At 41.8% G+C, this 283,155-nt stretch overlaps 1 protein-coding gene across 1 annotated transcript; it reads left to right on the forward strand.

Annotated features, from left to right (window-relative positions):
- Positions 1-8,934: 8,934 nt before the first annotated feature.
- On the forward strand, positions 8,935-128,055 carry LOC126335971 (uncharacterized). The gene is made up of 10 exons (XM_049999449.1): positions 8,935-9,104; positions 31,640-31,883; positions 53,902-54,033; positions 60,326-60,428; positions 64,508-64,688; positions 72,675-73,082; positions 85,981-86,080; positions 88,075-88,179; positions 123,368-123,523; positions 127,908-128,055. The coding sequence occupies exons 1-10, from the start codon at positions 8,935-8,937 to the stop codon at positions 127,968-127,970; spliced, it is 1,662 nt and encodes a 553-aa protein (XP_049855406.1). The 3' UTR covers positions 127,971-128,055.
- Positions 128,056-283,155: the final 155,100 nt, after the last annotated feature.

Consider the following 283,155-nt stretch of genomic DNA (forward strand, 5'->3'; position numbering starts at 1 on the left):
GACCTGAGTCGAAACAAGGCCCCAGGAGTAGACAACATTCCATTAGAACTACTGACGGCCTTGGGAGCGCCAGTCCTGACAAAACTCTACCATCTGGTGAGCAAGATGTATGAGACAGGCGAAATACCCCCAGACTTCAAGAAGAATATCATAATTCCAATCCCAAAGAAAGCAGGTGTTGACAGATGTGAAAATTACCGAACTATCAGTTTAATAAGACACAACTGCAAAATACTAACGCGAATTATTTACAGACGAACGGAAAAACTGGTAGAAACCGACCTCAGGGAAGATCAGTTTGGATGTTGGAACACGTGAGGCAACACTGACCTTACGAAAAGAAAAATTTGGAGTAGGTATTAAAATCCATGGAGAAGAAATAAAAACTTTAAAGTTCGCCGATGACATTGTAATTCTCTCAGAGACAGCAAAGAACTTGGAAGAGCTGTTGAACGGAATGGACTGTGTCTTGAATGGAGGATATAAGATGAACATCAACAAAAGTAAAACTAGGATAATGGAATGTAGTCGAATTAAGTCGGGTGATGCTGAGGGAGTTAGATTAGGAAATGAGACACTTAAAGTAATAAAGGAGTTTTGCTATTTGGGGAGCAAAATAACTGATGATGGTCGAAGTAGAGAAGATATAAAATGTAGACTGGCAATGGGAAGGAAAGCGTTTCTGAAGAAGAAAAGTTTGTTAACATCGAGTACAGATTTGAGTGTCAGGAAGTCGTTTCTGAAAGTATTTGTATGGAGTGTAGCCATGTATGGAAGTGAAGCGTGGACGATAAATAGTTTGGACAAGAAGAGAATAGAAGCTTTCGAAATGTAGAGCAACAGAAGAATGTTGAAGATTAGGTGGGTAGATCACGTAACTAATGATGAGGTATTGAATAGGATTGGGGAGAAGAGAAGTTTGTGGCACAACTTGACTAGTAGAAGGGATCGGTTGGTAGTACATGTCCTGAGGCACCAAAGGATCACCAATGTAGCATTGAAGGGCACCGTGGAGGGTAACAATTTTAGAGGGAGACCTAGAGATGAATACACTAAGCAGATTCAGAAGGATGTAGGTTGTAGTAGGTACTGGGAGCTTGCACAGGATAGATTAGCATGGAGAGCTGCATCAAACCAGTCTCAGGACTGAAGACCACAACGTTATATTTGTCTATATATCTAGTGTGTTCTATGTACTTAGTCATCAAAGATGGATTGGCCAAAGAGAAAGGATAGAGCGGAAGGTGACAATATTACAGATTTAGAGGAGACAGAATACCAGGGAGCTACCGTCTACTGATTCAGATAAAATTAACCCGGAACTCCAAGCTTTAGAAACCGAAAAGTCTGAATTAGGGAATTAATGTATTGTTCTAATGTGGAGACGTTAAAACTAAAGACGGGCGCCAATTCAGCTGATGCCAAGGTCAAACCGAACACGCAGTAGCGGCAGGAAATGTGATACCGCCTAAGGTCGTAATGAATGACTCCTTGTGTAAAGGAAATGCTACCTGATAAAGAGCTAGAAAGAGAAGAGAGGTAAAGGATTAGGGAGACAGAACGTGTGGAGAAAGAACAAGTCAAGGACAAGAAATGCGAAGAAATAACCGAAAGAGACAATAGGTTAGCAGAACGGCTTAACAAGTTCCTAGGTGCGCGAGATAAGCGGATCGGATAAAATGCGCACCCAGATCGATGAAGTTGTTACGCAAAACAAACTAGACACGAAAGCATCAAGCGCTTGAAGAACAGGTGAAAAAGATTACGACGTCTGTAGATGTCTTGTCTATCAGCTTAGATAGAAAAGTTGAAACCGAAGTAGTCGCGACTCTGCAGCGTATGAATACTGCGGCGAGTTGCGAGGAAAACGAACATAGTACACGGCTGCCGCAGGATGGGCATGAAGTACCGCAGCTTATGCCAGGGCAGTGCTGAGAACAATGACAATAGGTATCGACAAATTACTGAGACTCAACAACGAGTTATTAGTATTGAAATTGTCCAACCAATGATAGGCGTTGCGAGAATTAGAATCGCAATGCTGCTCTTAGACAGCCCGTGTAGCGAAGAACGCTTTATTGGCCTTGCGAGCGCAGGAGCTGCAGTGCCATCATCGGCACACATAAAACATGAGGAATCTTTAATAAAACACTTCGTTCCAAACCTTCACGGAAGAGAAGGAAACTATGCATCCCATGATATTTATTAACAGTTTCAGGAATGTACTGCCTACGCCATGGACTGAAAGATGAAAGATCCAATTATGCGATGGAGATAGCTGATACCTGCCAAACATTTTTCGGATTTGAGAAGGCATTCTTGGGTCGCTTCTAGTCGAAGTGTGCACAAGAACGCTTAAGAAGCCAATCCTGAGCCACACAACACGAAACAGGGAAACCTGCGCAAGCACTTTGAGCAAAACGCGGTAGTGGAATGAACCCATGTCTTCGTGCGACATGGTAAGAACTTTAACACGTATATTACCGATCGCTATACGCAAAAAGCTATTCCACATCCGTGACACAGACCTGGAATTGTTTATGCCCACAGTTGACTCGCTAGACCTTATCCAAGAGTATGCGAAGCAGTGAACCGTGGTCAAAACAACGACATGGCAACAGTCCACATAAGAACGGTCAAAAGAGAGGTAGTAATTACTGTATATTCATTAACATGTAAATCAGCCGTACCATAACAACAGTCGTAACAACCCTTTGAACGGTAATCAGTTTGGCAATGGGACGGTAATATTAACAGAAAAAAGCGGAATTAAGATTGTTACAATGCCCAATTACAACCTGAAAACACGCGTGAGGTGAATGACCCTGGATAAAAAACAGGTCCAGTAAACTGGCAGTCGAATCCACCACGGGATAGAAACCATCCTGTACATGATGTCTATGTATTAACAATGTTACCTTCTAACCAGCAACAACAGTAGATACCACCACAAAACGAAATGCCGCCGCACATACAGTAACAGTCTCATAGCATTAGGATTGTTGACGTTGTTGACGAACCCCAGCCCAGCACGTCCATATTTGCATGGCGTAAGGAAATAAAGATACCATGTAGGACATAAAGGAGACTATATGTACTATCAAGGAACAGCTCTTATGTTAGCCTTGTAATGCATTTCAAAAAATACTGCAAAATATTGAAGCAAGTAATTCAGAAATCGAAGCAGGTTTATTATGAGAAAAAGGTAATTACATTGGGCAACAGAATAAAAACTGTATGGTATTTAGTGAAGACAGAGGCAGGTGGGGCCACAAAGGAAGAGGAACATATAGCTTTGAAAATAAATGTGAATTTAGTAACAAGTGCATGCAGTGTTGCAAACCTCTTAAACAAGTACTTCGTTTCTGCTACTGATGGCTTCGTGTTCTCAGGCTTGGTGAACAGTGCAATGAAGTATATGAGAACAGTCTTTAAAAATAACTTCAGTAAAATGGAAATGACACGTCTCCCAAAGAAGTAGCATCCATCATAAAATCCTTAAAATGTAAGTATTCTGGAAGGTATGATAACATATCAAGAAAGTGAATCAACGAATGCTCATGTGAGTTGAGTTATATTTTAAATTATTAGTGAAATCAATTCGGATTTCATAAGGGTTCTGATATATAGAAAGCTATTTACACTTACAGTGAGAATGTACTTGATCTGAGAAGGTACTTGACTCTGAGAATGTACTTGATTCATTACATAATAAATTAGATGCTACTAGAATTTTCTGTGACCTCTCAAAGGTCTTTGACTGTGAGAGCCACAGCATTCTCTTAAGTAAATTAGAATATTATTGTGTCACCAACAATGCTGTGAAATGGTTTGAGTCTTATCTAACTAACAGGAAACAAAGAGTGTCATTGCGAAATACCTTATGAGTAAGCAATCAGTCTTCATCTGATTGGAAATTAATGTCATGTGGTGTTCCTCAAGGTTCCATCTTGGGTCCACTGCTTTTTCTTGCGTACATTAATGACCTATCGTGTATTACATTGCCAGATGCTAAGTTTGTTTTGTTTGCAGATGATACAAATATTGCAATAATAAGCAAGTCAAGAACAGATTTAGAAATAGCTGCTAATCAAGTTTTCACTGACATTAATAAATTGTTTAAATCTAATTCACTGTCGCTAAACTTTGAAAAGACCCACTATATGTAGTTCAGAACCTGTAAGAGATTTCCTTCCAGCATGTGTATAACAGATGAAGACATGCAGATTGAAGAGGTTGACAGTGTTAAATTTCTGGGATTACAACTCGTTAATAAATTCAGTTGGGAAGAGCATACCACAAAATTGCTGAAACGCCTAAACAAGTCTGTATTTGCAGTTAGAATGATGTCAGGTGTACGAGATGTAAATATAAAAAATGGCATACTTTGCTTACTTTCATTCTATTATGTCATATGGGATCGTATTCTGGGGTAATTCATCACACTGAGCAAAAGTTTTTAGCATGCAAAAGCGTGTAATAAGATTCATTTGTGGTGTAAATTAAAGAACATCATCTAGAAACCTTTTCAAGGAACTTTGTATTCTAACCACTGCTTCTCAGTATATTTTTTCCTTAATGAAGTTTGTTGCAAGTAATATATCTCTGTTTCCAACCAATAGCTCAATAAATATTATCAGTACTAGGAACGAGAACAATCTACATAAAGACATAAAATCACTTACCTTGTTCCAAAAACGGGTTCAATATTCAGGGACACACATTTTCAATACATTGCCAGCAACCATTAAGAAAGTGCTTTCACATAAAACACGGGTTACACAGAGTTTGAAACTTTTTGGTAGGCACCTCCTTCTTCTCTATAGATGAATATCTTAACAAAGAGTGTTAGGCCAGCTTAAGTAAAAAAGTCTGTTAGATTTCAGTTTTGACAGCACAGTCAAGATTAGGTATTTTGTGTATGATAACTTTATTAATAGCGCATAACATTGCTTCATTCTGACAGCTTATTAATTCCGTAAATATAAGCTGTTCCAGTTACCTGTGTTGTATTCACCTATTCTGACCACCTCCTGACAAATGATCAGGGTAGCAAGTATTATATTCAAATGTTTTATGTTTTTGTGTTATACTTTCTGGCATGTTCCACACCCACGAGCATAATTTCATTCTTTGGATCTATGGAACGAAAACTGAATCAAATCTGATCTAATCTAATCTAATAGGAGGTGGTTGAAGAGCGGTGAAAGCACAAGCTGGTGATAAAGTGTTGGCTGTCTATTCTTCATCACAGAACGTAGAAATCGGAAGCATGACCGCAATGTAAAGCACGATAAGAAGTGATACGTGACACGTCTGACAGTAGAGTACAAAGCTTGTGCAGGGACAAGTGTTTCGGAGCACAATGTTCATCGCACGTTGTCTGAGCAGACGGGTATTGTGCTACAGGGGATGTTCACCTGAGGTTCCATGAGATCTGTGGTAGTAATCGAAGGCACCATCACATCTGTGGACTACCTAAACGTTATTTCGGAGCACAAGCATCCCTTGATGCTTGTCTTTCCCGGCGGCTACGGTACATTCCAGCAGGATAAATGTCTGTGTCGCTAGGCCAGAATCGTACTACAGTTGCTTGAGTAGCATGGCAGTGCACTCACGTTGGTGTCTTGGTTACCCAATTCACCTGATCGAGCATATTCGAGTCTTCACCGATTCTGTCGGAGAGACTTACCTCATTTTTTCCCTTATTAGTCCATTAATTTTCAGCATCATTTTGACCACTAATCATATGCTTGGAATCTCTTCTGCTTTGGTTTTCCCACAGTTTTCCCATACTCACTTGCAAATAACTCTCAGCTTCACAAGAATATTCTTAGATTTTTTCTCAAATTAATGACAACATTTGATGCTAGCAGACTAATTTTGGAGAGAAATGCTCTCTATTTGTGCTAGTCTGTTTCTTATGTTCTCCTTACGCGTTGTTTTCCCTTCAAGCCAACAGATTTCTTTCGCTTCGTCAGCCACATGGTTCCAAACTATTAATTAAGTTTTGCCGCTCATGTCATTTCTGCTGCTCCTCATTACTTTCGTCTTTTTTGGTTCATTTTAAATCCCTATTTAGTTCTCAGCACACTGTGCACTCCGTTCAACGCGTCGTGTAGTTCCACCCCAGTTTTACTGAGTACAGCAAAGTCATCAGCGAGTTGTATCGCTGCTATCGTGTTACTCTGAATTCTAATCACACTTCTGCAGCTTTCATTTCCGTCATCCCTTCTTCGACGAAGAAGCTGTACCTTAGCCGAGAAACACAGCATCCCTGCATTAGATCCTTTTTAAACGAAGCAGTTTTCTCTTGGCCCCCCGTTGTTCAAAGGGTTCAAATGGCTCTAAGCACTATGGGACTTAACATCTGAGGTCATCAGTCCCCTAGACTTAGAACTACTTAAACCTCACTAACCTAAGGACATCACAGCCATCCACGCCCGAGGCAGGATTCAAACCTTCTATCATAGCAGCAGCGCGGTTCCTAACTGGAGCGCCTAGAACCGCTCGGCCACAGCGGCCTGCCGGTCCCCCGTTGTTAGATGTTAGAGTTTGTTCTTGGCTGTTCTACATAATGGATATTATCCATCTTTCCCTTTAGCATTAGTTGGCTGTCACGAGGTCGCCAGCGGACACAGCAAAGTCTCAGTCCCCGCCGGTGACCACAAGATACACTATGTTTAATAGAACATATTTGTAGCTGTAACACAATCACAGTCACATGCAGCTTGTTGATGAAAAATATACTGTGGATGAAGTTGGCCTGTCGATGTAATCTTGAGTTGGTGAAGTATTATCAATCTAGCCATGTTCACAGTTGTGGCTGCTTAAATTCCTGTTTGCTGTAGATTTCTTGCACTCCATTATCACCAATACCAACACAACCGTTTTCTTATTTGAATTCATGGTGTCTGTTCCTTCGAAAGAACAGACAGCATGCAGATCCCGTAGTTGCGAAACACTATTTGTAATTTGAAGGGGGGGGGGGGGGGATCACTGTTACCAGCTGCAGAGGGTATTAAGCGGAATCAGCGGCGACGAGCGAAAATGTATACTGGACCGGAATTCGAACCCGGGATCCCCTGTTTACTAGGCAGGTGTGGTAACTACTGCGCCATGTGGGACACAGAATTATCGCAACTGCTCGTACTATCTCGGTACGTCTCAAGGCCGATCCACGCCCCCACCGAGTGCCGCCTATCCGCAGACCCAGACCGTTTACGTAGTGTGCCAAAACTACTGAACTGTAGAAACTTATTTGTTTTTCTCGTCAGACTGTCTTGGCACTAACGTCTTTCATGTTGAAGCCAAGCGAATCTGACGATAAAACTAAATAATTCTCTCCCTGTGCGGGGATCACGTAATTGTACTAGCACTATGGATCAAATGCCTCTGAGCACTATGGGACTTAACTTCTGAGGTCATCAGTCCCCTAGAACTTAGAACTACTTAAACCTAACTAACTAACCTAAGGACATCACACACATCCATGCCAGAGGCGGGATTCGAACCTGCGACCGTAGCAGCAGCGTGGTTCCGGACTGAAGCGCCTAGAACCGCTCGGTCACACTGGCCGACTACGAGCACTATGGGTAGCAATAGTTGGGAGATACGGATGTGTGGGTCTGCCTGTGAATGGGGTCGGATAGCCTAAGCGAACAGTGTGTTCGGTTAAAGGGCTGCTTGCCCTCTGTAATAATAATGATAAAAATAATAAAACGAGTAAAGTATTCAACGATCAACTTGAACAGGTGTCATTTGACATCCGCGCAGACCAAATACGGATAATAATAATAATCAAAACATTTTTCTAAAAAAAGCGGTTAAGACGACCGCTCTCGAAAATGGGAACTCTGGATTCGAGTCATGGTCCGGCAAAAATTTTCATTCGTCTGCAGTAACTTATATAGTTGTAACGGTACCCCATTCGGAGTTCGCGATTACTTTTCACTGTATTATTTCTCTACAACTCAGCAACCAATAAAGATTTTGTGCTGAAATCTTCAAGTAAGCAAAGGTGAAGAGACAAAGAATTTTTTGGGGCAAATTTTGAAAATTTCATTTTTTCAGCCAGATAAGTGTACCGGTACTACATCTTTAAACTTTTTCTCGCTTACGTCTGTAACGTCAAATATTTAACATATTATCTCATGTGTGTAGTAATCAGACGTCTGAAGCAGTTTTACAAAGGGGAGTTCGATTTCTCAAAGAATTGGGGGGTTTCTGCTGCTGTACGAGCAGAAGGTCGTGGTCGCAGGTGGGGACACGACATCAGCGAGGCTTTGTTGTGTCCGCCAGCGATCTCGTGTCGAATATCTTTACTGCTTCCTGATGGAATCAAAAAAAGGCAGTTGACCTAATGGAGGATAACAAAAAAATGGTTCAAATGACTCTGAGCACTATGGGACTTAACTTCTGAGGTCATCAGTCCCCTAGAGCTTAGAACTACTTGAACCTAACTAACCTAAGGACGTTACACACATCCATACCCGATGCAGGATTCGAACCTGTAACCGTAGCGGTCGCGCGGTTCCACTCTGTAGCCCCTAGAACCGCTCGGCCACCCCGGCCGGCGGGAGGATAACACCAGAATTACATGAAATGTACCTTTTTGGTACTAATATCCAACTCAGGGGTTGAATTATGCTCGTAGACTGTTCAAGGAGAGTTCTAATGAAGGTTGGTGGATCAGAAACTGGAACGTATTAATAAAATAGGCGCAACTTAGACATTTTCTTATTTATATTCAATTTGTTTTGTTCCCCATACGTACAAACTGTACGTATACCTGTGTTGTTTACGTGGGTTGATATGTAGGGTCTTCTCCAAGGCCAATAAAAAATTTAAGAAGGAATACCGTTGGACGGCACACGACCCTGCCGGGCGTCTGCAGACGGTCACGGACCGCCTGTTGATGGCCACGACCTCGGAATGCTGTCAATACTGCATGAGCTGCTCGGCCGTCACCAGAGGCAAATGACACCCTCCCCGCAGCGGCGGTGCGGCACTGTCGTAGACACAGCTGCAATCGGCGTCGGCGTTCACGTGTGGCTGAATATTTCATCGAACGCGGATGCTGATTCGGGCCGCCGCCGCCGAGGGTAATACTTTCGGTATCTGAAATATAAGCCGGGCTTGACTGTAGGAAGTCTGACGAAAGCCGAGGCTTCTGCGAGGAACCAGCAGACGGCCGACAGCGCTTCTCGCATCTCCAGCCACTCGCTCCGTGACAGGTACACGCTCCTAAATATCATCTTCCCGTGCATTCTGATTTGTGGCAGGACCGAGACTAAAGCCTTCTTCCTGTACGTCTTGATGTTCCCTTGTCGTAGAGAAGTCACAAGAATGCCGGACATTTGCCACCCCGGACATTTGCCACACTTGCCTCTTCGCCAGGCAGCGATCCCTCAGATAAGGGACGCCCTTCCTCCTACTTCTGTTGGCCACTTTCAGACCACCGTCTCCACATCTTACTCGATACAACCAGTACGTAACGGACCTACTTCCTCGACATCTTGGCTAAATACAGAGCCTCTTTTCCGAAATCGAAATATTTATAACTTTTGGGAAACGAAAGCAATACCGACGATTATGTCAGTATGTATTTAGTTCTGCCAAGTATAAATATAGATTCCTCTGTCTGTACGGTAGCTTCCTTTCACGCTTACTGATTGCGATAGAAACAGTCCATCGGCATGGGAGCAACAAGAAAGGAACGATGTAAAGGTAATGCGAATGTACGCTAATCATTTCTTTTTGATCACTGCATTTGTGCCTACTTTAATTACTACAACTGCATGCCCGAAATACAACAAGGAAAGAAGAAATGGGTATGTGAATGTTTCAAAAGAAGAACGACATACTCCATATTAATTTACTCTCTAAAATGCGATATCCCTTGTCGCGAAACATTAGTTAATAAAGTGTAGTGGGACAATGTTCAAAACATGACTGAAAATACGTTCAATAAACATAGATAAGAACATCTATGATTGACATGTCATCTAAAGTCGACGTACAATTTTAAAATGTTAGAAATAAGGAAATGAAGTAATACAGAATGCTATGCTTGTAACGTTGTTGTTCTACATTGGTTAGCTCTGGTATTTACAGGGTCACAGAGAAAGCATCCTAGGTTTTGGGGGGAAAAGTCGTAATTGTAATGATCTGCACTACAACAGAAACAAGAAGCACAACTTAAGGAAAAATTATGTAATGCGTGTTCCTGCTCACAAGCGACATTGAAGCAGATTGTTCCACAAACTTCTCTTCTCCCCAATCTACATCTACATCTACATCTACATCCCGTGACTTAGTATGGGCAGAGGTTATATTCGACAACCGGAATAAATTAATAACTGGCTTCTTTTACCGACACCCGGTCCTAGATGAAACAGTTGCTCAACAGTTCAAAGAAAATTTGAGTCTCATCACAAATAGGTACCCTACTCATACAATTATAGTTGGCAGTAACTTCAATCTATCTTCCGTATGTTGACAAAAGTACATTTTCAGAACCTATTGTAGATAGAAAATAACTTCCGTAATTGTTCTAAAGCTAGCCACGGTGGCCGTGCGATTCTGGGCACTTGAGTCCGGAACCGCGTGACTGTAGGTCGCAGGTTCGAATCCTGCCTCGGGCATGGATGTGTGTGATGTCCTTAGGTTAGTTAGGTTTAAGTAGTTCTAAGTTCTAGGGGACTGATGACCTCAGATGTTAAGTCCCATAGTGCTCAGAGCCATTAGAACCATTTGAGCCAATTGTTCTAAATGTTCTTTTTTATTATTTTGAAGAATTAGTTCACGAAGCCATTCAAATTGTAAATGGTTACGAAAATACAGTTGACCTCTTAGCCACAAATAATCCTTAGCATCACTACGGATCCAGGGATTAGTGAACACAAAGTCGTAGCGAGGCTCAATTCTGTATCAAAGAAATTCATCAAAACTAAACGTGAAATATATCTATTTATAAAAGCAACTAAAAATTCGGTTGACGTCTTTCCAAGAGACAGTCTCCAATCCTTCCAAACCATGTAAGTGTGGCTTAAGTACAAAGAAACAGTATCAAGAGCACTCGAGAGATTCATATCAAATAAATTAATAAGACACGAAACTGATCCCCCATCGTACACAAAGCACGACAGAAAGCTGCTGCAGGAGCATCGAAAAAGGCAAGTATACATTAGACGAACGCAAAATCTCAAAGATTGGCGAAGTTTTACTGAGGCTCGAAATTAGGTGCGGATTTCAATGCGAGATGCATTTAATAGTTTCCACAACGAAACTCTCTCTAGAAATGTGGCGGAAAATCCAAAGAGATTCTGGTTCTATGTCAAGTAAACCAGCGGAAAGGCTCAGTAAGCGATGAGGAGTAGGAGGAGGGGGAGACAAGGGACCCAACCCCTCGGAGCAGGTAAAATCGTGGCAAATGTACGGCGTGGCAAATGTCCGCACACCAGTCACAACGGTAGAAAACAGCAGCGAAATGCTGGGAGATCTGTAGCGAACCGCTGCCTGGCGCAGTGATCCTCAAAATAAACAACTGTACCGTACTGCGCGTCAACTGGCGGAAAGCCAATTATTGTCTGGTCAAACAATTGCCTAACGATCACGGGAGCACAAACATCTGCGATGTACAAGGGTCATTGCAAAAGTCATGCCAACTATTTTTTGGTCTCGAAAATGTTAACGAATTAAGAAATTCTGAAATATGCAAATGGAAGGCTGGTTCATATGTGAACATTACATGTAGGGAGGTGGATGAACGCACACACCACCATAAAGATATAAAACGAGAAAGAAGACAATTGAACTTCGTCGTTTCGAACGTTTTTTACTGTCAATTGCAGCAGTACAGGGCAGGAACACTATCCTGTGACATCTTACAGTCCCTCGTACTTGTCTCACAACGAATACATCACGCGCTGGCAAAGCTAGGGAGGACGGCCAACACCCCGGGCCTCACCGTGAGCGAATCGTCGGATCTCGCGCGTCAGTGCTGTGGTAATGTACTCACGAGTTCGAAGGCGTGTTGCACGCAATGGCCCTTTCAGTTTTGGTATGAAATCATAATCGCAAGGCGACAAGTCCGGCGAGTGTTGTGGATGCTCCATTCCCACCCCGCAATCAGATTCCACGCACACGCTGCCGTATGGGCTCTCGCGTTGTGCTGAAGAAATTTTGGAAATTTGTGGTAATATCTTATGGAACCAAACTGCCGAGGTCATAGGCCCCTAAGCTTACACAATATTTAATCTAACTTAAACTAACTTACGCTAAGGACTCGAATTTCCGACGTGGGGAGCCGGGCGGATCGTGACAAGACGTCCTAGACCGCGTACTACCTCACGCGGCCGTCCTGGAGAATTAATGCATCGTGTAAACGTTCAGGAAGTCTCTCCCTAATATCCCCTCGTAGGTATCGCTGCGGAAAAGTGCGACAGCACTAGAGTGGATTAACAGTTTGTGCGTGTGGGACGAAATGGCGGAAAATCACTCCTGTAATGTCACAGGCTATGATGACCATTAACTTGACAGGAAAGACACTCCGACGAAATTTCTGTCTGCATGGTGAACCTGGATGACGCCATTCCGCGGGCTGGCTTCTCGGTTCTGGCCGGCCGTTGTGGCCGAGCGGTTCTAGGCGCTTCAGTTCGGAACCGCGCTGCTGCTACGGTCGCAGGTTCGAATCCTACCTCGGGCATGAATGTGTGTGATGTCCTTAGGTTAGTTAGGTTTAAGTAGTTCTAAGTTTAGGGGACTGATGACCTCAGATGTTAAGTCCCATAGTGCTTAGAGCCATTTGAACAATTTTTTCTGTCTCACAGGCCCTGGCCCAAACTCATCTATGGCGATGATTCTTTCAAGCATATTATCTCCCTCCTCCTCGTAACGTGCTAGATGCACACGACAAGTTTCGTAAGGTGCCCACTTCTCCACTTCACTTAGCGCATGAGGCACACACTTTGCAAAAAGTTCAACGTTTCTAGGTTGGTTGGATGATTTTTTTTGGGGGGGGGGGGGGGGGCGACCAAACAGCGAGGTCATCGGTCCCGTCAGATTAGGAAGGGATGGGGAAGGAAGACGGCTGAGTCCTTTTAAAGGAACCATCCTGGCATTTGCCTGAAGCGATGAAGGGAAATCACCGAAAACCTAAGTCAGGATGGCCGGACGCGGGTTTGAACCGTCGTCCCCCCGAATGCGAGTCCAGGGTGCTAACCACTGCGCCACCTCGCACGGTACGCATGTCTAGCTCGTCGCATTAAGTACTGTAGATTCTTGTCTTCTAAATACCAGTACGGCGCTGTAATTCCTGTAGCGCCAACCTTCTGTTATTCTCCAGGCATTGGCTGATCTGGGTACGAACACACCCCGTACATACAGTGACAGGCCGCCTGCCCGGGTTGGTGTTTGTCGGCCGTTGTAGCTCTGCCACGCCTGAATGTATCTACTGCGCACCGAGCAACCATTCGGTACGATAGATCCGCATTTCCTACCTCTTCCACAAGCTCCTCTTGACATTGTCCCATATTACTTCCACGGTTGACTGCAATCATTACGTAAGAGCACTGTTCAAGTCGGGTAACATCCACTGTCAATGGCTGCTCAATTCACACTGTCGTCTCTCTTCACACTTCATTCTCCTGGAGAGGTTTGTCGTCTACTGTCACGTCATGTTACTGTTCATTCTTGGGGAGACTCCTGATGCCATGGAATACGCATAGTTTGTAACGTACTATTGTGTACAGTTGCAGTTGAGAGTATATCACGTTTGTAATGTCAAACATTCTTTTTTTCGTATTTTCTCTCGTGCAATACCTTTATGGCGGCATGTGTGTGTTCATCCATCTGCCTACATGTAATGCTTAATATGAACTAACTACCAGTTTATATATTTCTTAATTTGTAATTCGTTACCATTTTAGGGACAATAAAATATTTGCCATGACTTTTGCAATGGCCATCATATTTGACAGCGATTTACAGTGAAATGACCACATAAAACTAATCAGAGGTAAGGCAGTTGCCAACTGAGACCCTTGGGAAAAATGCTGAGCAAGCCTAGTCCAAATACAGAGGTAACTCTCAAAACCCTACTTCGACTGATACTCAACAGTGACGGGGGAGAAATAACGAAGGGTCTCCCACAGGGTTCAATTTTGGGTCCACTCTTGTTTGTTATATGTATATGTGAATGGCCGTTCACTTAACATTCATCAAGCAGAGTTGGTACTTTCTGCAAATAATATTAGCCTGAAAATAACTCCCATTACAGAGAAAGCAACAGAAGAAATTCTTAATGGTGTTCCTCACAATGAATTGCTAACTTGATCTCTGAAAATGACGCTCCTTAATTTCGAGAAAAAACTGCTACTTTAAAATCTGTACTACAAGCAGAATCATACGAACAACTGTTGCAGCAACAGCAGCAACAGAACAGGGGACAGTGGCCAGGACAGAGTGCTTAAAATTTTTAGGGTACATATCAATGAAAAATGGAACTGAAAGAAGGATATTACGGTGTTGCTCACACTTTTAAGTGCAGTTACTTCTGCTTCTTGGATAGTTGCTAGTCATGCAAACAAGCGAATCAACTTCCTAGCATATTTTGCATATTTCCACTCAATAATATCTTACAGAATAATTTTCTGGAATAACTAATCGCTTTTAAAGAAAATATTTATTGTACAAAAGGGAACAGTGAGAATATTTCGAAATTATTTCTCTGACTGCGAATTTCTTGAAATCATCGGTGTTAGGTACAAACCTGCTACCCAACAGCAACACATAAAAATTTGTGCCGGATGGGACTCAAACCCAGGTTCCCACTTATCGCAAGTGGTCGTGTTAGTGCACGCTTACCCCAGCCAACACAAACCTCAATGTGTCACACCCTTGCAAAATAGTCTAAAAATTTTCACATGTCACTATTGAGATGTAAATCTGTGGTACTATACAGACATCGCGGTAGCACACCCAAGTTGGCAACACGAATCGATAGCACAGAAATCAGCGAGGACTCACCACAAGCCGCAGCAGTAAGCACGGGAGGCGCTTCTGCAGAGCACGTCTTCCCTCTCGAAATAGCAGTGGTCTCACGCTGAGGGTAACACAGTGCCGAGCGAACAAGAGCTCGGCCCAGTTCGTGACCTCATCTGAAGGAATCAAAATCACGGTACAGGACCAACGTGATAGTGAAAATTTCTAGTGGACTTGTTCATTTAAGTGTGGAACATTGTACTGCAAGAGAACAGTTTGTTAATTTGTGCTTCACGTGATGCTTCAATATTCAATAACAGTTGTAACTTATGCAGTAACCCTGCGGCAAATAAGTTATTTTTTTATTATTTACACGTCAAGTTCCGTAGGACCAAATTCAGAGGCAAATCTCCAAGTTCATGGAACTTGTCAGTACATGAAATTACAACATAAAGTAATACCTCATAAAAATAAATGTTTATGAATCCGAAAAAAGTCAGTCAATAAGTTTAATTAAACGCAATCAACAATACAACAAGAATGAAGTTAATTTTTCAAGGAATTCCTCGACAGAGTAGAAGGAGTCACCCACGAGGAAACTCTTCAGTTTCGATTTGAAAGCGCATGGATTACTCCTAAGATTTTTGAATTCGAGTGGTAGCTTATTGAAAATGGATGCAGCAGTATACTGCACACCTTTCTGCACAAGAGTTAAGGAAGTCCAATCGGCCGGCCGAAGTGGCCGTGCGGTTCTAGGCGCTGCAGTCTGGAACCGCGAGACCGCTACGGTCGCAGGTTCGAATCCTGCCTCGGGCATGGATGTGTGATGCCCTTAGGTTAGTTAGGTTGAGTCCCATAGTGCTCAGAGCCATTTTTGAAGTCCGATCCAAATGCAGGTTTGATTTCTGCCGAGTATTAAATGAGTGACAGCTGCTTATTCTTGGGAATAAGCTAATACTGTTAACAAGAAATGACAGTAATATATATATATATACTGAGAGGCCAACGTCACAGTACCCAGACTCGTGAACCGGAGTCAACAAGAGGTTCGTGAAATTACACCACGTATTGCCCGAACTGACCATTGCTAAGCCAAAAATATCCTTTTAGAATGGGAAGAGTTACCCCAAAATATAAGACCATATGACATGAGCGAATGAAAATTAGGAAACTAGACCAATTTTTGTGTCGAACGATCACTCACTTCAGATGCAGTTCGAATAGTAAAAGTGGCAGCATTAAGTCTTTAAAAAAGATCCTGAATGTGGGCTATTCACTACAGTTTACTATCTCTCTGAACGCCTAGACATTTGAACTGTTCAGTTTCACTAATCATATGCCCATTTTGTGAAATTAAAAGATTGAGTTCTGTTGAATTGTGTGTTAGACACTGTAAAAACTGAGTCTTACTGTGATTTAGCGTTAGTTTATTTTCGACAAGCGATAAATTTAGGTGATGAACTGCACTATTTGAAGCCCAGCCAATGTTGCACACAAAATCTTTTATTACAGTAAACAGAAATTTTTTAGAGTTACCTGTAACACTAGGGGGCATATATTTACATCAATAAGGAACAGGAGTGGCTCCAACACTGATCCCAGGAGCATCCCCCCCCCCCCTTGGCTGTACCCAATATCACAGCCATTCTCAACATTGTGAATAATGACCTTTTGCTCTCTGTTGCTAAAGTCAGTGGTGAACCAATTGTGAGCTGCTCCCCATATTCCGTAATGGTTCAACTTCTTGAGCAAGATTTTGTGATAAACACAATCAAATGCCTTAGTTAAATCAAAAAATATGCCAAGCATTCGAAACCTTTTGTTTAACTCATCCTGTACCTCACAGAGAAAAAATATAGCATTTTCAGTTGTTAAACGACTTCTAAAGCCGAACTGCAAGTTTGATAGCAAATCGTCTGATATAAAATAATCAATTATCGTTTCATACACAGCCTTTTCAATAACTTCAGCGAAGATTGATGGCATAAAAATAGGTCTAAAATTATCTGCATTATCACTTTCTCCCATTTTATAAAGCGACTTTACTACTGAGCACTTTAAACGTTCAGGAAACTGACCATTCCTAGAGGAAAAATTACAAACATGGCTAAATAAAGAGTGAACATGTGCAGCACAGTACTTTAATATTCTGCTAGGCACTCCATCATAACCATAAGAGTCCTTAGTCTTCAGTTATTTAGTTATTGGCTCAATCTCCCTCTTGTCTATATCACACATGAGTCTTTCACACATCAATCTCAAAAAGGCATTTGCCAATAAAGTTATATGATTCCCTGTAGAAACTAAATTTTTATTTAATTCACCAGTAATGCTCAGAAAATGATTGTTAAATACTGTACATATATCTGATTTATCAGAAATATTTTTTCTGCGAACTGACTTTATATCGTCGACCTTGTGCTGCTGACCAGAAACTTCCTTCAAAACTTACCATATGGTTTTAATTTTATCCTGTGACTTAGCTGTTCTATTTGTATACCACATACTCTTTGCCTTCTTAATAATATTTTTAGCACTATACGCTACTGTTTGTAATGGGCTATTGTAGCTTGATTGTGACTACTTCTAACATTTTGATATAATTCCCGCTTTGTTCTACATGATATCCTTATCCCATTAGTCAGCTACCTTGGCTGTCTATTACTGCTAGTATCCATTTTAGAACGTTCTAATGGAAAGGAACCCTCAAAGCGCATGAGAAATGTGTTACGGAAAGCGTCATATTTATCATCTATGTTATTGGCACTATAAACATCCTGCCACTCTTGTGCCTTGACAAGGTTTAAAAAACTCTCTATTGCTGTTGGAATAACTTTCCTACATAGTTTGTAATTAAATGTGACATTTGTTTGAGTACAAAAGCCTTTTAGTGTTAAAATTTGTGCATCATGGTCTGAAACGCCATTCATTCTCTTACTAACAGAATGTCCATCTAGTAATGAAGAATGGATAAAAAGATTGTCTATGGCGGTGCCACTGTTCCCCTGCACCCTAGTTGGAAAAAGCACAGTGTGCATAAGATCATATGAATTTAGGAGATCTACCAATATCCTTTTTCTTGCACCATCATACACAAAATTTATATTGAAGTCACCACATATTACTAATTTCTGGTACTTCCTACAAAAGGAATCAAGAACCCTCTCTAGCATGAGCAGAAATGCTCTGAAGTCAGAGTTAGGGGATCTATAAACAACAACAATAAGAAGTTTAGTTTCATTAAATTCAACTGTCCCTGCACAAGATTCAAATATCTGTTCAGTTCAGTGCTGTGATACATCTATGGACTCAAATGGAATACTGTTTTTTATGTACGTAACCACTCCCACAAGCTGCTAGGAACTCCTTGCAAAACAGCCAGCTAATCAGTATGCTGATAAAGGAAACCCCCTGAATTGTCAAATTATTTAAGTGGTGCTCCAACATACCACTAAGTCAACATCTATAAGCAGTTCACTAACTTTATCTCTAATACCTCTTATATTTTGATGAAATATGCTAATTTATTCTCTGCTTGGAAACATTGCATCCTCAGAAGATGAGCCCTTAGTTAGAGGTACTTCCTTTAAGCACGTGTACCTATCAGCTGACTTCAGTCTAAAAAAGGTGCAGCTCTAACACCAACTACTACAGGAATTTTTCCTTGAGTGATCCCATCACCACCACCCAGTACATTGTCACCTCTAAACTTTGCCTTCCTCCCCTTCCAATACCTATTGAGGTGCAGACCATGCATAGTGAATCCCAATCTACTGATAGACCCAACTGGCACAATTCAGATGTGACCCATATCCTCTGTCAACAGCGCCCTCCCCAGACCATGTTAACGCGCCTAACAGCTGCATTAAGATGAGGCCGATCATGACACTGAAACAGTGGCACGAAATGCACATTAGTGCCACCAGTTTGAGTAGCTATGTTTACCAGGTCACCACCAACATCATATTCCCCATCCCTATCAAGACTGTTCCCCGCTCCACCCCCAATCACTACCTAATCCTCCTTCGTAAAATTCCTACATAACTCCCCCATGCTGTCACTCACTTGAGCCAATCCTGCACGAGGCTTCACAATGCTGGTGACCAGGTACTCACTCCCCAACACTTCCTGCAACTGCTGGCCCACGCCTCTAGCGTGTGAACTACCTAGCAGCAGAACTTCTTTCTATCTGTTAGACTTTAAAACTGACCTAGGTCTCATAACTGCTGAGGACTGCTACAAGTTCCCTACATCTACAGCTACACGAGGCTCCTCTCCACTCAGCTCTGACAGTTGGTCAAATCTATTGTATATACGCAAAGTATAGCTGTCTGAATACTGTGTGTCAAAGTTGAGTAAATCTTTTGTTCATTTATGTAATAAAGTGTTTCATGTGTTCTAGTGTGATTAGCCCTGGCACAGAACAGTCAAAGAACCCACAGTTGTGGCTCAGCTAAAGTAGTTTCGCCTGATCACAACAAAATATGTACCTAATACACCTGGTGTCAAGGAATTAGCAGACATGGAATAAATGTCGAAGTATTTCGTACAGCTGCGGGTCGTCAACAGTGTCTATTCTTTCAAACACACAGCTAAGAATAATATATATTATTCATCTGCAGTCATTTTGTAGGTGTCTCTTCGGGGAGTCAGGTATTTCCTGCACTTCGCAATATATACTTTCGCTAATGAAATTCGTCATAAATAACAGTTTGAGAAAAATATTTATGTCTGTACCGACATAAATTTTCAACTGTCCCCGTTGATATTTATCAATGCCTGTAAGCAGATAATGGTCTGTATTTCATTGTAATTTCATTCTTCGAGAGTTGCAAGACCACTAATGGTATCTGTTCTTTCGGACATGTCCGAAAGGACAGATAGCATCTTCATATAGAAAAATAATATGTTCATTAATCTTAAAAGCAATCATTTATACAAACCCTGTAAACTGATTTTTCCACATCATTGTGATAAGAAGATGGTTCCGATGACCTGTAGAACATGTAAATACCTAGCTAACTGACACTGTCAATCCTGTGCAACTGCTCTTCCGCGTCCTTTAATGTCTGTGATGGAATTGCAGTGTCATCGGCAAACACCAAACTTTTTATTCCTTCTCCCTGAACCTTAGTTTCCTTCACAAACCTCTTCAGCCGGCCGGAGTGGCCGAGCGGTTGCAGGCGTTACAGTCTGGAACCGAGCGACCGCAACGGTCGCAGGTTCGAATCTTGTCTCGGGCATGTATGTGTGTGATGTCCTTAGGTTAGTTAGGTTTAAGTGGTTCTAAGTTCTAAGGGACTGATGACCTCAGAAGTTAAGCCCCAAAGTGCTCCGACCCATTTGAACCATTTGTACCTCTTCCTTATGTTCTTTACTGTTTGCTCAATCTACAGATAGAATAACATCGGGGATAGCCCCAACCCCGTATCACTCGCTTCTTAACCACTGCTTCACTTCCAAGCGTTTCGACTCCAATAACTCGAGTCTGGTTTTTCTGCAAGTTTTAGGTAGTCCTTCACTCTGTGTTTTATCCCTTCTAGTTTCAGAATTTAAGATAGGATATTCCAGTCAATATTGTCAACAGCTTCCTCAAAATCTGCAATGTTTGCCTTTGTTTAACCTTCCTTCAAAGATAAGTCGTACAGTCAGTATTGCCCGCAAGTTCCAATATTTCTCCGAAAACATAACTAATCTTACCACTGGCTGGCTTCTACGCTTTTTCATTTTTCTGTAAATGATTTCCACCAATATCTTACAACAGTAATTCAGCCCGTACACAATAGTACATGCTACCAAATTGTTCCAACAGGTCACGAGCGAAAATACGATTTACCCGGAGGTCATATCTCGGTTTCTGTTGATCACAGCGATAATGGGAAAGACTTTTGGATATTCCTTGGCCTAGGGACCATTTGCATACCTATCAGAAGAACGGGCATACTGTAGCTATCTTGCAGGATAGGGTCACACTTAAACATAACACTCTTCCTCCAGCCCAGGCAAATTGAGCGAATTGGTTGGTTATTTTGCATTAGATGGCCTATAGTGCGCATTAAGTGATTTATAACACCACCATTTATCAGTGGACGGTTCTTGAGAAAACCCCGAAGGACCACGATTTATGGACACGAATAGAGCAACTGTCGGATGGCCACTTCTATATCTATGTTTAGGGCACGTCGTCGAAATTTTTACTACATATTCTTAAGACGATATTCTCGAAGAACTTCGAAAGTTATCCATTACCGATATCTAGAGATCCTGAGTTACAGTTCTTATACAGAAAACCGCAATAACAGGTTTTCAGTCATTTCTGCACAGTGGGTGCCAATTATCTAAGTAACCATAACAAATGCTCAAATATTAACTGTACATTTTTAAGACATTCCTCTAGTAACGCCATTGCCCGTTTTCGAAAATCGGTCTCCGTTATCAAGATAAACTCGAAAAACCATAATTATCGGGTGCCAAAATTACCAGATGTGGTGATGGCCACTTCTTTTTTCTCCGCACTGAAATAAATATGTATGAAAGGGTCGCGCGCAGTATCGCAGTCTGGGGTGGCCTTGGCACACTCTTTCTTTTTGCTTTAGGAACATAGGGCGAAAAGTTTATGCTTTGGTCCAGACCAGCGGCCATTTGTATAGTCATTCGTCATCTGTCTTACCGTAGCTATGTTATAGTATAGTAAGCAAGGTTTGGACGACAAACCGAAGCTGGTGCCCAGGAAAATTGTGGTAATCGATTAATTCTTTGCAAAAGATGTAATTGGGCTGAAATTATTGCTCAGCAGATGGCACTATTTGTATGTGCACCGTTCGGAGTTTACTTACAAAAGCAGTTACCCTTAAATAGCTCCGGATTGGACGACACTAAGGTTTCAAATTTGGTCCACCAGTGTATCGGACCATATTCTAAGGTAGGTTTTAACCGTTTGAAAAAATCTTGTTTCGTTTGGATTTTATGTGCAAAAAAACTTTTTCTGGGGATTTTTTGAAGCCTGGAACTTCAAACTTTGCACGACGACAGATAAACAGATGAAGTCAGAACCAGTTCTTTTAATCCTTTAATATTCATTCCTTGTCGAGATACGAGAGTTTAAAGTTCGAGTTTTAAGGGCAAAAAATTACTCGTCTGCACATGAAATTATGTTTCGTAAAAATGTGTTGTATTTTAAAAGCTGCATTTGGATGTAATTGAAAGAACTGGTTATTACAGTTGATTGTCGTTTTCTTGTTTATAAGTGAAAGATTTTTTCATCAGTGGCTTAAAATCATCAAAAAAATCTTTGAGCATGATACATGTACCATACCAGAATTATGTTTATCCCAGTACAAAATACTTTACCGGTGACCACACAGAAAATTAAACTAAAGTGAAAATTGCTATAAAAATAATTGTCAGAAGAATGATCATCGTATTTCTAACCAACAGAAAATGTTTTGCTGCATTTTCTTCAAAAAATAGTATACTATCTTGTAGAAAATTTATTTTCGAACAAAACTTAGGCTTAAGTTCGTCAGTTTTCCTACAGGATTGAAAAGTTGGCAGTATTTTGTGGTGCGTACATTGTTTTCCAGTTCTTCTGCTTATTTCAGCCAATCATACTCTTAGTTCATCGGATTGGTCGTTGCAGCATTTCGCGTCAATAATATTTACGTGAGTTTTTCTAGCGATAGTTTCTTAATTTTCTGTTTTTTTTTTATTGCTTACTTTAAATAAACAATGAGAAGAGTTTTAAGATAGGCGATAATAACAAGATGTATGCGTTTCTATAGTTTATTTGTTACGCGAGTTGTTCAACCTGCGATACAGTAAACATTTTAGTAAGTTTATCTAAGTAGTATGGTCGTTTAGTTAAGCTTATCTACGTAATATAAACTATTTACATACCGTATTGTCGTAAACTTCGCACAATGGTTAATATTTCGTTCAGTTTGCTATTTATTGTGCACCATATTAAGAGTTTATTATTATGTTTCATATGTTTGCGTATACGATCTCTTGTGTATGTAAATAAATTGTGTGAAACCATAAAACAAAACAAAAATTGAAAACAAAAAGATTAAACAAAACTTTGAAAAATTAAAATACATGAAACAAATTTACAAAGTAATAAAACTAAGAAAACGTAAAAACCATGAAAAACCTCCCGCGGGCATGTGAGCTTGACGAGGTGGTGAGGCTTGTGTACTCTGAGGACACAGTACATTGTACCGGACAGATCCAAGCATACTAGGCAGGTAGCCGTAGACGAGCCAGACAGACGATGCCAAATTCAAGCAACACGGTTCGAAATACAACAAAAATCCATATCAGTTCCCAAGCTATGGCGGTCTAATGTCAGAATTATGGTAGAGTAAAAGTAGGAAACCTGAATGAAAACCGCTCCTATAACAGCACAAAAAAAGGCGAACATGTCGTGGGCAGAGATAGCGATGTAAAAGAAGAGAACTAGCTTTTCAACTTATCTGGCAGCCTCACAGAGAGTTAAATCAAAACATCTTGACAAATTCACGCTTTTGCACGAGTTAACCCTATTCCCCAGCGCATTTAATTCTCTTAGCAGCGTGGTGTTGGCACAACTGCATCTTGTTGTAGTCTCTCATCCTGTGCGCAAAATCCAGAATATTCGACAGCCATTGTAAACACTATATAATTTCACATGGCTGAAGAGAATACATGTAAGAGCTAAAAAAGATTTTCTGAGGGGGTTAAAATTTGTGGGTGTGGATTTGTTCCTGAGGGGGGGGGGGGGGATGCTAAAATACTTTTTTTCTATTTCTGGGTGGGGAGGGGGTAATGTTTTCCACGAGGGCACCATTTCTCCAACAAACTCATCCCTGTTACATATATAATGACGTGTGTCAGAACACTATATATGTGTCAGAACAAATAAATACAAATGTTTCTGCTTCCACAGATTGGTATGCATATTCAACGGGAAGTATCCGAGAATGGGGCTGCATCTGCTATAGGAGGTGTCCCATAGTGGGGATGTACGCATCCTAAACGTTAATAACACGGTTGTGCCATATCGCACGATATGACAAATGCATTGTTGGATGATATGATGGCAAGTGTCGTGTTATACGACATGACATTTATCATGAAACTTTACTTGTAACGATGCATTATTTCTCACAACTCAGGTACTAATAATAACAAATAAGAAAGTGCGAATGTGTCAAGATGTTTTGATTTAAATGTGGAAAAGCTAGTTCCCTTCTTTTACATCACTAATTATGCCCAACACACATTCGCCTTTTTGTGCTGTGATGCGAGCATTTTTGAGTCTGGCGTTGCTTATTTTACCCCAAAATACTCTTTAATTTTCCTATAGGTGGTATTTTTTTGTGAATTAGACTTTCTTTCGGAAGAGGAATATTCATTTTGGAAATTATTTAAGGATGAGTGAGGAAAACCATCGATTTATATTGGAGCTAGGGCGATAGAAAGTGACGAAGGAAGACACTGTGATAAGGAAAGCGCCTACAACTTGTGACAAGTTATCTGTTTCTTTGAGACACACAGAACAATACCTTTTCTATGTACGTACAATTTCCAACACCACGTTTCTTTGTGGTGTCAGCGGTAAGTCTTGCTATATTGAGAGCGTCAAATTTTTATTTTCTTTTTGATTTCGCCATTGTCTCTTGTGGCCTACTCTCTTTTGAAGCTCTGCGTATTTCCCCTAGTGGTGCATAAAATTTATTCGTATTGCGATAATGTTCACTCGTGACGTCGAAATGACATGGCTCCTGTACATGGTGTTCAATTAAAATATTCACATGTTGCGATCGCCTCCCTTAGTTTTCCTCGAAATCATTTTGTCGGCCCGATGTGGAAGATCTGTTTCTTCAGATGCAAACTGTCTTCCGTATGTTCTCCTTGAAAGCACACCTGTCACTGAAGATTTCCGGAGTATGGAAGGAAATTGGAGTTTAACGTCAACGTTCAGTCAACGTGGACTTCATTACAGATGGAGGACAACCACATACTGGAGAAGGATGAAGAAGAGTACTTGTAGTCCTAAAACTGGACGAGAGGACGGAGATTTGAGACGCGTGTAACGACCTGTCTCTTATTACTTGTTTTAACTTCTGCCTCCCAAGTGACAAGTCACGTCTGATAAATGTCGTGGCCTTACTATAACTTCAATTTGCTACAAACGCATAAGATGTGCGCATGGAAGATCTATTGTCACTTAAACACTACTAATGATTACCTTTAACGAAATTGTTAACAATTTACGAATTACTTTAATAATTTTAGTTTTAAAAAAGGATAGTCGTCTTCTGGCACTTGCACAAACTATTGCAAAGGCTATCGTGACTTTCCGAATCTGCTCGTGGGTGTTACTGAGGTTTGATGCTTTAGTTTCTCCGAGCGGAACGTGGTGTCCAGGTGGCACAATATTTCGGAAATCAAATGTGTTAGCATGGTCAGGTGAAAAGACCTCCCGGAGGTGCACGGCCGACATACGCTGATTAACAAGACCATTACGCCCACCGGCCTACTATCGATGAAAACCCGTCCGGGTGATAGCAACGTCACCTGGGGAGGAATGACTGCTAGTGAAACACACGCACGGTGGATGTAGCATCAGTGAGCGTGATGTCCGTGTGCAGAGTGGGGAAAGTGCATGATCTATCTGAGTCTGAATGAGGGCACATTGTGATGGCCCAGAGGTTCGGCATGAGCATTTCGGAAACTTCACGAGTTGTTGGGTGTTGGAGGATTACTTTGGTGAGTGTCTTCCGCAAGTGAAACAACATCCAGACGTCGTGGGTTTGGGTAGCCATACCTCATTACATATGTCGGACATTGTGCGTTGGGCAGACTGGTGAAACAGAACAGGCGGTGAACTGCGGTGGAACCAACATCCGACTTTAATGCTGGTCAAAGTACAAGTGGGTCCAAGCACACAGTGCGCCGAACACTCCTAATGATGGGCCATCGCAGCCAATGATCCGTGCATGTGCCAATGTCAACACCATGACACTGGCAACTATGACTGGATGCAGACACAGAGCGTTGCACGGTATGATGAATCCTATACCTTCTTCATGATGCCGATGGGAGGTCACGAACTTATCGTCTCCTAGGGAAACAGCCGCTTGACACCTGTGCTGCAGGATGGACACAAACTGGCGTGCCTCCATTATGCTCTGGGGAACATCCACGTGACCATCCAGTGGATCTCGTGCAAGGCACTATGATGGGCAAGGAGTGTTGCAGACTACATACATCTTTTCATTAAGATCACGTTTCCTGGCGACAGTGGCATTTTTCAGGATAATGCATAATGTCGCAAGACAAGGTGTGTGATGGAGTGGTGCAGGGAACTCAGTAGTGAGTTCCATTTGATGCGCTAACCCCCCAATTCGCAAGATCTGAACTCAATCGAACATATCTGGATGTGATTGAAAATGACGTCAGAGCTCATCACTCCCTTTTCCCTCCCCAGAACTTGGAATTTACATCTACATCTACATCCATACTCCGCAAGCCATCTGACGGTGTGTGGCGGAGGGTACTTTGAGTACCTCTATCAGTTCTCCCTTCTATTCCAGTCTCGTATTATTCGTGGAAAGAAAGATTGTCGGTATGCCTCTGTGTGGGCTCTAATCTCTCTGATTTTATCCTCATGGTCTCTTCGCGAGATATACGTAGGAGGGAGCAATATACTGCTTGATTCCTCGTTGAAGGTATGTTCTCGAAACTTCAACAAAATCCCGTTCCGAGCTACTGAGCGTCTCTCCTGCAGTCTTCCATTGGAGTTTATCTATCATCTCCGTAACACTTTCGCGATTACTAAATGATCCTGTAACGAAGCGCGCTGCTCTCCGTTGGATCTTCTCTATCTCTTCTATCAACCCTATCTGGTACGGATCCCACACTGGTGAGCAATATTCAAGCAGAGGGCGAACAAGTGTACTGTAACCTACTTCCTTTCTTTTCGGATTGCATTTTCTTAGGATTCTTCCAATGAATCTCAGTCTGGCATCTGCTTTACCGACGGTCAACCTTATATGATCATTACATTTTAAATCACTCCTAATGCCTACTCCCAGATAATTTATGAAATTAACTGCTTCAAGTTGCAGACTTGCTACATTGTAGGTAAATGATAAAGGGTCTTTCTTTCTATGTATTCGCAGCACATTACATTTGTCTACGTTGAGATTCAATTGCCATTCCCTGCAACATGTGTCAATTCGTTGCAGATCCACCTGCATTTCAGTACAATGGAATTCAGTACAGTGGAATTCTTTTAGATAAGCTAAATCATTATGGTTTGAGTGGGGCAGTGCACAAATGGTTTAATTCATACTTAACTGGTAGAATAGAGAAAGTTGAAATAAGTGGTTCGTGTAATGTTAAAACAACAGCTGATTCCTCAAACTGGGGTGCTATCAAGCACGGGGTTCCACAGGGTTCGGTCTTAGGTCCTTTACTGTTCTTGATATACATTAATGACTTACCATTCCACATTGATGAAGATGCAAAGTTAGTTCTTTTTGCTGATGATACAAGTATAGTAATAACATCCAAAAACCAAGAACTAAGTGATGTAATTGTAAATGATGTTTTTCACAAAATTATTAAGTGGTTCTCAGCAAACGGACTCTCTTTAAATTTTGATAAAACACAGTATATACAGTTCCGTACAGTAAATGGCACAACTCCAGTAATAAATATAGAATTTGAACAGAAGTCTGTAGCTAAGGTAGAATTTTCAAAATTTTTAGGTGTGTCCATTGATGAGAGGTTAAACTGGAAGCAACACATTGATGGTCTGCTGAAACATCTGAGTTCAGCTACGTATGCTATTAGGGTTATTGCAAATTTTGGTGATAAGAATCTCAGTAAATTAGCTTACTATGCCTACTTTCATTCACTGCTTTCGTATGGCATCATATTCTGGAGTAATTCATCGTTGAGTAGAAAAGTATTCATTGCACAAAAACGTGTAATCAGAATAATTGCTGGAGCCCACCCACAGTCATCCTGCAGACATCTATTTAAGGATCTAGGGATCCTCACAGTAACCTCACAGTATATATATTCCCTTATGAAATTTGTTGATAATAATCCAACCCAATTCAAAAGTAATAGCAGTGTGCATACCTATAACACCAGGAGAAAGGATGATCTTCACTATGCAGGGTTAAATCTGACTTTGGCACAGAAAGGGGTAAATTATGCTGCCACAAAAGTCTTTGGGCACCTACCAAACAGCATCAAAAGCCTGACAGATAGCCAACTAACATTTAAAAATAAATTAAAAGAATTTCTAGATGACAACTCCTTCTACTCATTGGCTGAATTTTTAGATATAAACTAAGTAAAAAAAATAAAAAAAACTTAATCATTAGTGTCATGCAATATTTTGTGTAATGTAATTTCTTGTACAGACATCTTTTATTAACCTGACACGTTCCACATCATTACGAAGTGTCGTATTCATGATCTATGGAACAAGTATTAATCTAATCTAATCTCTGTTACAACCTCTCGATATACCACAGCATCATTCGCAAAAAGCATCAGTGAACTTGCGATGTTACCCACAAGGTCATTTATGTATATTGTGAATAGCAACGGTCCTACGACAATCCCCTGCGGCACAAGTGAAATCACTCTTACTTCGGAAGACTTCTCTCCATCGAGAATGACATGCTGTGTTTTGTTATCTAGGAACTCTTCAATCCAATCACGCAATTGGTCTGATAGTCCATATGCTCTTACTTTCTTCATTAAACAACTGTGGGGAACTGTGTCGAACGCCTTGCGAAAGTCAAGAAACACGGCATCTACCTGGGAACCCGTGTCTATGGCTCTCTGGGTCTCGTGGACGAATAGCGCGACCTGAGTTTCACACGATCTTCTTTTTCGAAACCCATGCTGGACGTGGTGTCAGCTCCCTCCAGCGACTAGCCGAGGCCTCATTGCTTCCATGCCACGACGCGTCGCCGCTTTTATCCGTGCCAGAAGTGGACTTTCCGGCTACTAGGTAGGTGGTCATAATGATCTGGCTGATCAGTATATATCCCCTCCACGCCGTGAGCCGTTCTGTGCGGTGTGTGCGACAGAATGCGCTTGTCGGCAGCAGAGAGGACGCGATGGCATCGGTGCCACGATTGCGGTGGCGTAGCTGTAGTTACTCCTCCTGCCCTGCCTGTCAAGACGTTGTGTTTGCAGAGTATCTTCTGAATTAGACCCAGTGCTGGTTCCCAAGACTTGCTGTGATTATAGGTGCAGTCCCTGTTGATAAGCTGGTCTCTGGAGTGTATTTCGAAGTTTGTGCTAAAATCATGGTACACTCGCATTCCATGAGTCCCGTACAAACAATGCTCAGTGATGGTCGACTTGTCGGGATACATTGCTTGAGTGTGGGGTGACCACCATCAATTCTTTTATAGTTTCAAAAATCCTGCATCCGAGGCAAGACTATCAAAGAGATGACGTTCTACTGCAATGAAAAACATTCCAATCCTTCGCTTAATGTTGTGCAGCACAATTCACTACACACCAAAACTGCTCGGTACGAGCATCTGTGTGCGATTTCACCTTAGCTAAGTATGGTTCAGGCTGACTTAAAAGTGGTCCCCTGACATTGTGCATTAAGACAAGAAAAGGCATCAAAGAATGTGGTGGTGTACTTTCCCTATTTGAGCGGTATAAGTCAAGTACAAAACAGGATTTTCATTTATATTTTCAAATTTTCACAAATTTAACAGATCTTTTATTGATAATAATGAAAACAAATGACACATACAGCATCAGTTAAATACACTATTGGCCGTCAAAATTGCTACACTAAGAAGAAATGCAGTGATAAACGGGTATTCACTCGACAAATATATTATACTAGAACTTATATGTGATTGCACTTTCACGCAATTTGGGTGCATAGATCCTGAGAAATCAGTACCCAGAACAACCACCTCTGGCCGTATTAACGGCCTTGATACGCTTGGGCATTGAGTCAAACAGAGCTCGGATGGCGTGTGCAGGTACAGCTGCCCATGCAGCTTCAACACGATACCAGTGTGTTCATCAAGAGTAGTGACTGGCGTATTGTGACGAGCCAGTTCCTCTGCCACCATTGACCAGACGTATTCAGTTGGCGAGAGATCTGGAGAATGTGCTTGCCAGGGCAGCAGTCGAACATTTTCTGTATCCAGAAAGGCCCGTACAGGACCTGCAAGATGCGGTCGTGCATTATCCTGCTGAAATGAAGGGTTTTGCAGGGATCGAATGAAGGGTAGAGCCACGGGTCGTAACACATCTGAAATGTAACGTCCACTGTTCAAAGTGACGTCAATGCGAACAAGAGGTGACCGAGATGTGTAACCAATGGCACCCCATACCATCACGCCAGGTGATACGCCAGTGTGGCGATGACGAATACACGCTTCCAATGTGCGTTCACCGCGATGTCGCTAAACACGGATGCGACTATCACGATGCTGTAAACAGAACCTGGATTCATCCGAAAAAATGACGTTTTGCCATTCGTGCACCCAGGTTCATCGTTGAGTGCACCATCACAGACGCTCCTGTCTGTGATGCAGCGTCAAGGGTAACCGCAGTAATGGTCTCCAAGCTGATAGTCCATGCTGCTGCAAACGTCGTCGAACTGTTCGTGCAGATGGTTGATGTCTTGCAAACGTCCCCATCTGTTGACTCAGGGATCTAGACGTGGCTGCACGATCCCTTACAGCCATGCGGATGTCTGTCATCTCGACTGATAGTGATACGAGGCCGTTGGGATCAAGCACTGCGTTCCGTATTACCTTCCTGAACCCACTGATTCCATATTCTGCTAACAGTCATTGGATATCGACCAACGCGAGCAGCAATGTCGCGATAAGATAACCCGCAATCACGATAGGCTACAGTCCGACCTTTATCGAAGTTGGAAACGTGATGGTACGCATTTCTCCTCCTTACACGAGTCATGTCCGCAGCTGTAGGTCTAGCGGTAGCGTTCTCGCTTCCCGAGCACGGGGTCCTGGGTTCGATTCCCGGCGCGGTCAGGGATTTTTCCTGCCTCGAGATGGCTGAGTGTTGTTTTGTCGTCTTCATCATCATCATCATCATTCATTCCCATTACGGTCGGAGGAAGGCAATGGCAAACCACCTTCATTAGGACTTTGCCTAGCAAGGCGGCGCGGGTTTCATCATCATCACACGAGGCATCACAACAACGTTTCACCAGGCAACGCCGGTGAACTGCTGTTTGTGAATGAGAAATCGGTTGTAAACTTTCCCCATGTCAGCACGTTGTAGGTGTCGCCACCGGCTCCAAGCTTGTGTGAATGCTCTGAAAAGCTAATCATTTGCATATCATAGCATCTTTTTGCTGTCGGTTAAATTTCACGTCTGTAGCACGTCATCTTCATGGTGTAGCAGTTTTAATGTCCAGTAGTGTAGTTATTGTTGCGCTGTTGAACTTCTTGCAGTCTTGCAGAGTATGAGTCCAGCATCTCAGCACTACAGTGCATTGCTCGGTAGCACCATGACGAGATGCTCTTCCACACACGGACACAGACTTGCCTTCAGTTCTGTGCAGTATGTGGGAGGAGGGCAGGGGTAGCGAGTTTAGAAAGCCTGCATACTTGGGCGGCTTGTCTTTCAGTGCTGACAGGAACCTGTGGACAGGCACTCGGGCACCAGCTGACGTCACAGACCGCGCGGCCACCAGGGTGTTGATGTCGTCGCTGGAGCTGAACGCACGCATCCTGCGCGTGGCCGGGCTCTGGCCGGACTTGAGCAGCCGCCTCTCCACCGCCTACTCGGCGCTCGCCGCTGCCTTCCAGGTGAGACCACGCCTGCTCCCAACATTCAGCACCGTGGTAAGCCCATCCTACCTGTGCAAGCTGGTCAGTAGCTACTACAGACATGTCACAGATCAAACCGCCACTGAAGTTATCTCTTTGTTTTTATTTTAACCCTCCATCTTTCCCGCGCCCCATAAGGGCTCGAGGCGGACTGTCAGTGATACAAGAATTCCATTCTCAAGCCAAGTTATTTTAAATGACACTGTTGACCGTTAAAACTGAAATACCATCAAGGCTACACGCAGCTAACGTCAAACTGGTATTATCTGTACTACATGCTTGGCCGTGCAAGTGATTAACATTTCACAACAACTGGACTAAGCAGGAAGGACTAACGCCATCTACATTCAAGTGCGTAAGAGAAGTTATACACCGTGTTTCGCGTGCGGAAATCGAATTTTGATGTTGGCTGTTTGTGATACGATCATGTTATGACTTGTCTAAAAAGGAGAAACTTTCTCCAGCGCTTGTCGGAATTCCACATGTGCAGGACCCTGGTCCACCAAGGCTGCAGTTTTTCTTTTGATGACACTGCTGCTCGGTTTGGTCGGGATCCCACGACAGTCATATGAATATGGAATCTATGGCTCTAGGAGGGCCATACACATCGCTTCACAGGATCGCAATGGCCCCATACAATTATTGCCCGGGAGGACAGGCATATCATTTACTTGACCATGTAGGATCAGCAACCACATTACTTACCTTGAATCAGGAAATGGATTTGCTAGCGATGCGACAAGTAACCGCACAGATACTTACCTATTTATTTATTGATTTTACACTGATTCTGCCGTCTTATGATTCTAACATGGATCGATACATTCTATGCAGGCTGTATTTTCTTTCAATATGACATTGAATATACGAGGTTTGTTCAAAAAATTCCTGAACTCTATCCACAATATTTGTCTACTCTTACCTTCTGCTTATTGTGCATGGTGTCCTTCGAAATATTCTCTTCCACAGTTGATGCGCATCTCCCAACGCTGTTTCCACTTCTGGAAGCAGTCCTGGTACGCCTCTTGCTCGATCGAGCGAATCGCCGTCTGCGAATTTTCTTTTATATCCTCTATCGTTGCAAATCTTTGTCCTTTCAACGGGGCTTTCAATTTCGGAGATGAAAAATACTTCGCAGAGACCAAGTCTCGAGAGCAGTAAAAGCTGTGTCCCTTCTCGACGTAATCTTCTTGCACCTGCACCTGTTTGCTACGATTCCATGGTCACTTCTTTAGGAGTGTACCTCAGTTACGAGTCTGCTTTGACCACTGGACAATAGCGGCACAGCCGTGGACGTGCGACCATGGAGAGTGTCCTTCATTGTTCTAAACAGCCAAAGGACACTAGAAGCCGTGTTAGGAGAGTAGGGAGCAAAAGAAATCACTTTAAAGTTATTGTCACGAAGAAACGGCAGAGTTGTATTCACCTGGTGCGCTGGTGCATTGTCTATCTGAAAGAGCAAACTAGCGGCCTTTTCTGGACGTTTTTCATGCAATGATGCAAGGGTCCTGTTCGTCAGAACATCTTGGTGTGGTGCATCTGTCACTTCAGTAACCTTTGTAAAGCAATGAGTAAGGATTACGCCACCGCTGTTTTTCCCAAACATGGACACTACCATTTTTTCAGCACTGGCGCTTACCTGAATTGTTTTTGGTGGCAGGGAGTGTGTGCGCTCCCACTGAGCTGATTGGAGCTTCGTTCCAAAATTGAAAAACGGTATCCAAGTCTCATACATAGTCACAATCGATGAAAAGAAAATAACAATCATGCCATAATCACACATCAATATTTCCTGGCAACAGGCAGACTTGTGGTCGCCTGTTCACATTCATAGAACAGACCTCGATACCATTCTTTGTGCAGCATTGTGTGCAGATACCCCACGGAAATGCCAGCTTTGGAGGGAATGTGTTCCAAACTCGTTCGTGATTCTCCAAAACATCTTTCTCCACTAGCTCAGTCATGTTGTGAGAGAAGCTAACGCGAGGCTGAGACTGTCTCGGTTTGTTGTCACACAAAATTCTGACTTCTTTGAACTGCCGCGCCTACAGACGCACGTTAGACACATTCATAAGACTGTCACCACCACTTGTCTCACAAAACTGATGATTAATTCCAGCCGGTGTCACATCACGAAAATGAAGAAAACGAATGATTACACGTTGTTCTTGTAATGAGAACGTCGTCAATTTAAGTATCAGAAACTAGTGATGGGGAGCTCGTGAATCAGACGTTCAAATGAACGCTTCACTCAAGTGAAGTGTGAACTAACCACTCAATTTCAATGAACTGGTAGGTTTACGAGTGGTTGGGGAGGTGAGGGGCGAGGGAAAAGCAGCGTCAGTTGCTCCCTGCAGTGCTGACATCATTACCCGTGACTATTTGTGCAGTTAAACTTCGCGTCCACGGGTAGCCTACCGTTGGCAGCGCTTGCAGACAAATGAATATTAAAGATACAAACGAAGAGGCTGGCTGTGTGAGCACGCACAGCCAACATCAATACAAAAGGTTTGTTAATTACACTGAAAGAGGAATCTTACCTGAAATCGTACCAATGACTACAGGCGACAGTTTACGTTTTGAATCTAGAGGGTTATTATTCTGAACAAAAATAAAATCTACAGGAAAACTCCTGAATAATTATTTAACGTAGGTATATAGAATTCGTGACAGTGATAAACATACTCATTCTATTCTGGATTAAATTTTAAAAGGAACATAAAATTGGACTGCATTTCGTTGGTAGCATGAATACAACAAATAATGTTTCATTTGACAGATAAAGACTTTTTGGGCGCTTCATGCGAAAATATCGAGCACGATTAAATGTAATACCTTCTTTATATGTGTCAGGCTTCTCTGTTTATCTTTCCTTTGTCCCTTTCGACCATGCTCTATTTAACTCAGACTCTGTCAGAGCGTAAAACGTTGCGTGCACGTTACTGCATAGTTCGGCCATCTGTTGGTAAAATTATGAAGTATTACGAAGCGTTATTGTACGAGCGAGGAGAAGCGAGCGTAGCCGCGGCTTAGCGGCGAACTGGGCAACTTCGCCAGGCTTCCGTACTTCGTGAATGAACTACTTCATTTGAACGCTTCACGGCAAAGAGTGAAATGAATGAAGTAGTTCACGGGAATGAACGAGTTCGACTCATCTCTATCAGAAACAGTTTTCACTCTCGCCGCGGCTTGAGTTCTGTGTGCTGCACAGTGCTGCCATCTCTGTCGTGCATTCGTAACGAATACAGGTTTATTATAAAACAAACTGCATGTTTCTATCTGTTTTAAGACCTCAGAAAAACTCGGAAGCACCTTGAATGCACCTCGTATGTGGACAGTCTGATGACGTCTGGAGTACCATGGATTGTCAGGGTAGAGACCACTGTGGCTTCCCTCGATGGAGCGGCGAAAAGATGTTCGCCAAGAGTAGTGCGCCTAGCTACAGCAGTGGACACAGTAGCAGCGCCACGTCATCTTTATAGACGAGTCCGAGCTCTGCATATACCACAACAATCCTTGCATGGAGACTCTGAGGAGAGCGAACATTGGTAGATAGCATTCGTTGTCATCATAAGGTCCAGCAGCTGCCCTGATGGTATGGCGTGTCCTGGGTACACTACACTATGACATCCGGTTCGCCTAGTCAGTAATTTGGACAGCAGGCGTCACATTTCTGACTTGTTATGAGCAGTGTGTTTTCTCTACCTCAAAAGTCTTCGTTGCGTAACATTTCAACGGGATAACGGAAGTCTATATGTTTCCTATGCTGTCCTGTCCTGCCTATATACACATGGGGCACAACTGTTACCCTGTCCATCCCACCTCCACATCTCTCACCGACTGAAAACCTTTGTTGAAGGCTCTAAATGGTTCAAATGGCTCTGAGCACTATGCGACTTAACTTCTGAGGTCATCAGTCGCCTTGAACTTTTTTTTAATAAAAAATTCTTTATTTCATAATAATTATACAAAATGACCCACCACCTTAATGATTAGTGAGTCCTAGTGGGTCCTATGTTTCTAGTTTTATATTAGCAGCTTCTACATTCTACTTGACTACAGACAGTACTATATTTATTACTAGGCAGACTACTTCTAATTTTACTAGTGTTTTCATAATTTCTAGTTTCTACGAAAGGTTAGTATTAACTGCGTGCAGCGTTACAGTTGTGCCAGTGTTAATAATATAAACCTACTTGGGTGCCTGGCTCATAGAGCTAATCCCTATGAGCATGCCCCTGGCACAGAGCAGGCAAGAAGTTATTTATCGCTGCAGGTTTTTAACTTACTATCCTATTCTAATTGACTAAGTCTACTTCCTATTCTACGTCATAATCGGTGCGTTGTCTCAGTTCAGGATCACTCCCGTCCCCCTGGTCCTGCACGTGGCGGATTCCAACTGTAAAGTCGACCTATCCACGAACAGGCGGTGCGGGATTGGAGCAGTGGTCACAATCGGTGATTTCTATTTGTCTAGTCATGAAGGTCTCTCACAAAAGTTTTTAATACATTTTGTGATACCTCGTTGGCTAGCGTGTTCAGTCTCTGAAAGGTCTCCTCTTGTCTTAGAAGGTCATAAGTGTTTGTACTTGGTAGTTGTCGTCTCAGTGTTTCGGCTACATCATCGAAAAGGGGGCACTCGTAAACCACATGGTCAGGAGTACCTTCCGGTGCGCCACAGTCGCACGCAGGCGTCGCCCTTTTCCCAAACCGACATAGATAAGTCGGATAGGGGGCCGTGACCAGTGAGAAAGTGGAACAATCCCCGAGTTGGGTCGAAGTATTTCATTTTCAATCTTTCCTTAACATCTGGTAGGAGCTGAAAGGTTCTTCTAGCAGTTTCATCTGACTCCCATATCTCCTGCCATACATCTTCACCCCTTCCCCGTATTCCCCTTTTTCCCTGACTGGTGCCCCCATAATTTCCTCTACTTTGGTGATATTATCTTTTTTGGCCCAGTACCATGCAGCCTGTTCCCTTATCTTTATATCCAGGGGACAGAGCCCCATTATAATTAACAGGGCTCCTCCCGGAGATGTTCTATATGCTCCCACGGACCTTAGTATCATGTTCCTTTGTACTCTTCTCACCGTCACGGCGGGCACCACCCTCGTAAGCCTGTGAGCCCAGACTCCCGAGCCGTAACCCACTATTGGTGTCAGTATACTATTATGATAGAGCTTAATTAGACGAGGCGGAAGGTGGAATCTCTTATGTCCTATGGAAATCAGGTTATTTAGTAGTTGTAGTGCTTTCTGGGTTACGGTTTCAATGTGCCTTGCAAAGTTCCACCTTTCATCGATGATGATTCCCAAGTAGCGCGTTTCTCGTCTCCGAAGAACCGAAGTACCGTCAATTCTCACGGTCGGGTTTCTCATTAACTGTCCTTTGAGTAATAAGTAAGTCGACTTGGTTGGTGAGATAGTCATCTTGGTGTTGCGGCACCATAGTTGTAGTTAGTCTATTGCTATCTCTATTTTCGTTTCTATGTCCTCGCGACTTCGGCCGCCGACCAGCAGGAGTGTGCTCCCTGCCGCCGTTGGATAAGCAGCTGCAGCAGCAAGTCGTATACTCCTAGCTCACTCATTTGTTACATAGTTTAATTCTTAATTTCTTTGCGTGTTTTTGGTACTTGCACTGTTTCATTCATAAATTTCTGGCGTATTATAGTATTTGAGAGTTGTAGCATCGCGTTTTAGTACCTGAATAGTGTGAAATCGCGTAGTCTCCTTCCGCCGCCGAGCAGTGTGTCAGCAGTGCGTAAGTAGCAGCATTACTGCATTTACTAGGCAATCTTGTATTTTAATAACCATTTAAATTTTGTGTCCATTTGTTTGCGCTCTCTGTAGATTAGTTCAGACGTTCTTTGCACAACAGTTTTTAGCAAGGATAGGGACTGCAACTGCTGTGTTCGGATGCAGGCTGAGTTGGCATCCCTTCACTCCCAGCTTCAGGCAGTGTTGGCTTCGGTCAAACAGCTTGAGGCTGTTGCCAATGGGCATCACAGTGGGGGTCTGGATGGGGGTTTGTCGGGGACGGCCAGCTCGTCCCACGCATCCCTCGATCGGACTACGACTGTGGTTGCCCAGGTTACTGCCCGCATTGAGACTGATCCCTCACCTGTGGTAGAGTGGGAGGTCGTCTCGAGGTGTGGCAGGGGGCGAAAGATATACCGGAGGGCTGAACGGAAGGCCTCTCCAGTTTGTCTGACGAACCGGTTTCAGACTCTGTCTCAGGCTGATACTGATCTTCGGCCTGACATGGCTGCTTGTCCTGTTCCAGAGGTGGCCCCTCAGTCTGCAAGATCCGGGCGGTCGCAGAGGGTGGACTTACTGGTAGTTGGGAGCTCCAAAGTCAGGCGCGTAATGGGGCCCCTTAGGGATACGGCAGCAAGGGAGGGGAAGAAAACCAATGTGCACTCCGTGTGCATACCGGGGGGAGTCATTCCAGATGTGTGCTACGAAGAGTACAGGGTGCACCCATCTGCAGGTGGTCGCTCATGTGGGCACCAATGATGTGTGTCGCTATGAATCAGAGGAAATCCTCTCTGGCTTCCGGCGGCTATCTGATTTGGTGAAGTCTGCCAGTCTCGCTAGCGGGATGAAAGCAGAAATCACCATTTGCAGCATCGTCGACAGGACTGACTCCGAACCTTTGGTACAGAGCCAAGTGGAGGGTCTGAATCAGAGGCTGAGACGGTTTTGCAACCATGTGGGCTGCAGATTCCTCGACTTGCGCCATAGGGTGGTGGGGTTTCGGGTTCCACTGGATAGGTCAGGAGTCCACTACACGCAACAAGCGGTTACACGGGTAGCAGGGGTTGTGTGGCGTGGACTGGGCGGTTTTTTAGGTTAGATGGCCTCGGACAAGTACAGAAAGGGCAACAGCCTCAACGGGTGCGGGGCAAAGTCAGGACATGCGGGGACCAAGCAGCAATCGGTATTGTAATTGTAAACTGTCGAAGCTGCATTGGTAAAGTACCGGAACTTCAAGCGCTGATAGAAAGCACCGAAGCTGAAATCGTTATAGGCACAGAAAGCTGGCTGAAGCCAGAGATAAATTCTGCCGAAATTTTAACAAAGGTACAGACGGTGTTTAGAAAGGATAGATTGCATGCAACTGGTGGTGGAGTGTTCGACGCTGTTAGTAGTAGTTTATCCTGTAGTGAAGTAGAAGGGGATAGTTCCTGTGAATTATTATGGGTGGAGGTTACACTCAACAACCGAGCTAGGTTAATAATTGGCTCCTTTTACCGACCTCCCGACTCAGCAGCATTAGTGGCAGAACAACTGAGAGAAAATTTGCAATACATTTCACATAAATTTTCTCAGCATGTTATAGTCTTAGGTGGAGATTTCAATTTACCAGATATAGACTGGGACACTCAGATGTTTAGGATGGGTGGTAGGGACAGAGCATCGAGTGACATTATGCTGAGTGCACTATTCGAAAACTACCTCGAGAAATTAAACAGAGAACCGACTCGTGGAGATAACATCTTGGACCTACTGATAACAAACAGACCCGAACTTTTCGACTCTGTATGTGCAGAACAGGGAATCAGTGATCATAAGACCGTTGCAGCATCCCTGAATTTGGAAATTAATAGGAATATAAAAAAAGAGAGGAAGGTTTATCTGTTTAGCAAGAGTAATAGAAGGCAGATTTCAGACTACCTAACAGATCAAAACGATAGTTTCTGTTCCGACACTGACAATGTTGAGTGTTTATGGAAAAAGTTCAAGGCAATCGTAAAATGCGTTTTAGACAGGTACGTGCCGAGTAAAACTGTGAGGGACGGGAAAGACCCACCGTGGTACAACAACAAAGTTAGGAAACTACTGCGAAAGCAAAGAGAGCTTCACTCCAAGTTTAAACGCAGCCAAAACCTCACAGACAAACAGAAGCTAAACGATGTCAAAGTTAGCGTAAGGAGGGCTATGTGTGAAGCGTTCAGTGAATTCGAAAGTAAAATTCTATGTTCCGACTTGACAGAAAATCCTAGGAAGTTCTGGTCTTACGTTAAATCAGTAAGTGGCTCGAAACAGCATATCCAGACACTCCGGGATGATGATGGCATTGAAACAGAGGATGACAAGCGTAAAGCTGAAATACTAAACGCCTTTTTCCAAAGCTGTTTCACAGAGGAAGACCGCACTCCAGTTCCTTCTCTAAATCCTCGCACAAACGAAAAAATGGCCGACATCGAAATAAGTGTCCAAGGAATAGAAAAGCAACTGGAATCACTCAACAGAGGAAAGTCCACTGGACCTGACGGGATACCAATTCGATTCTACACAGAGTACGCAAAAGAACTTGCCCCTCTTCTAACAGCTGTGTACCGCAAGTCTCTAGAGGAATGGAAGGTTCCAAATGATTGGAAAAGAGCACAGGTAGTCCCAGGCTTCAAGAAGGGTCGTCGAGCAGATGCGCAAAACTATAGACCTATATCTCTGACTTCGATCTGTTGTAGAATTTTATAACATGTTTTTTGCTCGCGTATCATGTCGTTTTTGGAAACCCAGAATCGACTCTGTAGAAATCAACATGAATTCCGGAGCGATCGTGTGAGACCCAACTCGCTTTATTTGTTCATGAGACCCAGAAAATATCAGATACAGGCTCCCAGGTAGATGCTATTTTTCTTGACTTCCGGAAGGCGTTCGATACAGTTTCACACTGTCGCCTGATAAACATAGTAAGAGCCTACGGAATATCAGACCAGATGTGTGACTGGATTGAAGAGTTTTTATCAAACAGAACACAGCATGTTGTTATCAAACAGAACACAGCATGTTGTTATCAAGTTAAAGTAACCTCTGGCGTGCCACAAGGGAGTGTTATGGGACCATTGCTTTTCACAATATATATAAATAACCTAGTAGATAGTGTCGGAAGTTCCATGCGGCTTTTCGCGGATGATACTGTAGTATACAGAGAAGTTGCAGCATTAGAAAATTGTAGCGAAATGCAGGAAGATCTGCAGCGGATAGGCACTTGGTGCAGGGAGTGGCAACTGACCCTTAACATAGACAAATGTAATGTATTGCGAATACATAGAAAGAAGTATCCTTTAAAATATGATTATATGATAGCGGAACAAACACTGGTAGCAGTTACTTCTGTAAAATATCTGGGAGTATGCGTGCGGAACGATTTGAAGTGGAATGATCATATAAAATTAATTGTTGGTAAGGCGGGTACCAGGTTGAGATTCATTGGGGGAGTCCTTAGAAAATGTAGTCCATCAACAAAGGAGGTGGCTTACAAAACACTCGTTCGACCTATACTTGAGTATTGCTCATCAGTGTGGGATCCGTACCAGATCGGGTTGACGGAGGAGATAGAGAAGATCCACAGGGTTATTTGGTAACCGTGATAGCGTTACGGAGATGTTTAACAAACTCAAGTGGCAGACTCTGCAAGAGAGGCGCTCTGCATCGCGGTGTAGCTTGCTCGCCAGGTTTCGAGAGAGTGCGTTTCTGGATGAGGTATCGAATATATTGCTTCCCCCTACTGATACCTCCCGAGGAGATCACGAATGTAAAATTAGAGAGATCAGAGCGCGCACGGAGGCTTTGAGACAGTCGTTCTTCCCGCGAGCCATACGCGACTGGAACAGGAAAGGGAGGTAATGGCAGTGGCACGTAAAGTGCCCTCCGCCACACACCGTTGGGTGGCTTGCGGACTATAAATGTAGATGTAGATGTAGTGGAGGTCATCAGCGTAGAACTTAGAACTAATTAAACCTAACTAACCTAAGGACATCACACACAGTCTTGCCCGAGGCAGGATTCGAACCTGCGACCGTAGCCGTCTCGCGGTTCCAAACTGTAGCACCTAGAACCGCACGGCCACTCCGGCCAGCTTTAATGGGATGTTGAGACACTGTCACACCGGCACTTGCCAAACTTGACTATTCATGAACTCTTGGTATAGAGTCGCAGGGCCATGCATCGACTTGTCCGTACTTATTATCATCCAAGTTCAGTTCAGTATGAAACCCAGTCTGTTTAGACTTATTGTGCCTACCAGCGGTTACAGCTCTGTGTAGGGGAAAGTGGCCCAAAACTACACAAGGAGGTAAAACGACATAGTGATCGTTGTTTTAAGTGTGTCATGGGACAGGATTGTAAACTTTGGTTTAATTCGCTGCTTGTGATGATTATACATCATCTACCAGCCATTTAACTATGCCTGCTTCCATTTGATTGAATGATATAAGTGAAAGGTTTCGCGTAGACAACGAAACAAATATGGTTCTTCAGTTTCTCTCATCATATCAATTGCTGAATGATATACTGGCGTACTCCCGGTTTATGGTGTCCAATAAGCACAATATTTCGGGACTCAGACCTACTGCCATTGTCAGATGTGCTGACGAACTGACCTGGGAGCGCATCGCGACTTACATTTCATCCACACCTCGGACACGTCATATAGGGTGCGCGTCCGAGGGCATGTGTTGACGTAAGAAGCAACGATTGCTTCAGCTACTGTGTCGAGCAACCCCAACTGTAGTGGTATGGTTGCAGCCACTCTGTCTGCCCTGGCCACTACCTGGTGAGCTTTCTGTCTTCGTAATTAGACTCTGTGATATTTGTAAAGTCTTGCTGAGATTATAGGTACAGTCCGCGTTTATGCGTTGTCCCTGGCGCATATTTCGATAACTCCTCTGATGACGTTACCCAGTACTTCGGCGTTTGTGCAAAATCTTCGTGCCTTGGCACTGTCTCGTACAGACAGAGCTCTGCGACTGCTGACTTGTTAGGATACATTAGTCGAGTACGTCACTGGCGTTCTCGACACTAATCTTCGTTGATGCATGCTATTTCCGTTTATCCAATGTACACTACTGGCCATTAAAATTGCTACACCACGAAGATGACGTGCTACAGACGCGAAATTCAACCAACAGGAAGAAGATGCTGTGATATGCAAATGATTAGCTTTTCAGAGCACTCACACAAGGTTGGCGCCGGTGGCGACACCTACAGCATACTGACATGAGGAAAGTTTCCAACCGACTTCTCATACACAAACAGCAGCTCACCGGCGTTGCCTGGTGAAACGTTGTTGTGATGCCTCGTGTAAGGAGGAGAAATGCATACCATCACGTTTCCGAATTTGATAAAGGTCGGATTGTAGCCAATTGCGATTGCGGTTTATCGTATCGCGACACTGCTGCTCCCGTTGGTCGAGATCCAATGACTGTTAGCAGAAAATGGAATCGGTGGGTTCAGGAGGGTAATACGGAACGCCGTGCTGGATCCCAACGGCCTCGTATTACTAGCAGTCGAGATGACAGGCATCTTATCCGAATGGCTGTAACGGATTGTGCACCCACGTCTAGATCCCTGAGGCAACAAATAGGGACGTTTGCAATCACACGATCATCGAAATATTCATTCAGGAAATTAAAGACGTCGGCTGTGCGATGTGGCCGGGCACCATCTTGCATAAACCACGAGGTGTTCGCAGTGTCGTCTAAGGCAGTTTGTACCGCCACAAATTCCCGAAGAATGTCCAGATAGCGTGATGCAGTAATCGTTTCGGATCTGAAAAATGGGCCAATGATTCCTTTGGAAGAAATGGCGGCCCAGACCAGTACTTTTTGAGGATACAGGGACGATAGGACTGCAACATGGGGCTTTTCGGTTCCCCATATGCGCCAGTTCTGTTTATTGACGAAGCCGTCCAGCTAAAAATAAGCTTCGTCAGTAAACCAAATGCTGCCCACATGCATATCGCCGTCATCAATCCTGTGCACTATATCGTTAGCGAATGTCTCTCGTGCAGCAATGGTAGCGGCGCTGAGGGGTTGCCGTGTTTGAATTTTGTATGGATAGAGGTGTAAACTCTGGCGCATGAGACGATACGTGGACGTTGGCGTCATTTGGACCGCAGCTGCAACACGGCGAACGGAAACCCGAGGCCGCTGTTGGATCACCTGCTGCACTAGCTGCGCGTTGCCCTCTGTGCTTGCCGTACGCAGTCGCCCTACCTTTCCAGCACGTTCATCCGTCACGTTCCTAGTCCATTGAAATTTTTCAAACAGATCCTTTATTGTATCGCTTTTCGGTCCTTTGGTTACATTAAACCTCCGTTGAAAACTTCGTCTTGTTGCAACAACACTTTGTTCTAGGCGGTGGAATTCCAACACCAGAAAAATCCTCTGTTCTAAGGAATAAACCATGTTGTCCACAGCACACTTGCACGTTGTGAACAGCACACGCTTACAGCAGAAAGACGACGTACAGAATGGCGCACCCACAGACTGCGTTGTCTTCTATATCTTCACATCACTTGCAGCGCCATCTGTTGTTGAAAACTGTAACTACTGTAATTTCGAAAGTTTGTCCGCCTGAAAATGTACTGTTGTCCCAAGCATATTGCAACAAACGGTGTATTTCTATAGCTGCTCGTTTAGTTTTTATTGCCGTTTCAAATATACATTTTTGAAACACCCTGTACGTTCAAGCATTCATTTCCCTCTCACAACATTTTGATTGTGGGCCTGTTAGTTTACGACTTTATGAACAAAGACTACGTTTGTGGTGCAGAGAATAATATGTCACAGGTGTCGTTTTGTCGTTTTGTTGTGGTTCCGTACACGCCATATCGATTGTTTGAATGCGGTATTTCTGCTTACAGATAGATATTTACAATTAAAACAGTAGCTTACAACAGTAACTTACAATTAAAACAGCAACTTACAACCGTCCCTCTCAAATCCGTTTTGGAGGCAGTGGTGAAGAGGTTCAAACGGACTTCAAAACAAATCGTCTTGGAATGAAAGAAATTTAAAATTTGCCATTTCTCAGGTTAGAAATAGTGATGTCAGGCGGTGTAAGGCCTCTTTGACATATAAATCGCTTCAGGTATCGTTAAGAGAATTTTTATGCATCAAGGAAAGAAGTAGATGGATGAACGCTCATAACAGATAAATGGCTCTGAGCACTATGGGACTTAACTTTTGAGGTCATCAGTACCCTAGGACTTTGAATTACTGAAACCTAACTAACCTACGGTCATCACACACATCCTTGCCCGAGGCAAGATTCGAACCTGTGACCGTAGTGGTCGCGCGGTTCCAGACTGAAGCGCCTAGAACCGCTCGGCCACTCTGGCCGGCCTAAAACGTCCCATCAAGACTTTAAGGTTCTAGAACTAACAACAAAAGCTTATCCAGAGACTGTGCAGAAACAAAATTTCGATAACTTTCTCCAAATACTTCCTGACCAAATCTGCAAGCACTGGAGAGAAAAGAATTTCAGAAAAGAGATGAACTTAGTAAATCCAAACGAACATTTGTGAGGCGACGTATGGCGATCGTTTCACCACAGTATGAAGCAAAATGATCGGTTTGTACTGATGTTGAAAAAGTTGCAGCGAGTGTTTGCTATTGGGCTTAATTCTGCGCAGCAATTGGTAGAGACGCACAAACGCATGAGCTGTTCAGAATGCAAATTGCCACGAAAACTGTGTTGAAGTTATACGCAAACGAGATAAGATAATGATCGTCTCGTTATTTTCATTGAAAGGGGCAGTAAAATGAAAACGAGACTTATGGGGAAGAAATAAGTAAACACTTCGCTATTTCAAAAATAATCGTCGTAACTCTTAACACATCTACATCTACATCTACATGACTACTCTGCAATTCACATTTAAGTGCTTGGCAGAGGGTTCATCGAACCACAATCATACTATCTCTCTACTATTCCACTCCCGAACAGCGAGCGGGAAAAACGAACACCTAAACCTTTCTGTTCGAGCTCTGATTTCTCTTATTTTATTTTGATGATCATTCCTACCTATGTAGGTTGGGCTCAACAAAATATGTTCGCATTCGGAAGAGAAAGTTGGTGACTGAAATTTCGTAAAAAGGTCTCGCCGCGACGAAAAACGTCTATGCTGTAATGACTTCCATCCCAACTCGTGTATCATATCTGCCACACTCTCTCCCCTATAACGCGATAATACAAAACGAGCTGCCCTTTTTTGCACCCTTTCGATGTCCTCCGTCAATCCCACCTGGTAAGGATCCCACACCGCGCAGCAATATTCTAACAGAGGACGAACGAGTGTAGTGTAAGCTGTCTCTTTAGTGGACTTGTTGCATCTTCTAAGTGTCCTGCCAATGAAACGCAACCCTTGGTTCGCCTTCCCGACAATATTATCTATGTGGTCCTTCCAACTGAAGTTGTTCGTAATTTTAACACCCAGGTACTTAGTTGAATTGACAGCCTTGAGAATTGTACTATTTATCGAGTAATCGAATTCCAACGGATTTCTTTTGGAACTCATGTGGATCATCTCACACTTTTCGTTATTTAGCGTCAACTGCCACCTGACACACCATACAGCAATCTTTTCTAAATCGCTTTGCAGCTGATACTGGTCTTCGGATGACCTTACTAGACGGTAAATTACAGCATCATCTGCGAACAGTCTAAGAGAACTGCTCAGATTGTCACCCAGGTCATTTATATAGATCAGGAACAGTAGAGTTCCCAGGACGCTTCCCTGGGGTTTTCCACTATGATAAAAGAAGGTCAATGCCTTTGCGGAAGAATGTTTGCTGTTGTCTACGGAACCATGGTTGTACCAAGGCGTGCATCTCTTCGTCCGAAGCAAATCGCCGGCTATAAATATTTTTCTTCGGGGCTGCAAAGATATGGAAATCAGATGGGAGAGATCAGGACGACATCGAGCACGTGTAAGGTCTTCCCAGAAAAATTTGTGCAGCATAATAGGAACAACCTTCACAACATGTGAACGGGCCCAGAAGAAAGGCATTCGCGGCCGTCAATTTGCTTCGAACGCCTGGGTACAATCACGGCTCCGCAGGAAGTCACAGACATTTTCCCACGACATTGTCTCACAATGGGGTTAATGTATGAACAGTTATGGTGGCTGCTTTTGTGATAATAAACTGTTTACTTACTTTTTTCCATGTGTCTCGTTCTCATTTCACTGGTGCTTATACTATCCAAGAACTTAACACCGACGAAATCTGAAATACAAGTTTTTCAAATTTTACAATGTTAATGTAGGCACTCATAAGATACTATCAACTCTTGTTAATGTGCATTCGGACATCGTTAGCACCATTGTCTTAATTTTTAATTCAGACGTTATTTGATGTATGTTTATACTAATGATTTAATAGTGAAACCTCTTTGCTAAGAGGAAATACGTGTCTTTTTCCATACTGGGTAGTCCAGAATGAGTAAGTGAAAGAATTTTCGAAACTGTGAGTTTTGAAGTTGCGAACTGAGACTGAAGGGTGAGCTACGTATCAAAGAGGGGGAATTGACTGAGCTAATAGTCATATCAGCGTTTGTAAGACATAGATACAAGAAATACTGTAAGTACACTGTTTAGAATTTTGTTTGCCACAGTATCACCCTGCCATTCTTAAATACGACAAGCATCAAATTAATATTGCTAACTGCACGCAAATTACTTTACCTGTCCTTTTCATATGAAATACTAACACAGACTGTCACACAGTTGTTGAAATCAATACTTGATTTCACCTGTGAATGGCAAAAAACTGTGACTGTCAGCTCCACTTTACAGAATGCGTATTCTCATGAAATGGTCTTTATTTCACTCTCACGTGACTTCGATGTAGGTTTCAAAGTTCAGCACGGGAGAGATAGGGCATACGCTATTTCTTTGTATCTATGGTCTAAGTATCGAAAACAACACATGGTGACTATGTTGTACGAAATGAAAAGAACCTCCATTACCTGTCGAAAATAAGCTTCAGAAATTTTGCACTTAGACGTGGGAGTTCGTATTGCTTTATGGATGATCATGTTTATTTATACTGCATACTGTTGCGGCACAACGGTTTAGGATGGGGAAAGTTAGTTTTGTGCAATATTCTGAACACAAGTTACAGCCAGGTGTGGGCTGGATTGCAGTGAGTTACGCATACCAACAGTTGCGAAGTAGAACAGAGGCCACAGGGCCATCAAATTGCTGAAAGAGTATACGTAGTGGTCCTGCATGTCGCAAACCACAGGCAGAAGTTGCCCACTGGCCAACCTAGCGTGTTATGAGTACGTGACTCAAAGTGGCGCATATGGCAAAACACAGGCGCACAGTGTCTTAGCTTCCAACACACGCCAGAGGCATCCCGAGGCGAGGGCCACAGATTCAGACGCCGGATCGTGGGCGCTTGTTGTCGCCACGATCTCAGCCACGCCGGTGAGAAGCACGCAGCTAGCCACCTATGGCTCACACCAAGAGGTGCTGAGTCGGCAAGGTCACAGACCGCTGAGTCAACTGCCGGCATCCTGACGACGAAGCAACTCAGCATACAAGGCCAACACACAGTGTGTGCACGGGTCGCTGAGGAGGCCCATTCCACGCCAAGTTGTTTCGCAGACAGAGAAGTGGTGCCCTCATCATTGCAGGACCCAGTGGTGCAGACCCAGGGGAACGTGGCACTGTAGTTGGAAACAATAAATCACTTGGAAAGCTTGGATGAGTCTTAATACGGTGCTTATACCTCTTCCCACTACATTTGGTCATCCTGATACGTTCGGTAGCAGAAATTCCCATTACAATACTGATGAAAAGGGAGCATAAGCGCAGTAAATCCACATGTGGAATCATTCTAGTGACGAGACTGGCTGCAGAAGTGGATATCCAGTGACAGGAGCGACCCTGACAAAGGTACGATTGTTATGGCCCGATACATGGGAACCAACACAACGAGAACAGTGAGCCTGGTCAGCTGTTCGCACGCTACTGTCGTCAGCGTCAATAGAAAGTAGTTGTAGGACAGCGATACCGTGAGCAGCCGGCCACTTGTTGGGCCATCCACGCCTCATCACTGAACATGGAGGTCAGGCGCTGACCCGCTCTGTGGAGCAGAGCAGGTAGCGATCTGTGGCAGATCTGGCGACAGGCTACCGTGCTTGTGCAGGCTCGTGTTTCGGAGCACACCGTTCAGTGCATGCTATCGAACATGGGGTTCCACAGTAGACGACCCCTACATGTTGCAATACTGACTGTATGACCCCGTCGATTACGACTGCAGTGCGCACAGGTTAATCGAGTTTCGACCGTGGACCAATGCAAACGTGTCACTAGGTTGGATGAATGGTGTTCCTTGTTGCAGCAGCTTTATGGTCGTAACTGGGTTTATATCATGCAGGTGCACGGCTCCGCAAATGATGCACCATAACACAGACGCGAGCCACGGGGATGGGGTTTGGCGGCGGGGAGACTGTATTAGGAGGAGGGGAGACTGTATTATATTACGCTGTAAGAGCAATTAACACGGACCTCTGTAGGACCTGTGGGAGCAATGGAATGCACCATGACGGCTGTGGACTACGTGAACGTTGTTGCGCACCATGTGCATCCCATCACACTTGATGTCGTCCGTGATGGCGGTGGCCAGCAGGATAACTTATAACACTATTTGTTTATGGCTCATCCAAATTTTTAAATTTTTTTGCTTTAAAATTTTCGCATATTGGTACTACATTTTCTGTATATGTAAAGTAAAGTGTGCTACAATAGAGGCTGAAATTCTTTGCATTGTATGTGAGTAATGTATGTAAAATACTATGTAAATACTTTATTACGTTAAATAATTTTCTGATGACATTTTGTATTTAAAAATATTTGTGTGTATAAAACGTTCATGTTGATGTAAATTTGACAATTATAAGAAATGGTCAAGCTTAGGAACAATGTAAGAAATAGGTGTTATGTAAAAGCATGTGTGCTTTTGTTTGAAACGGAATGGCTGTGGGGAGAGGAAAAGGTGGCAAGAGCGAATTGGCGCGCTACCTAGAGCAAGCGAGCGCGGGAAGTAAGTCACACAGTCAGTAGGCACCAGTGATTGAGACAACACACTTGCTTACAAATTTGCACAAAATTGCCTCGGATGAAGACTGCAAACGGCTTACGGCAAAGGTGCGAGTTGTTGGGGGATTATATGTAAAATTGAACGACGCCAAGAAGACAAAATTGAGCCCATACAGCAAGTTACTTGCGGGCCGTACTGTGGGAATATAGCCACTATAATTCTTTGCCAAGCCTACAGTCACCAGATAAGATTTTTTTCCTATTTTACTTTTGTACAGCCTGAAACATTAATTTAAAATTTGTTTTAATAATTATTCTTGAACTTTGAAGAAACTGGTTCACCCTGTTATTTCATCCTCACCATACACCTATATCGGGCTCCTTCGGGGGGGGGGGGGGGGGGGTTGATTAATCCGAGTATCCCGTTTTACGAACTTATGAAGCGCCAAGTTAATATAAAGAGGCAACATTTAAATAGTTTCTGTGTAAATAGTGAGAAAGTTTTCTTAACTATTGCAAAGTGTTATAGTCAAAGTTTGTTTACGTACTCGTAAAATTCATCAGAGTGAAGCCAAGTTCCTAGAATCTGTTAAATAACTATACAGAGTTAGTTCAAAGAGTAATAAGATTTGAAAGTAAATTCTAGTAAGAAGTAGGTTTTCTTGAAGTGAAATGCTCAGTATAGAAAGTGTGTGTTTCACTATCTAAGTATTTTAGTATTTAAATTTATTGATTATGGAAGGCGCTTTTCTAAAGGTCCCGTCCAGCCAAATGTTTTTTAGCTTCCTTGAAGTTCTTTACTGGGCGTTTTCTATTTGAAAAACGTAATGTGTAAGGGTGTAGTCCAACATTGTTTACGTGTAGTAATGTATATTTGAAGAAGCACCTTAAACAGTAGCAAGAAAGTAGGCAAAATTCGTACTTCTACTTTTCAATATTTCACTGTGTCATTGCCTGGGTAGGCTGACGACCGTTAGTACATATTTTAAACCACTAACCGTTAGTACATATTTTAAACCACTAAATGAACTTGGAGCTGATTTGTTCTAGCTTCACTATAATACTATTCATACTGTGTTTGTAACTGCTGGGTAAGACCTTAGGAAAAGAATTGAAGTCTCATTTACTGATCCATTAGACACAACACACGGTCAAATCCTGTAAGAAGGGTAATTCTGTTGATTAACTTTTTCTATTAACAGGATTATCCTCGCATAGCGTACTTTATTTGGAACCTAAACTAAATTTTAGTAAGAGGGTTATACATGACAACATATGGACAGGGTTTTCTGTTATTTAGGTAAAAGCATACTAAACTACAATAGTAGTTGTAGGGTTATAAGCTATGTCATAGGGCCAAAATCGTGCTGCAATGGTTGCACGGCCATGATAGTGAACTGACGTTGAGGACTTGGTCACTAAATTCACCTGATATGAATCCGATGGAACACATGTGGGACGCTATTGGACTCTAGCGCCCCGCCTACGAAGCAACTGTAATCTTCGGGAACTGCGTGAGCTGTGCGTATACAGCTGGTGGCACACACCTCCGGAAACCCATCAAGGACTTGTCGAATGCTTGTCACAAAGGATCGCTGCTTTACCCATAGACTGGGAAGTTACAAAGCTCACACCAACATTCAAGAAAGGCGATAGGAGTAATCCATTAAATTACAGGTCCATATCATTAGCGTCGAAATGCAGCGGGATTTTAGAACGGATATTGTGTTCCAGCGTTACGAATTACTTCAAAGACAACGGACTGCCGACACACAGTCAACAACCATTTAGAAAACACCGTTCTAGTGAAACACAACTAGCTCTTTACTCTGACAAAATGTTGAGTGCTGTTCACAAAGGATTTCAAATTGATTCCGCATTTCTAGATTTCCAGAAGGCTTTTGACACTGTAGCTCACAAGCGGCTTGGAATCAGATTGTGTGGTTATGGAATGGAATATCGTCTCAGTTATGTGAATGGATTCGTGATCTCCTGTCAGAGAGGCCACAGTTCGTAGTAACTGACAGAAAGTCATCGAGTAAAACAAAAGTCATTTCTGGCGTTGCGTAAGGTAGTGTTATACGTCCTTTGCTGTTCGTTAGCTATATAAACGATTTAAGAGACAATCTGAGCAGCTGTCTTAGGTTGTTAGCAGATGACGCTGTCGTTTATGGACTAGTAAAATCATCAGAAGATCAAAAAAAATTGCAAAACGATTTAGAAAATATATCAGTATGATGCGAAAATTGGCAGTTGATCCTAAATACTGAAACTTGTGAGATCATCTACGTGAGTGCTGAAAAGGAATCCGTTAAACTTCAGTTACAGGATTAAGCAGTCTAATCTAAAAGCCGTAAATTCGACTAAATACCTGGGAATTACAATTACTAAGAACTTAAATTTAAAAGAACATAGAAAATGTTGAACATGTTGTGAGGACGGCGTGGCAAAGACTGCGTTTTATTGGCAGAACACTTAGAAAATGCAACAGAGCTACTAAAGAGACTGCCTAAACTACGCTTGTCTGGCTGGTCCCGGTGGAGGTTCGAGTCCTCCTTCGGGCATGATAGTGTATGTTTGTCCTTAGGATAATTTAGGTTAAATAGTGTATCAGCTTAGGGACTGATGAGCTGAGCAGCGAAGTCTCATAAGATTTCACACAGATTTTTACTACGCTTGTCCATGCTTAACATATAGGGTTAACGGAGTACACCAAGAATGCTCAAAGAAGGACAGCACGTTTTGTAATATCGCGAAATAGGACAGAGAGTGTCACTGGAATGATCAGGATTTAGGGTGGACATCATTAAACCAAAGGCGCTTTTCGCTGCGGCGGAATCTTCTCAAGAATGTCTATCACCATCTTTCTCCTGCGAGTCCAAAAATATTTGGTTGTCGCCGACCTACATAAAGAAAAACGATCATCATGATAAAATAAGGAAAATCAGAGCTCGTACGGAAAGACACAGGTGTTCGTTTTTTTTCAACTGGTTGTTGGAAATTAGAATAATACAGAATTATTGTAAGGTTGGTTCGGTGAACCCTCTCCCAGGCACTTAAGTGCGACTTATCCACGTAGATGTAGACAGCGTTCGAAAGACAGACAAATACGCTGTTACTCAGGCCGTCGTAATGTTTTGGCTACAGTGTACAGAAAGCAGGTGGAAGTTATAAGAGTCGAGGGGCACGAAAGGGAAGCAGTGGTAGGGAATGGAGTGAGACAGGGTTGTAGCTTATCCCCGATGCTATTCAATCTGTATATTGAGCAAGCAGTAAAGGAAACAAAAGAAAAGTTCGGGGTAGGTATTAAAATCCATGGTGAAGAAATAAAACCTTTGAGGTTTGTCGATGACTATTGCAATTCTGTCAGAGACAGCAAATGACTTGGAAGACAGTTGAACGGAATGGACAGTGTCTTGATAGGAGGGTATAAGATGAACACCAAGAAAAGCAAAACGAGGATAATGGAATGTAGTCGAATTAAGTCCGGTAATGCCGAGGGAATTAGATTAGGAAATGAGACACTTAAAGTACTAAAGGGGTTTTACTATTTAGGGAGCAAAATAACTGATGATGGTCGAAGTAGAGAGGATATAAAATGTAGACTGGGAATGGCAAGGAAAGCGTTTCTGAAGAAGAAAAATTTGTTAACATCGAGTATAGATCTAAATGTCAGGAAGTCGTTTCTGAAAGTATTTGTATGGAGTGTAGCCATGTATGGAAGCGAAACGTGGACGATAAATAGTTTAGACAAGAAGACAATAGAAGCTTTCGAAATGTGCTGCTACAGAAGAATGCTGAAGATTAGATGGGTAGATCACATAACTGATAAGGAGGTATTGAATAGAATTTGGAAGAAGAGGAGCTTGTGGCACAACTTGACTAGAAGAAGGGATCGGTTGGTAGGACATGTTCTGAGACATCGAGGGATCATCAATTTAGTACTAGCGGGCAGCGTGGAGGGTAAAAATCGTAGAGGGAGACCAAGAGATGAATACACTAAACAGATTCAAAAGGATGTAGGCTGCAGTAGGTACTGGGAGATGAAGAAGCTTTCACAGGATAGAGTAGCTTGGAAAGCTGCATCAAACCAGTCTCTGGACTGAAGACCACAACACCAACAACAACAGTGTACTTGCTCTAGAATTTAGTATAATAGGTCTGTAAACAACAACACGAGGCCAGTGTCTGGGTCAGGGCTGAGGTTTTGCTTTGCAGGTGAGCCTGCTGGTAACGCAGGGCCTGGCGCTGGTGTGGGGCCGCGCCGGCCTGGCCGCCGTGTCGCTCAACGTGTGCGTCATGACGACCATCGCTGCCGGCATCTGCAAGGCGGCCGCCTTCCTCTGGCAGGTGAGCGCCGCGGCGGCTCCCGTTGGCGCAGCGCTGGCCACATGTTCACAGTGTACAATAGGAGAATGTGAAGGATATTTAAGGACCGATTAGACAGAGGTTTTGCACTAACTGAAGACATTGAAAGTTACATGTCAAATGGCATTTTCAGTTTTTCGAAAGTTTAATTTTCTATACCTCTTCAATATGTCTTTGCCGATTACTTGCAATGGTGCTCTGTGACCAGTACCGATATATAGGGTTTCTCTTCCAAGAGTCGTAAAGTGCAGTTTTTCTGGTGATTCGGGAGATATTTTCAAATTCGTTTTTGCAATGTTCGTAGGGTTCATGTCTGGAGAACATGCTGGCCACTCTAGTCGGAAGATGTCGTGATCCTGAAGGAAGTCATTCACAAGATGTGCACTATTGGCCGCAAGTTGTAGTTAACAGAGACGAGTGCCTCGCCATTATGCTGCCGATATGGTTGCACTATCGGTCGGAGGATGGCACTCACGCATCGTACAGCCGTTACGGTGCCTTCTTGACCACCAGCAATGTAGGTCGACCCTACATAATGCCACCCCAAAACAGCAGGGAAGATGGCGGCGATGACGTCATCCAAGATGGCGGCATGTAGACTTGGCAACAGTGCATGACGTCATCCAAGATGGTGGTTTTTGGCGGGAAAATAGGCCTATTGTGCTATGTCCACTAACCTAACCTTCAGAAAAAAGGCGGGAATTTTGAATTTTGGCGGGAAAATAGACCAATTGGGCTATGTCCACTAACCTAAGCCTCCAGAAAAAATAAGCGCAAAATTCAAATTCCAACAGGATAATGCATGCAAAACCATACTTGTCTTTATTATTATTAATTACTATTCATTATCGTTTATTAACATTCATTATCATTAATTATCATTCATTATCATTTATTATTACTTATGTTCATTTATTATTATTTATTATTATTATTGGCCTACCTCCACTAACATAGAAAAGCGCACCAAATTCAATCATTTATTATTATTTATTCAATACGCCTGGTTTTGGCGGGGAGAAAGCCAATTCCGATGCAACCATAACAAAAAATTGGTCACAAGTTCAAATTCCAGCACGATAATCGGTCACACATACTAAATAGTCCACCTCATCCTACCAAGTTTTAATTTTTTCGCGGCCACTTATTGTTTCACTCGTAAGCTATGAAAATCGCGTCCAGTAATAATAATAAACTGCACTTCCACTAATCTAAGTCAACTCCTGTGAATTCGTGGGAAAAGGACTGAAGTCTTTATTTCAAACAGTACAGTCATCACTTGTTCTCCAACGTACTTAGTACACATCTTCGAGATCGCAGCAGCATCCACTGTGCTGGCTACGAAGTCCGGAGTCCAACTGTGTGTTATGTCATATCTCAGCCACCCGAGGACGTCGCCTTGACGTCCACCAGGTTTGAATTTTCGCGGTCACTTATGCTTCCGCCGCTAAATTATTAAAATCGCGCCACTTGTACTTGGTTGGTTCAAATGGCTCTGAGGAGTATGGGACTTAACATCTGAGGTTATCAGTCCCCTAGAACTTAGAACTACTTTAACCTAACTAACCTAAGGACATCACATACATACATGCCGGAAGCAGGATTCGAACCTGCGACCGTAGCGGTCGCGCGGTTCCAGACTGAAGCGCCTAGAACTGCTCGGCCACACTGGCCAGCGTCACTTGTACTAACCTAAGTCACAAGGTGGGTAATTGACTCTTTATTTCAGGCATGACGGTCATGCAGGTGTGTCCCAACTGACTTCGAGATGGTCACACCACGAACTCCATGGCCCAAATGGTTTAGTTCACGTCGTCGCCAGCAGAGGAACCTACCCCCCCTCCCCCCTACCCCCGGCCCCACCGGTCGGCGATAGCCCACGCGCGCCGCAGGTCCAACCAGCAAGCCACCGCTAACGCCAAAGGCGCCAAACAAAGTACTGCTCTTTCAGCAGGACGTGTAGGTTTGTGTTCCTTTAGGAGCTAAATGGTTTTTAAAGAGGAATTTTAGTGCCCATTCGATTGGGCAGTCCAAAATAAAACTAGTGCGACATTTGTTTTATCGGTATGGATTAAGAGGGACAGTAAAGCATGACGAAAATACTTAAAATTTTGTACACACATAAAAAAAAGTTTTGCATCACTCCGGTTCCCAGAACTTCTGAAGATAGACGTTGACTGTGGATATTGTATCACAGACACAGTCCCTTTAACTGTTCAGAGATGTCACTAAACTCACCCAGAGATGTAAACAACCATGCATGAGCAGCGCCTATTAGACGGAAGGGGTCCGATAGCCGATCGGTTCCAGTCATTCCACCAGGAAGAAGGTACACGGCTCGTGTTGTCTGTAGCTCAAATATGCTTACACGGTCAATACCGCGGTTCGATCGCGTCCGCATTGCTACTTTGTGCCAGAAAGGGCTCTCAACAAGGGAAGTTGACACGTCCTCTTAGAACAATAATACAAGACTGTGCTTAAAGTGACACACTATATTTTTAGCGCAACGCAATCTGACTTTCAAAAATTCTTACACAAGAATGGCCCTGACTAACATTAACCTATACCTTTCACAAATCACTTACCTCACCAAAAATCTTCGTTACTCGAACTACTGCAATACAGCGAGCGCCACTACTGCCAGCTAAATAAAAGATTCAAACTACAGAAGGCACTAACTACTGATAGGCATAGTTAGCGAATGAAATATTTTAATAGAGGACAAACAATGTATTTACCTTAATATCATAAAAAGTCATAATGTTTATAGCAGTTCATGACATCCAGTCTTACAGATTTCAAAACTCCGCCATCTCTCTCCACACATCCACCACTGCTGGCAGCTCACTTCCAACTGCGCAACGCTACGCGCTGTTAACATCCAGCTGCCCAACACTACAATGGCAGACAACAATGGAAAGTAGCCACAGACTGCGCACAGCACAGCCAGTGATTTTTCATACACAGCGCTATGTGGCGTTTCCAATATGAAAACCTAAACAGCCTACTTAAACTCACCCAGAGATGTAAACAACCATGCATGAGCAGCGCCTATTAGACGGAAGGGGTCCGATAGCCGATCGGTTACAGTCATTCCACCATGAAGAAGGTACACGGCTCGTGTTGTCTGTAGCTCAAACATGTTTAGACGGTCAATACCGCGGTTCGATCGTGTCCGCATTGCTACTTTGTGCCAGAAAGGGCTCTCAACAAGGGAAGTGTCCAGGCGTCTCGGAGTGAACCAAAGCGATGTTGTTCGGACATGTAGGAGGTACAGAGAAACAGGAACTGTCGATGACATGCCTCGCTCAGACCGTCCAAGGGCTACCTACTACTGCAGTGGATGACCGGTACCTAGGGACTATGGCTCAGAGAAACCCTGACAGCAACGCCACTATGTTGCATAATACTTTTTGTGCAGCCACAGGACGCCATGTTACGACTCAAAGTGTGCTCAATAGGCTGCATGATGCGCAACTTCACTCCCGACGTTCATGGCGAGGTCCATCTTTACAACCACACGGCGAGGACCATCTTTACAACCACGGCACCATGCAGCGTGGTACAGTTGGCCCAACAATATGCCAAATGGACCGCTCAGGATTTGCATCACGTTCTCTTCACCACTGAGTGTCGCATATGCCTTCAACCAGATATGCTGGACGCCTTAGTCACACTGTCCAGCGAGTGCAGCAAGATGGAAGTTTACTGCTGTGGGGCCGACGTACGCTCCTGGTGGTCATGGAAGGCGCCATAATGGCTGTACGATACGTGCATGCTACTGTCCGACCGATAGTGCAACCCATATCGGCAGCATATGCCGAGGCATTCGTTTTCATGGACGACAATTGGCTCCCCATCGTGCACATCTTGTGAATGATTTCCTTCAGGACAATGACATCGCTCGACTAGAGTGGCCAGCATGTTCTCCAGACATGAATCCTAGCGAACATGCCTGGGGTAGATTTAAAAGGGCTGTTTACGGATGATGTGACCCACCAATCACTCTGAGGGATCTACCCCGAATCGTCGTTTTGGAGTGGGACAATCTAGATCAACATTGCCTTGATGAACTTGTGGATAGTATGCCACGACGAATACAGGCATGCATCAATGCAAGAGCACGTGCTACTGGGTATTAGAGGTACCGGAGTGTACTGCAATCTGGACCACCAACTATGACGGTCTCGGTGTATGGAGGTACAACGCGCAATGTGTGGTTTTCATGAGGAATAAAAAGGGCGGAAATGATGTTTATGTTGATCTCTATTTCAATTTTCTGTACAGGTTCCGGCACTCTCGGACCCGAGGTGATGCAAAACTTTTTTTCATGGGTGTACTTGTGGGGATCCACAGCCTCCTGACGCTTAATAAACGTAAACATGGTGCGTAGTAGGCTGTTGTGCTATGTTTATTTAACCGTGCGATTACCTAATTTGGACTAAGAGTCACTGCAAGCACATTTGTAACAAGTGTATTTAATGTCATTTTCAAATCACTCTCAATTAAGAGTGATTTGAAAACAGTAGCAGTATTCCGTCATTTTACTTGTAATTACGAGTGATTTGAAAATGACATGAATTACAGATGTTACAAATGTGCTTGCAGTGACGCTCAGTCGAAGTCAGCTAATCGCACGATTAAATAAACAGCGCATTACAGCCCACTGTGGACCATGTTTACGTTTATGACGAAAATCCGGTGCTGCGACAGCAACTACTGAGCGGCACTGCTGCGTGGAGGTTGCAGTCAGTGCTGGCCTCGACGTTGCGTCGCTGCTAGAGTGTTCTTCATTCTTCGAGTTTTACTGTCCCTGTTAACACATATCGATGAAACAAATATCACACTACACTACTTTTGGGCAGCCCGATCGAAGTGGCATGTAAAATTCTGCTTCAAAATCCATTTTGCTCCTAATGGGAAAGAAAGCTACACGTTCTTTCGGAAGACCGCGTCGCATGAAAGACCTAATGAGCAGAACTTTGTCTCAGCTGTCTCCAGCTATACGTAGCAAAAACAAAATTGCAAATATCTGCCGAATCATCAGAGAACGTGCGCCTGACAAATCTTAGAAGAGACACCCTATATATAGTATAATTTCTTTGACTTCTCTCTGAGATGTCTTAGCGGAGACATAGCCACCTTTGATCGCATCTGGACGCTATCAGCCAACCACCGCGTGGCAGTTAAGTGTGCATGTTCGCGGACCGCTTTGGAAGACACTCATTCCCTGAGGCTTGGACCCATGTCAGATGCGACGGCCGTGGATCGATAGAATTAGTGAGAACGTTACATTTATTCAGAGCTGTTGAGCACAGAGAAGATTCTGTTATTATATGATATGTGTGGTGCTTGTATCCCACAGCTTATTTTTCATTTCGGATGCTAAACTTACGATGTAGTGTGAAAGTGAACTGATATTCAGGCGTGTGCTACTAAAAAGATTGCAAATGTTTGTGCTTTCACAGGTTTGTGGCTGGCTACAGGATCGTGTCCTTGGCCGTGCGGTTCTAGGCGTTTCAGTCTGGAATCGCGTGACCGCTACGGTCGCAGGTTCGAATCCTGCCTCGGGCATGGATGTGTGTGATGTCCTTAGGTTAGTTAGGTTTAAGTAGTTCTACGTTCTAGGGTACTGATGACCACAGATTTTAAGTCCGATAGTGCTCAGAGCCATTTGATTCATTTGATCGTGTCTTTGACATTCAGCCAAAGCATTACGCAATCCATTTCGTCACACTCTCCTTCAATTTAGTTCATTATGTGTTTTTCTTGGAACTGTGCATACCTTTGTGTTTGCTGCAATTTTCGACTTCTATTCCACATGTATCTTGGATGCCAAGTGTGTGCATCCTTCATTTGCTTAGTTTGAAGTCAATACACAATGTAGTGATTCACTTGCGATTGTTAAGGCAGTTTGGGTTATAGGAGTAATTTGTTGATACTTTATTGAGAATTTGAAATTTTCTTTGGCACATATACCTGCAACCAGGCTACAGGATAAGGTCCCTAGTATGAGTTGTTGCAGTGCCTACATGACCAACCGGCCTCTTCATTCAGCACAAAGACAGTTCTTTCCAGTAAAAGACGGTGACAAGGTACAGTTTCAGCCCTCTGCTGGAAGTACCCACACCACAGAATAGCCAATAGGGAATCGTAAGAGAAGGGTCGCGTGTTTGCTAGTGACCATGATCTGGGGACCACAGGACCCTGAAGTCTCTCTCTTGGTGTCCAGCTTTGAGACAGAACGGAGGCTGTCTTGTTTTCTGGCTTTCAGGCGGAGCACATGGCCTCGTGCCGGCTGCCTCCACCCGTGCCACCTCCAATGGGCCACGTGGTGCAACGGGAACAGTTTTCTGAGTGGCAACCGGAATCTGAGAGTCAGACGGAACTATCTTTCCGATTGACTTGTTAACCAAGAATGATGTCTAGATTGACTCGAAGCACATGTGAAATGGGCCTTTGCAAGGCTGACACTGTGAATGGAAAAGTAAGTCTAACAATTCGTTTAGACAATGTCGGGCTAAAAGAAGTCATAATTTTAAGTCCAACATTGCTGGCCAATATACAGGAGGTAACTGATGATTCATTCGACACGAGGAATACAGTTTGAGAAGAATAAGAAGCAGAAATCATTGACAAAGGTATGCTTACACCATCACACCACCCATTAGAGATCTACTGCAGGAGAAATTCTCACATCTCTCTAATCCTCACACCTCATCTGTAGTAACGACGACTAAGAAGTCTGACTCTGGCGAGAAAACTTATTATTTTTATGTTGACATATGAGCAGTGAACAGGGCAGCTACTCCCAATGTATATCTGCTGCTTGTATCGATAGAACACTTGATAGGTTTGGAACTTGCAGGTATTCACTGCTTTAGATGTGAAATCAGGTTATCATCAGATACATGTCGTGCCACAAGATAGGCTGGAAACAGCATTCATTGTACCCTCAGGACTGTGTAAATTTCTTAGGGTGCCTTTCCATTTGAGGAACATATCCATCAAATTCTAGCAGTTTGCAGATCTGTTAAAGGGGCTGGATCTAAACACGTTGTGGTCTGCCTCGGTGATATATTTGTTTTCTTGTGTACAATAGAGGAACATGCTGAATGGCTACAAAAACATATTGACAGACTGTAAGGGCATAGTTAAGTTTTAAGTTAGAAATAGTTCTTCTGCAGAGCCTCGTGTTCAGTACCTGGACCACATTATCAGTTCAGCTGGTGTGAAACCAGACCGCAATTATCAGAGGCGGTTGACAATTCCTGTGAAGGAACTGCAGTCATTGCTCAGGCTGGCCAATTAACATTGTGCGTTTTTCAGAGATTATGCTTCTGTGGCCAACCCTTGACCAAGCTGTTATAAAAAGTGGTACCTTTTGAATGGACTGCAGAATGTGAGTCAGCAATGCAGTAGTTTAAGGATGTATTCATATATACTCCTTTGTAACGTATCCTGGTTTTAAAAGACGATTCAGTCTGTCTTGTGATGCTAGCGTTTGTGTGTGTGTGTGTTTCTCAATGTAATTACGATTTGGATAATCACAGTATGTGCCTAAGAGAGCGAGTTAGCGCAGCTACCCTTGAGCGCGTTTTCGACGAGACGGTGAAATATTTGGGTTTACGGGATTTGCGGCATTCCCCAAATGTGACATGGCTCTTAGTATGCTACCTGCCCCGGAAGATGAAGAAAGTGTCACCCAAGCACTCAAGTAACTGTTCATCGGCATCCAACCGATATGATACAAATTTCAAATTTAAATTAGTGTTCTACCACTTACCGAGGCAGTCATCTGGCTTTGATTAGTACATTTTATAGTCCTCCACCCTTCCTGCCTACTTCCAGTTCTACAAGTCTGCAGACAATGCATCCATCTCTCCTGATCTTCAAGAGTAAATTCTCGCACCTTATTTACATATACAACAAACGGATCCATAACCTGACATTTATATGATCTTAGTACTTGCGGCGGGGCGGGTTTAGTATGCGGCGTACTTGTTTGATCACTGTCTCTCGTCGTACGGTGCACTACCGAAGTTCCACCTACCTCAGTACGGCGTCTGATCACCAGCCCCTTTCTCTGCATATGTAGATACTGACCACACGATGTTAAACGCAGCAAAAAAAAAAAAAAAAAAAAAAAAAAAAAAAAAAAAAAAAAAAAACACCGTCAATACTTACGTTTGCAAAGTCCGCGTAAACTCTGGAAGCAAGCTATCCTGTAATGCCTCATAGCAAATTTCGGGTGGAAGGCGATTGCTTCATCTCTCTAGAAAGTTGTCAAAATTCAGCAAATGAGTTCTTTTTTTAGGTTCAAAATAAACACTTGCCATCAGCCCGTATTTAAATAACGAATAATATCACTGTCCTCAGCTCACAGTTCAGACAACTCAGTAACACGCAAGACAGCCAGAGATGCACTTAAGTCTGAGCCGAATTACTAAGCAAGTGACAGTCATTGCTCTGCTACAATATACGAGTTTCACATTCGGTCCTTTTCAGTGAATTGCTAATAAAGAAACTGCTCACCAACTATTCCATAAACGGGTATGAAACATGTCACGCGGAATTCTACAAAGGCCGAAAGTTCACACGCGTTTATCTATCCAACAGATCACTCCACGAAGCTCAGATATTCACAATCTGTCCGTAAATGCAACTGCTTTCACGGCAGTACAACCCGAACGCGAGAAACCAGTAACTTCATTTTACTCATAATGTAGACGGACACGTCCAACGTGACCTGCAAGTCCGATAACTAGCCAGCGACTCCTGTTCAGTCTGCTTCTCTCCCAGTATAACTACGTACTTAGCAGTGCGCGGGAACTGCTTAACTCTGATTGGTTGATCAAAATGACCAGCCAATCAGAACTATCCTTCGAGATCATTCTCGCGCCAAAACTGTCCTACGCCAATCACTATTCCCAGTTGCATTTCCGTCATTTCAATATGCAAATATTAATATCATGTATAACAAAACCAAACGAAAGGAAAACTAAACTTGAAATAACTTTAGAAAACTATTACTCTGTAAACAGCTCTTCTGGCTGCCTCCTTACAAAAGGAAGTACACTTAGACATATATCATCAGGAATGTGGGTAAAACACAACTTTACCACGACACAGTTACGCAATGGTGTTACATGAGATAATGTTGAATTTTTTTGTATGTCCCACATACACACTCTCACTCATTCTCATTTACTCACACAACAACGCATTAAATAAATATTGATCCTTTCTGAATTTTATATTACGAAAAATGCCAAATAGTTAACGTTTTGAAATATGAAACTCTAAACAAATTGACCTAACGTGCTGTGAGCTTCATTAATGATTCCACGTGATACTAAAAGACAAATTGTTATGATTCCTAACTGACTTTAATCTTACAAGTGTCGGTTTGGGGGGTTTTAGTTAATTTTCTCTAACTCTGAAAGTATGCCAGCTAGAAAGCTAAGATTTTTACATTATCTTCTTTTTGATAACTAAGGTCAGTATATTGACTTTTAACTAAATTGAATAATATTTAATGTAGTTTATTTAGATTCTTAGGGGCTCGAATATTCTGTTGCTCGAATTGACACAGGTACCGCTTCCCACAGCTAGGCTAGCGACAGGTGCGAATGAGTCACGCTAAGATACAAGCGGCTGTTTCTATAACCGCTACGAGCCGTACTGCAAATTAGTGCAATAAATGCTATTGCGTATTGACTCGCGACGTTACAAACTATAAGTTATTTACTGCAGAATTTGTTTAGTGAGGAGTGGCAACACCTAAAAAGTTTCAAAATGATGACAACAGCACGCAAATATAAATTTCCTCCACCATGTGTTATAAGGCCGGCCGGAGCGGCCATGCGGTTCTAGGCGCTACAGTCTGGAGCCGTGCGACCGCTACGGTCGCAGGTTCGAACCCTGCCTCGGGCATGGATGTATGTGATGTCCTTAGGTTAGTTAGGTTTAATTAGTTCTAAGTTCTAGGTGACTGATGACCTCAGAAGTTAAGTCGCATAGTGCTCAGAGCCATTTGAACCATTTGTGTTATTATCTGGTGAAGGTAGAAACCATACATTTCAATAAACTTATGCAGTAAACGTGCATGTAAATCCAAATTGAGAGTACTTTCTTATTGTTTACAGTTATAGCACCCTGACAAACCTTTAGAAGACTCCCAGAAATCTGCAGACCCCAGGCTGGGAACTGCCTCCCTAGACGAAGTTGAGTTTCTATTTATCTTACCAGTGTATCATCTGTGCTCAAAAACAAGTTCAAAGACGTAACCTAGTCAGCATTTTAGCAGTTGAAAATAGGGAATGCCAACTGCCACAGACAATAACTTCATCCTACATCTGTGACACTGCTGTCAACGCTCACAATAAAAGCTCCGACATTTTTCAAGTGTTTGTGAGATATACTTCTTGCGTAACACTCGTATTTGTGGAATAAGGTGATCTCGTGGTATGCACACAGCTGGCCACTGCCCGCCAGCTGACAGCGTGCCTGCAGGGCTGCCAACACTCTGCAGAGGCGGATGTGGCGGCGCTCGGTGTCACCAGGTACTACGTCGGTGTCGGCGGCGCCGCCGTTGTCGTCTGGAACCTGATGCCACTGCTACTGGAGAGTGACAGGTAACGGCCGCGTGATCTGCCTGCAGCTCCGCGAATGAGGAATGGCAATGCCTGTGTGTTTAGTTTAGTCAATAGGCCTAACATCAAAGAACACGATCTAGTATTTCCAACATCTTTGTCTTGCAAGTGGTCCAGAACACAACACAAATACTGACTTCAATAGACTGGGGTGAGACTTCACAGATACGACAGGGAAGCTGTATATTGATAAGTTGGTGGATAATACTGGTTAAAATCACAGTTGCTTAGCAGATTATACAGCTATTTGCAATAACAAAAATGAAGCACACAGTAGAAGAGGACGGAACAAGACGAAATTTCACAAGTTGAGAGAGGGTATGCGGCGCTATTTCAGTGATTACAACATCGAAACAAATTTACAAACAATTTGGCATTATGAGCCCACTTATCAGTACACTGTTGCACTCCTTCTGACTTGGATACAAGCAGTGATTCAGTTGGGACGGCTGTCACAAAGCTGTTGTATCCCCTCCTGAGACAAGATGGCCCACAATTGTTGTAAATGGTCTCTGATAACCTGAACACTGACAATGGGACACAGTTGATGTACAACTAGCCCCACACATGCCCTACTGTGGACAGATCTGGGGATCTTGTTAGCCATGGAAGCACCTAAATATCATGCAGACATTTCATACAGACATGTGCCATGGGTGTCACAAGCATTGTCCTCTTGAAAAATGACACCACAATACAGCTGCATGAGAGGTAAGACATGAGGTCGAAGGATATCCGTGATGTACTATTGTGCTATTAGAGTTCCCTTAGTGACTACCAGGAGTGACCTGAAATCACACCCAATTTTTCCCAACACCATGATGCCATGAGTCACACCGCTGTGCCTCTCAAAACACTGTAATGGCAACACGTTTTCTCAGGTGCCTGTCATACTGACCGACAATGGTCGTCTGGGGTAGTGCAGAACCGCGATCCATCACTGAACACAGTGATGTCATTCATCAGCTGTCTATGCTTCCGAGTCATAGCACTACACCAATGCAGCCATCTGTGGTGTGGTATGAATAGTAGGCTATGCACTGGACGGTAATTCCATGGTCTGGCTGCTCTTAGCCTGCAACCAATGATGCACAATGACACCCCGTTATGCACTGATTCCATTGCTTGTTCTCAGATGCAGCTGCAGATGAAAATGGCTACGAGGTACTTGATGCACAATATGGTGACTCCCTTTGTGGTGGTCAGACATGTTTGGTCAGAACCTTGACAAAGAGTATGTGTGCCCTCAGGTACCGACACAGTGCAACATCAGGCCAACAATTCGACCAACAGCCCAAATGGAAGCCCACAGTGACATCCCATTCAAATTCTGTCAGATGCAGAGGACACTGTCTCACACAAGTACATAGTATCTCCATGTCCTTTACAATGAACGCTCAACATCTGATACTGTTGAAGCACCTTATATGTCCCACCAGGCCTGGTAGGAACACTAGAAACGTGCAACACTAATGCACTCTGGTGGCTGTCTACCTGTCACAGAGAAATGCAACCAGTCATTTACATATCCTCCAGTGGTGTACACGTGCAGGAAGTGACAGTGACTGTGTCTTTTGATTGCTTCACTTTTTTGTCAGGCAGTGTACTAACAAAAATACTACACAGCTATCCAGTCAAGTATATACAGTTTGAATTGAACCATTTTCCACTTCGGGCTAATTTATTCATGTTGTTGGCCAATTTGAATAATTAGGCTACTTACTAGCATACAATACACCCATGATAAGTAATTGCAGCTTCATAGCTAAAATGCCACCAGAGAATACAATATTTCCGAACAGCATACATATGTGTGCCCGCACTGCCTCATTTTTTCTTTGTCCAGATTGTGTATGGCGTTACTACTGTATGTATAAACTAAGAAATAATTATACTGTATGCATTGTTTTTACAGTGAAAACGAAAAAAAAGTACTTAGAAAAAAAGTCAGTGATACGTTTTTGTTTAGCAGATGTTATTCTAGATTTAGCTGTAGTGTCCCTCCATTTTTTATGCACAAAACGTCCATTGGAGTTGAAGTTGGATTGTGCTCGATGTATTGAAGGGCGATGTTAAAAGCGTTTTTTGCTTCGTTGTGTGAAATCCGGGTGGGGGGTTCGTCTTCGCCGTCGGAGTCCTCATTCACAGTTTCCTGGCTAACAGCGGCAACAGTCTGGTCGTCGTTGATCCACTCTTCAACTTCATTGGCAGGGACGTTCGGCTCCATATTTGTAGATCTTTAACGATTTCCAGTGCGTTGTTGTTTTTCTCATCTTCGGTATGCTCATTTTCAGTCATAACTTGTGGCCAAAGTTTACGCCACGATTTCCGTAGTGTGTCAGGTTTCAGTTCATCCTATGCTGCAGCGATTGTGTAGATAGCATCTTTGATGTTCAGGAATTTCATTGCCTCAAATACGTTATGCCCTCCTTCAGATTTTTCCAAGAGTGAGCTGATATACTTTCTGCGATATCGCCTTTTTAACCATTCGAGAACGCCCTGACCCATTGGTTGGATGAATGAGGTCACATTAGGAGGCAGAAAGAGAGCTTTTATGTCCATCTTCCTCAGATGGATGTGATGGTGCGTTATCCAACAGTAGTAGAGCACGAACAGGCTGATTTTTTAGCTTCAAGTCTTTTTAGACCGACGGCACAAACTCGTCGAAAAACCAGGATTTAAAAAGGTTGCAGTCCATCCAAGCAGATTTTTGATTGCAGTAATAAACCGGCAAGGAAGATAAGTTTATATTTTTGAATGCCCTTGGCTTCTTAGATTTGCCAATGACGAACAAGGGGAGCTTGTGGGTACCATCTGCGTTGCCACAAGGAATGACTGTTATTCTATCTTTTGTAAATTTCGTTCCTACCACGGATTCATTTGTAGCTGCGAGCGCTTTTGTTGGCAACATTTTAAAGTTCAGCCCTGCCTCGTCGATGTTATACGCTTGGCAGGGTAACAGTTCATTTTCTTCTACAATTTCGTGAAACTTAACAGAAAACTCCTTAGGAGCTGCGGCATCGGCAGATAGTTTTTCACCGGAAATAGATACAAATCGGACACCATGACGAGTTTTCCAACGATCAATCCAGCCTTCACTGGCAGCAAATTTACTTTCGACTTCCAGTTTTTTGTGCAAAACTATCGCTTTTTCTTCGAGAATTGGACCAGATATTGGAGTTCCTTTCCTTCTTTCTTGACAAAACCATATCCACAATGCGTTATCAAGCAGTTCAAGTTTAAGCTTCTTTAATGTTTTGCGCTTCTTCAGAGTGTTTTCACCATCAGTCGTAACTGTATAGGATTCAATGTCCTTCCGATTTTTCCTCCAATCCAATTGTCGTAACACCTACATTCAGGTCCTTTGCAATTTTTTGGAGCGACTCTCCTTCGTCCAATCTTTGTGGAACTGCTAATTTTTCTTTTAGTGAAAGAGTTACGTGTTTACGTTTGAATCCAGACATGCTGAAAAACAGACAACTGTACACACAATGAAGCTACAGTCATAAGTGCTGTAGAGAACACAGAATAAAGCAAACAACGATATTTTTTAATCCCAACAAAGGATAAAACTGCACAATAACGTATAGTATAACAATATGCACAGCGACAGACACCGCAACAATGGCCCCACAGGCGTCCAGTCAGTGACAAGTCAGCACAGGCTCGCGAGCCTCAGCATGGTCGGACTAACCGGAGCGACGGACCATCCAAGGTCGCATTAGAGGGGTTCTACTGTATGTTCTACCCTCTATAATCACTTCATCTTGTTGTGCATCCATCAAAACATCTGACGAAACACCTTCCTCTTTCCCGTTACACCCTCCTTGCGTCTTTCCCTTCTGTCCCCCGTGATCTCCAGCCCAGACAAATGCTTTCATTAATCGATAATCAATAATCGGTCTGAAACTTCCTGGCAGATTAAAACTGTGTGACCGCGTTCGAGACTCGGTCCGGCACACAGTTTTAATCTGCCAGGAAGTTTCATATCAGCGCACACTCCGCTGTAGAGAGAAAATTTCATTCTAACAATCGGTCTCACCGTGGGCGCGAAGTAAGCGTTTCGGTGTGTGTGCATTTGTGTGTTTGTGTATTTAACGTGTGTACTTTTACTAAGAAAAGAGAAAGAGCAAGAAAGCTAGTGTGAATAGTGTTTTCTGTTACATGTTTCTCCGTTCCACACATCAGTATGCATAGGCGTGTAGCTGCCTTTACCTTGTGGCAATCGTTAAAACAAAGGCGTTTTCTTGTTGCGACGGGATCTTCTCATAAAATTTCAGTCACCACTTTTCTCCTCCGATTGCGAAATCATGCTGTTGGCATCTACCTACATAGAAAAAAATTATCATCACGATAAAATAAGAGAAATCAGGACTCGCACAGAAAAATTTAAGTGCTCGTTTTTCGCGCGCGTCATTCGAGAGTGGAACAGTTGAGACAGATTGAAGGTGGTTCATTGAACCCTCTGCCAGACACTTCATAGGGAATAGCAGAGTAATCACGTAGATGTAGATGTTAAGTACTGTACCCACATACAGGGTGACAGTTATTGAACTTTATGAAATAAAATCATCATAACTTCTGAACGGATTGCGTTAGGACGTTCAAACTGCACTGTTGGCTGCGTGGCATGAAGGTTTCAGAAGATGATTTCACCCCATTATTCAAAGTGACCCTGATTTGGACAAGACGTGGCTTATGCAAGATGGAGCTCGACTCCATCGAAGCAGGAGAGTATTTGATGTTAGGAGGAGAACTTTGGTGACCGCATTCAGGCTCTGGGGTAGGCAGAGGCTACTGGCAATGGAACCGATTGGCCGCTATATTCTCCGGATGTGAACATGGAGCACTTCCTATAGGGGGTAGTGGCCGTTATTAAACAAGAATAAAATATGATAATGTGACAGTGACGGCTAACTACCACTACTGCTGAATCAAAAGCGATATTGTAAGTAACTTGTATTTATTGTAAATTATGTCACGATAGAAATTGCATAATACTGAACAAATCATGAATGAAAACAAATTAAACAAATTGTACACTGTTCTTAGATATACTATACTGGTAAGATTGGCTCTCAGCTCTTAATGTTAAGTTGATGCGAAGTTAGATTCAATTGTGCCCCTGGATAAGCAAATGGTAAATGCGATCTGACTGCATTCCTATAATCTCTTTTGTGTCTGAAATAATACGTACTTCGGACACCACCACCAAGAAACAAGCCAAACAACATGCAAAAAGACAAATAACCAATAACGAATCGTAAGCAAAACTGCACGGATGCTCAGTGGATGGCAAGAACACGACCCAACAACTGTTTCTGAACATTACTGCCGCTGCTGCAAGTTTTACAATACCGCCTACCAGCGTGCTGGCTCCGTCGATACTGCTGGGGCGACGACTGCAGCTGAATTAAGATAAGTCTCTCAAATATCTTGAGCACAATAAACTACTCAGAAACTACTAATACCACAAGCCCAATTTTTCCTCTAAATGGTGTACAACGCTTTCAAGGCTGGCTCAACAACCTTTAAGGTGCAGCCCAGTGTGTCTTGTTCTAACGTGCAAATCCCAGTATGATAGCTCTGTGCACTGGTTGACTACGTTCAACGGTGACTGCCAGCCTATAAGGCGGAATCAACTGCAGTTATACTAGTAGTCAATGCAATGCCTATAGTGGACGCTGATTTCCTACTGTGACTGCGGACTCTACATCACACACAGCACACTCTTCAGAATCTAAGTCCCTATCTCAGAGCTACCGAACTTTGTGACTGTCCACTTTCATGGCACAAGATGCTCTCCCCCCTCGCTCTGCACGATGCTCTTGCGACAATCTTGCCGCCAAACTCTAGTCAGCCAATCCCGATGCTGCAAAGGCCTCCCACATCTCCCTCGCGGAATGATACAATTTCTCCACCTATCCAAAAATTTCTCTGTTCAAACAGCGGGCGTTGACCCGCAGCTTTTCCCGCACTTTCTTATGAACTGTCCAATGAGCTCAGCCCATTTGCCGCTAAAACAGCGCGCGACCGGGCGGCGCCAGCGCGTACGTTGGACGCTCTCTGTCTGCTCGATATTTCCCCTCTCTCTCTCACCCGGCACCCAGCGGCGTTCCTTTTTGATGCTTGCAGGTCACTGGCCCCATCCCCTGAGACCCCCGGCCCCTGCAGAATGCTCTTCCGGCGCTCGCCGGCCTTCGCCTCCCCGCCTCCACTGGCAAATCCACTTTGCTTACACCTACAGCATGCAACTAAATATTATCATTACCAAAGCCCGTATTATTTCAGACATGTGACTAATCATCACGTATCTCTCTTTCTAATCCACCTAATAAGACTAATTAACCATTATATGGGTTTATTTACTTCAAACATGCAGAATAATCTGCGAAATGAACGAGACAAATGAAAGCCACCTTTCAAACACATCGACTCCTAAAGACAAGGTATACTGCAATAACCACAAACCATTGCTGAGCTGAAAACAGCCATTCAGGAGGTCATCGACAGCATCGATATTCCGACACTTCAGCGGGTCATGTAGAATTTCGCTATTCGTCTGCGCCACATCATCGCCAATGATGGCGGGCATATCGAACATGTATCCTAAATCTGAATATCTTTTGTGACGCGTAAATGTTGAATGAAGTGTGCGCATGCCCTAGTTTTCTAAATAATTTACTTTTTTTTTGGTTCAATAATTGTCACCCTGTAGTAAGCGAATTAGCGGTGTTCAGCAGTCTGTTGTTCTATCATGTGAGTCTGGTTGCCTATATGAAGTAGTTTTTACATTGCGGCTCATGTACAGAGAGGTCACTTATGGATAAATGAATAAAATAACGTGCAGCCTGAACAATATACTAAGGCTGAATACCATGTGAAAAGGAAATAAATGCAAAATGGTGTAAAGACTGACAGCTGACTAAATGCTGAACGTTCCACAAAGAACCAGTATTCACTATGCCTTAACGATCAGACCATCTAGCAATTACACAGATCCAATTCCGACAAGGAGAAATAGCAAGCGTACATATAATACAGTAAACAGCAGATCATCTAGCACATGGAATGTTAACGAAATGTTTGTAAAAATTGTACTTGAACAGTGTTTAGTTGAGAGTTAGGGATTCAAATTGTGTTGCAATACTTTAGGAGGGAAAATGTAGAAAATAAATGTAGCTGAAAAATGATACTTCCTGGCAGATTAGCACTGCGTGCCACACTGCGATTCGAAATTGGAACCCCGCCTTTTCTGGAGGGCCCTACTGGCATGGCGGGCTTTGAGTCATGCCTGGATAGCTCAGAAGACTGGCTGTGAATGACAAAATTCTGGATTTATGTCCTGGTCCGACAGATGATTTTAATCTACCAGGAGTTTTCGAAATAGCACACATGGTGGTGCAGGGGGAAAGATTGCTTTTGGAGTCAGGTGTGTTGACTTACTGGCTCTGGAAGTGGCCCACTTGCTTATCAGCTGCCTAGTGTAAGGAAAGAAACTTTTTTTTTAAAGCAGATGCTTTTCTGGTGTTTTTATGTGCACACACACACACACACACACACACACACACACACACACGATTCCACAATTCATACATACTGTATTATTCTCTGCAAACAGTTCAAAACTTCATTTGTGATCCACATCATTATCTCAATGGACAAGAAATTAATATCAGTTGTTGCTCTTGGTGTGTCTGACTATTAAGTAAAATTCTTTCTTGAGAATGTGCACGCTCATTTGCCAACCTCAAATTTTCTAGGAATGTGTGATTACAGGGAATCCAAGAAAAGCCAAAACTACAGAAATTATTGTACTGTTCCTGGCTCTTTGATAAATTCACCTTTTGATGAGTGAATTACACTAGTTTTAGAATTGTCTGAATCTTTGTATCAAATGTGCGCAAATTGCTTTAGTATAAATGGTATAAACTCATTAACTAAATTAAATTGATGTGAATTTTTCAGATCACTGCCAACAATAGCATGGTATCCTTATGATGAGACAGAAACTCCTTTCTTTGAGCTCACATATGTATTACAAGGGATAAGTACATTTTACTGTTGTATTACTAACGTTGGCCTCAATGTTTTTCTTGTGTCACTGATAATATATGTATCAGATGAGCTCAAAAATTTGAATGATAGTATTTCCAGTATCAACTATTCTACAAGCCACAACTGTAACTGCAGTTATGGCAAGCAACATGGATTATTATATCGTTCCTCTAAGATTGTCGCTGATGACGGTGAAAGAGATATTGATACATATAAGAGTCATTCAAAAAACCTGAGGCAAAGAACCCAATTCTGCTGTGTTGTAAAAGCACAACAGTATCTCTGGATGTGTCTACAGTATCACCAGGAGTTAATAAAGTGAGTGAAAATGTTACAAATTCAATTTGAGGGCATGTACGAGGGGTAACCACAAAGTTTTAATTATCGCCTTAGAAACGTCAAGTTGCGTCCTTGAATGTTGGTGGCGGTGCCAGTCCTTCTCCGCATCTTTGCCCCTCAAAACGACAGATTTCACCCTACAACAGATGACGTGATGTTGACCGCGGTTGTGGAACTTCAGGAAATGTTTCAGCTCAAAAATCACCTCCCCATTATTCTCGAAACACCTGCCACGAAAAGGTCTCCTCATAGGAAGAAAGAGGAGTCACTGGATATCATGACAGAAAAATAAATGGAGAGTTAAGAAAAATTTGACCGCACACAGAAGCAGCACACGTGTTTGTGTACTGTGCAGCATGAACAGAGGCATCGTCGTTGACCAACAACAGCCACTTGGTAAGCTTTCTGTGGCCCTTTGTCTGGAAAGCCTCCCGTAATTTCATCAGTGGCGGTACGTGGTATTGTTGGAGTGATGCACAACTTCCAGTAATTTTAACCTTCATATATCCTTTTTGGTTATATTATTTTTGGTTTATAAAACCTAATGTAGACACTATCTGATCAAAAGTATCCAGACATCTGTCTGAAAATGACTTACAAGTTCGTGGCACCCTCCATCGGTAATGCTGCAATTCAGTATGGTGTTGGCCCACCCTTAGCCTTATGACAGCTTTTACTCTCTTAGGCATACGTTCAGTCAGCTGCTGGAAGGTTTCCTGGAGAATGACAGCCATTTTCCAAGGAGTGCTGCACTAAGGAGAGGTGTCGATGTCGGTCGGTGAGGTCTGGCTCGAAGTCGGCGTTGAAAAACATTCCAAAGGTGTTCTATAGAATTCAGGTCAGGACTCTGTGCAGGCCAGTTCATTACAGGGATGTTATTGTCGTGTAACCACTCCGCCATAGGCCGTGCAATATGAACAGGTGCTCGATCGTATTGAAAGATAAAATCGCCATCCCCGACTTTCTCTTCAACACAACAGTGGGAGCAAGAAGGTGCTTAAAACATTATTGTAGGCCTGTGCTGTTATAGTACCACGTAAAACAATAAGGGGTGCAAGTCCCCTCCATGGAAAACACGACTACACCATAACACCATCGCCTCCGAATATTACTGTTGACACTACACACACTGGCAGATGACGTTCATTGGGCATTCGCCATACCCACACCCTGCCATCGGATCGCAACATTGTGTACCGTGATTCGTCACTCCACACAACGCTTTTTCACAGTTCAATCGTCCAATGTTCACGCTCCTTACACCAAGCGAGGCGTCGTTTGGCATTTACCGGCGTGCTGTGTGGCATATGAGCAGCCGCTCGACCACGAAAACCAAGTTTTCTCAACTCTCACCTAACTGTCTTAGTACTTGCAGTGGATCCTGATGCAGTTTGGAATTCCTGTTTGATGGTCTGGATAGATGTATATCTATTACACATTTCGATCCTCTTCAACTGTCGGTGGTCTCTGTCAGTCAACAGTCGAATCAGCCTGTACAATTTTTTTGCTGTACATCTCCCTTCTCGTTTCTACTTCACTTTCACATCGGAAACAGTGGACCTAGGGGTGTTTAGGAGTGTGGAAATCTCACGTACAGACATATGACACAAGTAGCATCCAATCATCTGAGCACGTTCGAAGTCCATGAGTTGCACGGAATGCCACATTCTGCTCCCTCACGATGTCTAATGACTACTGCGGTCGCTGATGTGGAGTACCTGGCAGTACATGGCGGTACAATGCACCTAATATGAAAAAAGTATGTTTCTGGGGTTGTCCGGATACTTTTGATCACATGGTGTACCATGAAATATGTTACAGTCAACTACCTTTGGTCGTCCAACGCGCTCCTGCATAGTAACGGACCACAAAACGCTACCGGGTTCGAAGAAAACTCACAAGGGAAAACTCCCCATTGCACCCCCTTCAGATATAGTGGTAAGAGGGCCCAGTGGATATCTCGTGAATAACTGAATACAAATCAAGCGCCGCGCGGGATAGCCACGCAGTCTGAGGCGTCTTGTCATGGTCCGCATCGCTCCCCCGTTGGAGGTTCGAGTCATCCCTCGGGGATGGGTGTGTATGTTATCCATAGCATAAGTTAGTTTAATTTAGATTAAGTAGTGTGTAAGTTTAGAGACCGATGATCTAAGGAGTTTGGTCCCATAAGATCTTATCACAAATTTACATTTACGGATCAAGCATGACAATAGGAACGAGGTGTACTGAACTGGGGAAAAAAAGTAGTACAGAAACATTGAACGGTCCAAGCTAAAGAAGTGCAAGACTAAGCAACGAAGTCAAGCGCCGGCCCAGTGGCTGAGTGGTTCAAAAATGGTTCAAATGGCTCTGAGCACTATGGGACTTAACTTCTGAGGTCATCAGTCCCCTAGAACTTAGAACTACTTAAACCTAACTAACCTAAGGACATCACACACATCCATGCCCGAGGCATGATTCGAACCTGCTACGTAGCGGTCGCGCGATTCCAGACTGTAGCGCCTAGAACCGCTCGGCCACCCCGGCCGGCGGTTGAGTGGTCACGGGGGTGAACTGCTAACCGGAAGTGTCGTGTTCAAAGCCTCCTCGGGCCCCCACCCCACTTCTTTTCCGCTGTATTCAAATCTGAGTCTCGTGGTGTAACATCTGTTTGCAACAGCAAGGTGTAAGGTAAGGACCTATAATGGCAGTTAATTCTGCACAACTACTCTATTAGCAGCCGAAAGGAAGTGGTTTCGAATGGGAACCAAAAACGTTTGATGACGAGGTATCAAGTCAACCGAATCCTCCACCGGAAAACATGTCAGGTGTGTCACGGCATTAGTGACATTACTTATATCATACGATAGGAATCTCTTACCGACGCACCTAATTTGTATGCCTGGTGAGTGAGTCACATGCGCTTCCTTGCCCTATTTAGGTGTTTGTATCAATGTGGATGTGATCAGTGCCAAGGAAACAATGACAACATAATAGTTTGTCACATAAGCTGCAACAAATTAACGCAGCAGTTTCAATATAACACAGTTTCTCTGTGCTCTGTCAAAACATATGCTTTTAACGTTTTTGAAGTTGCGTACCACCTGCTCTCACTATTCATCACATTTACTTATGATGGTAATATATTCTTACCACATGACTCATATTCTAAAACCAATGTATACCACGACAACTGCCAAGACCACAAAAAGAGAACCAAAATAGTCACGAAGGGATTTAGAACCTGACTCACCCGATTAGCAGTCATACAACATGACCACTTAACCACGTCGCCACAGGTGTAATATCTAGTCAATGATGCACTTGTTAAGCTTAGACCGTTCACTGTTCCTATTTTGTTTCTTTCTCCCAGATCAGTACACCTTCTTCCAGTTTTCATGCTGGATCTGTGTCCAGTTTTGACATGCTGTCCATTGGGTCGTCTTACCATTAAATCTGAGGTGAATGAGAGTGCTGGGCACGACACACTGTAGCTTGAATGATTAGCTCAGGCCCCACGTGCTATGTCTTCAATAACCTACTCAACACTTAAAATGCAGTCTGAGGGGCTTTTACGTAAGGCCGGCCGCTATTAACTGACGCTACAACAGTTCACTATAAAACTCATACGTCGCGATCATGACACTCGACAGTCTGTTCACAGTTCACAAAAGACACTGTTGTCTGCTGTCATAGTCCACTATATGGCGCCCAACTTGATCTTTTTCGAACGTCGTTACATACATACTTGCCCCGAACATGGCAACCAACCCACAGATGTGGAGCACGTCCGGCTCTTAGCGTCGCTCAAAACACAGCTGTCCTCAAAGATGGCCGCCCTATCCGCCCTCGAAGCGACTGCCTGACTCAAAACAGTGTTTGACAAAAAGAATTACGAATATTCTAAAACTAACATGAAATACATATGATGCATTGAAAAATATGGATAATTTCTGGGCAATAACAATTTAAGGTCCAATTTTCTGTATCTGCCATCGTTTTTTTTTCACAAATAATGTTCTTGTGGCGTGATATTGCTTTTCCCAGATTTTTTATACCAAACATAAATAAACAAACAAAAATACACACTTAATTACTCACCTACCTCTTTAAATTTTAGAATGCTGCCGCTGGTTTCGTCTCTTTAAATTTATTTATTACCAAAAACACAGTTTCTCACGATCGAACCCCATATTCCGACATCTCATTGAAAACTGGTACATATTCAGCTAAATCGGATATGATTGCTCGATGCAGCTCTACTAGTCGCATCCATAAAAACTTTGTTCATATTAATCGGCCAAAGCATTTGCCGAGATATTAGCTTTTGAACTTTCATAAATTTACAAATTTTAAGACGACAATAACTTTTAAACTAGTATATATTATTTTGGCGCATCTAGATAATTTAGTTTTACACATTTTTCTGTCCATGAGTGCCAACTCGCTTCTCCGTGTAACTCTTAGTTCTGTTTTTATCAATTTTTCTCTGGCATATAAATTTCTGCAAGCGCGCGAACACGGCCATATGCGCCCCTGCCAAGCGTCCGCTCGGATTTTCCCAAGCCCGCATAAACACTAGTCTCTCGCCACGGCCCCGTAGCAACTGCCAGCCACGTCCTCTGCGGCGGGAACTGCTGCTCTAAACTCCCGCCACAGCTTGTACGCTCACGGGTCGTATGTGAGGGGGGGGGGGGGGGGGGAGGGGGAGGAAGATGCTATTGGGAGTTTTCCCTTGTCACAGGGTTGCACCCCTTGACTCCTGCGGCAACTCCCTGGTGACTGCGCGGTCTATTGTAGTCCGAGCAGGGACGAGGCGAGGTCTGTGTGTGTCCGTAGCAGCAGGTAGCAGGGTCGTCAGTAACGTCACAGGACGTTGCAGTCGGTGTGCAAACTCCCCGACTAGAAAGAGTTCCTCTTAAGCCGTCGGCACACGGACCGTACTGTCGAACGTCAGCGTTGAGCGTGGAGAGTTCAACGTGCTGCTGAACGCTCAGGAACGTTGCGATTTGGACATACAGTATGCAGGACCCAATGTGATATATTCAATCGCAACACATCCAGCGGCAGTTGTGGAATATTTCCAGTTAGTAACTCACACTGTTTACTCAATGGGCGCACGTAAAATTCCCATGTTAGCTCTATTAAAACGCACATTTCGTCCACTGTCCATCAGCTAGTCACATTGTTCTTTATGTAATACATACAAATAGTAAGTTCAATATCCATGTACATGTTTTAAGACGAAAAGGAAAGTATCATGTCCAATCAATAAGGACACAGGCTTATAAAAGTTCCATTACAAACAGTGCAGCACCAATTTGCAATAGTTCTCCACATAAGATAAACATTGTTTTATCATTCCCACATTTTAGTAAAACCCTAAGATCATTCTTACTTGAACACTGTTCCTAGCAATTAGTAGAATCTTTACAACATGTGAATTACGAGACTTAAAAGAAAAAGGAACAAAATATCTTTATACAAGTAGCGCAAGCTATCTTGTAGATTAAGCCAATCGAACAAACTCACTCCTCAAAAAAGGTGAACGTATATTTACATAACATCAAATATTGTAGTATATACTTGCATTAAACTAATAACAAGGCATCAGAACCTATTAAAAACGCGAATGTCAGGAAAATAAATTTCAGACGTGGCGAGACGCGAATCAACACTATATCACACATATCGCTGTGTATCACGAACACTACTCACTACGCTAAATAGACCACAAATCGGTGATGGCCATTTCCTAACATGTTGCCACTTGTTAAAAGCTTTAGTCATAGCTACCTGTATGTTACAAACTGAAATTTAATTATAACAAATTGCATAAGAACAATGTGTTTTGGTGGATCCTCGGTGTGTCGCTGCCTTCAAATGGCAAAGTCTCATAATACACAAGTTACAATAATCCTTTTGTCACGAATATGATGTTTCTCATTATTTTGTTGCAGCGAATCCTACAGTTAACGATGAGTTTTCGAGTTATTATCAATTTGCAGGTGCTGAGAAACGGCATATTTACGTATAGGCTTGAACTGGATGCCAATATGGCGCCTCAAAGCTCTGTGCTGAAGGGAGATGGCGTGCATGTGACGTAAGTGGCATTGTGCCATCTGATAGGTCAACGCTCAGAAACACGTTCAGAATATCTGACATGCTACATATTGCTTTGCACGTTCAGAAAGACACCTGAACGTGCTGTTCCACGCTATGACGTCAGAAACTCGGCACGCTCAACGTTCGGATGCACGGTCCGTATGCCGACAGATTTAGGAAGCACTTCTTTACAGAGAAAACTTTTCCCAGCTTTCTCTTCTTCGGCAATGTGAATTTGTTATTCAAGGTGCTAGCGTACGCTATTGAATCACCCACAACATTACCAATACTTATAGGGAGTGGCCGTGCGGTTCTAGGCGCTACAGTCTGGAGCCGAGCGACCGCTACGGTCGCTGGTTCGAATCCTGCCTCGGGCATGGATATGTGTCATGTCCTTAGGTTAGTTAGGTTTAATTATTTCTAAGTTCTAGGCGACTGATGACCTCAGAAGTAAAGTCGCATAGTGCTCACAGCCATTTGAACCATTTGAACTTATATTTCAACAACAACAATGGTAATTATGTTTCATTCGCAAATTTCTTTTGCTGTTAGAATTTCAGAGCAAAAGTTTTCTCATCACGTTAACTGTATTTTATACTTTTGTCAGTAGTGAATATAGCTTAGATGTAATACTAACTTTGTGAGATTTGGCGGAGTGGCTAGACTACTCTGATTGGTGTTGAAACGTCCCCTTAGAAAAATTATTACAAGACTGGTCTATGTGAAACGTCCTCTTTGAACAATTATACACGAATGTGCTTAAACTGACACACAATATTTTTTAGCGCAACGCAATCTGACTTTCAAAAATCCCTACGAAAGAATGGCCCTGACTAACATTAAACTATACGTTTCACAAATCACATACCTCACAAAAATCTTCGTTACTCAAGCTACTGCAATACAGCGAGCGCCACTATTGCCAGCTAAATAAAAGATTCAAACTACTGAAGGCACTAACTACTGATAGGCATAGTTAGCAAATGAAAGATTTTAATAGAGAACAAACAATGTATTTACCTCACTAGTCATAATATATATAGCAGTTCATGACACCAATTCTTACAAATTTCAAAACTCCGCCATCTCTCTCCCTACGTCCACCACTGCTGGCGGCTCACCTCCAACTGCGCAACGCTACGCGCTGTAAGCATCCAGCTGCCGCTGCCCAACACTACAATGGCGAGTATTACAACAATGCCAACCAGCCACAGACTGCACACGGCACAGCCAGTGATTTTCATACAGAGCGCTACGTGGCGGCGGCGTTACCAATTAAAAAAAACCTAAACATCCTACTTACAATGTTATTACTGCAGCTGTAATGTTTATGTTTGCATTTGTATGAATATAATTTCTAAGAAATTTATGTATAGATGTTGTGGTACTTCAAGGTAATAGAGTTTTTTTGGTTATTGATACTGCAGTTTTCTATGCAATGTTGTGTCTGATATGTTCTAGAGAATTAGCTCGTCACATAGTTTCTACAGGGGGTTTTCAATAAGTAATGCAACAATTTTTTTTTCTCTGCCAGTTTCGGTGGAATGTTCCCATTTCAGTTCGTGTAATTTCATAAAGTTCCGATAGGTGACGGCGCTATATGTTGCCTTCAAAATGGCGCCTGTAACAGAGATTTATCATTGAGTTTCTTTTAGCGGCAAACCAGAGCATCGCAGATACTCATAGGCGCTTGCAGTATGTCTACGGAGACCTAGCGGAGAGCAAAAGCTGGACGAATCTTTGCGGAAACCGTCTCTCATCAAAAAGCAAAGTTGCACAAACCTATCCGATGTCCCACGTGCCGGCCGGACTCACACAGCTGTGACTCCTGCTGTGCTGAAACGTGCGGACACTCTCATTCGAGGTGATAGACAGATCGCAATCAGACACATCGCTGCCCAACTGGACGTCTCTGCTGATGAGTGCTGCCACACTCATCAACGAATTAGAGTACACAAGGTTGTGTGTCCGTTTGGTTCCTCGCCGCCTAACAGAAAACCACAAAGAGCAACGAAGGACCATCTGTGTATAATTGTTTGCGAGTTACGAGGCTGATTGTGATAATTTTTTTGTCGAACTTTGTCTTACGCGATTAAACAAGGGCTCATCACTTCGAACTGGAAACGAAAGAGGAGTAGGTTGAATGGCGCCCAACCACCTCTCATCTGTAGAAAAAGTTCAAAGCTGCACCGTCAGCCGGTGTAGTCATGGCAACGGTCTTCTGGAAAGCTGAAGGGAGTGTTCCGTTTGATGTCCTCCCACATAGTGCAACGATCAACTCTGAAGTTGAAGAAACGACTTCAGCGTGTTGGTCGCCAAAAATGGAAACGAACTTCTCCTTTTCCATGACAACACAAGGCCTCACGCAAGTCTGCGCATCCGAGAGAAGATGACAAAACTTCATTAGACTGTTACTCGTAAGCCATCCTACAGCCCAGATCTCGCACATTCGGACTTCCATCTGTTTGGTCCAATGAAGGATGCACTGCACGGGAAGCAATATGTGGATGATGGGGAGGCTACTGATGCAGCAAGACGTTGGCTCCGACGTCGACCAATAAAAAAATGGCTCTGAGCACTATGGGGCTTAACATCGATGGTCATCAGTCCCCTAGAACCTAGAACTACTTAAACCTAACTAACCTAAGGAGATCACACAACATCCAGCCATCACGAGGCAGAGAAAATCCGTCACCCCGCCGGGAATCGAACCCGGGAACCCGGGCGTGGGAAGCGAGAACGCTACCTCACGACCACGAGATGCGGGCGTCGACCAATAGATTGGTGCCATGCGGGCGTACAGGTCCTCCCAGTACGGTGGCGAAAGGCTATTGTACTGAAAGGATATTACGTTGAAAAATAGGGTTTTGTAGCAAAAGACTGGGAAATAACATGGTGCATTGGAGTCCTGAATAAAAGCAACTTGCTTTGAGTTGCATTAGCATGAAACGTTTCCCTCTACAGCGGAGTGTGCGCTGATAGGAAACTTCCTAACAGATTAAAACTGTGTACCGAACCGAGAGTCGAACGCGGGACCTTTGCCTTTAGCGGAAAAGTGCTTTATCATCTGAATTACCCAAGCACGACTCATGACCCGCCGTGACAGCTGTACTTCCGCCATTACCTCGTCTCCTACCTTCCAAACTTCACAGAAGCTCTCCTGCAGGAGAGTGAAGTTTGGAAGGTAGGAGACGAGGTAATAGCGGAAGTACAGCTGTCACGACGGGTCATGAGTCGCGCTTGGGTAGCTCAGATGATAACCGGCACAGTAGCTCAGCGTGTTCGGCCAGCTGTAATAAAAAAACTGAGTAAACAGATCGATGAACTTGAGCAAGTGTCATCGGACGTCCGCCACGAACATATGCAACGAACATAATGATATCAGCAAAAAAATAAAAAATAAAAGGGTAGAGCACTTGCCGTCGAAAGATAAAGGTCCCGACTTCGAGTCTCGGTGCACACGGTTTTAATCTGCCAGTAGGTTTCATATGTTGCATTACTTATTGGAAACCCGTCGGAGGTTGTGGAATGGGAGTGAAAACGAACACCGTAAATAATTTACAAGGTACTGACTTTTCCCAGCTTTTTGATGAGGAGAGGCTTGCTGTAAAGAGACTAGGACGGACATCACTAGTTTTAAATATTGTGCAAAATATTAATACTGGTCATCGATGTTTATGAGGGCACTAAAATATATATTTACAATAACAGCGACTGGTTATGTGGCTGTGAAGTTAAAAATGTATAATTCTGCTTCCCGTGCCTTTTGTTTGACGCGGAACCCTGGTGGAAGAAAGTTGGAACTATGGACATAAAGCATCTGTGTACCAAAGTGAAGAACTACGAATCTTAAGCTGTTCATGCACAAAATTGTTTAAGACAAGCACTTTTTGGAATCATCAAAGTAGCTGAGGAATTGGTTACAGTGTGTATAGAAGAAAAATTGCGGAGAGTAACGAAGAAGGCATAAGAGGTAATGTGTTAAATATTTTAATGAATTGTTCATGTGTGTGATTTCTTTGAATTAGTCTTATGGGGTCATGATGGAAACCCTAAAGTTTTTTATGGGACTAGGTAATTTTAGCGCGGAGTTGGTTGCAGCATTAAGTGATTATCTGGATAAAGCAACTGTTTCCAAAGGGACATACAAAGCTTTGCAAATTAACTCACAGTTATGCCAAGAAGAAATTTCAGAGCAAATAAGGGAATCAGAATCGTTAGCCGTTATAGAGCATGAAATTACTGATAAATCAAATGTTTCTCAGACGGCTGTTGTATAGCGTTACGCATTAAAAGATAAATCAGTAGAAAGGTTCTGGAGTTTAAGGTCTCCTAAAAACACGATGTGCAGATGTTAGCTGCGAGTTGGCTAGAATTACGCAAGAAATAGTAAATGACACTCCACAAAAATTCATTGCACGGACCTATGACGGGACATCCGTTATGGCTGGTTCCTCTGGTGGAGTACAAGCTATTGTGAAAAAATTCTGTCCTTACGAAGAACAGGTATATTGCTACATCCATCAAATAAATCTCATAATGGGGAAGACGCTGCAATATGGTAAAACTTTTTCGAATTTGCAGAGGTTTGTGCATTCTTCTCAAACACCTGACAGCAGATCGCAATCCTTGATGAGGTGATGAGAAAGCGTTTGCCCCGATCTCGTCCTATGAGGTGGAATTTTCAGTCTCTATCCATAAAGACAGATCAAGGCAGTAAGAAAGACATTATTGAGAGTATGAATCAACTATTGTAATGTGGTTCTGTACTGCGTGAAATTACAGTCTGTCAGGCTTATACTCACAAAAAATTGTTTCCAGTTGGAACTTTAGTTATTGGTCGGAATTCTCTGGTGAAGTTAGTCAAAGTTATCTTCGGTCAGCTGCAGCATGAAGACACTAATTCCCAGAAGACGATTCCAGAATTTTGAATTAATATTATCGAGATCTGATTCTACTGATTTCTCAGTGACGAAATGGAAGATGGACAAGACTGAATAAGCAAAGGAGGTGAGCGCTGTGATAATTTCTGAAGCTAAACATCGTTTCATTTTCTCTGGTCATCTTGAAGCTTCATCACTGTTTCTTACAGAAGGGTTCCCCATGTACTCTTCTAAGTTCCTTAAAGCTGTCTTAAAAGAAGTGTGTTCAGTACATTCTTTTTGAATGAGCATAAACTACCTCACGAACTATCTTCCATCTACTTCGCATAAGAATTTAGATCATTGTCTAGTGCTATTAGTCTAGCGGGGTTAATAATAACCAACAACCTAGGGAAGACGTTTACTGAGTGGTCTAAACAGATGAAGCTAATTCTTACAATTCTCATGACTTCAGTCGAAACAGAAAAGTGTTTTTCAACTTTGAAAACAACAAAATCATTCTTATGTAACTATGAGCCACGAAGGATTCTTGGTCTGCACGGTGCTTTCCGCTGAAAGAGATCTCAGGATGGAGATCACAGAATTCACTCAGTGGGTGACTGAAAAGTTTGCATCAATAAAGCGTAGGAGGGAATATTTTCAGTACGAGTGAGGTAAGAACAAGTTTTCTTATAACATATAATTTGTTACTTATTTTCAATCTTTTAAATGACGAATGCATTTCAGTCCTACTAGGAATAGAGCTCATTACGTAACGCTAATAGTTTTCGTAGATAATCAATGAATCGCAACATGCTCTTTGCCACAGACGTTATTTTTCCATTATAGATATGAATGGCTTATTCCAATAGTGGTACAAGTCCACTTTTGTTCAGTCTGAGACACAGAGTCCTAAAGTTAAATGAGCGCTGAAAAATCTGCTGTTAAGATACCAGAAATATTCAAGCATATGGCTTCTTGCTAGAGATTAACCTTTCTTTCTGTTTTTTTTTTTTTTTTTGACCATTAATGTCAGAAGCATTATAGACAGAAAAGTGGAGGAAATGGACTTGTACCACTACTGAAATAAGCCCTTTCGAGGGATCGTAAATTGGACCTTCATAAACCATGAATTCTAGGGGTGCTTACACTATATCGAATGTTTGAAAGCCAAGCGCCGACATACAGAATTTTTCTCCATACTTAGTGCGTCATATAAAAACACAGCATTTAAATTCCGGTGCAATGCCCAACTTCAGACACCACCGACCGCCACTGAATTCCACCAGGAGATTTCGGTAGTATGTGCCTGTTGTGGTCTGCCCTTCGTGAGCATAATATGTCAGCGCCACACCCGGTATTCTCAGATACCTTCGTTACGTTTAGAATGTCATGCAAGATTTTAAAAAATGATCTATGACTAATTTTCACTTTTTCCCTATTGTCTCGCTTATGATATGCTGGTCTTAGAGCACCAACGTTTCTGAGTATCTTGCGATTCCCGGTTCTTCACAAGTGATGAACCACTTCTTTCTCTGTCATTCAAATTTCGCGACGCCTAACCACTATGCCGTGTGTTGATGCATTGTAGCATAGATTGTTGCAGCATGGTTCCCCTTCAATTGCTGCCCGATGCTATCCATTGTATCAACGGACTCCGCCGTTTTGTTCTGGCTCCTGTAGCGGCATGCTACGGTAGATTACTGTGCCAGGAGGATTTCATTGTGTGATACGACTACAGACATACTACTGCAATCAAAAGAAAAATTAATAAAACAAATGTATTGAATTTATTGTACTAAGGTGATAATTAAAACTTTATGACTACCTGTAGTGGAGAAGGTTAGCACCAATTTTCCTTTGTAAAGTCTTATTTTTTTAAAAAAATTGTGGAATTTCATTTGTACCAAAATATTCATTTTTTTCCTTAGGACTGTGAAGAAACTGGAAACAACAATGACTGGAGTTGTATTCATAGAATTTGTTGCCGGGATTATTGTCACGTGCTTGACACTATTTCATGCAGCTGTCGTAAGTAAAACTATGCAAGTATGAATTCCAGCCCGATTACACTGAGGTGACGAATGTCATGGGATAGCGACATGCACATATACAAGTGGCGGTAGTATCGAGTGCACAAGATATAAAACAGATGTTCATTGTCGGAGCTGTCATTTCCACTCAGGTGATTCAAGTGAAAAGTTTTCCGACATGGTTATGGCTACGCAACAGAACTTAACAGACTGTGAATGCAGAATCATACTTGGACCTAGACCCACACGACATTTCATTTCGGAAGTTGTTAGGCAATTCAATATTCCGAGATCCACAGTGCCCACATTGTGCCGAGAATACCAAGTTTCAGACATTACCCCGCACCATGGACAATACGGTGGCTGACAGCTTTCACTTAACAACCGGGATTAGCGACTTTGCGTCGAGTTCTCAGTGCTAACAGACAAGCAACACTGCGAGAAATAACCGCAAAAATCAATGTGGGACGTTCGACGAACGTATCCCTTAGGACAATGCGGCGAAATATGGCGTTAATGGGCTGTGGCAGCAGACGACTAACGCGAATGTCTCTGCTAACAGTACGACATCTCCTGCAGCGCGTCTCCTTGGCTCGTGGCCATTCAGTCGAGCCATAGACGACTGGAGAACGTGACCTGGTCAGAGGAGTCCCGATTTCAGTTGTTAAGAGCTGGCGGTAGGGTTCAAGTGTGGCGAAGAAGCCACGAAGCCATGGACCCAAGTTGTCAACAAGGCATTGTACAAGCCAGTGGTGGCTCCATAATGGTGTGACCTGTGGTTACGTGGAATGGACTGGGTCCTCTGGTCTAACTGAACCGATCATGCACTGCAAATGGTTATGTCTGGCTACTTGGGTACGAACTTCATGTTCCGAAACAATGATGGAATGTTTATGGATGGCAATACACCATGTCACCAGGCGCGATTGGTTTAGAGAACATTCTGGATAATTCCAATGAATAATTTGGCCACTCAGATAGTCCGAAATCGAGAGGTCACTTCGTACACAACTTCGTGGACTGGCAACACTTTCGCAAATATGGATGGCTATAGAGGCAGCATTGTTCAGTATTTATGCAGGGGACTTCCAACGACTTTTTGAGCCCATGCCATGTCGGGCTGCTGCACTACGCCGGCAAAAAAAGGTCCGGCACAACGTTAGAAGGTATCGCATGACTTTTGTGTTTTCAGTGTAATACTCCCTGAAACATAACAGGAAAGAAACAACAATGGCAGTTTTCAGTATAAGATTTCTTTTCTTCGATTTGTCATTTTTGTATGCATTCTAATGGGGGGGGGGGAGGGGGAGTGAAAGCGTATGCCAGCTTAATTCCTTAGAATTGCTATTTCCATCTCAATCTCATCCAAAAATTTTCAGTCTCAAACATCTTCAGTTCGGCGAAGAGGCAGAAATTCCCGGGTGCCTAAACTCTACTGTGACATTGTTGTATGGTATAGTTCTGGATCCACACCTTTGACAGGAATGAAGCACGATCACACAAAATTCTTCCACTCTTCCTTGAACCTCTTTGAGCTTATTCCATTGAACGAGAACAGATACTTCTGTCCCTGAAGTGAATTGAGAGAATTATTTCCTTTTCGCAGAAAACTTATTGCAGTAATATATGCACAAAGTTTGCATGATGCAAGCAGAAAGTCTCAACTTTGCTGAAACATTCTTTAGTATCTGGGATGTGAGCAGTTTGTCTTCTAGAAGAAATACATTTCCCTCAGTAATCGCTTCCACTTGTCAACGCTCCCTTTGAACCAACTCTTTCTGTTCAGTACTTTTGTGTGTTCTATTTATTTACGGTGGAATATGATATCTAACTGTGCATTTCTCGAAATGGAATTTGTAGTATTTCACTGCATGTTTTAATAATAAAGTTTGAAATTTAATTAAATATAAGAAACACTATAATTTGTAGTGTTACTTCCAAAGAATTCAGAGCAAGCACTAGATAACAAGTACTAAATCTCTATTTTTTCAGAATGCAGGGAACATGGCTCTATTCTTAAAATTTGTAATGTACCTTCTATATATGACAGTTGGTATGTTCATATACTGCTGGTACGGTCAAGATCTAATGGAAAAGGTAACGGATTCCTGATATCAACTTTACTAACTAACGTAAGAAGTCTAAATTTCTTGACTTAATAGTTACATACACATGTTAGTAGCCTCTGTTGAAACACTGCATAGTGTTCATTATCCTCCATTTAAATTTGACCAAAATTTTCTTTTACTAACAGCCTAATATTCTTGTGTGTTACTGTATAAAATGTTATAATAAAAATGAACAATTGAAGGAGGATGTTGAACCAAAAGTGAAATGTAATTTGTTTCAGTTCAGTGTGTTTTGTCCAGTATTATAATGTCATTCTCACAATTAAATGACTGCTATGTGACTTATTGTTGCGGTCTGTCTTTCAGATTTAAGTTGTGCGTAGTCACTGTAATTGAGGCCTGAATGTATGCTCTACCCATGCTTTGTGGTAGACTGAAAACATGTAGCGGATCAGGATGAGAACAAATATATCTGCCTTTTCCAAGCGACACTATCATCTGAGCTACCCAATCACCCCTCACAAATAGATTCATGCTCTCAGTCTAGAAATATGACCGAGGCACTAACAGATCAGAAGTTCAACAGAACCTGTGGGTTCATCCAGATAGCTCAGATGGCAATGTTTCCTCAGATGTTCATTCAAGTTATTGCGAAGTACACAGTTTAAATCAGCCACGAGGCTTACTGGATAAAATTAATCCATTTTAATAGAGTACATATGAATCACAGTTCCAGTGGTATGAAATTCTTCTCCAAAAAATATTCACTATCACATATCTGCAATAACATTTCTACAATATGTACTTCCTTCCATCACACTGCTGCTGCAGACATTAAGACAATGCATCTGACAACACTAGAAAATTTTCAGATTTCTTTCAGTTCTTTCATGTATTGCGCTGACCCAGATTTCTTACCTCTGTTTACTTCATGCTGAAAGGCAAAAAAGCAGCAAAAAAATTAATTACAAATTTCGTAGAAATTTAAACCGAACAAAGTTGTTATAAGGCCTTCTTTTAATGTGGATGAAATACCTTTGAAGCTGCTCACCCAGGTAGTTACAGGAACCTACATGTTGGTATTTTCATTAGACCCTACATTATTTCCGCAGTGAAGCACACTTTCGAATTCAACGTTATTTTTTATTTAAGCAGTATTATCTGACACCCAAACAAATCGTGATAATCACAGACCTGTCAATACTACTAAGTCTAAGAGCAAACAATATATGCTACTAACGCGCGCCTGCTGTCCAAAGCACAACCAGGTACGCTTTGCACGTTATTCTGGAGGCGGCGGTGCTTCCCACACAGCGCCCCCCCCCCCCCCCTCCCCCAGTATAGCGGACTCCTCGAGTACTGCCTGAGCAGAATACGGTGGCCGATGAACAATGACCAGTTTTCGTTCAAAGCGCTGGGCGAGTTGATTCATTTGCTCAGAAGCGGAAGCTGATAAGCGTTTTCCGCCTTTCGGTCGGTCAGTGATAACAGAATGAAGGTGCACGCCCTTCAGTCTTTCTCAAACGATTTTAAAGATATTATTTGGTACAAACATTTCATTTTTGTATTACTTATAGCTTTATATGTCAGGTTCATGATGATACGCCCATCATTTCGTTAATGGTCATAGTTACTGTCATATTTACGTGGAAGTAAGACACTGCGCGAAATTCGGAAAAGCGTCCAATGAAAACTAGAGGTCGCTATGATTTTGCGTTTGGTACAAATTACATAATATGTTGAGTATGAAATTTAGCTAACATACTGAATTTTTCTTTAGACTTGGGTAGAGGTATCTGTCACCAATTTTGAGAAAATTTATCTGATGTATCACGTTCATTTGCGATCGCGTCGCAACCAGGGTGAAATATCTACAACATTCTTTATATTTCATAAACGGTTCGAAATATCGAAATGAGATTTTGGAAAATTATAGTATGCAAAGAGGAGAGTGTTTTACCATACCATTGTTATGTAAAACTCAATTATCTGCTGTGTTAATCCAATAACTACAGACTTTTTCGATGAAAGAATTTAATTTTTAAGGGCCATCGACAGCTGGTGAAATGAGAAATGCTAAGGGGTTTTGGAACAGCATAAGTGAAGACATTACACGTTTTTTGTACTGAGGATGTGGTTTTCCATAAGCTACTAACCTCACATTTATTCAGCTCCTCACTTAATAAACTTAATAAACCACTCTTTCAGAATTCTCTCGCAGTTGTGACTGCACAACATATTAGTGAGGTGAGACTGTGTAAACTCCTCTTCATTTTGGCAAAAGAAACAGATTTTAACATGGCAACCAGAGAAATTTGAAGGCATTACTCAAAATTCGCCACTCATGATGCTTCTCTGAAAGTTGCAAATGGTTAACAAGCCAGGTGAAAATAAAACACTCCCCTTCAGCGGACTTCTTTTTAGACACCAACGAAGGCAGAGGTGAAAGCAGATCGTTTTGAATGGCCACCATGTAATTATGGACATGGAGGGGACCCACTTAATATTTACAAAAAAATGTGAGAGTTTAAAACGTCACTTCCCCTCCAGCGCTTGGCTTTTCCCCTACAATGCCTGCCTGTAACCCCCACCACTACCACTCCAGCCATACATGCCCTGCCGTATTTGCATCTGTGTAGCCACAGCAATCTATATACATTATATTTATACCGCGCTCGCCAGCCAGACCTGATGAAGATTGTTGGTGTCTTCATCGTTTCTTCCGCTTTTGATTGTTGCATTTAGGGCTATACTGTGGTTGCTTGCTAAGTCCCACTACTGGTTTGCTTCAGCATAGCAGACATGGCTTCGCCATTTTCTTCACGAACAATGACAGTGTCCGATGACAACAGATACACTGGTTTAACCTGTTCTGGTGAGACTGTTTGTGACTTGGAATTGCACTGTATCTGTTTTATATGTTTGTATGCTTGTCATGCCTTAAAACCTTGTTGTTGTTGTTGTGGTCTTCAGTCCTGAGACTGGTTTGATGCAGCTCTCCATGCTACTCTATCCTGTGCAAGCTTCTTCATCTCCCAGTACCTAATGCAACCTACATCCTTCTGAATCTGCTTAGTGTATTCATCACTTGGTCTCCCTCTACGATTTTTACTCTCCACGCTGCCCTCCAATACTAAATTGGTGATCCCTTGATGCGTCAGAACATGTCCTACCAACCGATCCCTTCTTCTAGTCAAGTTGTGCCACAGACTTCTCTTCTCCCCAGTCCTATTCAATACTTCCTCATTAGTTATGTGATCTACCCATTTAATCTTCAGCATTCTTCTGTAGCACCACATTTCGAAAGCCTCTATTCTCTTCTTGTCCAAACTATTTATCGTCCATGTTTCACTTCCATACATGGCTACACTCCATACAAATACTTTCAGAAACGACTTCCTGACTGTTAAATCAATACTCGATGTTAACAAATTTCTCTTCTTCAGAGACGCTTTCCTTGCCATTGCCAGTCTACATTTTATATCCTCTCTACTTCGACCATCATCAGTTACTTTGCTCCCCAAATAGTAAAATTCCTTTACTACTTTAAGTGTCTCATTTCCTAATCTAATTCCCTCAGCATCACCCAACTTAATTCAACTACATTCCATTATCCTCGTTTTACTTTTGTTGATGTTCATCTTATATCCTCCTTTCAAGACACTGTCCATTCCATTCAACTGCTCTTCCAAGTACTTTGCTGTCTCTGACAGAATTACAATGTCATCGGCGAACCTCAAAGTTTTTATTTCTTCTCCATGGATTTTAATACCTACTCCGAATTTTTCTTTTGTTGCCTTTACTGCTTGCTCAATATTCAGATTGAATAACATCGGGGAGATGGCTCAAATGGCTCTGAGCACTATGGGACTCAACTGCTGTGGTCATCAGTCCCCTAGAACTTAGAACTACTTAAACCTAACTAACCTAAGGACATCACACACATCCATGCCCGAGGCAGGATTCGAACCTGCGACCGTAACAGTCGCACGGTTCCGGACTGGGCGCCTAGAACCGCGAGACCACCGCGGCCGGGACATCGGGGAGAGGCTACAACCCTGTCTCACTCCTTTCCCAACCACTGCTTCCCTTTCATGTCCCTCGACTCTTATAACTGTCATCTGGTTTCAGTACAAATTGTAAATAGCCTTTCGCTCCCTGTATTTTACCCCTGCCACCTTTAGAATTTGAAAGTGAGTATTCCAGTCAACATTGTCAAAAGCTTTCTCTTAGTCTACAAATGCTAGAAACGTAGGTTTGCCTTTCCTTAATCTTTCTTCTAATATAAGTCGTAAGGTCAGTATTGCCTCATGTGTTCCAGTGTTTCTACGGAATCCAAACTGATCTTCCCTGAGGTCGGCTTCTACTAGTTTTTCCATTCGTCTGTAAAGAATTCGTGTTAGTATTTTGCAGCTGTGTCTTATTAAACTGATAGTTCGGTAATTTTCACATCTGTCAGCACCTGCTTTCTTCGGGATTGGAATTATTATATTCTTCTAGAAGTCTGAGGGCATTTCGCCTGTTTCCTACATCTTGCTCACCAGGTGGTAGATTTTTGTCAGGACTGGCTCTCCCAAGGCCGTCAGTAGTTCCAATGGAATGTTGTCTACTCCGGGGGCCTTATTTCGACTCAGGTCTTTCAGAGCTCTGACAAACTCTTCACGCAATATCATATCTCCCATTACATCTTCATCTACATCCTCTTCCATTTCCATAATATTTTCCTCAAGTACATCGCCCTTGTTTATAGACCCTCTATATACTCCTTCCACCTTTCTGCCTTCCCTTCTTTGCTTAGAACTGGGTTGCCATCTGAGCTCTTGATATTCATACACGTGGTTCTCTTCTCTCCAAAGGTCTCTTTAATTTTCCTGTAGGCAGTATCTATCTTACCCCTAGTGAGATAAGCCTCTACATCCTTACATTTGTCCTTTAGCCATCCCTGCTTAGCCATTTTGCACTTCCTGTCGATCTCATTTTTGAGACGATTGTATTCCTTTTTGCCTGCTTCATTTACTGCATTTTTATATTTTCTCCTTTCATCAATTAAATTCAATATTTCTTCTGTTACCCAAGGACTTCTACTAGCCCTCGTCCTTTTACCTACTTGATCCTCTGCTGCTTTCACTACTTCATCCCTCAAAGGTACCCATTCTTCTTCTACGGTATTTCTTTCCCCTATTCCTGACAATTGTTCCCTTATTCTCTTCCTGAAACTCTGTACAACCTCTGGTTCTTTCAGTTTATCCAGGTCCCATATCCTTAATTTCCCACCTTTTTGCTGTTTCTTCAGTTTTAATCTACAGATCATAACCAATAGATTGTGGTCAGAGTCCACATCTGCCCCTGGAAATGTCTTACAATTTAAAACCAGGTTCCTAAATCTCTGTCTTACCATTATATAATCTATCTGATAACTTTTAGTATCTCCAGGGTTCTTCCATGTATACAACCTTCTCTCATGATTCTTAAACCAAGTGTTAGCTATGATTAAGTTGTGCTCTGTGCGAAATTCTGCTAGGCGGCTTCCTCCTTCATTTCTTAGCCCCAATTGATATTCACCTACTATGTTTCCTTCTCTCCCTTTTCCTACACTCGAATTCCAGTCACCCATGACTATTAAATTTTCGTCTCCCTTCACTATCTGAATAATTTCTTTTATTTCATCATACATTTCTTCAATTTCTTCGTCATTTGCAGAGCTAGTTGGCATTGAATGGTCCATATTACGGTGGTTGTAACAGTGGGAACTCCTCATCCATTCTTAACACTATATGTGAACATGCTTTCAGCTCTCTGTTTACGAAAATCTTGTGCCCCTCTATGTCGTGAACTGGTGAAGGGCATATCTTGCATATTTTTCCTTTCCTTGCTGTAGTAAATACGGCAGTTTTACTTGCATCGATAAAAATAATCTCTGACAGTTGGCATATCGTCCCTGCCACATACCATCTCCACTGTTGACACCCCTACATCTGATTTACAGGCTTGACCTTGAAACACAGGCGAAAGTGCTGCACAGCTTTGTAAATTACTAATTACTACTGGTCGTAAGTACTCGACTTGGTTAGATGTTTCGTGCGTTTGAGAGAGAAGCCTAAGGGCTGCCAATGCTCTCCTAAGTGCTGTTGGCGAGCTGCGCCGATTGTTTGCTGGCTAGTATCTGCCACTATCGCTAAGGGCGCTCAATGAACCAGATGGTTCAAAACGATTACTTTTTGCAGGCTGGCTTCTACCTTTTCGAAGGCTCATTGTATTCGGGGGAGGGGGGGGGGGGGGAGCATGGCAGCAAGTATCGGGCCTTGGCGTGATTAGCTGATAGCACTGCCGTCAATGGTGCTTGAATTTCTGCTGTTTCTGCTGCTTACATATCGTCCTAAAAATTCACAACTCCCAGCAAACTTCTAAATTTCTAATAAGCCGTGGGGCGTGGTGTGTCCTTGACGACGTCGATCTTGCCTTTTAACGTGCAAATCCCAGCCACTAAAAAATGCATGCCTGACGAATGTTTCTTGTTTCTGTCAGAGAGCACACTTTGCCTCATTGCGTTTTACTGCATAGTTCCCTATTCTCACTAGCTGCGACATTATCGCAAATCGTACAGTGATCCAGAAACTATAGAATAAATTTATTTGCTTCCGTCTGTTATCATAAACTTGTTGGATCCTCAGACTACCAGTTTCGGTCATCAGTGATCATCTACAGACCTGCAGCAAAACATGGGAAAAATAAAAATATAATTAGTAGATTGTCTACAGCATAAAACGATTAACTAGTCCGTGATGGAAAATAGTGTGTGTGTGTGTGTGTGTGTGTGTGTATTGTGTATTGAACTGGGGACCTACAAACGACAGAGAGGCTTCACCCCACTGTAGCCCTCTATGGTTCACAACCGCACAACAGGCCACAGCAGTCCACCCACCTCACCACCACCCCACACTAAACCCAGGGCTATTGTGCGGTTTGGCCCCCAGAAGATCCCCCCCAGGAACGTCTCATACCAGACAAGTGTAACCCCAATGTTTGCGTGGTGGAGTAATTATGGTGTATGCATACATGCAGACAGTGTTTGTGCAGCAACAGCCGACATAGTGAACTGAGGCAGAATAACAAAGAGTTTGTATCACAAGTTCGCCAGATGTTGCTACTGTAGGCACACATATTCCTCAATCACATAATTGTGCGATATGAAATAAAAAGAAGAATACAATCGGTAAAGCCTGTAGTAGGTTTACCAGACGTATAAGTCATTATAGTAATAAAATACAATCAATTAAAACATGACCGAAATTAGATCGTTAAAAAGGAAATACTAGTGCGACAATAATTCTGATACGCTCTTGTCTTGAATTTTGGATAAAAATGCGGAGTTCACAGGATATTCGTCCCACCAAAGTTGTATAATCCCCTCAGGTCCTCGAGCACAGTGCACTCTGCCTAGCTTTCGGCATCCAGTTATCTTTCCCACACGAATCTTCTACCGTCTCTATTAAATTCCTAACTCTCCTCACCCACATTCAACACTTCTGCATCTCCTACACTATCCATAATGTAGATTCCGATAACCCCACTGTCTCGCCTCTGATCACTAACCCTGGTGTGCTATTGTGGCTTCTAAAACATACCCCTCCATTCCTACGCCTACACACACTCCATATTCTTCTAAAACATACCCCTCCATTCCTACGCCAGCACACACTCCATATTCTATCTCAACGCAACTTTAACCAACTCCCTCTCCCTCCTACAAACTTTAATTCTTCCCCACCTATCCAATTCCACATCAGGGCTCCACTCTCCTTTTCCCTCTACATCCCCCCTGTCTCTTTCTTCTTGTACCAGTACCCTCCTCACACACCTCGCAACAGTGTGTTTTCTTAAAATTGTATATGCTTTTTGTTCTTTTAGCTGTTCATCCTTACACTTTTTAACTTAAAATGTAAACAGTTCTCATACTTTTATTTTTCTATCATCTTTGTTATCTCCTTATGAATGCTCTTGGTTGAAGAGTGGAGCATTGTACTGCTGACACTTAGCTATTTACTTTTAAACAATTTAACTTTTATCATGTTTTAATTTACTGCATATTATCACTGTAATGCCTTATAAACCTGGTAGGCCTACCACAGACTTTACCAACTGTAGTCTTCTTTTTATTCCATATCACATAGTTACATGGTTGAAGAGCATGTATGCCTACAGGTGCAACGTCTGGCAAGCTTGCAACACAAACATTTTGTGGCTTGTGTATGGCAGTTGCTTTCTAACAGTAGTGCTGTTAACAAAACGACTCTACTACACAAGATATTTCGTTTATGGGTGATGATGTTGTGCTGATTTTGTGTTTATCTTTCGTGATGCCACTATGGCTCCATTATATTAGCACAGGTTTTTAAACCAGGCATGTCTCCTAGTATTTAATGTGCATAATATTCATATGTATGTCAATAAAATTTTTCATTATGGCCTAGTTTATTGTTTTAAGCTGTAGACAATCCACTAGTTGTATTTGTTTTCCCATATTTGGTTGACGATCTAAAGATGGTCATTGCTGAAAGTGGTAGTCTGAGGATCTAAGTAGTTTCCGACCATAAACGGAGGTGTTCTTCATGCAGTGCCATTGTTTTTGAAAATACTAGAATATCATTCAGATACACAAAGCAGAACCTGAATCACTCAAATACCTCGTGTTCGAAATGTTAGCACATTTGTGCAGCGTTTTTCAAACCAAATGGCACATGCAAATGTTAAAAAAGACCAAATGGGATTAACACCACAGTCTTGCGTATGTGTTCGCTTATCTGATAGTAAGCTTTCTTACTATCTATCACACTGAAGACCACCAACTAGTATTTTATTGAAATCCTTTATATTTATTACCAAGTATCTGTCTGAAACGGTGCTTGTGTTTTACATGCAGTAAACTCCACAGGGCCTCCAGGTACCATCTTCGTTCTAGACCAGTGCAGCAGTGATGCTTACAGGCTGTCTGATCTGTGTGTGACCCCTGCTTGCAGTATCTCTTCAAACTTCACTTTTGCTGCTGCAAAGTGGTCGGGTGACAATCTCCTCAGTCATCGAAAGAGTGGCTGGCCAGATGACGTCTTAAGGTCTGCTCAAAAAATTCCAGAACATTCGTAATTTCGCGCCAATGGTGAGTTGGAGCGAAATGCGGTTAGCATCCCTGCGCACCCCTATGTTTAATATGTAACTGCCACAAGTTTCAATATTGCATGTTTGTTACTTATTGTCAGGGCTGTATTGAATAGAATATTGTGTTGCACAGTTTGCAAATTTCGAGATGGCAGGGTTAGAGGAGCAAATTTTGAGTGAAACACAAGAAAACCTTTACAGAGACACACCAAATGATACAGGAAGCTTACGGTGATGAATGCTTAAGAGGAGTTAGGACGGAAATTCTTTTTTCACATTTTCGGATTTTTATCTCATTATAAAATTTGCAATTTTCCGAATAAAGTGATATATACACGCCTGGAAATGGAAAAAAGAACACATTGACACCGGTGTGTCAGACCCACCATACTTGCTCCGGACACTGCGAGAGGGCTGTACAAGCAATGATCACACGCACGGCACAGCGGACACACCAGGAACCGCGGTGTTGGCCGTCGAATGGCGCTAGCTGCGCAGCATTTGTGCACCGCCCCCGTCAGTATCAGCCAGTTTGCCGTGGCATACGGAGCTCCATCGCAGTCTTTAACACTGGTAGCATGCCGCGACAGCGTGGACGTGAACCGTATGTGCAGTTGACGGACTTTGAGCGAGGGCGTACAGTGGGCATGCGGGAGGCCGGGTGGATGTACCGCCGAATTGCTCAACACGTGAGGCGTGAGGTCTCCACAGTACATCGATGTTGTCGCCAGTGGTCGGCGGAAGGTGCACGTGCCCGTCGACCTGGAACCGGACCGCAGCGACGCACGGATGCACGCCAAGACCGTAGAATCCTACGCAGTGCCGTAGGGGACCGCACCGCCACTTCCCAGCAAATTAGGGACACTGTTGCTCCTGGGGTATCGGCGAGGACCATTCGCAACCGTCTCCATGAAGCTGGGCTACGGTCCCGCACACCGTTAGGCCGTCTTCCGCTCACGCCCCAACATCGTGCAGCCCGCCTCCAGTGGTGTCGCGACAGGCGTGAATGGCGGGACGAATGGAGATGTGTCGTCTTCAGCGATGAGAGTCGCTTCTGCCTTGGTGCCAATGATGGTCGTATGCGTGTTTGGCGCCGTGCAGGTGAGCGCCACAATCAGGACTAGATACGACCGAGGCACACAGGGCCAACACCCGGCATCATGGTGTGGGGAGCGATCTCCTACACTGGCCGTACACACTGAATAGTGCACGGTACATCCAAACCATCATCGAACCCATCGTTCTACCATTCCTAGACCGGCAAGGGAACTTGCTGTTCCAACACGCGAATACACGCCATTGGCTTTATCCAATAGCGTGCATGGGATACAGGTCACGTATGTGGTCGCTGGAGTGGTCTGCGGTGCAGAACACAGTTGTCCCTCTCTCTTGTAATCCAGACCTCGAGCAGAGCAGACGTCTTTCGGAAGGCAGAGCCTCTGGCTCTGCTTTTCACGACCGGCCACTAATGTAAGTTAACATCAACCACTTCCCCTTCCGTTGCCTATTTCAGTTAATTGTTCGACCTTCTAGACTGTCCTAAATCTGGTAACTTCCGACCCTAGGCGCGCCCCCCTTGTACCCCATATAATGAAATATAACCTCCTTGTTGTACTTAATTTCCTGTTTGTCATTTAACGACAGCCCTGGATGTCCACTCTCAAGTCCTGACCGCTCCATCTCCTGCACACTGTCTTCATGAGACATATGTAAAAACCGCCTCTCCCCTTCCCTGCATGTTTACATTAAACAGAATTACTGAGGCTCTCCATGCTCTGGAATAGCACCTCAGCACCGAAAGTAAACGGGGGATCCAGATCAAACTCAGGTGCAGGTATACATTAACAAGAAACATCCATTAGTGCTTCGCAGATTAAAATAAAACGTTGTGACACACCGTTTTCTCAAAACGAAAGTGATGTAAAAGGTAGGTTAGATCATATTCTGATAGATTTACACATTCTAACAAGGGTGTTAGGTGAATGTGTGTGTTGTCAAATACGTGGAGGGCCAGTTAGATTACATGAAGACAGTGAGTTATCAAATGGACTAGCCAGGAAACATCATTAATTGTGCCAGTTGTAAATATACTCATTCATTTTGGAATTCTGATAAGTGTAAAGATAATTATTTTGAAGTAAATGCTAGGTGGTTTTATGGATTGAGAGCTATTGGTAAAAGACACACTGCAGCAGAAACAATGTGTGCCGTGATGAATAAGCCACGCCCACCTTGTAACATCGATAAGTATGCAGGATTTATTGGAGCTGCTGTGGAGTCTGTTGCATGTGAGTCAATGAAGGGTGCTGCAAACGAAGCTGTTGAGATAAATGATAGTATGACTGACATGCCAGTAAAGTTTGATGGCAGTTGGCAGAAGCGCGGCTACTGTTCTAATAATTCTGTACTGTTGCTACAGTGACCAGTGTGGATACTGGAAAGGTAACAGATTTCCAGATTTTAACCAAACGTTGTAATAAGTGTAAATAAGGGAATGAAGAAGGGCATATCTGTGACAGACATTATGAAGGAAGAAGTTTTGGTATCGAGGCCTCTGCAGCTATTGAAATTTTTAGTTGATCTGTGAGCGAGTGTGTTACACTAAGTTCTTAGGTGATGGAGACTCAAAAGCATATAACAGTGTAGTAGCCGTTCAGCCCTATGGTCAGAAGATTATCACAAAACTGGAATGAAACTGGAATGTGTTGGTCATGTACAGAAGGTTGAGAAAGTTGAAACAAGGTTTGAGAGACGAGAAACTTTCTGATGGTAAAACCATAAGAGCCAGGCTGACAGATAAAATCATTGATGAACTACAGCAGTTCTATGGGATGGCCATTAGAAATAATACTGAGGATTTGTTGAAAATGAAGCAGGTAGTATGGGCTACCTTCTTTCATAGACTGTCAACTGATGAAAAACCAGTACACCACCTTTGCCCTCCTGGACCTGATTCATGGCGCAATTACCACAGTGCCCAGTACTTAGACAGTTCATACAGCCATAAACATTCCATCCCAGCAACAGTCATGAATATCATGAAACATATTTACAGATAACTGGCAAATTCTGAAGTGACTCGCTTACCAAAAAATGTTTTTGTTCGAATGAATACACTGAAGCGGGGCGTCAGTAATGCTGTTATTACTTTTAATTATGGAAATATTGGTAGGGTCAAAATGCGATAGCACATGGGAATTAATCCTGGAGCAAACTGCATCAAAGAACTTGAACAGATGGACAAGGTTCGCACTGATAAAGCAGAGTATGCAGCATAGTTGGTAACTAAGGAGTTCAGAAAGAAGAAAAGAAAAACAAATTTGGAAAAAGATCAGAAGTATGGTAATGGATGCTACTGAGTGACTAAAAATAAAAAATTAAGCATATATTAAGTGAGTTACAGTCTTTTGAAACTTAAGAAGCCGTTTTGGAAAATTTACATTTTTTGTTGTATTTATCCCTAAATCTCAGAAACCACTTTGAGTGGAGTATCCAAATTCTCAGGGAGTAATAAAATACATATTCTGAGTGTACTGAACTAAAAGAAGAATCTAATGTTATGCATAATTAAAATTATTTAGGATAACGCACAAAAAAGTACACAAAATCTTAAGTGTGTAATTAAAAAATTGTATTTCCGAAAGCAGTGGTTCAAATGCAATTACTGTAGTTCAGTAGACTCAGAACATACAGCTTAATGACCTGCAAAAGTTGCATGTCAATGGCCGCTGTGGTTCCTGAAACACAGGGAAGAAAACTCACTACTTTAACATTGTCGGCATAGGGCGTTCCGACTCCCCTTAAACTGCACTCGGCTTTACGAATGGTTCACACAGTTTACAAATGGCCGAATGGAAGCTAAAGATGACCCTCGTTCAGGACGTCCTTAGACGTCTACAACAACGCTCATCTGAGAAACGTCAACGAAATTGTGCGTAGCTATCGAAGACTGACGTCCGGGAGACTGCAGAAGAATGTAACATTTCAGTTGTATCATGTCATGAAATACTAACATAGCATCCTGAATGCATCGTGTTGCCGCCAAGTTCGACCCACGGCTCATGAGTGAATACCAGAAAGGCCTTTGTCTCGCAGTCTGTGAAGAGCTTTTGGATCACGCAGATGATAACGAGATGTTCTTTCAGAGAATCGCAACTGGTGATGAGACTTGGGTCTACGGTTATGATGCTGAGACGCAACGATAGAGATGAAAGAAAATTCGAAGATGGCGCTTCGCCCGATCCAGCAAGAGGTGTACCAAGACTGCTTCCGGAAATGCAAACGCCGTTGGCAGCGGTGTATCAGTTGTGGAGGGGAGTATTTCGAAGAAGACCATGCACAATAAGTAAAAGGAAACGTATGAAAATTTTGTGGACAAAGATCTATAATTTTTTGAACAGGCCTCTGTGATGGACAGTACCATGCAACACTTACCTAATTCCCGCTTTCAGGTCTGTTCGCCAATATTACTGAACTGCAGGACGGCCAGATGGTGCTCATAGCACTTCAGCCTGTAGAACCTGTTTTGACTGTCCCATCTATTTTGAGACGCACCTTACTGAGGTTTACGTCAAGTCCTTGTTTACTGATAAAGTCTGCACCTAACATGTGGTCTAGCACATCTGCAAGCTGAATCTCCACTTGCACTTTTTACTGAATCCCAGATCCACTTCTACTTTGCAGTTTCCATACGTTGTTATCGGCGAGCTATTGGCTGCTGTTAATATGAATGGGAGCGGCTATCGTTGTATTCCTGTCTTGGTCGACCGGAAATGTTCTCACATCGAACCCCAAGTCGACCAGGTAGCATAGGTTCGCTTTTCTGTCACTTACATGCAACTATTGTGACAACTTAAGTAAGCTCAATTGGCTCTCTGCACCTATGGGCGAGTTGTCGTTAGTTAATGGACCAATTTGGAACACATTGCCTTGTTGAACTTTTCTCAAATGACTGTTGACTTTTTCTGGACCGTGTCACTCTCTTCTGAATTTGACTCTGTTAGAGAGTTTCGCGGCCTGACGCACCTATTGTCGGCTGCTGAAATCATTTAAGTATGCGCATTGGAATATGCACCTTATATTTCACTCACCAAAACGTCTGTAATATCAACACACTGTATATCGTCGATCATCTTGTGTCATTTGGTCATCATTCTTCTGGAATGATCTCTTCTTACAGGGTGGTACATTGATAGTGACCGGTCCAAATATCTCACGAAATAAGCATCAAACGAAAAAAACTACATCTATTGTCATCCTGCAGACATCTATTTAAGGATCTAGGGATCCTCACAGTAACCTCACAGTATATATATTCCCTTATGAAATTTGTTGATAATAATCCAACCCAATTCAAAAGTAATAGCAGTGTGCATACCTATAACACCAGGAGAAAGGATGATCTTCACTATGCAGGGTTAAATCTGACTTTGGCACAGAAAGGGGTAAATTATGCTGCCACAAAAGTCTTTGGGCACCTACCAAACAGCATCAAAAGCCTGACAGATAGCCAACTAACATTTAAAAATAAATTAAAAGAATTTCTAGATGACAACTCCTTCTACTCATTGGCTGAATTTTTAGATATAAAGTAAGTATATAAAAAAAAAAAAAACTTAATCATTAGTGTCATGCAATATTTTGTGTAATGTAATTTCTTGTACAGACATCTTTCATTAACCTGACACGTTCCACATCATTACGAAGTGTCGTATTCATGATCTATGGAACAAGTATTAATCTAATCTAATCTAATCTAATCTAATCTAGCTTGAAGGGGGACAACAGATGGCACTATGGTTGGCCCGCTAGATGGCGCTGTCATGGGTCAAACGGATATCAACTGCGTTTTTTTTTTTTTTTAAAAATAGGAACCCCCATTTTTTATTTCATATTCGTGTAGTACGTAAACAAATATGAATGTTTTAGTTGGACCACTTTTTTCACTTTGTGATAATGGCGCTGTAATAGTCACAATCGTATAAGTACGTGGTATCACGTAACATTCCGCCAGTGCGGTCGGTATTTGCTACCGGATACATTACCCGTGTTAAAATGGACCGTTTACCAATTGCGGAAAAGGTCGATATCGTGTTGATGTATGGATATTGTGATCAAAATGCCCAAGGGGGGTGTGCTATTTATGCTGCTCGGTATCCTGGACGACATCATCCAAGTGTCCGGAAAGTTCGCCGGATAGTTACGTTACTTAAGGAAACAGGAAGTGTTCAGACACATGTGAAACGTCAACCACGACGTGCAACAAATGATGATGCTCAAGTAGGTGTTTTAGCTGTTGTCGCTGCTAATGCGCACATCAGTAGCAGACAAATTGTGGGAGAATCGGGAATCTCAAAAACGTCGGTGTTGAGAATGCTACATCAACATCGACTGCACCTGTACCATATTTATATGCACCAGGAATTGCATGGCGACGACTTTGAACGTCGTGTACAGTTCTGTCACTAGGCACAAGCGAAATTACGGAACGATGACAGATTTTATCGACGAAGCGTCATTCACCAACAGCGGTAACGTAAACTGGCATAATATGCACTATTGAGCAACGGAAAACCTACGATGGCTGCGACAAGTGGAACATCAGCGACCTTGGCGGTTTTATGTATGGTGCGGCATTATGGGAGGAAGGATAATTGGCCCCCCCTTTATCGCTTGCAATCTAAATGGTGCAGTGTATGTTGATTTCCTACGTAATGTTCTATCGATATTACTACAAGATGTTTCAATGCATGACAGAAAGGCGATGTACTTTCAACATGATGGATGTCCGATCACATAGCTCGCGTGCGGTTGAAGCGATATTGAATAGCATATTTCATGACGGGTGGATTAGTCGCCGAAGCACCATACCATGGCCTGCCCGTTCACCGGATCTGACGTCCCCGGATTTCTTTCTGTGGGGGAAGCTGAAGTATATTTGCTATCGTGATCCACAGACAACGCCTGACAACATGCGTCAGAGCATTGCCATTGCATGTGCGAACATTACGGAAAGCAAACTACTCGCTGTTGAGAGGAAAGTCGTTACACGTATTGCCAAATGCATTGAGGTTGACGGACATTATTTTGAGCATTTATTGCATTAATGTGGTATTTACAGGTAATCCCGCTGTAACAGCATGCGTTCTCAGAAACGATAGTTTCACAAAGGTACATGTATCACATTGGAACAACCGAAATAAAATGTTCAAACGTACCTACGTTCTGTATTTTAATTTAGAAAACGTACATCTTACCAATTGTTCGTCTAAAACTGTGAGCCATGTGTTTGTGACTATTACAGCGCCATCTATCACAAAGCGAAAAATGTGGTCCAACTAAAACATTCATATTTGTTTACGTACTACACGAACATGAAATAAAAAATGGGGGTTCCTATTTAAAAAAAAAAACGCAGTTGATATCCGTTTGACCTATGACATCGCCATCTAGCGGGCCAACCATAGTGCCATCTGGTTTCCCCCTTCAAGCTAGACAAGTTTCGTTCTTAGTAGTTTTCCGTTTGACGCTTATTTCGTGTGATATTTGGCCCGGTCATGATAAATGGACCACCCTGTATATTCGTCGTTCCTCATTGGTGGGATACTCTTGTCCACTGCAGCGTGTCTGTTTAGCTTTTCAAACAGCTAAGCTGCTTGCTCAAGTCTAGTTGTTGCTCCTTCTAAATAGCAGTCGCTTCTCCTGAATCGATTTCGTCGGCTGCTTCATCACCATCATTGCGCTTACTTGTTCTGCTGTTACATACACGTTGTGTGCTACCATGATTATAGAATTGATGTCAGTTATCTCACGCATCATTACAGCTGCCATCACTGCTACTGGTAGTTGCATCAACCATATGTGCCGTAACAATGCATTTGACGTTTCTTCTTGTCCAAGGGCTGCCAGAACTCCAAGGGCGCTCTATCTCCAATTCGCTCACAAAATAACACCTGCTTTATGGACTACTCCAATGATTTGCAAAATCGGTTGATTAGCGTCTCTCTCAAATGTAAATAGTGTGGTTCTTGAGGAGGCCAGCAAAAGTGTTTAATGGGCAGAGTTATTTTGTACCCAATGTCCACTTGGCTTTGTTTCACAATGTTCTACTTTAATCACTGAACGCATCTCTTAAATATATCTGGCCTTTGTCTTTACCTAGTATACAGTACTATACATATTTACTTCTTTTTCATGCGCTGAGTTTATTAGTCTCATGTTTTCTTGTCCTTTCTCTGTTTATATAATATATTTCATTACCTAGACGACATCGTTGATTGATTGGTACGGTGTTTTATCATTCTCGCTTGTCACATACATTTTAAATTTAAAGTAAGTAATAGTACAGTTTCATAGTTCTACACACAGAAAGTTTCTTCAACTGTAGTATTGATGTGTATAGTTTTATTTATTAATGAAAATGTGCAAATATGCAAATATACAACAAACATAAATGCAAATACAAAACTGTATTACATTACTCTAGTTATAGTTTTGTTATTCTGTAGGTTTTTTGCACTATATCTCTCATAGGATTTTTTTTTTCATTGCATGGTTCAGACACGCAGAGTTCATTCTGCTGGTGGAATTTCTTGTTTTGACAGAACTTGTGCTGAATATCATGTGTTGGTGTTACTACATGTTGTTCATAGTTTGGCTGTTGCCATTCTTCCGCCTTTATGGTGTCGTTTGAGTAGAAGTCGCTCCAGGTAGAGATGTGTTTTTCTGTGAGCATTTGGCGCCTGATTTCGTAGGCCTTGGTGTTTGGCAGGAGCATCTGCAGTGTATATTTCACAAAGAAGATTTCTTGCGTTCAGACGTTAGCCAGTCTTGCATGTGCTTTCTTCCCGATGCCCACAGTTCGCTTCATTTAGGGGGCTTTGACTTTCTTTAATATTACGACGTCGTTTATTTTTATTTTACTCAAGAGTATGTGTATCGTCTAAGTTACTTTTGGTGCCACGGCCATTTTAAACAGTGTCATATGTATTTTGGTGACACGCCTAGTGGTTTATTTTCAAGGACCAGCTTGTCTTTTGGTGAGATTTACCACCTCTGCTGAAAATCATATTTGGTTTTGCTATAGTTCATTCTTTTTGTCATTTTCCAAGGCCCATGACGTGCGTCTGTTTACCAGATTTTGTAGATTTTCTTTGTTTTCTGAACAGAATCTGAATAAAGTATGAGTTGCTGAGCCGTCCACAATGATCTCTGTGATTTCTGCTGACATCATGCTGAACAGTGTCGAATTGCTTTGTTCTCGTTGTAGCACGCCATTTGTTTGTATTAAATTTTTTGGATGGGATGATACCATCAGATATTTGGATGTGGCTATATCTTAGGATGCCTGGAAGTGCTTTTGCTGTTTATATGTATCACCAACTAACAGGCTGAGTTTTTGGATGAGTGGTTCCCCGTTAATAGTAGCGAAGGCTTTGCTATAGTCTATGAAGACTACAAAAGTTTTTTTAGTTGCTGTCTTAGTGTGTTTTGAACTTGCTCTATTAAGCTGTTCACTGCAGGTACGATGCTTCTTCCCTTTCTGAAATCAAATTGATTTTATCGTTTTTGGGCATCTACTTCAACTGTAACTTTTCTGGTCAATATTTCCACGAAAATTTTGAAACAGTGTGTGTTCTGCTGGTCGTCCAGCATCTTCTTCTACATGATCTGCCTTATTCTTCTTTAGCAGTGCTTTGTATGCCCTCCTCTGTAAGGCACATAGGGACAAGTCATATTGTTGCCTAGCTATTTTGGCTAGGTATAGAACTGACAGCGTCTTCCGCCATTTATTACAACACCCCATGTCGAACCATGTTTGCAGTTTGCTGTCTTTTACTTGCGCCTGACAGGACTGCTCAGTTACTGTGCGTAGTTCCACTGCTTCCGCTGTCCGGTGTTGGTGTATTAGACATGACTTTACGCTGACGGACGGCAGGTGGAGCGTCTCGCAGAAGACCTGTGTTGTTTGTTTTTCATTTTTTCAGTGATCGCTACTGATTGCGACGATCGCCAGAGGGGAAGATGGAGCTAGCTGCTGCGTAGACAGGTCATGTCTTCTATGAATGCTATGCTCTGTTGTCTCGCTCGTAATCATTTCAGACACGGCTTTCCACCCACTGTTTATTTTTCTGCTGTAACCCTGTACAAGCTCCAATGTTTTTCGGTATACAGGATGTAACTGAAAGATACCGGCAGCTTCGAAACTAGAGGAGCTAATGTCTATTTATTCAGCAGCTATCGCTGTCTGCTCTCCTGCGGTTAGCGGCAATCAGTTGCATTAAATGAATAACGACAGTTTTCTAGAATTCGTCGCTTTCATTTAAGTCAGAGGAAAGGAAACATGAATGTAATTAAAAGAAGAGGAAACAAGAGTATTCATTGTGGCACCCACGAGAAAACAAGTTTCAATATGTGAACCTTACTGTCTGTTCTTTGGGTACAAGAAAGAAAATAAAATTAGAAAAGGTGCTCAAAATACCTGCCTCCAGCATTGTTACTTGACTTTCATCCGTGTAACATTGACAGCTGCACTGGCTCAAAGGTATCAGGCATAATCCGAGAATCATCACACGCTGTTTGTATTCTTGTAAATAGGTATCCGCTGAGTCTGCTGAGATTTCATACACCACATTCTTCAGATGATCCTTCAAGGAAAAGTCCAACTGATTGAGGTGAGTCGACTGAGGCGGTGAAGTTACATAGCCTCCTTGACGAATACGAGTCCAAGCATCTTTCCCACCTGGCTTCTGGGAGCTAGACTGAACTGTGTTGGTGTCCTACCGTGCTGGAACCACATCCGTCGCAGGACTGAAAGTGGTGTCTCTTCCAGTAATTCTGGCAGTACATCTCGAAAGAACACTGCATTGCTATTGCTTGTGACTCGAGGCAGAAGCATGCAGAGGCCAATCAAGTAATCGTGTACCATGCCAGCCCATAAATTTATGGTAAAGTTTTGTAGATGACTTCACTGGTGGGTAGCTTGGGGCTTCTCGTCGGTCCAAATATGGCAACTGTGATCGTTGGACAAACCCTTATCATTGAAAGACGCTTCATCTGTGAACAAAACATATGTAACGTAATACAGCTGCATGGCGCAACGCAGGCGATACGCACAGACATTCTTGAGGAGTATCTTGAACATGGTTTTCCAGAAAACTGTCTTGAGCAGCTAGTTCGAGGGTTCACACTCAATGGAAATATTCTAGACCTTGTAGCTACAAATAGGCCTGACCTTAAACGAATGTGTGAGTATAGAGACAGGGATTAGTAATCTTGATGGTTTCTAAAGTTAATAAAGCAATAAATAAGGCTAGAATAGTATTTTTGTTACAAAGAACACATAAGAAGTTGTTAGTATTCGATTTAGACAATAAAAGACAACTACATCATGTAATTCCAGTGTGATGGGCGCAGAGGAGTTACGGCCGAAATTTAAACTTAACTGTACATCGCATTCTGGAGAAGTACGTGAGAGTAAGTGGGTAAAGGATGGAAAAGACCCACTGTGGTTCAATAACATAATTTCGAAAATGTACAGGAAGCAGAGACTACTGCACCCTCAGTCCAAAAAAGAACATGCAAATATCGACTAGCAAAAATTAGTAGAGATTCGTGCGTTGTAAACAGATCGAAGCATACAACTACCTCCGTCACGTCATAGTAAAAGACCTTGCCGAGAATCCGAAAAAACTTTGGTCATAAGTAAAATCATTAAGCGGGGTGGAGGCTATTACCCGAAGGTTTAAATTTCGCAGGAGAAGCGTGCAAATATACCATCATTTGACCGTAACACAGGTCTCCCCTATGGATGACATAATAATAGGCATCCCTGGAGTAGAGAAGCAAAGGTAACAGTTCAAAACAAATAAATCAACAGATCTGGATTGAATCCCAGTTCTACTCTACGCCACCGGTTCCTTACTTAGCTTGCATTTATCGTGAATCTATTGCCCAGCCAAAATTTTATCTACTGAAAAAAAAAGAAAAATAATCGCAGGTGACTCCTGTATGTAAGAAGGGTACAATTACGAACCAATATCCGTAACATCGGTTTTCTGCAGAAATCTCGTCTATTTCCTCCATTCCAAAAGACGTAGAAGATTATGTCCACGAATTAGTACAGTTTTAGTAAGCATCGCTCGTGCGAAACTCAGCTTGCCCCTATCTCACATGGTATACTGCGAACTATGGATGAAAGGCAAAAGGCAGATTCCATATTTATAGATTTCTGGGAAGCATTTGACACATTGCCCCACCGTAGACTCTTAACGAAGGTAAGAGCATGTGAACAGGTTCACAGATATGTGAGCGGCTCGAAGACTTCTTAAATTACAGCACGCAGTATGTTTTCCTCGACGGCGAGTGTTCACCAGAGACAAGGGTGTCGTCAGGAGGGCCCCAAGGAAGTGTGATAGACCGCTGTTGTTCTTTATACACATGAACGAGCTGGTGGACAGGGAGGACAGCAGTCTCTGGCTACTTTTGTAATTGTGGCAAATTGTAGATAGGCCGGTCTAGTAGGGTAATCGCCACCAGCTTGGAAAAAAAAGAACATAGAAGAAGTTGGAGACTTAGAAGAGGAGATTCAACTTTTGCAGACCACCTGCTTAAAGAAGGCCACACTTACAAAATGCAACATGAAGTTTGCATAACATCCGCAAAGGAGGAAAATAAACTACCATGAGATAATGAAAATTAATAAACTTAAGTCCATTTGCTCAAGCTTAGTATTGAATGATCACAGTTCCCTTACAAGCCACTTCTAGCTGCAGATACTGCTAGCAATGCCTTCCAAGCCACTTCGTAAATTACCCCTTATCTCACATGCCCCACTTTTTCCTTTATTTGAGTTACTGTAACTTCACCTGCCTTGTTAAAAATTTTACTTTCTATAGTTACATTTACCTGTTTTATGTTGTACCTGTATGCAATATTGGACCTATTAAGGACAAGATTATCTTGTTCAGTCACCTCTTTGGAACATAACACCAAACTTCACTGATCTCGTTCATTTATTTTTCCTCTCAAAACAGTTGTAGTAATTGTTATGTAGTTCAATAGTTAATGTGGACGTATTTTATCTACCCTAAATATTTTACATCACATTTTTCTGAAGTAATCCCTCTTGTTTTCGTCAATCATTAACAGTTGCCATCTTTGGGAACCAACAGACACTCTGTAGTCCCACTAGTTTAAAATCTTTGATCGCAAAATAATTCCACAGCTAAACTTTTCATCTTTGTACTTGACGACAGTGTGGTAGCCGAAAACTGGTCTATAAAATTATAATTATTGTATCCCAAATATCGCTTAAGTCAAAACAGTTTGTAAGCTGGGACGACGAAAACAACTTATATACTCTGAAGGTATAATTGCAATTGGCCGCTTGTTGTACACTTCTTGCAAATTCGTATTCTGTCTTTTAAGTCAATGCCTTCAATTAGATAGGAAGTGAGCTAACGTGGAAACTGGAAGCTTTCTGATCATAATACCTATCTACATACACACCTTGCTGTACATAAGGGGTACTGTACAGATATGACAGCTCAAGATGATTGATCAGTTAAACAGAGTGTTATCAAGGTACTAACACACAGGTATCTACCTGACCAGTTGCCAACCTCTTGCACTGGCGACAGGGTGACCACTAAGCATATACCTTCAGCTTGTTTAAGAAGTGTGATTATACTTTACAACTAGCCAAAATTAGGTTAATACACTTGTAAGACAATATCATGACATGCCAGAACTCACTAAAAACTGGGCCTTGTACCAAATTTTAGCGTGACTGGAATGTAAATTGATAACATATTTGGCTGTAGAGACAGTCACATACCTTGTTAATTGGCAATTCGGTTAGTTCTCCGTTGAATATTTTACGAATTATGAAGAACTTATGAAACTGTCAATTATTTGCAGATGTTAAATAGAAATCCTTTTTTCCTTGCTATGTGACTGTCTTCACAAACAAATATTTTATCAGTTTACAATTCCAACCAAATTAAAACCAGGTTATTAGTGAGCTCTGATATATAATGACATTATTTAACACATATATGAACCTTATTTTGTGTACTTCTAAAGTATCGTCAAACTTCTTACTTAAACAAGCTGAATGCAAATGCTTAGGGGGTAACCTGTTGCCAGCACAACAGAGTGACATGTGGTTTGGCAGATACCTCTGTTGCTAATATGATGATAACACTGTATTTCACTCAATGATCATCTTGAGCTGTCATGTTCAATATGTTCAAATATGTGTGTATCCCTAAGGGACCAAATTGCTGAGGTCATTCGTCCCTTGACTTAAACACTACTTAAACTAACTTGTGCTAAAGACAACACACACCCATGCCCAAGGGAGGACTCGAACCTCCGGCGGGAGAGGCCGCGCAATCCGTGACATGGCGCCTAAAACCGCGCGGCCACTTCGAGCGGCGAGCTGTCATGTCAGTACATTATTTGTTATGCAAGGCATCAAGTGTACGTAGGTAAATTTCATTATCAGACAGCTTCCAATTTTCACCTTAGCCCACTTCCCAGCTAAGTGAAGACAATGACCAATAAAACAAAATACAAATTCACAGGAAGTGTAAACCAAGAGGCCAACTGTTCACAGCCAACTAGCTATTCCTCAAAGAATATACAAGTTGTTGTCACCATCAGTTTCACCTCTCTTTCAAACTAACATAGTATTCTGACTCAGTTGGTACTTAGCCCAGGAATTACATTACGCAAATTTTAGCATAAAATCTGTCAACCACAGCGACAAACAACGTTTTATCAAAAGTCTTTAGATGATTTACTTGATCTCCTTTCTGTGAACCTAAGCAACATCAATTTTGTACAGCTTCAGTCAAGTCACCTCCCTCTGACTCAGAATAGTGGCTCCATGTAACGAAAACTGACAGAGCCCATGGCAGCGGCCTGCTGGCCCCACTTCCCTCCATACTGAATCCAATGATGCCTCTGGCAGAGGGTGATACAGCAATCGGTCAGTGCTGATTGGCCCACCGTAGCCTATGGATTGAGTTTACACCTACATTTCAATCAAGTCACGAAAGCCCACAGGAATACATTTAACAGTCAGCAGTTGCAGAGATCTGAATAGCACAAAATTCCTGGTTCTTCACTTAGATTGTGAACTAAACTGATTGGACAACAAATGGCCACAAATGCAGCTCGTTTTGTTTGCATGCACTTTATCATATAATATGAACTACTTTCTGAGGGAAATCTTCTCTTACTGAAAAAAATGTTCGTTTCTTAGAAAAGAGGATCAAAGTCATCTGTAGTGTAAGTTCAACGATGTCCAATCACAAAGCGTTTAGGCAGCTAAAAACACTTAATACAGTTCTTAATATCTTTTTTCCCTCTATCATGAGACCTGCTCTCTTTCAAAGCAAATCAGTAGTGCATTTCGATGGCATTAGACATAAGAACAACATACGCTACCAATAAAAAATCTGTCCCTGATGCAAAGGTGGTAAGTAAGCTGCTGCAAAAAATTTCAACCTCCTTTCCCCTGACCTTAAAAACGTAAGAAATAGTGGATCCCTTTTCAGACGTAATATATGAAAATTTCCTTTGAATCGCCCGTTCTACTCTCTAGAGGAATTTGTTAATGACAGATTGCCAAAGAAAAGATACAACTCAACAGCTTTATGATTGTCAAACATTAATGCAAGTATCAATAAATGGAAATTCCAGGTTCGAATAGCAACAATGCAAGGGAAAGATTCCTACTTACCATAAAGATGACATGTTAAGTTGCAGAAGGGCACAAAGAAAAGACAATTGTACATTAGCTTTCAGTCAAAACCTTTGTCAGAAAATGAAACACAGAGACATTCATTCCCACAAGCAAGCACACCTCATGCACACATGGTCACCATCTCTGGCAGTTCAGAACGGAATACAACTGTCATGTAGAACAGGAGCAGCAACCTGGAGGAGTGGGGAAGGTGAAGGGAATGCAGGGTGTGATGGGGGCAGAGAAGAGGGTTGCCTAGTGGAGAATGCACAGACTAGACTGTCGGGAGGCTGTGGGGCAAAGAGGTGGGGAGAAGGGGGAGGGAATGGGGGGGGGACGAAAAAGGAGAGCAGTGGGGAAAGGGAAATATAGGGAGATCTGTTTGCAGAGAGTGGTAGACGTGAATAGCGAGAACGTGGACAGCTGGTTGGTAGCGATACCGACATAAAAAGCTGTGCATTGATTGCAGCACAGTTGGTATACAACGTGGCTGTTTCCATGTGTGGCCTGGTCTCTGATGTGGTAGGATAAGCGTATGATAGGAGTGTAATAGGAAGTGATGGGTGGGTGGATGTGGCAGGTGTTGCACCAGACTCCTACAGGGATATGATCCGCCTGGCAAGGGGTTTGGATTGGGAGCAGCTTAGGGACGTATTAAGCTTGTGGAGGTTGTATAGGTGATAGAAGAGCACTTTAGGAGGGGTTAGAAGTATCTTGGGTAGCAAGTCCTTAATTTCAGGGCATAATGACGAGTAATCAAAACCCTGGGGAAGGATGTGCTTCAGTTCTTCCAGTCTGGGGTCGAACTGCATGAGAAAAGGAGCACTCCTTTGCAGTTAGTTCTCAAGAGTGGTGGGAAGTTAGGGGGTGTGAGGTAAAATGGTAAAGGAGATCTATTTGTGGATTTGGTCTGGGGGATAGTGCCTGTCGATGAAGGCATCGATGATACCCTCAGCATACTGGGCAAGGGAGTTCTTGTGACTGCTGATACGCCATTAACAGATGGAGCAGGCTGCATGGGAGGGATTTTTTGGCGTGGGAAACATGACAGTTGTCGAAATCCAGTTACTGTTGGTGGTTGATAGGTTTAATGCGGACAGAGGTGATGATGGAGTCATCAAACAGGAGGAGGTCAATGGTCAGAAAGGTAGCACGCTCGACTGAAGACCAGATGCAGCGGTTGGAAGAGAAGGTGTTGAGGTTGTGAAGGAATGAAGATAGAGTGACTTGGCACTGAGTCCAGATCGTGAAGATTTCACCAATGAAACTGAACCAGACTAGGGATTTGGCGTTTTGGTAGGCTATGAAGGTATCCTCTAGATGGGTTGTGGGCCAAGCAGCTGACCACAGCTGTAGCATGCATTTGTTTGTTTACCTTCCTGTCAGAGGTGAAATAGTTGTGAGTTAGGAAAAAATCAGTAAAGTGTATGAGGAATGAAGCAGTGGATTTGGAGTCTGAAGGACGTTGGGAAAGATAGTGTTCAATAGTGGACAGACCACGGATGTGAGGGATGTTGGTTTTATTTCATCTTATTGTCTCTGTAGAGTTGTACCACAGGAGCACGGAGAGGATGTTGTTGGTGGTCGGTATCCTCTTTCTATAACACAAAATGCACGCAATTATTAACTGGGTTCTTTATTCATAAGAATAGAAATGTACTTAACTGTAGCTAATTGTTGTGTGGTACAAGCTCTCTGTATATTCCACGTTAGCCTCGTTGCTGGTGAAGTAGAAGTCCGCTATGTTCACTATAAGGTTGCTATGTGCTGCATGTCTTTGTGCTAGCGGCTAAGACTGCGACTCCGACTCAGGGTAGCGAGGCTGCGAACGACAATGAGGAGGGAAGCAGCACGCTGGATGTAGAGATGGGCCGGGAACCGTGACTGTAGAGGACGACGGACTCCCGACCGTATCCCGCCATCTGCCATGCGAGGCAACAGGAACATCCTCCGGAAAACTGCTGCTAGGGCACACGTCCAGGCCTGAGGGCGTGTGTTGGGGAGATGACGGGGACAGCAACGTCGACGGCGACGGTGGGTGCAGGTCCATCGTGTCGGTGAGTGGGGACAGTGAGGGCTAGGGTGCATCATCCATCTGCTCGTCCTGGGGTGCCCTGGTGGCACCAGCGGGTGGGTGTGAAGGCCGCACAGTCCCGTGAACCTGTGAAACTGGGGGGCGAAAAGCAGCAGAATCACGGGGCAAATGACATGCGCGAATTTGGTTCTGGTGGCGATGTTGCAAACCATCGGGACCTGCAAGTAAGTGTAAATAAGAGTCAATGCATTCCTGAATTACGCCTCTTTCCCAGCGGCCACAGTTGCTGTAAACCCTGAAAACAACGCGCTGCGCAACGCGATACTTACTGACCACTGGCGGCGCCGGATGCTGCGATGGGTGTAGCAAGTGCGGTAGCGTCCGATGGTGGCGGCCATGCAGGAGTTCCGCCGGTGATGGTCCGTGTCGTGGGTAGGAGCGATAGGAGGCGAGAAAGAGATGCAACGCCTGTTCCCGTGTGTGGGTGGTGCGAAGCTTGGTCATCTGTTGCTTTAACGTGCATACGAAGCATTCTGCTCGTCCATTGGGCTGCAGGTGAAACAGAGCACTTGTTAGATGACGAATACCACTGTGTTCACAAAACTGTTCAAAGCCACGTGTAATGAGCTGTGGTCCGTTGTCCTACACAAGTACTTGTGGCACACCTTCGATGCAAATATTCAGGACAACACTTGAATGGTGCTACGTGACATGGTAGAATTCATTGGCACTGCAAATGGGAACTTGCTAAAAGAGTCTATCACTATGAGCCAACAAATGTTCCAAGACGGTCGTGCAAAGTCAATGCGCGACACCGTGACGTCATCTGTTCAATGAGGGCGTCCATGCCCTGCCAAGTACAGTGCCGGCGTGCCCCAATGTCCTTGGTGGAGCAATCGCAACACATCCTTTTGAAACACTTTAGGAATAAGCACACGCGATTGTCCACTGTCATTTTGAACTTGGATCACACCCTGTTGAACTGCAAGGGTATGCCGATGTGCATGCTGCTTGGGTCGGTCGCGAGCAAGGGGCGACTCGATCCGACTAATCAGGGCTTGGTCAAACTTTTCGGTCGCTGTGGCAGCCGAATCATATTGCTCTAAGATTTGCAACACTTGATGGATCAGAGTACTTCAAGTTCTGTTCCCGTATTCTTCTATTGGAGACACTGAATGTTATAGCGTCCCTAATCACTAAGTCACTGTAAAAGTTGCCACAACTACACTTAAATTTACACTTCTAAGTCATGCCCGTTAATTCTGTACGCCACTGACGGTAAATCTATTCAGTTTTTTTCTGCAAACGAAAAAACTGATATCTGGCTGCAGCTACTTGGACGTGCTCATCATAATATTGAGTTAATGCAGCGATTACTTCGTCACGGCTGAGTTCCTGCGGAGACGTGGCTGGGAAAAGATTTTGTATTAACGTGAACACTGGGAACCCCGCAATCGAAAGAAACTGTTGTATCTTTACAGTACGTTCAATAAGATGAACTTGACAATGTGCTGAGAACAGAGCCATTCCTCTTCTGTGTCGTTAAACTGCCGGAGCGTTATTATGCTGGTCGGCGGCTCTTTTTGGGTTGGTTGGTTGGTCTGTCGTGCAGCCAGTAGTCTGTTGTGCAGCCAGTAGTTGTTGTACCATCGTCAGCAAAGCATCAATTTGCTGGCTCTGAAACTGAAAAGCTTGTGTTAGACCCATTTCACATTGGCCATCTGCGGCTGAGGCGCAGCGGCTGGGGATGGAGGGGGCGGGGTAGCCATGGTTTACACAAATACGTTATAGCAAAAAAGCAAGCAAAGCTTCTGAAAAGAAAAAGTTGATTATTTCTGCAGCTAGGCCGGCCGCTGTGGCCGAGCTGTTCTAGGCGCTTCGTGCGGAACCGCGCGACTGCTACGGTCGCAGGTTCGAATCCTGCCTCGGGCATGGATGTGTGTGATGTCCTTAGGTTAGTTAGGTTTAAGTAGTTCTAAATTCTAGGGGGCTGATGACCTCAGATGTTAACTCCCATAGTGCTCAGAGCGATCTGAACCAGTTCTGCAGCTCCCCTTCTGGAATACATGCAACAACAACAACAACAAATTTGCAATTAGAAACCGCTGCAACCTGAAACGTAAAAGAAAGAAGCAAATTTTTCTTCACTGAAGTTTTCTCATCGACATCTTTTAAATCCTTGGCGCCGTCTTTTATATCGTCTCGTTGTCTCTGTAGAGCTGTACCAAGGAGAGGATGTTGTTTGGTGGCTGGTATCCTCTTTCTATAACACAAACTTCTTGCAATTACTAACTGGGTTCTTTATTCATAAGAATAGAAATCTACTTAACTTTAGCTAATTGTTGTGTGGTGTAAGCTCTGTTTATTCCATGTTAGCCTCACTGCTTGTGAAGTAGAAGTCCGTTATGTTCACTATAAGGTTGCACTGTGCTGCCTGTGTCTGTGCTAGTGGCTAAGACTACGACTCCGACTCGGTGGCACGCTGGAACTCAATAGGGGCGACAAACCCGAACTCACCGGCCCTCCAGTCCACGACGACTATTTAAATACTGGCTGCCGAGAGGGCGTCGGCGGAGCGTTTCCAGCGAGTCTGTCTTTGGCCTCTTGCGATCTTCTTTTAACTTCTATGCCACATGGTGTGCTGGTGCCAGCTTATGTCAGCACAGTTGGTGTATAGGAAGGTGGTTTCTACAGTGACAAGTAGGGATCCAGGAAATAAAGGGGCGCAGATGGTGGAGAGTCGGTGAAGGAAATGGTAGGTATCTTTGGCGTGGGAGGCTAGATTATTGGCAACTGGATGAAATGTTAGTGAGGGCCAAGATTCTTTCAGTGAGAGCACAATAACTAGATACAACGAGATGTCCAGGACTTTTGGGTTTGTGTATATTGGAGACCATGTAGAAGGGGGGTCTGCAGGGTGTCATAGGAGTGAGGAGGGAAATAGACTCAGGGGAAATGTTCTGGAAAGGGTGTAAGGCTTTAAGCAGGGATTGGAGGTTATGTTGGACTTCTTGGGTGGGATCACTCTGGCAGAGTTTATAGATGGAGGAGTCAGATACCTGGCGGAGGCCTTTCGCCACATAGTCACTGCAGTTCATACCAACAGTAGTGGAACCTTTGTCTGCAGGTAGGATGATTAGGTCAGGATTTGTTCTGAGGTTGTGTATGGGTGACCTTTCACTGGCTGAATGATTGGTGTTCTGAGGAAGAAACTTGGGGCACGAGGGTGAGGCAAAGCTAGAAGTAAGGCATTCCTTGAAAATGATCAGGGAGTGGTTGGGTGGGAGGGAGGCAGTATCATAGCTGGATGGTGGTAAGATACGTGAGAGTCAGGGTTCAATTATGGGAAGGAAGAAAATGAAGGAAGATTGGGTTTAACTTCCCTTTGATATCGAGCTCAGAGATGGAGCACAAGGTCAGATGGTGTCAACGATGGGGAAGGAAATCAGTTGTGCCTTTTCAAAGGAACTATCCCAGCATTTGCCTGGAGTGATTTAGGGGAATCATGGAAAGACCTAAATCTAGATGAATGGATGCAGGTTCGAACTGTCATCTTCCAGAATGTGAGTCCAATGCGTTAACCACTGTGCCACTGTTCTCGGTTTCCAATATTGGGATTGGTGGGCTTTGATTGGAGGGATTGGTGGCAAGAGAAGTTACCATTGCAGGAATTTCGTAGGAGAGTAGGTCTTTGACAATTCAAACAGGGTTAAATTTGGGTGTAGAGCTAAAGATGAGGCATTCGTATAGGGCTGAAAGAATTTGGTGGAACCTGAGGACAGTGTAAGTGCAATGTGAAGGACTCCCTTGCCCAGTATATTGAGAATTCAACAAGGCGTTCGCAGGCAGACGCTATCTCTCAGACCTAGTAACCAAACAGATCTTCGCCATTTCACCTCACATCCTTAGTCCTCCCACCACACCTGCCAACCAGTTACAAAGGAATGCACCCTTCATCAGCCAATACCACACCAGATTTGAAATACTGAAAGACACCCTTTGTCAGGGACTTGATTACCTACCATCATGCCCTGAAGTGAGGGACATCCTACGTAAGATCCTTGACACCCCTCCTAAAGTGCTGTTCTGTTGCCCACCCAACCGCCACAACATGCTAGTCCATCCCTATGACACTCCAAATCTCACCCTCTTGTCAGACAGATCATATCCTTGTGAAAGATCCAGGTGCAAGACCTGCCCAATCCACACACCCAGCACTTCCTATTGCAGTCTTGTTACAGGCTTATCCTACCACATCAAAGGTGGGCTACCTGTGGAAGCAGTCATGTCATATGCCATCTCTGCTGCAACTATTGCTCCCTGGTTCTATTACCGGCGGGGTCCGGGAATTTCTCTGCCTCTTGATGACTGAGTGTTGTGTGATGTCCTTAGGTTAGTTAGGTTTAAGTAGTTCTAAGTTCTAGGAGCCTGATGACTATAGATGTTAAGTCCCATAGTGCTCAGAGCCATTTGAACCATTTTTTGCGACCATTGCACAGCTTTTGTGTACTGGTATGACTACCAACCAGCTGAGTTGTCCACAAGAATGAATGGGCACTGGCAAATTGTGGCTAAGGACAAAGTAGACACCCCTGTGGCACAACATACAGCTGAATATAACATGCTTGACTGCAGTGGATGCTGCATTACCCTAGCTATCTGGACCCTCAGCAGATGGGAGTTATGCTTACAGCACATTCTCCACTCCTAAAATTATCCTGGCCTCAACCTATGGTAGACAACTGTCTCCACACTTTCCACCGAACGGTTTTTACCCTCCCTGCCTTATCAATTCCTCTGTATTCTCGTCTCCCACCTCTGACAATGCACCTCCCCATCTTTTCCTTACCCCAATCCTCTCCTTTATCACTGCCCATTCTCTCCCCCCCTCTCCCCCTCTTTGCCCCCCAGCCTCCCAACAATGTAGACTCTCCATGCCCAGCCAGCCAACTCTCTTCTATCCCCTCCCCCCTTATCCAGCTATCGCTTGCCTTTCCCCACCCACTCCACATTGCTGGTTCTGTTCTACAGTTGTATTCCGTTTTGAGCTGCCACAGATGGCGGCCATGTCTGCTTGTTTGTGTGAACGAATGTGTCTGTCTTTCCTTTTCTGAGAAAGGCTTTGGCCAAATTATTATGTGTAAGTGCCTTTTTGTTGTGCTTGTCTGCAGCTTAATGTCACATCTCTGTAGTAAGTAGCAATCTATTTTTTATTGTATTGTTATTACAAGTTTTTTCTGTAGGTGAAGAAATTTTCATTCAGTCACTCTACAGTGTGAATATTTATTTTTATGTATTGCTGAACTGATTTTCCAGTAGTATGGTAATAACTGAACCTGTCAAGCTGTTCTGAATATGTTACCATTGCACTGTGAAGATATCAACATTTGTTGTTTTATTTGTAATACTATAGTATATCTTTCTAAATGTATTGAGTATTAAACTATACTTAAATGTATGTATACATATGTAATCATAACGTTTATGCATTCCACATCCAGAGATAGTTCATTGTTAAATGGATCCATGGAACATACTTAAAACTATTTGCATAAACAGTATGTGCACATTGAAATGTTTGTCGGAGAATTTCTTGATCAATACATAAACGAAAAAATTGTATGTGTAAGCATATGCAAGACATTTGTCTCCCTTAGTGTCTGTGGAGCTGACCCACAGCACATAGGTTCTTTCATAAATATGTATTATGTACTTTTATTTTTCTGATGTGTTCTACATCCTAGAAGGTCTCCTCACCAATGGTCTATACAACAAACACTATTCCTAATCTCGCCTAATAATCATCACAGACAAACTGTCTGTCAGACTGAGTCCGTGTAAAGAGCTGTGTGAGTTTGAACAATGTGTCCTTGTTTCCTTCCACAAATTCAGGTATTCTGTCAGAGGGTACTCACAGGAGTTACATTTGCTGACGAAGAAAAGAAACTTAGTGTTTAATGTAATGTTAGAAGGAAGACTGAGTCAATTAAAGGATCAACTGCAATTTTTTTAATTAACAAGATGTATTGTTGTTATAGTGGGCAACTGAATCAAATCTGAACATTGAAACACACAAACAAAGCACAATAGAACTGCCACCACTCCTCTATACTGACAGTTCGTCACTATGTCCGCACTAAATCTCACAGCTGCCAACACCATTAAAACCAAAAACAACATTGTTTATTGGTCATACAGGTCGGCCTTCTTTACACTTGGACGTCATATTAGCCTAGCCCATTGTGGTCCTCTCCGTTACCTCTAATCTTTGACCTCTTACACTGTAAACTATGTTATTTTCCATCAAATAGAAATTTTGGTCAACTGATAATTTCAATGATCACACACATATACCTAAGAAATTAATTAGCAGGGACTCTCTAACTCTAAAGCAAACTGCATAATACATTAACAAATCTTCGTATATCTTTACAGAGAACTTCTGTCACAAGTAAATAGACTGGAAATAGAATTGTGTGTAAAGAGGTGATGGAAATTTTGATTTGTTGTGTTGCAGTTCTCCAGGCGTAAGAACAAGTCCACCAATCAGTTGCAGAGGGGCAAATACCATTCTCATTGGCCTGTGGAGCTGTGCAGGATGCTTTTATGGAGTAAATACATCACAGTAGCACTCAGAGGGGCGTGTGCAAATCTGCTGGATGATCTCTGGCGAACAGAATTCACCTCAGTGTATTGTCGTAGCCGTCGTCGTCGTCGTCGTCGTCGTCGGTGTTGTTGCTGTTATATTTGCACATTTCAGTCCAAAAGGTTGTTTGACACACCTCTCGCCACTCGTCTGTGCTGAACACGCCTCTTCATTTCTGCAGAGCCTCTGCCGCCTGCATGTGTTTGAAACTGCTTACTGTATTCATGCTTTGGTCTTCCTCTATAATTTGTAATCTCCTACCATCCCTTTGTTACTAAATTAACTACTCCTTGATGGTTCAGAATGTGTCCCGCCAACTTGCTGCTGCTGCTAGTCAACTTGTGTTACAAATTTCTTTTCTCCTCAGTTCAGAACACTACCACCTATCTGATACACCCATCTAATGTTCAGCATTTGTCTGTAACACCTCATTTCAAAAGCTTCCATTCTTTACATGTGTGAATTGATCGGTGTCCATATTTCACTTTTGCACAAAGCTACTCTTCAGACAGATACTTTCAGAAAAGACTTCCTAACACTTAAATTTATGTCTAATGTTAACACATTTATATTATTCAAAAAACTTTTGTTACTGTCACTAGACTATCTTTTATATCCTCTTCACTTCTGCCATCATCAGTGATTATTCTACCTGTCTAGCGAACGACACCTGCTGCTTTCCTAAAACTAATTCCCCCAACATAACCTGTCTTAATTTGTCTGCACTTCGTCACCCTTGTTTTCCTTTTGCTGATTGTTATTACTTTTTTTCTTTACACTCTCTTTGAGACAGTTGATCTGAGCACAATGCCTACTTAAACAGAATTACAATGACACTCCCAGAACTTAAATGTTTTCCCCAAATTTCTCCTTGGTTTCCTTTATTGCTTGCCCTATGCACAGTTTGAATAATATTGAGGATAAGTTACAATATTGCCTCACCACTTTCTCTTTTATTGCCTGTCTTTCATGTCTTTCTGCTCTTAAAACTGTCATTTGCTTTCTGTGGAGGTTGCAGAACATTTTTTGCTCCTTGCATTTTATCTCTGATAGCTTCAAAATTTTAAAAAGGTTGTTTCAATTTGGTGCAGTGGTCTGAAACTGTTTTTCCTGGTATAAAGATGAACCACATGATGGCACTGAACTGTATACTTTAATCCGATACCAGATTATGAAAGATATTTAAGGAAATATTCCAGACAACAGCTTCCCATAAAGTTTGAAATGAGGTCTTTTGGTAATGCTCCTATAGATAATGCACAGGTTACTGTAGCATGGTTTGAAAAAAATCATGCTGAGTTGGCCTACTCAAAACTCCAAAACTTTGTTGAAATCTTATGGGATTTTGTGTGCAAGATTAAGTTCCTCATAAAACAGATAGACAGTTACAACAACACTTTAAGAAGAATTGAAACAAATTCCAACACCAGCATATAAATAAATTGTTACAAAGCCATTCCCAAAAATTAAACAATTTAACAGATGTAATACTGACACTATTAATATTAGGTCCACGCCATCAATTTGGACAGCAATAAGTATCTGGAGACACAGTGTAGGGAGTGTATTTGTAGACTGTTCTTATTTCACAAAATGCTATCTTTCTCATGATACGTTTCCTGAGACAGAGTGAAGACCTGAAATGGGCTGCCTACAGCTGCAACTGGCAAGGAGCTCCCAGGTCGTTCACAGACTTACTGAAGATTGTAATGCTCTGGGCACAACAACCACTCATCCTCTCTGCAGGAAAATACTACAGAATTTCTCTGAAAACATTTGTAACAGTATGTATATTAATTAGTTACTTTCGTATACTTAAAGTTTTGAACGCGGCTACATGGTCAGCGACTGTTTACAAAGTAAAATTAACAGCAATAGCAGACCTCGGTTGCAAAAAAGTCTTTTTACCTAGGTTTCGGCACTGCTATGAATGCCTTCATCAGAAATAAAACTCTCAAATTGGAATATAACATTATTACACAATTACAGGAAAGAAAAAAAAAATTAAGTGTAAGTACTAGCTACTAGTACAAAAAAGAAACAGTACTTACAGGTCATATATTTAAGTAAAAAGCAAGCGATAAAGCTTTAGTCACAAAATTTGTAAAACAAAATACATAAAAGGCAAGCCACTATGGGCTTCTCACATGTGTCGAGCGTCAGAGGTGCCCACCTAAGCAATCACAGCCGGGTGAACATTACATCTAGAGTGGCATCTAGTAGCCGCAAATACAAACAGGCTACGTAACACTCAAAATGTAGACAGACGAATATTACAATGAACATTATTTTGTACATGAAGTAAAATGCAATAAGTTTATCTGACAGCAGCAGTTGCAGAAACAAATTGTCTCCATAGGAGTTTGTAAATACAATTTAAAGGCTGAAAACGCCATTTGAGAAATAAAAAGGGAGCTGAATAACTCAGAAAGCAGAAAACAATGGTATAACACGAAATACAGTTAACACAAATGTTTAAAAAGCAAAAAATTACGAGTCGACATGGGTAGAAAAAATATTTCGGTAACTGCACGAGAGAACACGAAATCAAATATCAAGTAATGGCTTTATACCATTGAAGAAGTTTTTATTACGTAATTGTAGCTGCTCATTAAGAATGAGCACATCAATACGAGAAAGACGTTTAAAAATTTCTAATTCTTCGAGAACATCTAAACTATGGGCTTTCTTCACAGTGTGCAAAATGTGCTTTGGATGCGTGGCGTGCAATCAGAAGGTGGTCGGCAAAAGACGAATTCTGGGTGCTCGTGCCATTTTTTCTTAAAAGATGTTCTTTATATGTGACTGTAAAGGCACGTCCTGCTTGTGCTACGTAGTAAGAAGAGCAAGTGTCGCAAAAAATGTTACAGACGCCAGAGTTTTTCAAAGGGGAACAGATCGATTTGAAACTGAGAATTTTTTTTTTCAAGCTGTTATTGGTTGAAAAGGCGACATTACAATTGTATTTATTACGAAGAAGGCGTTGAATCTGATAGGAGATGGAGTCCCAAGAAAGGACTAGAAAAGACCTTTTTTTGGTTGGACTCAATGGTAGAGGTGCCGAGTGTAGTGACACTTTAATAGTTTTCTTTTTAGGGATGTCGTCACTATGGCAGGTTCGTTTTCGTTACTAACTGCTGTAGTTTTTCTTCCTCGAATTTTTCTTTGGAAACTGGGATAGAAGTAGCTCTGAGGGAGGTACGATCAAATCGGTTTATGATTCTTTCCGAAAAACGTTAAGAGAGATTTTAATTTCTTCTACTCTTGGCGTCAAGTCAAGAAAGTTCAGTTGGCAGGCCTCGTTTTCGAGTTCACCTGTGAATGATATCTTCTCGTGAAAGAGATTGAAAATACGGTCAATACCATAAACACGTTCTTTGTAGATGACTAAAATATTATCGACGTATCTGAAATAGAAGAGAATGCCCAGAACTGTAGCTGAGGCACAGTTGAAGAACTACTGTTCTTCCACGAAGTTAATGAAAATGTCAGGAAGGATAACAGCCAACGGATTTTCCTTAGCGAGACCTTTGGATTGCTGATACAATTGTTCATTAAATTTAAAGTAGTTGTACTTGACTACAACTGTGATTACATTCATAAAGTCAGTGATTTGTTAATCATAAAGTTCTTTTTGAAATTATGTAAATTTTTTTCCACGATTCAAAGCGTTTCTTGCATGGGAAAGTTTGTATAAGGATTTTTGATGTGCAGCTCGTGGTCTCGCGGTAGCGTTCTCGCTTCCCGAGCACGGGGTCCCGGGTTCGATTCCCGGCGGGGTCAGGGATTTTTCACCTGCCTCGTGATGACTGGGTGTTTGTGTCGTCTTCATCATCATCATCAATCATCCCCATTACGGTCGGAGGAAGGCAATGGCAAACCACCTCCACTAGGACCTTGCCTAGTATGGCGGCGCGGGTCTCCCGCGTCGCTCCCCTACGCTCGGTAAACGGAGTATGGGACTCATCATCATCATCATCAGTGAAAACAACTTGGTTACTGGACTGCAGTCTAAATCTTTTATTTGATGAACTAAGGCGTAACTATTGGGAGTGGAATAATTGTTCTGAAAGACGAAAGATTTTTTCAGAGAAGCATGCAGAAATTTGGTTAGATCATGGTACACCCTGTACATACTATTACAATTCGGCCGTATTGGATGGTTAGGTTTGTGAACCTTTGGGGGCTGAGGTTCATGTTGATATCACTTAGTCCATGTTGATATCATTGAGTCCAGTCAAAAGAAGTTCTTTTCTATTCCTTTCTCGGGGCCCCATCTTCTATGAGATTCAGTGCTTTCTTCATAATAAATACATTTGTAATGTCGCCTTTTCAACTCATAATAGTATTAAAAATTTTATCCACAATTTTAAATCGACTTGTTCCCTTTGAAAAACTCTGGTGTCTATAACATTTTTTGCGACACTTGCTGTTCTTACTAGACAGGATAAGCGGAATTGCCTTTAAAGTCAGATACCATGAACATCTTTTAAGAAAAAATAGCACTGACACCCAGAATTCATCTTTTGCCGACCACCTTCCGATTGCAGGTCACGGATCCAAAGCTGTTCACAATATGAACATTTTGCACACTGAGAAGAAAGTCCATAGTTTAGATGTTCTCGAAGAATTAGAAATTTTTAAACTTCTTTCTCGTATTGATGTGCTCATTCTTAAGGAGCAGCTACAATTAAGTAATAAAAACTTCTTCAATGGTGTAAAGCCATTACTTGATGTTTGATTTCGTGTTCTCTCGTGCAGTTACGAAATATTTTTTTCCTACCCAAGTCGAGTCGTAATTTTTTGTTTTTTTAAAAACTTGTGTTAACTGCATTTCATGTTATACCATTATTTTATACTCGCTGAGTTATGCAGCTACCTTTTTATTTCTCAAATGGAGTTTTCAGCCTTTAAACTGTATTTATAAGCTCTTGGGTAATCAGTTTGTTCCCGTGTTTGCTGCTGTCAGATAAAAGTAATGGCTTTTACTTCATGTACAAAATAATGTGCATCGTCGCATTCGTCTGCCTACATTTTGAATGTTAAGTAGCCTGTTTGTATTTGCGGCTGCTACATGCCACTCTTGGGGGCCTACAATTGCTTACACGGACGCATCTGACGCTCGACGCATGTAAGCAGCCCCTAGTGGCTTGCCTGAAGTCGCTTTACTTGAGGTGCATAAATAACTTGTTCTATACCAAATATTAAGCTTGTAGTGTAATATAAACAGAAGGTATGTAATGTAACTGAGCAAGCAGCAGCTTTTCCCAAACTATTAGCATTCATGTTAACACTATTAAATTTTAATTAATTTTTGTAATGCACATGTTCTAATACTTTTTAATAATGATTAATACTTAATACATCTGAAGGGCCTTCTTCATGATTCACGGAAACAATTTGTATTGGGTGCCACAGCCACAAATTTATCAAAAGACAGGTCTATGAACGAATGACTGAATGAATGAACGTGACATTTTTGCTGTTGAAATATATTTTCAAGATGTTATTTCAGCTGAGCACGAATGTACTCCCTGAATACAATAACTAGAATCATCTACATTGTCCATACCCATAGCATTATATCAAGAGGAAACAGGAGGAATAATCAAGTCTATTCATCAAGTAGCACTGACGTAGTTGGGTAGGGGATGAAGATTGGTTACACTATGACTGTCCAAGGAAACATGCAGAAATGCATTCAAAGGGATAGATGGAATGTTCAGCAAAAAGCTTTCCAACCGAATTATACATCATAAAGTAAGAGAAAGGAAGGAACATAAGTAGTACCTATTGTTATAGCAGGATGGGTTCACCAAGTAAAAAAGTTACTAATAGACATGCATCAAACTGACACAATAAAAAACTCTCGTAATATCAATGATTTTTGAAAGACGGATTGACACAGCTCAAGCTGTAAAACATGTAGCTGAAAGCAAGTACTTAGAACTGTGATTTAGATGAGATGTGACAGTAACAAGTTACAGAAGTTTGCCTATGTCTTCCCAACTGATTAAAAATAGTCTTAAAGATGACATTGCTTGTTCTTCTTTTGAGAGAAATACATCTTATAATTTTAGATTAAGTATGGCATTTCCATTCCTCCCTCTGGTTTGAAAATACCTGAATGTATACATTTACATTGGAGACCTTTTTATTTAATTTCAGCTGCTGAATGCGTCTTACTCATATTATGCAGTTCTGAGGCAAATAAACGACACAGAAAAATAATGAAATGCAACAGATATAACGGGACATATCTACAGTCCCTGTTCTCTTCAACTGATCCAGACTAATCTACATGGAATTTTTTCTGTTATAGCACAGCAAGTTTTGTTTGTTGTACACTTTAACACAAATGAGTCCGTCTGAAATACTTACATAATTAGCACATCTAGAAAAATACATTGTACAAAAAATATTATACATTGTCACTGAAAATGAAAATAAATAGCATTATGATGTATAAATTAAAAGAGAAATAAACACATCATGTTGCCTTAGTACTTTTGTTTGAACCTTCACAAACAGCTGTGATTATTAAACACTATCACAATTGTATCAGTTATTTGGTAAATTCTGAAACACCACATGAGAAGAAGTTGTATTTAATATTGTTGTTGTTGTGGTCTTCAGTCCAGAGACTGGTTTGATGCAGCTGTCCATGCTACTCTATCTTGTGCAAGCTTCTTCATCTCCCAGCACCTACTGCAACCTACATCATTCTGAATCTGCTTAGTGTATTCAGCTCTTGGTCTCCCTCTGTGATTTTTACCCTCCACACTTCCCTCCAATACTAAATTGGTGACACATCGATGCCTCAGAACATGTCCTACCAACCAATCCCTTCTCCTAGTCAAGTTGTGTCACAAATTTCTCTTCTCCCCAATTCTATTCAAATCCTCCTCATTAGTTATGTGATCCACCCATCTAATACTAACAACATAAAAAGTTGCTGTGTTAACAGTAACTTGTGTTGTATAGTCTTGCATTTGTCAATAAGTTTACAGACTTTTAACTCAGTCCTTATCCTTGGGGTTAACTCCATCCATATGCTTGGAGGTTCTGCATTGTACTATGTTTTATGGAACACCATCTAGTGGTGAGTGTGTGTCCATGTACATAAGCATATTTTGTGCACATACTTTCAAGTACTAATTGTTTTGAATTGGGCAAAAGCAGTAGCATAAAAACGATAAACACGTTTACACAAGTAATGGATCACATCTTCAATTAGTAATGTGTGAGACTAGTTTACTATTCGATCATTTACATTACATGTCGAAACTGATACACAGATTATGAGAATTATTATGTGTGTAATTATTATTAACTTTAGACGTACAAAATTGCGAGGTTTCACCAGCTTCTAAATGTATCCACGCTGAAAAAGTTTACTGTTGAATTCCATAATCTTGTAGAGACATGTAAAACTACTGTTTAAAATGTGAGCAAACATCACACTTTTAACCAGTTTAGAAACATATTCTATGTATTTTTGAAATATTCCTCTGTAGTAGCTATCTAAATATTTGACGAAGGTTCAGTCCAAAAAAGTTTCAAAATCAGCTTTGTAATTAAAAAGTTAATCAGTATATGTGAATTTTAAAATTTTCCCAGCGAATTGATTGTTCAAACAAATTTCGGGCTTGCAGCTGGTCGTCGTTCAATACTTCGCACGATATTTCAACTGGGCACCTGCCAGTCATCTTCAGATGAGCCGTTGCAGACTGGCGAAAACGTCCTCCGTTCCGCAATATATAGCGTACTGTAACTATTCTGCGCATGCGTCGAAAACTTGATAGTTGAACCGCAAGACTAAAGTTTCACACGGAATTTGCAGTCTCCCCTCGCACAACGGCCACAGGCGGGTCACGTGATTCCACCTCCACATGGACAGGAGGCCGGGCGTGACTGCCAGCGCTCCTGGTTTTACCTGAGTGTACTATGTTGCCTTTCCCGCCAGAAAACTAACACACACTCGCATGCTTTGTGTCCGTAAGCAAAACCAGCAAAGTGCACTACAGCCAGATTGCACAGATTCTTTTCAGGTTTTTACTACGAGTTGTTTAAAAACGTACAGCCCAAAAAGAGCCCAGAAGGTTAAGTGACTTAAAAAAAGTTTGCACTCTTTTTCCGTTTTGTTTCTCAAAATAAATATTTTTCTTATTAACTTTCGTGTGTAGCGAACATGAGTTTCTACTGTGATGTTTTTATTGCTCAAAATAAAATGTCTGTGATGAAATTGCCGAAGGAGTCGGCTTTAATTTCGTGTACGGCAATTAAAAAGCTCAATTTCGTGAAATTTCCACTTTAATGTGCTGTAACGAGTTGGCTATTTCTTTGTACATAAACATTTAGCAGATGCAAACAGTTCATTGTTCGTTTCGTTTCTTTATTAAAGTTGCTCTCTGCTGGTGTTCTTGTTAGATTTTATTCCGCACACTTCAAGCTTTATGTTCATAATATATCCGTGTCTTAGGCTGATATAACATTTAATGCATAGTTTAGCAATACATGGGATATGACTTTTCAGAGTTTTACAGTCGGCTGAAGAATGCGTTTGCAACATTTTGTCCATTTGCTGCTCAAATAGGATACAATAATTATTGAACTGTTAATACTTTCCATACAGCCGTCCTCAGCAAACTGCTGAATGCGTTTAAAGCTTTGTACAATAACCACATATATTTGCTGCCATGGCAAACTCTGTTGCCATTATTATGAATTACCTTATCTACCTATTGCATATCCGAAATATGTGTGTGTTATTAGTTTCGGAAACTTGTTCTTTTGAATAACATTGCCCAGAAGATATGTTTCTAGTAAACACTTATATTTACCTAAATACAATGAAAATGACTTGTAAGCAACATGTTCAAAAATTGTAGACTTTGACAATTTTAATTTCAGTTATTAAAGCCCAGGTAAAATAATGACGAAGGCAAATAATATCTGTTTGTAGTAGGTGCGCTGGCACTCACGCCCCGCCTCCTGTCCGTGTGGAGGTGGAATCACGTGACCGGCCTGTGGCCGTTGTGGAGGGGAGACTGCAAATTCCGTGTGAAACTCACTGCCCGCCGGCAGCGCCCTCGCTGGTGGAATGCGTTGCTGTTTGCCACGGCCGTCGACGCACTCTGTAGTGTCCGATTTGAGAAAATCGTGGAGATGATGGGATTCCATGCACTGTCCAACTGGTAGCCGCTGTCAAGGTTTAACAGATTTTCCGCCTGTCGTATTTCTACGGATTCTTTAATAATGGAGTCCCAGAAAGAAGTTGCTGTGGACAAAATCATTGTTTTCTCATACTCTATTGAATGTCCAGTAGAAATACAAAGTTCAGCAATAGCGGACTTGCTTGGCTGCAAAAGGCGGGTGTAACGTTGATGTTCAGTGCAGCGTTCTTTCACGGTGCGTGTGGCTTGACCTATGTAAGCCATACCACATTGGCATGGTATCTTGTAAATTCCGGCCTTTCGTAGTAACAGAATGTCCTTAACTGATACCACAAGGTCCACAATCTTCGATGGTGGGCGGAAAACCACTTTTACCTGAAATTTTCGGAGGATTCTTGCTATTTTAAAAGAAGTGTTGCCAACGAAAGGAAGAAAAGCTAAAGATTGTTCCGACATGTTCTCCTCTTTATTCACTCCCTGCTTCTTAGATTTAAATGTTAGTGCCCTGTTAATCTGCTGGATGTAATACCCATTTTCGCTGAATACTGTCTTTAGATGGGCGAGTTCTTGAGGTATCTAGGGCATTAAGATTATCAGAAACCCATTCATACTGATTTGTACCTGCAAGCATCAAGGTGCCATCACCCATCGCAAACCATGAGTTTGCTTAGAACACTTGTTCATAGAGCTCATACTGTCTCAGATCTGGATATCTTACCTCAAGAACTCGCCCATCCGTCCATCCCGTTCAATCGCTCTTCCAAGTTCTTTTCTGTCTGTCATAGAAGTAAAACATCATCAGTAAACCTGAAAGTTTTTAATCCCTTTCCCTCAACTTTAAATTCTACTCCAAACTTTTCTTTGGTTTACTTTACGGCTTGCTCAATGTACAGATAGAACAACATCAGGGATAGGCTACAATATTGTCTTACATCTTTTTATACCACAGTGTCCCCTCTATGCCTCTTGACTCTTATAATTACCATCTGGTTTCTGTACTAGTTGTAAATAGCCTTTTGCTCCCTGTATATTACCCCTGCTATCTACAGAATTTCACAGAGAATATTCCAGTCAACACTGTCAAAAGCTTTCTCTTAATTTTGGAATGCCATAAACGTAGGTTTACTTTGTCTTAGCCTGCCTTCTAAGAGAAATCATAGGGACAGTATTGATTGAATGTCCCTATGTTACTCAAGAATGAACATTGATCTTCTACAAGATCGGCTTCTATGTTTTTTCCACTCTTCTGGAAGGAATGTGTGCTAGTATTTTGCAGCTGCGAGTTATTAAACTGATAGTTTGGTAATTTTCACACCTGTCAGCAATCGCTTTCTTTGGAACTGGTATTATTACATTCACTGTGAAGTCTTCAGATATTTCGCCTGTCTCACACATCTTCCACACCAGATGGAAGTTTTATAATGGTTAGCTCTCCGAAGGCTATCAAAGTAGAATGTCATCTACTCTTGGGCGTTTGTTTTAACTTAGTTTTTTCAGTCTGTGTCAAATTCTTCTTGCAGTATCATATCTCTCATCTCATCAGTAAAGAGTTTTCTACCTATAATCAACTGAATTCCAAATCAATTACAAGCACAACATTTTTATTTTGACAAAAATAAAAATAAAAACTGAATTTCAGAAACATAAATAAATAAAACACTCATTAAAAATATAAATTTTAACCTAATTTTTTTTTTCATCAGTCTACTGGCTGGTTTGATGCGGCCCGCCATGAATTCCTTTCCTGTGCTAACCTCTTCATCTCAGAGTAGCACTTGCAACCTATGTCCTCAATTATTTGCTTGACGTATTCCAATCTGTCTTCCTCTACAGTTTTTGCCCTCTACAGCTCCCTCTAGTACCATGGAAGTCATTCCCTCATGTCTTAGCAGATGTCCTATCATCCTGTCCCTTCTCCTTATCAGTGTTTTCCACATATTCCTTTCCCCTCCGATTCTGTGTAGAATGTCCTCATTCCTTACCTTATCAGTCCTCCTAATTTTCAACATTCGTCTATAGCACCACATTTCAAATGCTTCGATTCTCTTCTGTTCTGGTATTCCCACAGTCCATGTTTCACTACCATACAATGCTGTACTCCAGACGTACATCCTCAGAAATTTCTTCCTCAAATTAAGACCCGTATTTGATATTAGTAGACTTCTCTTGGCCAGAAATGCCTTTTTCGCCATAGCGAGTCTGCTTTTGATGTCCTCCTTGCTCCGTCTGTCATTGGTTATTTTACTGCCTAGGTACCAGAATTCCTTAACTTCATTGACTTCGTGACCATCAATCCTGATGTTAAGTTTCTCGCTGTTCTCATTTCTACTACTTCTCATTACCTTCGTCTTTCTCCGATTACTCTCAAACCATACTGTGTACTCATTAGACTGTTCATTCCGTTCAGCTGATCATTTAATTCTTCTTCACTTTCACTCAGGATAGCAATGTCATCAGCGAATCGTATCATTGATATCCTTTCACCTTGTATTTTAATTCCACTCCTGAACCTTTCTTTTATTTCCATCACTGCTTCATCGATGTAAAGATTGAAGAGTAGGGGCGAAAGGCTACAGCCTTGTCTTACTCCCTTCTTAATATGAGCACTTCGTTCTTGATCGTCCACTCTTATTATTCTCTCTTGGTTGTTGTACATATTGTATATGACCCGTCTCTCCCTATAGCTTACCCCTACTTTTTTCAGAATCTTGAATAGCTTGCACCATTTTATATTGTCGAACGCTTTTTCCAGGTCGACAAATCCTATGAACGTGTCTTGATTTTTCTTTAGCCTTGCTTTCATTATTAGCCGTAACGTCAGAATTGCCTCTCTCGTGCCTTTACTTTTTCTAAAGCCAAACTGATCGTCACCTAGCGCATTCTCAATTTTCTTTTCCATTCTTCTGTATATTATTCTTGTAAGCAGCTTCGATGCATGAGCTGTTAAACTGATAATGCGATAATTCTCGCACTTGTCAACTCTTGCCGTATTTGGAATTGGGTGGATGATGCTTTTCCGAAAGTCAGATGGTATGTCGCCAGACTCATATATTCTACGCACCAACGTGAATAGTCGTTTTGCTGCCACTTCCCCTAATGATTTTAGAAATTCTGATGGAATGTTATCTATCCCTTCTGCCTTATTTGACCGTAAGTCCTCTAAAGCTCTTTTAAATTCCGATTCTAATACTGGATCCCCTATCTCTTCTAAATCGACTCCTGTTTCTTCTTCTATCACATCAGACAAATCTTCACCGTCATAGAGGCTTTCAATGTATTCTTTCCACTTATCTGCTCTTTCCTCTGCATTTAACGGTGGAATTCGCGTTGCACTCTTACTGTTACCACCGTTGCTTTTAATGTCACCAAAGGTTGTTTTGACTTTCCTCTATGCCGAGTCTGTCCTTCCGACAATCATATCTTTTTCGATGTCTTCACATTTTTACTGCAGCCATTTCATCTTAGCTTCCCCGCACTTCCTATTTATTTCATTCCTCAGCGACCTGTATTCCTGATTTTCCCGGAAAATGTTTGTACTTCTTCCTTTCATCAATCAACTGAAGTATTTCTTCTGTTACCCATGGTTTCTTCGCAGCTACCTTCTTTGTACCTATGTTTTCCTTCCCAACTTCTGTGATGACCCTTTTTAGAGACGTCCATTCCTCTTCAACTGTGTTGCCTACTGCGCTATTCCTTATTGCTGCATCTATAGCGTTAGAGAACTTCAAACGTATCTCATCATTCCTTAGAACTTCCGTATCCCACTTCTTACCGTATTGATTGTTCCTGACTAATGTCTTGAACTTCAGCCTACTCTTCATCACTACTATATTGTGATCTGAGTCTATATCTGTTCCTGGGTACGCCTTACAAGCCAGTATCTGATTTCGGAATCTCTGTCTGACCATGATGTAATCTAATTGAAATCTTCCCGTATCGCCCGGCCTTTTCCAAGTATACCTCCTCCTCTTGTGATTCTTGAACAGGGTATTCGCTATTACTAGCTGAAACTTGTTACAGAACTCAATTAGTCTTTCTCCTCTTTCATTCCTTGTCCCAAGCCCATATTCTCCTGTAACCTTTTCTTCTACTCCTTCCCCTACAACTGCATTCCAGTCGCCCATGACTATTAGATTTTCGTCCCTCTTTACATATTGCATTACCCTTTCAATATCCTCGTACACTTTCTCTATCTGTTCATCTTCAGCTTGCGACGTCGACATGTATACCTGAACTATCGTTGTCGGTGTTGGTCTGCTGTCGATTTTGATTAGAACAACCCGGTCACTGAACTGTTCATAGAAACACACCCTCTGCCCTACTTTCCTATTCATAACGAATCCTACACCTGTTATACCATTTTCTGCTGCTGCTGATATTACCCGGTACTCATCTGATCAGAAATCCTTGTCTTCCTTCCACTTCACTTCACTGACCCCTACTATATCTAGATTGAGCCTTTGCATTTCCCTTTTCAGATTTTCTAGTTTCCCTACTATGTTCAAGCATCTGACATTCCACGCCCCGACTCGTAGAACATTATCCTTTCGTTGATTATTCAGTCTTTTTCTCATGGTAACCTCACCCTTGGCAGTCCCCTCCTGGAGATCCGAATGGGGGACTATTCCGGAATCTTTTGCCAATGGAGAGAACATCACGACACTTCTTCAACTACAGGCCACATGTCCTGTGGATACACGTTACGTGTCTTTAATGCAGTGGTTTCCATTGCCTTCTGCATCCTCATGTCGTTGATCATTGCTGATTCTTCCGCCTTTAGGGGCAATTTCCCACCCCTAGGACAAGAGAGTGCCCTGAACCTCTATCCGCTCCTCCGCCCTCTTTGACAAGGCCGTTGGCAGAATGAGGCTGACTTCTTATGCCGCAAGTCTTCGGCCGCCAATGCTGATTATTTATCAAAATTTAGGCAGTGGCGGGGATCTAACCCAGGACCGAAGACGTTTTGATTATGAATCAAAGACGCTACCCCTAGACCACGGGATCTATTTTAACCGAATATAAACATAAATAAAAAGATCAGAAAAATCATAAACAAACTTCTCCTATGCCTGCTTTATTTTGTTCCAGCATCCTGTTTTTTGCGAATTTCTCCCAACTAATTCCTGCCCAACCTGATGTTTGCGGTATCTTGACTTCTTTCAGTCCCTGTGGGTTTGTCGCTTCATCTTTCAGCTCTCATGTCAAAGTGTTTATTTCTCTCGTTACGTTTCTGCTGATTGCTTGGGTACGTGCGCTATTCTCCTGGGCTTCGGCGCTCTCTCGTTAATTCGAATGGGATTTGGTGGCATTATCTCAACGTCTTCATTCGGTCCTCCTGTCTTTAATTGACTTGGTGATATGAGTTTCATTGCTGACCATTTGTCGGCATGTTTGTCCTCCAATACCCATTACGATTACCTATAGTCCCCCTGTAATAGTTATTGACATTCCTGTGTGAAGAACGTGTGCCATTTCTTGTCCTGTAGCCATAACAGTTTCTTTGTTGGAATCTCTTTTCACTTCTTGGTGCGAAGTTATTATGCGGTTCGTAACAACTTACATTCCTTCTGAGGTCTCTGGTGCATTTCGCGGTCTTTCATTCATGTTTCCACTCGGGTTTCGCTTTTTTCTTGCTTCGTCTTCCGAGAATATGAATTCTAGTTCTCTCAAAATTCCTTTGAAGGGTTCAACGACACTGCCTCCGCATCTTACCAATGACTGTTCGTATTTTAGTGGCAGCTTCTTGGTACACACTTTAATCAATTCTCCATCGTTGCATATCACATCCAAACAATGGTGTTTCTTTGCCATTGCTTCGAAAAATTTTACTGGGCTTCTCTCCTGAATTCTCGAAGTATGGTTTTTATAGTAGTTCATACTTCACTCTATTTCGCGCTTTACTCGACCAGTAGCATAAGAGAAACGTATCTCTGAAATATTCATATGAGTGACGTGTAGCTGCTACGTTTTACCGTACGAAACACGAGAATAATCGCCGCTTCTGTTTCCGATCATTTCACGTGTGTCTTTCACGTTGTAGCAAATCCATTGGCTATTGCCCACTGTAACTTTTGCCTAATCTTGCATGATATCGTATAATGGAACGTAACGATTTTCTTCCATGGGCTCTGCGCGAGTGGCGGTGTGCATTACGCTATTACCTTCGCGCCCTTGCATTTCCCCGTCACGTATTGGCTCAGTGTCTTGCCTGGCTAATCTTGCCGCTGCAACACGTGGTCGGAATTGTTCCGAAATGTATGCCTGATGTACCCGGCGCCTTCGTGGTGCCTTCTGTTCTTCGTAACTTTCTAAATGTACCTGTGGCATGGCAAATGGTCAACTATCGTATTACTTCTTTTCCGCCTATGATTAAAATTGTATTTGCGTGAAATCTTTTTTCATTCCTTGGGAAACTTCTTGCTTTTCTGGTGGCGTCACTGACTCAGAAGTTGCTATAGATTCAGAGCTTGTATGATCTTGATCACTTCACTCTTGTGTAGTTCGCAATAGTTCCCCTCTGCATTTTTCTAATTGATTCTTCATTTTCGCTTCTATTGTCATGATGCGAGTATCGCACCTCTTGAGAACTGGTTTTTCTGATGAGTTTTTGCAACACACTGTCTCCAACTATTTGTCGCGCTGTGCCTGCTGCTTGGCGTGTAATTGTATTAACCATTTGCTTTTCTTTGCAATTTCACCGTCTGTATCGTCACGTAATGCTTTGTTGTCATCACATAATGTTTTGACATAGTAACAACGTTTTAATTTCACCCTGAGTATCGTCATGCAACGTTTTTATTTCGGTCTGGGTGTCATCGCGCAATGTCTGCACATCCTCTTGGACACTGTCAATATCTCTTCTTAACTGTGTGTGACCTACTAATAATTTTTCGATGACATCTCGGGATTCTTTTGCCTCTTCGTCAATGTCACGTAATTGTTCTTTGATCTCTATATTTTGTTTTCTAATTTCACGCAGTTGTTTCGTTGTTTCTGCATTCTGCTCACATACCTGTAGTTGCAATTGTTTCACTGTTCCCCCACACACTGTACCCTCTGCGCACATGCCTGTTGTTGCAGTTGTTTCGTCTATTATTTTATCTCTATCTTTTATACCGTTACGGTGCGCGTTAATTTTTGGAGAATTTCCGACAAATTAACGGATCTACTACCTCTTCTCCAGCGCGTTTCGTTCTGTATTTACATTCTCGTGTCCATCTGCAGCCGACTGCTCTGAACCATGCAGTGACACATTTCGATTGTATTGCCTGTATTCGGTTGTGAGGGAGGTCTTATTAAATGTACTATGGGTTGTATGTATTCAAGACGTTCCCCATCTTCTTTCACCTCTGTTGATCGCCACTTATGATGCCTTGTTCTGCTGCACCCCATTTTATTTCTTGCGGTGTTGTGTTGTCTGTTGTCATATCCTGACGTTCCCGTACATTATCTTGCTGGGTGTCAGTCTCAATTTGGTCGAGGTCATTGCTAATCTCTCTGATTCCTGTGTTTACAATTTTAACTGAGGCGCCTTACTTCGCATAATCATGTACTACTACGACCTTACTTGCTACATAAAATTATTGCCTTCATCCTTTCTTTACTGTTCCTAGTTAACCTGACACAACAACAAGACTGTAGGAACTTCACTTACCAGTTGGGGCACAAGAAACTTATCAACGTAGTGTCAGCCACCTGTGCACTTGCAAGAAAAGTTTAAAGCCAACAATGGTGTTACAACTACACTATGGAGATACTAAGTACATCTCTCAGTGCATTGCACATCTACATTCCTGGAAATTGAAATAAGAACACCGTGAACAGAGCATGCACAATGTCGACACTAGTACAGTGTATATCCACCTTTCGCAGCAATGCAGGCTGCTATTCTCCCATGGAGACGATCATAGAGATGCTGGATGTAGTCCTGTGGAATGGCTTGCCATGCCATTTCCACCTAGCGCCTCAGTTGGACCAGCGTTCGTGCTGGACGTGCAGACCGCGTGAGACGACGCTTCATCCAGTCCCAAACATGCTCAATGGGGGACAGATCCGGAGATCTTGCTGGCCAGGGTAGTTGACTTACACCTTCTAGAGCACGTTGGGTGGCACGGGATACATGCGGACGTGCATCGTCCTGTTGGAACAGCAAGTTCCCTTGCCGGTCTAGGAATGGTAGAACGATGGGTTCGATGACAGTTTGGATGTACCGTGCACTATTCAGTGTCCCCTCGACGAGCACCAGAGGTGTACGGCCAGTGTAAGAGATCGCTCCCCACACCATGATGCCGGGTGTTGGCCCTGTGTGCCTCGGTCGTATGCAGTCCTGATTGTGGCGCTCACCTGCACGGCGCCAAACACGCATACGACCATCATTGGCACCAAGGCAGAAGCGACTCTCATTGCTGAAGACGACACGTCTCCATTCGTCCCTCCATTCACGCCTGTCGCGACACCACTGGAGGCGGGCTGCACGATGTTGGGGCGTGAGCGGAAGACGGCCTAACGGCGTGCAGGACCGTAGACCAGCTTCATGGAGACGGTTGCGAATGGTCCTCGCCGATACCCCAGGAGCAACAGTGTCCCTAATTTGCTGGGAAGTGGCGGTGCGGTCCCCTACGGCACTGCGTAGGATCCTACGGTCTTGGCGTGCATCTGTGCGTCGCTGCGGTCCGGTCCCAGGTCGACGGGCACGTGCACCTTCCGCCGACCACTGGCGACAACATCGATGTACTGTGGAGACCTCACGCCCCACGTGTTGAGCAATTCGGCGGTACGTCCACCCGGCCTACGCTCTCACTCACAGCCCGTCAACTGCACACACGGTTCACGTCCACTCTATCGCGGCATGCTACCAGTGTTAAAGACTGCGATGGAGCTCCGTATGCCACGGCAAACTGGCTGACACTGACGGCGGCGGTGCACAAATGCTGCGCAGCTAGCGCCATTCGACGGCCAACACCGCGGTTCCTGGTGTGTCCGCTGTGCCGTGCGTGTGATCATTGCTTGTACAGCCCTCTCGCAGTATCCGGAGCAAGTATGGTGGGTCTGACACACCAGTGTCAATGTGTTCTTTTTTCCATTTCCAGGAGTGTATTTACACTGGTAAATATTTTTGTGTTTTTAAATTAAGTCATGAACATTACAGCTTTTTCATTCATAATCAACATTTTTATATTACGCTTAGTTTAATAAACAATTATTTCTTTGCCTTTCTTATAACTGTTAGGCACATACTTTTAAGATCTCGATACAACTGATAACTGACATTGATTTTCAAAGTGTTTGCTTAATAAAAATTTTTTTACAAATCTTTTATCAAATTTATGTTGTTTCGTTACAAATTTGTACTACCATTGATATTTGGTGAGCAACTGACCTGTACTGTGTTTGCTTAGATGTTAACATTGTGATGTCTTAATGGTTTGAGAACTCTTACAATGTTAGGATCTGAAACAGTAATACTGTTGTTTTGGTTAGGAGCTGTTTGATTGTTAATGTTGATTTAGTACTGATGGTTACTGCATGAAGCCCCAAATGGACGCATACACTTTGTATATTATGTGCAGTGGCATTCAAAGGGTCTTGAGCTTTTGAGCCATTGTTTCCAGTTTTAATTTTCTGTGCTACGTAATCCTCTCTTCTGTCAGTCTGTCAACATAATCGCTGGCTCTCAGTACTATATACTCATTTCTTCATAATTATATGTGAATTACTTAAGATTTAACATAGTTAATTCCAATATGATTTCATAGTGGTTAACAGGCTATGAAAAACAGGATTTAATTAATGAAATACTAATTTGTAGTATCTGAAGTTAATGTAATGTTAGTACTTAATAATCATATTTTTGTTGATGTGCACTGTAGCTGATAAGTACTATGACATTCGGATTATGTTCTACACCTACACATACATAAAAAAAAACACTCTGCAAGCCACTGCATGGTGCATGGCAGGTGTTACCCTATACTATCACTTGTCATTTCCTTTCCTTTCCCACTCGCAAACAGAGTGGGGGAACAACAACTGTCTGTATGCCTTCGTATAAGCACTGATTTCTTGTATCTTATCTTCATGATCCTTACACGGAATGTATGTTGGCAGCAGTAGGATCATTTGGCAGTCAGCTTCAAATGCTGGTTCTCTACATTTTCTTAATAGTTTTTCTCGAAAAGACTGCCGTCTTCCCTCCAGGGATTCCCACTTGAGTTCCCGAAGTATCTCTGCAACACTTATATGTTGTTCAGACCTACCAATAACAAATCTAGCAGCCCGCTTATGAATTGCTTTGATGTCTTCTTTCAATCCGACCTGGTACTGATCCCAAACATTCGTGCAGTACTCAAGAATGAGTCACACCAGCATCCCATATGCAGTCTCCTTCACAAGTGAACCACTGTTTCCTAAAATCACCCAAGAAACTGAAGTCGACCATCCGCCTTTCCCACCAAACTTCTCATATGCTCGTTTCACCTCGTATCACTTTGCAGCATTATGCCCAGATATATAAATGAAGTGACCTTATCAAGCAGGAGGCTAGTGATGCGGTATCCGAACATTACAGGTTTGATCTTCCTACTCATCTACATTAACTCACATTTTTCCACATTCAGGGCAGCTGCCATTCAGCGCACCAACTACAAATTTTGTCTAAATCATCTTTTATTTCCTACACTCACTCAACTTCGACACACGATGGCATCATCAGCAAACAACCACAGACTGCTGCCCACCATATAAGCCAAATCAATTATGTATGTAGAGAACAACAGAGGTTCTATCACATTTCCCTGGGCACTCCTGACGATACCCTCATCCTTGATTAAATCTCGCCATTGAGGACAACATACTGGGTCCTGCTATTTAACAAGTCTTTGAGCGACTCACATATCTGTGAACTTATTCCATATGCTCGTGCCTTCGTTAACAGCCTGCAACGGGGCACTGTGTCAAATGCTTCCTACAAGTCTAGGAACATGGAATCTGCCTGTTGCCCTTCATCCATAATTCTCTGTATATTATGTGAGAAAACGGCAAGCAGTTTCGCACACGTGATGTTTGCTTTCTAAAACCATGCTGACTCGTGCATATAAGCTTCTTAGCCTCAAGAAAGTTTATTATACTCGAACTGAGAATATGCTCAAGGATTCTGCAGCAAAAAGAAGATAGGGATATTTGTCTGTAATTTTTTGGAACAGTACTTTTACCTTTCTTATATACTAGAGTCCCCTGCGCTTTTTTCAGTCACTTCGAACTTTGCGCTGGGCGAGAGATTCGCGATAAATGTAAGTTAGGTAAGGAGTCAATGCCGTAGGGTACTCTTTGTAAAATCTAACAGGGATTCCATTTGGGTCTGTTGATTTATTTGCTTTGAAATCTTTCAGTTGTTTCTCTACGCCAGGTATGTTTATTTCTGTGTCGTCCATATTGGAGTCTGTCCTGTGGTAAAATGACAGTATGCTTGTAAAATTCTCCTGTATGAAAGATTTCTTGAACGTGAAATTTAAAACTTCACCTTTCATTTTCCTACCTGCATCTACCACACCAGACTGGTCAACAAGGGACGACCTGAATTTTCTCTGGTTCTCTGCCAAATCTTTTCGAATGTGTGATGGTGGTAGTTAATGTATACTTCGCGCCTAGATATTTTCACAGATGCACCACGATTTACAATCTGCTTCAACTTTGCCTGTAATTCCTCTAGATCCTTCTTACTGGGACTCAGTGATGCCAGTTTATTGTCGAAGAGAGATGTTAATAACTGCTTATCTGTTCAGCCTAGCAGACAGACTGACTGATTTATTAACTTTCGGAATCACAGTTGCTATAATGACATCGTGATCTCTAATCCCCATTTCTATATGGACCTTGTCGATGAGGTTCAGCCTATTTGTAGCTTCGAGATCTAAGATATTTCCATCGCATGTGAGCTGCTGAGTTAGCTCCTCAAGACAATTTTCAAAACATGTGTTCAAAAGTATTTTGCATAATTGTCTGTACCCCCTGCAATGAATCCATAGACACCTCAAGTCTATACACAGCAGGTTAAAGTTCCTTCCACCCAGTATTGCATGGTCTGAGTTTTCACGCGCTATTGACTGTAGACTTTTCTACTAGTGTCACAGCAAAATCGGGTGGTTGGTAAAAGCATCCAACAATTAACTTGGTTTCACTTATATCTGTTATATGCGACCAGATGACTTCACTGTCACACTGAGCTACGATTTCGATCGAGACAATATTGTTGTCAACCACAATGAACGTTCCCTCTCTTATGGCCTGTAATTTGTCTTTCCGATATACGTTCCATGACCTGCTAAATATCTCAAAGCTTTCGACTTGAGTTTCAGCCAGTTCTCGGTCCAAAGAATAATCTGAGCGCGAGAACTGTCCTGGAGGGCAGTAAATTCGGGAACTTTATTACAAATACTTCGGCAGTTTACTGATATAATTGTGACAGTCTAAGTGTCTTTATTCTGAACACCATTTGACTTCCCTTGCTGCATATAGACTGATGAATGTCCACCAGTGCACCTCAAACTACTGCCTAGCCTAAAAAAACCATCATGAGCGGTCTACAATTACTCTGCTAAGCAAGTAGCTGCTTCCTTTGTGTAGTGCACCACTTACCTATCAAGGGGAGTCCTACAAATCCTCACACGATAACGCATGTCTAGAAATCTGCTGGCAAGACCGTCACAGAGTCGACGAAGACTTTGGTTGAGACCCTCCACTTGGCTCCAAACCAAAGGACCCCGATCAACTCTGGGAACGATGCTGCAAATTGCAAGCTCTCCTTGCATACCGCGCACAAGGCCAGCGGTCTTCACCACCTCTGCCATCCACCTGTACAAACTGAGGATCGCTTTACAACCCAGGCGACAGGCATCACCACTACCAATGTGAGCCACAACACGCAGATTACTACACCCTGCATGCTCAACAGCCACAGGCAAGGCCGCCTCCACATTTCGGATGAGCCCCTGGCAGACATACTGACTTCCCAGTTCTGAATGCTATCTGCCTAACATTGGAGTTCCCAATAACCAGTAAATTCCACCTCCCATGTGCCTTCTCAAACCCTGCTGAAGGAGCAGACACCTCTCCACTCACACGATGAATGGGCGAGGCCAGGCGACCAGTCTCCACATTGGCCCTCTGCCTTGAGTGATGCAAATGCATTACCATCCACATTCAGCCTGCTGGGAGGGCAGGTCCACCACATCAGTTGCACTAGGAGTTGCCTCGGAAACAGAGCCCATGGGTAAAACAAGTAACACTTCTGGTGTCCCATGCGACACGCCAGATTTTCCACCACTGCTGCACCCTGGGGCAGCAACCTGAAGGTGAATGATTGCAGCCAAAAGCACATTCAGGTGTTCGCAAACTGCGGCCAGCTCCTTCTGCATCCGTACACAAGGTGCACACATCCTACCCATCCTATCAAGACAGACTAAAGAAGTGAACTATAAGTCAAACAATCCTAGATATGCAACTTGCTACCCTCCTAATGTGTGCTGAATGGACGCTGATGCGTTAATGAACTACATAGCTGGCTGTTCAGTGAGCAACTACTGCACTACAGACTGATTGAATCTGCATTTACCAAAACGCGATATTAGAGCTCTTAAACAGTAAAACATGCACGACATATAATAAATATACTAAGTGGAAAACACAGAAAAAGATAAACACTTAACTTGCGCTCTGTAGATACATATCAGCTGAGATCTGGAGCCTTCCCTGTGGCTAGATAATACTGTTAGTGTCATCATTATCCTATGTTTGGTAATTTGAAAGCAAATTGTGTAACCTTGCAATTTAATCAAAAATTCAATAATATTATGCATAAATAATTGCATTTTTTGGAAAAAGCTCCTACTAGAAGTGTTACAGTGCATTAGCGTAAAATGAACAAACTTTAATTTTAGAATTTTTAAGTTTGCTATCAGTTACTTGTTAATTTGTAGTCAGTAGTTGATTACGTTGCTTTTAACTGGTACTGTAGCACAGGATGTTCCTGTTTGTTACTGCTATATGGCTTATAGGCAGAACTAAGTAACATTGAACTTTAACTTTGATGAGTAATTTCATTATGGCTTAACAGTAACTGAAGTATGTTATGCATATTTAATGATTGATTTTATTGAAATTTAGCAATGACAATACGAAGTTGGACTTTAGAAATATTACTATGAAAAAGGTATACTATATTATAAGTAATTGGATAGATAAAAAATCTACCCAGCAAGTGGCGGCAGGACACCCAAATAGAAGATATTTCAGCTTGTTGGCTTTTAGAGCCAGTTGCTCCTTCTTTGGCAGAAAGGTTGAAGGGCCAGGAAGAAGGGTGAAGGGGAAGGATTGTTGATGTTTAGAAAAAGGGCAGAGTTCGGAAAAATCGACAGAACCCTGGGTCTTAACTCGGCAGGATCAGGAGAAAACGCACTTGGTTTATAGACTGTGGTAATTTGGTGAAATCTCATCGTCTCAAAGCCAGCAAATTCAATAAAAATATGCCTACACTCGAGAGGAAGGGGCAATAAACATTCTATCTATAACAACAGATGCTGCCTATGTGTGATCTATCACCTCCAGATGTTTGATGTAATGATTATGAAACAGCCTGTATATTGCACACATCTCCCCCTCCCCCCTCTATCTGTCCATCTAGTCCTCAATCTTTCATTGTCCATCTTCCCTGTCTCTAATCCCTCCTCCCCTCTCTCCAACTTCTCCACTCATCTCAGAATGTCTAATCCTCCCCCTCACATTTAAACAAGTGACACGAGGTGTCGCATGCGACATGCCCGATTCTCCACCACTGCTTCACGCTGAGGGTGCAACCTGACTAGCCAAAAGCATATTCAGTTGTTCGCGAACTACGGTCTGCTCCTTCTCTCTCTGCACACAGCATGCGTATTGATGCCCATCTCCTTTCTTCTCTATCACCCTCTCTCTGGCCATCTACTCCCCCCACCTCACCCTGTCCATCTCCTCCAGCCCCTACCTCTTGCCATCTCCTCCCCTTGTCTGTCTACCCCCTCTCCCACCCTCCTCTCTCCATGACGTCCTCACCCCCTGTGTCTATCCATCTCATCTCACCTTTTCCTATCCACCTCGTCTGTCCCCTCTCCCTGTCCATTTCTCCCCTCTCCTTGTCCATCCTCTCTTTCCCAATCTCTCTCTCCCCAACCCCCTCTTAATCCAAGCCCTCCTACCTCCTCCACACCCACTCTCTGTCTCCTCCACCCTCCTGTCTCTGTCCACCTCCACCTCGCCCTCTCACTGCTCATCTATTATATTTTTGCTCCCATCTGGACTCAAATGGCAGGTGGTTCGTACCACCATAGTACTTCTTTCCAGACAAGTCGTATGTGTACAGAAATTAGGTTCAAATCATTCAAGTAGCTTAGGAGAAGATGTGGAACATAATGGGATTGCCCAAGTATTTATTTATTCCAATCTTCTGTTAGTCCATCTCTTCCTCCCACATCTCTCCAACCATCTCCTCCTTCCCAGAGTCTCTGTCCCTCTCCTCCACCCCTGTATTTTTCCATCTCCTCCTCTGCCTTTACCAGTCTCTCTTTACTTCCCGTCTCCCTGACCATCTTATTCTGAGCCTTTTCTCTCATTCGCTCCTCAACCTTCTGATGCCTATCTCCTTTTCCCCCTCTCTTTGTCCATCTCCTCCCCCTTGTCTCTCCACATTATTCAAAAATGGTTCAAAGGGCTCTGAGCACTATGCAACTTAACTTCTGAGGTCATCAGTCGCCTAGAAATTAGAACTAATTAAATCTAACTAACCTAAGGACATCACACACATCCATGCCTGAGGCAGGAATCGAACCTGCGACCGGAGCAGTCGTTCGGCTGCAGCCTGTAGCGCCTAGAACCGCACGGCCACTCCGGCCGGCTTCACATTATTACCCCCACCTCAATTTTCGTCGTTCTTACCCCTGCAGTATTTCTTTCCAGATAGTAAGTAATATGTATTGTTTGATTAAAATTGACCCAAGGGTTTAGGAGGAGCTTTTCCCATGAGCTTTGTCGGCATATGCACTTTTCACACGTTTTACTAATATTTACACACATATTTCACCTTTCCAGCGAATTTCGCTCTGCAGTTTCATTTTCACGCAGTTCAATGTTTGTGATGTTATAGCTTTCACCATACATGTAAAAAAATGATATAATTTTGCAGGAGCATGCAGTGATATATATGGATACTGTCTGCAGAATTTTATTTGGTAGCAAAGATGTAATGAATTAAAAAGTTATGGCATGTGCTGAAGTTTTTCTGCATGAACAGCAAAACCATAGTAAGGGATAAACATTTTCGCTTTTCTCATTTTGTATGAGGTGACAATGTTCTGTACAGCTTTGAAATTATGTGAAAGTTTGTTGCCAGCTACTATGTGCTCTCATCTCAAATACTGGATGAATAAAGTCTGGGTAGTTACACATCAGGAGCTACACTTCTTTTCCATCCCACCCCAACAGCGATTGTTGCCTGACAGTAAGTGATACATGTACCATGTTATGTCGAAATTCGTCCAGTGGTTTATGGTGAGGGGTGGAACGTACATACCTTTATACACTTTTTCCCCCTTTCCTTCTCACACCCTGTAGCTCTTCCATGTCTGCTCTCAGTGTATCACTCCACCACTTCCCTCCCCACACCCTAGCCCATCCACTAGCTTCCTCACACCCTCTCCCTATTCCACCTTGTGCCCTCTTCCTTTCCCACCTGCCTGCCACATCTCTCCATATTCAAGTTACCTCCTACACCCCCCCTTTTCCCCTTCTTTCTGTCCAACTCCTTCTCCCCATCTCCCTGTTCTCCTCCTCCTCCCCATTCACCTCCTCTCTCTCTTTGTCCATCTTCTCCTCCCCCTCCACCACCCATCTCCTCCTCCTCACCCCTCTCCCTGTCCATCTACTCCTCCTCAGCCCTCTTCCTCGTCCATCACCTCCTTCCCCTATCTCTATCCATCTACTCCCCCCCTCTTTGTCTGTCTCCTCACAGCACTGCCCATTTTCTCCTCCATCCTCTCTGTCCATCTCCACCTCCTCTGTCTCTCTGCCCAACTCCCCTTCCCCTCTTTGTATCCATATTCTCATCCCCTCTCACTGCCCATCTCATATCCTCTTCTCATATTCATCTCCTCCTCCCCTCTCTCTCAACTTAATTATCTATTTGCACTACCTACGCAAAATGATAGGCATCATTACCAATCCTTTTAACCCCTTCCCATCCCACCCCTACCAGACCTACGTGGTTCTTACCCCAGCAGCACATTTTTCCAGACAATAAGAGACAGGATCAGTTACCCATTATGTTCCAGCTGTATTTTAATTTGAGAATGCAAACCTATTATTGCTCAGATATTTTCCCAATCAGTTGAAAGCCACTTCCTAAACAATATGTTAATTGTATGGAATTTGTGCAAAATGGGAGCCACTCTCTGATCTGATACAATTTCAGACACTGTGAGCGGTGTTTGAAAAGCATTAGTACTTTGTAAATTACTGTATTAACTTCAAAATTAACATATCTAGATTAGCATTCATATATACGACCTACCCCTAACTAGATCAAGTTACATCTCACAGTGAATAGCGCATGAGTACCTCAGCCACATTAGACATTTTCAATTTTGGAAAGGAATGAACATATTATTTATGGATTCTTCGGTCTTGATAGGACATTTCCATATGGAGGGTTAAATAACACTTAGGCGGTTTTTTGTTCTAATGATATTTATTTGTATGAACTGGTTTTTCGCTTATTTCGCCAACTTCAGATAATCTTCAGATAAGTACTGGCTATTGTTTACAAGGAGCTTGTGTTCTTGCAAACCATTCTGCACTGAGATACAACACACTTACATATCATCTTTTGGTTGTGGCATTGTCTTTGGAATTGTCAAATGGGTCTTTTGACTTTTTGTTCCGTAAATCATAATAAATCTCATTTTATGGTTTGTTAGTACCATGTATGACATGAATTACAATTATTTAGAATACACATTACAAAACTACAATTTTTTGGTATTTGTTGTGAACAGTTGCACTCGACACTTAATTGTTGGTTGTACAACAGCGATGTTTTCTTTGGGGGTTACATTTTGTTATTAGAAAACTTGTGCATTAATAAATAGCAAATATTACAGTGTTACATTTAGGAATGTAGACACAGAAGGGATATTACATTATATTGAGGTGTGAATTGTTTACTATTGGGACACTTTGTGGTTAGTAGCAGGTTTACTGTAATGTGTAACGTTTAAGAGTGGTGATGTGCTCAGTTGCAATTTATCATTTAGAACCAGCTGGGGATTTAGAGCTAAGTGTTTGTTAATTTCAAGTGCTTTTACTAAACTGAGGTTTTTTGCCTTTGTTGGCTATATGTAGCACTTCTGTGTGTGTTAGATATTTGTGTCCTCCTTTTAGCATATGTTCAGCAAAGGCAGGGTCTTGGTTTATTTAATCTCCACCTGTGTTCCTGTTTAGTCAGCCTTGTTGATATGGCTCAACCCTTTTGACCAATGAACAGTTTATTGCAGTCAATGCAGGTTATTTTGTAGAGCCCACTATTGCTTTGTATATCTGTTTTGTGTTTGCTGTTGAATAGGAGATAAGCTGTAGTGCCTCTTACATAAAATGATGTTTTATAGTTTTGAGATTTTAGTGTTATAGCTGGTTTGTCTGACAGCTTACCTAGATATGAAATAGTACACCCATTCGTTTTTTGTGTGGTTGTTATTGCAGAGGGGGCATAAATGTAAGGCAAGATTTTCCTTCTTTGTTTCTTGTGAAGGATTTTGTCAACTAGTTCAGGGTCTACTTCTGTTTGGAAATTTTGTTTTGACATTGGTATGGAGGAGGAGATTAGTGTTCAACGTCTCATTGACGAGGTCATTAGAGACGGAGTGCAAACTCAGGTGAGGGAAGGATGGGGAAGGATATCGGCCGTGCCCTTTCAGTGGAACCATCCCGGCATTTGCCTGCAGCGATTTAGGGAAATCATGGAAAACCTAAATCAGGATGGCCGGAGATGGGATTGAACCGTCATCCTCCCGAATGAGAGTCCAGTGTGCTAATGACATTGGTATGGATGTGAGGGATACACCATGGAATGGAAGGCTACATGTTTGTGTTATTGGGTGTTGTGAACATGAGGGTATTACTGTGTCTGTCGTCGTGGGTTTTCTGTAAATTTTGAAAGTATGTGTATTTGTGGTGATATCTATGTAAGGTCTAAAAAGTTAATGGATTTTTCACCTAGCTCCATGGTGAATTGTATGTTTTTGTGTTGTGAATTTAGATGTTCTACGAATGTCTTCAGTTGTCTGTAGGTATCTGTTCACTTACACAGTACATCATCTATATATCTGTACCAGTATTTAATATTATTACTGACGAGTTCATTTTCTAGGAACTGTTTTTCGAAATTGTCCATCGATACAGCAGCTAAGAGGGGACTGACAGGGGACACCATTGCCAATCCTTCTAGCTGTTTGTAAAGAGTACCTTCAAATTGTAAATAATTTTGTTTCAGACATGTTTTGGTGGCACTGGGTTGACACCTGCTCTGTATAACAGTTTTGTCAGAATATAAAGGCATTCTTGTGTAGATATGTTCCTAAATAAGCTGCTTATGTCAAAGGATACTACTTTTGCTCTACTTGGTATTGGATAGTCTTTAATTTTGTTGACAAGGTCCAGTGAGTTTACAATTCCAAAGTTAGATTTGAATTTTGTTTTGGTTTTGATACACAAATGTAATTCTTTGGCAATTTTGTAGCTTTGTGCAGTGCAATTTCGAAAAACAGTTCCTAAAAAATGAACCATCAGTAATAATATTAAATACTGGTACAGTTGTTAAGATGATGTACTGTGTATGTGAACAGATACCTACAGACAACTGAAGACATTCTTAGAACATCTAAATTCGCAACACAAAAACATACAATTAACCATTTATGCCCCCTCTGCAATAACAACCACACAAAAAACAATGGGTTTACCATTGCATATCTAGGTAAGCTATCAGACAAACTAGCTGTAACACTGAAATCCCAAAACTATAAAACATCACTTTATGTAAGAGGCACTACAGCTAATCTCCCATTCAACAGCAAACACAAAACAGATAAACTAAGCAACAGCGGGGTCTACAAAATAACCTGCACTGACTGCAATAAACTGTTCATTGATCAAACGGGCTAGGCCATATCAACAAGGCTGACTTAACAGGAACACAACTGGAGATTAAATAATCCAAGACTCCACGTTTGATGAACATGTGATCAAAGAAGGACACAAATATTTAACACACACAGAAGTGCTACATATAGCCAACAAAGGCAAAAATCTCAGTTTACTAAAAGCACTTGAAATTAACAAACACTTAGCTCTAAATCCCCAGCTGGTTCTAAATGACCAATTGCAACTGTGCACATCACCACTCTTAAATGTTACACATTACAGTAAACCTGCTACTAACCACAAAGTGTCCCAATAGTAAACAATTCACACCCCAATATAATGTAATATCCCTTCTGTGTTTACATTCCTAATTGTAACACTGTAATATTTGGTATTTATTAATGCACAATTTTTCTAATAACAAAATGTAACCCCCAAATAAAACATTGCTGCTGTACAAATCTATGCGTATTCTAAATAATTGTAATTGATGTCATACATGGTACTAACAAACCATAAAATGTGATTTATTATGATTTACGGAACAAAAAGTCAAAAGACCCATTTGAAAATTCCAAAGACAATAACACAACCAAAAGATCGTATGTAAGTGCGTTGTATCTTAGTGCAGAATGGTTCACGAGAACACAAGCTTCTTGTAAACAATAGCCAGTAGTTATGTGAAGATGGCCTAATAAGCCAAAAACTATTTCATACAAACAAAAATCAATAGAACAGAAAACCGCTTGTTATTCAACCCTCAAATAATATATACCAAATATGCTTGAGTGAATCGGCTCATTAGGTTCTGCCATTCATTGCCTTTTAAAAATAATTTGTTATAATCTGAAATGTTAATAAACTACTGGGCTCTTTTTCTAAGTCAGCAATATTTGGAGTTATCATGTAGCATACCTTTTATGGGTATTCCCCTTGAACATAGCCATTGTGTGTGCTTTCATGTCATAGAAGATCTACCTATGCGAAGAATCTTCCTGTACAAATGGGAAACCCATCACATTTACAGCCCTTTCAGCCACCAAAACTTGCCACCCTTAACGAGTTTCCATTTTCTTTATGCAAGCTTTGTGTTTGCTTGTACACAAGTTCTGTGTGACTCTTGACAGACAGAACTGAGCTACAAAATTATTGATTCATGTCGCCTTGAAAGTGGTGTTATTTCTTTTGACTTAAGTTTATGTGACACATTTAACTATTTATATTAAATCAAATTATTGCAACTTTGAAATAAATTAAACAAAAAATTATCAGACAGATGGTGAGGCACTTACATAATACTGAATAATATACACTCCTGGAAATTGAAATAAGAACACCGTGAATTCATTGTCCCAGGAAGGGGAAACTTTATTGACACATTCCTGGGGTCAGATACATCACATGATCACACTGACAGAACCACAGGCACATAGACACAGGCAACAGAGCATGCACAATGTCGGCACTAGTACAGTGTATATCCACCTTTCGCAGCAATGCAGGCTGCTATTCTCCCATGGAGACGATCACAGAGACACTGGATGTAGTCCTGTGGAATGGCTTGCCATGCCATTTCCACCTGGCGCCTCAGTTGGACCAGCGTTCGTGCTGGACGTGCAGACCGCGTGAGACGACGCATCATCCAGTCCCAAACATGCTCAATGGGGGACAGATCCGGAGATCTTGCTGGCCAGGGTAGTTGACTTACACCTTCTAGAGCACGTTGGGTGGCACGGGATACATGCGGACGTGCACTGTCCTGTTGGAACAGCAAGTTCCCTTGCCGGTCTAGGAATGGTAGAACGATGGGTTCGATGACGGTTTGGATGTACCATGCACTATTCAATGTCCCCTCGACGATCACCAGAGGTGTACGGCCAGTGTAGGAGATCGCTCCCCACACCATGATGCCGGGTGTTGGCCCTGTGTGCCTCGGTCGTATGCAGTCCTGATTGTGGCGCTCACCTGCGCAGCGCCAAACACGCATACGACCATCATTGGCACCAAGGCAGAAGCGACTCTCATCGTTGAAGACGACACATCTCCATTCGTCCCTCCATTCACGCCTGTTGCGACACCACTGGAGGCGGGCTGCACGATGTTGGGGCGCGAGTGGAAGACGGCCTAACGATGTGCGGGACCGTAGCCCAGCTTCATGGAGACGGTTGCGAATGGTCCTCGCAGATACCCCAGGAGCAACAGTGTCCCTAATTTGCTGGGAAGTGGCGGTGCGGTCCCCTACGGCACTGCGTAGGATCCTACGGTCTTGGCGTGCATCTGTGCTTCGCTGCGGTCCGGTCCCAGGTCGACAGGCACGTGCACCTTCCGCCAACCACTGGCGACAACATCGATGTACTGTGGAGACCTCACGCCCCACGTGTTGAGCAATTCGGCGGTACGTCCGCCCGGCCTCCCGCATGCCCACTATACGCCTTCGCTCAAAGTCCGTCAACTGCACATACGGTTCACGTCCACGCTGTCGCGGCATGCTACCAGTGTTAAAGACTGCGATGGAGCTCCGTATGCCACGGCAAACTGGCTGACACTGACGGCGGCGGTGCACAAATTCTGCGCAGCTAGCGCCATTCGTCGGCCAACACCGAGGTTCCTGGTGTGTCCACTGTGCCGTGTGTGTGATCATTGCTTGTACAGCCCTTGCTCCGGAGCAAGTATGGTGGGTCTGACACACCGGTGTCAATGTGTTCTTTTTTCCATTTCCAGGAGTGTAGTTGCTATTGATACACAAGATTAACACTTACCCCGAAGAAATACAGTTGTTGCATCTTTCCTGTACACAGAAAGTCGATCATACTGTTCAATAAATTTGTTCCAACATAATTCTACATTATCCTCCATTCTTTGATCAGTTCTGTGATTACCCCACACATAGTATGATCTTAAGTTGTCTCTGGATTCTTTTCTCTCCTATGCATAAGGTGCTGGTTACAGCCGGCCGCGGTGGTCTCGCGGTTCTAGGCGCGCAGTCCGGAACCGTGCAACTGCTACGGTCGCAGGTTCGAATCCTGCCTCGGGCATGGATGTGTGTGATGTCCTTAGGATAGTTAGGTTTAAGTAGTTCTAAGTTCTAGGGGACTAATGACCACAGCAGTTGAGTCCCATAGTGCTCAGAGCCATTTGAACCATTGCTGGTTACATTTAATAAGCTGTAGTCCACTAATATTTACGGGTCACTGGCTATTGTTGTATAAAGAAGGATAGTAAATTGCATTTAATTCTGTGTTAAACACGTTTTAGCCAGCACGTTTCACTGTGACATATTTTTATCAAAATGAAATTTTACTTTAACACTGTCATATTCTTCACTTCAAACATTGGGGATTTCATACTTTGCTTGTTAAGGTGTCTATCACTTCCTCAGTCAATTTTATTTGATGAAACCGTGAAATTAGGATTGAGAATTCCATTCAGGTGGCAAAACATTTAGTACTGTTGATAAAACACATAAAAATAGACAAAACTATGCTAGCTGTCAGAACTGTTAGTTCATTCCTGGTGAAGGCGAGAGAAATAGTTTGGGGAAAGTTAAAAAGAGCATGATATTCTCACCACAGGATGAGAGAGATCTACAAACCCCCTCTCCTCTCTGAGGAAGGAACTAACAGTTCCAATAGCTACAGCAGCATTGGCTACTACTATACAGGGTGTTTCAAAAATGACCGGTATATTTGAAACGGCAAAACAAACTAAACGAGCAGCGATAGAGATACACCGTTTGTTGCAATATGCTTGGGACAATAGTAAATTTTCAGGCAGACAAACTTTCGAAATTACAGTAGTTACAATTGTCAACAACAGATGGCGCTGCGGTCTGGGAAACTCTATAGTACGATATTTTCCACATATCCACCATGCGTAGCAATAATATGGCGTAGTCTCTGAATGAAATTACCCGAAACCTTTGACAACGTGTCTGGCGGAATGGCTTCACACGCAGATGAGATGTACTGCTTCAGCTGTTCAATTGTTTCTGGATTCTGGCGGTACACCTGGTCTTTCACGTGTCCACACAGAAAGAAGTCACAGGGGTTCATGTCTGGCTAATAGGGAGGCCAATCCACGCCGCCTCCTGTATGTTTCGGATAGCCCAAAGCAATCACACGATCATCGAAATATTCATTCAGGAAATTAAAGACGTCGGCCGTGAAATGTGGCCGGGCACCATCTTGCATAAACCACGAGGTGTTCGCAGTGTCATCTAAGGCAGTTTGTACCGCCACAAATTCACGAAGAATGTCCAGATAGCGTGATGCAGTAATCGTTTCGGATCTGAAAAATGGGCCAATGATTCCTTTGGAAGAAATGGCGGCCCAGACCAGTACTTTTTTAGGATGCAGGGACGATGGAACTGCAACATGGGGCTTTTCGGTTCCCCATATGCGCCAGTTCTGTTTATTGACGAAGCCGTCCAGGTAAAAATAAGCTTCGTCAGTAAACCAAATGCTGCCCACATGCATATCGCCGTCATCGATCCTGTGCACTATATCGTTAGCGAATGTCTCTCGTGCAGCAATGGTGACGGCGCTGAGGGGTTGCCGTGTTTGAATTTTGTATGGATAGAGGTGTAAACTCTGGTGCATGAGACGATACGTGGACTTTGACGTCATTTGGACCGTAGCTGCAACACGGCGAACGGAAACCCGAGGCCGCTGTTGGATCACCTGCTGCACTAGCTGCGCGTTGCCCTCTGTGCTTGCCGTACGCGGTCGCCCTACCTTTCCAGCACGTTCATCCGTCACGTTCCCAGTCCGTTGAAATTTTTCAAACAGATCCTTTATTGCATCGCTTTTCGGTCCTTTGGTTACATTAAACCTCTGTTGAAAACTTTGTCTTGTTGCAACAACACTGTGTTCTAGGCGGTGGAATTCCAACACCAGAAAAATCCTCTGTTCTAAGGAATAAACCATGTTGTCCACAGCACACTTGCACGTTGTGAACAGCACACGCTTACAGCAGAAAGACGACGTACAGAATGGCGCACCCACAGACTGCGTTGTCTTCTATATCTTTCACATCACTTGCAGTGCCATCTGTTGTTGAAAATGGTAACTACTGTAATTTCGAAAGTTTGTCCGCCTGAAAATGTACTGTTGTCCCAAGCATATTGCAACAAACGGTGTATTTCTATTGCTGCTCGTTTAGTTTTTATTGCCGTTTCAAATATACCGGTCATTTTTGAAACACCCTGTATCTCCACCATCAATAGTGAATATTTCGCCTCCTGAAGGGCAGCAATTCTGCCATAAGATCGGATTTATACGAGGGTCAGTCAAAAAGTAATGCCTCCTATTTTTTTTCTACGTTTAATTGTCAGGAAATTTAAATGCAATTACATAGGTTGAAAACCACAACATTGAGGATCATTTTGTCATTTTTCAATGTAATCTCCGCCCATCTCTACAGTTTTGGTCCATCTTTGAACAAGGGCATGTATCCCAGCACGGTAAAAATCACAGCTCTGCTTCCTAAGCCATTGACGCACGGATGTTTTGACGGCCTCCTCATCTTCAAAATGAATCCCACGATGAGCTTCTTTTAGTGGCCCGAACAGATGGAAGTCTGATGGTGCCAGGTCAGGGCTGTATGGGGGATGAGGCAAAACTTCCCATCCAATTTTGACAATCTCGTCAGAGGTGTGACGACTGGTGTGTGGTCTTGCATTGTCATGCAAAAGAAGAACATCTGCCATTGATTTTGTTGGGCGAACTCGCTGAAGACGTGCTTTAAGTTTTTTGAGGGTTGTGACGTATTGAACAGAATTTATTGTGCATCCCTGCTCCAAAAAATCAACCAGAATCACACCCTCTGTATCCCAGAAAACTGTTGCCATAACTTTCCCTGCCGATCGCACAGTTTTGAATTTTTTCTTCCTCGGCGAGCTTGTGTGACGCCACTCCATTGACTGCCTCTTTGATTCGGGTTCAAAAAAATGCACCCATGTTTCGTCCCCGGTCACAATTCTTTTCAGAAACTCATCTCCCTCCAAACGGAAGCGCTGCAAGTGTTGGGAGGCTATTGTTTTCCTTGCCTCTTTATTCTGATCGGTTAACATTCTTGGAACCCACCGTGCACAAACTTTTGAGTACCCCAATTGTTTAATAATCATGATCACACTGCCTTTACTAAGAGAAATACGAGTAATGCGACACACTTCATCTGCAGTCACCCGACGGTCACCACGAATGATGTCATCAACTTGCTGAATGTTGTGTGGAGTCGCTGCACTCACCGGCGTGCCGCTCCGCTTTTCGTCAGTCAACGGTGTTTGCCCTTCAGCTTCCTTACAACGACGAACCCATCGTCTAACAGTGCTGACATCCACTGCCACAACACCATACACCTTCTTCAGTCTTTCATGAATGCGTATGGGCGTTTCACCTTCTGCATTCAAGAATTCAATCACACAACGCTGTCTCAAACGAACATCGATGTCGGGTATCTTACAAACTTCTGCTGTGCTGCCACCTGTTGACAAAGTTACTACTGCAGTGGATTGCAGAAGAAGGTTTGAGGAATGGCGCCAAATTCAAATTTTTCACTTAACTTAATTTTTTTAAGTAGAAAAAAAATTGGAGGCATTACTTTTTGACCGACCCTCGTATATTGGCTGATTTATGTTTCCCTAAAGGGGAATGTAGGAAGCTATTTCAGCTGCAGGGACCAATAACTATTTCTGTCAGTAATAGCGTAATTCAAATATACAGACATTTACCTAATTACGGATCTACTTTGACAACGATGGCTCAGGTATTAAGCCATGGCTTTGTAATAAGAACCATCCTGGCATTTGCCTGAAGTAATTTAGGGAAATCATGGAAAATCTAAATCAGGATGGCCAGATGCAGACTGGAGCCTCCAACCTGCTGAATAAGAGTCACCCTGTTTAAAGATTGCTACTTCATTTGCTTTATCCTTAGTGTACAATACTGTTTTACAAAGAAATTATGTAATAAACCAAAAGACTAGTGATGCAATGTTCTTTCATTTCTGACTCCCAGACACTAAACAAACTATACAAACATTGCTTCATAACATAAAACTACACACACTATCAGCTGCTGTCACGATCATTTATGGCACAGTTTTATTCCTGATAGAGAATGCTGTTTTCAATTTTGTGTTCATTCCTTCTTTGTACATGTTAAGTTCAGTCCAGCTCTTGTTCCACAGTCATGGACAAAGCTATTGTGCAATATCAATGTTATTTTTGAGTTTTACAAAAATGCAGGCACTAAAGATTATGTACTTTTCTAGATATAGTAAAGATACCTGATCTGCCCTGTACTGGTCGCTCAATCATTTCTCTAATGATCAATAGACAGGCCACAAATCGCCAACACTGCATGTGCAACATCCAGTTGTGTGTCTCATGCAAAAAATCTGCTGAAAGAATTTATACTGTCATGTCAACTAAAATTTGTTTCCTTGTGTCATTCCATGTCCCTTGCCACATAATGAATGTCTCTGCATCATAATGACAATATGTCATCTTATATCTATAGCATTCTACAAGTTATCAGATACATCAAAACTCCTTAGTATAAAATGTTTAAATGAAAAACAAGAACCACAAAAACAATGATAATAATTCACTATAAGAATTTACTTTCTTCTACAAATTTTAAAAGGAATGGGGAAGCTGTTAGCATTGCCTAGTAGTAGAACCACTCTAGAGTTTGCCTGGCATAATAAATCTAAATCCATGTTGCTGAATGAGGTAAACAGAACAGTAATAGGACACAGATTCTTCAAATATAAGTTTATGGTCTCCTCTTGGCAGCTTGTTACTGACAGCATTCAGCCCTTCTTAAGCCTACTGAAACAGAACGTTGCAGACTGCTGTAAATTTTTAGCTAGTTGAGGCTATGTGCATTAGACAAAGATCATTAATCTGCCTATTGTTCTCTCAATGTTGATCTGTTCCTTTTACGCAAATTTGTTTCTTATTCACACAATCTTGTGGTGTGAGTCGATGTACTGTATTGTCACTATATTACCCTGAACTTGTATATCTCATTAAAATAAATTATTGCAAATAAAAATAAAGCTCATTGAAAATGCGAGGAGGAGATTTTGAAACTAAATGAACATGTATCTATATCACAATTTATTATCAATGTGCTAAAACTGGATATTAATAAAGTTCAAGTGGCGAACCATGAACAGCCAATGAATCAAAATACATCGAAATTCCTGTAATGCGCAACAGATCAAAAAGAGTGTTATTGCTTTGTTTTTCTATTCTTACTTGTTTAAAATACTACGTATTATTAATTTCATTTCTTGATTTATATTGCCATTGTAATTTTCAATGTCTATGATTTTTGTCACTTTCAACTCTTACCTTTAGCCTATCGATCAAACACAACACATCATTGGTAGTCCATAATTTTAATCTGCATTACATCCCCTCCTCCCCCCTCTAGAAAGTTCAAGGTGATTTGTCCTCCTCTTCAGCACACGTATGTCATCTTATGCCATTTTTATTTGTATCTTACAATGCTGAATTTATATCCTTACGAAAAGGCACAAAAAATAAAAAAATCTTTTCAGAGGTTGATACATAAATTTATTACTTAAATATACAAAAAAATGTTATTTCAAAACAGAATATTAACGATAGTGAGACAGTGTGACATTAACAAAAAATGAATCTGAGACATTAATAATACATGAAAAAGTGAGACAGTAAACTATGAGACACTAACAACACATGAACTTGTGAGACAGAAGAACAGCCAATACAAAGAACAAACAGCAAATATTATGATACTTCCACATGTCACAAGTAATCATAGTAGAAAGAATTTCATGTGCATTATTTTACTTCCAAAAATATTTATAAATCAGCTCCTGTTCAGGTATAAGTCTGCATACAGAAATATTTATATTACCACATTGGCATCATATTATTACAGACACTGCCAAACAACTTGGCTTAGCCAACAATATGTTTTATTTCCTTCCACAAAACAATTACTGCTGCACCTGTGATCACTCTGCACTACCAGCTGGTTGATACCCACAGCTAAAATTATGATAATAGGAAGAAAATCAAGTCAGATGCTCGTGCTGTATGAAATGACAGTGTGATGATCATGTGATAATCACATTACACTACATTTTCGTTAATGCAGCTGTTAAATATTTCCGAAACTAATAACACACACATTTAACAGAAAGATAAAAGTCGGCATATTATATATGTCAAACTGTGCCATGGTAAGAAAGCAATTATACTACAACAATGGTAACTCAAGATTGTGCAGACAAGGAAACAGCAGTCTTTTCAGATACATTGAAACTACGGACATCAACTGCACTGCTCACTGTGCTCATTGTGAGCATGGCCTATATGCAAACAGATTAGGCAGGCAACTGATAGCTGAAAGAATCATCAATATTATAACCGGAGCAAGGAGTGATCATGAGTCGAGAGTATTCTAAAGGCAGAAGCGAGCCTTTTCAAGGCGGGGAGCGAGGCCCCGATCATGAGGTGTCAGAGTGTTTAACTATAAACAACAGAGAAAGTTTGTCGATGAGCGCGATACATTCAACAGACAGCAACTAGGACACGGGCGTTATAAAGGAAAAGCCATACAGCAAAGATCAAATGTTCGAGCAATTACATATAAGGAGGGGAAAAAAACCTGACACGTTCCACATCATTACGAAGTGTCGTATTCATGATCTATGGAACAAGTATTAATCTAATCTAGAGCAAAGTACACTCTCCACAAAGAAACTGATCCAAGTGGCGATCATGAGCTAATCCTGTGACACAGCAAACACCTAAATTGAACGTAATCAGTGCCAACATTGCAGAAAGTGTCTTCACAAGAGAAACAAGAAACAGCAAAAGATGGAGTGCTGTGGAACAATTAAATGCCTCACTAAATGCTGCAGAACAAGTGGCTGACTCACCAAAAGTGAAGCGAACAGTGGGCAGATGCCTCATCAAATGATCATCGATGTAGGAAAAGCGCGACAGCAGTTCCATCCTACTTCAGTGACTTTTAGTCACGCACTACAGAAAAAAAAAAAAAAACTTTACGATCAGTACAAGAGGAATAAAACTTTTGAACTAAACGCGTAGCCATAGAAAACGTTAGGACAGTATTAAGACATAGAATTCCTTGTGTAACCGAACTTTGTTCCGAGATAATGAAATAAAGTGTGTAAACACAAATGCAGCGATCAAAACGTTTCCATTTGAGGGCGTGGCTACAGTGTAGAAGCAACATAGTGCGACTCCTGTGTGGGTATAGAAGCATTGACATCTAGGCAAGGGGTCAGATTGACATTCGTATGTTTCTTGCATGCATATGGTAACTGTGGTAATGTGAACTATGGCAACGTTTATACCAAACGCGTCCAAACAGGACCACCGTGCTGTTATTATGTTCTTGGCTGGTGAAGGCTAAACACCAGTAGACATCCATCAGAGAATGAAGAATGTGTATGTGTATGGGGTAGCATTTCTGTCGAAAACCACTGCTGTGGAATTGTGCACCAAGTTCTGTGCTGGTCACGACTTGACACATCAGTCGATCTGGAAGTTCAGCAGAAGTTCCACTAATTCAATTTTGGGAGAAATTCGAGCACCACCCCTGTAGTCCTGCTCTCTCTCCATGCGATTATTATGCCTTTGGAAAAGTGTCGACAATTTCTGTCAGATGAGGATGTGCACTACGCAGTTCCGGACTTCTACATCCATAAGCACACAGTGTTTTAGAAATGGTTCAATTGGCTCTGAGCACTATGGGACTTAACATCTGAGGTCATCAGTCCCCAAGAACTTAGAACTACTTAAACTTAACTAACCTAAGGACATCACAACATCCATGCCCGTTGCAGGATTCGAACCTGCGACGGTAGCGGTCACGCGGTTCCAGACTGAAGCGCCTAGAACCACTCGGCCACAATTACGGGCACAGTGTTTTACCAAATGAGTATCTTCAACCGGTGAGTCAGTGAGATGATTGCCTCAATGCTCACGGCCTTTTTGCCTGATTGGCATACAGATTCTGCACGGCCTTCGAACAGAAACTTTTTCACTGGCGCTTACAGAGTTGGCAGATGGTTGCACTCACCAAGTGCTCTGATAGTAGCCCCAGCAGTCTGCAGAACATTGCGTATTTAGGATACACTGCAGTGGTTAATGGTGTCTGTTTAATATTATTTTTACATAAATCGTGTTTTTTTAGTTTTCATTCAATTCATGTACTCTGCAATTTAAAACTTACATTCAGTGAATATCAGATGGGTATTTACGTTCTAGTGTAAACATCCACCCACTCTTTAGTCGTTGCATCTAGTTTGTTTATACATTACAGTTCTTTTCGTAGTTTCCTGGTAGTTTCTAATAAGGGAGAAGCTGGCGGGAGTAACTATGACTCTCTTAAGGCGATCAAGTAGCGGCGGCGCGGCTGCATCCGAACTCTGCTTCTCGAAGCAGGGTTTTGCTGTAGTCTAGCCGCTACCGCGAGGTCCCTTCCTTGGGTTGTAGTTACAGGGAGTGTGAAGCGCAACACATGGGCCTAGCCCACTTAGCCTCTCCACTTCTGCGGTCTTCTCCCCTTCACGTGGGCCCGCTGATTTCGCAGAGCAGAAGACCGCACCAGGGGCCTGGGGGGGTTACCAGCCCCCCCTCGCATTATCCCTTTTAGTTGGGGGCAGTCTATATAATAATATAAGTGGTGGTCCTTCCGCTGAAGGCGCCACCCCAGCTTCCCCAGCATCTATCCGGCCAACCGGCCGTGACGCAAATACGGTAACTTGTGTAGCTTCTTACGCCTGCAGTGAGTGCCACCGCAGCTTCACAACCAAGAACGGTCTCGGGGTCCATCGCCGCCGCCAACATCCTGCGGCCGCCAACGCGGAGATCGTCACGGAGAGGCATCGCGCGAGGTGGACGGAAGAAGAGGTCCTATCGTTCGCCAAAGCGGAGGCCGAACTTTTCCTTGAGAGGGACGCACGGTTCTTCTTCGTCAATCAAGAGCTGACGAGGATATTCCCCGACCGAACACTTGAGGCGATCAAGTGCCAGAGGCGGAAGGCTGCCCACAAGCAGCTTGTCCGCCAATTCATGGAGGCGCTTGAAGTCGGTCGGGGGGAAGAGCCGGCGTCCCGCCGGGGAGCGGTGAGGCCGCCGCCAGACGCGGGCGATAGTGCTGCGCCACCCGATGATGCAGCTACGGACTTCGCGGCCGACACCACCGGGCCGCCGCTGGAGGGGCCGACTGACGCCGCCGTCTGGGAGCATCTAGCGGGGCTACCCGCTTCCGCTCAGCGCTTCTCGGCACTAGACCGAATTATTGGTCTGGGGCCGAGAGCGCTGCCCGAAGTCATCCTGGGCATGCTTCCGGACGCCCTTGCGTCGGTCGGGTCCAGAGAAGAGAGGTCAGCCACGAGGACACAGAGGCCGCGCCAACCACCTAAGCGGCCTCCTGCTGCTCCGCCGCAGCAAAGGCGCAAACGGCGCCGATGGGAGTACGCCAAGACACAAGGTGCCTTCCGGCGGTCGCGCGCGCGCTGCGTGCGTGGCCTTCTGGATGGCACCCTGCTGCAGCCGCCGCCTGACATCCCCGGTCTGCTGGACTTCTGGGCGGACCTCTTCACGAAGAAGCCCATCTCCACCGCGGGCTTCATCCGTGACCGCCTCCTGCCGCACTCGGAGCCTGTTGCTCCTGAGCGCCTGTGGGGGCCGGTCACATATGAGGAGGTCGCCGCTGCCTTGCCGCCCAGAGGTTCAGTAGCCGGCCCGGACGGCCTTACTCCCGTCGAGCTGCGGCGCCTACCGCACGAAGTCCTCGTGAAGTTGATGAACCTCTTCATTCTGGCCCGTGCCCTTCCAGAGCGTCTGCTTCGCGCACGCACGTCCCTCCTCCCCAAAACGGCTGCACCAACATCCCCTGCTGACTTTCGCCCCATCACGGTCTGCTCGGTGCTGGCGCGGACCTTCCATAAGGTTCTTGCGTCACGCCTGATGCATGCATGTGCTGTGGACGAACGTCAGCGGGCATTCGTCCCTCGGGACGGGATGTTGGAGAATACCTTCATCCTAGACACTGCTCTCACCGACGCAGTCCGCTCCTGCCGCTCTGTCTTTGTGGCGTCGGTCGACGTTTCTAAAGCCTTCGATTCGGTGGATCATGCAGCCCTTCGCCCTGTGCTGAGGGCTCATGGCCTACCGGAGAGCTTTATTGAATACGTCGACCGGTGCTACGAGAGCAGCGCGACGGTGATAGCGGGCGGCGCCGGCGTGGGCGTGTCTGTGCAGCCGTCACGGGGCGTCCGTCAGGGCGATCCCCTCTCCCCCCTCCTTTTCAATTTTGCGGTGGACCATGTTTTAGGACAACTGCCCTCCCACATCGGAGCTCGCATACTTGGTCGCAGAATCAACGCTGCGGCCTTTGCTGATGACATCCTGCTCTTCGCATCGACCGCGAGGGGCTTGCAGTCCCTCATCGACGCAGCCATCGCAGCCCTCGCACATCTGGGGCTGCAGGTCAACGCCCGGAAGTGTTTCACCCTCGCCTTGGTCGCGTCAGGACGCGAGAAGAAGGTGAAGGTGGATGGGGACGTCACCTTCAGGGCAGGCAACACCACCATGCCTGCCCTGCGCGTGGGTGAGACCTTCCGGTACCTGGGACTGCAATTCTCCACCGCCGGTCGCTGCATCTTCAACCCCCGACGTCATCTGGGGGAGCAGCTGGATGTCATCACGCGAGCTCCGCTCAAGCCGCAACAGCGCCTCTATGCTCTCACGAATGTGCTCCTTCCTGGCCTGTACCATGGGCTGGCACTTAGCCGCACCCGCCTGGGTGCGCTAAAATCTGCAGACATCACCGTCCGAGCCGCCGTCAGGAGATGGTTCCGCCTCCCGGCGGACACTCCCCTGGGCTACTTCCACGCTCCTGTTGCCCAGGGGGGCCTCGGCATTCCATCGTGCCGTTGGATGGGGCCAAACCTTCGTCGGTCCCGTCTCCTGGCGTTGAAGAAGGTCGGGCCAGCCTTCGACGGTGCAGGCCTGGATGAGGTGCAGCGTGAGATCGAGGTACTGGAGCGGCATCTTATGTGGGAGGGCCACCTCCTCAAATCGTCAACGCAGGTTGGAGAAATGTGGGCAGCACGCCTACACGTTGCCATCGACGGCGCAGCACTGTCATCTTCCGCCGCCGTCAAAGGGCAACATCAGTGGGTCGCCGACACCAGTCGTCTTCTATCTGGGCGTAACTACATCGACGCTCTCCGCGCCCGCATCAACGCCTTCCCGACGAGGGCACGGCGTAGCCGGGGGCGGGAAGCGGACACCAGATGCCGCGCGGGCTGCCAGGCCGTGGAGACCGCCAACCACGTATTACAGGCTTGCTACAGAACGCACGGGTCCCGAGTAAAGCGTCATGACGCAATTGTGCGCTATGTCGCTCGTGGACTCGCGCAGAGGGGCTTCAATGTCTCTGTGGAGCCCCACCTCCGTACACCTGAGGGGATACGCAAGCCTGACGTGGTGGCGGTCAAAGACGGCACCGCCCGCGTGATCGACGCCCAGGTAGTCGGAGACCATCTCCGGCTCGACTGGTGTCACTCTCAGAAGGCGGCCTACTACGACACGCCATCCATCCGGCGTGCCATCTCCAATCTGCACCGTGACGTCGAGGAGGTGACTGTGTCCACCGCAACATTGAACTGGAGGGGCGTATGGTCTCCAGCGTCGGCGAAGGATCTTTTCACATTAGGATTTCGACCCCGAGAACTGGCGGTGCTCAGCACAAGAGTACTGCAGAGCTGCTACACGAGTTACCGTATTTACGAACGAATGACGTCCGCAAGGCCGATGCCACGTGCCGGCGTCGGATAGACTGCTGGATATTTTCTTCGCCTTGACTCCTGGGGCCTATCCACAGGAGGAATACCCGTCTTTATTCTGTGTTCTTTGTCTTTCTCTTTGTCTATCTTTGTTTTCTTCCGTTTTCCACAATACTTTATATTTATATATTATATTATTTTATTCGCCCTGTAAGTCCCCACCTCGGTGGTGGACATGGCGTACAATATGTCATCTTTGTGTATATATAATGTATTGTATTTACATGTTGTATTATTCCTCGGAATAAAGACGGCTTATCATAGATGTTCCGTTAGGGTGACTGTCGTAGGGAAGCCAGTAATTTGTCCCAATAATTTGTAGGTTATGTAGTCCATATAAAGAATCATGGAACAGGGCAGAAAGATTTATGCCTTCTAATTTCAGTAGTTAATTCTCCCACTTGTATCCAGTAAGATATTCAGACTCTGAATGATAAAAAAGATTGAAATAATTAATTTGTACCCGATTGTCGATGGACTATCTCAGCCTGAAGCACAGTTTAATGGAAGTAAATGATACACCTTACACCCCTGAGGGAGGATCACCTAAAGCTTAAGAGATGGTGTGGGACGTGGGATGTACATAGAAAGATGTCAAATTCAGTTTATTCCATAATCAATTCGTGTCAATATTTGAAAGTTGATTTCCTAAAAAGCTATCCAGACAATCCACATAAAAAACAAATAAGCCATTGATAAGAGAACAAAATCTCAAGTAAGAGCAAGAGGGAAATTTATGTAAAGACGAGAATAAGTCAACATCCATTATTACTTGCATGCTACAAAAAAAATTACATTTTAAAGTCATTAAAAACTCAAGAAGCATGCATGTCCAGGCAGAAATTAATAATGTGGGTAATCAGATTAAAAGAATATGGGATATTGTCAAACAAGAGACAGGGCAGCCAGATACTATGACGAACTAACTGACTGATAGTTCACAAATTGGAAATACTCTCAACCATAACTTCTAAATGTAGCACCGAAAGTAGAATGAAATGGTTCAGCTGAAGAAAATGTAATTCTACAAAACTCCCAACAATTACAAATAGGTCCGCGCGGAGTGGACGCGCGGTTTGAGGCGTCATGTGACGGACTGCGCGGCCCCTCTCACCGGAGGTTCGAGTCCTCCCTCGGGCGTGTCTGTGTGTTGTTGTTGGGTTAAGTTAGTTTACGTAGTGTGTTAAGTCTAGGGACCAATGACATCATCAGTTTGGACTCTTAAGAACATTTTGAATTGGAAATAGGACCAACACTCTTCAGAAAATTAACAGAATTATAAATTTTTTAAAAAACACTGGCTCATGTGGTGTTGAAGGGACTTCAAACAGAATTCTGAACGAACGTTTTAACTTAATAAATAATGTCCTCAGCAACATATGTAATGCATCACTGGCACATGCAGTTTCTCCAAACTGCTTTAAATGTGCAACTGTTAACCATAATTATAAGAAAGGTGGCAAGAAATACTTTAATAACTATCATCCAGTTTCCTTACTGACATATTTTGCCAAAATATTCGAAAAAGCAATTTACTCACGAGTAGCCTCACATTTCAGTAGAAACAATTTACGTAGCATATCACATTTTAGATTCCAGAAGAGTTATTGATCTATTATGCTATTTACACATTCACCCATCAAATACTACAACCATTAAATAGTAAAGTATCACCGTTACTCTATGAAAAAAGTCATATTTTGTGGAATTGACAGCTTTTAACACTCTACTGGTCTGATTCATGTTTAACAAACAGAATGCAAAAAGTAAAGCAGAATAATTCAAACAATACAAGAAACGTAGAAAATTTTAGTAAGTGGCGAGAAATGACAAAAGGGCTACCATCCAGAAGATTAACATGTTGGTCCACGTGGACTGAGGATTTTCAGGAGCCCAGTACACGAAGTTATGGCAATTTACAGTACCATTCAGTTTGAATTGCGCCTCATCAGACCAGATAACCGTCCCTGCGAACCGTTCATCCTCGGGAAGCACGCGTTCAAACCAATCGCCAGTACTCTATCCTTCGATACGGGTCGTCGTCCTCCATAGCGCGCAGCGATCTTTAAATGTTCATTTTCCACTTTGAAGCCTTCATGATTCGCCGCACGCTTGACGGGCTTGTCTTGCTAACATGTGCACCCTGCTTCGCAGATTCTTGAGGTGACCTAGTAAAATGTGGCAACACAGCAGAGTTGGAATCTGGACTTGTTAATGTTTTGGTCGGCCAGACCTTTCCTTATGTACATCCTGAACAGTACCGTCGGCTTCAGATTCATTCCAAATGCGATAAATTATTGTACGTGTTGGTGACTGAGTTCCGTACACCTTACGCCATTTTCATTGTACCCGCAACATGTCTTCATACTTCCAGTACCACTTCAATACGGCCTTGCGTTGTTCAGACGACAACCTTAAAACGTTCATAGCTGCACTACTGGAAAACGCGTGTTGTTGAGAGAACGATGGACTACGCTACCGCGCAAAATTGCAAAAAATATGTCATTTTGTTGCAAAGATATTAACTATCTGAACCCCTCCGTACTGATTTATTGAAACGGTAAAGCTTCAATTACTTCCAGACTCGTTTTGATTATAACTCGTGAGTTAGAACATTTTGTTACAGTTCGGCCAGATGGATTACGGACTGGAGATTATGGCCTGCAGGTTCCTCGATTACTTTCTGGCTAACCTCAGAAATAATTTTCGGGGTCTTAGAAGGCAGTGGTATTTATAATCGTACAAACGTGTACTAAATCCACCAAAAACAAACAATATATCATGATGCAATAGCAAAACTTTTAGCCCGCCGCCCCACATGACGTGCACATCGGGCCGGGAAACAAAACAGAGAAAGTGATGGATGTACAAAGTGAACTTCGTCGGCAGAAGCAAAAACCGAATCGGAACGTACAGAGGCAGGGTCTAGTGAAAGAAACAGTGGAAACTGTGTTGTTATTTGTTCGCGAGTGTGATGCCTAGGCAGCGAAAGCTGTACACGTCGACCGAGAACGTGATGTGAGGAAAGACGACGGCTCCACACTGCGCCAGGTGCAGACGGAGACGATGGGTCATCGTGGGGTTGCTGGGACGGATCCGCGGGAAATATGGGCCCTGCCGCGAGAGCGACACCAACCAGAAATACCGGCCACGGCGCGTGAACGTGACGTCACACTCAGAGTGTTTTGTTTTGCTAGTGGAAGCAACGTGTGTATTGATTGCACTGCTATTTGCTGCGTTTGTTTTTGGTACTACAAAAGTGAATTCTAATTACGTTCATCAACAGAATAAGTGTGTGTGTGTGTGTGTGTGTGTGTGTGTGTGTGTGTGTGTGTGTGTTGATACATCCACAATTTGTTATATTTGTGGGAGTCGCCAGCAGAACATCCGTAGACGAACAGAGAAGGATAGCATTATTCTGTGGTGGCGCGCACAAGGGACAGATTGTTTGTTCTTTGATTATGTATGATAGTTCTGTTGTTATTGATTCAATGTTAATATGAGGTTTTCGTCCCAATAAAAAATATATTGTAGCCTAACTAATTCGTAAGTCTTTCTGAAGATTGTAATGAGTAGTACGTGGCTAAATTTGTGACCCCGCATACAGTTCAATTTCGTCTACCAGGAGATCGGCGAGTCCGCGCGGCACACAGAGTGTTACGGATCGGCGCGACGTTTTGCTACAGAACATTGAGGAATTACGAAGCGACATTGAAGAACAAAAAAACGCTGTGTTGAATTTTTCTGCGCCATAAAGTAACGGCCTTTCGACAGAGAACAGTAGCAGGATGAAATTACGTCCACCGCAGTTCATACCTGATAAACCTGAACTGTGGCTTGCAATGCTTGATCTGACTTTCCAGCATCATGGCATTGTAAACGAAGAAACAAAATTTATAATCGCCGTTAGTGCGGTTGACAATAAAACAGCAACGATCAGCGCACATATAATACTTCGGCCGCCCGCCACGCAAAAGTATACGCGTTTTAAGCAGTTACTCATTGAGCGACTAGGTCGGCCGGTGGAACAACGTATCCAGCAAGTATTGCACGGTGAAAAGAGAGCAGAGAAGAGAGAGAGGCAGCAGAGAACGTGGGCGAGGCCGAGGTAGCGTGCAGCAGCAGTCTGGCGCACCCGCCGCAGAGCAGGAGCAGCCACCGACCCCACCCGCACCAGCGATTGAGGGTCGAGTGAAACCCGTGCGCCAACGGTTCCTAAACTGACGCACCTGTCAAAGACACCTTCGAGTCTGACTAATGACCCTCTGTCGTTCGTCACAGACGGTGATAAGGGCTTTGTAGAGGACGCCGGAGACAAAAGGTTTACAGAGACATTTGATGGGTTTGTGACCTTGTCAATTCAACGTATGTAGCAGTGCGTGCGGCTGATCGAGAATTCAACAAGTATGTGTCCCACGACATGTATCAATATTATATCATCATGCATTTGTGGGCGAGAATTGCCGCCATTCGGGACCACGATGGTAGAGCAACACCAGAAGAAAAGAATTTGATAAGATACATTCGGTCGAACCAATATCCAGTTCATTCGGTTATCAATGATTACCTCCGATGAATTGGAAACTTTGAGGACCCGGATGGTATCTTGCATAAATTTCGTTAGATGAGACTCCCGAATCCGTCACTATTCGACCGAGTTTCTGGATTCTTCGGGCGTGTAGATGTAAATACACACAACTTATACGAGGGACTGCCCGCACCAGGTGTTGCAGCGTACCGGGTCATAAAAGGCATGGAGTACACACTGAATAGACAAGCTGGAGTACGATGGGATCTACACCCTGAAGTACCACCAGAAGAAGTGGTGCCTCCGCCGGCAGCGCCGCCACCAGTGGATGAGAATATGGAAGGCCATGGAGAATTGGGCCACCAGGAAGCGCAACGGCAAGAGGCAGGACAGCAGCAGCCACGACTGGCAGCGCCCCCTCAGCAAGGAGCCCGTGGAGCACCAGGACCACCAGTGGCGCCAGCGCCACCACCACCGCAGCCACCACGAATTGGGCCAACTCCAACTGTAAACTTACTTGTATGGGTACCGCCTACGATGTTAACACATGAGCAGCAACACAAGCTGGAGAGACTGGGAATACCCGAAGAGTTTCAAATCGATTACCCTAGGTTTGCACTCAACGTCGGGCTATTCGAAGCTATTGCGACGACAATTATTTGATAGCATCCATGGACTGGCCCATCTGGGAATAAACGCCAGCGTCAAACTAATGACAGACAGATTCGTGTCGCTCGGTATAAAGAGAGACTGCCGTAATTGGACAAAAACGTGCCTGGACTGTCACAGGGCCAAGGTGGAACGACACGTCCACAAAGCGGTACGAAACTTCCAACTTACCACACAACGTTTCACACATGTGCACCTGGACATCGTGGGACAGTTTTTGCCGTCGGAAGGATACCGTTATCTCCTCACTGCGCTGCACCGCTTCACCAGATGTGCAGAGGTGATTCCGTTATCTGATATTTCAGCAGAAACGGTGGCACGTGTATTTCTTTCATCTTGGATCGCACGTTTCGGCTGCCCTTTACATGTCACCACAGACCAGGGGCGTCAGTTTGAATCGACATTGTTCTCAGAATTGGCCAACCTCTGCGGGTTCCAACATAATCGCACCACCCAGCAAGCAATGGGATAGTGGAACGCTGGCATAGAACATTAAAAGCTGCATTAATGTGCCACGCACAATCTTGGTCGTCAACTTTACCACTAGTTTTGTTGGGCCTACGCACAGCATTGAAAACGGATTTAGGAGCATCCACCGCAGAACTGGTTTATGGTGAACCCTTACGACTGCCTGCAGAATTCTTCACCAATAAAGAAGGGGCACGACAGACCGAGTTGTCGTTTACACTGCAAATGGTACAAGAGCATATGGCCAGACTTCGCCCATCTCCTGTCTCGAGATTGGATTGTTTTGGGGTAGGAGACCAGACAGCGAGGTCATCGGTCTCATCGAATTAGGGAAGGACGAGGAAGGAAGCCGGCACTGCCCTTTCAAAGGAACCATCCCGGCATTTGCCTGGAGCGATTTAGGGAAATCACGGAAAACCTCAATCAGGATGGCCGGACGCGGGATTGAACCGTCATCCTCCCGAATGCGAGTCCAGTGTGCTAGCCACTGCGCCACCTCACTCGGTCCTGTCTCCTGACATGGAGCGATAAATACGTTCGTGCACAAAGATCTACGCTCATGTACAGATGTGATGCTACGGACGGACGCTGTCAAGTCACCGCTGCAGCCTCCATATTCTGGACCTTACAGAGTGCTCTCACAGGATGAATATACCATGCAGATAGATCTAAATGGAAAGAGTCAAGTGGTATCATTGGAACGGCTCAAACCTGCACATATGTTACCGACTGAAGAGGACATAGAGGTCAGGCACCAAGCGCCACCTTCCACACCACTGGACCAGAATGACACCACCTCACCACCACAAGGGGAAGCGGTACCGTCACTACCAGCAACAGAAGCTGAAGAAGTTCAACCAATGCCTTCAGTACACACAAGAGCTGGGCGTCGGGCGAAATATAAATACCCCTACATTCCCGGAGCTCCGCTCTATCGGAGGGGGGCTCTGTGGGAGTCGCCAGCAGAACATCCGTAGACGAACTGTGAAGGATAGCATTATTCTGTCGTGGCGCGCACAAGGGACAAATTGTTTATTCTTTGATTATATATAATAGTTCTGTCTTTATTGATTTAATGTTAATATGAGCTTTTCGTTGCAATAGAAAATAATATTATAGCCTAACTACTTCGTGAGTCTTTCTGAAGATTGTAATAAGTAGTACGTGACTAAATATTTACGGTGTTGCGTGCGAAACATTGATAATTGTAAGAAAGGTATGTTAACCTCAAATGCATCTTCGTTTACTACTTTAGAAGATTCTAACCGTCTGTGTGTGTTTATCCTGACGTGATTTCGAGATCTTCAACCTCACTGTAACTTCGAGGTAATGTATTGAAATACTGTTTCATTTGATTTCTAGATCTGGACCTCTTAAAATGCCACGTCGATGTAGTGTGTTCGACTATCGGTCGAATTATAATTCCGAAACCGAGAGAACGACTACACGTTCTTTGCCGTCTGACGACAGTCGACGTGCACTGTGGCTTCGAAAAGTCCCAACAGACTTAACCAAACTAAAAAGACCAAATATTTGTATAAAACTGTTAGCAAAATAATTTACGGGCGGTTTCTCATTGGAACAATTTATTAATACATTAAACACGCTACATGAATCACACACATAAAGAGCTCAATACACGGAATAAAACAAATCATAGTTGCCCTTAGCAACACAAAAGATATTCACACACCAGGGAGACATAGATTCTAAAATCCCACACCCCCACTAGAATTATGCCTGCAAAAAAAGATACACAACAAAAAACTACTTTCTCAGTCCAGAATCTTGCAGCAGCAGATGATGGCACGCCTTCGTCAGAGATTTTGTCATCATATCTGCCAGCATTTGGTCTGAAGGTATGTGCTCCACAGCAATTTGAGCTGACTATTTTTTTCCCCTTATGAAGTGGTGTCTTGTATCTATATGTTTGGTTCGACTCTTATAGTCGCTACTCTTAGATCAATTGCTGCCATGTTGTCACATAATAGTTTGATAGGGTCTTTTTTGGGGTTTGGTGATATATCATTGGGTAGTCTTTGAAGCCACAGAGCCTCCTGACATGCTGAGGTCAGAGCCATATATTCTGCCTCAGTTGTAGATAAGGCCACTGTCGGATGTTTCTTACTCTGCCAAGATATCGCTGCTCCTTGAGATTTAAAGAGATATCCAGTTGTTGACTTTCAGTCTTCAGAATCTCCGGCCCAATCTGCATCACAGTAACCTACTATGTGGCAGTCATCTGATTTAAAAAAAAAAAAAAGTTTCATATCCTTAGTACCTTTTAGATAACTGAAGATTCTTTTGACTGCTTGCCAGTTGTCTCAACGACATTTCTGTCTTTCTAGAAGGCCAGAAAATTTGCAGCAACAAGTTATCTGTGACCAGAAATGAAGGAAAATTGCTTATCTGTCTTCTGGGATTAGACAGGGGAATACCTTGTGTTACTGCATTCATCACTGTTGATAGTGATTTGAGCTTTAGAGTAAATGTTAGTGAAGGAATTCATTTTGAAATTAATGCATTCATCAATGATGTGAAGAAAATAACTTCCATAAACCTTTTAGAAAATGTAATGTCAATGGTTGAGAAAGGGGCAATTTTGTCGAGTGTTACAGATAAATTAAACTGCGCTGTCAATTGCCTGCAGACTATCCTAAATTATGATGAAAATGCACAACTGAAATTTATTGTAGAACAACTCCATGTATCACAAATCTCAAAAAACAACAGACACTATGGCAACAACACTATAATAGGAACCGCGCGACCGCTACGGTCACTGGTTCGAGTCCTGCCTCGGACATGGGTGTGTGTGATGTCCTTAGTTTAGTTAGGTTTAATTAGTTTTAGGTTCTAGGGGACTGATGACCTCAGATGTTAAGTCCCACAGTTCTCAGAGACATTTGAACCCCACCCACGAACCCTCCAGAAACTAATTTGTAATTACCAGTTAGTCACTTCCAGCTCAAACAAGTTCTTATTTGCATAACAGGGTAAAATATATATTTAAAAAAAAACATGAGTTGTTAGTGTCTCTGTTGTTAGATGAGATTTATGTGCAACCGCAGCTTTCATTTAAATCTGGCTCAATACATGGAAGTAGCTTTTTTTCAAAAAATGGTTCAAATGGCTCTGAGCACTATGGGACTTAACATCTGAGGTCATCAGTCCCCTAGAACTTAGAACTACTTAAACCTAAGTAACCTAAGGACATCACACACACCCATGCCCACGGCAGGATTCGAACCTGCGACCGTAGGGGTCGCGCGGTTCCAGACTGAAGCTCCTAGAACTGCTCGGTCACTCCGGCCGGCGGTAGCTTTTTTTCATCCTGAGATGTGTGCCAAAACGGCACAGGTTTTTATGGTCTCTTCTTTTTCGTCTAAATATGTTGATGTTGTAGCAATTATACCAGTAGCTAATATGACAAGTGAAGAGCTGAAATGTATGATCAGTAATGGTCTGTGTGCATGATGGAAAGAGTGGGCTTCAAAGTAGTTAGTCTGATAGCAGATAACAACAGTGTAAACAGGAAGGCATATGAATCGTTCACCCCCAGCAGAATTATCCAACCAAGTACTGAACACTCTCTATATTCTTCCAGGAAACTTTTTTATGTTTGATACTGTAAATATTCTGAAATGTAGCAGGAACAATTGGCACACAAAAAGAAGTGTTAATAAAGTGTTACAGTTTCCTGTCATGACTGATCATTCAGTAATATTGACAGCACAGTATAAGCATCTGGAGTTGGTATATGAGAAAGAAAGAAACTCTTTAGTCAAATATGGCCACACACTATCAGCTAGAGTGCTGTATCCATCGTCTAATCAGAAACAAAGTGTGAAATTAGCTTTGAAAATTTTCAATGATAATAACATAGTAGCTTTGAAACATGCAACAAAGGACTTGCTTAGTGTTACTGAGCAGATAAATCAGACAGTGACTTTCCTTCAGGTGACTGTGACCTGGTGGAAGATTGCGAATTTTAGAAGTGTATTTGAAGGCCAGAGATTAAATCGTCCTTACAGAGAAGCCATCAGGAAGACAACAATCAGGTGACATTTCTAAATAATCTGTCCCATTGGCTAAAAGTTCCAATATGTGAAGCTTTAACATCACAGACATTCCAGTCTTTAATATTAACATATTAACAACTGAATCTTTTCTGTAGATAATTCCATACGTATTTGAGAAATATGAATTTGATTACATATTGCTAGGAAAATTTCAAAGTGATGATTTAGAGGGCCGCTTTGGGTGCTACCGACAGTTAGCTGGAGCAAATTACTTCATTAGTTACATCCAAGTTTTAGAACAAGAATGAAAATTAAGATTCAAAAATGATGTGCTGTTTGCAGGTCAAAACGATAATGTACAGTTGAAACCCGTGATTCCTGCCCAACAGCAGCTAGATTGTGATACTGACATTTGCACTTTTTCTGATATTATGGACATCACCTTCGGCATGGATGATGTTCCACCTAACATTTTACCTGTTTTGACATACATAGGAGGTTACGCAGCTAGGAAAGCCCTTCAGAAATCGAAGTGTGACAAATGTACTGAATGGTTGCACCTGAACAAAAAAGTTCAGGTAGATTCTTCTCACAACTTTGTGAAGAAACTGGACAGGGATAAACTGACTTTGCCTACAGACACAGTAGTGCTCACAGTTGAAATAGTGTGGCATTCAGTCTCTCTGCTTGTGAATGACTTTATTCAGCAGTTTATGTCACGTGGCAAAAACAGCTTTCCATTTCTCAAAAGACATGCATGTCAAGAGTAGTGAAAGCAGTGGATAATGCGTAATGTATGTGTTTGCTTCACAACACAGTCAAGCAAACTAGAATATGTATCTCTCTGTGCCAACAGAATACTCATTAACAATTTTGAGAAAATCTATAACGATAAGGCAAGTAAGTCCAAAGTAGATTCTAGGAAAGTGAAGCAGCTTCGGCCTGACAGTTAAGTTTGATGCCTTCTACAAAAATACTATTTCTTTTTTCGTACTTTCCCATGTTATCAAGCTTCACAGCTATCTCACTGTTCTTATTGTACAATTTTATTTCATTACGTAGCACACTATTTTTGATTTTTACTTTCTTTTTCCTGTGGAGGTGTAAGTAGTGGCTGGGTCTGGCTCCATATTCATGAAAGCAACTGTTGGTTGGGTACTGGTCAACATTTTTCTGTATGTGTCTCACTGTTTGAAAATTGTATTCACATGGAACTGTCAGAATACCCAAGTTTTTAAACAGCACTCCGCATTGAGCTCTCTTGCTACTGTTTAATATAATATGTATAGCACTCTGTTGCAGTATTAAGTGTTTTTATATTCTGCCCATTTACCTCCCAAAAGATTGTACCATAACTGATTATAGAATGTACAGTGCAAATTATTCAGTTTTTATGCATGAACTGATACACACTGCTGCTTTTAATCAGAGCGTGCAACATGATGTTGCAATTTATTTTGCTTGGGTGAAAAATTATGTTTAAGACATGGATCAATTTTGTGATGAAAATTTCCATGTCACTGCTAGTAGAATGGTGTATATACAGGGTGTTACAAAAAGGTACGGCCAAACGTTCAGGAAACATTCCTCACACACACAAAGAAAGAAAATATGTTATGTGGACAAGTGTCCAGAAACGCTTAATTTCCATGTTAGAGCTCATTTTAGTTTCGTCAGTATGTAATGTACTTCCTCGATTCACCGCCAGTTGGCCCAATTGAAGGAAGGTAATGTTGACTTCGGTGCTTGTGTTGACATGTGACTCATTGCTCTACAGTACTAGCACCAAGCACATCAGTACGTAGCATCAACAGGTTAGTGTTAATCACGAACGTGGTTTTGAAGTCAGTGCAATGTTTACAAATGCGGAGTTAGCAAATGCCTATTTGATGTATGGATTAGCACGGGGCAATAGCCGTGGAGCGGTACGTTTGTGGCGAGACAGATTTCCAGAACGAAGGTGTCCCGACAGGGAGACGTTCGAAGCAATTGATCGGCGACTTAGGGAGCACGGAACATCCCAGCCTATGACTCGCGACTGGGGAAGACCTAGAACGACGAGGACACCTGCAATGGACGAGGCAATTCTTCGTGCAGTTGACGATAACCCTAATGTCAGCGTCAGAGAAGTTGCTGCTGTACAAGGTAACGTTGACCACGTCACTGTATGGAGAGTGCTACGGGAGAACCAGTTGTGTACCATGTACAGCGTGTGCAGGCACTGTTAGCAGCTGATTGGCCTCCACGAGTACACTTCTGCGAATGGTTCATCCAACAATTTGTCAATCCTCATTTCAGTGCAAATGTTCTCTTTACGGATGAGGCTCCACTCCAACGTGATCAAATTGTAAATTTTTCACAATCAACATGTATGGACTGACGAGAATCCGCACGCAATTGTGCAATCACGTCATCAACACAGATTTTCTGTGAACGTTTGGGCAGGCATGGTTGGTGATGTCTTGATTGGGCCCCATGTTCTTCCACCTACGCTCAGTGGAGCACGTTATCATGATTTCATACGGGATACTCTACCTGTGCTCCTAGAAAATGTGCCTTTACAAGTACGACACAACATGTGGTTCATGCACGATGGAGCTCCTGCACATTTCAGTCGAAGTGTTCGTACGCTTCTCAACAACAGATTCGGTTACCGATGGATTGGTAGAGACGGACCAATTCCATGGCCTCCACGCTCTCCTGGCCTCAACCCTCCTGACTTTCATTTACGGGGGCATTTGAAAGCTCTTGTCTACGCAACCCCGGTACCAAACGTAGAGACTCTTCGTGCTCGTATTGTGGACGGCTGTGATACAATACGCCATTCTGCAGGGCTGCATCAGCGCATCAGGGATTCCATGCGCCGGAGGGTGGATGCATGTATCCTCGCTAACGGAGGACATTTTGAACATTTCCTGTAACAAAGTGTTTGGGGTCACGCTGGTACGTTCTGTTGCTGTGTGTTTCCATTCCATGATTAATGTGATTTGAAGAGAAGTAATTACATGAGCTCTAACATGGAAAGTAAGCGTTTCCGGGCAAATGTCCACATAACATATTTTCTTTCTTTGTGTGTGAGGAATGTTTCCTGAAAGTTTGGCAGTACCTTTTTGTAACACCCTGTATAATATGGTTAGGCTTTGGAACATGTTTGTGCCCCAAATATCTAAGGCTGATATTTATATATGTTTTTCTTCACTTAATGAAATAATGTCATTTCTGACTTCATACATAATCCATTCCTTGACATACATGCATGACCCAACATCCCACATAAACCATTATGACTTATTTAAGGTGCTCTACACCAATGTTTTGTGATGCAAACGATTGAGTTGTCTATAGTTTGTAGTTACACTTGTAGTTGCTGTACTTTATTTCTCATGGACTGGAAGAGCCGTTGCCAAAATTTCACGGAACATCAATCTATTCTACTTTGGACTTATAATCTAGCTTCTGGCATATTTAGCTGTACCCTAATTGTAGAAAATAGGTAGTAGTTTCTATGTTTCGGTAACTGCTACCAATTTTGCTAACTGCCTTTTGGTGTAAGAATTAGCTTCACTGTATTCATCCATGTGATGAATACTATTCTTCAAAATAAATTAAAAGACAGAATCACCAAATACATTGACAACATTCTAATTGCAGAACCTTCTTGGTCGGAACAGAATTCAGTCCGTCACATGTTGCTGCAAACTTTTCTTACAAAAGGTGTCACCATGAATCTCAGCAAATCTCATTTTAGCAAGGGTTCCATTAAATTTCTTGGTCACGTAATTTCGGCAGACGGCATTGCGTCTGATCTCGACAAACTACAAGCCATCCGTGACATTACAATTCCGTCTACCAAAAAACAACTCTTTACTTAACGCTCCACTTCTATCACATCCTGACCTGGACCAGTTTTTCGATTGCTGCAGACAGCGCCAAAACTGCTCTTGGTGTCCATCTATTTCAGGAAATAGAGAAAAATGGTACAACTGTAAAGAAAAACATCACTTTTGCTAGACGCAACCTCACATCGGCTGAGAGAAATTATTCAATCACCGAACTCGAAACATTGTGTGTTGTTTAGGCTTTCAATAAGTTTCGTTACTTTCTCTATGGCAGACACAACAGTTTACACAGGTCACAGAGCTGTTCAGTGTCTTTTATCGGCGAAGTTCACACATGACAGACTTCTAGTCGTTGGAAACTTTATTTGCAGGAATTTGATTTTACGATGGCTGCAACCCTCGCACCCAGAATACTGCAGCAAATGCACTTTCACGCTCTCTGTGCAGAAACCAACAAGAAATCGCCGCTTGTTTCTGTCAAACCAACTTCAGCCTTATTTACATTAAACAGCTAGCTTTCGAAAATTTTATTTCAGCTTCATTAAATGACATCACCAGAAAGCAGAGCAGAGACGACGTCTGGAAAGAAATCAAACTTCTGTGGTGTGACACGAGCCAGACACCAATCAGAACTTAACTACACCGTGCACAATAACATTCTGTTTCGTCGCAGTCGCCCTGACAACGACAATTGAACTCTTTGCATACCCGAAGAACTTGTTAACATATTAATCTGGTATACACACTTAAGACACACACATTATGGTGCTCGCAAATGCTTTTTGACACTACGACAGAACTGTTATTTCACAAATGTGGAAAAGCGTATTCGACGAGTCTTGGCGACTTACAAAATTTGCCAAAAAGCTAAACCTTCTACAGTTTCGCACATTGCCTCTCTTGCCAAAAAGCTAAATCTTCTATCACACATTGCCTCTCTGCACCACATTGTACCCATGAAAAGACATATGGCAACTGTTGATCTATTTGGATCCATTCCAAAAACTAATAAGGTTTCTGTTACATTTTCATTTTCACAAGTCCAACTTGATCACATAGATTTCTTTACACTTTATGACCGGTTTCGGCGTATCCTCTTCAGTCCCGACGTACACATATGTGCACATCAGGTCTTTGTAGTGTCATCCTGCCAAATGACGTTTTCCTGAATTGAGACCTGATGTGCACGACTGTGCACATCATGCGGTTTCTGTTTCTGCAGCTAGGTCGTGCGCAAGTCAGTTTTGGCGGGTTTTCTTGCATCCTGAAACTTCCGATCTGAAGGATGGCGTCATCTGCGACACGCGAGAAAGGTAAATTCAGTTTCAATAATCCTTTTTGAATTGTATTACTGTTTTTATCGTGTCTTACTCCAAACAAGACATCAATAAAGTGATATGTGTATGCAATGAAAACAATAGTATCGTAGTTTTACAAACATTGACTGTTGAATTTGAAGTACACATTCGTGTACATCAGGTCTTAGCTCACAGAACGTAGTGGTACTAACGCTAAGACTTATCTCATTGTGAAATCGTAATTTAAAACGTAATTTAAATTAAAGTCGAAAGTTTAGCTACTAATACTGTAGGAGAGCACCTAAGTTATTGTGGAAAGAAAAATAGGAAAAAAAAGAGTAGCTTGTTGGATTCGGAACACGTAGGTATTTTGTTGAGCCCAACCTACATAGGTAGGAATGATCATCAAAATAAAATAAGAGAAATCAGAGCTCGAACAGAAAGGTTTAGGTGTTCGTTTTTCCCGCTCGCTGTTCGGGAGTGGAATAGTAGAGAGATAGTATGATTGTGGTTCGATGAACCCCTGCCAAGCACTTAAATGTGAATTGCAGAGTAGTCATGTAGATGTAGGTCCTGGGTTCTAATCCTGATGAAAACTCAAAAATTTTTAATTTCGTTATTAGGTTCAGTTTCATTTCATTATTCCATTACATCAACAGTTACTTTCACTTTATTTCATTTTCGCTTCTCAGCTCTAACAGACGATGAAATTATAAAACTGCTCGAGACAAGTAACTTGAGTTCCTTGTCACACGAAGATGATCCTGTTGATGAACCTCCAACTCCACGTGAACGAAATGGTGTATTGAAGTTGAAGGATGCAATGTGGATGTTACTCCTGAGGCATCTGCATCAGCTTCATCTTCTCACTGTCGTCCACTAAGATGGAGGCAATCTAAGTAAGCAATACATCGGTGTAGTTCTGTGTGTCATCTGACACGATTTAGATCAGTATTTTTCAGTGGTACTATTTGTTTGCAGGATGTGTAAACGACAGCCTTCTGACGACAACTTTGTAGAACAGACTGATGGTGAACTGAGAAACCCTTCACAGTTTTTCTTCGAGTTCTTCAACAAAAAATTCAAGAAAAATTTTGCAGGACAAACTAATAAATATCATTGAAAAAAAAAAAAAAAACTCAACAAGTCTGGATACAAATACTAATGAAATTTTGTCCCTTGTCGGAATTGAGATATTGATGGGTACATTGAAATCGCCCCAGGCAAGACTTTACTGGAATCTGCAACTGGATATTCCACTTGTATCATCAACCATGACAAGAGATAGATACTACAAATTACGAAATAATCTGCATTTTGTAAATAATTTGGAAGATCATGACGTAAATGACAAACTTTGGAAGGTTAGACCTTTAACTGATGCTTTTAGAAATAAATGTATTAGTTTACCCAGGTCTCAACACCTTTCTGTGGATGAACAGATGATTCCATTCACGGGGAGGTGTAAGATGCGAACATATGTACCTTCCAAACCTAATCCACTTGGCCTCAAAAATTTTATTTTAGCGTCATCAGATGGATTTGTTCTTGATTTTGCTGTATACACTGGCAAAGCAACAATTCCTGACAGCGATCAATAAGAACATGGCCTGGGACTGGATATACTCAAACTACTGGCTAGAACTATACCCTATTATTACAATCATGTAATTTACAGTGACAGATTTTTCACCAGTTCAAAATCTGTTCAGCTTTTACTAGACAGGAATATATTTCAGACAGGAACTGTGATGGCCAATAGAATAAAAGAAGCAGCTTCTAAGTTCAAGAGAGATCAGGAGCTGCAGCGGGGGCAATGGGATGAGTACGTAAGGGAGGACCAGAAAATTTGTGCCCTCAAATGGAAGGACAATAAATCCGTCACTTTGTTATCCTCGTGCATAGGAAGCGAAACAGAGGGTACCTGCAAACGATGGTGTAATACAGAAAAAGCAAAGGTTAGTGTCAAACAACCAGCCATCATCAAAAGCTATAATCGCAATATGGGTGGCATTGATCTTTGTGATAGATACATAGAATACTATAGGTCAAACATCAGAACAAAAAAGTGGACTGTCAGAGTATTCACTGATTTACCATAATTAATTCATGGATTATGTACAAAAGGTGTTGTCAAAAAGAAGGGATACCAAAACAAAAGTGGATGTCTCTCATAAACTTCAGAATTCACTTGTCTCACGACTTGGTAAAGTCTTCAAAAATTGTAGACTCACTGGAACTGTCGAAAGAAATTTCTCCGAGTGTGACACAGGAGTATGTCAGCAGTTCTGATGAATATGAGCAGCATCAGCCCACAAAACGAAGACGAATTGTACCAAAGCCAACTAGAGAAAGCAAATGTGACAGGGTTGACCACCTTCCTGAATATAGTGAGAGTAGTTTTGCCTCAAGGTGTCGGTTACCAGGGTGCAAATCGCATTTCCGCATAATGTGTAAAAAGTGCGAAGTTTATGTGTGCGTGTTGAATGAAAAACCGCTACCAGTCACAGTTGAAGGTATTTATTTACAGCACGACCGGTTTCAGGCTTTTGCCCATCTTCAGGTGCTTACATTCAGAAACATGTGACGTTCAATGATGGAGTTCACTGTTTAAATAAAAAGAGAATATGATAACTAATAAAATCGAGCGAAACAAATGCAAATGAGAAGTGGTTTGAAACTTCCTGGCAGATTAAAACTGTGTGCCCGATCGAGACTCGAACTCGGGACCTTTGCCTTTCGCGGGCAAGTGCTCTACCAACTGAGCTACCGAAGCACGACTCACGTCCGGTACTCACAGCTTTACTTCTGCCAGTATCCGTCTCCTACCTTCCAATCCTTACAGAAGCTCTTCTGCGAACCTTGCAGAGTGTTAAGAAATATTAATAGAAAACTGTCTGTAAACAAAGCCCTTGTAGTGAAGTCTGACAAAGGTAATTCAGCTGTTGTTATGTATGAATCTGAATATATCAACAAAACTCTAGAATTTTTCCATAAGAACAACATAAATGAAATACAGAAAGACCCCACTTCCAAATTTCAAACCAAGCTAAGGAAATTGATTAAATCCTCTGACTTCCTGTTGTCAGACTCTGATGTCCTAAAATGCCTTGTCATGAATCCATCTGCACCAAAACTACGGTCACAACCAAAAGTCCACAAGGCAAATTGTCCTATACGCCCAATCGTCAATTCCAGAAACAGTCCAGCATACTTCATCAGCAAGAAGCTTAAAGACATTCTCAGTAATTTCTATACTTTTGAAAATAACTTCTCAATCAAAAATAGTTATGAACTTGTAGAGCACATCAAAAACATACCAATACCAGAAGGTGCCATATTTGCTTCAATGGACATAGTAAACCTTTACACCAACATCCCTATACAAGACACAATTATGATAATTAAAAACAACCTACTGAAGCACCAAAAGCTATCCAAAGCTGAGATATATGAACTAATTGAACTACTAGAACTAATTCTTTCACATAACTATTTCACCTTTAATAATAAAATTTATAAGCAAGAAGATGGTCTTGCAATGGGTAGCAGTTTGGCAGGAATCCTAGCAGACATTTACATTAATCACATAGAAAATCAGTTCTTCAACTCAAATTGTTTAAATAAAGATAAAATAATTTACTACAAAAGGTATGTAGATGATACCATCATCCTGTACAATGGTACGAGTGAGGAAATTGAAAAACTTGCAGATGGCCTCAGTAGCATGCACAACAACATTAACTTCACCGTAGAACACCAAGTAGACAGAGGAATTAATTTTCTTGATCTTAATATTTCAAATATAAATAAGAAACATGTTTTCCAAATTTACAGAAAACCCACCACCACTGATGTTGTTATAAATAACTCTTCCTGTCACCCAGTACAACATAAAATGGCATTCTTCAGATCTACACTTAATCGTGTACACAAAATCCAACTCAGTCCTCTTGATGAACAAAAAGAAATTAACATTATAAAAGGAATTGCAGACAGAAATGGATACAGCCCAGATATAATTGACAAAACTTAACAATAAGATCAAAAAGAAACATTGCACACCTCCTAAACCAGAATCACAAGCTGAAACACAAACATTTGCCTGCATCCCCTTTTTTGGAAAAATTTCATACCAAATCGCCAACCTTTTTCGTAACAGTGGCATCCAAATATCCTTCAGCACCAACAATAAGCTACAGCAGCATATCATTCACAGCAGCAAAACCAACAGCCAGTGTCATCACAAGTCAGGTGTTTACAAACTCTTATGTGACAACTGTCCACAATACTACATAGGGCAGACAGGAAGAAGTTTCACAGTAAGATACCGAGAGCATATGGATGCATTCCGCCTAAACAACTTTGACAAATCAACCTTTGCAGCACATCTAAAAGAACATGGCCACTCAGCCACAGCCATTACAGACAACTTACAAATATTACACACTGTCAGCAAACGAAAGAAAATGAACCTCCTTGAAGAACTTGAAATTTACATCTACAGCTCAAACTCACCACACCTTATTCTAAATGAACAAGTCGACCTTGCAAACAAATCATTCCTAAACATCTTTCATGAAATATTTCAAAACAGAAACTAATCCCTTTCTCATGACCACTGAATTTGTAACAGCTCTACAGTAATTCACATTGAAAACAGATCAGCTTATATTCACTCTAAAAACTTTTTGAACCCAACATCATTTACCTACAACCATTTTGTATATTATAAATGTCAGTGTAGTCCCACAATCATACAACAGTTCTCAATTTCATAATTTGTAATAGCTGTTTATTTCTATGTAACATATTTGTGCCTATAATTCATAATTTGTAATACCTTTCTGTTTCTGTATGTGTAACATATTTGTACCTATATTTCGTAATTTGTAATACGTTTTCTGGTTCTGTAAGTGTAACGTCTTTACACTTCTTAGATCTAAGCTCTTTGACCAAAACAGCTGTATCTAAATGTAAAGACGTTCAATGTCGCGAGTTCACGCTTATAAAAGTGTAAAAATGAAAGTAGCGTCTGTAAATCAAAGAGTTCATGCTTATAGTGGTGCAAATATCAAAACAATAAGTGAAATTAAAAAGTTTTATGTGAAGAAGAACGAACACAAGACCAAACACTGCAAGATTAGCGTGACAACAATATGGATAATCCATCTGTATGTAAGTACAGGAATAGTTTTCGGATAAACCACTTCTCATTTGCATTTGTTTCGCTCGATTTTATTAGTTATCATATTCTCTTTTTATTTAAACAGTGAACTCCATCATTGAACGTCACATGTTTCTGAATGTAAGCACCTGAAGATGGGCAAAAGCCTGAAACCGGTCGTGCTGTAAATAAATACCTTCAATTGTGACTGGTAGCGGTTTTCATTCAACACCCTGAAAGGAACAGTCACGTAGTTCATCTGCATCCATTATGGATAAAATTCAATTTATGTGTGCGTATTAAAAAAACAATTGTTTTGCGAAATTCCATTAACATGAGAAGCAATGTGTTCATAAAATGTAATGTGTACATAAAAATGAGAAGTAATGTGTACATTTTTCATTGGCAATAAAAATATGAAAATACTATGAGATCGGCATTTTTTTCTCTGTTTAGACCCAATGTAAACACATGTGTACATTCAATTACTCAAACATTACATAAAATAAAATTTAAAAATTAGTTTTTTGTGTTACTTTGACATCAGATGCACCAAAAAAAGCAACTGGAACATTTTTCCATTCTTTGTCTATCTTCGAGACTGAAGAGGGTGCCGCCATCTTCAGATCTGTTGTAAATATAAATATTGTGTTTGCTTACAGATCTGAAGATGGAGATAAGCCGAAACCGGTTATAAAGTGTAAAGAAATCTATGTGATGAAGACGGACTTGAGATAGTAAAAGTGCTAAAAATAAAATGATCGCAGACTCATATACAAACTATGTCTTCAATTGATAAATTTCTGTTACATATTCGTCGCTGTAGAACTAACTTCAGAAATTGTTATCTTTCAGTCCGTTACTAAAAGCCATTCGTAGAACTGTTTCTAATACTTTTACTAAACATTGTTTGCCTCATGTTGGACATGTTCAGAAGGTAATATCCGACAATGGGCTGAATTTCGATCAGTACTATGGAAATGTATACTGCAAGCTAGGAATATTACAATCGTTTTTATCTCCAGATATCATGCTTCTTCCAATCCATCAGCGCGCATTATGAAACAGATTGGAAAACTCCGTCGTATCGACGGTCACAAAAAACATAGTGATTGGGACAAGCACATTTCTCATTTTCATGACGCCGTATCTTGTGTTGAAAAATATAGATCCACCTAACAAAATTCGTGAAATTGTTTCTGTACCTGCTACAAGAAGGTTACGTCACCGTGAAATTATAGACATCGCACTTAACAACATAAAGCGTGTAGCACAGCGTCGCAAACGTCAACCAAAACAGATGACTAGTCTCCAGGAATTTTGTATAGGACAAGAAGTGTTGGTACACACTCAATACCTATCCAACAGAGGAAAACGTCGTTTTAGTAAATTTTAGCTTTTACATTCTGGAACTTTTAAGGTACAGAATCTTTCCCATCCCGATGTGGTTCATATTGAAGTTTGACAGACGAGAAAATCACGAGGAAATCATCAAATCAGCAACATCAAGCACTTTATAGGATAACTTTTGCTTTGGTTCGTTTCACGTCGTTAGATAGTATTTTGATGATCACATACCACAACTATTTATTTTTCCGCCTTTCAGCCTGATATATGAAATTATTTTGGTACTTTTCAGGAAATATGATACTTGGCATTTGTCTTGCATTGTCGTTATTTGCATTACCAATAAATCTTAACTCATGTTTATTTTTGTTCTACACGCGACCCCCGACACCTAGAAAACAGACCAGACCTTTTACCTAAAATTTCCCATGCTCATACATATTCTATTGTTCCCCTTGTTTTCAGGCATCCTCAATTATTCAGTATTTTATTAGGTGGCGACATGCCCGATACGAAATCTTGCAGGTCAGTTGTCTTGCCGTACAGACAGGCCTTGCACGTTTTTTTCGCCATAAGAATATGTGTGAAAACCAAACTAAGGGAGATGTTTTATTATCTGCATATGCTCAGCAGGTCTTTGGGAGGTCTGACCGCCGCTCAATGTTACCCAAACTAATTTTTTTATCATAACAATTTGTACCCTTTTGTATATAACCTGTGTATATCTTTTCTTCACTTATCTTTTTATATTTGATGCCATGCTGTGTATCTTAAGTTCATTTATGTCTGATGTTATTTTGTCTTTACTGTTGCTATGTAATATGCCAATTTACTATCACTGTCCTGTGAGCAAAGGTACTGTCAATACTGACATTTTACCTGAAACTTATGCTATCATCTGATGTTTTCACTACTCTTTTACTAGGCTAGCTATACTTTGTAATTTATAACGTTGCGATGTTCCATTTATGCTCTACTTTGCGCTCTATTATGCTATGCAATTTTGTATTTGAATCAAAACTAAGCAACAGGCCGAAATAATGACCTTCATGTGGGCACAAAAGTACATAACAGAATGAAAGATGCCGAATTCGAAGTTGTACAGAAAACAACCCATATAAAAGCACAATGTATGCAGACTGTGAGGAGAAAACACATCACTTACATTTTCGTCACTGTTTGTTGGCAACGATGGGACACACCATCTCAGAGGTAGCGACGAAGTGCGGATTTTCCTGTACGACCATTTCACAAGTCTACCGAAAATATCAGGAATTCGGTAAAACATCAAATCTCTTACATAGCTGACGCTGGAAAAAGATCCCGCAAGAACGGTACCAACCACAACCGAAGAGAATCGTTCAAAGTGACAAGTGCAACCCTTCCGCAATTGCAGATTTTAATGTTGTGCCATCAATAAGTGTCAGCGTGCGAACCATTCACCGAAACATCATCGATATGTACCCTTGATGACTGCACGACACTAAGTTTTACACCTCGGCAGGGCCAGTCAACATCGCCATTGGACCGTCGATGACTGGAAACATATTGCCTAGTCGGACGAGTCTCGTTTCAAATTGTATCGAACGGATGAACGTGTATGTGCATGGATACCAACTCATCAATCCATGGACCCTGCATGTCAGCTGGGGACTGTTCAGGCTAGTGGAGGCTCTGTAATAGCGTGTGATGTGTGCTGTTGGAGTGAGAAATCTGATACGTCTAGATACGACACTGACTGCTGACATGTATGTAAGCATCCTGACTGATAACCTGCATCCATTACTGCCCACTGTGCATTCCGACGGACTTGGGCAATTGAAGCTGGACAATGCGACACCTTACACACCCAGAACTGCTACAGATTGGCTCCAGGAACACTCTTCTGATTTTAAACACATCTGCTGGCCACCAAACTCGACAGACATGAACATTATTGAGCATGAAGAGATCTCCACTCCCTCGTACTTTTACGGATTTATGGACAGCCCTGCACGATTCAAGGTGTCAGTGCCCTCCAGCACTGCTTCAGACGTAAGTCGAGTTCATGCCACGCCGTGTTGCGACACTTCTGCGCTACACGATATTAGGCAAGTGTACCAGTTTCTTTCGCTCTTCAGTTTATTACGTCTTACTATGAGTCTAAAAAGATTCCGATATCTACTTTTTGTCGAAGATTTTATGATCGACCAACTCGCCAGTAAGTAAGGACATTCGATCGTTTAGCTCCAACTAGAGACTTATTCGAGGAATTCATGGCAGTTTGCAAGAAGTCTTACACAGTTGGGGCAGATGCCTCTATTGATGAGAAACTGGAGGCATTTAAAGGCATGTGTTCCTTCATACAATATATTCCGTCCAAAACCGGCAAGTTCGTAAAAAAAATCTGTGCCGTCGTTGACCTAAAGATGCTTTATACTTGGAACCTCCAATTTTACGCGGGTAGACAGCCGGATGGGCTATTTCATGTCAATAACAACAGCGCAGAGGTAATGAAATGACTGATAATCCCTATTCGCAATTCTGGGCGCAACGTAACTGCGGAAAATTGCTTTCCAGATGTGTTTTTGCTCCAAGAATCGTCAACAAAACATCATCTATCCTTTGCAGGTACGCTAAAAAATGTAACAAATCCCTAGGAAGTAGAAAAAAATAAAAAACATGGAAAACTTTTCCAGCATTTTTGCTTTGAAGAAGGAAGAAACAATTGTTGCTTACGTGCCGTATAATAACACAGAAAGAAAAATTTGATTGCGATGTCCAGTATTATGGGCACAGATGAGGCAGTCTACGAATCAACAGATCATAAAGAAGGCCAGAGAAGGTCACATACTACCACCGTCAAAAAATTGGAGTGGACGTTGGTAAAATGTGCTCATCCTACACTGCTCAAACAATAACAAGGAGGTGGAGTAAGGTTGTATTTTATTCACTTCTCCACATTAGCGGGATTAATTCGCAAATAACGCGTTTATCTAACGGAAATGAAAAAAAAATGACTTATTCTCAACCAGCTTGGGACGGAACTAATTGAAGCACCGTTAATGAGGCGAACGATGGTCCCCCATTTACCACAGTCCATTCGTATGAGGACTGCACAAATTCTATCCAGAACTGCTGATACCTCTTCGACCAGCAACTCTGCAGAACCCAACTCTTCTGAAGTTAGTACTCGGAACCGTTGCCGCCCCTGCTTCAAACCAAGAAAAGAAGTCCAGAATGAGATTTTCACTCTGCAGCGGAGTGTGCGCTGATATGACACTTCCTGGCAGATTAAAACTGTGTGCCCGACCGAGACTCGAACTCGGGCACACAGTTTTAATCTGCCAGGAAGTTTCAAGAAAAGAAGACTGACAAAGTATACCCGCAACCACTGTGCTTGTACAAACTTGTGTCTTCCTGTGTACTAATGGCTGTGGAAGAAAAAAAAAACTGTTGATTACGATGGAACGAATGAGTGATGTTTTCCTTAGCTCTAATCACTATCTTTCTTTGATAATGTTAGAATTTTTTTTCACTTTTCAACTCTTACACGAACTTTATTTTCATCTTTTTGAAGGTGATTATTCCCTGCGTATTGTTTGTAATTGCAACATTTGTGTTCCTAAGGTGCTATCAGACAACTTATTTTCATGTATATATTAAGTCAATTTATAGTTTCTAACTCCCAGATTTCCGGAAAATTAAACAATTGATGAAGCAGTTCCAATCAAAACGTTACCTTTTTTGTTAAATTGTTTCAAAAAATACACGAAGAATGAGTCGTTTCGCAGGTTCTTACCCGTTTTCCTCATTTGGATCCCTCACATCCATAGCGACTATCCACGTATCTATCTATTAGGGGTACGCCTAACCGAATGTTAAGTACGGAGACAGAAGAGACGAACCATTTATCGAACACAGAGTTCTGGTGTCTGTTTGTGCTATACCTGTTACACATGTACTGATTAGAGAGAAAGAGGATGAAAAACAGTAAATTGAGTTTTCTTATGTGACAAGATAAAACGTTGTTTTTCGTTTTCATTACAATTTATGGAAATCGCATGGGGAGAGATCGAGGCTGAATTGAGTGGGGGGAGGGGGGGGGTATTTTTGGTGATCTGGAGCAAGACCTTCGTGTCCGTTTGTTTCGGACGAAGAGATTCGCACCTGGATACAATCGAGATCCCTTTAGGCAACCTTCAAGAATTTTTCTCAAAGCGAAATAAATGTATTAACAGTTATGGCGATTACTTTTGAAATAATATACAGTATACATTCCTTTTTCCACCTATGTCGTCTTCGTTTGACCGGCCCTTATAGTTCGTGTGACTTTTAGTTCGTTTTACTGCTCACCTGGAACTGTACAGTATTTCCCAACAGGTGCAAGTTTATCTATTTTCTTTCTCTCCTCCCTGTTTGAAAGTCATTAAACAGTGTGGATCTGAATAGGAACCGTTACAAACTCATCGCAATTTGAAATACTTCTCAACGGTTGACAAGTCGAGGCCAAAATAAGTAACCCAAAAAACCCTCAATTGCAGTCACATCTGTCTCATTGCCGTTACATTTACAGGCAAAATTCCTCAAAATTATTTCTTTCCTACGTATCAGTAATCCAAATATTTGTTTCAGAACATATCTTCATCAAGAAACAAAAGGAAGCACTGTGAGATCAGTTCTGGCAGACCACTCACACCTGGTAGACGAATAACAGAGTATTTTGAAGTCATTCCTGACATTTCTTTGTGGAGGGTTAGGCATCGATAAATTTTTCCGTGAATAATATTCCCGTTTTGCAACAAGACACATACATAAATAAGTTAATGAACTTTGTTTTAATTGATCAAAAAAATTCAGAGCTCTCTCTGAGTTAATATTGTCTCCTCGTACAGTCCCTTGTTGGAGTACGCTGAGTTTAATGGTTACTCTGTATAAGCTTGAAGATTTATGCGATCTGCTCTTGAAAGAATAATAAGATACGTAACAGGGGGCCTAGTAGTAATTGTAATCACATGTTTGTGACTGATAGCGCTCCTCGCTCATCGACGTATGAGCTGGCAAAACACTTGGGCTCTCTGCTCGACAATTTTATCTTGTCTATCTGAAAAGCAAATTGTCATGTCCGTTAGGGCGAGTCAGAGAGAGGACAGTATACCGGATAGCCGGAAATAGGGCTGTTAAATAGGGTATAAGCGAACCACGGACCCGTACACGTCGGACCAGCCCGCGCTCGCAGAGGCAAGGACAAAGGACCAGGGCCAGAGTAGCACACCTGCGAAGAGGAAAGGAACACATTCGATCACACAGCAGATACAAACGACGCGCACCGCGTGCCCTTCCTCGGGCCGCCTCTGCTCATCAGCCAACCCCACTTCCGGTCCAGCCATGGACAAAGGAACAAAGACCGTGCCAAAGTTGCAACAGCCCCCAAAGGCCAAACATGCAAACAACAGCGGCGGGAAAATCATATTCCGATGCAACGGCAACACCTCGAGCCCAAACCCCGAAATATGAAGCAACGCTGACACCGAACGGCAGGAACACTGTCGTCACCGAACGAAAGCCATCCAAACTGGAGGAACACACAACGCAATAGAACAAAGCCGAAACTCTCCACACGAAAAGCATTTCCCTGACAGTGCAAAATGTAGCAGCAGAAGAAGCTCAAAAATCTTTCTCCTATGCACTGAAGGACCTGAACGTGGCGCACTACATAACGGATGTAGTGGTGCACCAAAACAGGTCCGCAATCATGCACAGCACACACCCAGACATTAAAAGCAAAACCAATAAGTTCCTGACTCGCCACCGGCGAGAAGCCAGCTACACCATCAAAGAGTACCGCACACCGAAAGACCGAAAGGCCAACGCCAAACCATGTATGTGAGTGGTAATCAAAAACAACGATTTCGACATCACCAGTGCAAAGATAGATGAGGAACTCACTAAGATGGGGTACAAATTCGAGCGTGCGGTCCGCATTAGATCACGTAACACATCGGAAGTCACACCCTACATCAGCGTTCTGACCAGTGAGCAATCTACTGTGGATAACCGACAACTTCAGAATACATATGCGCTAGTACAAAGTAGAACCACCTCACCTACCTCCACCACAACCAGCTCACTGTACAAAATGCTTCAGCTACGAACATCCAGCCGATAAATGCAATCAGTCGCCAAAATGCGCCAAATGTGCCGGGGCCCACTTCGCAAGCGAATGCACTTCGAGAGAGTAAAATGCGCAAACTGCGAAGGCGACCACCACCCAATGGACCTGAAATGCCCGAAAAGGCCACCAGCCCCTACAACCCTAGAAACAACCCAAACAGTAAAATGCATTGACAAACCAGCCCAGGAGGAATCGCAAACACCCTTTAATGATCAGTTCGTCAAAACAGACGATCTGATAAGAGCAACTACGACAGCCATGTATACATCTTACCAGATAGGACGACACAGCTAGTTGAAGCGATGAAAGAGGTTTCAAAAACTTTCCTTGGCAGAAAACTAGAACCAGTGCCGGTAGGAAATAAACTACATTTCCACAGCTAGTTGAAGCGATGAAAGAGGTTTCAAAAACTTTCCTTGGCAGAAAACTAGAACCAGTGCCGGTAGGAAATAAACTACATTTCCACCTGCAGACCACGAAGACACCAACAGTTTCTCAACCCAATGGGCCAATCGAACATGCACATAACACCTCAACTCAAAACAGAATACAACCATCCACATCAAAAGTGGCCGCGACTCCAGCTACTCCCAATAAGGAACCAATAACACAGTGTCCACAACACGCAGTTCGGACCTCTAACAAACGGTACCACCCGTATAGGAAACGTCGTCGCTCAAAACACGGCCTTCACACCTGTACCCAAAGAAACACACCAGACAGAAGACACATCCAGGATGGAGGACGCGTATAAAGACATAAACATTGCCTTCATAAACGCCAATGGCTTCAGGACGAAGCACCCAATGCTGGAAATGCTAGCCACCAAGGTGAAACTAGCCATTCTAGAAGTTCTGGAAACGAGGAGGACTAACTACCCTCTTCGCTAACATGATTTTGTCACGCACTAACTAAAAGCCATCACTGTACCCAGAAGCACTCCTAAAGGCGGCATAGCGGTTTTCCACAATAAGAAAACACCATCAATAAAGATCGAATTACCGCCTGAGTTCTCACACGTCCAGGCAATCCACCTCCAATTACAAACACGTGCAAGCAAATTGCTACACCTAGTAACCATATACATCCCACCTGATGACGAAATTGCAACCGAATTTCTACTCTACATCAAAAACTTGGCGACTTTATTATCATGGGGGATTTTAACGCAATATCTGAAACATTTGGAGCCACCAGAAATAACAGGAACGCTGTAGCACTAACAACGTATCTGGAAAACGTGGAGAGGTGATACTCCGACGTGGCGCGTCCTCGGGTGGCGGATATGGGTGTCCTCACCGGCTTGCCGGCGGATATGAGTGAAATAAAATAGCTCTCGCGGACCAAACACTCAACCTCTATGGTTCACAACCATAGTTGTAATTCGGAGCTTGCTCCATCCAAGGCTCAATGCCTCCGATAGTCAAATATGGACGGAAATCTTTTAAGAAAATCTTCACCGCTTGGCACTACCCAAGGAAGACTGCACTCGGATACGGTGGGCAGTCACTTAAAAGATAAGTTGGATGAGTCGGAGCATCTAGAAATACCCAAGACAGACCAAAGACCGAAACAGAAATTAAAAATGAAATAAATAATTTATTTAGCAACATTTAACATTAACTCCCTGGCACAAGTAGGAAAATTGAGAATTCTAACTAATGAACTAGACAAACAAGAGATCCTAATAGCAGGACTACAAGAGATGAGGAATTCGGACCAGGTGCCCATGGAATCTCAAGATTATAGAATATACAAAGGCATCCCGGGAGAAAAAGTGATGAAAAATTGTCCACGATTTGGCACGGGATTCATAGTCAACTTAAAAATAATTGATTCGGTAACAGATTTCCAGGCCCAATCTCCTAGGCTCTCGACGCTAACAGTAAAAGCAACAAAATCTATACAATAATTAACGCCCATGCTCCCACGAATGATAAAAACAATAGGAGAAAAACCATAGAAGAGACGGATGAATTCTGGGACCTACTAGATCAAACAGTGACAAATATAAACAAAAAATCATAGTAAAATTTTAATAGGTGATTTCAATGCACAACTGGGCAATGAAAAGAGATACAGAGACATAATAGGAAAATGGCCGGCTCAAAAACGAACCAATAAAAATGGTATAAGATTTGTAGAATTCTGTAGAAACCATAACATATCAAAATCGACCTATTTTATGAGAAACCCAATAAACTAAAAACATGGAAACACCCAGATTGGAAAAAGGGGGAATGGCAATTAGATCACGTCTGTATAGACAAAAATTACCATAAAGAAATCCAAAATGTTAAAGTACTTAGAGGAATAGACATGGGGTCAGACCATTACATGGTGAAAATCAAATGTAAATTCACACCTGCAAAGAAACCAAAATCCAAATTTAAAATGAGAAAAATATATGACCCTCATAAACTAATAAACAATGATCAATATAAAGAACTAACTCAAAAAATTGAGAAAACTGATAAATTAGAAGAGATAGTCCCGAAACTAAAAGAAATAGCCGAAAAAATTGCCCCACCAAACCCAAGGAAAAAGCATCAATGGTGGAATGAGGAATGCGATAAAGCATTTGAAAATAGACACCAAGCATGGTTATATCATCAAAGCCAGAAAACAGAGAAATCACATGAGGAATTGACTAAACAAAGAAAACTAACTCAAAAAACAATCAGAAGTATTAAAAGACAATATTTACAAAAGAAGACAGAAACAAATGATTATAAATTTCGTGGACTTTAAAAAAGCATATGATAGTATTCACAGACCTTCAATGTTGAAAATACTACGAAATCTTGGATTACATCCTAAACTAGTGAAGATGATAAGCTTAACTTTACCAAATACTAAATCAAAGGTGAAGTTCAGAAGTGAAATGTCTGAACCCTTCACAATTAAAACAGGACTAAGACAAGGTGATGTATTATCACCCCTTCTGTTCAACTGTACTCTGGAATATTTAATGAGAGAATGGTATAAAGAAAATAAAAAATATAAAAATTGGGTAAAATAAAGACAAAATTAGCCTAAGTTGTTTGGGATTTGCGGATGATCTGGCACTACTAGCCAACAACATTGAAGAGGCTAGGGATCAACTCACAAATCTCCAAAATATTGCAGGAAAGGTAGGATTAACAATTTCATTTGAAAAAACAAAAATAATGGCAACAGACCCCCTTGTAATAAATAGTGTACAGATGTGTGGGACTGATATAGAAATTGTAAAACAATTTAAGTACCTTGGAGAAAATATAACCTATAACTTAAATGAAAAAATGTCCTGGACAGAGAGAACTAATAAATTATCAAGAGCCCAAAAAGTATCCAGAAACACATACAACAAAAAATGTTTGTCAATAAATACAAAATTAAAACATTACAAGACTGTTGTCCAACCAGAAATAACCTATGGAAGTGAAACCCTGTTTAAGCTAAATCAAAAGACTAACACAGACAAAATTCTAAAAATAGAAAGAAGAATAATAAGGACATGCATCAATAAAAAGTACCAAAAAGCAGGAGAATGGCGTATTGCCCCAAAAGCAGTAGTATATCAGGAGATAGAACCAGTAACGGATACCATGAGCAAGAAGAGAATGTCATTTTTTGGCCATCTATTGAGAACACCTGAAGACAGATTAATACGCAAAATTTTGGAGAAACTCTGGAAACAAAAACTACAACCTGCCTGGATAAAGGAAATAAAAGAAGACATGAAAGAACTAGACATAACGCTGGAGGACTTGAAAACCAAATCAAAACAAGTAAATAAATTAAAAAATAGAAATATTAGATTCTTGCCAAAAATTGATAAAAGAGAAACAACTAAAAGGGTATTTTCAGAAGAGGAACGAAAACAAAGATCGGCTAGAATGAAGAAATACTGGAAAGCCAAGAAGGAAAAAAAATGAGAAATCTTAGGAAGACCGGAAAGAAATTGACTGAAGTGGTCCAATGAGGCCGTAAAATATAGCCCCCGTAGGCAGAGGACGGCGCAGGGTCATAACACCTGCAGTTAATAATACGAACTCACCTGAAGCACTCACCACATAGCAACAAAAATAGAAAATACATAGTTGACATCAAAAATATAAACGTTCAAAACTACGAAAAGGAACTTACGAAAAGCCTACCGTCAGCCAAAGAAATCAATCGAAGATCTGGAACAATACAACACCGATATTATACATGCAATCACCAACGCGACGACAAACAAAGCGCCAACCAAAATAATAAAACCCAACGCAGACCGAATTCCGAAGAGAATATTAAACACAAAAGTAGAGAGACGTATGTACAAACTTTTCAAGCAAACGGCCGACTGCGAATACAAACGAGAATGGAACAGACTGAACAATTTGGTCAAGCAGCAACTGAAAGAGTTCGGAGCAGACAAATGGGCAGAAATCAGCAAAAATCTAGATCATAGACAAACAACCAGATATTGGCACACCTTCCGGAAAGTAACAGGAATTCGCCACAGATCAGATCCACCACTTTATCAAGAAGGAAATATTATAACACATGACACACAAAAAGCAAACATATTCAGACAAGTTTCCGACGAAATACACAGCTTCCCAACTGACCCAAAGTTCGACTTAACACACGAAAGAGAGATCACACTTGAACTAGATACACTACTAAAAACCATCGTTATACCGGCAGAAGCCGAACCAGCGCTCATAGCAGAAATTACAAACTCAGAAGTGGAGGCAGCCATTATAAAAGGAAAAAACACCGCGCCAGGAAAAGATAGCATTAAAAGAAACCAGATACACTTAGCCCCCAGAGAGACAATGATCACCTGTCTCAAGACTCTGTACAACGCACTCTTGAAAATAGGCAATGTCCCAGTCCAATGGAAACAAGCAAAAATAGTATTACTTCCCACAAACCAGGGAAACCACCCAATGACCCCAGATCACATCATCCCATCACTCTGCTTCCGGTACTAGGGCAAGTCTTTGAAACAATAATCAAAAACAGACTAATCTCCTTTTGAGACAAAAACCATCTAATACCAGACTGCCAGTCAGGTTTCAGAAAGAATCATGCCACCATAGACCCAATAGTGCAATTATGCAGCGGCCTAAACCTTCTGGACTGCGCCGCTGCCATATTTTTAGACATCGAAAGGGTGTTCGACAAAGTGTGGCACAAAGGTCTATATTACAAGCTTCTAAAAATGAGTGTACCTGCGAAGATCACCACACTCTTGTCGAACATCCTCGAAAACCGTCCATCCAAGGTCGTCGTCAACACTGCGGAATCAGACCCTTTTATGCCGAAAGCGGGAGTCCCGTCCCTCAGGGAGCCTTCAACTCTCCCCTGCTGTACACATTTACACGGCAGACATCCCAATACCCAATAAGTGGAACGAGGGTCTGACGCTGTACGCAGACGCAACAGCGTACTGGTGCTATGCACCAACAACAGAGGAAACCAACAGACAAACCCAAGACTATCTCTCCCTACTAGAAAGTTGGATCAGCCAAGACTATCTCTCCCTACTAGAAAGTTGGATCAGCCAATGGAAGACCAAACTGACGCTGCCAAGACATATCTTATTCTTTTTAAACATAGACACGCTCGCACGCGGCAACAGAACCCAGAAGGCTGTAGACTACAACTATGGGGACAAACCATAAAGGGGAAAGATACTAGAAGGTATTTGTCTATTACCCCAGACAAAGATATGTCATGGAAGGGACATCACGACAAAAGCCAAAACGAGACTAAACCTACTCCTACTACTTGGAGGCAGGACAAACGGACCCAAAATGGAAACAATTATCTACACGTACAAAGCTTTTCAAATGGTTCAAATGGCTCTGAGCACTATGGGACTTAACATCTGTGGTCATCAGTCCCCTAGAACTTAGAACTACTTAAACCTAACTAACCTGCGACCGTAGCAGTCTACAAAGCTTTTGATCGTCCCATAATAGAATACGCTTCTCCGTTATGGATGGCAAATGAAACTGTGACACGAAGGATAATCGCAACACAAAGAAAAATACTAAGGATAGAAGGCCGGGTGAATCCCAGGACCCGAAATGAATTAGTATACAGAAATGCACAAGTGCACCCCTTAAGGAAAAGATGGTTAGAATTAACCGACAAAATCGGCACCAACAGATTACCGAATAGAACAGCTACAACAGACATCTTACTAAGAAATTACGCAGTCCTTAGCTCCCAAAAACAAAATACCCCTATTCACCTATAATAATCAAAACCAGCATAAAGGCAATAGATGCGAATTCAGCAACCAACTTCACCAACAATGACGTACAAGAGGACATGATTAAACACCTTCGGGAGGACGAACCAGAAGAGGAAGACGACACTTAGAACAAGAACGAAAAACACGACCACACACTGACCAGACACCAAAGAAGATAAATAACTAAACACAAGAAACAGAAGATTCAACAGATCCTTGCTGATGTTTTAGGTAGGTTTCCCTCAGCACTCGGGCAAATGCCAGGATCTTTTTACCCTCCCACGCGACAGAAAGCGATGATATACGAGATGAGACACAGAATAAGATTAGAATATCCATACCCCCTTTCTCCAAATAAAAAGTGTCACCACAGCATACCTTAAGTTAATATAAGGCACCAAAGAGCAATACTCTCTCCATGTGCTCACCACACCCCTTCAGGGTAAGGCACGAAAGATGGGAAAAAATCCAGTAGCACGTGGGAAAGACTGGCACATACATAAAAGATTTAAGACATTTCATTGAGAAGCTGAAGAAACGAAAACTTGTAGCAAATGGCACCCTGCCCAGCTTTGATGTTGTTTCTTTGTTTACGAAAGTGCCACTCAGACATCGGTTCCAATTTCCCGCAAAATATCACAAACCTCTTTCATGCATGTATCACCACGAGCTGTTCCACGTGGAATGGCAACTTCTACGAACAGCTGGAAGGCGTTACCATGGGTAGTCCTCGTAGCCCAGTGGTGGCCAACTTCTTCATAGAATATTTCGAAGCACAGGCACTGGACTTCGTATATTGTAAACCTAAGGTGTGGTACAGATACGTCGATGATGCCTTCGTTGTGTGCGGTCATGGCGAGAACAGCTCGGTGACACCTGAACAGCCTCCGTGTAAACATAAAGTTTACCATGGAAGTAGAGAAGGACAAAAAACTACCTTTTCTACATGTGCTGGTTACAAGGGATGGTGAAAACCTGGGACACAGCTTGTATCGAAAACCGACACACACTGATACCTGCACAAACTACCAGATCACCACCTGAGCCAGAAAAAAGGCATGATTAATAGGCTCGTGACGCGAGCAAGACGAATATGCGATGCGCAGCACCTCAGACGCGAAATACAACACTTGGAAAGTATTCTGAGGAGCAATGGGTACTCCACAAGTTATATTAGAAGTATAACAGAGCCAAACAGCGATGCGACAGAACAGAAAATGTCGGGTACGGTCTTTCTGCCATACATTCCGAAAGTGACGGACAGAATCGGCCGTATATTGCGCAAACATGGCGTAAAGACTATTTACAAACCGACAAAGAAGATCAAACAGTGTCTCAGATCGGCAAAGGAGAAAAGGGACCCCACTTGCAGCGTCGGGAATATACCGCATACCATGCACATTGGACAAGTTTATGTTGGAATGACTGGACGATCAAACAACACCAGGATCGCAGAACATAAGCAACATTGCAGGTTGGGGCAGGTGGAGAAATCGGCTGTGGCAGAGCGCATGCTGTGTGAGACCGATTGCGTAGTGAAATTCGCCGACACGGAAGTTCTGGCTGCAGAAAAGAGCTATCACACCCACTTGTTCAGAGAAACTATAGAAATACACAAACACGAGAATAACTTCAACAAGAAAGAAGATAACCTCGAGGTAAACAGATCCTGGCTTCCCGTGCAGCAGTGAACGACCGTCGCAGGTAGCAAGAGAACCGCACCGGAAATGACCGCGGAGAAGCCCTTTCACGTTGACGCGACAGGTACATATAGTCTGCGGCCGCAAGTTCGGCTCCAGTCCATCAACTGCAACAGATGGCGAAACTAACGCCGTAAAATTGCCGCCGCATTTTAAACTCCTCCGCCATCCAAAAAGGTACGACGCTCATTTTACACTTTTATCTTGTGAAAAAGTCGTCATTGCATGATTACTGGTCGACAAATTACATGCTCCTAGCATAATGAGCAGGGACAGATTAAAAGCAATTCTGTCAAACTTGCACTTGAACAATAATGAAAATTACAAACCTAAAGAGCAACAGAATTATGACCCACTTTTCAAAATTAGAACGTTTTATGACAGTATGGTCCGACCAAGTCAGTTATCAGATGCTCCCTCCCAACAATTGACTGTAGATGAAGGCATGTGTAGGTTCAGAGGAAGAATTCACTTCAGAGTGTATAAGAAAGATAAACCTGAACAAAGTGGAAAAAAAGAAGTGGGTGGCTCACCGTTAGGCTCGTCTTATCGACGTAATTGAAGTTCAAAATGCCGTAGCCAATGAAGCTGCCATTAGTACTTCGCGCTTGACGCGCCTGATGCGACGCACAACAAAAGAGCACGCATTCGTGGTTCGCCACGCAGCCTTCCGTCGTATCGGCGTTCTCTCATAACAGCTGCCGCAGCGAACGCCATTAGAGTTATAGTGATACTGATGGATGCAGACGCGTTAAGGCCGAGCGGCAAGCTCAAAAACGATTCAAATGGCTCTAAGCACTATGGGACTCAACATCTTGACTTAGAACTACTTAAACCTAACCAACCTATAGTCTGGGAGACGAGTCTTTGGTATTGACAGCTCGGTAGCGCCTGTCCGTTGCCTAGCGACCGCAGGCAGGCAACCAATGACGGCCTGACTTTGAGCGGGTAGCAAGGGCCACGTTGCCGCTCTGAAACCCGGTCGCGCGCTTATGAAACTTACGTGTCTCGCGTGCAGGCGGTGGGGTCGTTCGTCGTTTGTCTCAAGTTGAATTCGCAGTTTATTTCGTTTTTGTTGTTTTTAGTGTTTCTTTGTTTATGTTTCGTTGTAAACAATGTCTAGTGCGGCGGGTAGCACCAGCCTAACACAGGAAGTGAAACGGAGGAAGAAAAGTGTGCTACACACCAAGGCCCGTGAATTCGTGTGCTCTGTGAGGGATTACTTTGAGAAAGAAAAGGACAAAGGTGTGCCCTTAGTTCCTGTTGTTCAGGTTGTGAAGAGAACTGCGGCAGCATTGAAAATAAGTAAGAACACTGTTGTAAAGATAGGGAAAGAACAGTATAGTGTAGATTGTGACGAGAGTGGCACAACAAAGCTGCACACACCAGGAAAGAAGCGACCGAGAAATAAGCACATCACACACATCCATGCCCGAGGCAGGATTCGAACCTGAGAACCGTAGCGGCCGCGTAGTTCCGGACTAAATCGCCTAGAACCGCTCGGCCACCGCGGCCGGCCCTGTGGCAAGCGTTTTCCGCTTTGACGCGGAATTGCTGTTCCCACCTGGAAGCGGTAGCCAATGACAGACAGCCACTGAGATAAGGGTGGGGGCCCTCTGAAAGGCGCTTCACCGTTCACCTTGGAGACAGTTTCATTCGCTAACATGGCTCGTAACGGTGACTTGAAATGTGCAGTGGCAGTGCTTTTTAATGTGTCCATGCATTCCGGAGATGAGATGAAATCTGCAGCAAATAAGGCAGTGCAAAGGATTAATCGAACTCTAAAATTATTCGAAAGAGGGACAAAAAGGAAACGTCAGGAATGGTTTGGTATGGCAGAGTACCACAATATGCGGTATGGTGTGCACAACAAAACTCTGGCCCGTGCCTCGCGTGTGTCCTTTACAACAGCTGTGACTGAACTTGCGTCTGCCGTTGCCACGCAAAATACAAGAAGAATAAAACACATAGATTGGTGCATCTACATTCTGTGCAAAAACACTGGAAGCATACCACAGTGGCAAGTCCCGGCCCAGATACTGGATATGCCCACTCCTTCGTAGTAGAGGTGAAGAAAGTGTTTCACACCCTCGTACGGGATATGAGGAAAAAGGACATACAGAAGTTCTGTATATATTTTCGAATGACACCGCAGAGGTAAATATATGTTACATTTGCTATTAACTGTTAAGCTGTAGTATGCCATGATAAAGAAGAAAGTGACAACAATATCCCTTGTATGCAGCAATCTGACGCCCACGACTCTATGGAAGAATCTCCGTAGCTTGGGGATCGAAAAGGCAAAATCGGAAACTACTTTTCATGTGTCAGCTAACGAATTAAATAATTCTTCTCTGCACCATGATTAAGAATGTTGCCGATATCTTAGTACCTGTCTTAACTGACATATTTAATTTTTCCCTCGTGAACGGAATATACCCCACTGCATACAAAAAAAGTATAATTTGACCCATCCCTAAGATCGAAAACCCGCAACTGCCTAGTGATTGCCGACCAAGCATACTGCCTGCTGTTTCCAAAGCACTTGAATATATTGTTCATAGCCAAATCACTGAACTCTTGCATGAATTCAGCCTATATGACAAAATTCAATCCGGTTTCCGTAAACATCACAGCACAAACACTGCTCTAATTAAAGTAACTGATGACCTGAAATATGCCGTCGATAATCGAAAGGCAACAATATTGACGCTACTGGACTTCAGCAAAGCTTTTGACACTGTTAACTTTGACATATTGTTCAGAAAAATGCAACAGTTTAATTTCTCTGATAGTGCAATGAGATGATTTGAAAGCTACTTAAAAGACAGACAGCAATGTGTTGTCTGCGTAAATGAAAAATCTTCCAGGAAACATGTTTCTTCGGGAGTGCCACAAGGATCAGTCTTAGGATAACTTTTGTTTTCTTTATATGTCAACGATATTTCGTCGGTTTTGTCCTTTTGTAAATATCATTTCTATGCTGACGACCTCCAGCTCTACCTAAGCGTCAGACCTGAAGACGTAAACACTGCAATCGCTCAGATGAATGATGATCTGTCTTCAGTAGTGACAAGGGCGAAAAACCTGGGGCTTAAACTAAATGCAAAAAAGACGCAAGTAATCTTAATAGCCCATCAGAAATAAATAAGTTCAGATTTCCGCAAACGGCTACCTCCTATACTGTTCGACGGTACTCCAATACCATACGAGAAAACAGTGAAGAACATGGGTGTAACTTTGGATGAGCATCTCAACTGGGCGGAGAATACAGTCGCAGTGTGTCGAAAGACGTCTACTTGTCTCTATGCTCTCAAAAAGTTTCGGAACATATTTCCGCAGGACTTGAAACGCCAGCTCGTGCGAGCACTCGTTCTACCGGATCTCCACTATTGTGATGTGATTCAACAAGGCACGAGTAGTGAAAACAAAAGACGGCAGAGCTAACCATGAATGCCTGTGTGCGTTACACCTGCAACATTCGCCGATATGATCATGTTAGTGCTTCATACTCCGAGACAGGGGGGCTGCGGCCGGATAAATTGCGTGACTACCACACTCTATGTCTACTTCACCGACTCCTCGTCGCGCAAGCACCCCAGTACCTTGCTTCAGAGATTAAAAACCTGTCATGCCATCATAATCGAAACACGAGGTCACTCTTATTTGGTACCCTAACTGTGCCCACTCACAAAACAAAAACTTTTGCAAACTCCTTCTCAGTTGCCACCGTCTGCCTCTGGAACAAACTGCCCCTTACCTTGAGGAAAATTCAATCTCCTGCTGCTGTTAAGAAGAAGTTGAAGCATTTCCTACTATCATCCTCATAAAGTTCTCCACAAAATTTATGTACAAGGACAATCCTCTCATCTGTCAAATAGCAAAGCTAGCGTCTCCTATCTTGCTCCTGAGATGCATTCCTCTTCATCTATCTCTATTAGCCACGCAATCTTCTTTTCCTTTATATTTCCTTAATTATGTTTCACCATGTCTCTCTATTCTTCTCCTCCCTGCACCACGAGTCTCCCTCATACTCCCTTCTGCCAGCACTCCTATCTAAAATCTCTCTCTTCAATAATGTCTAATTATAACAGTACTTATGATCTATGAATATAAACTCTATATGTATGTATTTTTCCAGATGTACCTTTCTAATTGTGTATTTTACTTTTTGTACTAGATGTAGTTTAACATGCCTACTAAAACATATGAATGTAAAATAAGTAGAATGCCTGGTTAGATGTAAGAGAGGGCCTGAGAAGAAGTTTTTTTGTTATCTACACTTCACAATGATTACAAAGTCAATGCTGGCAGTGGTGATGCGGTGATACTAGAAAACCCAAAAATCATCACATTTTATAACCAAAGTGTGGCGTTGATATTTTTGATAAAATGTGTAGACTATACGACGTTACTAGATACAGTTGCTGAGCATCTCACACTGATTTGCCATTCTGTCAATATGTCTGGCATAAATAGTCTTGTGACATATCAGATGAACAATTCCGAAACGAAAGTTGTCCGCCGTCACTATCTACAAGAAGTTCGATTCGCACTAGCAAGACATTCCATTGACCATCCAATATCGCAGAAATACACCCAGAGCTATCAAACTGAAAGGCAAACTATTTCTTGGACTTCCAGAACAACCCATGCACCCTGTTACACATACTCATGGAGTAGTTGGTCGTCGTTCTTTTTGTAAAGAGCTCGCGAATGAAGCACGCGTAAACAGTGCAGCAGATATAAGATACGCATTTGCACCGACCATCAAGGCTCTGTTGTGCACTGAATGTATGCCAGCTGAATGACGATGGCTGTGAAAAATTGTTTATTGGTTCCATTAGAAAATCAGGAAACTAGTAAGTATTATTTTGGAAATCAAAATTATGTGAACATATCAAAACTGATGCTTGAACATAGATTTTTTAAAGAGTTTTTTTATTTCTTTGCTTACGACAGTTGAAAAGTTTAATTTTATTTTTAGGTGATTAAAGTAAAGATGTCTGGTGTTTTCTTTCAATTATGTCGTAATTTATAAAATAATAATAATAATAATTTCTTGTTGGGTTAAGTGTGTAGCCCGCGCGCGGGCTCAAGAAGTGTTCATGGGCGCGTGCACTCTAGTTGTAAGAGTACAGTACCATTACATAGCTGTTCCCTTGCGTAGTATCGATCACACGCTCTAGGCAACGATCATAAACTTAAGCAAAGACTGCAGTGCAGTCAACAGATTGCGATTGGGTGAGCGGGAGTCCGTTATTAGAAGTCGGGTGCGCGAGAGGGTAGAGACAGTTGAACGGTAGCGAGGCCGGAGATTACTGGCAGAATATACGTGTAATGGCACACAGTATTTGATTTCTGTTGAGTGTTTATAAATGATGGTTTACAAAAGGGTGTTTTAATTAATATAATCCAGTATTTGAGAAAGGACATGTTATCATTTAGTAGTTTTCCTTAAATTTCACAACAACAGAAGGCCACGACAATGAGTTTGATGCAGAGGGGCTGTCACTGATTATGCTAAATTAATTAAATATAATTTCATCTTCAGCGTATGCGAATGATAAAGTTCAGTGCGAAACAGGGGGGAGGTTACATATGGCGACGCGTGTGTCGGACTTCGATTCCACAGCAATCTTCGGAGACGACGGAGAAGACAACCAAGCAAACGATTAGTTAGCAGCATTTCAGCACAGCAGCGCATCGAAATTAACTGAATTCAACGTTGTGTAGGAAAGAACAGGAATAGGAACAATCAATAGTGTTACTGACTTTTAGGTCTCTAAAGAACTTTACAATTAAGAGCAGACATAAGTTGTAACGAACAGTGCTTGGTGAACAGTGTTAATATGGGTAATTCAGAAAAAAACGCAGTGTTACTAAATACGGGGGTGGACGATTTAATAACGTCGTTGACGGAGAACAAATTAATGTGATGGAAAATACTACAGTTAATTCGACAGAGGACAGTGGTATTGTTAGTTTTGATAGACCTAAAACAAGTTCAACGGCGGTGCTTACTCAACGAATAGGAACTGCTATTGCCAGTAAGTACTGCATGTCTCAATTGTTAGAAGCGATCAAAAGTATTCATGAGGAAAATAGACAGACGCGTGCAGAAACAAGAGCTTTTCACGAGAAAAATAACAAGGCGCGTGAGGAAACAAAATCTTATGAGAAAACAAAAAAAGTTAAATCAGGAAATAAAAAATGAATACCAGACACTAACTAAAGCGATTAGTAATTTGCGAACGGAACTCACCATCTCATTGAACAAAAAGCCTGACGATCTCCGGAAAGAATGTCAAAAATAAAAATTAATGGACGGTGTAAGCAAAGTTAATGTCAAAATTAAGGCTCAAAATGACGAAATCGTCAAAATTAAAAGTTCTTGTAAAAGTCAACAGAGTAGATCATTAAGATGGTTAACTGTGTACAAACGCGATGTGATGTACTAAGTGATGAAGTGTATGAGATACGACAAAAGGTAACAAACAACTAATCCAGAAATTACCATTTTTAGGGCGTCAGAAGTTAGCACTCACACCACAGTTAACAATGGAGCAAGTGTGTTTGCTAATTGACCGAATGGAAGTGCGCAGTGCCGAACGGGAACAACGTGAGCGAAACAGTAATAATAATTACCAGAATCGTCATAACGGCCCGTCGCGGGAAGGGATTCCAAGTTACTGACGACCGAAAGTATGTGATCGCCGAGACTATGATAGACACAGAAGAAACGGATGCAATGTACAAGACGGATTCAGGTTAAATCATCCGCCGAACCGGCCGCTCAATGACAGAGACAGAGGACAGTATCGATCACCAGAGGTGGAGGCAGCCGCGATCGCAACCAGCGAGATTCTGAACAGTTAAACTAAGCAAAGTTTAGGAGACGACCCGCTCCGAAACTGTCAGAGGAACAAGGGTCGGATATTATGATAAATGCCATAAACTGTGAACGTGTAAATGACTTCAAAGAAGATTTGTGCCGAGATGATGAAGAGACCAAAACAGAAATTCTTAAGCCATTTGTAGAAGTATGTGGTAATGTTATGGATACATTAAATGTTTTGGCTAGTGAGTCAAGTGCTATTTCTGAAAGTCTATTTGCGCAATTAAACAATCCTGTAGCCAATCCCACATTTTCTGTCAACGGCGTACGTATTGTCAGTGCAGTTGGAAACCGAAGCAAACCAGTTACAGGACAATCATTACTAAGATTTCGTACTCAAGGGAACGAATATGAACAGTGTGTGTTAATCCTTGGTTCTCTCAATGTCGGAGTAGTTCTCCGAGTGGACTGACTGTCAGAAATGAGATGCAGTATTAAATTCAAGGAGAATTGTCTGTGGACGAGGAACGATAATAAAGAAAGGAGAATTGCATTTAAGGGATTTATTGTGGATGATGATAAGGGCGCTGCGGGCGTAAAGTTAAGGATGATGCGTTATAGAGGAGAAGATGAAACTGTAACATTAAACAATTCAGAGAGCTACGATAAGCTGCGAGAGAGGAACGAGGAGGGTACTCTAAACTGTATTCAAATCAAGAGTGGAGCGCTAATGGACTTGCCTGACACAGAACGAGAAGAATTGAGGTAATTGCTGAGATGATACGTCGACATATTTTCAAGGATACCGGGATTAATTAAAGGATGTGTCTGTAAAATTAAAGATCCGTAGTAAGTCAAACGCGATACCAATGGCAAAAAGGGAAGCTGTTAACTAGGATTGTTCCTGACGCCCGTACAATGAATCGTATAATTTTGCCACAGCGTGATCAGCCAGAAAAATCTGGAGTTTTTGTTACAAAGATTCAAAGGAATCAAATATCTAAGTAGCCTTAATTTGACTAGTAGTTACTGGCAATTCCTGCTATAAGAGAATAGAAAGTATACAGCATTTCTTTTTAATGGGAGAAGTTACCAGTTTCAGAGAATGCCTTTTGGTCTGTCGATTTCTTCGGCGGCTTTTATGACAGCACAGGATAAAGTTTTAGGCGAAGATCTGTTGAGACATGTAACGCTTTAGGTGGAGGATATTTTGATTAGCACAGCTTCATGGGAAGCACATTTGGAAATTATTCATCTGGTACTTGAAGCATTTAGGAGAGCTCTGGAGCGATTGTTAACTTCGAAAAATCGGAATTCGAGAAGTCGCAAATTAAATTCCTTGGGCATATTACTTGATTGAACCGGGTCCAACAAGTATGGACACAGCAAAAAATTATCCGTCACCCAAGTGCCGTAAGCAACTTAAGTCGTTTTCTTTCTGGATGCTGGTTATCTTCTGCTGTATTAATGGAATTGCTGAAAAAGGATTCTATATGGAAATGGTCTCATGAACTCTGTGAAGCATCTCTCCTTCACCTCCCTGATTTAAGTAAAAAGTTTTTATCTTGTGACTGATTCAAGTGATTATGCTCTTGGTGCAAAATTATATCAATTAACTGAAGTTAATGGAGTCACTGAACATTGTACTATTGCATTTGCGAGTCCCGCACTCACGAGCTGGGAGCGAAAATATACTGTCACGGAAAGAGAAGCACTTGTCATCGTTTGGAGTTTCTAAACGTTTCGTTTTTATTTATTTGTAAGGCATACGGTCGTAGTGACAGATCACAAAGCATTACCATTCTTAATGAGTTGCAAATTGATGCACGACCCGGTGGTCGTTCGTGCTTCAGCAATAGTTTTGAGATTCAGTATGTACCAGGAAAGCAGAAAGTTGTGCCGGATGCGCTGTCAAGGCTATCAGAAGAACAAGATTTAGTTCATGTTAGGCATCCACGCCAGAAAGATATAAGGATTCATTTTATGCGAGGTGTCGAAGGCGAGCGTCATATTCGCAAGATCCTGCGGAACATCAAACAGGAACAGGCCGCAAACGAAATATTGAGGATCATTACAGAAAAATGATGATGATCCGAATTCCGAGGGTAGTGACAAGATACGTCATTATTTAAAAGAAGATGGCATTCTTTACCGATGAAGCAACTTGAATTCCGATCATTGGAGGCTAAATATACCCATACATGTTGTGGACGAAGTAATAAGATATGTGCACGTGAGCTACGGTCATTTTGGACCACGTAAATGTATACTAAAATTACAAGAGAACGTCATCTTCGATAACACGGCACGGGAAAGATGATCAATTCTAAAATCTTGTGATCTCTGTCAAACAACTAAAGTGTCTTCAATACAGCACAAAGACCTCATGCATAGCAACATTCCTCAAAACCCTGGTGAAATTTCAGTTCTAGATCTCTATGGACCACTAATCAAATTAAAAGGAAGTTTTACTCAGATTTTGGTTGCGATAGATGTCTTTTCGAAATGTGTACACCTTTAGCCAGTCGGGAAAGCTAACAATACGATCATAACCAAGAAACTCAGGGAAGAATACTTCGTAAATTCTGTAAGGCCACAGTGCATTTTAGCGGAGAACGATCCATAATTTCGGTGACACCTTCCCCCAGGGGGCTCACGGTCCTTTCGTGAATACGCGCAAGGCGAGCTCGGGGCCCCCTAGATTTTGCAGCCTTTCTTCTTTCCCGGGCTGCATTTCCATTTCCTTTCCCTTCCCCTTCCCCTCCTTTCCTGTCCTCTGTCCTTTCTCCTTCCTCTCCGCCCTCTCCCTCTCTTGGTGTCCTTGTTTACGTTGGCCCCGCTATCCTCCTGGTTGTATTGGCTTTGCGATTTGGTTTTGTTGAGTAATTACTTCATCCTTTTGACATTCTCTAGTACCCCTCTGGGGTTTGACCTCCATTACTAAATTTTTATTCCGTCGTGTGAGCCATTTGGGGAAGAGCACCTTACCTAGTGTCTCCGGCGTGTGACCTACTTCCTTCCATCTTTTCTTTCACTTTGTTGTCTGATGCTAGGGTGCAAAGCCAGCACGGTAGCCAGCCTGTGTGGTGGGGTCGCTATGTACCCTTTTGGTTGAGCCCCCTGAAAATACAGGGAACACAATTCTGATGCCTGAACTGTGACCTCCCCATGTAAGCCTAGGAGTGGTTGCTTGTCATCCTGGAGCATCGGAACGCCTGGTAATGGCCGCGATGCCAAACGGCCCTTGCTGTGGCTGGGTGGTGCCCATGGGGGGAGTCCCTGATCAGAGTGGGTGGTATCAGAGCGGACGCTATGCAAATGAAACGCATACGGGTCCAGAACTATGGACGTCTCTTTGAATGGAAATCGGCCTTCCCTTCCATAGCTACGTCCTGGGAAGAGGGTCTGGCTCGTCGGCTAGGGGCGAAACCTTTCCCCCTCTATCTGGTTTGCACAAGGACTGATGGGGGATACTTTCACCAATACCAAACCTTTATTTTTTGTGAAACACACTGTAGACAAGTTTGGCGAAGTGGACACTGAGCAAGATGCGGTCGAGTTCGTTGTTGATCAAAACTGCTTCAGCTACCCAGTCGCGGTCCTTCATGCCTGTGACCATCTTGGCACAATTCCTGTGTCCATTACCTCCCACCAGTCTTTGAATATGGTTCAAGGTGTAATTTTTGACAGGTTCCTCATCCTTCACACTGATGAGGAACTTAGGGACAATCTAGGACGGCGGGGTGTTCACTTTGTTCAGTGTGTCCAGAAGCGCCCAAAGGGCAATCGCATTTATACTGGTGCCTTTATCCTGTACTTTGAAGGTGATACCCTCCCTGAGAAGGTAAAGATTATGGGTTATCGATGTGACATGAAGCCGTAAATCACACCACCTATGAGGTGTTTTACATGCTTGCGTTTTGGACACGTCTTCCCACTGTTTGCAGGCTCCTGTCTGTGGTGACTGTGGACGTCCACTCCACGAGGGGAGTTCCTGTGTTCCCCCTCCTGTGTGTGTTAAATGTCATGGCAATCATTCTTCACATTCACCAGGGTACGAAGTGTAGACGACCTCAAAGACGGTGTACCCCCGGCAACGGTCCGTGGGGGCGGAACGGCAAACAGTCCACACACTAGGCGACCGAACTAGAATGAATTTCTCTCACGGTCAAGAAAATCTGCAGAGGAAAATGAAAAAGCAAAAAGGTAATGGTTCTTATCAGAACCACCTGACAAGAGATATCAGAACTTGTGCCCGTATCTTACAACTAAATGTTGAAGGCTTAAGCCGAGACAAATGCGAACAATTGAGTAGGACATTATAGCACTGCAAGAGATACATACCGCAGATGAATCTCAACTCACAATTAGAGCGAGAATATATGGCTACAAAATCGTAGGAAATCTTCCATCTCCCCCTAATAAAAGACATATGTACGGAATGACATCCAAAACTACAAAGTGCTTGCTTGACTGCGCGGCGCAAGAAGGTGTGCAATCCATGGTAATCTAAGTCTATGGAATAAAAAATAACTACAGTCTACAAACCTAACGTTACATGGCCCAACTCTCCCCTACCAACTATTGGGCATCCTGGAGTCTATGACGGCGATTTTAATTCCCACCATACGAACTGGGGGTACTCAACAAACAACGAAAATGGAGTGATCTTATCCGCGTGGATTGAATACCTAGGGCTCCACCTGGCCTATGATGCTGAAGACCTGGAAACATTCCCATCTGCTCGTTAGCAAAGTGAAACTAACCCAGATCTATGTCTCATAACAACTGATCAAATGATGAATCCACTACATACTAAAAGGGTGTTACCTGGTGTCCCCCGCACACAACACCTCCCAGTATTATTAAGCCTTGGAATGCAACTCCCCCTAATTAGATCCACACAGAAACCGAGATGGAATTTCAGAAAAGTAGACTGGACAACTTATGCCAAGGAAGTGGACTCACACCTGCGATGGGTCCCACCCTCTGCAGAGAACTATACACGGTTTATGGGTGTCCTTACTGCAGCAGCAAAATGTACCATTCCTCATGGCTATAGGAAAGAATACATCCCTTGTTGGAATCGAGAAGCTGAAATGCTTCATAACGAATTCCAAAGAACTGGAGATCCTGACACAGGAAACCAAATACTATGCGCCATAAATGAAGGCAGACGGGAAAGATAGGAACATAGAACAAAAAAATCTGGACTTCACCCGATCTCGCAGGAAGGCATGGTCCCTCTTACGCCAGTTGGGAACAAGAACTCCCCTAATCAATAACAACCATAAAATATCTCCTTCACAAGCAGCACTACAGATTAAACGACGGGCGGAAAATGTCCCAGTAGATGATATCTTGGAGAAAGAGATTAAAGCAGAGATTAAACAATCGACAGCCAACTCGAAGAACATACGGATTTCTCTATTCCATTCACAGGTTTGGAAATGAATAACGCGATAAAATCTGTTAAACTGAGGAAAGCCGCCGGTCTAGACGGGATATTCCCTGAATTCATAAGACATCTCCTCATCCCCCCCCCCCCCCAGCCCGTGAATGGCTTAGACAATCCTATTGTGACATCATGAACGCCAGCCGGGTTCCCTACCAGTTCAAGACAGCTAAAATCCTCGCAATCTTAAACCCAGGAAAGCCACAGGATGACCCAGCTAGCTATCGGCCAATAGCCCTATTGAGCATTTGCTACACGCTATTACATTACTGGCCATTAAAACTGCTACACCACGAAGATGACGTGCTACAGACGCGAAATTTAAGCGACAGGAAGAAGATGCTGTGATTATGCAAATGATTAGCTTTTCAGAGCATTCACAGAAGGTTGGCGCCGGTGGCGACACCTACAACGTGCTGACATGAGGGAAGTTTCCAACCGATTTCTCACACACAAACAGTAGTTGGCCGGCGTTGCCTGGTGAAACGTTGCTGTGGTGCCTAGAGTAAGGAGGAGATATGCGTACCATCACGTTTCTCACTTTGATAAAGGTCGGATTGTAGCCTATCGCGATTGCGGTTTATCGTAACGCGACATTGCTGCTCCAGTTGGTCGAGATCTAATGAATGTTAGCAGAATATGGAATGGGTGGGTTCAGGAGGGTAATGCGGGATGCGGTGTTGGATCCCAACGGCCTCATATTACTGCCAGTGGAGATGATAGGCATCTTATCCGCTTGGCTGTAACGGATCGTGCAGCCACATCTCGATCCCCGAGTCAACAGATAGGGACGTTTGCAAGACAACAACCATCTGCACGAACAGTTCGACGACGTTTGCAGCAGCATACACTATCAGCTCGGAGACCATGGCTGCGGTCACCCTTGATGCTGCATCACAGGCAGGAGCGCCTGAGATAGTGTACTCAACGACGAACCTGGGTGCACGAATGGCAAAACGTTTTTTCGGATGACTCCAGGTTCTGTTTACAGCATTATGATGGTCGCATCCGTGTTTGATGACATCGTGGTGAACACACATTGGAAGCATATATTCGTCATCGCTATACTGGCTTATCACACCGCGTGATGGTAAGGGGGTGCCCTTGGTTACACGTCTCGGTCACCTCTTGTTCGTACTGACGGCACTTTGAACAGTGGACGTTACATTTCAGATTTGTTACGACCCGTGGCTCTACCCTTCATTCGATCCCTGCGAAACCCTACATTTCAGCAGGATAATGCACGACTGCATGTTGCAAGTCCTGTACGGGCCTTTCTGGATACAGAAAATGTTCGACTGCTGCCCTGGCAAGCACATTCTCCAGATCTCTCACCAATTGAAAACGTCTGGCCAATGATGGCCGAGCAACTGGCTCGTCACAATACGCCAATCACTACTCTTGATGAACTGTGGTATAGTGTTGAAGCTGCATGGGCAGCTGTACCTGTAAACGCCATCCAAGCTCTATTTGACTCAATGCCCAGGTGTATCAAGGCTGTTATTACGGCCAGAGGTGGTTATTCTGGGTACTGATTTTTCAGGATCTATGCACCCAAACTGCGTGAAAATGTAATCACATGTCAGTTCTATTAAAATATATTCTTGGTGTACCAATTTTAGTGGCCAGTAGTGTAGAAATACTGCTGTACTGCCGTACAACAGAATATATGACTCCATAGATAGACCAATTCCCACAGACCAGGCAGGATTAGGAACAAACGGAGCTGCTGTGAACAAGTCCTTGGCTTAACCTCATACACTGAGTCAGACTTTCAAAGGGCCCGAAAAACCTGTGTGGCTTTTGTGGACCTCTCGGCCGCCCATGATACCATCTGGCTTGACGGATTCATACTCAAGGTGAAAAAAGCAATCCCTTGCCGTAAGACAATTAAGCTTCGGGAAAACATGTTGAAAAATCGCTACTTCAGAGTGAACGGCCAACAGGGATCAGTGTTGGCTCCCCTTCTCTTCAACCTATACACGAGTGACATACCAGCAACCAAATCGCAAAAATTCTGCTATGCAGATGACATTGCAATATCCACTCAGAGCAAGACATTCGAAGAGAGGGAAGCTACTCTGTCAACGGACCTTCAAATTCTTAACCAGTATTACATGAAATGGAGGCTCTGGCCAAATCCAAATAAAACTGAGGTACGCATATTCCACCTGAACAATCATGAGGCAAGACGAGAGTTACAAGCAACATTCTGCAATGAGCGATTGACGCACAACAGCCATCCAAAATATCTAGGAATCGCTCTTGACCGGCCACTAACCTATAAATAAACACCTAGAAATAACCAGTCGAAAAAAATCGAAATAACATATCAAGAACGCCGACTGGAACCTCCTGGGGAGCTCAAGCTAACACCTTACGCACCGCAGCACAATCTCTTGTTTTCTCGGTGGAAAAATACTGCGTCTGGTACAAGAGCACGCACACTAAGAAAATAGATGTCCAGCTTAATACCACGATGAAGATTGTCTCAGGATCTCTGCAATCAACTCGACTTCCCTGGCTTCATGCCCTTTGCAATATAGCTCCTCCCTCCCCCAGAAGGCAACAAGCAGCTATCCGAGAATGGAAGAAAATTAATGACCCCTCTGACTCTGTCGATACACCTATCCGAAAAATATTGGACCATCTAAAAACTACCCACCTAAAATCCAGGAAACCTATATGGGAAGACGAAGTCCTCAAATTCCCAGAAAGGTGCGACACAGCAAAGGAATGGAGGCAATACTGGTCGCTGAATAATCACCATCCTCTCATCAATGATTTTGATCCTTCGATACCAGTGGAAGGAATGCAAATGCCCAAAAGAACTTGGTGCAGACTTAATTGTGTGAGGACTAACCACAGCAGGTGTAAGGCCATTCTCCACAAATGGAAACTCACTGATGACCCAAGATGCGACTGTGGTGCAGAAGAACAAACAATCCCTCACCTGATCTTCAAATGTCCTGCGAGGAGGTTTGAAGGAGAATGGAGGGATATCATGAATGCTACTCCACATGCTGTTTAGTCTTTCGCATATTGTTGTTTGCAATAAATCATTTAATAATATATTGGTAATTCGTTTGTTATATTAATTGATAGTATGTGTCCAATTTTACTCTGTAGATGCCATACGCTAAATAAATAAAATTCACATCCACTGGATTGCCCGGCTTATAAGAAGGAAAACAAGATACAGGAGTTCCCTTGCTCGTCTAACCTACACTGAGGGTCGTAAGAAGTATGCACGTCTTCATCCTGTGTCAATGGCGTCTAGCTATGCTTTAGTTACATCTTCACCCATTCCTCCCCTTTCCTTACCCCAGTCCGAAACCCCTCTCCTCCACCCCTCCCTTGCGGTTCCCACACCCTCCCCTGCCAGAGAAGTGACCCACTACTTCGGCGTCTGCCGGTCAAGGTCGCCTCTCCCAGGACCCTCCTTCCCAGCACCTTCCAGTCCAAAGGTCTGCTGAGGAACAAACCGCCTCCATTTTACGAAAGTAAAACAGTCGCGGACGAAACACTGAAAAACAATGCATACTTTTTTTTTTTTTAAGTCTGCTGCCACACGGTCTGTGGGCCCTCACGGTCGCCCGCTCTCTTTCTGTTTCAGATCTTGCGGCTGGCTTCCTTTTGCAGCACAGTCCTCCTCAATCTCAAACAGAAAGGAAGAAGAAACATAAGTTAATTTTATCCATTGTTTACCAGTGTTTCGTCCGCGACTGTTTTACTTTCGTAAAATAAAGAACAATTTGTAGTGTCAAATTTAACAAAGAATGTGTATCTCATGGTTTTATTCCAAACTACATTAACATTACGAGAATATCAACAGGCAAACAACTAAAACACATGAAGTAAATCACTAAAAAGCACCTGAAGATGAGCCTCCAGGGCTCGAAATGCATAGTGCAATAAATAAATGCAACTTGTGACTGAAGGCGGTTTGTTCTTTATTTTACGAAAGTAAAACAGTCGCGGACGAAACACTGGTAAACAATGGATAAAATTAAGTTATATTTGCCTAGCCAGGCACTAAGAACAGTGTACTCACTTAAAAATGCGAAACTTAAGCTAACAAAAGTGATTTGTAGTGTCAAATTTAACAAAGAATGTGTATCTCATGGTTTTATTCCAAACTACATTAACATTACGAGAATATCAACAGGCAAACAACTAAAACACATGAAGTAAATCGCTAAAAAGCACCTGAAGATGAGCCTCCAGGGCTCGAAATGCATAGTGCAATAAATAAATGCAACTTGTGACTGAAGGCGGTTTGTTCTTTATTTTACGAAAGTAAAAAGTCGCGGACGAAACACTGGTAAACAATGGATAAAATTAAGTTATATTTGCCTAGCCAGGCACTAAGAACAGTGTACTCATTTAAAAATGCGAAACTTAAGCTAACAAAAGTGATTTGTAGTGTCAAATTTAACAAAGAATGTGTATCTCATGGTTTTATTCCAAACTACATTAACATTACGAGAATATCAACAGGCAAACAACTAAAACACATGAAGTAAATCACTAAAAAGCACCTGAAGATGAGCCTCCAGGGCTCGAAATGCATAGTGCAATAAATAAATGCAACTTGTGACTGAAGGCGGTTTGTTCTTTATTTTAAGAAACATAAGTCCCGGGTCAAGGAGCCTGTGGTGTCGCCAGAGGTCCCGTTCCCACCTTCGCAACCTGACTCTGACCTGCTGTTCATGGATGTAGCCCCCTCCTTGTGGGTAACGGATGGTGACCAGGCGGCATGACTGGCTTTAGCCTGTTCACACCCCCCCCCCCCCCCCATTTGAATCATCGTTCTGTGGTTATCCAATGGAATCGTAATGGATATTACCGTCACCTTCCGGAGTTGATATCCCTTATTTCATTTTACTCTGCAGCTTACGTGGTTCTGCAGGAATCTCATTACTGATGATCACTCACCCACCCTCTGTGGGTTCTATGCTTTCTCTCGAAATCGGGTAGCCTCCTGCAGGGCTCTGGTGGCGTTTGTACGTTGGTCCGTACGGACGTTGCTAGCACGTGGATTCCTCCTCAAACTACATTGGAAGTGGTTGCTGTTAGGGTCCACCTAGACTCTGGGGTCATAGTTTGCAATCTTTATCTCCCTCCTGACAGGACTCTTACACCCGCTGTCTTAACTGCCCTTCTTCAGCAACTTCCTCGTCCCTTCCTCCTCCTCAAGGATTTTAATGGTCATCATCCCTTCCATCTAGTCGGTGTCTTTACATCGACCAGTTTCTTGCAGACCAAGACTTGTGCCTGCTTAAATGATGGCTCCACTGCCCATTTCACTGCTGGGCATGGTAACTTTTCTGCCACTGACCTTTCTCTTTCTTCTCCCTCCTTCCTCCCTTCATTACACTGGTCGCCACAAGACTTCCTTTGCGACAGTGACCGCTTCCCGTTGATTCTCTCGCTCCTTCCCCCTCCCGATGGACAGGTTACCTCGTTGGTCTTTCCAACGGCCCGATTGGCCTCTATATACTATACAGGTCGTTGTTTCTCGCTCTTTGTCGTACGTGACGTGTCTGATGCGATTGTTCGCGCTGCTAGCCTTGTTATCCCACGCTCATCTACATCTACATCTACATCCATACTCCGCAAGCCACCTGACGGTGTGTGGCGGAGGGTACCCTGAGTAGCTCTATCGATTCTCCCTTCTATTCCAGTCTCGTATTGTACGTGGAAAGAAGGATTGTCGGTATGTTTCTGTGTGGGCTCTAATCTCTCTGATTTTATCCTCATGGTCTCTTCGCGAGATATACGTAGGAGGGAGCAATATACTGCTTGACTTATCTGGACCATTACGCTGCCGGCAAGTCCCATGGTGGGGTACAGCCATTACCATTGCCATCTGTGATGGCCGTCGATCTTTGCAACACGTTAAGAGGCACCCATATGCTGTCAATCTTTATCTTTTAACGCCTTCGCGCCAAAGACCGTTACTTAATCAAACGGAACAAACTGGTGTGTTGGGAACGCTTTGTTTCGTCCCTCGGTTCTACCGTCCATCTGTCACGGGTATGTGCTACACTTTGCTCTCTCCAAGGTTGGCACCGGCAGTCCAACCTCCCGGGCCTTGCCCTCCCGGATGGCCTTCTCACGGACCCGTTGATTCTCGCACAACATCTTGCGACCCATTTTGCAACAGCATCAGCGTCAACCTCCTATCCGGCTGCTTTTCTTCATCGGAAACAGCGGGCCGAAGTTTCCGCCTTATGTTTTTCCCCTTGTCAGTCAGAATCTTTGTGACGGAACGTCATATAAACTGAGATTTCGCGAAAAATTAAAAGCGTTTTTGTCAGTTAAAAAATAGTGACGTGTGAACTATAAATTATTGAAAGACTGCGTCCTTGTGCGTGATGAAAACCAAATATTAAAAACTGTAATTCATTATCTGTAAAGCTCGCAAACAGCGATGCGTTTAACAAATAGCATTTTGTTTATAGTATCTGTGTAATATAGATGAAGAAGAACAGAGAGAATGTTTTCTGGGTGAGATTTTTTTCCTACCTTGATTCGACTAGCAGAAGGCCACCATTGTTTCACAGTCTGATATTTAATGTAAGTCTGTCTGTAATTCATCAGAACATATGTCCAATTGTTATTAAAAAAGTGTTGGCTATTTAAGTAGTGAGCAACACCCATAAGAGCCACACCATTAATTGTAAGCAATAACTATTTCAGAACTTCGTGTTGCGGCGAGCTCACTTTCCCTAGCAGCATTTGGTCGGCCATTACGCTGACGATATTTTTTAGTCAGAAACAGTGTCTGTAATATTAAATGTAAATGCGGGAGACTTCTCTATTTTGATCTTTTAATAATTTCAAAGCTAGTAAAGTAGAGGCAAATTCTATTCATTAATGTTTTCCTATTGAATGAGTTCAACATGTTTAAGATTGGCCGCTTAATGGCTGATGAGATTCTCCTCAGTTTTTGCCTTGCAGTTAACGAATAGCAAATACAGAAAAATATTCCGTTTAATAAGCATAAAAAATATCTTAGTTTCTTTGTGAAAGTTGGTACATATACGACCAGTCGCCTTTGAGAACCAAATTAATCATTACAGTTTGTGTAAAAGCACGCATATTTTCTCTCCATAATAGGAGCGCTCACGCGAACTGTGTGTTAGAAGGCGGTGAGTCGCGCGCTGTGTACAAAATATTATTTCGTGCGTACTTCGGAATATAGCCGATTCCGTACGTATGTTATCGTGGTATTGGATTATTACAAAGTCTCATGCTAGCCCACAATATTTAACTGAGTAGATAATATTGCAGTATTCACTATCTTTTTATTAATCATTGTATATATCCCGAGTACCACGATAAATGGCGCCCACGAACGAGGGGCTCGAATTTTTATGTACCAAATTTATGTACATAAATATTGAGCACATAAAGAATAACTGAGATTCCTGTATATGTAACATTGTCCCACGTACCCCAACATAAACACTTGCACCTGAATAAGAACTGTACGAGACCGAAGCAGTGTAGATCTTGGACCTGCAGCTGACTCAGTACATACAATTGTCTCAACGGAGATATATGCAGCAGCACGCAATACCAGTTACTAACGGTAAGGGTGTCAGTGCATGTGCTTCTGGGCTGGAACCAAGAAGAGGGAGGAATCCAGGGGCCATGTACTACGCTGACTTTGTTGGCACAAATTTGTCACAGTCACGTATTTAAAGTAAAATCACATTCTTTTGCCACATTGAATTTTAGTCAGATTCATTTGCTATAACTTGATACTTGTGAGTGAATCAGTTTTAGAATTTCTAAACAGTGAATAGTGTTTGTGGCATAGGTCACACAATCCACTGTGTCTAGTTCAACTAAACTCAAGTGCAATTAATGACAGGTTCACTTGTGTGTGTGTATTGCCGCCCTAGTAATAATTCTTCATATATAGATTTTTAGTAGTACACTACAGAATTAGTGTGAAACGTTTACACTGTAAAGTCAGTGCAAAAGGGTAGGTTATAGCTTCATTTGAACTGATTGATAGGATTTCTTTAGGTTATTTCAATATTTTGTAAGTGTTCTGTATATTTTGTGTATGTGACATTTGGGGGGGGGGGGGAATCAAATTTCTTTCTATATTTGTGTCCATACAGTGATAGTAGATTTCTGCAAACATGGTTAAGACACGTAAAGAAAGACTAGTTGAAAAATTAGTTGAACGAAACAAAGACATTCCGCAACAGGTGTCACACTTAGACGATTGTGTAGATTAGTTGGACAAGCCGTAGAGTGTTTTGGAAAATCAGAGCAAAAGATTAATGAGAGTGTAACCCAGGCCGCGACTCGGCTGGAAGTAGAAGCGCAGTCGTCGACTAACGCGACACCTGTTAGGAAAGTGCAGTACGGAAATGTACCACTTGATATGTACGGAGCAGGAAAATCAGACCGCGAGAGAATGCAGCCGCTCTCTCCGGTGAATTATCCAAGCATTGTCGCTGCAACAGGAGCCGGAGTGCTACCAACAAAGCACGAAGAATCTTTAACTAAACACCGGCAGTTTCAAACGTTTAGTGATGAAAGGAAAAAGTACATCTCTTGAGTTTTGTCAAAAGTTTTCGAAATGTGTTACCTGTGTTATGGACTAAACACCAGAAAATTCAGTTCGTGATTTCATTTGTTACGAGAGAGGCGACACTGTGGGCGATGAAGATGCGGAACAGTGTCCGACGTTCTCGGAATTTGAGAACAAATTCCTCGCCGGGTACTGGTCTAGGTCTGTACAGGAAAGAATGCATGAACACATGTACAACCCTTAACCACGGGCGTATACAGTGTGAGTCACCTAACGTTACCGCTGGATATATTTCGTAAACCACATCAAATACTGACGAACCGATTCCACAGACCGAACGTGAGGAGAGGGGCTAGTGTTAATTGGTTAATACAAACCATACAAAAGTGCACGGAACTATGTTTTTTAACACAAACCTACGTTTTTTAAAATGGAACCACGTTAGTTTTGTTAGCACATCTGAACATATAAACAAATACGTAATCAGTGCCGTTTGTTGCATTGTAAAATGTTAATTACATGCGGAGATATTGTAACCTAAAGTTGACGCTTGAAACCTCCGACGTTCAGTTGCGTGTTGTAACAAACACGGGCATCTGCAGGGACATGTTTACGATGACAACCGTGTTTACGAGTGTGGTTGTAGTGCACTGTTGTGGTTTGGTCTAGCTGTCGCAGTGTCCGCATGTAGCGCTTGCTGCTATTGTTATTCTGCATTCGTCTCCGCGCGCAGACCAACTGTAGTACACCGTATTACCAGACCCCTGTGATAGTGTAGTGTTGTAGGAACTGTGACCATGGTGTATTCGAACTCTGAAAAGGCGGAGATGATACTCATCTATGGCGAGTGTCGACGAAATGCAGCTGAAGCCTGCAGGGTATATGCAGAACGGTACCCAGACAGAGAGCATCCAACGTACCGCACATTGCAAAACATCTACCGCCCACTGTATGCAACAGGTATGGTCGTAGCACGCAAACGGGTCCGTAACAGGCCCGTCACAGGCTAAGCGGGTGCAGTTGGTGAGTTAGCTGCTGTTGCCATGAGCCCACACATGGTACACGGGACATTGCGAGAGCCGGTGGACTGAGTCAAAGTAGTGTCATGCATATCGTCACCGCTTTCACCCGTTTCATGTTACATCAGCAGTTACACGGTGATGACTTTAATCATCGAGTGCAATTCTGACGATGGGCATTAACAGAGAATGCGTTGCAGTTCTACCTGTTTACCGATGAAGCGGGTTTCACAAACCACGGGCCAGTGAATCTACGGAACATGCATTACTGGTCCGTGGACAATCCTCGCTGGCTCAGACAGGTAGAGCGACAGCGACCGTGGACTGTAAATGTACGGTGCGGAATCATTGGCGACAACCTCATTGGTCCTCACTTCATTGCAGGGGCCCAAACAGCTGCAACATACATCGCGTTTCTACAGAATGATCTGCCAACGTTGCTCGAAAATGTCGCACTGGAAATCCGTCGACGTATGTGGTATCAGCATGATGGTGCACCTGCACATTCCGCAATTAACACTAAGCTGACCCTTGACAGGATGTTCGACGGGCGTTTCATAGGACGTGGAGGGCGCATAAATTGGCCAGCCCGTTCTCCTGATCTTACACCTCCGGACTTCTTTCTGTGGGGTACGTTAAAGGAGAATGTGAACCGTGATGTGCCTACAACCCCAGAGGATATAAAACAATGTACTGTGGCAGCCTGCGGCGACATTACACCAGATGTACTGCGGCGTGTACATCACATTGAACATCTATTGGCCTGAGATGTCGGAACACACTCTATTCCACTCCGTAATTGAAAACGGAAACCACGTGTGTACGTGTACCACACCCCTCATGGTAATGTACATGTGCGTCAGTGAAAAAGACCAATAAAAAGGTGTTAGCATGTGGGCGTAATGTGCTGTTCCAGTCTCTTCTGTACCTAAGGTCCATCACCGTTCCCTTTGGATGCCTGCGTAATTCGGTGCTCTCCGATACACACGATCGAACAGTGGAGTAGTGGTACTCAAGCGTCAAATTTAGGTTACAATATCTCCGGATGTAGTTAACATTTTACAATACAACAAACGGCACTGATTACGTATTTGTTTATATGTTCAAATGTGCTAACAAAACTAACGGGGTTCCATTTAATAAAAACCTAGGTTTGTGTTAAAAAACATACTTCCGTGCAATCTTTTATGGTTTGTATTTACCAATTACACTAGCCCCTCTCCTCACTTTCGGTCTGTGGAGTCGATTCGTCAGTATTTGATGTGGTTTACGAAATATATCCAGCGGTAATGTTAGGTGACTCACCCTGTATAAGGGGGGGGGGGGGTGTCCAGGGATCCGGACTCCTCCCCCCCTCCTTAGTTTACACAAAAACGCCAATATTAGAAGAATAAACGCTTTTGAAACCCCGTGCCACGAAACAGTCGCGCACTGCGCTTGGTTGCCGTAGTGACAAGCCATGGAAGAATTAGGCTGCAAAAAGTAGCTGTGCCCTGCGGCGGGGTGTCTACCCCCACCCTAACTGTGTGTGCAAAGGAAGTGAGTGCCATCTTGCCAACCGCAGATGAATTCCGCTACGCGTATTGGAGTTTTTTGGCCTTCGTGGCGTAGAGGCGAAATTCTGAAATTGTCCAAAATGCAGCGGAATTCAACTTTCTTTGGCGAAATTTAAAACCTCGTAAATTTTCACTGCCAAGTACAAAACATGTAATATATGCACGGGAATGCAGATACCGAACAGTCTTTCTCCATGATGACAGACATTAAAACTAAAAGACTTATTAACCTACTCGCAGAAACGTTAAGCGACTAGTTGAAAGTATGACTACACATCCAAAACAAGAACCGTTACTGATAATTATTATATTTCGTACACAATTACGGATTAACATTTCCGTGAGTTTGAAAAACATATCAATTATTATCTGAGAACTGTAGGTGATCAAAATATTGCTGCATCAACAAATTCATACATTTCACTGTGATTTTAATAAACATTGAAACGTTTCACATACACAATGCTAAAAAAAAACCTTGTAAATTAATTCTTTACGCCTTAGCCAGTTCAGATTCCATATAAAGAGGAAAATTACCTCGCATCAAACAACAATTACTATATCAACAGCAGCTATTTGAATGAAGCACGATATTCAGGCCCATCCCTAGACACTGTCGCCCTAGCTGTCGCTGATCGTTAAAATGCCCCAGCTGGAAAGATATGGAATATATTTGTTTATAGCTTAATTTATTTATTTAGCCTATATATCGCATTGAATTACGTAGACTATATCATAAATTACATTTGAAACTGTAGTGGAATTTGGATGTGCTCGTAGCGGAATTAACTCATTTTTGGCTGGCAACACTGAACGGAAAGAATCCAGTGTGTTCTGTCGCTTCCCCTTGGGCAGCCACAATTAGAGTGACGAAGTTTCGGGCGTCGTGTATTAAGCCAGCTTAAACTGTGCATGCGTGTGTTTAGTTGTGAAAAGAGTCGTGTTTGCAAAAGGAAAAGAAACAACTATGAAAAGTACAAGACAGAAATAGCTTGTTTTTTCTAAAAAAAGACACAGAATTCTGATGCACTTTTTTCGAAAGAGAGTGGCATGTCACCACGATATGCGGAATCCCAGCATGAAGAAGCAGGACCATCCAGGAAAACTGAGGATGAAGCATAGAAGGGTGAGTCTCAAAAATGGTTCAAATGGCTCTGAGCACTATGGGACTTAACTTCTGAGGTCATCAGTCCCCTAGAATTTAGAACTAATTAAACCTAACTAACCTAAGGGCATTACACACATCCATGCCCGACGCAGGATTCGAACCTGCGGTCGTAGCGGTCACGCGGTTCCAGACTGTAGCGCCTAGAACCGCTCGGCCACTCCAGCCGACGGTGAGTCACATATTTATCATTATAAAAAGGGTTATATGATTTTGAGCCACAGTTTTGTAAAACATAAGAAGAACCTTCTAGTTTAACATTTAATTGCAAGTGAACAAATGGGCCTATCGCAAAATACGTTATACCAATTTTTTCTAGTTTAATTCCGCGTTAGGCTATTGTATGAAAGAATTTGGTTATAATGTTTAACAACTGATTTCTATTTATATTTATAGTAACAACTGCCTGGATTATGGGCGTTTTCCCTAGGAACTACTCACTTCAAAACTCTTGAAAGATGTCAGTCTGATATTAATGAAGTATCACTTATTGAAAGTTTCTTATATTTTTTCCAAAATAAGTTTTCCATGGCCAATATCAAAATAGAAAGCGTGCGATTGTTTTGGAGCTCTCTTTTTGTGGTACCTAATCTTGAAACTACGATCACTGAGACTGTACAGTGTGGTATAATTTTATGAAGTTTAATATTGAATAGTGGTTGCAACTTTGTCCATATTGAAGTAGCTTTATTTTGCCAGCAGAAATGGTGACTGTTCATTGGCTGGAAAGTAAAAGTGACAAACAGTGGCGTATAAAAAAGAATGCACCCCTAAACACACCGTAATATATGCGCTGCACTTAATTTTGCACGTTTGTTTTTTTCACTCTTATTCACGTTAAAAATACTTATGCAATTGTCAACCAACACCAGCACAAAAAAAGTTTGTAAATAAAACGTTCCAGTTGAAAATCGAACCACACTGTACACGAGCAGAACGCTTTTTACTTTGAACACAACAATGATAAACTGACTAGCTTGGATTACTTGACCAAACTGTGCTATGAGAAAATCGTTAAGGCAAGAGTGACAATGCAGAATAATTTGCTTTCATTGTCGTCCCTTTCTCTATTCTCAATGAACGTTAACTTGAAAGCCGACAGCATTCTGGCAATAATAACTTTTCCAAAGTCGATTCCAGACGGAAAATAAGTGTTTAAATTTCCATTGAGTCGCCAAATAAACTAACAATATTTCAAACTTGTATTGTCGATAGTCGTTGTTACGGCTTGTTCAAACTCCCCGGTTATTTGACGATATTAATCATTCTTTTAATGTGTTAGAGCAGTTATTTTTAAAACATAAAATATTAAATAGAATGCTACCGCTCTTACGCCCGTGCCTAGTGGCCCTATACGTAAATCCATCTCTGATGACAAAGGTACAGGAAAGTCAAGTTCACAGGAGTTGAATCTACAATAGTAAGTACAAGTCGGTCGACTTCGACTTACTCATGTTCTTTGTCTAGCTGCTGCCATCCTCAGTAATCTAATACAGAACTTTGCATATGAAGCTACTGAGAAGTGATCGTTGAGCCAAGTTCTTTTCATTGACACAATGTAAGTTGTACAATTTTAGTTCTTTTACTTTCGAATTGTCTATGAGAACTGATACGAAATTAGCAGCTACAAGTGCCATCGTTCAAGGTGAAACTATCAATTTCGCAAAACCTGCAAGCTTTTGTACACGAATGACAAATGTAGTGTTGACACTTCATGACGAAAGAGCGGCTTCTTCCCCTCGCACCGCCCCTGACGCCTCACTCGGCTAGGAAGTGGTGAGTGGAACTTACTTCCACTTTTGTTTTCCTTGTGAACAAACTTCATTGTAGGTTCTAAAATCCACTACCCACATGGGTAGTGGATTTTAGAATTTTTTGATATTTGTGGTACGTGAAGTTCACAACTCAAATAACAATCAGCCAAAGCCATTCGACGCAACCCTCAAAAATTCTCGAGAAAATCGACTTTGAAGTTTTGCTATTATATGTAATGACCAATAACATTGGGCAACAATGAAAATGTTTTGAGCTTAAAAATGGGAAATTACATGTATTTCCATTTGCTGAATTCAAAATTCACTATAAAAATGACAGAGTTGCTCTTGTTGTGAAGATGAAGTGACATTTCATTTTTTAAGGGTGAAGATTTTAAATTTGGGGGATTTTTTTAGGTGTTAGCACACCTGATATATAACAAAACACAAATGCTCTTCAGCTGTTTGTAAGTCATAGATACTGTTGCTGTGGCTCTGAATTACATGTAGTTTCTACTCAAATTAATGCAAAATTTCTGGTTCGCGAGTGCTCTTTTAGTGCAAAATTTGTAAAAATGCCACGAAAATGTGTAAATATGAGGAATAACTTTTGTTATATTTGTGGTAAAGTAACATTTTCCTCATAGAAATGCAATCTGATGCCTCTTGTAAAGACTATCAGTAGTATTTCGGTATGAAAGTAGGGCACCAAGATGAGTCTTGGGCTCCACATATGTGTTGCAACGCATGTGCAGTTACATTGCGAGAAGAAACGATTATGGCTTTCGCTGTGCCTATCATACAGATGACTGCTATTTCTAACTGACTCCACATATAAAGGCAGGATTGTCTATGAAGAAAAGAGCAGTTCAGTACCTGAATCTTCCATCTGCTATTCGACCCATTCCAAATTCGGATAGTTTACCAGTTCCTACTCCACCCGAAAATTGTGTGTTTGAAGTAGAAAATGAAGACAGTGTGGAACAAGAAGAACCAAACAAGCCTTCCACATCCCATGACCCTGATTTTGAGGGAAAAGATGATAAACCGTACAGACTGAGTCAAGCGGAATTGAGCGGTCTCATTAGAGACCTTGGCCTGTCAAAGGAGGATGCAGAAATTCTTGGGTCTCGATTACAGCAATGGAATCTTCTCCAAAGTGATGTGAGAATCTCACAGTACAGAAAACGCCACATGAAACTGCTTACCTTTTTTTGAGAAGAAAAATAATCTTGTTGTTTGCTGCGACATTAATAGCTTGATGAAATCTTTGAATCTGAACCATGATCCAACTGAATGGAGGCTATTCATAAGCTCCTTCAAGCTTAGTTTGAAAACGGTGTCGCTTCACAACGGGAACCTTCTTTCATCTATTCCTGTTGGTCATGCTGTTCACGTGAAGGAGACATATGCAAATATGACAGCTCTCTTGGACTCAAATATCATGAACACAAATGGAACATCTGTGGTGATCTAAAAGTCATTGCCATACTCTTAGGAATGCAAATGGGTTACACAAAGCATTGCTGCTTCTTATGTATGTGGGACAGTAGAGATAGGAAATTGCATTATATTAAAGAAGACTGGCCTGCAAGAAATCTTCACTCTAGCGAGAAAAATGTCGTTGCCAAGCCTCTTGTGGACCCAAAAGATATTATTCTTCCACCCCTGCCTATCAAGCTGGGTTTGATGAAAAACTTTGTCAAAGCTATGAAGCGAGAATGACGGGCCTTTAAGAACATAGGAGAGAAATTTCTAGAAATTAAGTGATGCAAAAGTTAAGGAAGGCATTTTTGTCGGACCACAAATAAGAGAACTTCTAAAGGATCCTGCATTTGACCAAGTTTTGGAAGGGAAAGAAAAGGAAGCTTGGGAGCCTCCAAGGGTGTTTTTCATGGATTCTTAGGCAACAAAAGTGATGATAACTACAAGCATTTGGTGACAGTGCTCCTGCAAAAATACCGTAACCTTGGATGTAACATGTCCCTTAAGGTCCATTTTCTCCACTCCCATCAAGACTTTTTCCCTCCTAGTTGTGGAGCTGTTAGTGATGAACATGGTGGGAGATTCCAGCAGGACATTTCTGTTGTTGTTGTTGTTGTCTTCAGTCCTGAGACTGGTTTTATGCAGCTCCCCATGCTACTCTATACTGTGCAAGCTTCTTCATCTCCCAGTACCTACTGCAACCTACATCCTTCTAAATCTGCTTAGTGTATTCATCTCTTTGTCTCCCTCTACGATTTTTACCCTCCACGCTGCCCTCTAATACTAAATTGGTGATCCCTTGATGCCTCAGAACATGTCCTACCAACCAATCCCTTCTTCTGGTCAAGTTGTGCCACTAACTTCTCTTCTCCCCAATCCTATTCAGTACTTCCTCATTAGTTATGTGATCTACCCATCTAATCTTCAGCATTCTTCTGTAGCACCACATTTCGAAAGCTTCTATTCTCTTCTTGTCCAAGCTATTGATTGTCCATGTTTCACTTCCATACATGGCTACACTCCAACAAATACTTTCAGAAATGACTTCCTGACACTTAAATCTATACTTGAAGTTAACAAATTTCTCTTCTTCAGAAACACATTCCTTGCCATTGCCAGTCTACATTTTATATCCACTCTACTTTGGCCATCATCAGTTATTTTGCTCCCCAAATAGCAAAACTCCTTTACTACTGTAAGTGTGTCATTTCCTAATCTAATTCCCTCAGCATCACCCGACTTAATTCGACTACATTCCATTATCCTCGTTTTGCTTTTGTTGATGTTCATCTTATATCCTCCTTTCAAGGCACTGTCCATTCCGTTCAACTGCTCTTCCAAGTCCTTTGCTGTCTCTGACAGAATTACAATGTCATCGGCGAACCTCAAAGTTTTTATTTCTTCTCCATGGATTTTAATACCTACTCCGAATTTTTCTTTTGTTTCCTTTACTGCTTGCTCAATATAAAGATTGAATAACATCGGGGAGAGGCTGCAACCCTGTCTTACTCCATTCCTAACCACTGCTTCCCTTTCATGTCCCTCGACTCTTATAACTGCCATCTGGTTTCTGTACAAATTGTAAATAGCCTTTCGCTCCCTGTATTTTTCCCCTACCACCTTTAGAATTTGAAAGAGAGTATTCCAGTCAACATTGTCAAAAGCTTTCTCTAAGTCTACAAATGCTAGAAACTTAAGTTTGCCTTTCCTTAATCTTTCTTCTAGGACATTTCTGTTATGGAACGAAAATATCAGAGCCGTTGGAATGAAGTAGTGCTTGCGGATTACTGTTGGTCTTTGTGTAGGGATTCTGCGGAACTCCATTACAATAGCCAAGCTAAAAGACGGCGAAGTCAATAGGCCACAACATGATTCTCTTCAAACACGACCATCTGTGATGTATTTTTCAGCAATTTAGAACTCTACGGATGTAATTACCAGTTTAAAAAAATCAAATGCACTTTCATTGTTGTAAGCATGTATGGAATTAAAACCTTTTCTCTCAATCCGTTAATATGTAAATACTTCCACCTTGTGTATATCATAGAAACTAGAGCTAATAAAAATTTTTCATTGTTTTTTTTTCTCGACCCAAAATTAGTAGGAATTGCCTCATGAAGTGGTCCAAACATTCAAAAAAAATTTTTTTTATGCCCAATGATAATTAACACCGCCGTCTCAGCTTTAAGTGTAGCTCAGGTGGCAGCCGGCACGGTAGCTCAGCGTGTTCGGTCAGAGGGTTAGCCGCCCTCTGTAATAAAAAAAACTGAGTCAATCGATCAACAACGAACATAAATGGATGTCTTACGACGTCCGCCCCGAGCAGATGCAACGAACATATGCGAACAAAATGAGTTTTAAAAAAAGGTGGTAGTGTATTGGCCTCACAACCATAGAGTCTGTGTTTCGAATCCTGCCGTGATAGTTTTTTTTTTTTTACTTTGTGTTCAAATACTTCAACAATTTTAATATCTAATGGTAATTTTTACGAAAAATGCACATTTTTTGTTTTTTCGTAACCTTCTATATTTTATAAATTGCCGTCATACGCGACCAACATCACCGTCGTTTTTTCTATTGTCAGAAGGGGATCTAGCGCACACCTCGTCAAAACACAGTCTGCTTCGCCAACGTTCCGTAGAGCGCGTACAGCCAACACATTTTATCACACACGCCTTATAGGGGCTGTGCTACGTCACGCCGTTAGCGACTGGCTGGCCCCACCCAACAGTCAGCAGCTACGCGAGTGGCGGCCTAACGGTGTGACGTGGCACGGCTGTTAGCGAGGCCTGTATGTAGGAAATTATGAATAAACAAAAATATGTGCATTTTTCGTAAAAATTACCATTAGATATTAAAATTGTGTAAGTATTTGAACAACGAAAAAAAATGAACTGTCACGGCACGATTCGAAACACCGACTCAATGGTTGTGAGGCCAGTACACTACCACCCTTTTTTTGTGTTTGGTAGTTACGGACGTCACATGACATCTGTTCAAGTTCGTTTCTTGATCTTTCCACTCAGTTTTTTTTTATTACACAGGCCAACCAGCTCTCTGACCGAACACGCTGAGCTACCGTGCCGACACCTTGAACTACACTTAAAGCTGAGACAGCGGTGTTAATTATTGGTAGGTACTTACATATAATTGCAAAACTTCAAATTCGATTTCCTCGAGAATTTTTGGGAGTTGCATCGAATGGCTTTGGCTGATTGTTATTTGAGTTGTGTACTTCACGTACCATAAATCTGGCCGCAACGTCTGCTGTTGCTGCGAAAGGTCAGCTGTCACACAGTGGAAGTAGCCGAGCGATACCACAAATCTACTGCCTCACTGGCTGAATCAGTGCTATGCTATGGATCATATCTATGGATCTTAATGCGGATCTCAAAAGAAGACCAATAGCTGTGGAAATTAATAATTTGCTTAAGAGTGCCAGAATATCAAGAATCGAAAGAAAAACTAATGATGAAGTAAGAGCTAGAATTATGGAAAATGATACAGTGACAGACAGAATTGAAAGAAAATCATTAAAATGGTACGGAAATATGATGAGAATGCCATATCGTATCATTGGTGGCTAAAGAAGGTTTATGAATGGAAACCACCCGGCAGACGTAAGCACAGAAGACCACGACGTTCTTGGACAGAGTACATAAATGGAGTAATGGAACATCGCAGCATCGACAAGGAAGATGCGCTGGATAAAGAGGCTTGGCGGAGGATAACAGGAATACAAGAAGATGTAATTAAATAATCTTTGTACTGATTAATACTGTAATAATAATAATAATAATAATAATGTACTCTGTCCAAGTGGAACTAATAGGAAAATTGGTAGAGGGGCGAACATGCTTGGTATGGCCTTTATTGTTGAAAAGTCCGCCGTTAAATCTATAAAGTCTGTAAGAACCATTAACAACAGACTAATGCTTCTTAGGTTTAAAAATAAGAATAAAAACTACACCCTAATTAATGTCCATGCACCGTGCAACATTGAAAATAAGAAGAACCGAGAAGCTGTAGACAAATTCTGGGAACGATTAGAACTTGAAATCTCTAAAATACCAAGAAACGACGTCAAAGTACTTCTTGGAGATTTCAATGCATAGATTGGCAAAGAAAAAAATTTAGGAAGACAGTTGGCTTATATCCAGCACACAGATTGACCAACAAAAACGGTATGAGACTAATCCAACTCTGCCAACAGTTCAACATGAAAATCAGCTCAACCTCCTTCAACAAGAAACCTAGCAAACAAAAAACCTGGAGATCCCCTATAAACCAACTTGGAGAATTTCAGATCGACCATGTAGCCATCTCTTATGACTTCCAAAAAGAGATCAGAGATATCCAAGTTAAGAAAGGCACAAATATCGACTCTGATCACTACCTCACCAGGGTTCGAGTACAATTCACTCCAAGATGAAAAACACCGCAAACACCACCGGTAGTACCAAAATTTAATCTACAGAAACTAACAAAATCAGAAACAATAGAAACATGGGAAAATTCTCCTGCAAACAACTGGGAAAAATTCAAGACAAAAATTACAGAAATAGCCAAAGAAAAAATACCGTTACAGAAGAAACCCAAACATCCGTGGTGGAATATAAAATGTGAAAATGCCGTTGAATTACGCAAAAAAGCCTTCGAGAAATATAGCTCAAATGAGAATGAGGGGAATCACCAGAACTTTCTAGAAACACGAAAGCTTTCGAATAAAATTATCAGACAAGATAAGAGAAAATATGTAATCCAACAATTAGAATCAATAGACACAGATTTTAAAAACTATAATACACATGGATTCTAGAAAACTTTCGCAAACCAAATTAAAGGTTATAACCCTCAAAATGTTTGCTTCCGAAAACCAGATGGGAATTTAGCACTAAGCGATGAGGAAAACTGAAGTATTAGCCGAATATTTTGAAAAACTGCTAAACTGTCCAGAACCAACAGAAACCCTCCCAATATCCAACACAAAGCCCCGCAGCAAAAAGATTCCTCACCGCCAACAGAAGAAGAAATTATCAAACACATAAAGAAACTAAAAAATAACAAAGCCTCCGGGGAAGATGGAATTGTAGCTGAATTTCTCAAAAATCTAGGGCCTAATTCAAGAAAGGAGCTAGTAGGAATTATTCAAAATATATGGGTCACCGAAGAAATCCCAGAAGATTGGAAGTGTGCCTTAATACATCCATTACACAAAAAAGGGGATAAACATGATGTAAATAATTACAGAGGAATTTCTCTACTTCCTGTCACATATAAGATTTTATCGGCTTGTATTCTTGAAAGAGCACAAGAAATGCTAGAACCCAAAATCTCAGATTTCCAAGCTGGGTTCAGGCCAAACAGATCATGCCCAGAGCAAATTTTAAACCTAAAATTAATCACAAAGATAAGGAAGATGCGAGGCAAGCCTACAGTGTATGTCTTTGTCGACTTCAAGAAGGCATATGACTCAATCCACAGACCCACACTATTTAGGATTCTTGAGGAAAAAGGATTGGATCGGAAAATACAGAAAATCATTCAACAGACGTTAACAAATACAAAATCCAAAGTGAAATTTATGGGAAAACTTTCAAGACCATTTGAAATAAAAACTGGGGTTAGACAGGGTGCTGGGTTGTCGCCTTTGTTGTTCAATGTAGTTCTGGATAGAGTTATGGAAGAATGGGAGAAGAAACTTGAAGAAGAAAAGTGCTGGAAACCAATTTCATTAGGAACCAAGAAACATAACCTAAGAATCCCCTACTTAGCCTTTGCAGACGATCTCGCAATAATGGCAGATTCTAGTGAGATGGCTATAAAACAGGTAGAAATGCTAAAAGAATGTGCAGAAAAAGTCGGCCTACAGATATCATTTGAAAAGACAGTGTTTACAACAACAAATTTAGAAATTTCCAAATTACAAACAAAATACGGAGAAATCAACAGAGTACCATACTTCAAATATCTTGGAGAAATTAACTCGGAAAAATTTGCACAACAAGAAAGAATACAAAAAGCTCGTAAAGGTTTAGGATTAGTGCAAAACCTCTATAATAAAAAATGTTTATCTTTAAATGCAAAAATTAGGCATTACAATACAGTCATTAAACCATCAATGTTATATGCCAGCGAAACCTTGGCACTAAACAGGAAAACTGATCTAGAAAATCTAAAGAAAGAAGAAAGAAAAATAATTAGAAAAATTTTGGTACCAAGATGGACCAAGAATGGATATAGATTACAGAAAACATCAAAAATTGAAGAATATTCTAACAGAGATAGACATGAGGAAAAGACGCCACATAATGAGACTTCCTGAACACAGATTAACAAAAAGAATTGTAAAATACGTAGATTCTCTTGTTAATGGAGGAGAATGGACCCAAAAAGTTAAAAAAGATTTGGAATTAGCAAAAATTACTAAAGAAGAAATAGCTGCAAGGAACAATTTTAGAATAAAAGTTGAAAAGTGGGAGGTTAAACCAGAGACAAAAGCACCGAGAACCGGAACAAAATGGAGCGAAGAAAGAAGAACTAAATTTTCGCAAACAATGAAAAACTGATGGGCAAATAAAAAGAACCAGAAGACCAAGAAGAACGGAAAGTGAACCAGCTTTACTTAGCGTCTTCCACATGGGAGCTTTACGACTAATAATAATAATAATAATAATAATAATAATAATAATAATAATAATAATCACACTGAGAAAGACCCAACCAAACAATTTCTAAGTAAAATTAAGGAACAACTATAGAACACTATTTCCTATTGACAGAAACCGAAAAGAAATACCTTCCATGCATGAATCCAAAAGCACAACACCTAAGATCACAGCCAAAAATACACAAGGATGGAAATCCGGTATGTCCCTCGACCAACTCTATAAATATCCCTCAGTCGTCGCTCCGGCATTGAGCGGAGATGTCGTGGGCACGCCCGGAGTTCCAAGGATCGCTCAGCAGAGCAATGGGTGTGGCGGATCTCCATTTGACCGAGCCTCCAAAGGCAGCTAGACATGGAAGAAGACTGGTGTAGGGGAAACAAAATGACATTAAACGCAGACAAAACTACAGCTGTCTACTTCACAAGAAAGCGGCCGGTACTCAGAAACCAGCTGTCTCTAAACGCCCAGGAATTACCGTGAAGGGACTCCGTGAAACACCTGGGTGTAACACTAGACAAAAAATGCTGTTTTACCTCCACATCGGGGAAAAGAGGAAGAGAGGTATAAATCTCGCAAACATCCTTCTGACCTTCTTCCTCAGCAGAGAGATGTGGATGGAAACAACGAGAACACTGTACAAGACAACAGCCTCCCAGCACCGACGTACGGGTGTTCTGCGTGGGGAATCACGTGCCAGACCAACCACAAGAAATTGCAAAGGGTGCAAAACAAGGTACTAAGGTGGATTCTGGACGCCCCACCATGGACACCCATACGCGAGCTCCACGAAACAGTAGAAATCGAAAGGATACAAGATACTGCTATGAGATTAGTAAACACACTATTTGTCAAATTAGAAACACTAAGAGAAAACTGTGGGCAACTCAGGGACACAGGTACTGTGATACCACGAACAAGTGCACAAGCAGAGAGTGGCACTCCTAATCATACACGACGCTGTAGATTAGATGAGTAGATTAGTAAGCAATAGTGAATATCTCATCAAATTTATTAACACACAAGCCTAAAGGCCAAGAGGGGATATTTTTGCGAGAAAATACAGTTGATCCTCCTGAAATTGTCCAGACTCCTCCGAGTTATATAGTAAGGTCCTCCTGGCTTCAGCGACCTATGTCTTGTGGGAGTACAGGATGCAACAAATTATTAGATATATTGGCAGCGACTGGTCTCCATCAAATTCCGGCAAGAAGCAGATACATTCCTCTGACACGCCAACTTGACCTCCAGAGGAACGAATTCAGCCTCATCTGCTCTTAACAGTGTATTGAACACTATTTCAGAATCAGTCGTCATGGTACCTAATGCAGCGAATCCTCCCAACCCTTCTGCCAAACAACAGTGAATAGCGTAATTGTTTAATATGATTTTTGTTATTCCCAAGTAACTAGTAGCATAGGAACCCAAACTAAAGTAAAACGTAGTGACTCAGCCCACTCCTCCCACTCTCTGTCGGCTGTGCGACCACCCTTAGCATCATAGATTAAACTAGAGTAAACCACACTAGCCTAGATGATATAGAGTCAATGTTAAAGTATAAACGCAGACCAGCTGCAGACCTACGAATGCACGACGCCCGTCCTCAGCGGGCAAACGGCGGGAAACACCTACCCCACCAAGGTGGGGACGACCATCATCCTGCAACAACGAGCACAGCGGCCGCCACGAAACGACGACATCTCGCTGAGCGGCCGACTGGCGCAACTGTACAAAAGAAAAGCAGTGGGAAGCAGCTCCCGCTGCACCCACTGCAGAACCCAACAACCATAAACCCACGCCCCATAAATCGAGGATGGTCGGGGGCCGCAAGGCCTTATTGTTACCGACCATGCCCTCCAAAGCCTACGATTTGTTTTTTGTAAATAAAAAAAAAGTCGCAGAGAATAACAAAAAACAGACCAGACACAAGTACACGTAGATTCGGCGAAGCCGAAGGCACTGTAAACACCACGTGACACAAAAAAAGGGCACACGCAAGACCGACGCCGGCAGCGAATGCTGCCACCTGCATCCCCACTGAAGGGGCAACACAAACAGCAACCAGCCAAGGCGCCACTACAGCAACGCATGAAGGATGGCTAGCTGCAGCAATCTCCGCACTCTCTGCGGCAATCGACAAGGTAACACAACTTGCCGACACGCTGCAGAGAGATGCTGAAGCAGTGATGACCGCCTCACCGGCGGCTGTTCAACAGCCGTCGAAATAAGGTGCTCCCTACGCCGTCCGAGAAGGGAGCAGTGAAGTCGGCCTGCCATGGGCCCACCCAGTGTCTGCATAGCAGACAACAAGAAGCTCATTCTACCTGAGAAGGGCCACGAGAAAACAACAATAAAAAGAGAAGAATAAACCTTACCACAAGAAAGAAGATTTGGAGGCAAAGTAGGTTAAACTTACTAGGACTCCGCCAACGAGGGGTCGGGGGGCCCCTGCTGAAGCCCGGACCGTTCGTTCTATAAATATCCCAGCATACAAAATGTCACAAAAACTGAATAACATACTGATTAAAAATTATACATATGAAACAACATATTCCATAAAAACAGCATGATACTAGCTGAAGAACCAGAAAGCTCCCTTAAGGTGCTCAATTTATATCACTTGATATCATCAACCATCTCTTAAACGTACCCATACAAGAAGCTGTAAAACTAATGCAAGAGAACCTTATGAAACACAAGAAACTTCAAACCACAGAGACTGTCGAATTTATGGAACTCCTTCAGCTAAGTTACAACTACTTTACTTTTAATGCAAACATTTATAAACAACCATGTTGTTGTTGTTGTCTTCAGTCCTGAGACTGGTTTGATGCAGCTCTCCATGCTACTCTATCCTGTGCAAGCTGCTTCATCTCCCAGTACTTACTGCAACCTACATCCTTCTGAATCTGCTTAGTGTACTCATCTCTCGGTCTCCCTCTACGATTTCTACCCTCCACGCTGCCCTCCAATGCTAAATTTGTGATCCCTTGATGCCTCAAAACATGTCCTACCAATCGATCCCTTCTTCTAGTCAAGTTGTGCCACAAACTTCTCTTCTCCCCAATCCTATTCAATACCTCCTCATTAGTTACGTGATCTATCCACCTTATCTTCAGTATTCTTCTGTAGCACCACATTTCGAAAGCTTCTATTCTCTTCTTGTCCAAACTAGTTATCGTCCATGTTTCACTTCCATACACGGCTACACTCCAAACAAATACTTTCAGAAACGACTTCCTGATACATAAATCTATATTCGATGTTAACAAATTTATCTTCTTCAGAAACGCTTTCCTTGCCATTGCCAGTCTGCATTTTATAACCTCTCTACTTCGACCATCATCAGTTATTTTACTTCCTAAATAGCAAAACTCCTTTACTACTTTAAGTGTCTCATTTCCTAATCTAATTCCCTCAGCATCACCCGATTTAATTTGACTACATTCCATTATCCTCGTTTTGCTTTTGTTGATGTTCATCTTATATCCTCCTTTCAAGACACTCTCCATTCCGTTCAACTGCTCTTCCAAGTCCTTTGCCGTCTCTGACAGAATTACAATGTCATCGGCGAACCTCAAAGTTTTTACTTCGTCTCCATGAATTTTAATACCTACTCCAAATTTTTCTTTTGTTTCCTTTACTGCTTGCTCAATATAAAGATTGAATAACATCGGGGAGAGGCTACAACCCTGTCTCACTCCTTTCCCAACCACTGCTTCCCTTTCATGCCCCTCGACTCTTATGACTGTACAAATTGTAAATAGCCTTTCGCTCCCTGTATTTTACCCCTGCCACCTTTAGAATTTGAAAAAAGAGTATTCCAGTCAACATTGTCAAAAGCTTTCTCTAAGTCTACAAATGCTAGAAACGTAGGTTTGCCTTTTCTTAATCTTTCTTCTAAGATAAGTCGTAAGGTCAGTATTGCCTCACGTGTTCCAACATTTCGACGGAATCCAAACTGATCCTCCCCGAGGTCCGCATCTACCAGTTTTTCCATTCGTCTGTAAAGAATTCGCGTTAGTATTTTGCAGCCGTGGCTTATTAAACTGATAGTTCGGTAATTTTCACATCTGTCAGCACCTGCTTTCTTTGGAATTGGAATTATTATATTCTTCTTGAAGTCTGAGGGTATTTCGCCTGTCTCATACATCTTGCTCACCAGCTGGTAGAGTTTTGTCAGGACTGGTTCTCCCAAGGCCGTCAGTAGTTCTAATCGAATGTTGTCTACTCCGGGGGCCTTGTTTCGACTCAGGTCTTTCAGTGCTCTGTCAAACTCTTCACGCAGTATCGTATCTCCCATTTCGCCTTCATCTACATCCTCTTCCATTTCCATAATATTGTCCTCAAGAACATCGCCCTTGTATAAACCTTCTATATACTCCTTCCACCTTTCTGCCTTCCCTTCTTTGCTTAGAACTGGGTTGCCATCTGAGCTCTTGATGTTCATACAAGTGGTTCTCTTCTCTCCAAAGGTCTCTCTTAATTTCCCTGTAGGCAGTATCTATCTTACCCCTAGTGAGATAAGCTTCTACATCCTAACATTTGTCCTCTAGCCATCCCTGTTTAGCCATTTTGCACTTCCTGTCGATCTCATTTTTGAGACGTTTGTATTCCTTTTTGCCTGCTTCATTTACTGCATTTTTATATTTTCTCCTTTCATCAATTAAATTCAATATTTCTTCTGTTACCCAAGGATTTCTAGCAGCCCTCGTCTTTGTACCTACTTTATCCTCTGCGGCCTTCACTACTTCATCCCTCAGAGCTACCCATTCCTCTTCTACTGTATTTCTTTCCCCTATTCCTGTCAATTGTTCCCTTATACTCTCCCTGAAACTCTGTACAACCTCTGGTTCTTTCAGTTTATCCAGGTCGCATCTCCTTAATTTCCCACATTTTTGCAGTTTCTTCAGTTTTAATCTACAGGTCATAACCAATAGATTGTGGTCAGAGTCCACATCTGCCCCTGGAAATGTCTTACAACTTAAAACCTGGTTCCTAAATCTCTGTCTTACCATTATATAATCTATCTGATACCTTTTAGTATCTCCAGGGTTCTTCCACGTATACAACCTTCTTTCATGATTCTTAAACCAAGTGTTAGCTATGAATAAGTTGGGCTCTGTGCAAAATTCTACTAGGCGGCTTCCTCTTTCATTTCTTAGCCCCAATCCATATTCACCTAGTATGTTTCCTTCTCTCCCTTTTCCTACACTCGAATTCCAGTCACCCATTACTATTAAATTTTCGTCTCCCTTCACTATCTGAATAATTTCTTTTATTTCATCGTACATTTCTTCAATTTCTTGATCATCTGCAGAGCTAGTTGTCATATAAACTTGTACTACTGTGGTAGGTGTGGGCTTCGTATCTATCTTGGCCACAATAATGCGTTCACTATGCTGTTTGTAGTAGCTTACCCGCATTCCTATTTTCCTATTCATTATTAAACCTACTCCTGCATTACCCCTATTTGATTTTGTGTTTATAACCCTGTAGTCACCTGACCAGAAGTCTTGTTCCTCCTGCCACCGAACTTCACTAATTCCCACTATATCTAACTTTAACCTATCCATTTCCCTTTTTAAATTTTCTAACCTACCTGCCCGATTAAGGGATCTGACATTCCACGCTCCGATCCGTAGAACGCCAGTTTTCTTTCTCCTGATAACGACATCCTCTTGAGTAGTCCCCGCCCGGAGATCCGAATGGGGGACTATTTTACCTCCGGAATATTTTACCCAAGAGGATGCCATCATCATTTAATCATACAGTAAAGCTGCATGTCCTCGGGAAAAATTACGGCTGTAGTTTCCCCTTGCTTCCAGCCGTTCGCAGTACCAGCACAGCAAGGCCGTTTTGGTTAATGTTGCAAGGCCAGATCAGTCAATCATCCAGACTGTTGCCCCTGCAACTACTGAAAAGGCTGCTGCCCCTCTTCAGGAACCACACGTTTGTCTGGCCTCTCAACAGATACCCCTCCGTTTTGGTTGCACCTACGATACGGCCATCTGTATCGCTGAGGCACGCAAGCCTTCCCACCAACGGCAAGGTTCATGGTTCATGGGGGGGAAACAACCATATGGCCTAGCAATTGGACCATCGCAGCAGAGTACGCGGCTGGCAGTTGCTACGGGCTCTGGCGAGCGGCTACCGATTACGCGGCCTTGGAAAACCCGGAGCTGAAACTTGGCAGGGGAGCGAATCGCGAGCGCGCGCTCGCGGATACCGGTGACGCGTGGTTGTCACTGCACAGCGCTGCGTTTTTTGACCTCGGCTGTAACTTGCGCGCAAAACGCACCTAACGGTACGCCTGATACCGGAAAGCAAACTGTTGTGTCTTAAATCAGGCGCATGTAGGATTACTAGGCGAGATTTCTCTGGAATAGCCACATGAGGTAGGGACATGGCTAACACAGGGAAATTTAAGGCACCAGGGCCTCCTTCCCAGGCGGAAATCCAACAGGCGAATCTATGAAAATCGCGCCCAACCACAAATGTGAGAGATTCGCACCCCAATACCTGCTCCCTTTGTGTCGGGCTTACCCGCGCCCGGGCCGTCCTAAATCACCCTAAACTACCTGCTCCTCCGTCACAGGGACCTGCCCCCCTCCCCGTTACTAGGCACAGCCGCCGACTGTCTGATGCACAAACACTGCCTCAGTGCCGCCCCTGGTTGTCGAAAAGTTCACATCGCGCGATTCTTGCCACAGTAGTTCAGATATGGATTTTTCAACTACTAATCACGTTAAGCCATGTTGCCACTACGAAGGTTATTCTTACAGTGAAGAGAACTGAAGAAGGTGGAACAGTAACGTGGCGCTGTTGAAGACAGAGAGCAAACCACTGCCAAGGAATGCTGAAAACGAAGGATTCGACAGTGCTTTTTTCATTCGAGCACCAATGTGGACCTCCGGATGTCGCTCGGTTGGAAGTAAGGAAGACTTTGAACCACGCAAAGAAGAGGGCAAGAGACGAAGATAAGTCTATTTCAAAAATATATTCAGAGGAGCTGGGTTGCCTGAATAATTGGGGCTATGATTTTGTCACTGAAATGCCAGAGTAGCAAACAACGAAGAGAGCTTGAGCTTTGTACTACCAGCGGGCAAAATCACAGGGAAATGAGAGATCCACCGACAAGAGAAGAAATTGACCTAAAGACGGATTTACTAGCTATGAACGATGGCAGCAGTTTTCTGTTAAGCGACGACAAACTTGGAGAGAGGATAATAGTTTTTGGCGGAAGGGCAGGAAGAGAGGCTCTAAGGAGTAAACAATACTTTTTTAGAGATGGTACGTTCAAGTGCTGCAGCAAACAGTTTTCGCAAATATACACCATTCACGCCGACTTTGGGAGTACAAATAATGAGACAAACATCTATCCAGTTGCCTTTGCACTACTGCCAAACAAAAGAAAAGAGACGTACGTCCGTCTTTTCCGAAATTTGATGGAAAAAATTCGGGAATGGAAACCTGCAAACCTGACCATAGACTTCGAATCAGCTGCGATTTCAGCAATTAAAGTTGTATTTCCGACAGCTGAAGTGAAAAAAAAAACAGCCTACATGAAACGTGATGAAAGGTTGGGAAAAATAGTAAAAAAAAAAATTACGAAGAGGATGGTGAGATCAAGGATTGCTTGAAAGCCATATCCTACATACAGAAACGTGGCTGAATTTATCAAAAGATGTATATAGATACAATAGTTCTCAAATGTAAATAGCAACTTTATTTTAAAAAAATATTGACAATGCATATAAGCTGATTTCAAACACGCCTAAATGAGTTTTGCTCTTTAGCCAGCCCAAGCCTGGATAACGTGTGATGGAAATCAGATTATTTTAAAAATACAGTATATGTGTTTTACAATACACCAAAACAAAAGCGAACCCTTTTCAGAGTCAACCCTTTACAATTATACTTCTCATTCAACAGTCACCACCCCAATTCCTCGCTAGTTTTTATAAATTAAGAATTAAAGTTAAGTGACATTACTAATCGCCAAGTATAATGTCACTTGATTTTTCTGAGTATTCAAGAAGTGTAGTTGTTATAATGAAAATGATATTGATAATAACTGCTGAATGGTACTGCAAGTAAAGCAAAAGAATGTAATCTCTTGTATTTACTGCAGTTTGAAGTGTTGTGTGCTAGAAACTTAATTCTCTCTCACTGTCTGTCTGACTCCAGCTCGGGAACCTCCAGGTAGCATCCCTCAACTCTTGTCTGCAGGGCAAGGGGATTAGCGGACCCGTCCTCGACCCTTTCTGGGCGCGAATCTCACTGGGCGCATTTTTCAGTACACCCATTACACTAGTCGGGTTACGGCCGCCCGCCTCCAGGCAAGATTCGCTCAGTAGGGCAAATTCTGTTTCCGCGGACAGGGCTAGGTCTGAGTCTGTGAACCCCCAGTTTCAAAAGTCTCATGATCCGCCTCGTGAGTTTTGTCCTGTACCTTATCTTTACCAATCAGCGATTAGCTCACTAGGCGCCATTTTCTTGTGTAGTAGTAAATATTGATGCCAGTGATGCGTTTTCTGTTCTGTTCAGTTATTTTGGAGAATATAATTCAATATAGTGGTTGGAATAAAACTGATTCGAGACATAAATCATGGAAGAAAACGTCTCACCCGTTGGAGAAAGACGAAGGCCAAGGAAACGTTCACAGCATCCAGAAATGTGGAAAAGTCAGGAAGACAAACGAATGAGGTTAGAATATCCTGATTTCTCCATTGTTTCCAAATTAAACTGATTCTTGTTATTGGCTTGATTTGTTCCTCCACGTAAGAATGTATAGGACTCTTCTTTGGAGCTTAACAGTGAGGAATCGCTAATTCAATATTTTAAGTCCATTTTTGAAAAATAAAACAGAACCTCACAGTGTAGTTCGTTCTATCATTATAGGTACAAACCTTCAGTGCTGCTCCAGTATCCGACATGTCAACACTGTGGAGGAGCTGCTGTTCACTTTCTATGAAAGATATTAAAAACTTTCATGATTTGTTTTAAAAAAACTGGAAAGAGATTATCAGAATCAGTTCATATTGAAGTATGTAGAAATTCGCAGCGTCATCTGACCTCGACCTAGAAAAGACAAATCAAGTCTAAACCAAAAGACGCAGCTGCTTAGAACGACGAAATATTTTATACGAGGCACACACAAAAATGAAGTTCCCGTTTGCATGTCAACCTTCAGAATAAATAATATCACTAAACAGTTTCATCAGCAAGGTTTTCTACAAGACCAGAGAGGATGGTTCAGGAGGGCGGCAGAATATGAACCCAAGAGAGACTGTGTCGTGAAATTTATCAATAGTCTAAAGTGTGTAGAGACACATTACTGTAGAGGACGAACAGAAAGACTATCTGCCTGCGATTATGAACTGTAAAATGTTATGGAAAATTTATTCTTCCAAGCACGAAAACATCCCTGTGAAGCTATCTTAATTCAGGTACATCTTTAACACAAAATACAACGTAGGCTTTGGTACACCGAGAACTGATGTGTGTTCTACATGCTTAAGCCACACTGAAAAGTTAAAACATGAGAGACCCTAACAAGAAAACTCAATTATTGAAAAAAAGCGTTCACAAGCTAAAGTATATGGCATTTTTAACACCCTGAAGGACGAAGACGTTGAAATGTTAATTCTTTCATTTGCTTGTGAGAAGAATATTCCATTGCTCAAAGTTCCAGATGAGTCATGCTATTATAGCAGACAAATTTATGTCCAGAATTTTACCACTGTTAAAGGTCACAGTAAATCTGAGTTAAACCGTACCACTGTCACTTCTTATTGTTGGACAGAAAATGAATTCAGTCGAGATTCAAACACTATAGCCTCATGTGTGTCTGATACATTAGACCTCCAAGACATGTCCCATTACAAACAAATTCGATTGTTATGTGATGGATGTGCTGCACAAAATAATAATTCTACTTTGGTTGCAATGTGTATGTTTTGACCCTCCATAAAGTCTCCCCCATATATTGATGGATTTGAAATAATTTTTTCCAGTCACCAGTCATAGTTACATTCCTCCAGACCATGTGTTTGGAAATATAGAAAGGAAAACGAAAACAATGGAAGTAATAGTACCGCCTGAACAAGTGTATGAGATAATTTCGGGTCAGTCATCATTGAAATTGGTAGGAAGAGACTCCAGTGTTGCCGACTTCAAGAATTGTGTGAAAACTGAATTACGAAATCCAGGATCATGGCATTTTTCAATTTCAAAATGTAATATAACCTTAAATAATTGTAATTTATCAATAAGCAAACATAATCTGAAATATACATAACGATTTATAGCCATTGTTCTTGCACATGCTGATGCCAATATATGGGACATGCGCACGATGCATGTAAAACACGTTTTTAGTCATTTGTGAAAATTTATTTTTTTTGGAGCATGTGGGTTATGCTTCTAACCAACTTGCTACTGTTGTGGTACCGTCAGAGGAAACAGAAAAGGCCTACCTCCATTTTTGGCGAGTAAATTACCAAATCTAAACCATGGAGAGTTTACATTTGCTGTCAAATCTGGTGTTGCTGCTGTTAAGTGGCAAGATAACAAAGCAGTCTGTCTCCTTTCCACTGTACATAATCCGAAGGATGTTGTATTCATCAAAAGAAAATTGAAAGATGGATTCAAAATCAGCATTTCATGTCCTGAAGTAGTACATGTTTATAATAGTACTATGGGTGGAGTAGATCGTTTTGACCAGCTACGCGAAAGTTGGCAGGCGATCAGTAAAATGGTGGCACCGACTAACTTATTTTTTTGTTGGCTCTACTCTTATGTACTATTTCGACTGTCAAGACGAAGTGCAAACCAGCTGTCATATCGAATGAGACTAGCAAGGCAGATGATAAATGGATTTTCATCAAGAATGACGAAGGGCCCATCACCTGCTTTCTGTTCTAGCAAAAGAGGTGTCACTGCAGTGCCACAGAAAATAAGACTTGTGAATTTCGGGTCTCATATGCACAAGGAGCAAAAGACCAGAAGGGGGTGTAGGTTTTGCAGCACAAAAGACACTGAAAAACGAACAAAATACGTTTGTTCATCCTGTAATGTGCCACTTTGTATTTCACCTTGCTTTCCAAAATTTCACGCAATGTAAGTAATATTCACTAAGTAGCAAAATGTATTATTTGTTGGAAATAATAAAGTATACCACATGTTTGCATATTGGCAAAAATGAGTTACATTTAATTTCCAATACATTAATGTTAAATATTGGTGCAAATAAGCCTTGTTCATGAATTTTACACTAATTTTTAGTAACTTCATTGGGAGGAAAATCGGTTGCAGGAATGAGAAAATGGTTCAAGTTAAAAATTATTCAAAGGCATATTTGTAATTCTGCCTCAAATAAGACTCTGTAACAGCTGAGGTACCTTAATAAATTCTAAAAAAAGTAAGAACCACGAAAGGGTTAACTCAATTTATGATCCTGGAGACTGCTTACATGATTTTGAAAGTTAGGTAAAAGCATTCAGCTAATAACTATATTTTCTTTCATGAAAGTGCAGTGTAATATATCCATCGTGACATGTTGCATCAGATGTCGAAACGAAGATACTCATCATTGCGAACAACTTCTGCTATGAGACCAGCCGTGAAATCGCAAAAAAAAATAGCTATTCCATATATTTTTTGAGTGGCATTGGTCTTTTTATGTGAGACATCCGATTTTTTCCGCGATTTCAGGGTTTGTCTCATAATAAAAGTTGGAGTTATGAGTAGCTACATTATTTGGGCTTTCAATGTAACACGTTTAAAATGTCACAGTGTATGTATTTTATTTTATTAATAATCTCATGTACATAGTTTCAACTACAGAATTTTAATAGCTAAAAGCATACTTTTCATTTTGTCTTTTCAGATCGGAAGCTTGAGACACGAATAATTTCTATTGAATGGAACATTAATGGTTTCGTTTACAAATTTAATTTTTTTCAGATTTTTCTAACTGTGCAAATGTTAGACTAATTTTGTTGTTGAAATTAATAAACTTTCAGTACCATTTATCAACAAATTAATGTGATTTGTAGTGTTTCATTCCAAGTTTCTAAAATATCGCTGGAATAAAAGCAAAATAGGACCACTAAAAATATGTTGTAGGCGTTGTAGTACATTATTGTCTGGCAATACCCAAGAACTGAAAATAAATATAATAATTCTTCCCCCCCCCCCCCCCCCCGCCCGATGACGTATCTTCGTTCTTACGAAAGTTTAGCGACATCCAGCGGATTTTTAGTGACCGTTATTTTACATATATAGCGGATTTTTTAACACCGGCTAGCGACTTTACATATTATGCAACGGCAACTCTGTGATGGAAGGTTGTGTACAAGGTTAGAATCCTCGGGAGTTTGGAAATGAATTTTTTGATATTAGTTGAAGTTAAGGCACAAGTATATTTAATTTGATCCTGTTTTTACACCATATTTCGATACCCGTCGTCGTATTGGGAGCCGCTGGAGATAATGTGGAAGCCAAGGTACGGGACACCGGACACACTTCTTATTCCATCCTAAGCTTCAGGAAATATTTAACAGCTGCTCAAAATTAACTGCCGTACTGCGTGTGGCCTCGCTATTTTTAAAATTGTATAATGTTGCTTCTTCTGTGTTTTATTTGATAACGGCGAGGAATGGGTATGAATTCCATAGCTTAAACGCGAAATTAGTTGCGCTGCGGTAATAATTATAGCTTTTTACGTAGTGCTGTTAACTCTCCAAGATGGCGTCGCGTATGCAAGCAGTAGTAAATCGCGCCGTACAAAATAGTATTACATTCAGTTTAAAGTGCATAGTCTGCCAAAACAGTGTTCACAGCGGTATCCGTTTGTGCTCTTTCTCACATCTATGAAACCATCAACCGTGTATGAAGAACAGAAAAGTGATAAATCCGAATTGTGAATGTGGCTTTGTTCAGTGCAGTGGTCGAAAAAGTGCAATCAAAATGTATAATACTGGTACTGAAGAACTCATCTCTAATGTGCTTAAAGAAGAACTCTCAATAGCTAAAAATATATCAATTACATCGAATCGTTAATTCTTTGACTGTCGATTTTAATCCTTGTGTGAAAAATGTCAAAAGTGAGGCCTACAACACACTAAATAATACCGCAAATGAAAGTCAAAGTGCTCCAATATCTGCTATAGTTACGAGAAACTCATTTGAATCCATTGCACAAGAGAAACTCCGACAAACGAAATTATTGAAAGAAGACGAAACAAAACCAAAAGTTTATATCTTTGCAGGCAGCCATGGACGAGATTTAGCCACTATTCTTATGAATATGCAATCTAAATTTTCCGTTAGTGACACACTAAACCCCTGGGGCCCTTTCCAGCAAAGAATTAAAGATTTAAACCCTCAACCAAATGATGTTTGTGTAATTTATTGCTGGAGCTAACGGTGTTTATAAAAATGAGCCGAAAAATGCTATCACAGCATTGCGAAATGGACTGGCAAGAAAAACAATCGTCGTTAGCATCTCACACAGACATGACCTAATAAACAGTTCATGTGTAAATAATGAAACCAAATTCACAAACAGAATGTTTCAAATGGTAGGTAAAGTGTCCTAGAACTCATACAGCAAAAATTTTCCAAAAAATGGTACACCCAGTCTATTCATAAGAAAACCGTACTTATCAATAATGTTCCTAATATTACTTATGCTGCTTTTCTTTGGGAATGGCCAGTCATATTTTGTTTCTTCCATTATAAACTCAGCAGTGACGTAAAAAATAATTTAGTCAGTCACCATTTTTCACATCGAAAATAAATGTGCACACAGTTCTACAACATTTGCCACAATCTTGGAAATATTGATTCTGTACCCACCAAATTTGGATTACATAGAGAGAAGGATGTGCTCTGTCTGCTGGATTATTCATTACCTTCACGTTTATTATATGGAGTTAATGAATAAACAGTCAATATTATCCCTAAATATGATACACTCCAGTCCCAAACTATGATACAGCAGTTTCCTAAAAGTGGTACACTCTGTTTTTTTTAATCATGCCGTTCTGTTCACTGAAATGTGTGTTACTTGCTGCAATTGGCAATAATGCAGAAGTTGTGCTGTATTTCTTGCTATTGCTTAGGGTAATAATGCAGCAGCAGAGGATATAAACCGTGCTGCAGTTTTGAGTTAGTGGTGTATTGCTATTCCTCTCAGGTCTCTTTTACAGGAAGGCCTAAGTACGCGAAATTCATTAACACTGAAGAAGCCGGAAACTCTTGAATTGAATCGTAGAAAAGCTACAGGTGATCCTTTTTTATTTATGATTTCTATGATAAATTAGAAGCAATACTGGAAGAGCTGGACATCAAAGATAAACCAGCCAATATATGGAAAATGGATCAGGCATACTTTTCAGCTGATCCTTCCAGGCAGACATGCCAACTGTCCCGATTTAAGCGGGAGACTCCTGATTTTTCCTTCTTCCTCCCGATCTCCCGATTTTCAGAGCAGTTTCAATACTTTCCTTATTATGGTTGTGCCTTAAAAACAGGTGTCTATGGGAATTGTAGTAGTGAAATCGTGAAGCTAAAAGAACGAATTTCAAGTTTACAAAATAAAAAACTGCGGGCGTTTTAAGATATGACATTTCGCGTTTAAGAAAAGCAAATGCTGAGCAGTTGAAAGTCCCTCGCAACATGGCGCCAATTGTAAATAATCAGTCGAATTACTCGACAAACAATATTAAAATTTACGAAAATACGTGTTGCGTGTGTAAAAAGTACAACACTTTCAGTGACAAGATGTGCTTAGCTTGCACTAAAATATCAAAAGTTACGGAAAGGAGACATGCATAATCGGAGAATGCATCTAACGAGCAAAACGCAACGTTGAGTCGAAAAGTTTCAGGGCTCTGTTACTGTGGACATCGTGTCTGTAAAGGAATTTTGTGCATAAAATGTAAAACTGTGTTTCATTTCTCTTGTGTAAATGTGAACTCTAAACAAAAGTTCTGGCTGTGTATGGAAGACGAGTTAGGACTAGACTTGAATAACAAAGACTGCACTTACGATATAATCAATGTGCTCATTGGTGAGGTTAAAAAATTAAAAAGTAAATCTGACGAGCTCCCACGACAGGAATTACAAAATGATGGTGAAATAGTCAGAAAAAAAAAAGGTTCCAAGTCATGCGAAAACAAACTCTATAAACGAAATATCTGCAAAAACCAATCAGTATATTACGCCTAAAACAACAACTTAAGCTATGAAAAAAATTGCGAATGATTCCTCGTTATACATTACGACAAGGAACAGGTTTGATGTGCTACAGAAAGATTTGAAAATCCTGCCCCTTCGATATATTGATGGATGACAAGGTATGGCTGCTACTTGTCTATGTTAACTTGGTAGATTGGTGCGGTGGCTGTCGGGAGCGGCAGTAGGCGTAGCTCGCGCTTCGTATCTACAAGAAAGTAAGGAACTTATCGTTGGCAGCGTTCGGAGACAAATGAATATCTTTCAACTAGTGCCAATTTCCTCCGCTTCTGGTAGCACCAGCGCAATCGTAAAGTTATCGTGGACAAGTAGTAGTCGATAGTTGTTCCAAGCGAAGTGATAAGCATTGTTGTGTCTAAAAGGCAGTGTTGCCAAGTTAGGGGATTTCACCCTAAATTTAGGGGGAATTAAGCTGCCTAGGGGAAGTTAGATAAATTTTTCAGGGAGAAAAACATTTAGGGTTACTACCCTCCCCTCCCCGCCCCTCTGCTCGACAATATCATTCTTAACTGCCTTTTACCGCCCCACTACCCCGCTTGCTTACCCGACGGTGTGATAAGTTATTTAGGGGAATTTAAGTGCAATATAGGGGGAAACGGTATACGCGAGGGTTGGCATCACTACAGGCGTCTAAAGCTAGCGAAATGAGGGAAGCTCAATTACCGGACCTACCGATAGATGGCTCTAGTGTCAAGCTACCATGATCCTTTGCTAGTCCAGGTGTCTCGGGTCACGCTCAACTATAGGATCAAACGATAGATAACTCTACGGTTACCGTACCATGATCCTTTGCGCGTCCATGCTGCCGGCAAATATGCTGCTCGAGTGCTCATGTTTCAGGCTCGGGTGATCTTTTGTTGTGTGTAGTTGTGTTAAATATGGAGTTCGTAGTAAAGTGTGAGAAATTTGAAGAGTTTTACCAGCCTTCAAGCATGTGCATCCCATGTCAAATGGGTCCACGAAACACCATCTAGTTACCAGTGTGTTGTTTGTTTGCAAAGTTTCCGTGATTCACATAATTTAAAGAGGCATCTCACATAATTTAAACAGGCATGTTAGGGTCAATGAGAACGAAACTTGCAAATATACACGCCCAGTTTGTGAGTGCAAAATTGATAAGAAGGGTGCTCCAGAACATTTTTTGCAACATGGTTTTCCCATGGAAATGGAGACTTAAAATTTCGTAATAGTGCAATGTTCGAACAGTGGAAGACAAAAACTGAAAAGGAAACTTATTCCAAGTTTATTAAGCAATGTGGTCAAAAAACTAATCAACAGGACATTATTATAAATGAATACTGTTGCCACTGGAGTGGTGTTTTCACATAAGAGGCAAGGTGTTCGTGCGGTAAAGGTCCGAGGCTCCAGTAAAATTGATGCTTATTGTCCATCAGCAATCATGACACATTGATTAACCAGTGGGGAGATTATTGTAAATTTACAGAAAACTCGTGTACTGCATGAGAGAGAAGTTGGCAGGCAGTCGCTGACAAAAGAAGAAAAGAAAGAATTTGCTGCTTCCAAGATTGCAATGGAGGTACCACTAGAAGACATTGTCGACGATATAGGGGGGCTAATATTGAAGATACATTGTGCAGGAGAGACTTAACTACAAGGAATGCACATCATTCAGATGTACAATTTGAACAAAGGCGGTGTGCTGAATAGCGAAGACTGCATTAGTGTATATTCATGGGTGGCACATATGGAAACAAATTCAAATTTTGTTAAGTTGTATAAGCCACAAGGCAGTATACTGCCTGAGTTCCCTCAGCATGACAAAAAGATTTTTGTTTGATTTTGTCAGATGACAGTCAAATAGAGTTACTGAAAAAATACAACAACGATGTGATTTGCGTTGAAGGTACACTTGGTACAAACAGCTACAATTTCCTGCTGCAAACTTTATTAGTGTTGGACGATTTACGGGAAGGCTTTCCATGTGCCTTCATGATATCTAGCAGGGGAGACATGGTAGCCATGCAAATTTATTAAGTGAGGAATCCATAAACCCATAGTGGTTCATGCCGCACATAGACGATTGTTTCTTCAATGCTTGAATTGCTGTGTGTAGTCCCGGAGCTAATCAGCTGTGGTGCTCCTGGCACGTTGACAGTGCGTGGAGGCAGCATATTAACAAAATCGAAGGCCAGGAAAATCAGATTGCAAAATACAAGAAAATTAAAACGTTAATGTTCGAAAGAGAAAGCAGAACTTTCGAAATTATGAGAAACAATCTGAGAGAGGAATTACACCCAGAGAGGTAAACTCAAAGCTTTGCTGTATATTTTGAGAAATTTTTAAGTCAGCCTGATCGGTGGGTGTATTGTTACAGAGTGAATGCAGGAATCAACACAAATATGGCATTGGAAAATCTAAACAGAAATTTGAAATTTTATTTTATAGGGAAGAAAGTAAAGTGTTTAGATAAAGGGATATGAGATTCCTCAATTTTAGGATGCGTGTTCGCCTAATAGCTATCTACAGAGGTAAACTGACAAATAAGCTCTCAATGTTAAACATTTTTAACATTGACATTCACAACCACGACCTCTCATCCAGTATGGACAAAATCAAATAAGCTCTCAGTTCTGAGGGTATGCCACAACGAGTTATTGCCTCTCTCTGAAAAACTAGTAACTGTTAGTACAGCAACACCGAATTTTATTCGGTGTCAAAAAACTTACACTCATGCAGTTGTGGTTCACGGTGCAAGGACTGTGACCATTGTATACATGCATTCAGTTGCACTTGTGCAGACTCTAGCATTTTGTGGAACATGTATAAACATGTTCATTTGGTGTATGTCGAGTTATTACACAAATGGAAAATAGTACTCAAAGTTCCAGGACAAATAGTGAAGCAGCCGCTATTATTCCATGTGCTGAAGCAGCTGCACTTGTACAGCAGTTGTCTAGTCCAGCACAGACTAAAAAGACAGTTGACGCAAGTGATTTGGAGGACAGAAAAGCATCTTTAGTGGCAAAACTGTCTGAAATGGTGCAGAGTGTTAAGTCCAATGCAGGACTTGAGGCACTGGAGAGGAAAAAAAAAAACCATGTAGCTAAGAAATCAAAGCTTAGCAATCCATAGCAGTCTGAACGTGATGCAATTGCATTTTCAATGGTCACAGGACTGCCCCAAGACCATACTTTGTAAATATGACAACTGTTTCATAAAGGATGATGTGGTTATATAGTATAAGACCAGGTTGATACACACCTCCTCTACAAATGTTTGTGCTTAGTGTTGACATGTATGGCTAAGCTTCTGCCTAGTATAATAAGATTGAAAAATCATATTTATGCTCGAAGATATCTTTTTCTTTTGAGGTAGGCCCCTACTTCCGTTTTGTGAAGATAGGTGCTTCCTAGATGAGACACTTTAAATATTGGTCCACAAGGGTCTCTGTTCGGCATGCTTTATTATTCTTATGAACTTCTTCTGGAATGTAAATGTTTTTCTGCTAATTATGTGCTTCTCCTAAAAGATAATTACATCAGTAGTGACTGAATAGAACATTGTGATAACAGGTGTAAAATTAGTATTACACCAAATGTGAGTGTATTTAACTCTTTATTTAAATTGTTCAGGTGCATCGAAATTTGACGGTCACTTTTTTAAAAGAATTTTGTTGTTACCCTTTTAGTTTGGAACCACTGTGTTACTTTGTATTACATCTGCAACTGTTTAGATGTCACCTGATTTAATCAGTACAGGCTATTTGTGTTGCCTGTAGAAAGTACTGCACAGTTTCAGGTTACCTTTTCTTCCCAGATCATGGACATAAAATTAGCAGACTGGCTCGAAGAACTGATGTTTGATAGTTTTGTGTGTGTGTGTGTGTGTGTGTGTGTGTGTTTTTAATATAACTATTTTGTGTGTGTATCTCATTAGTGTGATCTGTTAACAACCATTGTCATAAGAATGAATCCAACTGTTTGGTAGCCTCTTATTCTGTAGTTATCTAGTGTCTGCAGTAGATTATCATGATGAATTGTACCAAAAAGTTTACCAAGAATATCTAATAATATGCTAGAAACCTGTTGCTACTTATGTACCACAGTTAGTATTTCACATAGGAAAACAAAAATAGCTGATTGGGTTGACCTGCCATGCAATGAATCACTTTTCTTTCGGAAGGCTGTTAATCTCCTACAGGACAGTTTCTCGAGAATTTTGCCAAAGCCTTGACAAAACTGAAACAGTCTTACTGTTTGCAACTTCACATTTGTATGCTTGTACAGGGTTTTTAAATGAAAATGTAGTCTATTGTTATCTGCTTTTGAGTCCTGATGGTTGGTAATCAGGTGACAGTGTTATATTTGAAAGTGTTTGAGGGTCAATTTGTTAAATTTAAGAGCATTACTGTTATCCTCCTAAAGGTTTTTCAGTTGTGATCTAATACACTGTACATGTTTCTTGTTTGATGATATTCCAAGTTGCTTCAGTCTTGTTCCTACCTATCTGTTCGCCATTTTTATTTTATTTGCTTTTGTTGACACTTCTCTAAGTGTTTGTTTATCTTGTTAAAGCTATAAATAATATATTTCCTCATTTGACTGGTTTTGACAAAATCTAGTTATCGTATTGAATGTGGGTCCACCTTTAGCAAGTACAAATGGTTTTATTTTCTCACCCAAACATGTTTCGCCACAGTTGTGGCATCTTCAGTGGGTTTTGCTATTTATTTTCTGGAAATAGGTAATATATTTGCACTCAGAATTATCTTAACATAAAAGTTTTTGAAAGGGATTCAGTTTACCTTTGAGTTACATTGAATTTGCCCTGTGGCTGTCAGTCAACAAGACCATTGTCTAGCACGTAGGATCATTGCGTTCTCAGTTCTGTTGCGCTATTTGTGTACTCAGTAGTAGTTTTTGGGTGCGTATCTTGGAGGTGTTGATTATTTTTCGTGCAGAATAGCGAAGAAATATGATGCAGTGTTCAGAAACGTGTATAAGGAAGAATTTCTGTGTTTAAGTGAATTGAGGAAGGGACAAACTTACACATTTTGTAATGCATGTAGATGTGACTTTTCAGTAGCTCATGGCAGGAAATGCAACATTCTTAAACATGTGCAAACTAAAAAACACCAAGAGAGTGTCCATTATGTAGAACGGAACCAGAAACTTAACTTCTCGTGTAAACCCCAAAATGTAGATTCTGTGACGAATGCTAAGGCTTTATTTACCGCATTTATTGTAGAGCATAACTTGCCTATAAACTGTGCCGACCACACTGGGCCTTTGTTTCGCAAAATGTTTCCCCGATTCCGAAATTTCAAATCGATATGGGTGCGCCAGAACAAAAGCGACCGGTATCCTTAGGGAAATGTGCATGGATGAAAAAGCGAAAGTTATTACACACTTGCAATCAAATCCATTTGCTATTGCTACCGATGGTAGTAATAAAACGGACTTTAAGTTATATCCTATTATCATATCATTCTTCAGCCCTGAACTCCGTGAAATTTAAAATTGCCTACTCTCTGTGCCTAATTTAAAAGGGGATGCCACTGGAGCTAATATTGCTGATCTTCTACTTTGAACTTTACGTGAATTCTGTATTCCATTAAAAAACTGTCTGGCTTTTGGCACCAATAATGCTACTGTAATGGTAGGGCTAAAGAAGGGTGTGGTAGGATGTTTGAAGCAAGAAATTGCTAACTTAATCATTGTAGGCCATTCTTGTCACCTTGCTGCTGAGAGGGGGGCGGCATGTTTGCCTTTAAATGTTGAAGAAAATATTACTGACATATTTTATTATTTGAAAAGGAGTGCAAAGAGGAAAGGAAAATTTAGTAAGTTTCAAACTTTACATGACACAGAAATGAGCAAAATTCTGAAACATCAGTGGGACCCTTTGTTTAGTTTGTTCAAGAGTGAAATTGTAAGTAATGATTCTGAAGTGGAAACTTCGAAGAATTATAAAATTCAAAAACATACTCTACATGTAGATGTGTCTACTTCGTATCACAAGTCCAAGCACTGTGATAAGATTTCACCACACTCCTCACTTAAAAGAAAAACCCAATCATCAGTTTTACAGAAAACCATTGACACTGTGGACCATGCTTTATCATGTGAGGAACGACTGTTTATGTTACTGTCATCAAATTTACATAGATCTTTATGCCTTTTCCTTTCAAGTTTTATGCCTGTCTTTGAGAGCCCAAATGTAGCTCTTCAGTCAAGTGCCCCACATATCCACTTATTGAGGTCAATTTTGGAGGAACTATTGAAGAATGTGATGGCAAGATTTGTGAGACCACTCATTATTAAAACCTCCAGCTCTCTTATTTATGTAGATTATCACACTCCAGCAAATCGGAAAGATTATTGTGATCTGATGATAGGGAATTCTACATTTGATTTCGTGACCACTTTGAAGCCTGAGGAAAAGTCTATATTCTTTATGTCTGTAAGAAAATTATTCTTATCATCATATGATTACATGACACACAAATTTCCATTCAAAAGTTTTAATGCATGCAGAAGTTGCAAATATTTCTACAATTGGCAAAGCACCATTTTCCAGCCCTCGATTTTTCATAAACAGATTTCCTAATATTCTGACTAGCGAAAGTGAACACTTAGAAACAGAAGTTGATATTCTTCACTCTCAGTTCTGTAACTTTCAGATGGAAGAAACCAACTTTGCAGCAGAGAGAACTGATGTTCAGTAGGCGTTGGTAGATCAGAAGAAATCGACTGATTGGGTTCTTCAAAACGATAAACTTACAAAGTTGATGCTGGCTATTTTGTCAATTCCACATAGTAATGTGGAATGTGTGAGAATTTTTAGCACAGTTACAAAGACCAAAACTCAGTTCATGTCCATGCTTTCGGAAACATCTTTGGAGAAATTTTTGATTTTAAAATCAGTTCAAAAAGGCAAGTGCTTTTAGCATAAATTTAGTTTAGAGTTTTTGGAGAAGGCTAAGTCAGTTACAGGTGTGCTGAATAAGTAACTACTGTAATCAGAAAAATTCAGACTGATAAACTACTCAGATTATTTGCTAAGCTTAACATGTACATCCTGTATAAAACTGATTTAAATTTGGGAAAGATGTCTTACGGATATAAGATGCCATGCAAATATGAGTTGCATTATGAAATGAAAATGTGTGATCATTTAAAACTGTGCTAATGTCAAAATAGAAATCTAATATGTTAATTTGTTTCCTCAGATCATAATTTCAAACTGTAGTTCTGTCGAGAGTGCTTCATTTGAATGTGTGTGAATCCAAAGAAACCTGCAGAGCTCATCATTCATATTGTTCAGCATGTTGAATGATAAATTATACAGTCTGAAGGCTCAGGTATGTCCATTATTTAGTATTTACATGTAAATAATAAAGCAAATGTAATTGAATTGTTAAAAGTTATTGAATTATTGCAACTTTTAATCGTCAGGGATGTGGTGTAATTCACAATAGTACACCGCTAAAATTCTCCTAATTTTTCACTTTTGAAAGTTGGCATGTCTACTTCCAGGGTACGAGCTGTTGGAGGTATTTGTCAGAAGTTTTTCCGGGATATTCAGGGTTCTGGAAAAGACAATACAACAGTGTTTGCTTGTGTGTCAGCTGCAGGCAGGGCTCTTCCACCACTTATCATTTTTTAGGGAGTGCACCTATGGAGCTCCTGGAAGGGAGCACGTGATTTATCTGGCACATTTTATTCAACTGTGCATCCGGATGAGGTGAAAGACTCTGTGCACAAATTTATCATGGATACAGGAAGGAAAAATCCCTTTACAAATTGTAGGCCAGGAGAGAAATTGGTGAAACTATTTCTTAAAAGACATCCAGCAATTTCACATCGTAATGCAGAAATCATATCAAAAGGGAAAGCGAGTTTGAACGCATTATGCAAAACTGGTTTGATGAACTTCAGGAAGAAAACTGCCAGGACATACATCTTGATAGTGACTGAATATTCAATGCTGATGAGACAGGAGTTGAATATTGCCCCCAAAACTGGAAGAGGGCCCAAAAAATTATAAAATTTTTATTACCATTGCTCCTGGCAAAGAGAAAGAATGCGTCACTGTTTTGGCTAATTTTTCTGCTAGTGGAAAAGTTGTAAAACCAATGATAGTATTTCCTTATGAAACGATTCCAAAACACTTGTGTGAATTCATTCCTCATGACACATTCTTTGTTGGAAAGAGTTAGTCAGGACAGATGGTTGCACCAACATTTTATGAGTGTGTTGCCAACTGCTTTTATCCAGGGTTGCTGGAAAAGCAGGTCACACTTCCTGTTTTGTTACTTTTAGATGGGCATAAGTCTCATTTAAACTTAGTAAGTTGTGTTTAGAGAAAAGAATACTTATTTTTAGTCTGCCACCAAATGCAACAAATGTCCTTCAGCCTTGTGATGTTGGTGTTTTCCAGCCACGAAAAGCATCATGGAAAACTACTGTTAGATGTGAAAACAAAAGCATGGTGGATCAAAGTCAATTACAAAAGCAAATTTTGCTTCTCCCTTCAGAGAAGCTTTTGAATCTGTTGTGAATGAAGAGAAAATACAGAAAGCTTTTAAAAAATGTGGAATCTTTCCTTTCAATGATGAAAATGTAGATTTCAACAAATGCATGCAAACTCGCCATCAAGAGCTAATGTAAAATACATTGAATAAAGGAAATATATATTTTCAGAAGGAAACACTTCCATTTCTATGAATTATGGAGTCAGAATTACCTACGGATACACTTTAACTTTTCAAAACAGCTTTAATTGATGAATCAAGAACCACTGAGATTAAAGAGCCAGTTTTGTTTTCCATATGAAAGAAGTATTCAATCTTGAAGGCCTAAGGCAAAACAGACAAAACAATACTTTAGACAAACCATTAATTCACTCAATAGCCCCCACTGGAAACTAAATTTGAAAGCTCTGCTGAAGCCAGAGCATTGCAAGCAACTACTTCTGTAACACTAGAAAGAAGATGCTCATCAGACAGTCAAACACAAGAGATGGTTTCACAAGAATGCAGCTCAGCCACATCTCTTCAGCCTGAAACACTCATTTTGGATGTACAAGAAGGCATTCATGGTTCTCAGGATCAGAACTCCAAATCCCCAATAGCAAGCTCTTCTCAGGAACGTCATCGAACCCCTGAGGAAATCTGGAAGGACCACCTTCATTGGCCAGTAATTGAATATAAGAAAGAGGAAAAAAGAAAAGAAATGCAAATAAACTTCCTTATGCAGTTACTTCAGAAAAGTGGATAGAATATCATGAAGCATTAAGAAAAACCAAAGATGATGTGGAAGAAAAATTAAAAAGGGAAGAGGGAGGAAAAGGCTCTGAAATAGATGCAAAAACTGGGTGCATTCCAGAAGAAACAAATTGTCAGAAAAGTGAGGCAAGGTGAAGAAGACACTTCAACTGATGAAGATGCAATCTCTCTACATGATTCAGATGAGAGTTTAGGAGATCTGCTTCAGGACTCTGATGATTCAGCTTCTGACTGCAATCTTGAAGAAATAGAAGTAAATAAAACCTACGTAATTGTAGTTTATGAAGGTGAATATTTTCCAGGAATTGTTACTGACAGAAAAAAGATGATATTGAAGTAAGCACCATGACAATGTGTGGACCAACACATTGGAAATGACTCAAGAAAGACAAGATATGGTAGCAGAAAGAGGAGATAAAAGAGATCATTTCACATCCTAAGGCAATCTGCAGAATATCTTCACATATATCTCAGACTTACTTTGTTGAGGAAATGAAGAAGTATAAAAAAGTGTACTAATTTTCTTTTGTTGTGAACATTACAGTTTCTAGTTTGATAAGTGTGATAAGGAAGTAACTAATATGCCTATTCACTCATGTTTGTGTTGTCATCAGAAGACAGGAATAGCCATAGGTTGACTAATGCTGTGAAAGGTTTCTCAGTCTTTATTAATGTAATCTGCCCTAGCATCTCATTTTTATATTTAAGTTATCTGTATTACAGTTTGTATGTACTGTAGTTATTTTATATTTCTTTTGATGTTAATTGTAAAGACAGTGTTTGCACTTAGTATTTTGATTTATGATGTTCCTAGTATGATTCTACTAAATAAAATATAAAACTGATGATATATTTGTGTGTTTTATTTATTTTTATTGTATAACTGGCTTTGATATTATACTTATAAAATTATGTTCATTTACTGGAGGGAAGCTGTTCATTCATTGGGCAATGCTGTTCATCCACCTGGTTTTCTGTAACACTGTTTTTATATGCACTGTAAAAATGAGAAAATTGTTTCTTTTCTCTAGTTCCAATTTTTGTACCTAATTGAGAGAGAGTGTAGCATATGTTTACAGCTAAAAATTTCCCCAGCAATTACTTTAGTGGCGGATATGAATTTTCCAATGTAAACTTGCCCTTAACTGTTTATCTTACCCTACCTTCAAAAGAGAATTTCAGTTTCAATTCAAACGTGACATTGCAGCTATAAAATGTATGGACAACAAACCTGTCACTATTTTGACAACTTCAGAAAATTCTAGAGATACCACACTTGTGTCAAGAAAGAATAAGGATGGCACAACCAGCATGGTTATGTGTCCCACAGCTGTGGCAACATACAATACCATAATGGGAAGTGTAGATCACTTTGATCAACTTAGAGAACATTATGCAATAGGTCGACGTTCTCGTAAGTGGTGGCATTGGATTCTCTATTTCCTATTAGACATGACAGTTGTGAATACCTTTATATTGTACAAAGCTAATAAAGAACAAGAGGGATATGATGATCAATTGAACTTTCGATTACGACTCACAAAACAATTGATAGATGGCTTTACATCCCGCAAAAAGAAGTAGGCGATCATATGCCTGTTTTAGAAACAACCTACAGACAGTGCCGAAAGAGTTCAACAAAAGCTCGTGACAAGAGAACAAAATATGTAAGCTGCTCCTGCAACGTACCCCTGTGTATAAAACCATGCTTCTGTCAGTTTCATCGAAAATAAAAAGAAAATGTAACAATCATTTGAACATTTTGTTGAAAAAGAATTATTACTTGTAAATTTGTAATGTAAATTTTATTTAAATAAAGTAAAATAAAGAGAAATCATGGAAACAGGATATCTTCTTCCCACCAAAGTGTAAAGCTCACAAGTGGAAAATCTGTTTACCACCAAAAATGTAAGGTTTAAAAAGTGCTGTGGTGATAAATTTACCACCATAATTTTTAGACCTAAATTATAAAAAAATAAGCTTCACCAAGTTGCCACAAAAAAGAGCCAGTTAAAAGGTTAAAGCAGCTAACATTGTCTTTCATATACTTTCTTTTTCCCTTTCGGGTACTCTTTCATTAAAAAATGAAAACACATTTTGTGTCATATTTAGGCCATCTTGCCATATGCAAAGCATTCAAGAATGTGAAGCTTTTGGACACCGATTCCGAAGAGAGAAACCAGTTTACTCGACATGGAGTGCACAGGAACCGGCTAGGAAAACTTGTACTCACTAAAGCACTATTTAGAAACATTCAAACTATTGTAAAACATCACTCCTCCAATCCACGTAAAGCATCTGTGCCCATTGAAACTGTACCACTGGAAGAAATACAGACAGTGTCGTCAAAATACTCGTTCAAGATTAATGAAACAGCTGAAGGGAAGACTTAATATGCAGCAGCAGCACAGCAGCAGGTCTTCCATACAAAAGCAAGACAGCACCAGTAGTTACAACTCAAGTGGGAAAAGTTAGTCCACTACCAACTAGTGAAGCAGCATCAGCATTTGAGGAGGAAGAACGGTCATCAATAGCAGAAACAGCAACACCAGGAATCAAGTGTACCAGCTGACAGTGTATAAACCATACCAACAGAAGATCCACCCTCTATGGCAAAAAGAAGCACAGTAGAGACTGCAGCTGCTCCACCAAGGATGTGCCGGAGATCAAGAAAGTCCTCAGCTGCAAATGGAGATTTTTTGTGGTACTGGGGCAGAAAGGGGTAAGGTGCCAATCAGAATGTAAGTAACGCAGTTAATTACAACAGCTCCCCCTTCCCTGCAGAAAACTGTTCCTGCAATACTGGTATGTCAAAAGAAATAAAACTCAGTCCCAACAGTGGCAGCACCTCAATCAATCATGTAATTACAAATCAGCTCAAAATTTTTCACCAAAATATTCAAAGCCTGCTCTGTAAGTTAGACCAATTTATTGTAAATATTGATGAACCAATAGGTGCAAATTGTGCTCATATTCTCTGTCTGACAGAACACCATGTCACTGTTGGCATAGAAATGCTCAATACTCCAAACTATGTATTAGGTACCTCATTTTGTAGAAAACCTATGTGCAAAGGTGGGGCAGCTATTTATGTTACAAACAGCCTGTCCTTTCATACAATAGATGTAGAGAAATATTGTGTACAGAAACACATTGAAGCATGTGTCCCAGAACTAGTAGAAGCTAACAAGAAACTGGCAATCGTAGCAGTATACAGGGCTCCATTTGGTAATTTTAAAGTATTCATGAAACAATTAGATTCTGTGCTATTGTACAGGGTGTGGTAGATAAGTAATGAGACTGGCCGCCGCGCGGCACCCCAGTCGCTCGGAGGGCAGTCTTCACCTGTATGTCACGTGGTGGGGGATCTGAGCTAACAATAGAACCGGTTCGCAGTCGCGTCGGAGCTCTGGTGCAGTGAGGGTCGAGCTTCGCGTATTACGTTGTTTGTGTGCCCGTGACACTTGTGAAAACGCTGAAGATGGATCGCTCGATAGAACAGCGGTATGCAATCAAATTTTGCTTTTGCTTGGGCAAAACTGCTTCGGAAACTTTTGCTATGATTACGGTGGCCTACAAAGAAAACTCCCTATTAAGAGCTCAAGTGTTCCGGTGGTTTAATGAATTTAACAACGAGAGGGAACCCGTTGAAGACATGGAACGATCTGGACGCCCTTCAACGAGTCGTGTGGATGAAACGGTGGCCAAAGTGAAAGAACTCCTGGACTCCGACCATCGTTTAAGTCTCAAAATGATCACCGATGAGGTCTCCATGAATAAATTTACAGTTCACCAAATTGTTACGCAAGATTTGATGATGAGGAAAGTTTGTGCAAAATTGGTTCCATGAGTGCTCACCGCCGAACAAAAGCAACAACGAGTGGACGTTTGCCGTGAGATGTTGAATGATTTGGAAAATAATCCAGACTTTTTAGACAACGTAGTAACAGGCGACGAATCGTGGACATTCCAGTACGACCCGGAGACGAGAGCCCAGAGCTCGGAGTGGCACACACCGGCATCCCCGCGGTTGAAGAAAGCAAGAATGTCAAAGTCCCGCATCAAGACAATGCTGATTGTGTTTTTCGACAAGCAGGGGTTAATTCACAAAGAGTTTGTCCCTCAAGGGAAGACTGTCAATGCCAAATTCTACAAAGAAGTCCTTCAGCGATTGCACAGAGCCGTCAAACGGAAGCGACAGGACCTTGCTCAACGCTGGCGTCTCCACCACGACAACGCTCCGGCGCACACAGCGTTTCTCGTGACCTCCTACTTGACCTGACTTGGAGTTGAAGTTCTGCCACAGCCACCATACAGCCCTGACTTGAGTCCTCCTAATTTCTTCCTATTTCCGAAGGTCAAAAGATGCCTGAAGGGTCATCGTTTTGATGATATTCCGAACATCCAACGTGCTGTCATGAAGGCACTAACTGGGATAACTCAAACGGACTACAGTGGGGCCTATGAAGCTTGGAAAACGCGCTGGCAACGTTGTGTTGACGCCCAAGGCGAGTACTTTGAAGAATATTAACGTTTTGTACAAATTGGATAGATAAATTTGTTTTTCTAGACTGAGTCTCATTACTTATCTACCACAAGGAAATATAGCAACATTCTAGTGACTGGAGATTTTAATATAGATTTCCTAGAAAGCTCATCTTCTAAGACAGGGTTTGCAAATTTAATGCATACCTACAATCTCGTCTCCACTGTCAGTTTTCCCACAAGAACTACCGCCACTTCCAGCACTCTAATAGACAATATCTTTATAGATATGAGTAGAACTCATCACATCAAAGTTGAAAAAGTCATAAAATGTCTCTCTGTTCGTGATGGGCAAATACTCACAATTGACAGCTTTGATACAAATCAGAGCAAAGCTAGTGCACAGTGGAAAACCATTAGAAACATGAATGAGGAAAATATACAATACTTCAAATTATCGATTCGGAAGACTGACTGGAGGTATTTTTATCTTGCAAATGATGCTAATACAAAATACAATTTATTTACTGATGAATTATCAGGTATATTTGAAAGGGTCTTTCCAAAAAAGGTCTGCACAGACTACAGAACAGGCAATCACGCAAAAAACCATGGCTTGCCAAGGGCATAAAAATATGATGCCAGAGAAAAAGAGAACTGTATATAATATCCATACAATCCAATAGTACCCTCCAGATGAACTATTATAGGACATACTGTAAAATTTCAACTAAAGTCATTAAAAACTCCAAGTATGTGCATAGAATCTGAAATTAACTGTTCAAATAATAAAATCAGAACAATTTGGTATGTGATAAAGAGGAAAACAGGTACTGCACCATAATGTAAAAACTGCTGTCCTAAAAATTAATGATTTGGAAATAACTGATAGTAAACAGATAGCAAGCACATTTAACAACCACTTTCTAACTGTCACTTCTCAAATAGGTTGCAGTGGTGACCTAAGGGAAGCTGCAGATATTCTGAAACTTAACCTCCCACAAAGTTTTAATGATAATAATTCACTCATTGAAAAGTAAAGGATCTTCAAGTATAAATAACGTCTCTAGTAAACTATTGAAAGCCTGCAGTAATGGTGTAAGTGTAGTACTTGCTCACATTTGCAACACACCTCTTTATGAGGGGAGGGGGGGGGGGGGGGGGGGGAACCACCACACAACTTAGTATACATCGTACTTAGAATAATTCTATCACCCAAGTCAATGTTTAGTAAACAGTAGCTTAGCTAGAACCTCAAAACTTTCATAAAAAGAATATAGCTCTGTCCATAGATAAACTGCTTATATGTATATAAAAATTTTAAAAAAATAAAAAAGTGATGGCGGATAACGCAGTGCGCCTGTGTAAAATACATGACAAAAAGTGTTTGTGCCGTTACAAAAAAGAAGAAAGGCCAAGAAAAAACAAGGAGGAGAAAGTAAGTAAAATGAACAAATGATAGTGTAACTTTAAACTCACGAAGTTTAAGTAAATGATTGGAATCATTGCTTTTGCACAGGCCAGCTGCAGCATCCAAACTGCTGTCAATATTTTACCACTGTAGAAACTGAATATACATGTAATTTGCCAGCTGGAAATGGGTGCAAACCCGAAATGCATATTGGCACAAATAAAACACATTTTCAAAAAAGTGGCTGGTTGCTGTATTTTTATAGTAAAATATCATGATCCATAGCCACAGAGCTCAACAGTCCACATAAAATAGACAAATTGTTACTGACTCTACCCAGCCAGGTACTAAGAGCTTTACATGCCTTCAGAAAGTACAAAATTAAGTTAGAAAGAACAATTCTTAGTATCTAGTTCAGTAAAAATTGTGTTTAGTGCGAATGTAACTCCAAAATGTATCAAAATGAACATCAACAGTCAAAGCAAAGCAGCGAAAATAGCTAGAGAAAGAAGTGAAATAATATGGCTCCAATCTTTAATCCAAAACCAACACAGAAAGAAGCAGTTTTTAAATCACCAGTTATATAGATTACATTTAGAGCTAAGTAAACAACTTACTCCCACACAATTCAACCACGGATTAGATTTTGTCAGTATAGTAGCTATGAAAGAACAGCATAAGGTCAGATGTAGGCATAACAAAAGTTGATAAAACTTATGTCACAAATTCCAAATGTGAATGACAATGTACCTTCCAAGAAGCATAAATTCTCCAAACATCTAGTAAATTCAACTAACATCATTTTCAGTGATAAAGAAGTAAGTTTGCTGAATAAATGGTTTCAACATAATATCACCCCATCTCTGACTGAAAATAATATTAAAGAATTAATAGTAGGCACCAAAATAGCCTGTGATACTGCAAAACTAACTCAGAATGATCAGATTCCCATAGGCCACAAAGGTAACAATTTTATCATTAAACAAATAGAGAAAGTAAATAATAATAATAATGAAACTCATGTTTCAAGGCTCCACAACCTTGATCCTATCAACTGGCACATGCCAGACCAACTATGAATTACAAGTAAAATCATGGTTCGTGTATGTAATAACAAAATTACCCCAGGTGGTAAAATCCACCCACCTAGTAAAAAGGTGGCAACCGGTCATTCGGATTCTGGGGAGACCGGGCCTACACGATTTATGAGTGAGTCGGAGCACTCTGGAAAACTTCCCAAAAACAAAAACAAGAAGAAAAATTACATTGGAACAATAAACATACAGACACTGATACAACCAGGAAAATTACATATTGTAACAGAAGAATTAAAGAAACTGAAAATCCAAATCCTAGCAGTACAAGAGACAAGGTTCCCCGATGATCAAACCACTGATTACAATGGCTTCAGAATCTTCAAAAGTGGAACTAATAGGAAAATTGGTAGAGGGGCGAACATGCTTGGTATGGCCTTTATTGTTGAAAAATACGCCGTTAAATCTATAAAGTCTGTAAGAACCATTAACAACAGACTAATGCTTCTTAGGTTTAAAAATAAGAATAAAAACTACACCCTAATTAATGTCCATGCACCGTGCAACATTGAAAATAAGAAGAACCGAGAAGCTGTAGACAAATTCTGGGAACGATTAGAACTTGAAATCTCTAAAATACCAAGAAACGACGTCAAAGTACTTCTTGGAGATTTCAATGCACAGATTGGCAAAGAAAAAAAAATTTAGGAAGACAGTTGGCTTATATCCAGCACACAGATTGACCAACAAAAACGATATGAGACTAATCCAACTCTGCCAACAGTTCAACATGAAAATCAGCTCAACCTCCTTCAACAAGAAACCTAGCAAACAAAAAACCTGGAGATCCCCTATAAACCAACTTGGAGAATTTCAGATCGACCATGTAGCCATCTCTTATGACTTCCAAAAAGAGATCAGAGATATCCAAGTTAAGAAAGGCACAAATATCGACTCTGATCACTACCTCACCAGGGTTCGAGTACAATTCACTCCAAGATGAAAAACACCGCAAACACCACCGGTAGTACCAAAATTTAATCTACAGAAACTAACAGAATCAGAAACAATAGAAACATGGGAAAATTCTCCTGCAAACAACTGGGAAAAATTCAAGACGAAAATTACAGAAATAGCCAAAGAAAAAATACCGTTACAGAAGAAACCCAAACATCCGTGGTGGAATATAAAATGTGAAAAAGCCTTCGAGAAATATAGCTCAAATAAGAATGAGCTTAATCACCAGAACTTTCTAGGAACACGAAAGCTTTTGAATAAAATTATCAGACAAGATAAGAGAAAATATGTAATCCAACAAATAGAATCAATAGACACAGATTTTAAAAACTATAATACACATGGATTCTACAAAACTTTCGCAAACCAAATTAAAGGTTATAACCCTCAAAATGTTTGCTTCCGAAAACCAGATGGGAATTTATCACTAAGCAATGAAGAAAACTGAAGTATTAGCCGAATATTTTGAAAAACTGCTAAACTGTCCAGAACCAACAGAAACCCTCCCAATATCCAACACCAAAGGCCCGCAGCAAAAAGATTCCTCACTGCCAACAGAAGAAGAAATTATCAAACACATAAAGAAACTAAAAAATAACAAAGCCTCCGGGGAGGATGGAATTGTAGCTGAATTTCTCAAAAATCTAGGGCCTAATTCAAGACAGGAGCTAGTAAGAATTATTCAAAATATATGGGTCACCGAAGAAATCCCAGAAGATTGGAAGTGTGGAGGAAAAAGGATTGGATCGGAAAATACAGAAAATCATTCAACAGATGTTAACAAATACAAAATCCAAAGTGAAATTTATGGGAAAACTTTCAAGACCATTTGAAATAAAAACTGGGGTTAGACAGGGTGATGGGTTGTCACCTTGTTGTTCAATGTAGTTCTGGATGGAGTCATGGAAGAATGGGAGAAGAAACTTGAAGAAGAAAAGTGCTGGAAACCAATTTCATTAGGAACCAAGAAACATAACCTAAGAATCCCCTACTTAGCCTTTGCAGACGATCTCGCAATAATGGCAGATTCTAGTGAGATGACTATAAAAAAGGTAGAAATGCTAAAAGAATGTGCAGAAAAAGTCGGCCTACAGATATAATTTGAAAAGACAGTGTTTACAACAACAAATTTAGAAATTTCCAAATTACAAACAAAATACGGAGAAATCAACAGAGTACCATACTTCAAATATCTTGGAGAAATTATCTCGGAAAAATTTGCACAACAAGAAAGAATACAAAAAGCTCGTAAAGGTTTAGGATTAGTGCAAAACCTCTATAATAAAAAATGTTTATCTTTAATACAGTCATTAAACCATCAATGTTATATGCCAGCGAAACCTTGGCACTAAAAAGGAAAACTGATCTAGAAAATCTAAAGAAAGAAGAAAGAAAAATAATTAGAAAAATTTTGGGACCAAGATGGACTGAGAATGGAGATAGATTACAGAAAACATCAAAAATTGAAGAATATTCTGACACAGAGACAGGCATGAGGAAAAGACGCCTTAAATTCTATGGCCACATAATGAGACTTCCTGAACACAGATTAACAAAAAGAATTGTAAAATACGTAGATTCTCTTGTTAATGGAGGAGAATGGATCCAAAAAGTTAAAAAAGATTTGGAATTAGCAAAAATTACTAAAGAAGAAATAGCTGCAAGGAACAATTTTAGAATAAAAGTTGAAAAGTGGGAGGTTAAACCAGAGACAAAAGCACCGAGAACCGGAACACAATGGAGCGAAGAAAGAAGAACTAAATTTTCGCAAACAATGAAAAACTGGTGGGCAAATAAAAAGAACCAGAAGACCAAGAAGAACAGAAAGTGAACCAGCTTTACTTAGCGTCTTCCACATGGGAGCTTTACGACTAATAATAATAATAATAATAATAATAGTAGTAGTATAAAGCACCACGACAGTACAATACTTAAAAGTGTTAACAAGAAAGTAAGTGACAATAAAGCTTTAGTAGTAAAAGCAGATAAAATCAATGCTCTTGTTGTAATGTATGAAAGTGAATATGTAAACAAAACAATTGAATTTTTTAGTAACAGTAATATAGTAGAAATTCAGTCTGATCCCACTGTTAAGTTACAGAATAAACTTAAAAATATGATGAAAAAGTGATTTCCTCTTAAATGCAAAATATACACATGAATGCACTGTTATGAACCCTTACGCACCACGCCTACAAGCACAACCTAAGACCCATAAAGTCAACTGTCCCATACATCCAACTGTTAATTCTCAGAGCAGCCCAACTTATAAAATCAGCAAGAAACTGAATGAGATCCTTAGCAACACATTCAAATTTGAAGAGACATACTCAGTAAAGAACAGTTATGAACTTATTAATTGTCTAAAGGAAATTCAGATTCCTTATACTGTTAGGTTTGCATCACTTGACATCACAAACCTCTATACAAAACATACCGGTCAACGAAACAATAGATATAATTAAAAACAATTTAATTAAACATTAAAAATTTGGTATTAACAGAAATATATGAATTCATTGATCTACTAACACTAGTACTATCACACAACTACTTTTCTTTTAATAACAAAATGTGCCAGCAGAAAGAGGGCCTGGCTATGGGTAGCTCTCTTGCCAGTTGGCTTGCTGATATTTTCATCAATAACTTAGAATGCAAAATTTTTAAAGACAACCCCCAGATAGTAAACAAGATAATTTATTACAAAATATACGTTGAAGATATAATAATCTTATTTGATGGCACAGGAGAAGAAATTGATAACCTTGCAAAATAAATGAATAAAATGCATCAGATCATCATCTTCACTGTAGAACACCAAACAGAAATAGGTTTAAATTGAGCTCCAACAACAAACACAAATTTCAAGTATACAGGAAACCAACAATACGCAGATAACACAATTAATAAATCATCCTGCCACCCGGATAAACATAAGATGGCTTCATACAGAGCAATGTTAAACAGAATGCACAAAATACCACTAGAACCAACTGACCAAATAGAAGAACTAAACACCATCAAAGCAGTTGCTTACAATAATGGTTACAATCCAAAATTAGAAGATGAACTAAACTCTAAGATAAATCCCCACATAACCAAATAAAATAACAGAACAGCATTAAAGAATACCACAACAAAGCCAAAAGAAAAATGAGTAAGCTTGGCATTTGTAGGAAAACTGTCATATAAAACAGCAGACCTGTTCCGAGGAACAGATATCAGAAACAGCTACTACACAAATAACAAAATAAAGGACAAAGCTATTCATAACATTAAAAATAATACCAAACCATACAATCAATCACGAATAAACAAACTTAACTGCAACTCATGTCCAAAAACATACATACGCCAAACAGGGAGAAACTTCAACATACATTTTCGAGAACACATGGATGCTCTTCGTTAAAAAAACTTACATAAATCCATAATTGCATTGCCATCGCCTGACACCACAACGAAAACACTTTTTAAAAAAAGGTAAAAGCACTAGCAAAGCATGTAAAAAAAAAAAAAAAAGAAAAAAAAGAAAAAAAAAAAAGACGAAATGTTAAAAGAAAGAACAGTGGACAGAGATTTCAACAACAAAAGAACTACAGTTCCTCATCATCCAATTTATTATTTTAGACAAAAATGAGAAGACTCCAAGTTCACAGCAGTAATGGCAGAACCAACATTTTAAGTGGCAGAAACAGCATCACGATCAACAACAAGTAGAAGGCTGTTGGGCAAAAGAAATGCTGAGCCGCCTCCTCATCAACGATTTTTTGTGTGGGCCTGAAGAAAAAGAAAGGACAACAGTACCTAGTGTCTCAAGACACTCCGTTGGATTCTCATTCAGGTAACAGCACTAATAGTATGAAAAAGAAAGAGGAAGGCATATCTTTCTTTCATCAAAATAAAAGGGGTCTCTTAAACAAAACAGATCGACTTCTTATTAACATGAATGAAAACGACAGATTCAGTGCTTAACTGAGCACCATGTTACTGATAAATGTACCTTGCCATCTATAGTAAGTTATAGTTCAGTGACATACTACTGTAGGGAATGTCACTAAACTATAACAGTGACACTACTGTACGGAACCCCCCATGAACCATGGACCTTGCCGTTGGTGGGGAGGCTTGCGTGCCTCAGCGATACAGATAGCTGTACCATAGGTGCAACCACAATGGAGGGGTATCTGTTGAAAGGCCAGACAAACACCTGGTTCTCTGAAGAGGGGCAGCAGCCTTTTCAGTAGTTCCAGAGGCAACAGTCTGGATGATTGACTGATCTGTACTTGTAACACTAACCAAAACAGCCTTGCTGTGCTGGTACTGCAAACGCCTGAAAGCAAAGGGAAACTAGAGCCGTAATTTTTCCGGAGGGCATGCAGCTTTACTGTATGGATAAATGATGATGGCATCCTCTTGTGTAAAATATTCCGAAGGTTAAATAGTCCCCCCATTTGGATCTCTGGGAGGGGACTACTCAGGAGGACGTTGTTATCAGGAGAAAGAAAACTGGCGTTCTACAGATTGGAGCATGCAATGCCAGATCCCTTAATCGGGCAGGTAGGTTAGAAAATTTAAAAAGGGAAACGGATAGGTTAAAGTTAGTTATTGCGGGAATTAGTGAAGTTCGGTGGCAGGAGGAACAAGACTTCTGGTCAGGTGAATACAGGGTTATAAACACAAAATCAAATAGGGGTAATGCAAGAGTAGGTTTAAAAATGAATAAAAAGTAGGAGTGCGGGTAAGCTACTACAAACAGCATAGTGAACGCATTATTGTGGCCAAGATAGACATGGAAGCCCACGTCCACTACAGTAGTACAAGTTTATATGCCAACTAACTATGCAGATGACAAAGAAATTGATGAGATAAAAGAAATTATTCAGATAGTGAAGGGAGACGAAAATTTAATAGTCACAGGTGACTCGAATTCAATAGCAGGAAAAGGGAGAGAAGGAAACGTAGTAGGTGAATATGGATTGAGAGTAAGAAATGAAAGAGGAAGCCGCCTGGTAGAATTTTGCACAGACCACAACTTAATCATAGCTAACACTTGGTTCAAGAATCATAAAAGAAGGTTGTATACATGGAAGAAATCTGGAGATACTGACAGGTTTAAGATAAATTATACAATGGAAAAACAGAGATTTAGGAACCAGGTTTTAAATTGTAAGACATTGCCAGGGGCGGATGTGGACTCTGACAGCAATCAATTGGTTATGAACTGTAGATTAAAACTGAAGAAACTGCAAAAAGGAGGCAATTTAAGGACATGGGACCTGGATAAACTGACTAATACAGAGGTTGTACAGAGTTTCAGGGACAGCATAAGGGAGCAATTGGAAAAGAACGGGGGAAAGAAATACAGTCAAAGAAGAATCGGTAGCTTTGAGGGATGAAGTAGTGAAGGCAGCAGAGGATCAAGTAGGTAAAAGGACAAGGGCTAGTAGAAATCCTTGGGTAACAGAAGAAATATTGAATTTAATTGATGAAAGGAAAATATATAAAAATGCAATAAATGAAGCAGGCAAAAAGGAATACAAACATCTCAAAAATGAGATCGACAGGAAGTGAAATGGCTAAGCACTGATGACCAGAGGGAAAATGTAAGGATGTAGAGGCTTATCTCACGAGGGGTAAGATAGATACTGCCTACAGGAAAGTTAAAGAGACCTCTGGAGAAAAGAGAACCACTTGTATGAATATCAAGAGCTCAGATGGAAACCCAGTTCTAAGCAAAGAAGGGAAAGCAGAAAAGTGGAAGGAGTATTTAGAGGGTCTATACAAGGGCGATGTCTTGAGCACAATATTATGGAAATGGAAGAGGATGTAGATGAAGATGAATTGGGAGATACGATACTGCGTGAAGAGTTTGACAGAGCAATGAAAGACCTGAGTAGAAACAAGGCCCAGGGAGTAGAAAATATTCCATTAGAACTACCGACAGCCTTGGGAGAGCCAGTCCTGACAAAACTCTACCATCTGGTGAGCAATATGTATGAGACAGGCGAAATAACCTCAGACTCCTAGAAGAATATAATAATTCCAATCCCAAAGAAAGCAGGTGTTGACAGATGTGAAAATTACTGAACTATCAGTATAATAAGTCATGGCTGCAAAATAGTAACACGAATTCTTTACAGACGAATGTAAAAACTGGAAGAAGCCAACCTCGGGGACGATTAGTTTGGATTACGTAGAAATATTGGAACACATACGGCAATACTGACCCTACAACTTATCTTAGAAGACAGATTAAGTAAAGGCAAACCAACATTTCTATCATTTGAAGACTTAGAGAAAGTTTTTGGAAATGTTGACTGGAATACTCTCTTTCAAATTCTGAAGGTGGTAGGAGTAAAATACAGGGAGCAAAAAGCTATTTACAATTTGTGCAGAGACCAGATGGCAGTTATAAGAGTCAAGGGGCATGAAAGGGAAGCAGTGGTTTGGAAGGGAGTAAGACAGGGTTGTAGCCTCTCCCCGATGTTATTCAATCTGTATATTGAGCAAGCAGTAAAGGAAACAAAAGAAAAATTTAGAGTAGGGATTAAAATCCATGGAGAAGAAATAAAAGCTTTGAGGTTTGTCGGAGGCATTGTAATTCTGTCAGACAGCAAATGACCTGGAAGAGCAGTCGCTGAACCGAATGGACAGTGTCTTGAAAGGAGGATATAAGATGAACATCAACAAAAGCAAAACTAAGATAATGGAATGTAGTCAAATTAAATCGGGTGATGCTGAGGGAATTAGATTAGGAAATGAGACGCTTAAAGTAGTAAAGGAGTTTTGCTATTTAGGGAGTAAAATAACTGATGATGGTTGAAGTAGGGAGGATTTAAAATGTAGACTGGCAATGGCAAGGGAAGCGTTTCTGAAGAAGAGAAATTTGTTAACATCGAGTATAGATTCAAGTGTCAGGAAGTCGTTTCTGAAAGTATTTGTATGGAGTGTAGCCATGTATGAAAGAGAAACATGGACAATAAATAATTTGGACAAGAAGACAATAGAAGCTTTTGAAATGTGGTGCTACTGAAGAATGCTGAAGATTAGATGGGTAGATCACATAACTAATGAGGTATTGAATAGAATTGGGAAGAAAAGGAGTTTGTGGCACAACTTGACTAGAAGAAGGGATCGGTTGGTAGAACATGTTCTGAGGCATCAAGGGATCACCAATTTAGTATTGGAGGTCAGCGTGGAGGGTAAAAACCGTAGAGGGAGACTAAGAGATGAATACTCTAAGCAGCTTCAGAAGGACGTAGGTTGCAGTAGGTACTGGGAGATGAAGAAGCTTGCACAGGATAGAGTAGCATGGAGAGCTGCACCAAACCAGTCTCAGGACTGAAGACAACAACAACAACAACAACGACAGCAACAACAACTGCAGGGAAAGTAAAAAAACAAAGGTGGAGTAGCAATTTATATTAAGGTGTAGCATACAAAGCTATAGATATTAAGAAATATGGCATGGAACAACAATTTGAGGCATGTGCAACAGATATAATAACTAAATTCTACACAGTAATAGTTTGCTGTATACAGGGCTCCTTCAGGTGACATATGAGGGCGAGTCAAATGAAAACCTTAAATTTATAATAACAAATAGAAATTTCCCACTGTTATCCTGTAAGTTGGTAAGCATGCTACCAACAGCGTGCAGAATGGCATGTAGGTGGCAGCATAGTGCAGATACACACACACCATCGCAGTAGTATCAATATAAAGATGGCCGCCCCAATTGCGACTTGCACCAGGGAAGAACAGCATTCTGTTATTCGGTTGTGACTCCACAGAACATTGCAGCAGTTGAATCCATAGTGAAGGAAAACTGTCAAGTGACACTGAATGACACTGCAGCATGTTTACAGATTAGTCATGGGTAAGCACAGCACATTGTGCATGATGTGCTCCAGTTTCACAAAGTTTCTACAAGATGGGTGCCACGACAGCTGGCTCCTGAAATGAGATAATGTCTTGATGCTTGTGAAGAACTTCTTTGGCGCTTTGAACGAGAAGGTGATGTCTTCCATGCAAAAATCGTTACTGGGGACGAAACCTGCGTTCACTTCCATCAACCGGAAACAGAGAGAGCGAGCAAGGAATGGCGCCATTCCTCATCACCAAAACCAAATAAGTTTCGAACAGAACCATCAGGAGGTAAGGTTAAGCTGACACTCTTTTGGGACGAAAAAGGCATCATTTTGGAGCATTACTTGCCTAGAAGGACCACTGTCACCAGTGCATCATACACAGATCTCCTAAACAATCATCTGCGGCCTGCAATCAAATCAAAACGGCATGGATTGCTGTCAGCAGGTGTCCTTTTGCAACATGACAATGCAAGGCCCTACACTGCCCGTACAACAGTTGCAAGAATCACAGACCTACACTTTGAGTGTCTTCCTCATCCACCATACTCACCAAACCTTGCCCCCAAGTGATTTCCATATGTATGGACCATTCAAAGACACAATGGGAGGAAAGAAGTTCCGTTCCAATAAAGAGGTACGCCACGTGGTGCACGAGTGGTTGCGCAGACTACCAAAAGAATTTTTTTCTAAAGGAATTTATGCACTCTGTAAGCGCTGGAGGTCTTGCATTGAGCGTGGGGGAGATTGTGTTGAAAAGTGATACAGCTCTGCACTACTTTTGCACAATAAATAATATTTAAACAAATATTTAAGGTTTTCATTTGACTCACCCTCATAAAAACTTTTCTACATTTAATGGAACTCCCTCTGTCACAGTTACTTTCAATAGCAAAAGACACTGTAGTTTTAGGTGATTTCAATATAAACTTTATGACAGAAAGTAAGAGTAAAATTGACTTTGCGACTGTAATGACCTTACATTATCTGATATCAGTAATAAACTTCCGAACAAGAATTACATCCGAGTCCCAAACTATGACAGACAACATTTTTTTAGATGTAAGTAGACATCAGAATTATACTGTCAGGCAAGTTATAAGTTGGTTCAAATGGCTCAGAGCACTATGGGACTTCACTTCTGAGGTCATCAGTCCCCTAGAACTTAGAACTACTTAAACCTAACTAACCTAAGGACATCAAACACATTCATGCCCAAGGCAGGAGTCGAACCTGTGACCGCAGCGGTCACGCGGTTCCAGACTGAAGTGCCTAGAACCGCTCGGCCACTCCGGCCGGCAAGTTATATGTGAGCTTTCAGATTATGATGGACATATTCTCACTCTTTATGATGTTAATCTGTTCAAAGAACTATTTCCTCAATGTAAATTCATAAGAGTAATGAACGAAGAGGCAAAAGAAACTTTCAACCATAGGTTGCAGCAAATGGATTAGTCTTTAGTATGTAGCCATGATAATGTTGATACTAAATTTAACAGTTTTATAAATGCATTCTGTGCTCTTTTTGAAGAAATATTTCCCAAGAAATGGGTCAGAAAGAGTGCTTCAAATTCTGTAAGTAAGCCTTGGATTACAAAAGGTATAAAACAGTCATGTAAAACCAACAGGGAAACTTATGCTGCAATAAGATTATGTAAAGATATAGAAAAATGGGAACATTATAAATTATACTGTAAAATTTTAAAGCAACTAATACAGAAATCAAAAGTCCTTGATTATGAGAAGAATATAGATAATTTTAATAATAAAATAAAAAGGGAAGAGATAGATAATTCTAATAATAAAATAAAAACAAACTCCATCATTGCTGGTCCCAAATCTGGGGCCTCATTTCGCAAGTGATGAGGAAGGAGGAGGGGGAGGGTAACACTTCGTTAAAAATCCTCAGTCCATCTGGCTCCGGATGGTAGAACCCTGTAAGGGCCCCTGTCTAGGGTTACTAGGTGAAACCTGGTCAACGGTCTCAAAGGCAGAAGAGGAAGTTCAGATTCCCAATGGCGGAGAGAGCGGAAGAATTACCTCCAGGACTCACAATCTTGGTCATATTTATTCTGGCCTTTGGGCCACACCCAAAATAACTTTCATCAATCATGGAAGTGTGTGATGTAAGCTATTTTACCCCAGGTGGACAAAGCACTGTACACCAGTACGTCAGCACACATTCAGATTCTGGGGAGTCTGCAACATTGCACAAAGACAAGAGTGTCTTGGAATCTCATCCAAATTTCAATACAGGCAATTAATGTACCTAGCAACTTTCAGTGCATACTCATTGTTGAAAACCAGAAAACTAAAACATCTAACAGATGCACTAAAGAACCTCAATGTACTCATAATAGCCATTCAAGAAACACTATACATGGAGGTAGCGGACGTCCCAAGGCGTTCCCTATTGGGTCCGCGCACGATAGGCGCAATCCTAGCACTATCATGGCTCTGCTGAAGCTCCTTATGCTGTCCACGACCGCGGCGAGTTTCTCTCGTGGCCGAGCCATTGTCCTGGCCTTCTGAACCCGGTATGCGCCTGTGAGGTGCGCTTCCTGTGGCATCTGGCTGTTGTTGGAGTTGCATATTATGATGGCCATCCTCCAAGGCCTTCCTGTTCCATTACTTATACCCTTGGACGTCTGTAGTTCATTCCTGGAGGATGGAACTTCCTTCCGTTGTTTCTGTAGTAGTTGCAAAGCAGGATTCCACGCAGTACTAAGCTGATATCCTGCTTCTCGGTTGATTAAGTTCTCCGTCATCTTGATTTCAATCGATTCATTAATAACACGAGCCCAGAATCGCGGGGTCTGGGCCAGGATCCTAATTTTGTCATACTCCATGGTGTGCTCAAGGTCAAGGCAATGTTCTGCTATTGCAGATTTAGTTACCTGTCATAAACTTGTGTGTCTCTGGTGTTCTTTACATCTTATTTCAACTGTTCTTGTAGTTTGACCGATGTAAGCCATCCCGCATTCACATGGTATATGCGAGACACCAGGTTTCCTTAACCCCAAATCATCCTTGACAGTTCCAAGAAGCGTCCTGATCTTGTTAGGTGGGCAGAACACACTCTTGATATTGTGTTTCTTCAGGATTCTGCTGATCTTGGCAGATATGGCCCCGCATTTGGTAGAAAGGCTACTTTCCTGGTCTCTTCTTCCTGCTCCTCTTCTGTTGCCTCAGGTCGTCTGGTGGGACGGAGCGCTTTGCCGATATCCCTGGTGGAGTATCCATTGTCTGTGAACACTCTTTGTAGATGTTCTAATTCCACTGTCAGGCTGTCTGGGTCAGAGTGTGTTTTCGCTCGGTGCACGAGTGTTCTCAGCACTTCATGCTTCTGTGCTGGGTGATGGCAGCTGTCAGCCTGTAGATATAAGTCAGTGTGTGTTGGTTTCCTGTACACACTGTGGCCTAAGGTGCAGTCTGCCTTCCTCTTTACCAGGACATCAAGGAATGGGAGCTGACCATCACTCTCTAGTTCCATGGTGAACTTTATGTTGGGGTGTCTTGTGTTCAGATGGTCCAGGAACACATCCAGTCTGAAGAAACACGTCGGCTGGTAGACAGCAGTTGTAAGTGCCTCATCCTCGAATTTCTCCATAAACAGATTCGCCACTACCGGAGATAAGGGGCTGCCCATGGCCACTCCCTCAGTCTGCTCATAGAATTGGCCTCCACAAAGGAAGTACGTCGATGTCAAAATGTTCTTGAAGAGATCCAGCAAGGCTCCGTCAAATTTCTCACTAATAATATCGAGTGTGTCCTGAAGTGGTACCCTGGTGAACAGAGACACCACATCAAACTTGACCATGATGTCTGTGTCCGAGATCCGTAGGTTGTTGAGACGTTCCACAAAGTCCGAGGAGTTGCGGATGTGGTGGACATACTTTCCCACATATGGTGTCAACATCTTCTTAAGGTGGGAGGCTGTAGGGTAGGTGGCTGCGCCGATATTACTGAAAATCGGGCGAAACAACGGAAGGAAGTTCCATCCTCCAGGAATTAACTACAGACGTCCAAGGGTATAAGTAACGGAACAGAAAGGCATACGCGACACCAGGCGGCAGCAAGCTCCTTGGAGGATGGCCATCATAATATGCAGCTCCAACAACAGCCGGATGCCACAAGAAACACACCTCACGGGCGCATACCGGGTTCAGAAGGCCAGGACAATGGCTCGGCCACGAGAGAAACTCGCCGCGGTCGCGGACAGCATAAGGAGCTTCAGCAGAGCCATGATAGTGCTAGGATTGCGCCTATCAGGCGCGGACCCAATAGGGAACGCCTTGGGACGTCCGCTACCTCAGAAGAGAGCCGCAACGGGCACGGAGTGAAGAGGAAGCGCCCAGAGACTGATACCACTGACAGAAATGGCCACAGCGGGTGCGGACAGCATAGGGAGCACCCCACACCGCCCAGGTATAAATATGGGACGAGGTCAGCTCGCCAACCAGTCTCAGGGAACACCTGATGAAGACGCCGAGTTATGACGTCAAAATATCATGTTGGGAAGACGCGGACCACCGGCTGTACACCCGATTTTACGACATGTCAACAAATCGCCGGGAAAGTCTTAGAAATTACAAAATTCACACAATTATCAAAGGACATGCCCCTATAAATGAGGATAACAGGAAAAACAAAGAAAAAGTAGAGGCCTTTTGGAAACATCTAGATGACATTATTCAGAAAATTCCACATAAAAAATCATCATTCTTCCTGGAGATTTTAATGAACAGATTGGTAAAGAAAAAAGATATAAGAAAATAGTTGGAGACTATCTTGCACACAAGAGAACAAACAGAAATGATGTGCGGCTAACAGAACTTTGCCGAGCATACAGTTTAATTCTTAAATCCACAGCTTTCAAGAAACTACCACGAAGACAAAAGACATGGATATCCCCAAATCCTAGCCTTGGGGAATTTCAACTTGATCATGTGGCATTCAAGAAGATTTCTGGCAAAGAAATCATGAATGTAGGTTACTCAGGGGTGAAAACTTTATTCAGACCACTACCTTTCTAAAATTAAGTTCAAAGTCATCCCAAACAGGAAACGCAGCATGGAACAAATTAAGGGTCAGAAGTACAGCACAGAAAAGATATTAAAATCAGATGAATTCACAAAAGCAACAGAAACCATTCAGACACAAAGCTGGGAGGATATCAAGGAAAACTTCATTACTACAGCCGAACGGATAGCACCTAACATAAAAAGTAAAAAACATGCCTGGTGGTTGCTGGAATGTGATGCCCACATTGAAAAAAAAAGGTAAAACTGGCAATCACAGAAAACAGAAGAAAGCAGATTTAATTTCATTACAGTTAGAAAACTGGTGGATAAGAATATAAAAAGGATTAAGAAGATACATGAAAACAAAACTCTCTTCCAAACTGATGAAGAATTTGCTAAAAGCAACACAAGAAGCTTTTACAGAACTTTCAAGCAAAAGTTATCAAGTTACAAAGCACCCACCAATTTCGAGATGTAAATGGAACCATCACTCACAATAACACGGAAAATTGCAAAATACTAGCAGGCTACTTTGAGAAACTCCTTAATTGTGAATCCATCCTTGAAAAATTTGAATTCACCCCAAATAACCTTGAGAAGCCGGATTCAGAACCACAAACGACTGACGAACTACAGAAGGTCATTTCAGAACTTAAAAACGACAAGGTGTCCGGAGAAAACCAAATAATGGCCGAACTATGGAAAAAGGCTGACAAAAATGCAATTACACCCCTTAAGTGTGTTTTCGATAAAATCTGGAAAGAAGAAGAGAGCCGCACAGAATGGAGAACAGCTCTCATCCACCCTATCCACAAGAAAGGTTTGAAGACAGACCCCAACATTACAGAGGAATATCACTGCTGGATATAACATACAAGATTCTTTCTAAAGTCCTTTTGAACAGGGCAGAGCCGCAACTGGACCCGCAAATCGGGGAATACCAGGGAGGTTTTAGAAAGGATAGATCAGGTTCGAAACAAATACTAAACCTCAAAAACATTATGGCATACCAAAAATCAAGGGCAAAGACAAACGTAATCTCCTTCATTGATTTCAAAAAAAGCATATGATTTGATTGATAGAGAATCTCTATTATCAATCCTGGAAGAAGTGGGTTTGGATAAGAAAACAACTAATATTATAAAAGCGACCCTTACAAATACATTTTCGGAAGTTAAATTTATGGGCGAATTTTCGGAACCCCTTGAAATAAAAACGGGAGAGCGACAGGGGATGGGCTCTCACCATTGCTGTTCAATTGTGTGCTTGAGAAAGCAGTCAGAGAGTGGAACACAAATATTATGAGTGGTATAAGACTGGGTTTGCAAAAAGAAGAAAGTTAATGTAAATTGCAAAAGCAATGCTGAAACTCCACATTATACGGGTACGAAAATTTGTAACAAAATTACAGGAAGAGAATTGCTTAGTATAAATTTAGAAACACTGAAAAAACAATCTTGTGTGTGAAATTAGTGCAGAAATGTTACTATTCAGTAGAAAAATTCATGAATGACCTGAAAATTTGAGCATGAGAGAGTAAGTACTTAGGATTGTTAATTTTTAAAAGTTTGTTACTTTCTATGAAAAAAATATTAATTTGCTTAATTATTTAATTAAATACAGTACATTACTTTACTGATATTAAAAGAAAATTTGTAAACCTGTTTTTGTGTTCTGATGTGTCTCCTGTACATTAAGTCAATGACTTGAAATTGTATGTTATGAGACAGTAGACTTCTGTTCTATTCTATTCTATTCTATTCTATTCTATTCCATGTTGGACTGTAGTCAGGGGACTTTGAGTGTTTATGACAATCATACAACAATTATCTCTATCAGTCACAT

The sequence above is a fragment of the Schistocerca gregaria genome, chromosome 2 (assembly GCF_023897955.1).
Source record: "Schistocerca gregaria isolate iqSchGreg1 chromosome 2, iqSchGreg1.2, whole genome shotgun sequence".
NCBI lineage: Eukaryota > Metazoa > Arthropoda > Insecta > Orthoptera > Acrididae > Schistocerca > Schistocerca gregaria.

Excerpts from the sequence above, each read along its gene's own strand:
- LOC126335971 (XM_049999449.1), top strand. The coding sequence starts at position 8,935 with ATGCTGTCAATACTGCATGAGCTGCTCGGCCGTCACCAGAGGCAAATG. Across the intron at positions 54,034-60,325 it reads CGGCCGCCTTCCTCTGGCAG|GCGGAGCACATGGCCTCGTG; the intron begins GTGAGCGCCGCG and ends TCTGGCTTTCAG. Across the intron at positions 64,689-72,674 it reads CTGCTACTGGAGAGTGACAG|ATCACTGCCAACAATAGCAT; the intron begins GTAACGGCCGCG and ends TGAATTTTTCAG.